Genomic DNA, 288358 nt, shown 5'->3' with positions numbered 1-288358 from the left:
AGGCTGACTGTTGGGAAGCTTGGTCCGGGTTGCTGGTACTGGTCGTGCTAGACTGGGAGTACTCACTTCCGGGATACTCCGAGAGGCAGGAACCGGAAAGACTGGGCCATGGAGGCGCACAGGTGGCCGTGATCGCACTGCCTGCACAACCCGTCCCGGCTGGATGGAACTAGTAGCCCTGCACAAGTGGGGTGCTGGTACAGGGCGGACTGGGCTGTGCGTGCGTATGAGCGAGATAGTGCGCACCTCGGCGAAACACGGTGCTCTCCACCTTCTTCGCCCCTTCCTGCACTCACGGGTAGCTGGTTTATGGCTCTTCCTACGCCCAGCCAAACTACCCGTGTGCCCCCCAAAAAAACATTATTGGGGGTGCCTCTCCGGCTTACTAGCCAGACGTGTCCCAACGTAGCATTCCTGTTCCACCCCAGCCTTCTTCCACGGGCCATCTCCGGCCAGTATCTCTTCCCAAGTCCACTTTTCACAATAATCCCTATATTCCTCGTCCCGCTCTTTTCTCCACTGCTTGGTCCTGTTGTGGTGGGTAGTTCTGTCACAGAAATCTTCGTCGTCAGACGATATAGCGAAATCATCGTCGGAGAACGTGGACCAATAGGCAGAGGAGTTAGTGCTCATCATCTTAAATTATTAAATGAATGTGAACACGGAGAAAAAACAAGAAAACAAATAAAGACTAGTGACAGTTTTACAGGCAGAATAAACGCAGTGCAAAATACAACTACCCACAACCTACCAAACAAACACACACCTACTTATAGGACTCCCAATCAGAGGCAACTAGAAACACCTGCCTCCAATTGAGAGTCCAGCACCCAAAACTACACATAGAAAAACAAACCTAGAACCTATACCAAAACTAACACACCCCACTACACCACACACAAACCCCCACAATACAAAACAAATATACCTCTGCCACGTCCTGACATAATATAATACAAATAATACCTAAATATTGGTCAGGACGTGACACAGGACATGGCAGGGGTGTGTTTGTTAAGAGTGTTTCGGGGTTTGTTGGGCTATGTTCTGTTTTAAGAGGGGTGTTTGTTTAGAGTGTTTCGGGGTTTGTTGGGTTATGTTCTTGTTAGTCTATTTCAATGTTAGTTCTAGTATGTCTATTTCTATGTGGTGTTTGTTGGGTTGACCTTCAATTGGAAGTAGCTGCTCCTAGTTGCTTCTAATTGAAGGTCCTATTTAAGAGGGGTGTTTTTCTATGGGATTTTGTGGGTAGTTGTTCCTTGTTTAGTGTTTGTTGCACCTGACAGGACTGTTTTGTTTTGTTATTTTTGTATACGTATTTAGTTGTTTCTCCTTCTTCAAATAAAAAGAAGATGAGTATACATATTCCCGCTGCATTTTGGTCCAATCCTTACGACAACCGTGACAGGTGTATAGGGACGTTGTGCTATTTTCACAATACAATTATTTAATTCAATAAAGCACAACAGAAAACATATATTAATCCAGTTTTAAACCGATGGATCTCATTTGAAATGTTGGACAGTATTTTCTCTCATTTATTTGGAATTAGGTCAATCCTAATTTGTCCATGTTATGAAAAAGTGTTAATTTAACATGTTTTCCATCTAAGTGGTTAACAGTGTCAAGGCGAGTTATTCACGGAAAAGCACTCAATACATTACATGTATGATTGTGTTCTAGTTTTGGTTTCCGTCCCACTATTATATAATTTCATAACAGGGCTCAAGACCATAAAAATGACAGTGTGAGAGAAGAGAGAAGTATCCTGTGGCTTCTGTCAACTTCAGTATGATTGATGACCCTGTCATTAGTCCCGCCCCACTATGAGTCATTCTGTCATTCTGCCAAAACAAAAGGATGAATGACTTTAGTTTTGGCAGAATGACAGAATGATTTGTCTTGTGGTGAGTAGGCCTACATTTTGAAAGCCAGATATAGATGGCTTGTTATTGATGAACTTTTTGACAAAATACAAGAAGAAGAGAAGTCACATCTATGTATATCATACAAGTTATCTAGGTTTCTTCTTGTCTTGGAAATGTATTTTTCAAAAAGTAAAAAAAAATACGAAAACATGATTGTGCACACTTTCAAGTATGCCAGTTTTATAGTCAGTTTTGGACAGGCCCAAAGAAGCACATTGTTTTTCCCAGGTAAATGTATACATCAATAAATGAATTGACTAAAACGGACTAAATTACAGCACGTGTATGTGTGGTTAGGGCCTGAGACAAAAAAAAAAAAAAAAAAAAATCACAATGTAGAGTGAAATATACAATTGACAGTGACTTCATGCTATGGCTGCACCAACTTCACTATTGACATTGTCACCATGTCCTGCTTCACCTTTACTCTCATTCCTGACTGCTGTAGCTATTGTTTCCTAACTGACCTACTGCTATCCACTGCTACCTGCCTCCCCTCTCCTGGTGACACTATGTGTAACTTTGACCTCCCATCACATAACTAGGGTATGACAAAAGCTGTATGAAAAAGAGACAAACAAGAGCTTTTTTATTCATCATTCTTTTATTGATGAATGAAAATTAGACAAACAACAATTACATCTTGGTAAGTAGGGTGTCGTGTCCCTTGAAGGCTTCCCAGGCTGCAGCCCGGTGAAAACTCTAGCGCCTCCTGGCAAACACATAGATGTTTGTCTTCCAATGGATGGCTGTGGTCCAATAAATGGTTGCCATCCAATTGATCCTGTAAGGAGCTACTTGCAATTTCAACTGAAGGCGCAGCACTCCACTGAAAAAACATTGGATCCTCTTGTGCTTCATAGTCCAAGGGATGATGGTTGAACGTTTTCCATTCCAATGGATGGCTGTTGTCGTCCAATGGATGTCTGTTCTCCAATGAATGGTTGCCGTCCAATTGACCTGGAGAGAAGCCTCTCGCAATGTCAGCTGAAGACCCTGCACTCCACTGAGGAAACACTGGATCCTCTTGCGCTTCATAGTCCATGGGATGATTGTTGAAGGCTTTCCCTGAGACATGTTTCAAGGTACGTCGTCTGAAGATATCTGAGCAGAAGTGTCAGATGCCTTCAATTAATACTCATATTTATACACATTTCAATCCGGAAATGTGGAGGATTCTGGGTATGAAATGATGTAACAGTGGGACGTACCAAATACAGGGGAGGTCAAAATTAGTCATTATATGTCAGGGGGGCGGGACTAAATGCAGAGTCATCAATCAAAAGTTTGACATAAGCCGTAGGATACTTCTCTCTCACTGACTGTACTATTGAGATGATCACCTTGTCCTGCTTCACCTTTACTCTCACACCTGACTGCTGTAGCTATTGTGTCCTAACTGACCTACTGCTATCCACTGCTTACTCTGCTACCTGCCTCCCCTCTCCTGGCGACACTATGTGTAACTTTTCCCTCCCATCACATAACTAGGGTATGGCAAAAGCTGTATCAAAAAGAGACAAACAAGAGCTTCTTGATACATCATTCTTTTATTGACTAATGAAAATGAGATGAACCACAATTACATCCCGATAAGTAGGGTGTCGTATCCTTTGAAGGCTTCCCAGGCTGCAGCCCATGTACTCCAGTGAGTTTATCAAGCACTTTCAGTTCCAAGAGCCAAGTGTAGTAGATGGCAGCTTGTGACAGCTAGCTTCAGAGTGCAGATTTATGTTGGTGAAATGGTATTGAATCCAACATGCAGATAGCAGATCCTTCACAATCAAAATATCTTCAGCGTCTTTGTCAATGGGAAATCCACATCCTGAGACATCCACATCATCTGGCTTCAACACTCTGGCTGCAAGAGGTTCTGTTGGCCCCCAAACCCCTGTGGATTATGGAACATTGAAAAACCTAGCAAGCTTACGGACAATGTTAAATGTGATATAGCGAAGCACCTGAGTGAGTTGGGTGGGCAATTACACAGATACTTTCCCGGAGTGAACACAAACAACTGGATTCGTTATCCCTTTCATGCCCTGCCTCCAGTCCTCTTACCTATATCTGAACAAGAGATTCTCATCGAAATTGCAACAAGCGGTTCTGTGAAAATTGAATTTCATCAGAAGCCAGTGCCAGATATCTGGATTGGGCTGCGCTCAGAATATGGGTCGCGCTGTTAAGACACTGATGCCCTTTGCAACCACGTACCTATGTGAGATTGGATTTTCGGCCCTCACTAGCATGAAAACCAAATACAGGCACAGACTGTGTGTGGAAAATGATTTCAGACTGAGACTCTCCAATACAACCCAACATTGCAGAGTTATGTGCATCCTTTCAAGCACACCCTTCTCATTAACCTGTGGTGAGTTATTCACAATTTTCGATGAACAAATAAGGTTTTATATGTAAGATGGTTAAATAAAGAGCAAAATGATTGATTATTATTATATTATTATTCGTGCCCAAGTGCTATAAGAGCTCTTTGTCACTTCCCACGAGCCGGGTTGTGACAAAAACTCCCACTTATTCTTATGTTTAATAAATGTATCGTATAGTGTGTGTGTGGCAGACTTACAATGATGGCAACAAAAAAAAAAAACATTTGAGAGTGCGCTGACCCTGGTGCTAGAGGGGGTACACAGCTGGAGGTTGAATGTTTGAAGGGGTACGGGACTATACAAAGTTTGGGAACCACTGATGTAGACTAACCTACCCACACTGTATCTGTGAGCTGTTGGCTAGTGTGCATATGCCAAGGCTGGAGGAGGCACAATTTCTATTTAACAAAACAGTTTGTGACAAAACTATCGGTAGAGTTGAAAATGCGATGGAAACACATTGAAAATTACATTTTTATCTCAGTACATGAAAACATAAGTGAAGAAGTACATTTTGTGTGCACTATGTCAGTTTGGTGGAAACACACCACTGGTGGGAAAATGTGCATATTTTCTTCATGCGGATTTTAGAATATTCACATGAAAATCTGTTGCCAATCGGATTGGAAACCTAGCTACTGCGTAGTGTAGGTAAGTAGTGTAGGTAGGTAAGGGATGAAGTGAAAACCTATAGGATAGCTCTCCACGAGGTTGGTTGGGCATGAAATGACAGCTACAATACTACAATACATGAAATGACAGCTACAATAGCAATTACAATACTGAGCCATGCTAACAGACAAGTGGGGCGGCAGGTAGCCTAGTGGTTACAGCGTTGGGCCAGTAACCGTAAAGGTTCCTAGATTGAATCCCCGAGCTGACAAGGTAAAAATCTGTCATTCTGCCCCTGAACAGAGCAGTTAACCCACTGTTCCTAGGCTGTCATTGTAAATAAGAATTTGTTCTTAACTGACTTGCCTAGTTAAATAAAGGTAAAATGAATTGGTACATGGCAATTCCACGGTGATGCTGAGATTCATTTTTCACTTTAAAATGTATTGTTGTGGTTAATTTCTGTATTATCAAATGAGAGAAACTTATCACACAGTTATACTTCAACTATATCTTTATTCACTTATTAATAAGGAAAGCATGTCACACCACACACATAAGTGGATGATGTGAGTGCTCTGCAATAACGATGGCTGGTCAACGAACCACCCTTAGATGATTCGTTGAGAGCCCCGACACAAAGGATACAAAGATCTTTTATAGCAAAGATACACCCCCTTAGTCTACATGACAAACAACAGATGTGTGGATTGGGTCACAAGGTTAGGATTTGTATGAAAGAAATTAATAATTCACAGTAGACATTATCTGCTGTAAAGACTTCTCATTGTGTGGAAACCAGGGTCTGGCCCCCAAAACAAGGTTCCCCTCATCATTATCCATTCCCGAGCCATCTCCACCCTGGTACCTCCCGGCACACAAACACCAGCTCATGCTATGGAATGCAGTCTTTTAGGTTATCACCAAAGACATCGCAAATCTACTGTCAGCATTAAATCTCCCAGAGGCCCAACTCAGAAGACCACGCACAGATGAGTGTTCTAAGAACCCTATGATTGCAAATGGTTAAAAGTAGTCCTTATGCATAGAGTTGTATGGTTTGTTTCATACATTTTAAAGTGAACAATCTTAGTGTCGGCATCACTCTGTTACCATGGAATTGCCCTACAGCTGGGTTCAGTCCTACATTCTGTGTCTTCACTTACAGTGAGCTGCAAAAGCATTGGGACAGTGACACATTATTGTTGTTGTTTTGGCTCTGTACTCCAGCACTTTAGATTTGAAATGATACAATGACTATGGAGGTTAAAGTGCAGACTGTGAGCTTTAACTTGAGGGTATTTTCATCCATATCGGGTAAACCGTTTAGAAATTACAGCACTTTTTACATATAGTCCCCCCATTTTAGGGGACCAAAAGTATTGGGACAAATTCACTTATGAATATTTAAGTTGTCAAAAGTTTAGTATTTGGTCTCATATTCTTAGTACACAATGACAAAGTGTGAAAAGTGTGTGTAAGTAAGTACATTTTACAACATCTTGATGTAAAATCTTGTTTATTACTCATTGTATTACAGTAGTTTGTAGAAAAAGACACATAGGTTAAGCAGATTGATTTGAGCCCAGGTCTCCACAGGAGAAAATTGTTCCTGCACATTATCAACATCATCACCACTGTCTCAGTCTTAATTTTACTAAATGCTATGGTCACTGCATAGTACCAATAACTGGTTTCTATCTTGCTCTCCCTTGTGGCATAACTTTTATCGTCTTCGGTTATTGGTCCCTACAGCTCCGTTTTGTCCTTCCTGGCAGCACACCTGAAGCCCAGGTTATCAGAAGCCGAGTCCGGAGTATTCCCCATCCTGTAGAAAAGACAGGAACAAAAAACACAGTCCCATTTCAACACCCACACTTTCCAAGTAAAGTAACAGCAACTGATCCTCAAACCCTCATTCTATGCATTGAAAACCGAAAGGTTACTGGATCGAAACCCAAGCCGACAAGGTAAAAATCTGCCCCTGAGCAAGGCAGTTAACCCCCCAACAACTTCTCCCTGGGCGCCGATGATGTGGAGGTTGATTAAGGCAGCTCCCCGCACCTCTCTGATTCAGAGGGGTTGGGTTAAATGCGGAAGACACATTTCAATTGAATACATTCAGTTGGACAACTGACTAGGTATCCCCCTTTCCCTTTCCATGACTTGGGGTGAAATATATCACATTTCTTAATTTTTTTAAACTGTTGTTTCAACACCTGTCGAATAGAAACCTCAAATCGCCGTACTTCTGAAAAAGTTAATTGGGCCGGATAAACTGAAGTGGACTCGGCCCGGGTACCATTAGCTGGAGCTCGGGGGTAATATGATTCTGACGGAGTCGGGAAGAGCTCGGCCTGCATGAATCCCCTTGAGTCCGAGTCCATGCCGAGTCTCGGATTAGGCCCGAGCCCAGCGTGTTGACTGGATACAGTATGCCACAAGACCCTAACCCGCTTTGGTGCGCTCTGCCAGCTGTTGTTTGCCAAGCTGAATCATGCAAACCCTGCTGGAAAAGATAATTACTCAAATGTTTTAATAATTGTAATGTTGCTAGTATATTACATGCAATGGGGGCATAAGACGTCCCGACGAGATTTCAACCAGTAAAATACGTCTTTATCACGTCGTATGCCTACTGGGCAAGCTTCGCATCCTAAACGGTCACTCGCCTGGTCGTGATTCGAGCCTTGTGATTGGCTGATCCATCTTCCGTGTCGATCCAGGAACCACCACGCAACACGAACATTGGTCGTCCTCCAGGGAAGGGTGTAGATGTCCACTCCCATGCATTTCCCATCATGTCATACAGTCCTGAGGGAGGGGACAGAGAGACAAATTGATGACCAATTCTAAATGGACCCCTGGCCCATTGTCCTATGTCAGTGGAGTCACACCTACATGACTTTTGTCCTTCAAAACGGCAGTCCAGGCAGAATCATTGCGCTGTCACTACTCCTATACACTACTCTGGCAACTACTCCCTATGCACTACCCCTGGCCACTACTCCCTATACACTACTCCTGGCCACTACTCCCTATACACTACTCCTGGCCACTACTCCCTATACACTACTCCTGGCCACTACTCCTATACACTACTCCTATGTAGATCTGAAAGAATTGGATATGGATCAAGAAAATGGTGATTCTCCCGTTGCTAAGCTGGGTGGAAGGCTGTATAATGGGATATTTACCAAAACTGTTCTGAGGAGGGAAAGCAGTGACAGGGGCGATACCATGGTAACCGTCCTCTGCTGTGTCTCCATCAGGGAACAGGCCCTGAAACACACATACAAAACACATCAGGATAATAATGTAATGTCTCATTTATAACAGGTCGTAATCAATATAACGTCACAATAGTGTTGGATTTGGATGCTGAGGGGCAAGGAGACCCCCTAGCTCCACTAAAACCATTGACAACTACATGCCGTTTTCAAGGGATTGTTAAATAAATGTTATAGGCTAACTATTTAAGTGGGAATTGTGAACAAAAAGTCCCAACTTTAAATCTTCATCATACTTCTTATTATTATTCTGCACGCTACTCCTCTTACACCGTTTAAGATAGTAATGCCATTCAAACTTAACCATGTGCAGACTGGAATAGTGTGGTTGCATACAACTTTTGGATATTATTTATATTATTTATTTATACTTTTAAAACTACATTTTTTTGTCATTCTTTTTGTCCATCATCATTCACTTTAATTTTACTTTTGAAAAAAGCTCCCCATTGTGACATCATCACTTCCAACTTCCATTCACTGTAAAATGCAACAAATCAGTAACTTTGACCACTTTGCTAAACACAAGTTAGAGGGTATGACATCTTTCTTTACTTCTCTACTATTCAAATCTGAAATAAGAACTGAATTATCTGGTTCCGATCAAACGTTACAGCTGTATAAGTGACCGCATCAACAACATTTTCCATAACTTTTTATAAACAACTGACATTTTGACCACTTTCCGAACAAGTTAGACAAAAAGTTAGAGGTTATGACATCTTCGTCTACTTTTCTGTTATTCAAATCTGGAACAGAAATATTTTGTGCAGATCTAACAATATAGCTGTTTTAGTAACCGCATCAACAACTTTGTCTTAATTTTCTCAAACAACTGCTATTTTGACCACTTTCCCAACACTTTAGAATAAAACTTCAGTAGGGTATGACACCTTGGTCTACTTCTCTGCTCTTCAAATCTGAAATAAGAACAGAAATATCTAGTGCCAATCTAGAGTTACAGCTGTTTTAGTAACCACATCAACGATTAACTGCTATGGAACTTTTCAGAACTTTCAATTTATAACAATTTACAAGCACATTCTAAGCATCACACAAATCAGCTATCTTGACCACTTTTCTCAACAACGTAGACAAACGTAAAGGGTATGACACCTTGGTCTACTTCTCTGCTATTCAAATCTGAAATAAGAACAGAAATATCTACTACCAATCAAGAAGTACAGCTCTAATTTAGCTAATTCCCACTATTGAATTAACTGCCATACAACTTTTCAGAACTTTCAATTTTTAACAATGGGGGAGCACATTCTAAGCATGACACAATTACTTTTGACACTAATCTGCTACCTTGACCACTTTTCTCAACAACTCGTCCTAGACAACAACTTAAAAGGGTAACTTCAACAATGCCTCCTTGTCGTCTATACTCTATCACATTTTCCATATACTGTGGTATTCCAGTAGGAGACTGTATAAAAGTGTAGTAGGCTAGTCTGAGTGTAGTTATTTGTGATGAAATATGTGATCTAACTGCCCCACATTCCAAAATAATAAGGTTGATAGTGTAGTCTATCAAAGTAATCAGACCAATTATTTTACATAATTTTACTCCTTGGCTTAAGTAAAAGATTTTAAACTTCTTCCACTACTACAGAAATACTTGTAATGAGTTAAAGCAAGTCCCACCAATTTTTTTTTTCATGGACATTTTCATGGGCATTTTAATGTCACACGAAGAGCATAGTCAGAACTACACATTTCCGATTATTCCATATTTATCTCTATCAGAGTTCTACAGCAAACAGTAAACATCAGTTGATCGTGTATTTTCAGATACGTGAGGGTTGTGAGATCCATTTGGCATGCTAGCTAAGCAAACAACATGGGTCATTTAGCTTGCTTCATCAAAGATTAGGCTTTTGGAAAGAGCTTGACATGGGCAAGTCCTCATCCTAGTAAAGTTGTTAGTCGGACTGCTGTCATCACCACTATAGATGACAAGCAAATCAAACAATATTTGGATATAGCCATCTATACTGAACAAAAACAAACGCAACAATTTTACTGAGTTACAGTTCATATAGTGGCGCAGTGGTCTAAGAGACTGCATCTCAGTACAAGATGCGACACTGCATCACATCCGGCAGTAATTGGGAGTCCCAAAGGGCGGCTCACAATCGGCCAAGCATAGTCTGGGTTTGGCCTGGGTAGGTCGTCATTGTAAATCAGAATGTTCTTAACTGACTTTCCTAGTTAAATAAAGGTAATACACACACACACAGGGGGAAAAAAAGTGTTTGATCCCCTGCTGATTTTGTACGTTTGCCCACTTACAAAGAAATGATCAGTCTACAATTTTAATAGTAGGTTTATTTGAACAGTGAGAGACAGAATAACAACAACAAAAATTCCAGAAAAACGCATGTCAAAAATGTTATAAAATGATTTGCATTTTAATGAGGGAAATAAGTATTTGACCCCTCTGCAAAACATGACTTAGTACTTGGTGGCAAAACCCTTGTTGGCAATCACAGAGGTCAGACGTTTCTTGTAGTTGGCCACCAGTTTTGCACACATCTCAGGAGGGATTTTGTCCCACTCCTCTTTGCAGATCTTCTCCAAGTCATTAAGGTTTCGAGGCTGACGTTTGGGAACTCAAACCTTCAGCTCCCTCCACAGATTTTCTATGGGATTAAGGTCTGGAGACTGGCTAGGCCACTCCAGGACCTTAATGTGCTTCTTCTTGAGCCTCTCCTTCGTTGCCTTGGCTGTGTGTTTTGGGTCATTGTCATGCTGGAATACCCATCCACGACCCATTTTCAATGCCCTGGCTGAGGGAAGGAGGTTCTCACCCAAGATTTGACGGTACATGGCCCCGTCCATCGTCCCTTTGACGCAGTGAAGTTGTCCTGTCCCCTTAGCAGAAAAACACCCCCAAAGCATAATGTTTCCACCTCCATGTTTGACGGTGGGGATGGTGTTCTTGGGGTCATAGGCAGCATTCCTCCTCCTCCAAACACGGCGAGTTGATGTCAAAGAGCTCCATTTTGGTCTCATCTGACCACAACACTTTCACCAGTTGTCCTCCGAGTCATTCAGATGTTCATTGGCAAACTTCAGACGGGCATGTATATGTATTCTTGAGCAGGGGGACCTTGCGGGCGCTGCAGGATTTCAGTCCTTCACGGCGTAGTGTGTTACTAATTGTTTTCTTGGTGACACTGGTCCCAGCTGCCTTGAGATCATTGACAAGATCCTCCCGTGTAGTTCTGGGCTGATTCCTCACCGTTCTCATGATCATTGCAACTCCACGAGGTGAGATCTTGCATGGAGCCCCAGGCCGAGGGATATTGACAGTTCTTTTGTATTTCTTCCATTTGCGAATAATCGCACCAAATGTTGTCACCTTCTCACCAAGCTGCTTGGCGATGGTCTTGTAGCCCATTCCAGCCTTGTGTAGGTCTACAATCGTGTCCCTGACATCCTTGGAGAGCTCTTTGGTCTTGGCCATGGTGGAGAGTTTGGAATCTGATTGATTGATTGCTTCTGTGGCCAGGTATCTTCTTTACAGGTAACAAGCTGCGGTTAGGAGCACTCCCTTTAAGAGTGTGCTCCTAATCTCAGCTCGTTACCTGTATAAAAGACACCTGGGAGCCAGAAATCTTTCTGATTGAGAGGGGGTAAAATACTTATTTCCCTCATCAAAATGCAAATCAATTCATAACATTTATGACATGCGTTTTTCAGGATTCTTTTGTTGTTATTCTGTCTCTCACTGTTCAAATAGACCTACCATTAAAATTATAGACTGATCCTTTCTTTGTCAGTGGGCAAACGTAGAAAATCAGCAGGGGATCAAATACTTTTTCCCCCCACTGTATGTATGTATGTATGTATGTATGTATGTATGTATGTATGTATGTATGTATGTATGTATGTATGCATGCATATATAAAAGGAAATCAGTCAATTGAAATCAATTAATTTGGCCCTAATCTATGGATTTCACATTACTGGGAATACAGGTATGCATCTGTTGGTCACAGATACATAAAAAAAAAGGTAGGGGCGTGAAAACCTGTCAGTATCTGGTGTGACCACCATTTACCTCATGCAGCGCGACACATCTCCTTCACATAGAGTTGATCAGGCCCTTGATTGTCTGTGGAATGTTGTCCTTTTCAATGGTTGTGCAAAGTTCCTGGATATTGGCGAGAACTGGAACACACTGTCGATCCAGAGCATCCCAAACATGCTCAATGGGTGACATGTCTGGTGAGTATGCAGGCCATGGAAGAACTGGGTCATTTTCAGCTTCCAGGAATTGTGTACAGATCGTTGCGAAACATGAGGTTGCTGAAACATGAGGTGATGGCGGCGGATGAATGGCACGTCAATGGGCCTCAGGATCCGTCATGGTATCTCTATGCATTCAAATTGCCATCGATAAAATGCAATTGTGTTCGTTGTCCTTAGCGTATGCCTGCCCATATCATAACCCCACCTGTCACAATGGGGCACTCTGTTCACAACGTTGACATTAGCAAACCGCTCGCCCACACAACGCCATACACGTGGTCTGCAGTTGTGTTTCCGGTTGGACGTACTGCCACATTCTCTAAAACGACATTGAGGCAGGTGGCTTATGGTAGAGAAATGAACATGCAATTCTCTGGAAATAGCACTGGTGGACATTCCTGCTGTCAGCATGCCAATTGTACACTCCCTCAAAACTTGAGACATCTGTGGCACTGTGTTGTGTGACAAAACTGCACATTTTACAATGGTATTTTATTGTCCACAGCACAAGGTACACCTGTGTAATGATCGTGCAGTTTAATCAGCTTCTTGATATGCCACACTTGTCAGGTGGATGGATTATCTTGGCAAAGGAGAAATTCTCACTAACAGGGATGTAAACAAATTTGTGCACAAAGTTTGAGAGAAATCATCTTTTTGTGCATATGGAACATTTCTGGGATATTTTATTTCAAATCTGCTTGATAGGCAGAGCCCACAAATGATGGGAAATTAACCTAAACCACTCATACTTTTCAGGTATAGTTGACTTTTTATATCACTCAAATATCCAATTAATGGTGGCCATGAAAGGTATCGTGAGGCTACCCTCACGTATCTGAAATTACATGATGAATTTATTTGTACTGATGAAAAGCATGCAGTTACTTGCTGTAGGCTATAACTCTGATGATAGATCTAAATGTGAGCAATTGTTTTGCATGGAATAATCTGACATCTGTAGTTCTGACTCAGTGCTTCAAGAGGTGATAATATTGCAACCAAATAATTAACATTTATTTAACAATGAAAATTGCACACAATTTTCAATGGTTTTTGCAGAGCTGCGAGTCTCCTTGTCCCCCAGCAGGCAAATCAAACACTCTGCACCTTATTGTGACGTTTTATTGATAACGACCTTTACTGCTATGTGATGTAACCTTGCTGATGATTTAAGTCAACAGTACAAGGGATACTAATTGTAAACACTTTATAAATCATGAATAAAATATTTCTGAGCAAATCCTAACATGGAAACTTGTGAAGGATGTAGTAAGTTTTAACTTTGGCTTTAGAACACGGGAACCAAAATATATTTTTACAGAATTACTGAGAAAGTTCAGAAGAACGTTAGAATGTTCATTTCAGGATGGTGAATGTGATGTCATTGGTCTGACCTGCCACAGGTTGGAGCGTTTGGACTGGAATTTGTTTCCCCAGGGATACGTTCTACCTGGAGGGAAGAAGGGGTTCTGTTATCAACATGGAATGGAGGAGGGCTGTTATACAGTGGGGGGAAAAAGTATTTGATCCCCTGCTGATTTTGTACATTTGCCCACTTACAAAGAAATGATCAGACTATAATTTTAATAGTAGGTTTATTTGAACAGTGAGAGACAGAATAACAACAACAAAAATCCAGAAAACACATGTCAAAAATGTTATAAAATGATTTGCATTTTAATGAAGGAAATAAGTATTTGACCCCTCTGCAAAACATTACTTAGTACTTGGTGGCAAAACCCTTGTTGGCAATCACAGAGGTCAGACGTTTCTTGTAGTTGGCCACCAGGTTTGCACACATCTCAGGAGGGATTTTATCCCACTCCTCTTTGCAGATCTTCTCCAAGTCATTAAGGTTTCGAAGCTGACGTTTGGCAACTCGAACCTTCAGCTCCCTCCACAGATTTTCTATGGGATTAAGGTCTGGAGACTGGCTAGGCCACTCCAGGACCTTAATATGCTTGTTCTTAAGCCACTCCTTCGTTGCCTTGGCTGTGTGTTTTGGGTCATTGTCATGCTGGAATACCCATCCACGACCCATTTTCAATGCCCTGGCTGAGGGAAGGAGGTTCTCACCCAAGATTTGACGGTACATGGCCCCGTCCATCGTCCCTTTGATGCAGTGAAGTTGTCCTGTCCCCTTAGCAGAAAAACACCCCCAAAGCATAATGTTTCCACCTCCATGTTTGACGGTGGAGATGGTGTTCTTGGGGTCATAGGCAGCATTCCTCCTCCTCCAAACACAGCGAGTTGAGTTGATGTCAAAGAGCTCCATTTTGGTCTCATCTGACCACAACACTTTCACCAGTTGTCCTCTGAGTCATTCAGATGTTCATTGGCAAACTTCAGACGGCATATATATGCATTCTTGAGCAGGGGGACCTTGCGGGCGCTGCAGGATTTCAGTCCTTCACGGCGTAGTGTGTTACCAATTGTTTTCTTGGTGACACTGGTCCCAGCTGCCTTGAGATCATTGACAAGATCCTCCCGTGTAGTTCTGGGCTGATTCCTTACCGTTCTCATGATCATTGCAACTCCACGAGGTGAGATCTTGCATGGAGCCCCAGGCCGAGAGATATTGACAGTTATTTTGTGTTTCTTCCATTTGCAAATAATCGCACCAAATGTTGTCACCTTCTCACCAAGCTGCTTGGCGATGGTCTTGTAGCCCATTCCAGCCTTGTGTAGGTCTACAATCTTGTCCCTGACATCCTTGGAGAGCTCTTTGGTCATGTCCATGGTGGAGAGTTTGGAATCTGATTGATTGATTGCTTCTGTGGACAGGTGTCTTTTATACAGGTAACAAGCTGTGGTTAGGAGCACTCACTTTAAGCGTTTGCTCCTAATCTCAGCTCGTTACCTGTATAAAAGACACCTGGGAGCCAGAAATCTTTCTGATTGAGAGGGGGTCAAATACTTATTTCCCTCATTAAAATGCAAATCAATTTATAACATTTTTGACATGCGTTTTTCTGGATATTTTTGTTGTTATTCTTACTCTCACTGTTCATATAAACCTACCATTAAAATTATAGACTGATAATTTCTTTGTCAGTGGGCAAACGTACAAAATCAGCAGGGGATCAAATACTTTTCCCCCCACTGTACATGAATGGCTATTAATTTGAAGCTTAATAAAAAACACTTAACAAGACTTTGAATTCTATTTCCATGGGTTCTTATTCTATGGTGAGATATGTGGCTTATTCTTTGTGGAGATCCACCCCAGCAGGCATTGTAATAAAGAAAATCCCACTACAATTTTTTATTTTATGTTAACGAGCCCCACTCACCCTGCAGGCCCCCACGCGCGGCCCACTCCCACTCCTCCTCGCTGGGCAGCCTCCTCCCCCTCCAGCTGCAGAAGGCCTGGGCATCGTTCCAGCTCACCTGGACCACTGGGGAGTCCAGACGCTCCCGGATCCCAGAACCAGGACCTGCAGGCTGGACAAACACATGGAGAGGAGTCAGGTAGTCCAGATATAGGTACAGGGGGGCAGGGACATGGTAAGACATTCAGGAGGTGAAAGAATCAGTAGAGGAAAAACAGAATCAAAAGGAGAGAACCAATGAGGAAGGGATGGGTATCAACATCAAGAGAGGAGTAACAGAAGATGGATATAGGTGGTAGAATAATCAAAGGGGTAATACATACAGGAAGTGATTAATATCCAGTATGGAATGGTGAAGCACTATGAGACAGAGCGTGGATGGGAAAAACAAAAAAATTACTTCATTACCTGCCTCCAAAACACCCGCTCGACTGGCATCCACCAAGGTGCTGACTTCAGGGGGGAAAGGAGAGTTAATCATTATCACAATTCGAAGGGAAAAAAACCCCCAAAAAACTACTTACCTATCACCTATCAGTGTGAGAGATGTTTGATATGAAATGCAGAAGTGACTTTCAACACACCTCTATTTTCTCTGTCACTTTGCTCTTCAGCTCTTCAGACACAAAGTCCTGGAACACAAAACTCCAGCCGAAGGTCTCCGCTTCAGTCTTGTATTTCTGTGCCCTGACAAACTCCCTGGGATGAAGACAATAAACCACTTCAATATTCTCAGTTTCCAGTGTCAACTAGTGTACACACATACAAACCGACCAAGCATAGACTGATGCCAATGTCTTTTGGCCGTCTTGGTGCGGACATGTCTCAATTTCAACGTCCACGGACGTCGATTTTTGGTCCGGGCCAGACCAAATCTGAACCATTCATAGACGTCTATGTTTGGTTCAGATTTGGTCTGTTCCGGCCCGCCCTCGATTTGGCCCGGTCCGGACCGGCCTCGATTTGGCCCAAACATAGACATACATTATTTTTCAAAAGTTTGGACAGCACAGTACAGTAGAGCACAGAAAAGTATAGTACATTACAGTACAGTCAAGAAAAGTAGAGTAAAGTACAGCACAGTAAAGAAAAGTCAAGTTTACTCTGTTCTCTACTGAACTAAACCATACTGTACTCTACTAAATTAAACTGTACCATAATGTACTCTGTGCTCTATTGTGCCATACTTTACTGTGCTGTTCAAACTTGTGCAACACATCAAATCAAAAGCTTGTGTCACATGCGCGGAATACAACAGGTACCGTGTAAGTAGTATTTCATACCTTACCGTGAAATACTACTTACAAGCCCCTAACCAACAATGCAGTTCAAGACATAGTAAAAAAATGTAATAAAAAGTAACACAATAAAATAAATGAGCCTATATACAGGGGGTACGTGTATCAAGTCAATGTGCGGCGGAACAGGTTAGGTAATTTGTGCATGTAGGTAGGTGTAAAGTGACTATGCATAGATAATAAACACCGTCTAGCAGCAAGTAAAAACAAGGGGGGGTCACTGTAAATAGTCCGGTGGCCATTTGATTAATTGTTCAGCAGTCTTATGGCTTGGGATTAGAAGCTGTTAAGGAGCCTTTTGGTCCTAGACTTAGTGCTCCAGTACCGCTTGCCGTGCCATAGCAGAGAGAACAGTCTATGACATGGGTGACTGGAGTCTTTGACAATTTTTTGGGCCTTCCTCTGACAAAGCCTAGTATAAAGGTTCTGGATGTCACGTGGAGCGGAACAAGTGAACCCAAGAACAGACTCAGATGAGGAGACTGGGATGAGGTAACCACGGTATTTATTGAAACACGGGGGGAAGATTGGGTGCAGGCCAGGGTAAGCTCGGGCGGGTTGCCGGAAACGAGGTGCGGAGACTGAGGCTGAAGTGAGAGGTATTGGTACTGGGTAAGCAGGTCCGAAGGGGAATCCAAGGGAGCGTTGAGTGGGGAATCCAGGACAGAGCAGCATGACTGACGAGAAGTCGGACTGGAGACAGGGACCAGAGTGGGCAGAACTGTAGCGGAGAGGAAAACAGCGTCAGGCAAGGGAAAACAGGCACAACAGGAACAAACGGCTAAAAACATGGACTGACTGAGCAGAGATTCTGATCTGGCAGTGTGGAAGAGGCAGGACTGAGTATTTGTAGAGGTCTTGATTATGGAACAGGTTGCAGCTGGTGGGGATCTGCTCTGGCTCCAGCACATCTGTCTCCGCCCACACAATCACACACACACACACACACACACACACACACACACACACACACACACACACACACACACACACACACACACACACACACACACACACACACACACACACACACACACACACACACACACACACAGAGAGAGGGAGAGAGCACTGGGGGAGTGGCGGCAGGTCAAGGAGACACCGGATGAGCACTGGAGGGCGTAGCAGGAGCAGATGTGACACTGGATAGTAGGAAGCTTGGCCCCAGTGATGTACTGGGCCGTACACTCTACCCTCTGCAGTGCCTTATGGTCGGAGGCCGAGCAGTTGCCATAACAGGCGGTGGTGCAACCGGTCAGGATGCTCTCAATGGTGCAGCTGTAGAACTTTTTGTGGTTCTGGGTCTCCTGAGGGAGAAAAGGTGTTGTCGTGCCCTCTTCACAACTGTCTTGCTGTGTTTGGACCATGACAGTTTGTTGGTAATATGGACACCAAGGAACTTGAAACTCTCAACCCGCTCAACTACAGCCCCATCGATGTGAATGGTGGCGTGTTTGGCCCTCCTTTTCCTGTAGTCCACGATCAGCTCCTTTGTCTTGCTCACGTTGAGGGAGACGTTGTTGTCCTGACACCACACTGCCAGGTCTCTGACCTCCTCCCTATAGGCTGTCTCATTGTTGTCGGTGATCAGGCCTACCACTGTTGTGTCGCCAGCAAACTTAATTACGGTGTTGGAATCGTGCTTGGCCACGCAGTTGTGGGTGAACAGAGAGAACAGGAGGGGACTGAACATGCACCCCTAAGGGGCCCCCGTGTTGAGGATCAGCATGGCAGATGTGTTGCTGCCTACCCTTACCACCTGGGTGCGGCCCGTCAGGAAGTCCAGTGAGATTGCGTCATCTGTGGATGTGTTGGGGCTGTATGCGAATTGGAGTGGGTCTAGGGTTTCCGGGATGATGGTGTTGATGTGAGCCATGACCAGCCTTTCAAAGCATTTCATGGCTGACAATGTGAGTGCTACGGGGCGGTAATCATTTAGGCAGGTTACTTGGGCACAGGGACTATGGTGGTCTGCTTGAAACAAGTAGGTATTACAGACTCGGTCAGGGAGAGGTTGAAAATGTCAGTGAAGACACTTGCCAGTTGGTCCGCGCATGCTCTTAGTACACTGGTAATCCGTCGGGCCCCGCGGCCTTGTGAATGTTTAAATGTATATTTTGGTCATCCAGCAGACGCATCCAGAGCATTCAACAGCAACATACAGTATCACAGTCCTAACAAGACAAGAAAAAACATTACTGAGAATGTTATTGTAGTTAAAGTAGTCTGTCGGTTTATTCTGTAGGTTGGACTAATTTGAACATCATCATTGTCCGTTTTAATGCTTTTTTAAAAAGCTAACATATGTCCATGTGACAGATGGGAGCAATAATACATATTCTATGTTGCAATCTTCCATTGGTTCCTCCTTCCTATATTAAATGGATAAAAACATTATCATTGTGATATAATCCTTACTTCCTTGAGAATGTATGTGCAGTTGAAGTTTGGCCACAGTATCAATTACCAAAAAAAGACAGAACCGAAAATGAACCTGATATCAATGTCCGGGGGGAAAAAAAAATGTTTTTTCAACGTCCAGAAAATACATATTTTCACCGTTTGTTCAATACTTAAAATTAACCCAACTTCAACGTCTGAAAAATACGTTTTTTTATACATCCTTTCAACGTAATGTTGCTTACTGGGAAGTATTATCATCGCTGTATCAAAGTAAGTTACCTGAAGTCAGAATTAGTGACGGGATATTTATCGATTCTGAATGGATCGACTGTCACTTCTTTTGTGGGTGATTCTCCATCCCTGCCGTCGGCTGAGTTCGTCCCCATCGTCATCTTTCCTCCTGGAATTTGCACCATTCCTTCATCGTCTGCAGAGTCAAAGATGTACAGTTGTGAAGCTGTATCTGCTGTATTATTTAATTGTGCAGAAAAAGTTGATTAGCATCAGTGAATGTACCTTACCTGCGATGCAAGACAGAGCGGAGAGGCACAAAATAAGTACTATTCTGAAGTTCATGGTTATAAATTGATAAGGCGACCGTGTTTTCATAAACTAGCGGAATGTGCAGGTCCAGGGTAAGTACGTTCATGTACTTTGAGCACCATAGATCAACGCTCTCTAAGTAGCCAATGTTTTGTGTATATATACACTTCTCCAGCTTTACACTGAACCCTGAAACAATTACAGTCGGACTATTTTCACTGACGGACAGGAAACTGGTCCGACTGAAAAAAACAGTTCCCTTTGGAAACAACTTTGTTGAAACGTTGACTCAGTTGTGCATCATTTCCATATATAGTTAACCTAAAGCGTGTTAGCGTTAAATTAATCAGGAATTTTGTGTAAATCTTACTTGCCTTTCTCGTCCCGCTTGGAGAACAGAGCTCCAAGTAGCCTTTGCCCAGTGGGCTGTTACATTTCCCCAGCCTCTATCCTCCAAACGATGTGTCTCCGTATCATGTCATCATTTTTTCTGTTTTTATCGTAGGTTCACCTACAGGTACTGCTGTCTGCCTTGGCCTCCCAGGTGTCCCATCCGGAGAACATGGAAGAGAACACCCTGATTATTTTACGAAAGGACGTACTCCGCTCTGCCACCAAGGCATTCAGCTGGAAACGATTCAACCTCAGAGGTTCAATGTGAGTCGACCAACATGGTCAAACACAGGAGTTCCTTCAGCTGTTGATGGCAGCCACCCGAGACTGTTGTTTGTTACAGGGGCCAGACCACTGCAAAAGTGTAGTATTGGACTACAATGGTAAATTGCTTCTTTTGTAAGATCGCACTGTTTATATGTTCAAATATGACACTTTCTATCTAGTCCTAGAACTCTGTCCTGTTGTATCACTTTCAGTGTAGTCCTAGCAGAGTGAACTATAAGGTCCTATATGGTATATTACTACATAGCTATGTGGCATCTTATGCGCTATCCATAGTAACCCCCCCCAAAAGAAAATATGGATAATATTTTAATATAGTGGTATTAACTTGTACCATGTTTTAGCGTGGGATAATGTACAGGCTGGTGGGGAGCATGATCAGTGTCTGAGTGGTGAGATATGACCCCACTTCCTGTCCAGGAGAACGTTTGACATGATCTGTGGTCTTTCTGCTCTTGTGGCCCTGGATGAGATCACACATCAGGAAATACGAGCCAGGCTGGAAAAGGCACGTGACATGTTCTGGTTCATGTGTTCTTTGCCGTATATATTGGTTTGTGTTTGTAGCCTGAGCCCTGGGCTTGTATTCACATAGCTTCTCAGACTAGGATTGCTGATCTTGGACCAGGTCCTCCCTGTAATTACAGGTAACTGCAAAAATAAAGGAAATGCCAATATAAAGTGTCTTAATAGGGTGTTTGGCCAGAACAGCTTCAGTGTACCTTGGTATAAATTCTACAAGTATCTGGAACTCTGAGGGATGCAACACCATTCTTCCATGAGAAATTCCATAATTTGGTGTTTTGTTGATGGTGGTGGAAAATGCTGTCTCAGGCTCTGCTCCAGAATCTTCCATAAGTGTTCAATTGGGTTGAGATCTGGTGACAGACGGACACAGCATATGGCTTACATTGTTTTCATGCTCATCAAACCATTCAGTGACCATTCGTGCCTTATGGATGGGGCATTGTCATCCTATGGGGGCAAAGCCATCGTAGCAAAGATAATGGCCTGCCCAGCATTGTTATACATGACCCTAACCATGATGGGATGTTAATTGCTTAATTAACTCTGGAAGCACCTGCTCTCAATCTACTTTTTATTCCTCATTTACTCAAGTGTTTCCTTTATTTTGGCATTTACCTGTATACTCTTATTCATTATGATCTAAAATGGGAAACTGACCCTAGAACTACATGCATGCTCTTCAACCGATCGCTGCCTGCACCTGCCCGCCTGTCCAGCATCACTTCTCTGGACGGTTCTAACTTAGAATTTGTGGACAACTACAAATACCTAGGTGTCTGGTTAGACTGTAAACTCTCCTTCCAGACTCACATCAATCATCTCCAATCCAAAGTGAAATCTCGAATTGGCTTCTTATTTCGCAACAAAGCATCCTTCACTCATGCTGCCAAACATACCCTCGTAAAACTGACCATCCTACCAATCCTCGACTTCGGCGATGTCATTTACAAAATAGCTTCCAATACCCTACTCAACAAGCTGGATGCAGTCTATCACAATGCCATCCGTTTTGTCACCAAAGCCCCATATACTACCCACCACTGCGACCTGTACGCTCTCGTCGGCTGGCCTTCGCTTCATAATCGTCGCCAAACACATTGGCTCCAGGTCATCTACAAGACTCTGCTAGGTAAAGTTCCCCCTTATCTCCGCTCACTGGTCACCATAGCAGCACCCACCTGTAGCACGCGCTCCAGCAGGTATATCTCTCTGGTCACCCCTAAAGCCAACTCCTCCTTTGGTCGTCTCTCCTTCCAGTTCTCTGCTGCCAATGACTGGAACGAACTACAAAAATCTCTGAAACTGGAAACACTTATCTCCCTCACTAGCTTTAAGCACCAGCTGTCAGAGCAGCTTACAGATCACTGCACCTGTACATAGCCCATCTATAATTTAGCCCAAACTACTACCTTCTTCCCCTACTGTATTTATTTATTTTATTTATTTTGCTCCTTTGCACCATATTATTTATATTTTATCTTTGAACTTTCTTCAAACTACAAATCTACCATTCCAGTGTTTTTCTTGCTATACTTTATTTACTTTGCCACCATGGCATTTTTTTGCCTTTACCTCCCTTATCTCACATCATTTGCTCACATTGTATATAGTCTTATTTTTTTATTATTATTATTATTTATTTATTTTTATTCTACTGCATCATTGATTGTATGTTGTTTTACTCCATGTGTAACTCTGTGTTTTTGTATGTTGTCGAACTGCTTTGCTTTATCTTGGCCAGGTCGCAATTGTAAATGAGAACTTGTTCTCAACTTGCCTACCTGGTTAAATAAAGGTGAAATAAATAAAAATAAAAAAAATCAGCACTCCTACTCTGAGATGCTTTGTGAATACAGGCCTGGGGCTTTGATTTGCATTGTGATATCTCCTCATCATGTCATTCGACCCACAGCTCAAGGCGGCCACAACCCTGGAGGCTGCGAGTGAGGTCACGGAGGAAGTCTTCAATTCTGCGTCCGCTGGGGGTCCTCAGCCCTGTCCAGACATGGGAGGAAAGGGAAGACGTGTGGTTTGCTGCAAGGGGCTATTTGGAGGTTTGGTTGTCATGTGGACCAGTAAGTATGTTTTGTACAATAACTGCTGAGTTGGGCCTAGTCACTTTTGGCCCAGCAGACCAATTACAGTAATTACTTTTATGAGCTGAGTCTCTTGTGCACATCTCTCACTCTGTGTTGTCCTTTTTGTTGTGCTTAAACCAAATGAAAGAAGGACTGGCTACTCTGGGCTTGCTGGAGGCATCCTGCTGTATTCAAGCAGAAGCTCCTAGCCAGACCTCTCTCATGCAATAGACCTCCTCACGCTCTTCCTCGTGAACTTCTCAGCCCCCGGTAGTGATGAGAGAATAGCTGAGAACATAACGTATGGCTACTGGAGGGACTGGCTTATTGGGGTGGAGTGTAAGGAAAATGTCATCAATCTTCAATGCAACTGATTCATCATCATGTTTAAGGGATGTTTCTTAGTCCAGGACAAGGCTTAATCTGGGTCCTGGAAGCAGGCCTAATAGAGGAGCTCAAGAACCAATCAAGGAGAGAATGTTTTTATATATGAATAGAAATGCATTATACATTTTACATTTTAGTCATTTTAGCAGACGCTCTTATCCAGAGCAACTTACAGTAGTGAATGCATACATTTCATACCTTTTTTTTTTCTTCCGTACTGGCCCCCCGTGGGAATCGAACCCACAACCCTGGCGTTGCAAACACCATGCTCTACCAACTGAGCAACACGGGATTATGTGAGGAGAAGCACATCAGCCTCTCAAGATTCATCCTAGGTCATATTGTCTGTGTTTGTGTCCTCTTCAGGGATGTGAGTCTGACCGTCAAGAAGCTTCTGGTCTTCGTGTCTGGCCGAGGGGACATCTCCACACTGGGCTTCCCCACACAGCCCACCATGGAGTTCCTGCACACTCGGGGGGGAGAGACGGGTGTTCTCCACGCTGTACCTAGAGGCCAACACTTGCACTCTCATCCTCCGTCTCCCAGTCCACTCCTCATATCAGCAGTTCAAGGAGTCCATGACCTCAGGCGTACTCCAGACACAGAGGAGTCCATGACCTCAGGCGTACTCCAGACACTCATGTTGGCTTGAGAAGCCTCACTGGAGAAACCAGGTAGACTAAGACAGTGAGCAGGTCAATGCCTCAGACATCTAAGAACAAGACGGCTGTTTGGGCCTTGCAACATGTGTCCCTCCAGTTAATGATCAGCTGTCAGTCTGACTGTTTCTTCATTGTCTTCATTATCCCTGCATTATCTCTGGGCAGTTCCAGGTTCACCATCTACAGTATGTGAAGTTTATCCAGGGTGGTCCTCCTGAGAAACAAACTACAGACACAAAACAAGATGCTGTCACCTTCACCCTGACTGGGGGTTCCGTTCTAGAACACTTTGATGTTGACACATCTGATGTACTAAAGTTCTGTAGATAATAGCCCCTGGGCCAGAGGTCCAAAGAGGGATCCACATGTTCCAGCTTATTGATTACTGTTTTGGTGACTAACTTTTATTCATGGCTGTGATTACTACATTTGTTATAGTGCCTGTCTTTTATTCATGGCTGTGATTACATTTGTTACATTGCCTGTCTTTTATTCATGGCTGTGTTTGTGTCGGTCAGAGGTACTCAGTGGCTTTTCCATGTCATTTACGTAATTCTGATTATGTAAATAGTTAAGCAACGATGGAAACATCATATCACCCACATTAAACCACAACACAGACCTCCAAATAAATTAACTTGAAGTAATTTGTATTTATTGAATGAATTGGAGCGCTTTATTACATCATCTTAATGCCTATGTGTTCAGGCGCCTGAAGCAGGGGAGGGAACAACACTTGGTTTGACACAATTGTATACATTTTATATAATCTTCAAATTCACTTCTAATTTTATCTACAATAACTGAAGTCCTATAGTTGTGTTTTCATAGAATCAGTCAAATTTCACAACTGTACAAGCTGCGATTGCTACATACATTTGACTTTCCAATGAATGATGCTATTGATTCTTGACGAATATAACTTATACACTGAGTGTACAAAACATTATAGACACCTGCTCTTTCCATGACCGACTGACCAGGTGAATTCAGATGAAAGTGCAACTCAATATTAGGTAGTTGATCTTAATGTTTTGTACACAGTGTAAATGCCTCATGAACTTCAACTGTAGTATCCCATCTGAACTGAAAATAACCTTTTTATAATATTTTTGTAAACAATATAATTGTAAAAAGAAAAAACACTTATAGCCTCAAAACATGGTTAAAACTATAATGTTGATCTCAACGATGTTTGGTCCTTGCATCCATAGCTATGTCTATTAATTTCAGAGTGGTTACATTTCTTTAGCCCCCCAAAAATGTTGTTGTTGTTTGAAATGCAGATTGCCCCTTTAATCCACCATAAAGCTGCAGACAAACATATATTAAATGTCCGTGCCCATACTCACAATACCATAATCCAATCACACTGCAATTTAGGTGACACACTTACAAATAGGACCAAAAAGCATACCAAATTATACAGAAATAGCCAGTGATATCCCAGTGCCATGCACATCAAAATAGTCTGAAAACTGTATAGTCTAACTACAATTCAATCAGCTATTATGACCAATGTGCTTCTAGTAGTGTCGGTCTCCATGATATCTGACTCTAGTCTCATGTTACACCAGAGAATCTCTTCCCATGTCCTTGGATTCAATGAAGTGTGCAAAATATGCACATCCCAAACTTTCTACAACAAGTGCTGACTGATAATATGACTGAACAAAGAGAGAACATGGTCCACAATATATAAAGCACTTCAAAGCTGCAATATACTAGGCTACATGCAGGCCATTCTTTATTCTGAGAATGGCTTTAACCCTCAAAATGACCCGAGTGCACAGTAGCACTGACCATGGCATGATGGGGTTCATTGGAGACTACCCCTACGGTCGGTGGAGGTCAAAGTCCCCATCCACACTGTCAGCGCCACTGAAGCGGTCAAGGAGCATCTGAAAGTCTGAGCAAAAGAATAATGAGATGGTCTGTGCTCATTTTCCCATTATATTGAAAAGCCTGTCCGCACCTAGTATCCTAGTGTGCTGTTATCGTTTTACCAAGGGTTTTAAGCAAACTACAGCCGAGGGAACCTTTCTATGTTTAAAAAGGGCCCTAGCAGAATAATTCTATTCCATACATTTAATGATGTGCTGGAATTTAATGTACTGAATTAGATAATCCATTCATGGACCCTCTTGTTTGTTTACAACGTCCCCTAAGAAGCATATTTGTATGTTCTCATTAATGAAATAGCCTGGCTAATTAGATCAATAAAATAAACAATATTGTGATAATTATTTAAGTGTGGTAGTAGAGTCAACAGCAAAAAAAAAATATATATATATATAAAAAAATACATCCATCAGATGTAATACAGTTAAGATCGGGTATTCACAGTTTCGCACAGTTCAGTGCATTCCCCTCTCTCCTTAGCTTCTCCCCCTACAGTGGCACATGCTCCTCCGTCAAAACGTCCCCCATGGAAGCCCCTCCCCATAAGAGCTAGAGTAAATAGGCCCGGTGGGTGGAGCTATCCGGGGGCATGGTGAGGTCACACAGGGGCTTAGCGCTGCCCACATGTCTCCGGCCCTGCCCTTGGGGAGGGGGAGATGGAGAGATGGAGAGCAGGCTGGCAAGAACATCGGGACAGTCCTCTGGGTCAGGAGACAGGGCGAAAAGTGGCGACGGAGGTGACGTGCCATCGTCATGGTTACCCAGGGGCGCCGCCGCCAACGGGTTCTGAGACGGGCTGTGCTTGTCATTGTTATTACTGTCCCTGCTGTCTTTCTCAGCCTCGTCTCCTTTCTCGGGACAGTTGTGGCCGTTGGCATTAAAGTAGGTCCAGTCGAGGCTCGGGTAGCGTCCCGACTGGGACATGGCTTGGAGCAGCTTGTCCATGGGGCTGGGACCTTCGTTAGGTCCTTGCTGGGTGGCCTCTTGGCCGGTCTGGGCCGCCAAGCAGAGTAGCTGGGCGTGCTGGCGGAGCTGGGTCAGCTCTTTCTCGGTGGCGGCATTCTGGCGCAGAAGCTCCTTGGTGCGCAGCGTGATGGCCAGCAGGCCCGACTGGCTCAGGATCTCTGCTGTGTTGAGGAAGCGCCGCTGACGCACCAATGAGCAGTCAGACAAGCAGTCGGACAGGTCTACTGAGGTTTCTGGGGCCCAGCTGTCGGCGGAGGATGAGGGGGACGAGGTGGAGGAGGATGTATGGGAGCTGATGACGGATGGGGAGCCAACACCGTTGGAGTGGGAGAGAGAGGGGCTGGGTTTGGCATGTTGGTGGCAGTAGTGAGATCCCTGCTGGCTGGAGGAGGCAGGGCCACCCATGGAATGGTGAGGGAGGTGGGAGGAGGAGCTTCGGCTGCTGCTGACTTTGTAATGGGATTGGGTTCTGCTCTCTCGCTGGTGGAGTTGGTGCTGCTGTGGTCGAAGATGACTGGTGGTGGACACTACTTCTCTCTTGTCCTCCGTACACACCCTCTTGCTCCGGCTCTGGCCCTCTATGCTTCTCTCCTTCACATCCCCTGCACCCTCTCTGCTCTGCTCTGAGCCTTCCTTGCTCGGGTGGGGAGCAATGCGGGGGTAGGAGTTGAGGATGGGGAGGTACGAGTTCTTGCTGTTATGGTTCTTGTTGCTTCTACTTCCCCCTTTCTTGGACTGGCCCTGTGGATCGAGCAGATTGTTGGGGGCAGGGACGGGGGAGGGTACCCCTGGTTTTTGGATGAGTAGGAGCTGGGTGGGGGCCTTGGAACCAGACAGACTGTCCCATCCTCCCCCCCATGCCAGGGTTCTGTGCAGTAGTTGCTCTGGTCCAGACTATACCATCAGGAGGTTATAACCAGGGGTGTATTGTGACAGAGAAGACATGGGGAGGTGGTTACATTGACAGATCAGATTAAACAAACAGGAGCAGGAAGAGGATGAGGAAAGGATGCTTTTAACAAATTATTGTCCCGAGGGTAACCTCAAGACAATGCAACCTCTAACCAAACATTATGGTATTCTACAATGCCAACCAAAGTGTCTCACCGGTTTAACCAGCAGGTTCTTGATGACGTAGATGGGATTTTGCTCCTCAAATGGGGGCAAGTTGTGGCCCAGGGAGCTGCTACTGCTGTGGGCTCGGTAGGCCTCACTTACGCTGCTACGCTGGTCATCCAGATCATTCTGCACTGAGTCCGAACCAGTCTCTGGGGAAGAGGAAGAGGGGTGGAAGGGGGTGAGAGAGAGAGAGAGAGAGAGAGAGAAAAGGGAGATAACGGTAAGAAGAAAGAAATAGAGAAAGAGTAAGAGATAAAGGGAGAGAAACAAAAGAGGGAGGAGATCATCCTGTTGACACAGCCACTATATACATGAGTTATTTAACAGACGCTCCTATCCAGAGCGACTTAGTTGGTGCAATTCATCTTAACGTAGCTGGGTGAATGTATGATACCAGTATGACTCCTCTGATTCAGAGCGGTAGGGTTAAATGTGGAAGACGTTTCGGTTGAATGCATTCAGTTGTGCAACTCACTAGGTTTCCCCTTTCCCTTAGTACGTGCTGTACGCAAACCCAGCTGGTCCCAACTTTTTAATGATTCCATTTCCTGGTTGTAAACTGTTTTTTTTGTAGGGCCAAGACCATGATCTCATATTGGTACACAAATGAGCCCAATAATGGCAGTTGATCGAAAGGGTGCGCTTATTGCAGGCAAAGTGAGGGCTACCCTCAGCAGATATGGGCTGCTCACACAAAGTGAGGGCATTAGGGCCAATGTAACGCTGATGAACAAAGTCACATCGGCCCAATATGGCCATGCTACATGGGATCAATATTTGAGCCTGCATTGGACCCACATCAGGGTTGGAGATAATTCTTAATTGAGTTTCGAATTGCTCTTTGATTCCGATTACATTTTTTTATATTAATTGGCCACACCCTACAGGAAGCAGAATTTGAATTTCATTTAATTAAAAGGAAGTATAATTTAATTCAATGAAATTAAAATGTCTTATTTATTCTACACAGCACCATAGTAATGTTTATTTTTGACATAATGTATGGTTACCAATACCATGTAGCATAAGGTTGAAATATTTCATTTTTACAACTCATTCTCCTAAAACGATTTTAAATAATTACAGTGGTCTGTAAATATGTTAAGATTATGTTGTGGGTTGTCTATAATAATTCCCTTAATGTTAAAAAAAACAAAACTAAAATACACTGCTCAAAAAAATAAAGGGAACACTAAATTAACACATCCTAGATCTGAATGAATGAAATAATCTTATTAAATACTTTTTTCTTTACATAGTTGAATGTGCTGACAACAAAATCACACAAAAATAATCAATGGAAATCCAATTCATCAACCCATGGAGGTCTGGATTTGGAGTCACACTCAAAATTAAAGTGGAATACCACACTACAGGCTGATCCAACTTTGATGTAATGTCCTTAAAACAAGTCAAAATGAGGCTCAGTAGTGTGTGTGGCCTCCACGTGCCTGTATGACCTCCCTACAACACCTGGGCATGCTCCTGATGAGGTGGCAGATGGTCTCCTGAGAGATCTCCTCCCAGACCTGGACTAAAGCATCCGCCAACTCCTGGACAGTCTGTGGTGCAACGTGGCGTTGGTGGATGGAGCGAGACATGATGTCCCAGATGTGCTCAATTGGATTCAGGTCTGGGGAACGGGCGGGCCAGTCCATAGCATCAATGCCTTCCTCTTGCAGGAACTGCTGACACACTCCAGCCACATGAGGTCTAGCATTGTCTTGCATTAGGAGGAACCCAGGGCCAACCGCACCAGCATATGGTCTCACAAGGGGTCTGAGGATCTCATCTCGGTACCTAATGGCATTCAGGCTACCTCTGGCGAGCACATGGAGGGCTGTGCGGCCCCCCAAAGAAATGCCACCCCACACCATGACTGACCCACCGCCAAACCGGTCATGCTGGAGGATGTTGCAGGCAGCAGAACGTTCTCCACGGTGTCTCCAGACTGTCACGTCTGTCACATGTGCTCAGTGTGAACCTGCTTTCATCTGTGAAGAGCACAGGACGCCAGTGGCAAATTTGCCAATCTTGGTGTTCTCTGGCAAATGCCAAACGTCCTGCACGGTGTTGGACTGTAAGCACAACCCCCACCTGTGGACGTCGGACCCTCATACCACCCTCGTGGAGTCTGTTTCTGACCGTTTGAGCAGACACATGCACATTTGTGGCCTGCTGGAGGTCATTTTGCAGGACTCTGGCAGTGCTCCTCCTGCTCCTCCTTGCACAAAGGCGGAGGTAGCGGTCCTGCTGCTGGGTTTTTGCCCTCCTACGGCCTCCTCCACGTCTCCTGATGTACTGGCCTGTCTCCTGGTAGCGCCTCCATGCTCTGGACACTACGCTGACAGACACAGCAAACCTTCTTGCCACAGCTCGCATTGATGTGCCATCCTGGATGAGCTGCACTACCTGAGCCACTTGTGTGGGTTGTAGACTCCGTCTCATGCTACCACTAGAGTGAAAGCACCGTCAGCATTCAAAAGTGACCAAAACATCAGCCAGGAAGCATAGGAACTGAGAAGTGGTCTGTGGTTACCACCTGCAGAACCACTCCTTCATTGGGGGTGTCTTGCTAATTGCCTATAATTTCCACCTGTTGTCTATTCCATTTGCACAACAGCATGTGAAATTTATTGTCAATCAGCGTTGCTTCCTAAGTGGACAGTTTGATTTCACAGAAGTGTGATTGACTTGGAGTTACATTGTGTTGTTTAAGTGTTCCCTTTATTTTTTTGAGCAGTATACATTCCCATAATGCAATAGTCAAACACTGCAGTATGGAAGGGAACAATATAACATCTCATTACAAAGAAAACACTGTTTGACATCTGAGTTATAATATTCTTTGCATGAATTGGTGGCATATCATTTTAATAAAAGATGTGTCAAATGAATGAGACTCATGTTTTACGTCTCAGTTGAATTGGTTTGAAATGCTTTGAATTAAATTCTACTTCCTTCAATTCAAATTTTGCTTCCTGTGGGGTGTGGCCAATTCATAGAGATGTGTAGAGAACACAACATTGTGTCTGTAACATCATGGGCAGCGCCATTGAGGCTATCTCCATTTTAAAGCAGTCAATTTTTGTATTCTTTTGATGTTTGAAAAAGTGCTAATAATGGTGGCTTACCGCCACCTGCAGTAAATCTTGTGTCATAACTTTTTTGTGGCCACTAGATGGCAGTTATATAGCTTAAAGCCATTTACAAACCATACTCAACCCAATTTAAAGAAGGCAATACTCTGATAATTGGCTAATGGCTGCCAACTCATAGGAATCCCCACACAGTTGACTACTTTAAAATGGCGGAAGCCCTCAATGGCAGTGTCCATGCAAAATTAGTTATTTCCATTTAATGATCTCTATACATCTCTATGGGCCAATTCAAATTGACCCTAACCCTGGGCCACATGGTGCCAATGTTTGCTGGGGGACAAAAAGAGAATATCTCTTGTGGCCAAAAGTAGAGAGTTACTCACCAGAGTATCCCGAGTCTTTCTCTGAGTCCTTCTCCGAGTCAGACTGTGACATCCTCCCGTTCATGCCCATTCTCCTACCCTCCTGGTCTCTGTGAGTGCCACACTGGGATGCCCGCAGAGTGGCACTGTTACTCTTATCCTTGGCATTCTTAGAGGTGCCCTGGGGTACGCGCTCGGGCCGCTCCCCAAAATGTGCCTGCTCCTTTGGCATCACGGACCTTCAGGGAGGAGAGCAGTGAGAAACATGTACACCGCAATGGGACCAGGTGTCCTCCTGATCAATTTGATGACTAATGCTGGGCTACTTGGCTGGTTCAGCTATAACTCAGTAGAGTAAAGATGCTTTCATATATCCCTACTGTGATTTGGGCATGGATGGCTAGTGTGTACAAAGGAGAAAAGTATATGGTTGTTACCTCATAGTCCAAAAGAGGCATATGAACTGAGGAACAAACTGGATGCACAAGAGATATTCAGACACTCTTGGGGAGGACAAAAAAATGCTTCTTTATTGCTAAAAAAAAAAGCTACGCATTTCAACATTACAGGCTTCACCAGCACATACATGACACGAGCTCCACTTTATATAACAGACCTGTTAACTAAATGATCCCCAGCTTATCACTATTAAAGCTCAACCCGAGGGTATCAGAATAGATATTTATGCTGGAATACCAACACGATAGAATAATGTCCCCAAGAGATTGATTGATTAAGGACATCAAATATAACTTTTTCATTAGCCTACATCTTACAGTTCCATCAGTTTATGGATCACGAATGTGGGGAGAAACATGGGACACCATTTCCTTACTTCCTAATGGTTTAAGCTATTTGCTGTCGCCACATTTTTTTTAAAGGATATACAAACCTACATCACCACAATGCCCATCCAGCTTGACTTGAATAGCGAGTAATTGGAGTAAGCAGCGCTGAGTAAGGGCTCACATGTTTGCTATAAGCCGCTGTAACGTGGCGTAGCCTATGAGTAAACACCCTAGGACCTGCACGCGGATGAGGGAGGAGTAACTTGATAAGATCATCTGTGGCTAGACAGGCTCTGTGTAAAGTACCTCCTCCAACCGTGTTATGTAATTGCTGGCTGGCAGTGGCACTATAGCTGCTACATAGAAATAACAACCCCCATTGACACGTGTGCACTATGCACAGAATGATATTTATTATCATCATAATATGAAAGCATTGCCAAGTACACATAACAATTTCGTTTGTTTGTCAGGTCTGAAGACCATCGATCACTCATTGTTTCCTTATCATAATCTAGACGATTAAACTCCCGAGTGGCGCAGCGGGTCTAAGGCACTGCACCTCAGTGCTTGAGGCGTCACTACAGACTCTGGTTCAATTCCAGTCTGTATCACAACCGGCCGTGATTGGGAGTCCCATAGGGCGACGCACAATTGGCCCAGTGTCGTCTGGGTTTGGCCAGGGTAGGCCGTCAATGTAAATAATAATTTGTACTTAATAAACATCTCTACAGATCGGTGTCCCACCCTTGGGACGGTTGCGCTAATGTTATTAGCATGATGTTGTAAGTAACAAGAAAATGTCCCAAGACGTAGACATATCTTATATGGGCAGAAAGCTTAAATGATTGTTAATCTAACTGCACTGTCCAATTTACAGTAGCTATTACAGTGAAAACATACCATGCTATTGTTTGAGAGTGCACAGTTATGTACTTGAAAATGTAAATATTGACCAATTAGGCACATTTGGGCAGACTTGATACAACAGTTTAAACAGAAATGCAATGGTTCATTGGATCAGTCCAAAACTTTGCACATACACTGCTGCCATCTAGTGGCCAACATTTTAATTGCGCCTAGAGTCCTTAGTCAGATAATGGCCTTTCTCTTGCATTTAAAAAATGATGAAAAAAAATATATATATATATATTTTCTTCTTTTTTCTCTCTTTGTATTATCTTTTACCAGATCTAATGTGTTATATACTCCTACATTCATTTCACATTTCCATAAACTTCAAAGTGTTTCCTTTCAAATGGTATCAAGAATATACACATCCTTGCTTCAGGTCCTGAGCTACAGGCAGTTTGATTAGGCTATGTCATTTAAGGCGAAATTTGGAGAAAAAAAAGGGTCCGATCTTTAAGAGGTTTTAACTGACTTGCCTAGTTAAATAAAGGTTAAAAACTCAACTACGCGATTTACGATGGAGTTGAGCAGCGGCTATTATGGGCGAACTTGACCTCTGACGTCACATTAAAACGACTGATTTCAGCATCCAAAGAATACACAGAAATCAGGGTGCTGAAATCAGGGAGCTGAAATCAGGGTGCTGTAATCAGGGTGCTGAAATCAGTCGTTTTTGATAGAAACTTCACTTTATGTGATGTCGGAGGTCAAGTCCGCCCACAATAGTCACCGCTCAACTCCATCGTAAATCGTGGAGTTGAGTTTAGTCAGCTAGGCATAAGCAAAAGACTAAAAGCCCTCACTAAGTTTTCATAAAGTAGTATTTGGGTCGTTTCACCAAAAGAGTTCCTTTGCATCCCTTTGATATTTTAAGTAGAAGTTGTGCACCAATATTGAATTTTAAAAGCCTGTTATATTAAATGAAGTGCCCTATTAATATAGACCACATGGATAAATCAATAAATCAGACTTGCTAAAGTGCCGAAATTCAGCATTTTGACATGTCCCTCTGTGCACCCTCTGTGACCCACTTAACCCCAACATTTCTTCAAGTTTGTACCATCATTGTAAAACCCAAGTTATGCTCCTGCTTTGAAAAAGTAATTTCTGAAGATTATTATTTATTTCATGTAATTAGTGATTCATTTACATGTGTCCCTTATTTTAAGGTCAACTGTGTTACGTGAACTGAACTCTCATATTAATATGGTGAAACTATTCCTTTTTAAACAAACATTGAGAACTAATAGTCAAATCATAGTGTAAAAGCAGGTGAGCTGGTTCTACTCTTTTTTTTGCCATTTTCTGGTGTTTTGTGGTGGAAAACTGAGCAGGTGGAGCAGGCACGTGCACAGATAGGGCTCTACCTGTACAGAGCACATGCCCCTTTTCCCTTCCAGTCTCTAAAGTGCCCTTTTGTTTTGGGTAAAATAAAATGTACAGTTTTTGTCACTGTTGTTCTGAATCCATTGCCCCCAAGTCCTCATTAAATCTACATTAAATATGTGTTATTTAATTAAGCATTAAGATGCCATCTATTGTTTTTATGTAACTAAATAATACAAGTCATAATTGCTCAACAAGTCTGTGACCACAGTTGTCGAATATATACTTTTTTTTTTTGGTGCCCTTTTTACAGTTTCAGCACCTGCCCTCCAAAAGGTCTGTGCATGGCCCCGGGGTCAGGTATAATATGTCAACCCAGTTACTCATAGATAGACATGCTGGAATGTTTTAACAATAAAATGTTCTTTGTGAAGCTTGCATTCAATTGCCACTCCCTGTTGCACACGACATGCTTCCAATCCCTCGTCACAAGGGGATTTATGTTTGATTTTAGATGAAATCAAGACTGAGGTCAACCCTGTTACTTTAGTTGGTACTTAATAGGCACATACTGTAGTATAAAAAAATACCTCATAAGATAGGAAAACGTGTTTTTTTATGAAGTTGAGCAAAGTATTTTTTGGGAAGAAGTTATACTTCACAAAAGGCACCAAATTGGTAGCGTGACCTATTTAAACAGTAGTCTATAGAGTTGGGGATATTGGAACGAAATCCTTAAATTATTAAACTGTTGATATTTGGAGATATGCATGCAAAAGTACGAGGTAGAATCATTATGAAGCCAATATTATCATTTGTCTTACCATTTATTCTGTCCTTGTCCTTAAACCTTCTGCCTTGTCAATCTCCCCGCCCTAGGACCTGACAAGCGTTCAGTCTATAGGCAGATACCAACCAAAGCATCTTTGAATCATGTAGATAACTATTTTCCTCAAGTTTCAAGTCCTAGCTAGGGTACCATCCTGTAGAAAAATGTTTTACCTCCTGCTCGGTAGGGCATCCTCATCCAGAATAACAATGTAAAAGTATTTCAAACACCCGTTAATGTTGTCGCTGAGTTCTCGAGTCGATACATTGTAACTAGCAATGTACCTATACGCCCTGTCTGGTGAATATTCCTTCCGAGCTGTACAAAAAGCGTCCATGACGATGAGCATTACGCATAGACCCTCCTCCTAATCTGAATAGTAATAGCCTAGTGGTGATGCCACGGTCAGCAGTGACGTAGCCATCAGAGACAGCAGTGCTGTGGCCAATCCCGTGCCTAAACACGTGTGCGGGCGGCAACATGGTTTAATCCACGTGAGGAGGTATACTGATTGTAGGCGGGATTTAGGCTAAAATCAGAGCGAAGTGTAGGGGAGCGCATGTGTCTGCCACAGACGCACACTCACATACACACGCAGACACACACAACGCTATAATACAGTGTAAAAAAGACACGTAGTCACACACACACACGTGGGCAGTAGGCTATTCATAGATACATTACCAAATGACAATGAGCAACGCATATATTTTTTACTTATCCATATAGCTCACACCATTAATGTAGGGATGGCACCATGTTGCATTTGAGATTAAACTGGACTAAAAGTTTATGAATGAGACATCGTCATAATCCTTTCGGGTATTTTCTCAGGTGTGTTGTGACGCAGCTACAGCGAGACCCACGTGGACGAGAGACCACAGATTTGAGTTTTGCTAGGGGGCGAACGGTATGAATGTGTGCGGCAACATGTGAAAGCATTTCAGAGGCGTGGCCACGCTCCTTCGACCGCACATGTTCCACGCGGTGAGTGCGTAAAAGCATCACTGTGGCTCGTGTGTCTCCGGGATGTGGTCATACACATTCGCTGAAAACCACTCCAGAGACTTGAGTACAACTTCATTACTCTGTTACATTATTCGTTAATGAACAACATATGCAAGGATATTGTAGTTATGTTTACACAATAAAGACCACATATATTATGAGCAATTATAGCCAACTTGATATCATTCCTTCTGATTAATTAATTATTGATGTCATTAATTCTGATTTCTTGCTCTGTGTGAATTAATCTCTCTCTGTGTGTGTGTGTGTGTGTGTGTGTGTGTGTGTGTGTGTGTGTGTGTGTGTTAGAAGACTGAATCATATGTTGACAGTAGTGATACAGTAAATCATTTTGTTTAAATTTGTTCACACAATCTTGACAGGTCAGGAATGTGTCAGTATCTACTACCGTTGTGCCCAATAGCAAGGCACTTAACCGTCTAAACAGCTCCATTGGTGCCGTTCGCTTCCCTGCCCTGACGTTCGCTACGTTGTGTCAGAAGTGGGATGGCGGAAGTGGGGCAATCGGAGTGCAGAGTCCGGACATTTGAGGGGACTGAGTAGTCAAAGCACGGGGACGTGACTTCCTGTTTGGAGGAGGCAGTGTGGCAATCCTCGCTATATGAGTCCCGTTACAATTCCCACCAAGTGAGTTAACCCCATTTGCACTATGCATAGGGTGTTTGCATTTCACGCCTGCACTCGGGGAAAATAAAGCATAGCCCATTTTTCAATAAATCCCTCTGTGAAATTATTATCCATCTTTTGCTATTAATATGCCTCCAACAGGAGTCCCACTCCTGAGTATGTTACATTTCTGTGTGTGTGTGTGTGTGTGGGGGGGGGGGGGGCAGGCAATGAGGACACGGGGAGATCAGGGGACATTTCTCTGTAACATGTGTCCTCTGGCATAAAAAAACAGAGCAGCAAAATGCTTATGCTCCTAGTTCATATCAATCAATGCAGTAAATGTCAACAAGCACACACTAATAAAAAAGAAAAGAAAAAAAGAAAACATTTAGGACAGCAGTAGATATATAAATAGTATGGAAACATTATTAAAGCGACCAGTGTACAATTACTATGTACATTAAGCTGCAGACCCTATGTTGCAGGGTAGAGTACCCGGTGGTAGCCGGCTGGTGACAGTGACAGGGGCAGAGTAGGGTACTGGGCAGATGGCAGGGCACTAGGCAGAGGCAGTCTAGTGGTGGCTGTTGAACAGTCTGATGGTCTGGTGTTAGAAGCTGTTTTTCAGTCTGACTGTCCCAGCTTTGATGCACCTGTACTGTCTCTGCCTTCTAGATGGTAGTGGGGTGAACAGACCATGGCTCGGGTGGCCAAGACAAATTTCTTCAGCCTCCTGAGGTTGAAGAGGTGCTGTTGCCCCTCCTTCACCACACTGTCGGTGTGAAGGGACATTAATAATGTTTACATTATTACTCATCTCATATGTACAGCTGAAGTCGTAAGTTTACATACACCTTAGCCAAATACATTTAAACTCAGTTTTTCACAATACCTGACATTTAATCCTAGTGGAAATTCCCTGTTTTAGGAATTAGTTAGGATGACCACTTTATTTTAAGAATGTGAAATGTCAGAATAATAGCAGAGAGAATTATTTATTTCAGCTTTTATTTCTTTCATCACATTCCCAGTGGGTCAGAAGTTTACATACACTCAATTAGTATTTGGTAGCATTGCCTTTAAATTGTTTAACTTGGGTCAAACGTTTCGGGTAGCCTTCCACAAGCTTCCAACAATAAGTTGGGTGAATTTTGGCCCATTCCTCCTGACAGAGTTGGTGTAACTGAGTCAGGTTGGTAGGCCTCCTTGCTAGCACACACTTTTTCAGTTCTGCCCACAAATTTTCTATGGGATTGAGGTCAGGGCTTTGTGATAGACACTTCGATACCTTGACTTTGTTGTCCTTAAGCCATTTTGCCACAACTTTGGAAGTATGCTTGGGGTCATCCATTTGGAAGACCCATTTGCGACCAAGCTTTAACTTCCTGACTGATGTCTTTAGATGCTGCTTCAATATATCCACATAATTTCCCTTCCTCATGAAGCCATCTATTTTGTGAAGTGCACCAGTTCCTCCTGCAGCAAAGCACCCCCACAACATGATGCTGCCACCCCCGTGCTTCACAGTTGGGATGGTGTTCTTTGGCTTGCAAGCCTCCCCCTTTTCCCTCCAAACATAACGATGGTCATTATGGCCAAACAGTTCTATTTTTGTTTCATCAGACCAGAGGACATTTCTCCAAAAAGTATGATCTTTGTCCCCATGTGCAGTTGCAAACCGTAGTCTGGCTTTTTATGGTGGTTTTGGAGCAGTGGCTTCTTCCTTGCTGAGCGGCCTTTCAGGTTATGTCGAAATAGGACTCATTTTACTGTGGATATAGATACTTTTGTACCTGTTTCCTCCAGCATCTTCACAAGGTCCTTTGCTGTTGTTCTGGGATTGATTTGCACTTTTCGCACCAAAGTATGTTCATCTCTAGGTGACAGAATGCATCTCCTTCCTGAGTGGTATGACGGCTATGTGGTCCCATGGTGTTTATACTTGCCTACTATTGTTTGTACAGATGAACGCATTCAGGCGTTTGGAAATTGCTCCCAAGGATGAACCAGACTTGTGGAGGTCTACAAATGTTTTTCTGAGGTCTTGGCTGATTTCTTTTGATTTTCCCATGTTGTAAAGCAAAGAGGCACTGAGTTTGAATGTAGGCCTTGAAATACATCCAAAGGTACACCTCCAATTGACTCAAATTATGTCAATTAGCCTATCAGAAGCTTCTAAAGCCATGACATCATTTTATTTAATTTTCCAAGCTGTTTAAAGGCACAGTCAACTTAGTGTATGTAACCTTCTGACCCACTGGAATTGTGATAGAGTGAATTATAAGTGAAATAATCTTTCTGTAAACAATTGTTGGAAAAATTACTTGTGTCATGCACAAAGTAGATGTCCTAACCGACTTGGCAAAACTCTAGTTTGTTAACAAGAAATGTGTGGAGTGGTTGAAAAACGAGTTTTAATGACTCCAACCTAAGTGTATGTAAACTTCCAACTTCAACTGTATATACTGTATTCTATACTATTCTACTGTATCTTAGTCACTTAATAATGTTTACATATCTGGCATTACTCATCTCATATGTATATACTCTTTTCTATACTATTCTACTGTATGTCATTCACTTAATGTTTACATATCTTGCATTACTCATCTCATATGTATATACTGTATTCTATACTATTCTACTGTATCTTAGTCCGTTCCGCTCTGACGTCGCTTGTCCATATGTATATAGTCTTAATTTATTCCTACTTAGATTTGTGTGTATTGGGTATATGTTGTGTTATTGGTTAGATATTACTTGTTAGATATTACTGCACTGTCAGAGCTAGAAGCACAAGCATTTCACTACACCCGCAGTAACATCTGCTAATCACATGTATGTGACCAATAAGATTTGATTTGATTTGAGGTCCTCAGTGATGTGCCCGATGAGGAACTTGAAGTTTTTGACCCTGTCCACTGCGGCCCCGTCGATGTGGATGGGGCATGCTCTCTCTGCAGCCTCCTGTAGTCCATGATCAGCTCCTTTGTATTATTGACGTTGAGGGAGAGGTTATTTTCCCGGCACCACTTTCCCAAGGCACTCACCTCCTCCCTGTAGGCTGTCTCATCATTGTTGGTAATCAGGCCTACCACTGTAGTGTCTTCAGCAAACTTGGCGATTGATTTGGAGACAAGCGTGACCATACAGTCATGGGTGAACAGGGAGTACAGGAGGGGGCTAAGCACGCACCCCTGTTGGGCCGTCATGTTGAGGATCAGCGTGGTAGACGTGTTGTTGCCTACCTTCAGCACCTGGGGTCGGCCTGTCAGGAAGTCCGGGAGCCTCATTTATTAATATTGCGTAAAACTATTCTAAAATATAACTTCTGAACGGAATTAAGAATGTTCGTATGCATAGAAAAAGTGTTATTTATCAAACAATCCTACTATCATTATACGCACACTGGTAGGAGATCACCATTGATACATACAAATTGTTTTCAACCTTAGTGCTCGTGCATGAGCTTAACTACATTGCTCAAAAAAATAAAGGGAACACTAAAATAACACATCCTAGATCTGAATGAATGAAATAATCTTATTAAATACTTTTTTCTTTAAATAGTTGAATGTGCTGACAACAAAATCACACACAAATAATCAATGGAAATCCAATTTATCAACCCATGGAGGTCTGGATTTGGAGTCACACTCAAAATTAAAGTGGAAAACCACACTACAGGCTGATCCAACAAGTCAAAATGAGGCTCAGTAGTGTGTGTGGCCTCCACGTGCCTGTATGACCTCCCTACAATGCCTGGGCATGCTCCTGATGAGGTGGCAGATGGTCTCCTGAGGGATCTCCTCCCAGACCTGGACTAAAGCATCCGCCAACTCCTGGACAGTCTGTGGTGCAACGTGGCGTTGGTGGATGGAGCGAGACATGATGTCCAACATGTGCTCAATTGGATTCAGGTCTGGGGAACGGGCACGCCAGTCCATAGCATCAATGCCTTCCTCTTGCAGGAACTGCTGACACACTCCAGCCACATGAGGTCTAGCATTGTCTTGCATTAGGAGGAACCCAGGGCCAACCGCACCAGCATATGGTCTCACAAGGGGTCTGAGGATCTCATCTCGGTACCTAATGGCAGTCAGGCTTCCTCTGGCGAGCACATGGAGGGCTGTGCGGCCCCCCAAAGAAATGCCACCCCACACCATGACTGACCCACCGCCAAACCGGTCATGCTGGAGGATGTTGCAGGCAGCAGAACGTTCTCCACGGCGTCTCCAGACTCTGTCACGTCTGTCACATGTGCTCAGTGTGAACCTGCTTTCATCTGTGAAGAGCACAGGGCGCCAGTGGCGAATTTGCCAATCTTGGTGTTCTCTGGCAAATGCCAAACGTCCTGCACGGTGTTGGGCTGTAAGCACAACCCCCACCTGTGGACGTTGGGCCCTCATACCACCCTCATGGAGTCTGTTTCTGACCGTTTGAGCAGACACATGCACATTTGTGGCCTGCTGGAGGTCATTTTGCAGGGCTCTGGCAGTGCTCCTCCTGCTCCTCCTTGCAGAAAGGCGGAGGTAGCAGTCCTGCTGCTGGGTTGTTGCCCTCCTACGGCCTCCTCCACATCTCCTGATGTACTGGCCTGTCTCCTGGTAGCGCCTCCATGCTCTGGACACTACGCTGACAGACACAGCTAACCTTCTTGCCACAGCTCGCATTGATGTGACATCCTGGATGAGCTGCACTACCTGAGCCACTTGTGTGGGTTGTAGACTCCGTCTCATGCTACCACTAGAGTGAATGCACCGCCAGCATTCAAAAGTGACCAAAAAATCAGCCAGGAAGCATAGGAACTGAGAAGTGGTCTGTGGTCACCACCTGCAGAACCACTCTTTTATTGGGGGTGTCTTGCTAATTGCCTATAATTTCCACCTGTTGTCTATTCCATTTGCACAACAGCATGTGAAATGTATTGTCAATCAGTGTTGCTTCCTAAGTGGACAGTTTGATTTCACAGAAGTGTGATTGACTTGGAGTTACATTGTGTTGTTTAAGTGTTCCCTTTATTTTTTTGAGCAGTATATTTTAATTTGAAACCATATAGGGTCAAATTCATCCCTTTAAAGCCCATGGGGAATATACAACACTTCAAAAAGCAAGTACTGTAGACTCTAGTTTGGTCTTATCTTGATTATTGTCCTGTGGTCATGTGGTCCAGTGCTGCAAAGAAAGACCTAGTTAAGCTGCAGCTGTTCCAGAACAGAACAGCACGCCTTGCTCTTCATTTTAATCAGCGGCCTAATATAAATTCTATCCATGCCAGTCTCTTTTGGCTCAGAGTTGAGGAGAGACTGACTGCATCACTTCTTCATTTTATAAGAAACATTGTGTTGAAAATTCCAAATTGTTTGCATAGTCAACTTACACAGCTCTGGAACACACACACTTACCCCAGCAGACATGCCACCAGGGGTCTTTTCACAGTCCCCAAATCCAGAACAAATTCAAGAAAGAGTACAGTATTATATAGAGCCATTATTGCATGGAACTCCTTTCCCACCTCATATTGCTCAAATGAACAGCAAACCTGGTTTTAAAAAACAGATAAAGCAACAGCTCATGGCACAACGCCTCTCCCCTGTTTGACCTATATATTTTGCGTGTACAGTATGTGTTGATATGTAGGCTGTGTGTGCCATTTTAAAATGTATGTAGTTCTGTCCTTCAGCTGTTCTTGTCTATTACTGTTCTGTATTATGTCATGTTTTCTCCAGGAAGAGAAGCTGCCACTTCCGCAACAGCTAATGGGGTCCTAATAATATACCAAATACCAAAAGTGCCCGTTACCAAAAACCCAAGTGTGGATAGCACTTGGATGTGCACCTGAATGGCATGTGTTTGCCTTTTTAAAATAGGTTTTAAGTCATCGCAAAAATATTATGAGATTGGTTTTGAGAAACAATATCTGATGAGCCAAATCTGTACTTTCTGCAAAAAAAGTCCCACCTATAAAAACCCATCTGTCTCTAAAACCGCGCTCTCTGTGAAATGAAGCATGCCAAATCTTCCAATAGACCAAGATCAACCATCTCTCATTCGATTTCCCATTATCTCAGTTTTTTCTAGTATGTCTACAATGGTTTCACTTTCCTACAGGTCTCTAATTTAACAAATGATTGTACTTTATGTGGATTATTATTGTAACAAATGCACCGATGTAGTCAAATTATATGATATAGTCTGTCAAGATAGGTTGCATGAATTCACAATGGAAATTCAATGAAATCGAAAAATTATTGAATTATTTATTTCACATTTTGTTATGTTACATCCTTATTCTAAAAAGGATTAAATAGTTTTTTCCCCTCATCAATCTACACACAATATCCTGTAATTACAAAGCAAAAACAGTATTTTAGATTTTTTTTAAATATAAAAACTGAAATATCACATTTACAAGTATTCAGACCCTTTAGTCAGTACTTTGTTGAAGCACATTTGGCAGTGATTACAGCCTCGAGTCTTCTTGGGTATGATGCTACAAGTTTGGCACACCTGTATTTGGGGAGTTTCTCTCATTCTTCTCTGCAACTCTGTCAGGTTGGATGGAGCTATTTTCAGGTCTCTCCAGAGATATTCGATTGGGTTCAAGTCCGGGCTCTGGCTTGGCCACTCAAGGACATTCAGAGCCTTGTCCTAAAGTCACATCTGCGTTGTCTTGGTTGTGTGCTTAAGGTCATTGTCGTGTTGGAAGGTGAACCTTCACACCAGTCTGAGGTCCTGAGCGCTCTGGAGCAGGTTTTCATCAAGGATCTCTCTCTACTTTTCCACATTTATCTTCCCCCGATCCTGACTAGTCTCCCAGTCCCTGCCGCTGAAAAACATGCCCACAGCATGATGCTGCCACCACGCTTCACCGTAGGGATGGTGCCAGGTTTCCTCAAGACATGACGCTTGGCATTCAGTCCAAAGAGTTCAATCTTGGTTTCATCAGACCAGAGAATCTTGGCCTGAGAGTCCTTTAGGTGCCTTTTGGCAAACTCCAAGCAGGTGGTCATGCGCCTTTTACTGAGGAGTGGCTTCTGTCTGGCCACTCTACCATAAAGGCCTGATTGGTGGAGTGCTGCAGAGGTGGTTGTCCTTCTGGAAGTTTCTCCCATCTCCACAGAGGAACTCTGGAGCTCTGTCAGAATGACAATCGGGTTGGTGGTCACCTCCCTGACCAAGGCACTTCTCCCCCGACTGCTTAGTTTGGCCGGGCGGCCAGCTCTAGGAAGAGTCTTGGTGGTTCCAAACTTCTTTCATTTAACAATGATGGAGGCCACTGTAATCTTGGGGACCTTCAATGCTGCAGAAATGTTTTGGTACCCTTCCCCAGATCTGTATCTCGACACAATCCTGTCTTGGCACTCTACGTACATTCCTTCGACATCATCCCTTGGTTTTTGCTCTGACATGCACTGTCAACTGTGAGACCTTATATAGACAGGTGTGTGCCTTTCCAAATCATGTCCAATCAATAGAATTTGCCACAGGTGGACTCCAATCAAGTTGTAGAAACATCTCAAGGATGATCAATGCAAACAGGATGCACTTGAGTTCAATTTTGAGTCTCATAGCAAAGGGTCTGAATACTTATGTAAATAAGGTATTTGTTTTTTATGTTGAATAAATTAGCAAATATTTCTAAAAACCTGTTTTCGCTTTGTGATTATGGGGTACTATGTGTAGATTAATGAGGGGAAAAAATATTTAATCTATTTTAGAACAAGGCTGTAATGTAACAAAATGTGAAAAAAGTCAAGGGGTCTGAATACTTTCCGAATGCACTGTATTTTCCCCATTCACTAGACCACGCTTGACAAGCAGTTGCCTTATTCTGCCACTCCACCACACTCTCAAGAAAACATTCATTTTGATAAATCTTACACTTTGTGTGGAAATAAAACTACTCATGATTTACGCACAGATTTGTGCCTACACATGACTGATAAAACGAGGCCCGTGGTCCCAGTTGCACAGGGAGGGATTCAGACCCAGAACCCTGAGCTTAGTGATGAGCTTGGAGGGCACTATGGTGGCTGAGCTGCAGTCGATGAACAACATTCTTACATACAGTACCAGTCAAAAGTTTGGGCACCTACTCATTCCAGGGTTCTACACTGTAGAATAGTAGTGAAGACATCAAAACTATGAAATAACACATATGGAATCATGTAGTAACCAGAAACGTGCTAAACAAATCAAAATATATTTCATATGAGACTCTTCAAAGTAGCCACCCTTTGCCTTGACTACAGCTTTGCACACACTTGACATTCTCTCAGCCAGCTTCATGAGGTAGTCACCTGGAATGCATTTCAATTAACAGGTGTGCCTTGTTAAAAGTTTATTTGTGGAATTCCTTTCCTTAATACAGTTGAGCCAATCACTTTGAAAGTTTCTTCAAGGGCAGTTGCAAAAACCATCATGCGTTATGATTAAACTGGCTCTCATGAGGACCGCCACAGGAAAGGAAGACCCAGAGCTACCTCTGCTGCAGAGAATAAGTTCATTAGTTACCAGCCTCAGAAATTGCAGCACAAATAAATGCTCCACTTAGTTCAAGTAACAGAAATATCTCAACATCAACTGTTCAGAGGAGACTGCGTGAATCAGACCTTCATGGTCAATTTGCTACAATGAAAACACGACTAAAGGCCACCAATAAGAAGAAGAGACTTGCTTGGGCCAAGAAACACGAGCAATGGACATTAGACCAGTGGAAATCTGACCTTTGGTCTGATGAGTCCAAATGAGAGATTTTTGGTTCCAACCGCCATGTCTTTGTGAGCCACAGAGTAGGTGAACAGATGATCTCCGCATGTGTGGTTCCCAACGTGAAGCATGGAGGAGGAGGTGTGATGTTGTGGGGGTGCTTTGCTGGTGACACTGTCAGTGATTTATTTATAATTCAAGGCACACTTAACCAGCATGGCTACCACAGCATTCTGCAGTGATACGCCATCCTATCTGGTTTCCGCTTAGTGGGACTATCATTTCTTTTTCAACAGGACAATGACCCAACACACCTCCAGGTTGTGTAAGGGTTATTTGACCAAGAAGAAGAGTGATGGAGTGCTGCATCAAATGACCTGGCTTCTACAATCACCCAACCTCAACCCAATTGAGATGGTTTGGGATGAGTTGGACCGCAGAGTGTAGGAAAAACAGCCAACAAGTGCTCAGCATATGTGGGAACTCCTTCAAGACTGTTGGAAAAGCATTCCAGGTGAAGCTGGTTGAGAGAATGCCAAGTGTGCAAAGCTGTCATCAAAGCAAAGGGTGGCTACTTTGAAGAATCTCAAATATATTTTGATTTGTTGAACACTTTTTTTGGTTACTACATGATTCCATGTGTTATTTCATAGGTTTTGATGACTTCACTATTATTCTAAAAGTAGTAAAATAAAGGAAAACTCTTGAATGAGTAGGTGTGTCCAAACTTTTGACTGGTACTGTAGGTATTTCTCTTGTCCAGGTGGGATAGGGTAACGTGCATTGCAATGGCGATTCTGTCATCCGTGGATCTGTTGGGGTGTTATGCAAATTGTAGTGGGTCTAGGGTGTCAGTTAAGATGGAGGTGATAAAATCTTTGACTAGCCTATTAAAGCACTTCATGATTACATTATAGCATGCATGTGTATATAGGTAATACAGTACAAATGCAAGCATGCACAGACATACAAGCACACAGCTGTCTCACAAAACACAGTCAGTCAGTCACAAAATACATACAATGGGATCCTTTTAATTGAAATAACTTTAGCGGAAACATACACTTTTTTCTTTCATTGAATTAAACATTTATGAATGTTAAATGAGTAGCAATGTCTTCAAAAGGGGTCAGGGAAACAGTGAGGTGGAAAACAGAACTAGACAAAAACAAAAAAAACAACAATAGTTAGTCTCAGAAACAATTTCCAAACGGCACATAATGGACACAAGGCTCACATGACTACCAGAACATTAGAGAAAAACCTGGATCTCATTGACCAGTGACTGTCAGCAGTCAGACAGCAGACGAAGAGGAGCAGGCGTGATCACTACATTCAACACACACCTGGTGTTGTGACCCGAACGGAGCCCCGTCACTGATCCACTCAACACCACCTGTGCGGCCATTTTTGATAGTACAGCAGACGTTTATGACATTTGAAAGAGGAAACGAAGCAACAAAATAACAAGAATAAAACATACAAATCTCATCATTCGAGTAAAAAGAGGTCTGCTTAAGTAACTAAGTGCTAGTCGACCGTTGTAAATCACATGGCTGGTCCGTCTCGATCAAAGACCAGAGGTGTTGAGACAAGTCCTGAATTAAAAACAGGGTTTAAAAATCCGTACCTACACGCCTTGTACAGTGATTCATTCATACATTTTCTCTGTAGCAACTTTGTGTTCTGTTCACAACGATCCCAGTCAAAATAGAGGAAGAAAAAAAAGAGTGCAATACTAGTTAATTTCACTGAATTACAGTTAAAAAGTAGTACTCCCTCCTGCATCGCTTTTTGTAAATCCAGAGTAGGTTTTTCAGTTCTGAGTCGGAAAAACTGTAGTGTGATGTCGCCAATTATTCTACTGATACCGATGCACGTCAGGCTCGCTTACATTTGAGCACTCACACAACTTCACTGGCATACGCACACATACAAACACAAAATGCAGACATTCAGTTTTGGTTGTCCCTCCTTTTCTCCAAGCACACAAACACATTGACAGAGAAACAGCTTCATTGTTTACCACCACCGCCCTGCCCAGTAGGACCACTTCAACACTATTGGTAACAGCTAGTTACAGAAAAGAGCACTTGGATAAATCACAGAAATATGACTCCTTATAAACTGTAACAATGAGAGAGAGAAAACTTTGTTTCTCATTTGTGAAAACAAGAATCACTTCAGTGTTTTTTTCTTCTATCCAGCAGTGTGAGTGAGTGAGTGAGTGAGTGAGTGAGTGAGTGAGTGAGTGAGTGAGTGAGTGAGTGAGTGAGTGAGTGAGTGAGTGAGTGAGTGATGAGGACGAGGGGGGACAGAGAGGGGAAAAAAGGGAGCGACAGACAAAGAACGAAAATGAGATAGCGAGCACAAGAAAGAAAGAAAATTGAGTGTAAGAGATCAGTGTCTCAATTCCATCCAAATCAGAGGAGCAGTAGTGTCCTATAGGACCACCTATAGGTCCTAGTCCTCCCTGTGAGGAGCAGTGGTGTCCTATAGGACCACCTATAGGTCCTAGTCGTCCCTGTGAGGAGCAGTAGTGTCCTATAGGATCACCTATAGGTCCTAGTCCTCCCTGTGAGGAGCAGTAGTGTCCTATAGGACCACCTATAGGTCCTAGTCCTCCCTGTGAGGAGCAGTGGTGTCCTATAGGACCACCTATAGGTCCTAGTCCTCCCTGTGAGGAGCAGTAGTGTCCTATAGGACCACCTATAGGTCCTAGTCCTCCCTGTGAGGAGCAGTGGTGTCCTATAGGACCACCTATAGGTCCTAGTCCTCCCTGTGAGGAGCAGTAGTGTCCTATAGGACCACCTATAGGTCCTAGTCCTCCCTGTGAGGAGCAGTAGTGTCCTATAGGATCACCTATAGGTCCTAGTCCTCCCTGTGAGGAGCAGTGGTGTCCTATAGGATCACCTATAGGTCCTAGTCCTCCCTGTGAGGAGCAGTAGTGTCCTATAGGTCCTAGTCCTCCCTGTGAGGAGCAGTAGTGTCCTATAGGTCCTAGTCCTCCCTGTGAGGAGCAGTGGTGTCCTATAGGACCACCTATAGGTCCTAGTCCTCCCTGTGAGGAGCAGTAGTGTCCTATAGGACCACCTATAGGTCCTAGTCCTCCCTGTGAGGAGCAGTGGTGTCCTATAGAACCACCTATAGGTCCTAGTCCTCCCTGTGAGGAGCAGTAGTGTCCTATAGGTCCTAGTCCTCCCTGTGAGGAGCAGTGGTGTCCTATAGGACCACCTATAGGTCCTAGTCCTCCCTGTGAGGAGCAGTAGTGTCCTATAGGACCACCTATAGGTCCTAGTCCTCCCTGTGAGGAGCAGTAGTGTCCTATAGGACCACCTATAGGTCCTAGTCCTCCCTGTGAGAAGCAGTGGTGTCCTATAGGACCACCTATAGGTCCTAGTCCTCCCTGTGAGGAGCAGTAGTGTCCTATAGGACCACCTATAGGTCCTAGTCCTCCCTGTGAGGAGCAGTAGTGTCCTATAGGATCACCTATAGGTCCTAGTCCTCCCTGTGAGGAGCAGTGGTGTCCTATAGGATCACCTATAGGTCCTAGTCCTCCCTGTGAGGAGCAGTAGTGTCCTATAGGTCCTAGTCCTCCCTGTGAGGAGCAGTAGTGTCCTATAGGTCCTAGTCCTCCCTGTGAGGAGCAGTGGTGTCCTATAGGACCACCTATAGGTCCTAGTCCTCCCTGTGAGGAGCAGTAGTGTCCTATAGGACCACCTATAGGTCCTAGTCCTCCCTGTGAGGAGCAGTGGTGTCCTATAGGACCACCTATAGGTCCTAGTCCTCCCTGTGAGGAGCAGTAGTGTCCTATAGGTCCTAGTCCTCCCTGTGAGGAGCAGTGGTGTCCTATAGGACCACCTATAGGTCCTAGTCCTCCCTGTGAGGAGCAGTAGTGTCCTATAGGACCACCTATAGGTCCTAGTCCTCCCTGTGAGGAGCAGTAGTGTCCTATAGGACCACCTATAGGTCCTAGTCCTCCCTGTGAGGAGCAGTAGTGTTCTATAGGACCACCTATAGGTCCTAGTCCTCCCTGTGAGGAGCAGTGGTGTCCTATAGGATCACCTATAGGTACTAGTCCTCCCTGTGAGGAGCAGTGGTGTCCTATAGGATCACCTATAGGTCCTAGTCCTCCCTGTGAGGAGCAGTGGTGTCCTATAGGATCACCTATAGGTCCTAGTCCTCCCTGTGAGGAGCAGTAGTGTCCTATAGGTCCTAGTCCTCCCTGTGAGGAGCAGTGGTGTCCTATAGGACCACCTATAGGTCCTAGTCCTCCCTGTGAGGAGCAGTAGTGTCCTATAGGACCACCTATAGGTCCTAGTCCTCCCTGTGAGGAGCAGTGGTGTCCTATAGGACCACCTATAGGTCCTAGTCCTCCCTGTGAGGAGCAGTAGTGTCCTATAGGATCACCTATAGGTCCTAGTCCTCCCTGTGAGGAGCAGTAGTGTCCTATAGGACCACCTATAGGTCCTAGTCCTCCCTGTGAGGAGCAGTAGTGTCCTATAGGATCACCTATAGGTCCTAGTCCTCCCTGTGAGGAGCAGTGGTGTCCTATAGGATCACCTATAGGTCCTAGTCCTCCCTGTGAGGAGCAGTAGTGTCCTATAGGTCCTAGTCCTCCCTGTGAGGAGCAGTGGTGTCCTATAGGACCACCTATAGGTCCTAGTCCTCCCTGTGAGGAGCAGTAGTGTCCTATAGGACCACCTATAGGTCCTAGTCCTCCCTGTGAGGAGCAGTGGTGTCCTATAGGACCACCTATAGGTCCTAGTCCTCCCTGTGAGGAGCAGTAGTGTCCTATAGGACCACCTATAGGTCCTAGTCCTCCCTGTGAGGAGCAGTAGTGTCCTATAGGACCACCTATAGGTCCTAGTCCTCCCTGTGAGGAGCAGTAGTGTTCTATAGGACCACCTATAGGTCCTAGTCCTCCCTGTGAGGAGCAGTGGTGTCCTATAGGATCACCTATAGGTACTAGTCCTCCCTGTGAGGAGCAGTGGTGTCCTATAGGATCACCTATAGGTCCTAGTCCTCCCTGTGAGGAGTAGTAGTGTCCTATAGGACCACCTATAGGTCCTAGTCCTCCCTGTGAGGAGCAGTGGTGTCCTATAGGATCACCTATAGGTACTAGTCCTCCCTGTGAGGAGCAGTAGTGTCCTATAGGACCACCTATAGCTCCTAGTCCTCCCTGTGAGGAGCAGTAGTGTCCTATAGGACCACCTATAGCTCCTAGTCCTCCCTGTGAGGAGCAGTGGTGTCCTATAGGACCACCTATAGGTCCTAGTCCTCCCTGTGAGGAGCAGTGGTGTCCTATAGGACCACCTATAGGTCCTAGTCCTCCCTGTGAGGAGTAGTAGTGTCCTATAGGATCACCTATAGGTACTAGACCAGGACTGCCCAACCCTCTTCCTGGAGTCCAACCCTAATTTAGCATATCTGATTCAGCTAGTTAAGGTCTTGTTGAGCAGCTAATTAGTAGAATCAGTTGTGTTAAATTAGGGTTGAACTGAAAACCCACAGGACGGTAGATCTCCAGGAAGAGGGTTGGGCAGCCCTGTACTAGACCTTCCAGTGAGGAGCAGTAGTGTCTGTTAACGCCACCTATAGGTTATAGTTATCCGTGCGTGGATGATATGCTACTGCTGCTGATGTTGACGACGTGAGGTATTGACTGAGGTCCTGTGCAGTTCACAGGCTGCTGTTGTGCGTGACTGTAGTGTAGGCGGGGTTTGAGCAGACAAGATGGCTGCAAGACTAGGCACTTAAATCCCCGCTGTGACCAGAGATCCATTGGCCTATGTGGAGTCTCAAGCTTGCAGTCTTTTTTTTTTTTTACAAGAAAGTGTGTGTGTGTGTGTGTGTGTGTGTGTGTGTGTGTGTGTGTGTGTGTGTGTGTGTGTGTGTGTGTGTGTGTGTCTGTGGATGAGAGTGTGAGCTGATGCGCTATGCATATCTTCAGTGTGTATGGTAAAGACAGGGTCACTCTCGTATGCTGGCAGAGTAAGAGAACTGGGGGAAGTGTGCTGGCTGGTTGGGGATGCCACAGTCCAGGTTGGTATCTAGAACACGAAGAACACACTCAGTCAACATCACCTCTAACGGCACGCTTGGTGGCATATTGTGTCACACACACACACACAAACTCACACTTGTCTGGAGGCGTGACGGTGATGGTCTGTGCCGTGAACTCGTCGTCGAAGTAACGTGTATCAGTCTCTGACGTCACCTGAGGCTTGAAGGGTGGAGTCAGCTGAGGAGGAAGAGAGCGAGCAGTGATTGATTGGCAAATGGTCTGCTTGGCACTCAGCATCAAGAAGGTGTAAGAACCTGCGATAGACTAGTGTCCTGTCCAGGGGGCGTACTTGTATATCAAGCTGCCTCGCGCTACAGAAACAGGCTACTTACTTTACTTATTTATGATGCAAGGTCATTCAGGGATCAGTCAGACGGCAGTCGACGTGGAATTTGTAATATCTGATCTGCACAGCATGACTGCAAAAACGGTGGCAGTTAGCCTAGTGGTCCCACCAACAACCCATCTCCAACCGATAGGTTGCTGGATCAAATCCCCGAGCTGACAAGGTAAAAATCTGTCGTTCTGCCCCTGAACAAGGCAGTTAACCCCCAGTAGGCCGTCATTGTAAATAAGAATTTGTTCTTAACTGACATGCCTAGTTAAATAAAGGTCACATCATTTTTTTAAATCAAAGACCTGGAAGGCCACCATTTATTGACTGACTATCAATAGCGTTAAGCTATCAGCCTCCAGTCAATCACCTTTCTATCGACCACGTCCTGCCAGTTGATAGAGGTGAAGAACTTGTGGGACATCACTTCTTTGGCATCATCCGGTCCTCCCCCTAACCTGTCAATAACAAAAATCAGAGGTTACTTCAAATGGTGCTCTCACGTTTGCTGCACTGCTTTTCTGAAGAAGAGCATCTCACGTTTTTTTGTTGTCAGAGAGCTCCAAATTGTGATCATTTTGGTCGCATGTGCTACTGAATGTTTTGCTGTATGACCTGGAATTTTTTGGGGGGAGCACCAGTGTGCCGAGGAAAAGAGAACAAACTGAGCATAAACCGAGCGCTTGTTTCTAGCCCAAACCATTCAAAAGTTATGACCCATATTATCTTCGCTACATTTTTTATTTTGCGCAGTGACAGGCCTCATTTTTACATTCACAAACCATCTAACAGGCAACTAAAACTAATCGCGGGCCGCTAACCATTTGTTAACACCTTGTTCAGTCATGTTACCTCATTAGCTAGCTAGCTAACATCCTGGTAACTTTACCAGTATAAGCAACCATTTGGTGGCACAGAAAGAAATGAAAATGGATAGCTTCTTCTGGAGATGTGCTTCAAACTAGCTTGAATTCATATAGGCCAAATGTAGACTATACACTGAGTGTACAAAACATTAGGAACACCTAATATTGAGTTGAACCCCCCTTTTGCCCTCAGAACAGCCTCAATTCGTCGGGGCATGGACTTTACAAGGTGTCGAAAGCATTCCACAGGGATGCCGGCCCATATTGACTCCTTGTTTTCCACAGTTGTGTCAGATTCAGTTGAAGATACTACTTCAAGTTGTGCTATTTAATAAATATCCATGTTTTCTGAACGAACAAACAGTTTGAGTGTGTACTTTGGACATACAAAGCGCGTGCGCACACACACACACACTTGTTTAACTAACCTTGTGGGGGGACACAATTGATTCCCATTCAAAATCGTATTTTCCCTAACCCCAAAACCTAACCCTAACCTTTAACCCCTAATCCGAACCTTAACTCTAAACTTCCTAGAAATAGCCTTTTTCCTTGTGAGGACTTAGTTTACACACCTTTCTTGAGCAGATACTCAGCCAAACACAAATGGGGTCCTCCCTGAGCAGGCCAGTCAAACGGTCACACCTCCCACCCCTACCCACACCAAGCACCACGCACCTTTGCTTGGGATCCTTTTTGAGCAGGCCGGTGAGCAGGGCCCTGCCCTCTGGGGCCAGGTTCTTGGGGAATCGGATCTCCTCCATGAGGATGAGCTCAAAAAGCCGCTCGTGGTCCTGGTTGTAGAAGGGCAGCCGACCGCACATCATCTCGTACATGACCACGCCCAGGCCCCACCAGTCCACCGCCCGGCCGTAGTCGTTGTCCTCCAGCACCTGGACGGGCAGGGAGGGAGGGAGCTTTGTTCACAGTGCAGGCCTTAATGCTCAAAATCAGATAGTTTTTTTGTCTGTCTAAACAACAATTTGCAATTGACCAGATTGGATTTGAGTCACTTCAAACTGCCACTTAATGGGGTCTTCAAAAGGAATGTTCCAGAGGCAATCAATTGATAAAATTACCATACAGTAGGAGGTATCTTTCTACCTAAATACTCACTGCATTAACATAAAAACTATGGATTATCAGATTATCAAGCCAACTAATCTTAAAGTAATAAATGGCCCCAATAAAAACAAGTGGTTCTTCCAGGAACACCACAGTGAGTCTAAAATGGCCTCTCTCCTTGTCTCACTTCCTGCATTTGTACTGCTACAAAAAGAGAAGACATTTTGCAACGGAAATTGAAAAAGTTATTCCCTATTAGTTTGTGTTTTCTTACGTTTGCTGCTTAATGAAAACAACTAAGGTTGTATGACAACTGTGTAGCATGTGCTTGTGCCACTAGCAGAGGGCCCTCACCTCCGGCGCCAGGTACTCCGGGGTGCCGCAGAAGGTCTTCATGGTGGCACCGTCCGTGATGCCCTCCTTACACAGCCCAAAGTCTGTGATTTTAACATGTCCGTCATTGTCCAGCATTAGATTCTCCAGCTGAGAAGATGCAGCGAGACGGATGAGATATTAGAACAGAGCATTATTGAGACAGTTCTAACATTATAGAGAGAATGACAGCCAGTTTGAATAGTTGGAGTGGGGAATTTAACCCCAGTCTCCAGTGCGGAGAGGAATGTGTCTAAGCAGGGTGTGTGGCACCATTATTATCACCATTTAGGAAAATCACATGACTGAAGAATGAAGGCAGAATGTGTTTGTCACTTGGTTCAGGAAAACCCAAATCCTTAGATGAATATGAAAGCAGGACGGGTGACTATGAAAGCAGGACAGAATCTTCACAGTGCCTACCTTCAGGTCCCTGTATACCACGTCACGAGAGTGGAGGTACTCCAACGCAGATACGATCTCAGCGCCATAGAAACGGGCCCGGTCTTCCGTGAACACACGATCCCGAGACAGGTGGAAGAAGAGCTAGAGGGAAGATGAGAGCAAAAGAGAGTGAAAAAAGGAGGATTAATTTGAGATGTGTTGATATAACACTTTCTCCATTGCTTGAACACTTAATACAGCCCACTAAAATGCATGTGTTTGCCAAAACAACACATCTCTTGCAAAATGCACTTACACTATCACAACTTAAAAATACCTTTCACAAAATTAGCCAAATCCATTCAAACGCTATAGTATTTAATTGAATGAGAAGGTTCATGTCACCATTTAGATTTTAGTCATTTAGCAGACACTCTTATCCAGAGCGACTTACAGTTAGTGCATTCATCTCAAAAGGCCAAGTGTAGCAAAAACATTATTTTACTGTGTTTTATATACATTTCCACACTGAGGTTGAAATAATAATGTAACATTGTCAAAATGATGATAATGCCCTTTAAGTGTGAGAGCTGTTTGAAAAGAACACCTGAAATTTCAGCCTGTTTTGGTGGGATGGAGTTTTGGCCTTCCATGGTGACATCACCAGGCAATAAATTAGTTAATAGACCAATTAGAAAGAGAGTTCCAAACTTCTCTGCCAATAACAACTAGTTTTCCCCTCCCCACTCCCAGACAGTCCTAGCTAAATTTGTGGTTCAGAAATTGCTCTGTTTCTTTTTGACCATTTTAATTGAAAACACAGTAAGATTCTTAAATTGTTACCCAGAAATGATTTGAAATTGAAATAAAAACAGCTGCATTGGCCCTTTAAGATAGCTAGATGAGACAACCACATATCACAGTCATAGTAACTACTAGCAAAGTCGGTGCTAGTAAGAAAAGACAAGTGCAAAGTAAGATTCACCCTCATCTTAATCCTGGTCCTGGCGACACAAAGGGGTGCACATTTTGGTTTTTGCCGTAGCACTGTTTTGCAAAAAAGTGTCTCGTAATAGAGATTTGTGTCTACTGTTTTGCAAAAAAAGTGTTTATCATTTGCATTTAGTGTGAAAACAATGTGAAATTACAATCTGTTAATTATTGTTTTGGCCATGTGGATCCCAGTGTTCAAGCAATCGAAAAATGGTGTGTGTGTGCTCATGTATATCTGTGTGTACATTGGGACACCCACCTCTCCTCCATTGGCGTATTCCATCACAAAACATAATCGATCATGAGTCTGGAAAGCGTATTTCAGTGTCTGGAAGGGTGGAAGAAGACAATTGATCAATGTCCTCCTATTAGATCAGATGTTTCTTTATCGTCTGATGTTCACAGATATTTGCTTTAAGTACCAGAAAATGCGCTGTGATAAGAAAATATTAACAACAAAAATATAGAGACATATCATAGGCTAGGCATGACAAATACAAATTCATGAAAAAAGGCAAGACAAAAATTACAGCTTTTACCATCAACAGCCCAACTCCAGTCCCCCCAACAGCCCAACTCCAGTCCTCCGGTCCCACAAACAGCCCAACTCCAGTCCTCCAGTCCCCCCCAACAACCCATCTCCAGTCCTCCAGTCCCCCCCAACAACCCATCTCCAGTCCTCCCCAACAGCCCATCTCCAGTCCCACCAACAGCCCAACTCCAGTCCTCCGGTCCCACCAACAGCCCAACTCCAGTCCTCCGGTCCCACCAACAGCCCATCTCCAGTCCTCCGGTCCCACCAACAACCCATCTCCAGTCCTCCGGTCCCACCAACAGCCCAACTCCAGTCCCCCCCAACAACCCATCTCCAGTCCCACCAACAGCCCATCTCCAGTCCCACCAACAGCCCATCTCCAGTCCCACCAACAACCCATCTCCAGTCCTCCAGTCCCACCAACAGCCCAACTCCAGTCCCACCAACAGCCCATCTCCAGTCCTCCAGTCCCACCAACAGCCCATCTCCAGTCCCCACCAACAGCCCATCTCCAGTCCTCCGGTCCCACCAACAGCCCATCTCCAGTCCTCCGGTCCCACCAACAGCCCATCTCCAGTCCTCCGGTCCCACCAACAGCCCATCTCCAGTCCTCCGGTCCCACCAACAGCCCATCTCCAGTCCTCCGGTCCCACCAACAACCCATCTCCAGTCCTCCGGTCCCACCAACAACCCATCTCCAGTCCTCCGGTCCCACCAACAACCCATCTCCAGTCCTCCGGTCCCACCAACAGCCCATCTCCAGTCCCACCAACAACCCATCTCCAGTCCTCCAGTCCCACCAACAGCCCATCTCCAGTCCTGCGGTCCCACCAACAACCCATCTCCAGTCCTCCAGTCCCACCAACAGCCCATCTCCAGTCCCCCCCAACAGCCCATCTCCAGTCCTCCAGTCCCACCAACAACCCATCTCCAGTCCTCCGGTCCCACCAACAACCCATCTCCAGTCCTCCGGTCCCCCCAACAGCCCATCTCCAGTCCCCCCGTCCCACCAACAACCCATCTCCAGTCCTCCGGTCCCACCAACAACCCATCTCCAGTCCTCCGGTCCCACCAACAACCCATCTCCAGTCCTCCGGTCCCACCAACAACCCATCTCCAGTCCTCCGGTCCCACCAACAACCCATCTCCAGTCCTCCGGTCCCACCAACAGCCCATCTCCAGTCCCCCCCAACAGCCCATCTCCAGTCCTCCGGTCCCACCAACAACCCATCTCCAGTCCTCCGGTCCCACCAACAGCCCATCTCCAGTCCTCCGGTCCCACCAACAACCCATCTCCAGTCCTCCGGTCCCACCAACAACCCATCTCCAGTCCTCCGGTCCCACCAACAGCCCATCTCCAGTCCCCCCCAACAGCCCATCTCCAGTCCTCCAGTCCCACCAACAACCCATCTCCAGTCCTCCGGTCCCACCAACAACCCATCTCCAGTCCTCCAGTCCCCCCAACAGCCCATCTCCAGTCCCCCCCAACAGCCCATCTCCAGTCCTCCAGTCCCACCCAACAGCCCAACTCCAGTCCTCCGGTCCCACCAACAGCCCATCTCCAGTCCTCCGGTCCCACCAACAGCCCATCTCCAGTCCTCCGGTCCCACCAACAGCCCATCTCCAGTCCTCCGGTCCCACCAACAGCCCAACTCCAGTCCCACCAACAGCCCATCTCCAGTCCCACCAACAGCCCATCTCCAGTCCCACCAACAGCCCATCTCCAGTCCCACCAACAGCCCATCTCCAGTCCTCCAGTCCCCCCCAACAGCCCATCTCCAGTCCTCCGGTCCCACCAACAGTACACATTTCTGTAGTAAACCCGGACAAGCACGCCTGATTCAACTTGTCAACTAATCATCAATGAGATGAATCAGGGGAGTTTGTCCGGGGCTACAACGGCAAAGTGTGTCGTTAGGGGTACTGGAGGACTGGAGTTGGGAACCACTGCTACACAGGACTATACAGCACGTGTGGGTGTTCTGTTCTGGACCAGCACATGTAATGAGGTGAGAGGAACATGGACCACTCACTGTTAGGAAGGGATGCCGGGTGTTCTGTAACACTCTGCTCTCTGTAACCGTGTGCGCTACCTCGTCCTGGACACACAGATCAGAGAGTCAGCCTTTCACAGCAACACATACATAAGAATACCATCATGGCTCAGTCATTGTCAAATAGATTCGCTCCTTCACAAATCAGTGAAGCCAGGATATGTTCAGAAGGTATTACTGGAAACACGAGAGAACACAGGACATTCCAAATGTGGCCATTGGCGGCTTCTCGTATTGGATGAAGCCCAGCAATGCAAGTGTTAAGACAACGTTAAGAAACATAACATAATAGAAACAATTAAAATATATTATAACATAAATATACCACGGCTGTCAGCATTCAGTGCTCGAACCACCCAGTTTATAAAACAAAATATACCACATACTATGCACAATAAAGAACAATTAAGACTACAGATCAGGCCTAATGCATACGGATCGTCATTCCCCAATAACAAACTGATGGCCAGTAGTCACCACTGTAAAGTGGTAAAGGTTAGGCCTATTTCGTTACCTTAGCGATGATGACCTCCTTGCGCAGGATCTTCATGGCATAGTGCATCCCCGTGGCTTTCTCCTTGACCAGGATCACTTTGCCAAACGTCCCCTTCCCCAGCAGCTTCAGGTAGTCAAAGTCACTCATCGTCTGACAACACAGAAACAGGGTTGGACAATCAACTAGCTTATCCTGGGTGACCCAGCCCAGCCAAACACATTCACAATGGGAAGGATGGACAGTGGTAGTGATGATGAAGTGTGATACTTCACTAAACAGATCAATCACACACCTGCGCAGGAACAAACCAGGATTCAACCATTGTGGAAGAACAATGTGTGAGTGGTTTATCATGTCATTCAATTAGCATGTATTTGTGTGACTCTTGCCTTTACCTTGTAAGCATTTGTATCTGTCATATGCACAGTATATGTTACTGCACACACACTCACCACCTTGGAGTTGGTCTTGGACATGGCCACCTCCATCTCCTCAATGCTGCTGCTGTCACTGGGAGAACCAAACAGGTCCATGGGCTCCTCCTCCTCTCGTACCTTCAACCCATTGGCCACCGCCTGGATGGCACGCATCCACCCCTCTCTGACACACACACACACACACACACACACACACACACACACACACACACACACACACACACACACACACACACACACACACACACACACACACACACACACACACGCAATTACTACACCATAGTGAGCTTGTAGGATTCCTTTGAACCACTAAGCGTTTGTCCATGACACAGACAGAAACATATCCCTCCCTCCACCTCTTGTTGACTACTGTTATTCCTCCTCCTCACTGTCTACCTACCCTTTCTATTGGCCCCTTCTCACACCTCAGTTACCCATATCCCCTCCTCACCTCTCTGCATTGCTTTCTACGTGGAAGGTCCTCTCGATGACAGTGGTCCACTGCAGGCAGCGGATAACGAACGTGTTTGGCTTGGGCCGCTCTGTTTTCATCAGCTGGCATTCTGGGACGAAAGAGAGACAGAAGAGGGATCAAGCCTTACAAATGTTTTAATGCCTCAATCCATTGTTTTTACCTCTGTTGTTTCATTTACAAAGTGAACTGTGAAGACCCCCCCAAGCAACATCCAGGCCTGCAAACACCAACACACTCCATTTAAGTGTTCTGTACAGAGGTGGTGAGAGGACAGCAGGTCCTGCTCTGTAAACCCTGCTACAGAACCAACACTGCACAACACTGAGTCACCTGTGACATCTTCAACAATAGTTTTCACTTTGAGGGACCCTCACCTCCCACTGAGAAATTGTTGAGAGGGGGCAAGCTCTGGTCGGACAGCTCAGGCTTCTCTTTGTAGCCAATGAAGGAGCCGTCACTCTTCAGGATGAAGTAGCGCGGCCTCCAAGTCTTGATGTACTCACCTGTACAGAGAAACAAGTGGGCTTGAGTACACAGCACCCGAATACTCTCATAGCCTAGTCTCTGAGGTTAGCCACAATGCATATTCTATGGCAACTACATAGTTTGGATTAGAATGTGTCGAGACATGTATGGCTTTGTCAGACGATGTTATTGAAATTGTGTTTGAAAGTGATTATATTACATTTGCTGTGAATAATAAGAAACGGAGGGTCCTCACCTCTCTTGTGGAGCCATCCTTCCCTGACTACGCTGGCCTCATTCATAGTGAAGGGTGGAAAGCTTGTGGAAGGGGGGTAGAGGTGGGGAATGGGAGGGGGGCCTGGGTAACTTTTGGACTGGTCAGTAGGGTGTCAGTGTAAACATTGCCCCAGCACCTAGACAAATAAGAAAACACAACATGAGAGAATATTAAATGACAGGTAGCCTACATGTGTTTGCAAGACATAGCCTACACAGACTACGAAGAGATGAGCAGAGATTAACAGTGTTTCGCATGCAATATGATTTTCCCGGCAAAAATATTACTGACACCTAACCTGTCTGGCTGAATGACAAAACTCAAACTTTTATGAAACATTGCTTGTGTTTGACAATGGGGCAAAACGAGGGGTGTAGTGCTGCCGGGGCGTGGAGGAGTGGCGCGCCCTCACTGTTTTCTATTGGAGAATACAGAGCTGGTAAAACTATTTCTGGAAAATGTATTCTGAAATTATATTACCACAAAAAGTCCATGAAAAACAATAATTTTGTTTCTTCCCTGTGCTCTCACTACGGTGGCAACAATGATTAAGAACTATAGGCTACATGTGCGCGATGTGGAGGCCCGTTAGATGCTTGACAACTTTGGCCAATCAAAACTAAGAAAAATAAATCCTAATTCACAGTGGGTCTGCCTTGACGCTCATAAAACGCCACGGACCCCCTCTTGCACAGTGGAACCCAGAACGATTTGTGACCACTTGGTTATGGTGACACCGTTCTGCCGAGCACATCCAACCAGGTGGCCACCGCAAAGCCCTCTCTGATAGTTGCTGTAGCCCTGTTTGGGATATCTAGCCTACATTGGATATTGGTTGAGATGCAGGTCCCGTTCTACACTAAACAAGAATATAAAAAACGCAGCATGTAAAGTGTTGGTCCCATGTTTCATGACCTGAAATAAAAGATCCCAGTAATGTAACATACGCACAAAAAGCTACTTTCTCTCAAATATTTTGCACAAATGTGTGTACATCCCTGTTAGTGAGCATTTCTCCTTTGCCAAGACAATCCATCCCACCTGACAGCTGTGGCATATAAACAAGCTGATTAAACGGCATGATCATTACACAGGTGCACCTTGTGCTGGGGACAATAAAAGGCCACTCAAATGTGCAGTTTTGTCACACAACCCAATGCCACAGATGTCTCAAATGGAGAGAGCGTGCAATTGGCATGCTGAATTCAGTAATGTCCACCAGAGCTGTTGCCAGACAACAATGTTCATTTCTCTACTATATTCCGCCTCCAACGTCATTTTAGAGAATTTGGCAGTACGTCCAACCGGCCTCACAACCGCAAACCAGGTGTAACCACGCCAGCCCAGGACCTCCACATCTGGCTTCTTCACCTGTGGGATGCTCTGAGACGAGCCACCCGGACAGGTGATGAAACTGTGGGTTTGCACAACTGAAGAATTTCTGCACAAACTGTCAGAAACCGTCTCAGGTAAGCTCATCTGCGTGCTCGTCATCCTCACAAGGGTCTTGACCTGACTGCAGTTCAGCGTCGTAACCAACTTCAGTGGGCAAATGCTCACCCTCGATGGCCACTGGCACGCTGGAGAAGTGTACTCTTCACGGATTAATCCAGGTTTCAACTGTACCGGGCAGATGGCAGACCACGTGTATGGCGTCATGAGGGTGAGCTGATGTCAGCGTTGTGAACAGAGTGCCCCATGGTGGCGGTGGGGTTATGGTATGGGCAGGCATAAGCTATGGACAACGAACACAATTGTATTTTATCAATGGCAATTTGAATGCACCGAGATACTGTGACGGATCCTGAGGCTGATTGTCGTACTATTCATCCACCGCCATCACCTCATGTTTCAGCATGATAATGCATGGCCCCATGTCGCAAGGATCTGTACACAATTCCTGGAAGCAGAAAATGTCCCAGTTCTTCCATGGCCTACATACTCACCAGACATGTCCCCCATTGAGCATGTTTAGGATGCTCTGGATCAACACGTACGACAGCGTGTTCCAGTTCCTGCCAACATCCAATAACTTCACACAGTCATTGCAGAGGAGTGGGACGACATTCCACAATCAACAGCCTGATCAACTCTACGCGAAGGAGATGTTTTGCGCTGCATGAGGTAAATGGTGGTCACACCAGATACTGACAGGTTCTGATCCACTCCCGTTTTTTTTAAGGAACCTGTGACCAACAGATACATATCTATATTTCCAGTCATGTGAAATCCATAGATTAGGACCTAATTAATTTATTTCAATTGACTGATTTCCTTATATGAACTGTAACTCTGTAAAATCAAATATGTTTTTGTTCAGTGTAGCTTGATATGTCAAGGAGGGCAATTGGAAGTTTGATTTGGGCCAAGTTGGAAGTAATAATGCATTTAGGTTATAGTTTATTGAGATGAATACACCACACCAAATGCTTGATTTTATGGCTGTTTTAAAACACATTTCCCGCAATTCTCAGTAGTAATAAGTTATGTTCACTACTTGGTCAATTGATAGCATGTTTAACATACGCAAATAAATTCAATGAATTGATAGTTCACCTCTGTTTTCTTTTATTCTGTAATAGGGTATACTGTAACCATGTGTTTAAGCTAATCAAATCAACGTGTATTTGATACAAAGCTACACAATACAATGAAATGCAACTTGCAATGAAGCTCTCCTTGCAAACAGTGCAATGATATCAAGCTATATGTATTTACATTAGGATATAGCCTACAAATAGCTATTCCACTTAGTTGTAGGCCTATTAGGCTATAGGACTACTGCAAATGATTGTTGTTTGTTCCTGAACTGGCCGGATGGCAGACCTATCCTTCAGCATCACAAATTGGTTCAACTTCTTTAACATCATTGCACGATCCAGGCGCTGTGCTTTCAGCACCATTGCAGGGCGCTCATCTCATCAAGATCGATCCAGGCGCTGTCCTTTCAGCACCATTGCAGGGCGCTCATCTCATCAAGATCGATCCAGGCGCTGTCCTTTCAGCACCATTGCAGGGCGCTCATCTCATCAAGATCGATCCAGGCGCTGTCCTTTCAGCACCATTGCAGGGCGCTCATCTCATCAAGATCGGTTGCCTATGGCTAATAGTCATACTCATCACTTATTGTTATTACAAATAGAAAATGTACTTCTCACAACGGTGCTCATTTAGTAAAGTTAGATCAAAGCCGAAACAACGTCTAGCAATATCACAATTATTAATTAGCATTTTACATAACAAAACCAAATATAAAACCATAGCACAGTAGGCCTATAATAATAATAATAAAGTTACCGTTACACCAAAAACACTTACCGTAATTTATAACGAGATTTTAGGACGGTTAGCTGAAGTTGAATAGTCAACAAAAAAATTGCATGAGGCAAAACAGAACCCACCACTTGGCTGGATATATGCATTGATTGAAACAAAACACAAGACTAATAGTTTGTTAACACCATCTGCTCTAATTATCTCACGAAACAACAGTCATTCAAGAATATCTAAATGCATATTCCCGTGAAACTGATTGAGATCAATGAAATGATTGGCATGGAGATTAAGTTTGAACGTTTCACCGGTAAATGGTGAATAATTATAATTCAAGATTGACAGTGATGATGGCCTATTTAGAAATTAGGTGGCCTATGCCTAACTTGGTGTTGGAGGATATTAAAAAACTAAAATGTTTTTGAGCCAATGTGTGTGGGCATAGGCAGACGTTGCAATTGGAGGATACATTGTACATAATGATAGGCTATTCAATTGTTTACATCTGTCGGTACAAACTTTGATTGAGGAAAGTATGACGTATATTTTTAAAACGCGCTCCCTCATCTAAAAAAACAATAAAAAAAACAGCACTATACCACTGAGCAAGACTTGTGCTGCAATAACAGATAATGCTCCTTTAAAAAGAACTGGGAACTCGTTAATCTCCGACTTCACTGCGTTCAAGACAACTGGGAACTCGGAAAAACGAGCTCCGACTGGGAAAAATATTTTTCTAACGGTCATCCAACTCGGAATTCCAACTAGGGAACTAGGGCCTCTTTCTATAGCTCTGACTTTCCGACCTGAAGATCAATGACTTCATGACTTTACCTCGTATTTTTCCGAGTTCCCAGTTGTCTTGAAAGCACCAATGGATCAGAGAAACGTGCCAGTGGGTACCAGCAAGCACACCAGCACAGCGGGATCAAGTTTTGCAATGCAATGGGTGTACAGAGCGCATACGACATCGAATTGGCCAGCTAGGTAGGCGCCTAGCAGACACGCAAATCAGCTGTCAAACCTATAGCTAACTAAAACCTGTTTTACTTGAGAGCTATCTAGCTACTCAGGACAGGCTGAAACTTGATATCTATATACAGATATCTGGAGCGCAATGACTAATCAATAACTGCTATTTTGTTGACAATCAATGTGTAATGGATCGACGATGGTGCATCTGACTGTAGCTAGCTATAATAAGAATAGCATATGAAATTTACTTAAATAGATGGGGTCAAATTGAAATGGCAAGGCACAAACGGTCTGAATATCTCTAACTAGCTAGGTCAGCTAATCACGTTGTTGGTAAACAGCTCACACGACACTAACTTTAGTATCATCATCATAGCAGCTAGCTAACGTTAGCAAGTTAGCAATCTGTTAGCTGGTAAATCCAGCTTCAACTCTGAACAGGGACTGACAACAACACCTGTCACTTTTCCATCCGCAACTGAAACTTAAACGTACACGTGTAACTTCTTACAACTTCACTTCCCCATTTACTCTTTATCAAGGACCTAGTTAGCCCATATTGTAAACAAACAGAAGAAACCTCTATTGTAACCTTTGACGTTAGCTAGCTAGCTACGCTAGGTTCCATTTGCTCCCCACTATGGTCATGGCCTCTAGAGAATAAGTAGACACCGATCAACCCTGTCTGTTCCTCGAGTACGATATGGGAATGGCCCACCGTCTAACTAGCTCTGTGCAACAAGGACGTCTCAGAATGGTTGTTTTCAGCAAGGTATCTATCCTGCACCTTTTATCCCGGTGTAGCTAACGTTAGCTAGTTACGTTACCTGAGTTTCGCCTGCTTGCTGCAGTGGTGTGTTTGCGAAGAGGGTGCACTAGTATGAGCCGTAAAGAACATATACATGCGTATTTATACGCTGTTTTCTCACTTAGCCCCACGTTGTTCTTGTTTATTTGACAGACTCAATCCAGTACAGATACAATCTTTGTTACAGGCCATCCAAGAAGGAATCCCAATAAGGCAACAACAACAAAACAAAAAAAGTACGTAGTTGGGACACGTTGTGCGTCAGCCCGAGCAGATATCCCCCTATGTCTGGGCCCGTGGCGAAACGGCCGTGCTATATGGGATCCTTGGGACGTCCCTACCCCATTTAAATTGACATTTGAAATGGTAAGGATAAGGGTTAAGGCAGTGTTTCCCAAACTCGGTCCTTGATTATTAGCGTTGATTGTTAGTGCTAGGGCAAAAAACATGCTCCCCTTGGGGTCCAAGGATCGAGTTTGGGAAACCCTGGGATAAGGTTAGGGTTAGGTAATGGTTATGGTTAAGTGTTGAGTTTGGGGTTAGGATAGGGACGTCCCAAGGATCTCGGATTACACGGGACCGTTTCGCCAGGGCCCAGACATATAGGGGGACAACTGCTCAGGCTGACGCAACATGTTCACACACATCTCCACCCAAGGAGTCGTCCCATACTGCTACAATTTCGAGGAAGACACCGACCACCCTCTGAAGCTGTCTCGTGGAGACACCGAACTAGAGGTCGACCGATTAATCGGAATTGCCGATTAATTAGGGCCGATTTCAAGTTTTCATAACAATCGGTATTTTTGGCCACTGATTTGCCGATTAGTATTACTTTTTTAAAAAATATATATATATACCTTTATTTAACTAGGCAAGTCAGATTAAGAACACATTCTTATTTTCAATGACGGCCTAGGAATGGGGGTTAACTGCCTTGTTCGGGGGGGATTCGTTTTTGCAACCTTCCGGTTACTAGTCCAAAGCTCTAATCACCTGCCTTACATTGCACTCCACGAGGAGCCTGCATGGCAGGCTGACTACCTGTTACGCGAGGGCAGCAAGAAGCCAAGGTAAGTTGCTAGCTAGCATTAAACTTATCTTATAAAAAAACATCAATCTTAACATAATCACTAGTTAACTACACATGGTTGATGATATTACTAGTTTATCTAACGTGTCCTGCGTTGCATATAATCGATGCGGTGCCTGTTAATTTCTCATCGAATCACAGCCTACTTCGACAAACGGGTGATGATTTAACAAGCGCATTTGCGAAAAAAAGCACTGTCGTTGCACCAATGTACCTAACCATAAACATCAATGCCTTTCTTTAAAATCAATACACAAGTATATATTTTTAAACCTGCATATTTAGTTAATATTGCCTACTAACATGGCTCATTGCGGACTGTGTGATATCCATTTATTCCTAACAAAGGCCGTAATTAATTTGCCAGAATTGTACATAATTATGACATTACATTGAAGGTTGTGCAATGTAACAGGAATATTTAGACATAGGGATGCCACCCGTTAGATAAAATACGGAACGGTTCCGTATTTCACTGAAATAATAAACGTTTCATTTTCGAAATGATCGTTTCCGAATTCGACCATATTAATGACCAAAGGCTCGTATTTCTGTGTGTTATTATGTTATAATTAAGTCTATGCTTTGATATTTGATAGAGCAGTCTGACTGAGCGATGGTAGGCAGCAGCAGGCTCGTAAGCATTCATTCAAACAGCACCTTCGTGCGTTTTGCCAGCAGCTCTTCAACAGGCAAAACAACCAGAGCAGTGTACTACAAGCAGACCGTTCGTTCCCAGGTGAGAGAAACTGTATGGATGTCCCAAATGTGTCCAGCAGGGTTTATCCAACTGTAGTCGTTGCTTCTTCTGCGGTGAGGAAGGGCACAGGCCAGTAGGCTGTCTAAAGAAACTGGAGCGCTTGGGAAATGGGAACCGGCCACTGTGGAGGGACCACTCCTACACTATATAGACATAAGTATGTCGACACCCAATCAAATTAGTGGATTTGGCTATTTCAGCCACACCCGTTGCTGACACGTGTATAAAATCGAACACACAGCCATGCAATCTCCACAGACAAACATTGACAATAGAATAGCCTTACTGAAGAGCTCAGTGAATTTCAACGTGGCACCGTCATAGGATACCACCTTTCCAACAAGTCAGTTTGTCAAATTTGTGCCCTGCTGGAGCTGCCCCGGTCCACTGTATGTGCTGTTACTGTGAAGTGGAAACGTCTAAGAGCAACAACAGCTCAGCCATGAAGTGGTAGGCTACACAAGCTCACAGAATGGGACCACTGAGTTTTGAAGCATGTAAAAACAGTCTGTCCTATTTTTACATGCTGTTTTTACAACACTCAAAACTGAGTTCCAAACTGCCTCTGGAACGTCAGCACAAGAACTGTTCATCGGGAGCTTAATGAAATGGGTTTCCATGGCCAACCAGCCGCACACAAGCCTAAGATTACTGTGCGCGATGCCAAGCGTCGGATGGAGTGGTGTAAAGCTCGCCGCCATTGGACTGGAGCAGTGGAAACATGTTCACTGGAGTGATGAATTCCGCTTCACCTTCTAGCAGTCCGATGAACGTATCTGGGTTTGGCGGATGCCAGGAGAATGCTACCCGTCTGAATGCATAGTGGCAACTGTAAAGTTTGGCGGAGGAGTAATAATGGTCTGGGGATGTTTTTCATGGTTCGGGTTAGGCCCCTTAATTCCAGTGAAATAACACATATGGAATCACGTAGTAACCAAAAAAAGTGTTAAACAAATCAAAATATATTTCAGATTCTTGAAATAGCCACTGTGGCAGATGAATCAGAATTAGTTGGGTAACATAGATAATTAGATGTCTTATCTGCATAATATGCTTATGTGATATACTTGTTATTAGAATGTATCTCTTTGGACTCTGTTGTTGGCAGTTGTACTTCTTCCCTCAGCTGGGGCTCAGTCAACTGGGGCCCAGAGAGGGGAGAGGTCAGGCTTGTCTTTTACATGTCCCTGGTGCTATGCAGAATATCAGAAAGGGAAGAGGACAGGAGGGAACATTGTCTTCATACAGTGGGGGGAAAAAGTATTTGATCCCTTGCTGATTTTGTACATTTGCCCACTGATAAAGAAATGATCAGTCTATAATTTTAATGGTAGGTTTATTTGAACAGTGAGAAACAGAATAACAACAAAAAAATCCAGAAAAACGCATGTCCCTAATGACCCTAAGCACACAGCCAAGACAACGCAGGAGTGGCTTCGGGACAAGTCTCTGAAAGTCCTTGAGTGGCCCAGCCAGCTCCTGGACTTGAACCCAATTGAACATCTCTGGAGAAACCTGAAAATAGCTGTGCAGAGATACTCCCCATCCAACCTGACAGAGCTTGAGAGGATCTGCAGAGAAGAATGGAAGAAACTCCCCAAATACAGGTGTGCCAAGCTTGTAGCGTCATACCCAAGAAGAGTCAACGCTGTAATCACTGCCAAAGGCGCTTCAACAAAGTACTGAGTAAAGGGTCTGAATACTTTTGTAAATGTGATATTTCATCATTTTTTTTAAATACATTTGCAACAAGTAAAAAAAAAAGTGTTTTTGCTTTGTCATTATGCATTATTGTGTGTAGATTGATAACGAAAAAATTTATCCATTTTAGAATAAGGCTGTAACGCAACAAAATGTGGAAAAAGTCATGGGGTCCGAGAATACTTTCCAAATGCACTGTATATATAGTAGAAAGGTGCCATTTTCACATATGTTGATGTTTGGAGTGTTCTGGAGATGATGAATGTGAAGTATAACATTTTTCAAATTTCCATTTAAAACCCTCTAGAGTCGATGTCAACCATCTACACGCAAGGCGTCTGAGATTCTAATTTATGATCTTCTGTTCTCTATCTATGGAATTAGTCCACTGCGCCACAAGGATGTTTTTAAAATAACATTCTTAGAACATACTTTGAATGTTACTAATGTTTTCTTGTGTTTTTTAATGGAATGTTTTAATGTTCAGAGAACATGACTTTAAATAGAACCATGGGGAAACCTGCAGAAAACGTTATGCTGAGGAACATTATGCTGAGGTCCCACAGAATAACATTGTTTCTCAACATTCCATGAACGTTCTGAGAACATGACTTTAAATAGAACCACGAGGAAACCTGTATAAAATGTTATGATGAAGTACTGAAACTCCCACAGACGAACATTGTTTCTTAACGTGGAAGGTTGTATGCAAAATAACCATAGGACAACCACGCTCTCACCAAGCTTTAAGAAACATATGGTTCTCAGAACGTTAAGTGCTAGCTGGGTACTGTGTTATTGTCAAAGCCTAATGACAGGCCGAGATAGCGGCTGAGGAGGACTTTGACAGCAAGAGAACCTTCCCTCTGTCCAAAAGGTCCTGCACTGAGCACAAACCTTGGATACAGATCATTGGTATGGAATCTGTTATTGGTCACTCCACTTCTCCAAAAACAGAAAGCATGTCTGCTGAGCACAAACTTGAATGTTGTGAAAATTCTGTGCAACTTCTCGGGGGCGTTCACCGTGAACACTGAGGCTGTACCCGCTTTAAGTTACAGTTTTATCAGTGGCCAAATAGGCTACTGTGGCTATTTGATCATAATGTAGGCTTACCAGAGTGGCCTACCATCAAAAACTATGGAGAAAATGCATCCCATCATATTATAACATGGAAATAGCTGTTCTATAATTCAGCCTACAGTCGCAGCTAATGTGTGGTGTTCAATGTAGGCCTACATTCCATGAGACTTTTGAAAAAAACATGCAGGGCATTTATCCACTTGTTCTTCAGACAAGGAGGTGACTCAAAATGTTGTATTGTTTGATGCAAGAAACCACTTTACAAAATACAATTCATTATAATTTCCATACCATTATTACAGTGAATCAGAAATATTAAACCTTCTGCCTATTGGCAACATAGCATTATTCAAGACTGTCTCAAAATATAATACAGCCCCTGTAAGACATTAAAAATACTATTTAACTGACTTGCTTTTCAAAGATGGCTAGGCATGTACACGTGTTGTGCTCTTGTAGGAATCAATTACTCCCTGATTGCTGACTAGAATTGAGCTATCACTGGGCTAATAACTCACAATCTCTTTTAACACATTTGTCCCTCTCTCTCTACCTCTCCCTCTCTCTCTCTCTCTCTCTCTCTCTCTCTACCTCTACCTCAGTCTCTCTCTCCACCTCTCCCTCAGTCTCTCTCTCTCTCTCTACCACTGTCTGTCTCTCTCCCTCCCTCCCTCAGTCTCTTGCTCTTTCTCTCTCTATACCTCTCTCTTTATACCTCTCCCTCAGTCTCTTGCTCTCCCTCTCTACCTCTCTATATACACACACCTCTCCCTCTCTCCATATACACACACCTCTCCCTCTCTCTACCTCTCTCCATATACACACACCTCTCCCTCTCTCTACCTCTCTCCATATACACACACCTCTCCCTCTCTCTACCTCTCTCCATATACACACACCTCTCCCTCTCTCTACCTCTCTCTATATACACACACCTCTACCTCTATATACACACACACCTCTCCCTCTCTCTATATACACACACCTCTCCCTCTCTCTCTACCTCTCTATATAAACCTCTGCCTCTACATACCTCTCCCTCTCTCTACCTCTCTCTATACACACACACCTCTCCTTCTCTCTCCCTATATACACACCTCTCCCTCTACATATACCTCTCCCTCTACCTCTCTATATAAACCTCTCTCTCTACCTCTATATAAACCTCTCCCTCTCTCTACCTCCCTCTACATACACACCTCTCCCTCTCTCTACCTCTCTATAAACCTCTCCTTCTCTCTCTCTCTCTATAAACCTCTCCTTCTCTATATATATTATATATATATATAAATAAATACCTCTACCTCCCTCAGTCTCTTGCTCTCTCCCTCTATACCTCTCCCTCAGTCTCTTGCTCTCTCCCTCTATACCTCTCCCTCAGTCTCTTGCTCTCTCCCTCTATACGTCTCCCTCAGTCTCTCTCTCGAATAAGTAACAGTGAGAACAAAAACCACAGACAACTTAAGTTTACCGTCAAACTCTAAAGGTTTATTTTTTAACACACGGTAATGGGGGTGTGAGAAAAGGGTCTGAGCTGGACCCAAGCAAAGAAACAATAATCCAATACACCCCTAAGCTAGACTAGCCTACTTCAATAACAGCTAACTAACCAACCAAAAACACAGTGGGTGGTCCGCCCAGTTCTAACTAGGGTACTTAGACAAAGTATTCCTACGGGTAATGTAGGCCCATGGGCGTCTTGTCTTGGTACCCCCTTTTCTCACCAAACATACAGTCAACACTTTAACAAAAACAATACTCACAGGTGGGATGGACAAAGTGACATGTAGTTGAGAGAGAGAGAGAGAGAGAGAGAGAGAGAGAGAGAGAGAGAGAGAGAGAGAGAGAGAGAGAGAGAGAGAGAGAGAGAGAGAGAGAGAGAGAGAGAGAGAGAGAGAGAGAGAGAGAGAGAGAGAGAGAGAGAGAGAGAGAGAGAGAGAGAGAGAGAGAGAGAGAGAGAGAGAGAGAGATCTGGGGAGAAAACAACTGGCTGGGTTTTTAAACCAAGGGAAAGGGGATGTGATTGGTTGAGGGAAAAGGAACAGGTGTCTTCTGATTGGGGACTGATTGATGACTGATTGGGGAGTGATGATTGTCACCTGTGAGGAGGAGAAGGAGAGAAAAGAAATACACATACAGGATACCTGTATCCGTAACAACCTCTCCCTCAGTCTCTTGCTCTCTACCTCTCTCTATAATACCTCTCCCTCTGTCTCTTGCTCTCTTTCTCTCTCTCTCTCTCTCTCTCTCTCTACCTCTCTCTATAATACCTCTCCCTCTGTCTCTTGCTCTCTTCTCTCTCTCTCTCTCTCTCTCTCTCTACCTCTCTCTATAATACCTCTCCCTCTGTCTCTTGCTCTCACTTTCTCTCTCTACCTCCCTCTCTCTCTCTACCTCTCTCTATAATACCTCTCCCTCTGTCTCTTGCTCTCTTTCTTTCTCTCTCTACCTCCCTCTCTCTCTCTACCTCTCTCTCTCTCTACCTCTCTTTCTCTACCTCCCTCTCTCTCTCTCTCTACCTCCCTCTCTACCTCTCTCTCTCTCTCTACCTCTCTCTCTATATATACCTCTCCCTCTGTCTCTTGCTCTCTCTTTCTTCTTCTTTCATCTCCTTTATTTTATTTTATTTCACCTTTATTTAACCAGGTAGGCCAGTTGAGAACAAGTTCTCATTTACAACTGCACCTGGCCAAGATAAAGCAAAGCAGTGCGACACAAACAACAACACAAAGTTACACATGGAATAAACAAGCGTACAGTCAATAACACAATAGAAAAAAATAAAGTCTATATACAGTGTGTGCAAATGGCGTGAGGAGGTAAGGCAATAAATAGGCCATAGTAGCGAATTAATTACAATTTAGAAAATTAACACTGGAGTGATAGATGAGCAGATGATGATGTGCAAGTACAAATAATGGTGTGCAAAAGAGCAGAAAAGTAAATAGAAACAATATGGGGATGAGGTAGGTAGATTGGGGTGGGCTATTTACAGATGGGCTATGTACAGCTGCAGCGATCGGTTAGCTGCTCAGATAGCTGATGTTTGAAGTTAGTGAGGGAAATATAAGTCTCCAGCTTCCGCGATTTTTGCAATTCATTCCTGTCATTGGCAGCAGAGAACTGGAAGGAAAGGCGGCCAAAGGAGGTGTTGGCTTTGGGGATGACCAATGAGATATACCTGCTGGAGCGCGTGCTACGGGTGAGTGTTCTTATCGTGACCAGTGAGCTGAGATAAAGCGGAGCTTTACCTAGTGTTGTGTCTTTGGCTATGCCGGATTAAGTAATATGACATGCTATTCTTTAAAATCCTTTCTCTGTAATTAATATTACCTGATTGAGCTAATCATGTAAATGTAACTAACTAGAAAGTCGGGGCACCACGAAAGAGTGTTTATAGAGCTGTTATCTTCCGAATAAACTCTGAAAGACCTAGTAATATTTTACATCAATAGCAGTCAATATTAATCGTCACCTTATTTCAGTCTCATCTGAAAGTTGTAAATTCTTGGTTATCTTCACGAACCCTGGCTAACAAGTTGAATCAGAAAATAAGAGAAAGCCGCACACTCTAAGAGCTCAGATGCAAAAATTGAATAACCAACGTTTCGACAGCAAAGCTGTCTTCATCAGGGTATCATCACAAACACTGTGAGATGAGTCATTTATATAGTGTCAAGAAACACACAGGTGTTTGTAATCATGGCCAAGTGTGGCCTAATATCATTGGTTAACTCAAATATTTGTAAAAATGGCATACAAAGAACATACAAAAAGACAAACAAATGGATAGCATACGATCATAGCATTTGTAGTCTAAAATGTATCTAACAAACAATTACAATGGCAAAATCACAATAATCACAAGAATGGCTTCAGATCAAAGTCTATGTTGAGACCGAAGGGAGCAAGGGTCTTTAAATTAAAGATCCAGGCAGCCTCTCGTTTTAACAATAAATTATCAAGGTCACCCCCTCTCCTCGGGAGGGTGACATGTTCGATGCCAATATAACGCAGAGACGAAATCGAATGGTTTGCTTCCAAAAAGTGGGCCGCAACTGGGTAAGTCAGGTTTTTGCACCTAATGGTGCTACGATGCTCTGAGATACGTACTTTTAATTCACGCTTTGTTTTACCCACATAATTTTTACCACAAGGACAAGTTATAAGATAAATAACTGCCTTAGTGGAACACGTAATAACACCTTTAATTGGGATAGATTTCCCTGTTTGGGGGTGTTTGAAGGATCTACATTTATAAGTGCCATTGCATTGAGCACAGCCATTACACTTGTAATTTCCATCCAGTATGGGCGCAAATAGACGTTGTTCAGGAATATCTTGGGGTGGTAAATCAGAGTGTACCAATTGGTCTCTGAGATTTCTGCCCCGCGAGAATACGACCAGGGGAAGGTCAGAAAACACATTACCGAGACTATCATCATATTTCAGAATGTGCCAATGTTTGTGAACGATTCCTTTAATTTGTTCAGAGCACTTTGAATAGCGGGTAGTGAGAACGCAAGAATGCGTCTTTTTGCGAGACTGACCTTGAAAAAGGTCATGTCTCGTTTTGTTTTGAATTTTCTCAATGGCAATATTAATCTGAACTTTTTGGAAGCAAACCATTCGATTTCGTCTCTGCGTTATATTGGCATCGAACATGTCACCCTCCCGAGGAGAGGGGGTGACCTTGATAATTTATTGTTAAAACGAGAGGCTGCCTGGATCTTTAATTTAAAGACCCTTGCTCCCTTCGGTCTCAACATAGACTTTGATCTGAAGCCATTCTTGTGATTATTGTGATTTTGCCATTGTAATTGTTTGTTAGATACATTTTAGACTACAAATGCTATGATCGTATGCTATCCATTTGTTTGTCTTTTTGTATGTTCTTTGTATGCCATTTTTTAAATATTTGAGTTAACCAATGATATTAGGCCACACTTGGCCATGATTACAAACACCTGTGTGTTTCTTGACACTATATAAATGACTCATCTCGCAGTGTTTGTGATGATACCCTGATGAAGACAGCTTCGCTGTCGAAACGTTGGTTATTAAATTTTTGCATCTGAGCTCTTAGAGTGTGCTCTCTTATTTTCTAGTTTTCTACTCCGCTAGCCAGCACCTCGCCTTTATAGGTGTGCGTTTCTTTTTTCTAGATTAACAAGTTGAATCAGCAATACAAAATTGGGTTTAATTATTTATTTACTAAATACCTAACTAATCACACAGAATTACATATACACAGAATGCAAATTATGTCATACAGAAAACATCCCTGGTGGACGGAGCCGACGTGACGGCTGGTTACACAAAGAGAGGTGGTTGGGCTTGAATGAAAGAGCGGGAAGACTGAGGAACAAAGGGAGAAGCTAAGCTTTCGTAAATACAGTATCTTATGCATTCTAAATTACCGCCCATTTGGAAAAGGAAAATGCAATAAATATTTACTCTGAGCTGCGCTTCGGTAGGTTGGTCGTAGATGCTGGCCGTGTTGGCCAACAGAGATCTTCCTGTCCTCGGAAGAATGTCTCTGGTGGTAAATTGGGTATGTTGTAGTATCTTCGCTGTGTGTTAGACTGGATACGTCGTCCGTCCTTTCCTAGCCCAACGTTTACAGCTGCTGTTGCTAACTCAATGGCTAGGAGGTCTCACTTCTTTAGTGAATAAGATTTCAAAGTTCATACCATTCACAACCAAAGCTCACGCTGAGGTTGGCTTAATTCTATAGTTGACATGTTAGTCCTTTTTAACGTATGGACCGTCGTCCTCGGAACAGGAGGTTACATTTTCGTCGAGGGCTTATATAGTGGAGGGAGAGAGGGCAGGTTTCATAGTTTACAACCAATGTCCCTTCACATGGGCGGGCCACTGAGTGAGCAGGGCTCTAACCTTATGAAAACCCAATTCTCTCATTTGGAAGCTAAAATTACATTTAATCTTTTCACAAATAGTTTCATATTCAAACATTTAACATTTAATTTGCACAAGAATTCCATGTGAATCTGATAACTAGAATGTGTAGACTTTCCCAGATACAGTTTATGTCGTCCTGTCATCAGTCATAATGTCTCAGATGACAACTGAACAGACATTATATACATTAAGTACCAACGCATATTTTCAACTGGTTCTATTACCGAAATATGGTTCCTTTCCCCCCACTTGTTTGATGTTCCCAGCCTCTCTATGTTTAACAAAGGCTATTCAAGAGTCCTTCAGTAGAGTCAGAGAGAGAGGGAAAGGAGAAAGGTATTTATGGGGGGGTCATAAACCTTACCCACAGGCCAACATCATGACAGTCCCCCCATGTTGGGTTCAATCTTGTGATTAACCTGCATGTTGCAAACCAACATAAAAATGACCGTGGGTTGTCCTGGTTGTGGACCATTGTTGTGGTCCCCATCTGGTGGTCGACCCGGGTAGGGTTTATGCGAATGAAGAAGTCCGCTCCAAGGCTGGGGCAACATATGTCCAGTTGGTGATAGCTGTTGCAGTCCCCCCTCTGGTGGTCGACCAGGTTAGGGTGTCTGCAAATGAAGAAGTCCGCTCCAAGGCTGGGCAGCGGATGTCCGTGAATGGGATCACCGTTCCGGACCCGTCGTCTGGTCGTCCAGACTGGAAGATCTGGGTAGTAACTTAGGCAGATGTTAACAACGCACGCACGCACGCACGCACACACACTCATGAAATATATCATTACATTTCCTCCCAAATGAGCGGCGTTGATGCACTAACTGATGGTTGTATGGGGAAGTTGTTCATGGCTCTATCACTTTCTATGTGCCGAAGGAAATGAAACAAAATGAATGAAAGCATAAACAAAACAAAATATAGTTATGACACCTTAATCATCTAATTGGACTGTATTCTATCTACGTCCAAGGTCTTGGCAGAATGACCCTATCATGGCATTGTCTAATGTCATATCTAGGGCGTTCCTAATTTGCGGGGTGTTGCTTAGGTTACTATCCTAAGTTGATAACTATATGATAAGTCTACAGCTGTAAGGCACTAGTTTTGGGCAGTCTACAGGGATGACCTATGGACTTCTGGGAAGAAAACTGGTTAGTGCCGTAGCTGTAGCATTAAAGGCCTCAAAATAAATGTTCAACTTTACTAAGGCTGGTATTTTGCTCGGACCCTAAGTAATCCTAGCATAAATCCTAATTGGATGTTCCGTTGTGCTTGTGCGTTTGTGCTTACACAAGCGCACATGTCAAGGGAAGAAAACCAAGTATCCTGGCAGATTACAACTTGTTCAGAATGAGTCTGACGTAGTCAGGTAATTTTCAGGTCAATGCCTGGAGGTCATTCAGAATTGGTGTCGAGGGAGTCTGTAGTGGTTTTACTACCAGTCACTGTCTTTCACTACTGTAGTGGTGGTAGGTATGAAGAAGTCTATTTCATAGCTATGTTATCCACGGAGGAGCTAACCTCACGACGGAAGTACTCTAAGTATTAGACCAGTCTTCCGTGGTGTGATCATGGTTCATGACTTCTAATAATTTTCTCCTGAACGGAGGGTTCTATTTATTAGTGGCATGTGTTAACCATTGGAAGAGTGCAATGGAGATTCCCCTCCACGTGTTGCACTCTGAGTGACTCCTATGTTGCTATTATCAATAGCAATTTAACTTGTGAGGTTACTAATCCTCTTACTGAGTGTTGCTGGACTGACTGTGGTATTGGTACTGGTACTCAAGGGGACCAGTTGTCCTACCGATTTATTCTGAAATGTTATCCTACAGGAATACACAATTAGAGCATTTTACTAGTTGTCTTGTAGTGGCTACTACCCATGGCAAGGAATGATTATGGTTGGCATTTGTTTTGGAGGTGGACAAGTCCACTGGACTTCCTTTACGACCAGTGTGGTACACCTCCGTACTATCTTAGGTGTGTTCTAAGATAATCCCCGTCTAGGGGCCTGTCTGCTCCTCACTGTTCTCAAAGGGGAGTTTACAACTAGATTTGATTTATGCTCTGGCGGCCTCGTACGGTGTTGTCCGTAGTCTCGACCCCCCCCCACCGGCCTCGATAAGGCTCATCATGGGACTGGGCTACTATTCCCCCCCTTTGTGTCTCGGGACCCCCCCACCAGCGGGTGGTGTTGGTGTCCGAGGCGCAAACGAAAAGTTCGGACCCTATGTACGAGTTGTCAGTGGCCGCGTTATTATGACAATGGCTGTAACCTTTCAACCAAATCTCCTGGTGTTTGTGCTTCAAAACGCTCAGTGGCTGTCGATGTCTGTCAGTCACCACCGCGTCCGCGTGTGGAAACCTCTTCAGTACCTGCAAACTGAGACGAGGATATCGCAAAGTGATATCGCAAAGTGTTTCACCAGTGGGAGTCATCGGGTCAGTTGCTGGACTGACACCATTAGTGTCATTGTAAGGGGTTGACAGTCCCCCACAAAGCGGAAGGTGTATCATCGGAAGCAGAGTATACTCTGCGAATTGATGTTTTTCTTGCTGAGACGGCCGCAGTGCTTGCGGAAGTGTCCGAAGGCCAAGAGAAGTTCATCTCAACTACCGTATTGCACAACTGCAAGGAGGAGGGAAGTTGCTCATTCACAGAGACAGCTGGCTCGAAATCATGAAAAGAATGATCAATCAGATTGGCTGATGGAATGTGTCGAGATATCGTAATATCTCCTTGGATCGGATTCTGCACCAAGAGGATTCTAAACGTCTTTTTCGGTTTTTGGATTCGTGGTTTCGTGGTAGAAACCGTTGTTGTGCGTCATCTCTCGACGCTCCAATACCTGATAATGCACCCTCTAACTGGAGTGAGTGCTCCTGGTCAAACTTTAAAACCGAGTGGTCAGGGCTCTTAGCGTTGCGAGCTTTCGATGCCTCAAAGCGTCTGCTACATGACGTAAATGTAAAAATGTAAATGAGTGTTGTATGGCATTGAAGCTTGTTTGGAGGTTAGTTAACACAGTGTCCAAAGAAGGGACAGATGTATACAGAATGGTGTCGTCTGCGTAGAGGTGGATCAGGCAATCACCCGCAGCAAGAACGACATCGTTGATATATACAGAGAAAAGAGTCCTCCTCTTTCTTTACTCTTTCATTCTCTCCCCCTTTCTCCTCCCTCTGACTGATGTGTATTATGAGGCCCAGTCTTCCATGCCTGGTGTTACAACAGACTGGACACGTTGGGGTCTACACAGGGGATCTGAGGTACAGTTTCTGTCCATTCTTCAATGAATAGATTTCATTCACACGCTCAAAGTCTCTTAAGTGTCAAATTACCCCTTGCGATTTTAAGATAGCCAATAGGCTCCTGCTGTAATTCTGCCTTTATAAGGAAAAACAACTTGAAAACTGATTGGATTGTGGTGGTTGGCCTGAAAAAAATACAGACACCCGATTGGTTGATGCTTGGCAGTGAGTTCTTTGAATAAGATCAAGGCTGGGAAAATAGGGCCTCCCCTTCAGCTTAAATTACCTCCCGTTCACAGATCTGATAGGAATGGATGGGTGAAAGCAACATGGCAGAATGGAGGTGGGGTTATCCGTCTATCACACTCTAGGCACCTCATGTAGATCTGAGATGCAGAAAGTAGCTTCACCTTGCCATCTCATATAGGTACGGTGGAATTACCCCCCCCCCCCCCGCCTCCCCACACACACATACACACACATACACACACCTCTCTCTCTCTCTTTCCTTCTCTCCCTTGACCCCTCTCTCGCTCACTCTCTCTCTCTGACCTAATACCTTTAAACCAACTCCTGCAGTGGTTTCGTTCACCAGTCAGGTGTCTAGAGTCCTGGCATGCCTGGCTGTGAAGCAAACCCTAACTTCAGACATGCATATAGTATTATGTGACTAAGTAAGTATTGGTGCTGTTTGAAAAATGTCATCTGGGCAGTTTAGAAATGTGAATAATAAACCCACACATCTGTAGGCCAAGGAACAGGTCAGACTGGTTTAGGTATACTTCCCTCTTCTTCGCTGGCGACATGCAGCGCTCTATACTCCATTACTCTAAAACCATATTCCAATATAGTTGCTGTTATGTTTTAAATCTGCTGCATTCATACGTCAGTGAAGTTAGTGTTTAAAATTGAACCAGCAACATGATTCAGTGTTTTTAAAAACATTCATATTTGCAGTTTAAGAACATATAACAAAGCTATATGTCCATGATCGCAGACATCGAAAGCATTCTATGCGATTATCTGAGGACAGCGCCCCGCTTACAAAAGCATACAAACATTTTCAAGCCAAGTAGAGGAGTCACAAAAGTCAGAAATAGTGATAAAATTAATCACTTATCTTTGATGATCTTCATATGGTTGCACTAACAAGAGTCCCCGTAACACAATAAATGTTTGTTTTGTTCGATAAAGTCCCTCTTTATATCCAAAAAACGTTGTTTTGTTGGCGCGTTTTGTTCAGTAATCCACTGGCTCAAAGGCGGTCAAAACATGCAGATGAATACATCCTAATAGTACCGGTAAAGTTCGTCGAAACATGTCAAACGACGTTTATAATCAATCCTCAGGTTGTCAATTGTCTAAATAATCGATAATATTTCAACCGGACAATAGCATATTCAATAGAAAGGAAAAACAACGAACGGCGCGCAATCATTCTTCCTCATTTTTCAGAAAACAAGCCTGAAACAATTTCTAAAGACTGTTGACATCTAGTGGAAGCCATAGGAACGGCAATCTGAGTCCTGAGCCATTAGATACTGTATAGGCATTCAATTGAAAACTATACACATCAAAATATCCCACTTCCTGGATGGATTTTCCTCAGGATTTCGCCTGCCATATCAGTTCTGTTATACTCACAGACATTATGTTAACAGTTTTGGAATCTTTAGAGTGTTTTCTATCCAAATATACCAATTATATGCATATCCTAGCTTCTGGGCCTGAGTAACAGGCAGTTTACATTGGGCACCTCATTCATCCAAAATTCCCAATACTGCCCTCTATCCCTAAAAAGTTTTAAGAACAAATTATTTTTTACAATGACAGCCTAGGAACAGGGGGTTAACTGCCTTGTTCAGGGGCAGAATAACAGATTTTTACCTTGTCAGCTTGGGGATTCGATTTAGCAATCCCCATGCTGACTACACTAGCAAAATTTTGAAGTAGTGGAACACTAAAATAAAGTGTGGGGAATAACAGTAGTGTTCTTGCTGACAAGCACAGTAACTACCCTATATTTTAGCCCATTGTTAAGAATGACAATTGTTCCACTGATCAGACTAAATCAAGTAAATAGATAATTAAATCTCCAGATGACAAGATTACATAAATCTGCCCCTAAACCCTAAACAACAGTTTTATTTTATTTAGTGTCCCCCCTCTAGAGTCAAGTTTACACTTTTGGGTTCACAATATGTTTGACAAAATTATTTTAAATTACAAATCAGGTCATCCTGCCAAACTTCCCTGCTAAAATATACTGTAGGTCTGTCTGCTTCCTTTTCGTTGTCACAACCAAAACACCAATCACCAAACGAGGGGACTAATGCAAGTGTGGATTAAATCGACTTTACTACAAGCTGTTAAAAGGCTGCATTCTGCAATAGGGACTGAAGTAACAGCAACCTAATTTTGTTGACAATGTTGAACATAAAACAGTGCTACTCTTTTTAGAGTTGTATTAACTCAGCAGAGAACGTTCTCTCACCATTCAGTGCAACTCAAATCTTGAGGGGCGTTTCTATAAAACATGCATCCAATCCCCTTGATCCCTTCCGTGGAACACAGTGAGTGCTGTGGCAAGGAAGAACAAGTTTCAACTCAAGTTTCAACTCAGGGATTGCACTCCTAGCAACAGACCAACGAACAAATACGGAAGATTATTTTAACAAAGTCATGAGGAATAAGGTATTTAAAATGCTTTCTATCCCATTTATTCCGAAATTCTGATGCAGAATATAAGTATTTGACTGCCGCATTTACATGACAACTGTAAATGATCTGTTGATAATACGTTTTTCTTCATCACTCCTCCATGTTTATATTTTTTCAAAACAATAGTGAACATGAGATGTCAATAAATGTACTCTAAAAAATAAATATATATGTAAGGGACAATCACCGAGGGGCTATGGGTTCTATGGAAAATAATGAATGAGGTGGAAGGTGTGTTGCACAATGGATTAGTCATCATTTTCTAATAGATGAGCGCATGGGCAGGAAGTGGTGACCAGAAGGCCCCAATCTCACACACACACACACACACACACACACACACACACACACACACACACACACACACACACACACACACACACACACACACACACACACACACACACACACACACACACACAGAGAAGTTTCACTTACACTCACAAACAGAGCACAGAGGAGAATGACCACTCAGAGAAACAATGGACATTGACTTTAAAAAAGAAGGAAAATAAATTAATTGGGACTGGAATTGATTCAAATATCTTACAGGTTGAAAATATTGGATAATGTTAAAAGGTGACTGGAGTCAAATGCTTAAGGATGAGATGTTAGTTTGTTGTAAGGTAAATTAGGACTATGTCTATTAGGCTCTGAGGATAAGGCCTTGGGGCACAGGTGTGGGCTCATTCCACAGGGTTTCTGCTGGTTTTTGCTCCTCCCTTGCACCTGACTGATGAAATTATGTCACTAATTAGCTGGTTGTCTAGGTCTTCTTATAAAGGAAAAACCGGACGTTGGGCCCTCCGTGGAAGGATTTGACGCCCCTGCCTGTAGGAGATTGATGGTGAAATATTATGATGTTGAAATAATAATAATAATAATAATATGGCATGCTGAGAGGTGCGGGGGGCCGCCTTAATCGACATCCATGTCTTCGGCACCCGGGGAACAGTGGGTTAACTGCCTTGCTCAGGTACAGAACGACAGATTTTTACCTTGTCAGCTCGGGGGTTTGATCCAGCAACCTTTCGGTTACTGGCCCAATAGGGCCCCTTGTAGTGGTCTACGGTGGAAGCTCTGGCCTGGATGATCCGAGATGGCACCAGGTGGAACGGGAGTGAGCATAGCCCACCTATTGTTAAGGCCCTTATCGCTGAGGTAGAAGAACTGTCCATAGCTATAAACTAACCCGGTGATAAGGTTGAGCGCCGTTTACCAGATCTGGAGGAATAATAGACAAGGAATAACGTTGGTACGCAGGTTCGAGCTGAGTTGTTAATCTTGCAGAGGTGTTATCCTAGTCTGACACCTTCCATGGAGTTGCATTGTTTTCCAGAGAATGCATAGAGCCCAGAGTTGATTATTAATTTAACACCATGGCTATAATTTAACACATTTGCTGCTAGAAATGAGTTCAATTTCAGGTAGAAATGTGTTCAACATCCAGTTAAGTAGATAACAACTTTACTAGATAGCTACAGTAGTTGCCTAAGTAACCAAACAGACTTGCTAGTTTACCTAACCAAACCATCAGTCCTTGCTTACTATTATGAAAATTGAATTCAACAATGACAATGTTTTCAATTAAACTTTTGCCTTCAAAAGCAGCTCAAACAGAACATGTAAGAATGAAGCCATTGAATTCTACTGTGCTGATATGCTGTGCGTTTTAGTGCACGCTCTAGAATGTCCTTTAAGTCAATTAGAAACGAGTATTCAGCAATGCCATGGTATAAATATATTTATAAACTGGATGGTTCAAGTCCTGAATGCTGATTGGCTAAAAGCCGTAGTATATCAGACCGTATACCACAGGTATGACAAAACATTCTAATTACATTGGTAACCAGTTTATAATAGCAATAAGGCACCTCAGGGTTTGAGGTATGTGGCCAACATACCATGGCTAAGGGCTGTGTCCAGGCACGCCGCATTGCATCGTGCCATATCCTGGCCATATTAATTTAAATATAAATACATGTATGTGAGCTGAAATGGTGAATTAAGGCCAGGATTTTTTATACATTAAAAAAATGTATTTTACCTTTATTTAACTAGGCAAGTCAGTTAATTAAGAACAAATTCTTATTTCAATGACGGCATAGGAACAGTGGGTTAACTGACTTGTTCAGGGGCAGAACAACCGATTTTTACCTTGTCAGCTTGGGGATTCTGATCTTGCAACCTTTCAGTTACTAGTCCAATGCGCTAACCACTAGGCTACTTGGATTGCTTTACAAGTTTAAACACTGGAACACAGGAATGTGTGATGTTGTAGCCTGAGGGCTTTTGTAGGTTATACATTTAGTTGAATGATTTAACATTTGAAAGTCATTAGCCTATTTCTATCATCTACAGAGCCTACACTTTCTATCTGTTTATAACTTCTAACACAGCTGGGATATAACCTACAGTATGAGTACTGGTCCCACTGGGCACACACTGGTTGAATTCAACATTGTTTCTATGTCATTTCAACAAAATGACGTTGAACCAACGTGGAATAGACGTAGAATTGACATGTGGGGTGCATTCATAATATCCTGGAAAAGTAATGGAATTTGTTTTATTGTGTTTTCCAGGCCTAAAGTTAAACAAAAAAAAAAGTTACATATTTGTGAAATAACATATGTCGAAATAGTCTAGACTCTATTTTCCCTATCCATATTACATTAAATGTTATATGAAATTATCATGAAATAGCCTAGCTGAAAGATGTCATGAGTAATGTTACACGACGTAGAATTGCAGGAAATTAGCATCAAAACAACATTTTCCTAGGTAAACAGAACTACCAAAATATGTCCAAATGCAGGCTCCGGCCAGCATTTTTCCTTCCAACCTTCACCAACTTATTTGGTATTTCACAATAGCTATTTAAGTCAGTGGAACAATTCGCATTCCTTACAATGGGCTAAAATATAGGGTAATTAGTGTGCTTTTGTCAGCAAGAACAACTTTTGACTGAAATGCTGTTTGTTTTCTAAATGTTGTCCTTGTAGATTTGGACATGACAAGAAACAATGCGACAAACTGGAGCTGCACTGCACTACTGGAACAACACTCTTAAAAACGTCAATACAGAACAACTTACCTGATCTGTGATGCCCTATGCTGCCACAACTTACATGCCACAGGAATGCTCAGCCTTCTCTGGAAGAATCACATGCACATAGCACAGAACAACTGGTCATGATAAAAAAAAACTGTTTTCCTTCACTGTTAAAACACTGCTGTTATGGCTGGCAAAGTAATACTAACCCTTCCCAAGGCAGGAGGGGGTGGAATTCCCCTGGAGAGTGAATTCAGGGACTCACTCTCATTTCTAGATGTTTTGAGCGCAAATGAGTTTGAAGGAGAGCAAATCGAACCAGCAGTTGCATTGGAGACGGAGTCAGATTTTTACAAGGGAACCCCACCCAAATGGATTAACTTTTACCTGGGAGATGAGAAGGCAGACTCTGATAGCAGTGCCACACCTACAGAAAAAGGAAAGGCTGTTGGTATTATCAAGAGGGAAGGCTATGAGGAACTTAGGGAGCAGATTATGGTACTTCAACAGAGCCACTGGAGCACAACCACCGTTAATCTCCAGCATGAGACAGGCAGTGGGGGGACCACCCTGGCCATGCAGGTACTCTGGGACTTGAGGAAACAGCTCAGATGTACTGTTCTGGTCAACCCTTCTTCTGACAAGACGTTTAATGCCAAACAAGCACAGAAAGACCTCAGTTTAGATACAAAGGCAATTGCCAAACAGGTGATAAGACTTTTCAAAACAGGTGGTCCAGAAAAACAGAACACTGTGCTCCTCTTTCTGGACAACGAACACCTGAATAATTCTCTACAGGACAGCCTCACCAGAGAAATTAAAGAGCAAAATATACATGCCAAATTCCCTGTGGTCATTATCATACATTGCATGCGCAAGGTCAGCCTTGGTGAAAATGCTGATGGGAAGACTATAGAGGAAGGAAGAAGACACCAAAAACAAGAAGGAACAAAAATCAAAGAAAAAACCAAAACCAAAAAAGAGACAATTTCCAAGACCAAATTGACCCTCAGAACTCAACTGTCAGACTCAGAGAAAGTCATCTTTGAAAACAAAGAAAAAGAGCTGCGAATGTACCACAGACAGAAACTAATCATGTTTTACAGCTTTAACATAATGAAATCTGATTTCAGTAAAGAATATGTGAGAGAAACGCTTTGTTCAGAAAAAGGAATGAAAATCATTTCATTTACGAAGACAAACAAAACATCTGGCAAAACCAAACTTTTTGCATTTCTTGTGCTGCTAAATACCTATGTTCCTGGCTCCTATCTGTTGCAGTCACAGTGTGAAGCATTTCTCAGGCATACAGACTCTTTGGAAGAGGGGGGAATGCAGCCTTTCAGCGATCTCATGGTGGCATTCTCTAGGAAGAAGGGAGAAGACAAGCATGTTCACATGGCACACTCACTTATAGCTCATCAATGTGCTGAGTTACTGGCCAAGGCTGGTGTGACCAGGAGTGAGACGATACTGGACTTTCTGAGGTTTGTAACCAAAGCTCAAATCCAGCTATCCTTGTTCCAGTACTTCAAAGACATGCTAACTAAGAGGGAAACAACCCCAAAGGGACAGGAGAAGTTTTCCAGATTGATCCAAGATATTGAGGACAAAGAAGGCGTTCACACTTGTTTAACTGTCTTGAAAAATGCATCAGATACATTCATGCTTGATCCGTTTTACCCCCAAGCTCTTGCTCGCTTTTACTACATCAAAGTGAGGGACTATGACAAAGCTGAGAAGGAGGCTAAAGAAGCTAAAAGGAGAGAGCCCAGAAATTCATTCATTGCTGATACACTGGGACAAGTCCATAAGAATCATTTGAAGACCAAACCGGTGTCATCATGTGCAAGATACATTTTGTCCTATGCTGAAAAGGCCATCAAGGCCTTCAAACAGGAGGAAGAGTTGGCTGAAAAAGAAAAAGGAACTGGCATAGAAGATTACAGCATCTTTAACAATAGGGGGCACTTTGGCTTTTTGCAGGTTGCGAACACTGTTTTTTATTCCCTTACCAAGATCACCCAAACATGGAAAAATCTTCTCACCCAGAAAACATCAGCAGAACATCTTCCTCAACTATTTAAAGATAGAAAAATCGAGAAGTACAAGCCTCTCCTCGCCAGTCTCAGAGATGATGTTGAAAGGAAATGGGAGTTTTTTGAGAGGTACATCACTTACTCTGAGCCCAGTACCTTAAATGACCAGCCACCATACTTCCAGCAAGATATCAATGATTGCTATACGAAGTACACGAGTACCCCCAGACCGTTCCATGCACAGAAACCAGGGGGTATGCAGTTTCAGAAACTTCAAGAGAAAAAGGCCTCTACCTTTCCTGGACTGCTCTCCTGTGTCAATCAAAACACCAGTAAGTCTGAGTTGCAACACATCACAGAATTGTGGAGAACAATCTATGATCAAAAAGAAACACGTGGCAATGTGAACATTGCCTGTAATTACATCCTGGCCAACATCATCCAGACCAATGGGCCAGTGACATTTCCAGAACCCACAATTCTACCACAACTAAGAGCCATTCTTCAGAAGTTCATGAAGGAAGACAATAGAGAACTCTGGACCCCAGAGTTTTGCCTCCTTGTCCTGCTACTATTTTGGCCCGAGGAAGCAAGAGAGGAGGATGGCACCAACGACATTGACTTCAACATGTATGTTGAGCTTATGAAACATGCATATAACAACAAATACAAGAAGTATCTTCGATCCAGAGAACTTGTGTCCCTGTTCTTCCTGGGAAAGGGTGACGGTTTGAGAAGACTTGTTTTCAAATTTAAAATAAACAACCAATGTGAACAGTCTGAGACGGAGGAGAATCCAGGGCAGAGTTTTCAAAGCCAACTTCTTCGTGTCAATGGAGTGGTCAGAGAGCATAAGGCATTTGTCCATATTGCAGACAAAGAGATTGAGATTTGTCCCAAAAAACAGGCCAGTGTGTGGAAGGATGGCAACATCTCATTTTACCTTGGCTTCAATATCAGTGGCCCTGTGGCTTTTGACATAAAGTACACAATGCCCACAGTGGGATCTGGAGCAAATGTTCAGAAACAAATGGATGATGCCATTGGATCAGAGGAAACCATGATAGAAGAATCAAAAACATTAAATCAAGGTCAGTCATACCTTCACTTGTATTAGATCTGTTCCACATAATGGGTCCCGTTTAAATGTTAGTAATTTGTATGAGTTAAATGTTTACCTGGTAATGCGTGACTCCTTCTTGTTCATGTTACCCAGACTTTGGGGGAAATTTAGGTGACTTAATGACAAATTAATATACAGATGGATGTTAGTCTTATACAGAACATTATGTGAACATGAAGTAAATATCTCGATTTATATTAGACATTAATGTTAGACATTTTACCTCTTTTGGTAGCAGAGCAAATATCGTTTTCTCTGATTAGCCATATGGTAAACTACTCATCAAAGGTGTACATCATGTGAAAACATTTACTATTTCAGGGATTCCAATGGGCTGTAAGACTTGTAGACACATTCAGGTAAGTAAGAAAATATACATTTTGGGTCCCTGACATCGCTGCATGTTTGGAGTCAATTCCATTATAATTTCAGTAAATTTAATTTAGTTGCAGTTCACTCCCTGAATTGACTGAACTGAAATGCAAGTAACCCCGACCCTGCTACAATCAATCAATCAATCAATCAATTCACTTTTTATACAGTTTAAATGTTGTTTACAAATGTGTCTGTCACAAGGTGCTTTACAAAACCTAAGCCTAAACTCCAGGGAGATCAAGCCATTTCCACATATGCTAGGACAAATTAGTTTGGTCGGAGGAAGGCCTTTAGGAAACCTTTAGTGACCTGAACACCTCCCCCACCCCTCCAGGACTCCACAAACTGGCTTCAGGTTCGACCATCAGTCTCCATGGAAGGAGGAAAGAAAATGTACAGGTAAATCTGCAGCTTCCTTTTATCCATGTTCATAGAATAAGCACTTGTCCAGGAGAAGAGGGTGAAGATGAATATTGTGTATACATGAGTATCATAACCACAATATTTGAATATTCTGAATAATGCTGTGCATCTAGTCAAGGATGGTTATGTCTGGTGATGCTATGTGTATCTCAAAGTTACATCATCCCACTGGGCAAAAACTGGTTGAATCAACATTATTCCCACGTCATTTTCATCAAATCAAACTTTATTTGTCACATGCGCCGAATACAACAAGTGTATACCTTACCGTGAAATGCTTGCCTACAAGCTCTTAACCAACAGTGCAATTCATGAAGAGTTAAGAAAACATTTACCAAATAGACTAAAGTAAAAAAATAATAATAAAAAGTAACACAATAAGAATAAAAATAACACAGGGGGTACCGGTACTGAGTCAGTGTGCGGGGGTACAGGTTAGTTGAGGTAATTTGTACATGTAGGTAGTGGTGAAGTGACTATGATAATAAACTATAATAGATAATAAACAGCCAGTAGCAGCAGTGTACAAAAGGGAAGGCTCAATGTAAATAGTCCTGTGGCGATTTTATTAATTGTTCAGCAGTCTTATGGCTTGGGGGTAGAAGCTGTTGAGGAGCCTTTTGGTCCTAGACTTGGCGCTCCCGGTACCGCTTGCCGTGCGGTAGCAGAGAAAACAGTCTATAACTTGGGTGACTGGAGTCTCTGACAGTTTTATGGGCTTTCCTTTGACACCGCCTATTATATAGGTCCTGGGTGGCAGGAAGCTTGGCCCCAGTGATGTACTGGGCCGTTCGCACTACCCTTTGTTGCACCTTACGGTCAGATGCCGAGCAGTTGCCATACCAGGCGGTGATGCAACCGGTCAGGATGCTCTCGATGGTGCAGCTGTAGAACCTTTTGAGGATCTGGGGACCCATGCCAAATCTTTTCAGTCTCCTGAGGGGGAAAAGGTTTTGTTGTGCCCTCTTCACGACTGTCTTGGTATGTTTGGACCATGATAGTTTGTTGGTGATGTGGACACCAAGGAACTTGAAACTCTCGACCCGCTCCAGTACAGCCCCGTTGATGTTAATGGGGGCCTGTTCGACCCGCCTTTTCCTGTAGTCCACGATCAGCTCCTTTGTCTTGCTCACGTTGAGGGAGAGGTTGTTGTCCTGGCACCACACTGCCAGTTCTCTGACCTCCTCCCTATAGGCCGTCTCATCGTTGTCGGTGATCAGGCCTACCACTGTTGTCATCAGCAAACTTAATAATGGTGTTGGAGTTGTGTTTGGCCACGCAGCATTGAGTGAACAGGGAGTACAGGAGGGGACTAAGCTCACACCCTGAGGGGCCCCAGTGTTAAGGATTAGCGTGGCAGATGTGTTGTTGCCTACTCTTACCATCTGGGGGCGGTCCGTCAGGAAGTCCAGGATCCAGTTGCAGAGGGAGGTGTTTCGTCCCAGAGTCCTTAGCTTTGTGATGAGCTTCGTGGGCACTATGGTGTTGAACGCTGAGCTGTAGTCAATGAACAGCATTCTCACATAGGTGTTCCTTGTGTCTAGGTGTGAAAGAGCAGTGTGGAGTGCGATTGAGATTGCATCATCTGTGGATGTGTTGGGGCGGTATGCGAATTGGAGTGGGTCTCGGGGGTCCAGGAGGATGCTGTTGATGTGAGCCATGACCAGCCTTTCAAAGCACTTCATGGCTACCGACGTGAGTGCCACAGGGTGGTAATAATTTAGGCAGGTTACCTTCAAATCAAATCAAATGTATTTGTCACATACACATGGTTAGCAGGTGTTAATGCAAGTGTAGTGAAATGCTTGTGCTTCTAGTTCCAACCATGCAGTAATATCTAACAACAACAAAAAAGGGAATCAGTGGCAGCTAGTAGGCCGGTGACGATGACCGCCGAGCGCCACCCGAGCAGGAGGGGGAGCCACCTTCGGTGGGAGTCGTGACACAAGTAATATAACCTAACATTTTCACAACAACTACCTTATACACACAAGTGTAAAGGAATGAATACGAATATGTACATACAAATATATAAATGAGTGATGGCCGAACGGCATAGGCAAGATGCAATAGATGGTATAGAGTACAGTACATACATATGAGATGAGTAATGTAGGGTATGAAAACATATAAAGCGGCATTGTTTAAGTGGCTAGTGATACATTACATCAAGATGGCAAGATGCAGTAGATGGTATAGCGTACATTATATACATATGAGATGAGTAATGTAGGGTATGTAAACATTATATAATATAAAGTGGCTAGTGATAAATTGATTACATCAATTTTCTCATTTTTAAAGTGGCTGGAGTTGAGTCAGTATGTTGGCAGCAGCCACTCAATGTTAGTGATGGCTGTTTAACAGTCTGATGGCCTTGAGATAGAAGCTGTTTTTCAGTCTCCCGGTTCCCGATTTGATGCACCTGTACTGACTTCGCCTTCTGGATGATAGCGGGGTGAACAGGCAGTGGCTCGGGTGATTGATGTCCTTGATGATCTTTTTGGCCTTCCTGTGACATCGGGTGGTGTAGGTGTCCTGGAGGGCAGTTAGTTTGCACCTGGTGATGTGCTGTGCAGACGTAGAGCCTTCCGATTATGGGCGGAGCAGCTGCCGTACCAGGCGGTGATACAGCCCGACAGGATGCTCTCAATTGTGTATCTGTAAAAGTTTGTGAATGTTTTTGGTGACAAGCCAAATTTCTTCAGCCTCCTGAGGTTGAAGAGGCGCTGTTGCGCCTTCTTCACCACGCTGTCTGTGTGGGTGGACCATTTCAGTTTGTCCGTGATGTGTACGCCGAGGAACTTAAAACTCTCCACCCTCTCCACTACTGTCCTGTCAATGTAGATAGTGGGCTGCTCCCTCTGCTCTTTCCTGAAGTCCACGATCATCTCCTTTGTTTTGTTGACATTGAGTGAGAGGTTATTTTCCTGACACCACACTCCGAGGGCCCTCACCTCCTCCCTGTAGGCCGTCTCGTCGTTGTTGGTAATCAAGCCTACCACTGTATTGTTGTCTGCAAACTTGATGATTGAGTTGGAGGCGTGCATGGCCACGCAGTCATGGGTGAGCAGGGAGTACAGGAAAGGGCTGAGAACGAGCACAGGGACTATGGTGGTCTGCTTGAAACATGTAGGTGTTACAGACTCGGTCAGGGAGAGGTTGAAAATGTCAGTAAAGACACTTGACAGTTGGTCCACGCATGCTTTGAGTACACATCCTGGTAAATCATCTGGCCCAGCGGCTTTGTGAATGTTGACCTGTTTAAAGGTTTTGTTCACATCGGCTACCGAGAGAGTTATCACACAGTCATCCAGAACAGCTTGTGCTCTCGTGCATGCTTCAGTGTTGCTTGCCTCGAAGTGAGCATAAAAGGTATTTAGCTCATCTGGTAGGCTCGCATCACTGGGCAGCTCACGTCTGGGTTTCCCTTTGTAGTCCGTAATAGTTTTCAAGCCCTGCCACATCCGACGAGTGTCAGAGCCAGTGTAGTATGATTCAATCTTAATCCTGTATTGACGCTTTGCTTGTTTGATGGTTCGTCTGAGGGCATAGCGGGATTTCTTAGAAGCGTCCGGATTAGTCTCCCGCTCCTTGAAAGCGGCAGCCCTAGCCTTTAGCTCGATGTGGATGTTGCCTGTAATAGCTTCTGGTTGGGATATGTACGTACGGTCACTGTGGGGATAACGTCGTCGATGCACTTATTGATGAAGCCGGTGACTGAGGTGGTGTACCCTTCAATGCCATTGGATGAATCCCGGAACATATTCCAGTCTGTGCTAGCAAAACAGTCCTGTAGTGTAGCATCTGCGTCATCTGACCACTTCTGTTTTGAGTACTTCAAGGTACTTCCTGCTTTAGTTTTTGCTTGTAAGCAGGAATCAGGAGGATAGAATTATGGTCAGATTTGCCAAATGGAGGGCGGTGGAGAGCTTTGTATGTGTCTCTGTGTGTGGAGTAAAGGTGGTCTAGGAATTTTTGTCCTCTGGTTGCACATGTGACATGCTGGTAAAAATTTGATTAAACTGATTTAAGTTTGCCTGTATTAAAGTCCCCGGCCACTAGGAGCACTGCTTCTGGGTGAGCATTTTCTTCTTTGCTTATGGCCTTATAGAGTTGGTTGAGAGCGGTCTTAGTGCCAGCTTCGATCGGTGGTGGTAAATAGACTGCTACGAATCATATAGATGAGCACTCTCTTGGTAGATAGTGTAGTCTACAGCTTATCATCAGGTACTCTACCTCATTCGAGCAATACCTCGAGACTTTCTTAATATTAGAAGTCATCAATGTGATGACGTTGAATCAACATGGAAAAGTGATTTGATTTGCAAAAAGTCATCAACGTAATGGAACTTTGTCATTTTTCACCAAACCAAAGTCCAATGACATTGTGTCATTTTTTTGTTGACATCACATTGAGTTCATGTTAATTGACAACTCAACCAAATGTTAATCAAAACTAGATGTTGAATTGACATCTGTGCCCAGTTAGATGTATTAAAGTCCTACTCCAGTCTCCTTTTCAGCTCATTTATCACCTGATTTACTTAACAAAAGGCATTGTCCCTCAAGCAAAGAATGTTTTTCATCGACTACTGCTCAGCCTTCAACGCCATAGTGCCCTCCAAGCTCATCACCAAGCTCAGGGCCCTGGGACTCCTCCCTCTGCAACTGGATCCTGGTCTTTCTGATGGGCCTCCCCCAGCTGGTGAGGGTAGGCAACAACAAATCCTCCATGCTGACCCTCAACACATGGGCCCCTCAGAGGTGCGTGCCTAGTCCCCTCTTGTACTCCCTGTTTTCCACGACTGCGTGGCCGTACACGACTCCAACACCTTCATTAAGTTTGCTGACGACACGACAGTGGTAGTAGACCTGATTACCAACAATGATGAGACAGCCTATAGGGAGGAGGTCATTGACCTGGCATGCCAGGACAACAACCTTTCCCTCAACTTCAGCAAGATAAAAGAGCTTATCGTGGACTACAGGAAACGGTGGGCAGAGCACGCCCCTATCCACATCGACGTGGCTGTAGTGGAGCGGGTGGAGCGGGTTGAGAGCTTCAAGTTCCTCGGTGTTCATATTGTACAGTGCCTTGCGAAAGTATTCGACCCCCTTGAACTTTTCGACCTTTTGCCACATTTCAGGCTTCAAACATAAAGATATAAAACTGTAATTTTTTTGTGAAGAATCAACAACAAGTGGGACACAATTATGAAGTGGAACGAAATTTATTGGATATTTCAAACTTTTTTAACAAATAAAAAACTGAAAAATTGGGCGTGCAAAATTATTCAGCCCCTTTACTTTCAGTGCAGCAAACTCTCTCCAGAAGTTCAGTGAGGATCTCTGAATGATCCAATGTTGACCTAAATGACTAATGATGATAAATAGAATCCACCTGTGTGTAATCAAGTCTCCGTATAAATGCACCTGCTCTGTGATAGTCTCAGAGGTCCGTTTAAAGCGCAGAGAGCATCATGAAGAACAAGGAACACACCAGGCAGGTCCGAGATACTGTTGTGGAGAAGTTTAAAGCCGGATTTGGATACAAAAAGATTTCCCAAGCTTTAAACATCCCAAGGAGCACTGTGCAAGCGATAATATTGAAATGGAAGGAGTATCAGACCACTGCAAATCTACGAAGACCCGGCCGTCCCTCTAAACTTTCAGCTCATACAAGGAGAAGACTGATCAGAGATGCAGCCAAGAGGCCCATGATCACTCTGGATTAACTGCAGAGATCTACAGCTGAGGTGGGAGACTCTGTCCATAGGACAACAATCAGTCGTATACTGCACAAATCTGGCCTTTATGGAAGAGTGGCAAGAAGAAAGCCATTTCTTAAAGATATCCATAAAAAGTGTTGTTTAAAGTTTGCCACTAGCCACCTGGGAGACACACCAAACATGTGGAAGAAGGTGCTCTGGTCAGATGAAACCAAAATCGAACTTTTTGGCAACAATGCAAAACGTTATGTTTGGCGTAAAAGCAACACAGCTCATCACCGTGAACACACCATCCCCACTGTCAAACATGGTGGTGGCAGCATCATGGGTTGGGCCTGCTTTTCTTCAGCAGGGGCAGGGAAGATGGTTAAAATTGATGGGAAGATGGATGGAGCCAAATACAGGACCATTCTGGAAGAAAACCTGATGGAGTCTGCAAAAGACCTGAGACTGGGACGGAGATTTGTCTTCCAACAAGACAATGATCCAAAACATAAAGCAAAATCTACAATGGAATGGTTCATAAATAAACATATCCAGGTGTTAGAATGGCCAAGTCAAAGTCCAGACCTGAATCCAATCGAGAATCTGTGGAAAGAACTGAAAACTGCTGTTCACAAACGCTTTCCATCCAACCTCACTGAGCTCGAGCTGTTTTGCAAGGAGCAATGGGCAAAAATGTCAGTCTCTCGATGTGCAAAACTGATAGAGACATACCCCAAGCGACTTACAGCTGTAATCGCAGCAAAAGGTGGCGCTACAAAGTATTAACTTAAGGGGGCTGAATAATTTTGCACGCCCAATTTTTCAGTTTTTTATTTGTTAAAAAAGTTTGAAATATCCAATACATTTCGTTCCACTTCATGATTGTGTCCCACTTGTTGTTGATTCTTCACAAAAAATTACAGTTTTATATCTTTATGTTTGAAGCCTGAAATGTGGCAAAAGGTCGAAAAGTTCAAGGGGGCCGAATACTTTCGCAAGGCACTGTATATGTGCTTTCTTGAGCAGGGGGACCTTGCGGGCGCTGCAAGATTTCAGTCCTTCATGGCGTAGTGTGTTACCAATTGTTTTATTGGTGACTATGGTCCCAGCTGCCTTGAAATCATTGACAAGATCCTCCCGTGTAGTTCTGGGCTGATCCCTCACCGTTCTCATGATCATTGCAACTCCATGAGGTGAGATCTTGCATGGAGCCCCAGGCCGAGGGAGATTGACAGTTCTTTTGTGTTTCTTCCATTTGCGAATAATCGCACCAACTGTTGTCACCTTCTCACCAAGCTGCTTGGTGATGGTCTTGTAGCCCATTCCAGCCTTGTGTAGGTCTACAATCTTGTCCCTGACATTCTTGGAGAGCTCTTTGGTCTTGGACATGGTGGAGAGTTTGGAATCTGATTGATTGATTGCTTCTGTGGACAGGTGTCTTTTATACAGGTAACAAACTGAGATTAGGAGCGCTCCCTTTAAGAGTGTGCTCCTAATCTCAGCTCGTTACCTGTATAAAAGACACCTGGGAGCCAGAAATCTTTTTTTGATTGAGAGGGGGTCAAATACTTATTTCCCTCATTAAAATGCAAATAATTTATAATATTTTTGACATGTGTTTTTCTGGATTTTTTTTGTTATTCTGTCTCTCACTGGTCAAATCAACCTACCATTAAAATTATAGACTGATCATTTCTTTGTCAGTGGGCAAATGTACAAAATCAGCAGGGGATCAAATACTTTTTTCCCTCACTGTAACCATTAACTTCTAGTATAGCAAGTATTTCGAACTAGAACCCAACACTATAATGAACATGTGTATAACTTGCACCGTTATGCAATTAGTAAGAGAATAGATACAAATAGCTAATCCTGGTGAACAATCTTCTTGCAGTAATTTATTGAGGCAAGTAGATCAGGGTGGAACACGATCATATGCTATGTGTATAGTGTAAATAAAACTTCCAATAGACCTACTCAATAATAAACGTATAGTCAATCAAAGAATTACTCTGTCAAACGAGGAATTAATTTACTCAATTTAACCAATACGATTTATTAGTCACAAAATAATTTACATTCAATTAGTGTACATGAAATACACGATAAATTACAGAATACACAGAGTAAATTTTTGAGCGAATTCACTGTCCTTTTAACCAAATTCAAGCAGGAACTCTCCCCCAACCTGAATTAACATGTATTTGCTAGTTAAAACAAAAGGCAGGATCAACACTCATTCTCTAAACGAATCACCACACCTCAGAACTTTATGATAGGTGTGCACCACTGTTTCCCCGTAACAATAAATCCATAGCACTTACAGTACAATGTAACATATCAATATTCATAGATCTTTATGAGCTCTTGAAATAATCCAAATGACAATTTCATTCACACAGTAACATTCATTTAAGCATTTAAAATGTTCATCAGTCTTCACACCTCTCCTGGCATCAGTGGCATCAGTGAATGTCTCATCCCGGAGGTTGCCACCGCAAAGGTGTGGCTGTCTCCTGTGATATCCAAATATACGAATCATGATTGAGTCATCATGCTGGGCCTCTGCACCAGCAAGTCTCGAGTATCACTTTCTCTCATTTTCCACCAACACCACTAAGGAATTAACATGGTCCACACACACCAACACAGTCGTGAAGAAGGCATGCCAATGCCACTTCCCCTTCAAGACGCTGAAAAGTTTGGGGATTGGCCCTGAAATCCTCAAAGTTCTACACCTGCACCATTGAGAGCATCTTGACTGGCTGCGTCACCGCTTGGTATGGCAACTGCTTGGCATCTGACTGCAAGGTGTAACCGATGTGAAATGGTTAGCTAGTTAGCGGGGTGCACGCTACTACTGTTTCAATCGGTGACATCACTCGCTCTGAGACCTGAAGTAGTTGTTCCCCTTGCTCTGCAAGGGCTTTTGTGGCCCGATGGGTAACGATGCTTCGTGGGTGTCAGTTGTCTATGTGTGCAGAGGGTCCCTGGTTTGAGCCCAGGTAGGGGCGAGGAGAGGGACGGAAGCTATACTGTTACAAAGGCACTACAGAGGGTAATGCATATGGCCCAGTACATCACTGGGGTCGAGCTCCCTGCCATCCAGGAGTCAGAGGAAAGCCCTAAAAATGGTTAAAGACACCAGCCACCCAAGTCATTGAATTTTCTCTCTGCTGCTGCCTTGCATGTGGTACCAATGCACCAAGTCTGGAACCAACAGGACCGTGAACAGCTTCTACCCCCAAGCCATAAGACTGCTAAATAGTCTAGGTTGCTATTAGGTTAACTATCTGCATTGACCGTCCATTGCACTAACTCTTTTGACTCATCACATACGCTGCCGCTACTGCTTATTTACCTCTACCCATTGTGTACATATCTACCTCAATTACCTCGTACCCCTGCGTGATGACTTAGGGTACTGGTAACTCATGTATGTAGCCACGTTAGCGTTACTCATTGTGCATTTATTCCTTGTGTTATTATCTTTCTGTTATTTTTCTGTTTTTCTCTCTGCATTGTGGGAAGTAAGTAAACATTTCACTGTTAGTCTACACCTGTTATTTACAAATCATGTGACAAATAAAATTTGATTTGATTTGCAGCAAGGGGGGAGGCCGATGACATCACAAATCCCCATCAGACCAACTCCTTGAATACCCTACTCATTGGTAGTTTACAGTTGTGTGTAAAAAAAACACTATTTTGGTCTAAGCTAAAAAATTGACCATTTGGTGTGTGTGCTTTACTGTATTTATACTTGGGATATCACTTTTCAACAGTAAAAGTACAAAAAAAATCCCTGGAGGACATCTTTAATGATACAAGATAAGAGCTGCATGTACAGTAAGAGATGTCTGAAGGATATAAAGCTGTCCGTTGGTCCAACCACTTCATCCTTTGACATGTTTTGCTTGACTTTGTTTGTTACCTCAGGCACCAGTCTCCCAAAGGGTGCTATGAGTGCACCGTGTCTGGACTTCGCTGGGTGTGTGAGAGCAATGTCATTCTGAAGTACCACTACAGGAACTGGGAACCCTACAGTCAATTTCTGAAACGCATGCAGTACACACAAGGTGGTCCATTGCTGGACATCACTATGGAGTTTGGTGAACTGGAGGAAGTTCATCTGCCACACTTCATCTGTTTAGGTCAAATAATATAACATATTCCGAAAAAAATTGTTGTGTAATTTAACTTTTAAAAAATTAACAAAATAAAAGTTTATTTGTTTTATTTGAGTTCAAGCTCATCTTGACTAAAGGACTTAACATTGTTCTTGATTGTGCTGAATTAATAATATAAGATTTTTTTAATTCTCTCCAATTGATTGTGTTGTGCAGGGACCAACCCTTCCCTGGGGAATGACATGAAGATTCTTCATGTAGACAAACATGGAACATGGAGAGTCTTTAGAGGAAGTGCATGAGGTCACCCGATTCCATGTTAAGCTTCTTCGTCCTAAGTTCTCATCTATTTCACTGACCTTTCCCTATTTTTGGGATGTAGAAGTACACTGTAATGTGGTGCTCTATCTGGCAGTGAAAGAGGAAACACTAATTTCACGGCTGTACCTGCTCCTGAGAAACTCCAGTCAACAAGAGGTAAGGCACCAACCATCATTAAGTGTCTATGTTGACTGTTAGGCCGGGATTCAATCCAATTGTGCTTGTAGACAATGCCACGTTCCCGGAGATCACATTCAAGGTAAACGCAGCATAGGTCGGTCATTACCTTTTTAAATGCCATCTTTAAATATTTGTATTCACAGACTTGCATGATCAGAGTTGCATGTTGTTGTGTGAATTATTGGGCAGACTTACTGCTCCATTGTTGATTTTATAGGCTGTGCAGAAAGAGGAGGAAGATCAGATGTCCAAAGGATATTCCAAATTTCTCCTGTCAAGTCCAAATGGCCCCCTAAAGCTGAAAAGTCATTTTGCGCTCCAAAATCCCCATGCCAAATCTATCAAACCACAGGTGCTGTTTTAGCAGATTAGGCATATGACTCTGACATTTAATTCAAAGTTCTAATATTTTTATCTATTCATTAAGTTTGACCTCTTTCTTTCTCTCGCTCTCGTTATCTCATATTCTCTTCTGTTTGTCTTTTTTGTTTCTGTCTCATTCGTTGCACCATATGGCCGTCCATACAGAAGATTCAGCTGTTACATGAATACATCGAACCAAGCCGTTTTAAGATGGTTATGGATAATACAGGGATTGACATTCAGATGGCGTTAATCGGAGATGATGGAAATACAGTATGGGACGATATACTATCAAAAGGTAAGCGATAGATGCCACTCATAACTTACATTTTTGGACAGATACTATTAAAACCCTCTACAGTCTAGGGGGGAGTCTCATCTTTTGATAGAGGGGTCATAACGACCAAACCATTTGGGCGCTGCAGACGTTTTCGTGAGAAGTCTTATTTTCAGGATGTCTCGTGGTCTGACAAACACCGCTCTAGCGCTGCCACCTTTCATCTAACTTAAACTGACGGCTTTTGATGAGGACTTTTTTATTACGCTAATTAGACTCTAGGGGGTTAAAGTTTTAAGATGTATTATCTTTCTTGTTTGTTTATTTTTCAGATGAATACAACGATGCCACTCATTCAATGTGTAAGTTTGTTTTCATGAGTCATAGTCAGTGAGGCGCAAAGCTACAAAACATTCAGAACATACAGAGCATTCAGATAGAAATATGTTATGTATACTGAACAAAAATATAAACTCAACAATTTCAACTGTTTTACTGAGTTAGTTCATATCAGTCAATTGGAAATCAGTCAATTGAAATAAATAAATTAGGCCCTAATTTAGGGATTTCACATGACTGGGCAGGGGCACAGCTATTGAAGGGCCTGGGGGGGGGGGGGGGCATAGGCCCAGCAACTTGGGAGCCAGGCCCAGCCAATCAGAATTAGTGCTTTATTACAGAAATAAATACTCCTCAGTTTCATCAGCTGTTCGGGTGGCTGGTCTCAGATGATCCCACAGGTGAAAAAGCCGTATGTGGAGGTCATGGGCTGGCGTGGTTACACGTGGTCTGCAGTTGTGAGGCCAGTTGAACATACTGCCAAATTCTCTAAAACGATGTGCTTATGGTAGAGAAATTAACATTAAATTATCTGGCAACAGCTCTGGTGGACATTCCTGCAGTCAGCATGCCAATTGCACGCTCCCTCAACTTGAGACATCTGTGGCATTGTGTTGTGTGACAAAACTGCACATTTGAGTGGCCTTTTATTGTCCTCAGCACAAGGTGCACCTGTGTAATGATCATGCTGTTTAATCAGCTTCTTGATATGCCACAGCTGTCAGGTGGATGGATTATCTTGGCAAAGGAGAAATGCTCACTAACAGGGATGTAAACAAATTTGTGCACAATTTCAGAGAAAGTAGCTTTTTGTGTGTATGGAACATTTCTGGGATATTTTATTTCAGCTCATGAAACATGGGACCAACACTTTTTACATGTTGCATTTATACTTTAGTTAAGTGTAGAACAGATAATGTAGGATAGGAAATATTTTCAGCTCTATACAAGACATAACTATCAAAAGGAATGGTAACTGGAGAGACCTCAAGTGGTTAAAACAGCTCTAGAAACTTCTGCTGCAAACCCTAACACCATATACTGTATATTAATTGATTTCTTCCCCCAGCATTGACATCAAATGTGAAGTTTCTAAAGAACCACAGAGCTGAAATCATTCAGAGGGCCAAAAATGCTATGCCAATAGCAGATGCTCTGCTTTCAAAAGACATGATTAGTTGGGAAGATTACTCGAAAATAGAAGTTGAAAAAACTGGTCAGGACCAATTTAGGAAACTACTGAAATATGTGATTAAAGAACCAAAGGTGGCGTCTGCTTTCCTCGAAGTCTTGAAGAAACAGAGTCCCTATCTCATTGAGGACTTGGAAAAATCTGGGTAAGAGAAAGTTACCCTACCTTCTACATGTCAATTTAAAGGTAAAATACAGTTATTAAGATCGAAGAGAAACAAAACATTTTTGATGGTTAAAGGAGGGAACTTTGCTATCATCACATGTCTTTATTTGTTACATTTAATCCATTCTTCTTTCTCTCTGCCTCCTCCTCTTTCCTCTCTCTCTCTATCACTCTCTGCCTCCTCTTTCCTCTCTCTCTATCACACTCTGCCTCCTCCTCTTTCCTCTCTCTCTCTATCACTCTCGGCCTCCTCCTCTTTCCTCTCTCTCTGCCTCATCCTCTTTCCTCTATCTCTCTCTGCCTCATCCTCTGACTTGCAGAACCTAATCCAAAAATGCTAACGTCTGTGTCATAGTGGTTAAATATACTTCACGAGATCAACCCAGTAAGGAAAGATTGAAGCTGACCAAATGAAGGCACTGATGATAACTTGGCCAAGGACCTTCCTCAATTAATTTATGGTTTTGATTAAATAAATATGAAAACGCCTCTGGATTAACTGATATAAAAATTGTAATTACACAGGCATAACCTCACAGCCCAGTCATCACCTCTCCAGCATCTCTGTATTGTCCTGGACCACTGAGTCATATAATGTTCTGACTTAGGAATGGATAAGCAGCTGTCGTTCACAGCGTCATATTCATACCAGAGCCTGGTACAGAAGCTCTGATTAGAAACAATGTCAAAAATGGACTGTAACTGAAAAGAAAATGTGTTTTATTGATACTGTGTTGTCATGAATTGATGGTCTTATATTATAAACATTGCTTTTATTAGTATTTTTGGTGTTTGATTCTATGTTTTCTATTTGAAGTAGTGTATTCATCAGACCCTGTCACTCAATCAAATGGTATGCCATATATTTATGAAGTAGATTTCTGTTGATAAAGTACATTTTTTTATGTTGATGATGTTTTTAATGACATGTATTTTATTTTCTATAATGCTGTAATAGATCTGCTGTGATGGATTTATGATTTATACATTTTCAAAGACTCCAGATGTGGTTAGGGTTTGGCCCGGGATAGGCCGTCATTGTAATTAAGAATTTGTTCTTAACTGACCTGCTTAGTTAAATAAAAGGCATATAAAGTATATCATATATGTATTGGATAACGGCACAATCATTTGGGCTTGGGCTTATTAAAAGTCAATGTAGGGCTCATAAAAGTTATTTAATATGTGGCTCATCAGGCTCTGCTAGCATCAGATTTGAATTTTCATGCTGATCAAAGCTCTAATCAAATCCAGACATTTATATGCTTTATAATGCTTCATAATGCTTTTGAATGACACTTCCTGTTTTGGCGGGAAATACCGGGTTAGATCCTTTGCTATGAGACTTGAAATTGAGCTCAGGTGCATCCTGTTTCCATTGATCATCATTCAGATGTTTCTACAACTTGATTGGTGTCCACCTGTGGTAAATTCAATTGATTGGACATGATTTGTAAAGGCAATCACCTGTCTATATAAAGGTCCCACAGTTGGCAGTGCATGTCAATGCAAAAACCAAGCCATGATATATGACTAAGGGACGGGTGATATTTGACTAGGGGAGGGGGGATATTTGACTAGGGGAGGGGTGATATTTGACTAGGGGAGGGGTGATATTTGACTAGGGAAGGGGTGATATTTGACTAGGGGAGGGGGGATATTTGACATGGGGAGGGGTGATATTTGACTAGGGGAGGGGGATATTTGACTAGGGGAGGGGGATATTTGACTAGGGGAGGGGTGATATTTCACTAGGGGAGGGGGGATATTTCACTAGGGGAGGGGGGATATTTGACTAGGGGAGGTTGATATTTGACTAGGGGAGGGGTGATATTTGACTAGGGGGAGGGGGATATTTGACTAGGGGAGGGGGATATTTGACTAGGGGAGGGGTGATATTTGACTAGGGGAGGGGTGATATTTGACTAGGGGAGGGGGATATTTGACTAGGGGTGGGGTGATATTTGACTAGGGGAGGGGGGATATTTGACTAGGGGAGGGGGGATATTTCACTAGGGGAGGGGTGATATTTGACTAGGGGAGGGGGGATATTTGACTAGGGGAGGGGGATATTTGACTAGGGGAGGGGGGATATTTGACTAGGGGAGGGGGATATTTGACTAGGGGAGGGGGATATTTCACTAGGGGAGGGGGGATATTTGACTAGGGGAGGGGTGATATTTGACTAGGGGAGGTTGATATTTGACTAGGGGAGGGGTGATATTTGACTAGGGGAGGGGGGATATTTGACTAGGGGAGGGGGGATATTTGACTAGGGGAGGGGTGATATTTGACTAGGGGAGGGGTGATATTTGACTAGGGGAGGGGTGATATTTGACTAGGGGTGGGGTGATATTTGACTAGGGGACGGGGTGATATTTGACTAGGGGAGGGGGGATATTTGACTAGGGGAGGGGGGATATTTGACTAGGGGAGGGGGGATATTTGACTAGGGGAGGGGTGATATTTCACTAGGGGAGGGGTGATATTTTACTAGGGGAGGGGGGATATTTGACTAGTGCAGGTTGATATTTGACTAGGGGAGGGGTGATATTTGACTAGGGGAGGGGGGATATTTCACTAGGGGAGGGGGGATATTTGACTAGGGGAGGGGGGATATTTGACTAGGGGAGGGGTGATATTTGACTAGGGGAGGGGTGATATTTGACTAGGGGAGGGGTGATATTTGACTAGGGGAGGGGGTGATATTTGACTAGGGGAGGGGGATATTTGACTAGGGGAGGGGTGATATTTGACTAGGGGAGGGGTGATATTTGACTAGGGGAGGGGTGATATTTGACTAGGGGAGGGGTGATATTTGACTAGGGGAGGGGGGATATTTGACTAGGGAGGGGGATATTTGACTAGGGGAGGGGTGATATTTCACTAGGGGAGGGGGATATTTGACTAGGGGAGGGGGATATTTGACTAGGGGAGGGGGGATATTTGACTAGGGGAGGGGTGATATTTGACTAGTGCAGGTTGATATTTGACTAGGGGAGGGGTGATATTTGACTAGGGGAGGGGTGATATTTGACTAGGGGAGGGGGATATTTGACTAGGGGAGGGGGAAATTTGACTAGGGGAGGGGGGATATTTGACTAGGGGAGGGGTGATATTTGACTAGGGGTGGGGTGATATTTGACTAGGGGAGGGGTGATATTTGACTAGGGGAGGGGTGATATTTGACTAGGGGAGGGGTGATATTTGACTAGGGGAGGGGTGATATTTCACCAGGGGAGGGGGATATTTGACTAGGGGAGGGGGATATTTGAATAGGGGAGGGGGATATTTGACTAGGGGAGGGGGGATATTTGACTAGGGGAGGGGGGATATTTGACTAGGGGAGGGGTGATATTTGACTAGGGGAGGGGGATATTTGACTAGGGGAGGGGTGATATTTCACTAGGGGAGGGGGGATATTTGACTAGGGGAGGGGTGATATTTCACTAGGGGAGGGGTGATATTTGACTAGGGGAGGGGGGATATTTGACTAGGGGAGGGGTGATATTTCACTAGGGGAGGGGGATATTTGACTAGGGGAGGGGTGATATTTCACTAGGGGAGGGGTGATATTTGACTAGGGGAGGGGGGATATTTGACTAGGGGACGGGGTGATATTTGACTAGGGGTGGGGTGATATTTGACTAGGGGAGGGGGGATATTTGACTAGGGGAGGGGTGATATTTGACTAGGGGAGGGGGATATTTGACTAGGGGAGGGGTGATATTTCACTAGGGGAGGGGGGATATTTGACTAGGGGAGGGGTGATATTTGACTAGGGGAGGGGTGATATTTGACATGGGGAGGGGGATATTTGACTAGGGGACGGGGTGATATTTGACTAGGGGTGGGTTGATATTTGACTAGGGGAGGGGGATATTTGACTAGGGGAGGGGGATATTTGACTAGGGGAGGGGGGATATTTCACTAGGGGAGGGGGATATTTGACTAGTGCAGGTTGATATTTGACGAGGGGAGGGGTGATATTTGACTAGGGGAGGGGTGATATTTGACGAGGGGAGGGGTGATATTTGACTAGGGGAGGGGTGATATTTGACTAGGGGAGGGGTGATATTTGACTAGGGGAGGGGGATTATTTGACTAGGGGAGGGGTGATATTTCACTAGGGGAGGGGGGATATTTGACTAGGGGAGGGGTGATATTTGACTAGGGGTGGGGTGATATTTGACTAGGGGAGGGGTGATATTTGACTAGGGGAGGGGGGATATTTGACTAGGGGAGGGGGATATTTGACTAGGGGAGGGGTGATATTTCACTAGGGGAGGGGGGATATTTGACTAGGGGAGGGGTGATATTTGACTAGGGGTGGGGTGATATTTGACTAGGGGAGGGGTGATATTTGACTAGGGGAGGGGGGATATTTGACTAGGGGAGGGGGGGATATTTGACTAGGGGAGGGGTGATATTTCACTAGGGGAGGGGGATATTTGACTAGGGGAGGGGGGATATTTGACTAGGGGAGGGGATATTTGACTAAGGGAGGGGGATATTTGACTAGGAGAGGGGTGATATTTCACTAGGGGAGGGGGGATATTTGACTAGGGGAGGGGTGATATTTGACTAGGGGAGGGGGGATATTTGACTAGGGGAGGGGTGATATTTCACTAGGGGAGGGGTGATATTTGACTAGTGGAGGGGGGATATTTGACTAGGGGAGGGGGATATTTGACTAGGGGAGGGGTGATATTTCACTAGGGGAGGGGGATATTTGACTAGGGGAGGGGGGATATTTCACTAGGGGAGGGGTGATATTTGACTAGGGGAGGGGTGATATTTGACATGGGGAGGGGGATATTTGACTAGTGCAGGTTGATATTTGACTAGGGGAGGGGGGATATTTGACTAGGGGAGGGGTGATATTTGACTAGGGGAGGGGGATATTTGACTAGGGGAGGGGTGATATTTGACTAGGGGAGGGGGGATATTTGACTAGGGGAGGGGTGATATTTCACTAGGGGGGATATTTGACTAGGGGAGGGGGGATATTTGACTAGGGGAGGGGGGATATTTGACTAGGGGAGGGGTGATATTTCACTAGGGGAGGGGGGATATTTCACTAGGGGAGGGGGGATATTTGACTAGGGGAGGGGGGATATTTGACTAGGGGAGGGGTGATATTTGACTAGTGCAGGTTGATATTTGACTAGGGGAGGGGTGATATTTGACTAGGGGAGGGGGGATATTTGACTAGGGGAGGGGGGATATTTGACTAGGGGAGGGGGGATATTTGACTAGGGGAGGGGTGATATTTGACTAGGGGAGGGGGGATATTTGACTAGGGGTGGGGTGATATTTGACTAGGGGTGGGGTGATATTTGACTTGGGGAGGGGTGATATTTCACTAGGGGAGGGGGGTTATTTGACTAGGGGAGGGGTGATATTTGACTAGGGGTGGGGTGATATTTGACTAGGGGAGGGGTGATATTTGACTAGGGAGGGGGGATATTTGACTAGGGGAGGGGGATATTTGACTAGGGGAGGAGTGATATTTCACCAGGGGAGGGGGGGATATTTGACTAGGGGAGGGGGATATTTGACTAGGGGAGGGGGGATATTTGACTAGGGGAGGGGGGATATTTCACTAGGGGAGGGGGGATATTTGACTAGTGCAGGTTGATATTTGACGAGGGGAGGGGTGATATTTGACTAGGGGAGGGGTGATATTTGACTAGGGGAGGGGTGATATTTGACTAGGGGAGGGGTGATATTTGACTAGGGGAGGGGGGATATTTGACTAGTGCAGGTTGATATTTGACTAGGGGAGGGGGGATATTTGACTAGGGGAGGGGGGATATTTGACTAGGGGAGGGGGGATATTTGACTAGGGGAGGGGTGATATTTGACTAGGGGAGGGTGATATTTGACTAGGGGAGGGGTGATATTTGACTAGGGGTGGGGTGATATTTGACTAGGGGACGGGGTGATATTTGACTAGGGGAGGGGGGATATTTGACTAGGGGAGGGGGGATATTTGACTAGGGGAGGGGTGATATTTGACTAGGGGAGGGGTGATATTTGACTAGGGGAGGGGAGATATTTTACTAGGGGTGGGGTGATATTTGACTAGGGGACGGGGTGATATTTGACTAGGGGAGGGGGATATTTGACTAGGGGAGGGGTGATATTTGACTAGGGGAGGGGTGATATTTGACTAGGGGAGGGGTGATATTTGACTAGGGGAGGGGGGATATTTGACTAGTGCAGGTTGATATTTGACTAGGGGAGGGGTGATATTTGACTAGGGGAGGGGGATATTTGACTAGGGGAGGGGGATATTTGACTAGGGGAGGTGTGATATTTGACTAGGGGAGGGGTGATATTTGACTAGGGGTGGGGTGATATTTGACTAGGGGACGGGGTGATATTTGACTAGGGGAGGGGGATATTTGACTAGGGGAGGGGGATATTTGACTAGGGGAGGGGTGATATTTGACTAGGGGAGGGGTGATATTTGACTAGGGAGGGTGATATTTGACTAGGGGTGGGGTGATATTTGACTAGGGGAGGGGTGATATTTGACTAGGGGAGGGGGGATATTTGACTAGGGGAGGGGTGATATTTGACTAGGGGAGGGGTGATATTTGACTAGGGGAGGGGTGATATTTGACTAGGGGAGGGGGGATATTTGACTAGGGAGGTTGATATTTGACTAGGGGAGGGGGGATATTTGACTAGGGAGGGGGGATATTTCACTAGGGGAGGGGGATATTTGACTAGGGAGGGGGGATATTTGACTAGGGGAGGGGTGATATTTGACTAGGGGAGGGGTGATATTTGACTAGGGGAGGGGTGATATTTGACTAGGGGAGGGGTGATATTTGACTAGGGGAGGGGGGATATTTGACTAGGGGAGGGGTGATATTTGACTAGGGGAGGGGTGATATTTGACTAGGGGAGGGGGGATATTTGACTAGGGGAGGGGGATATTTGACTAGGGGAGGGGGGATATTTGACTAGGGGAGGGGTGATATTTGACTAGGGGAGGGGGATATTTGACTAGGGGAGGGGTGATATTTGACTAGGGGAGGGGTGATATTTGACTAGGGGAGGGGTGATATTTGACTAGGGGAGGGGGATATTTGACATGGGGAGGGGGGATATTTGACTAGGGGAGGGGTGATATTTGACTAGGGGAGGGGTGATATTTGACTAGGGGAGGGGGATATTTGACTAGGGGAGGGGGGATATTTGACTAGGGGAGGGGGGATATTTCACTAGGGGAGGGGGGATATTTGACTAGGCAGGGTTGATATTTGACGAGGGGAGGGGTGATATTTGACTAGGGGAGGGGTGATATTTGACTAGGGGAGGGGGATATTTGACTAGGGGAGGGGGGATATTTGACTAGGGAGGGGGGATATTTGACTAGTGCAGGTTGATATTTGACTAGGGGAGGGTGATATTTGACTAGGGGAGGGTGATATTTGACTAGGGGAGGGTGATATTTGACTAGGGGAGGGGTGATATTTGACTAGGGGAGGGGTGATATTTGACTAGGGGAGGGGGGATATTTGACTAGGGGAGGGGGATATTTGACTAGGGGAGGGGTGATATTTCACTAGGGGGATATTTGACTAGGGGAGGGGGATATTTGACTAGGGGAGGGGTGATATTTGACTAGGGGGGGGTGATATTTGCAGGAGACTAGGGGAGGGGTGATATTTGAGCAGGAGAGGGGTGATATTTGACTAGGGGAGGGGTGATATTTGACTAGGGGTGGGGTGATATTTGACTAGGGGACGGGGTGATATTTGACTAGGGGAGGGGGATATTTGACTAGGGGAGGGGGGATATTTGACTAGGGGAGGGGGATATTTGACTAGGGGAGGGGTGATATTTCACTAGGGGAGGGGGGATATTTCACTAGGGGAGGGGGATATTTGACTAGGGGAGGGGTGATATTTGACTAGGGGAGGGGGATATTTGACTAGGGGAGGGGTGATATTTGACTAGGGGAGGGGTGATATTTGACTAGGGGAGGGGGGGATATTTGACTAGGGGAGGGGTGATATTTGACTAGGGGAGGGGTGATATTTGACTAGGGGAGGGGGGATATTTGACTAGGGGAGGTGGATATTTGACTAGGGGAGGGGTGATATTTGACTAGGGGAGGGGTGATATTTGACTAGGGGAGGGGTGATATTTGACTAGGGGAGGGGTGATATTTGACTAGGGGAGGGGGATATTTGACTAGGGGAGGGGGATATTTGACTAGTGCAGGGTGATATTTGACTAGGGGAGGGGGATATTTGACTAGGGGAGGGGGGATATTTCACTAGGGAGGGGGGATATTTGACTAGGGCAGGGTGATATTTGACTAGGGGAGGGGTGATATTTGACTAGGGGAGGGGTGATATTTGACTAGGGGAGGGTGATATTTGACTAGGGGAGGGGGGATATTTGACTAGGGGAGGGGGGATATTTGACTAGGGGAGGGGGGATATTTGACTAGGGGAGGGGGATATTTGACTAGGGGAGGGGTGATATTTGACTAGGGGGGGGATATTTGACTAGGGGAGGGGGGGATATTTGACTAGGGGAGGGGTGATATTTGACTAGGGGTGGGGGTGATATTTGACCGGGACTAGGGGAGGGGTGATATTTGAGCAGGAGAGGGGGGATATTTGACTAGGGGAGGGGTGATATTTGACTAGGGGGGGGGGATATTTGACTAGGGGAGGGGTGATATTTGACTAGGGGAGGGGGGGATATTTGACTAGGGGAGGGGGATATTTGACTAGGGGAGGGGGATATTTGACTAGGGAGGGTGATATTTCACTAGGGGAGGGGGATATTTGACTAGGGGAGGGGGATATTTCACTAGGGGAGGGGTGATATTTGACTAGGGGAGGGGGATATTTGACTAGGGGACGGGGTGATATTTGACTAGGGGTGGGGTGATATTTGACTAGGGGAGGGGGATATTTGACTAGGGGAGGGGTGATATTTGACTAGGGGAGGGGTGATATTTGACTAGGGGAGGGGGATATTTGACTAGGGGAGGGTGATATTTGACTAGGGGAGGGGTGATATTTGACTAGGGGAGGGGTGATATTTGACTAGGGGAGGGGTGATATTTGACTAGGGGAGGGGTGATATTTGACTAGGGGAGGGGTGATATTTGACTAGGGGAGGGGGGATATTTGACTAGGGGAGGGTGATATTTGACTAGGGGGGGGGATATTTGACTAGGGGAGGGGGATATTTGACTAGGGGAGGGGGATATTTGACTAGGGGAGGGGGGATATTTGACTAGGGAGGGGGATATTTGACTAGGGGAGGGGGATATTTGACTAGGGGAGGGGTGATATTTGACTAGGGGGGGGTGATATTTGACTAGGGGAGGGGTGATATTTGACTAGGGGAGGGGGATATTTGACTAGGGGAGGGGGGATATTTGACTAGGGGAGGGGTGATATTTGACTAGGGGAGGGGGGATATTTGACTAGGAGAGGGGAGATATTTGACTAGGGGGGGGGATATTTGACTAGGGGACGGGGTGATATTTGACTAGGGGAGGGGGATATTTGACTAGGGGGAGGGTGATATTTGACTAGGGGAGGGGGATATTTGACTAGGGGAGGGGTGATATTTGACTAGGGGAGGGGGATATTTGACTAGGGGAGGGGGATATTTGACTAGGGGAGGGGTGATATTTGACTAGGGGAGGGGTGATATTTGACTAGGGGAGGGGTGATATTTGACTAGGGGAGGGGTGATATTTGACTAGGGGAGGGGTGATATTTGACTAGGGGAGGGGGATATTTGACTAGGGGAGGGGTGATATTTCACTAGGGGAGGGGGATATTTGACCAGGGGTTGGGGTGATATTTGACTAGGGGAGGGGTGATATTTGACTAGGGGAGGGGGATATTTGACTAGGGGAGGGGGGATATTTGACTAGGGGAGGGGGATATTTGACTAGGGGAGGGGTGATATTTGACTAGGGGAGGGGTGATATTTGACTAGGGGAGGGGTGATATTTGACTAGGGGAGGGGTGATATTTGACTAGGGGAGGGGGGATATTTGACTAGGGGAGGGGGATATTTGACTAGGGGAGGGGGATATTTGACTAGTGGAGGTGGATATTTGACTAGGGGAGGGGTGATATTTGACTAGGGGAGGGGGATATTTGACTAGGGGAGGGGTGATATTTGACTAGGGGAGGGGTGATATTTGACTAGGGGGGGGGGATATTTGACTAGGGGAGGGGTGATATTTGACTAGGGACGGGGTGATATTTGACTAGGGGAGGGGGATATTTGACTAGGGGAGGGGGATATTTGACTAGGGGAGGGGGATATTTGACTAGGGGAGGGGTGATATTTGACTAGGGGAGGGGGATATTTGACTAGGGGAGGGGGGATATTTGACTAGGGGAGGGGTGATATTTGACTAGGGGAGGGGTGATATTTGACTAGGGGAGGGGGATATTTGACTAGGGGAGGGGGATATTTGACTAGGGAGGGTGATATTTGACTAGGGGAGGGGGGATATTTGACTAGGGGAGGGGGATATTTCACTAGGGGAGGGGGATATTTGACTAGGGAGGGTGATATTTGACTAGGGAGGGGTGATATTTGACTAGGGGAGGGGGATATTTGACTAGGGGAGGGGGATATTTGACTAGGGGAGGGGGATATTTGACTAGGGGAGGGGTGATATTTGACTAGGGGAGGGGTGATATTTGACTAGGGGAGGGGTGATATTTGACTAGGGGAGGGGGATATTTGACTAGGGGAGGGGGATATTTGACTAGGGGAGGGGTGATATTTGACTAGGGGAGGGGGATATTTGACTAGGGGAGGGGGGATATTTGACTAGGGGAGGGGGATATTTGACTAGGGGTGGGGTGATATTTGACTAGGGGAGGGGTGATATTTGACTAGGGGAGGGGGATATTTGACTAGGGCGGGGTGATATTTGACTAGGGGAGGGGGGATATTTGACTAGGGGAGGGGGATATTTCACTAGGGGAGGGGGGATATTTGACTAGTGCAGGGTGATATTTGACTAGGGGAGGGGTGATATTTGACTAGGGGAGGGGTGATATTTGACTAGGGGAGGGTGATATTTGACTAGGGGAGGGTGATATTTGACTAGGGGAGGGGTGATATTTGACTAGGGGAGGGGGATATTTGACTAGGGGAGGGGGATATTTGACTAGGGGAGGGGTGATATTTCACTAGGGGAGGGGGATATTTGACTAGGGGAGGGGGGATATTTGACTAGGGGAGGGGTGATATTTGACTAGGGGAGGGGTGATATTTGACTAGGAGACGAGGGGTGATATTTGACCAGGGGAGGGGGATATTTGACTAGGGGAGGGGTGATATTTGACTAGGGGAGGGGTGATATTTGACTAGGGAGGGGTGATATTTGACTAGGGGAGGGGGATATTTGACTAGGGGAGGGGGATATTTGACTAGGGAGGGGGGATATTTGACTAGGGGAGGGTGATATTTGACTAGGGGAGGGGGGATATTTCACTAGGGGAGGGGGGATATTTCACTAGGGGAGGGGTGATATTTGACTAGGGGAGGGGGATATTTGACTAGGGGCGGGGTGATATTTGACTAGGGGGAGGGTGATATTTGACTAGGGGAGGGGGGATATTTGACTAGGGGAGGGGGATATTTGACTAGGGGAGGGGTGATATTTGACTAGGGGAGGGGGATATTTGACTAGGGAGGGTGATATTTGACTAGGGGAGGGGTGATATTTGACTAGGGGAGGGGTGATATTTGACTAGGGGAGGGGGATATTTGACTAGGGGAGGGGTGATATTTGACTAGGGGAGGGTGATATTTGACTAGGGGAGGGGGGATATTTGACTAGGGGAGGGGTGATATTTGACTAGGGGAGGGGGATATTTGACTAGGGGAGGGGGATATTTGACTAGGGGAGGGGGATATTTGACTAGGGGAGGGGGATATTTGACTAGGGGAGGGGTGATATTTGACTAGGGGAGGGGTGATATTTGACTAGGGGAGGGGGATATTTGACTAGGGGGGGGGATATTTGACTAGGGACGGGGTGATATTTGACTAGGGGAGGGGGGATATTTGACTGGGGAGGGGGATATTTGACTAGGGGAGGGGATATTTGACTAGGGGAGGGGGATATTTGACTAGGGGAGGGGGGATATTTGACTAGGGGAGGGGTGATATTTGACTAGGGGGGGGGGGATATTTGACTAGGGGAGGGGGATATTTGACTAGGGGAGGGGGATATTTGACTAGGGGAGGGGTGATATTTGACTAGGGAGGGGTGATATTTGACTAGGGGAGGGGGATATTTGACTAGGGGAGGGGGGGATATTTGACTAGGGGAGGGTGATATTTGACTAGGGGAGGGGTGATATTTGACTAGGGGAGGGGTGATATTTGACTAGGGGAGGGGTGATATTTGACTAGGGGAGGGGTGATATTTGACTAGGGGAGGGGGATATTTGACTAGGGGAGGGGTGATATTTGACTAGGGGAGGGGTGATATTTGACCAGGGGTGGGGTGATATTTGACTAGGGGAGGGTGATATTTGACTAGGGGAGGGGGATATTTGACTAGGGGAGGGGGGATATTTGACTAGGGGGAGGGGGATATTTGACTAGGGGAGGGGGTGATATTTGACTAGGGGAGGGGTGATATTTGACTAGGGGAGGGGTGATATTTGACTAGGGCAGGTGGATATTTGACTAGGGGAGGGGGATATTTGACTAGGGAGGGGGATATTTCACTAGGGGAGGGGGATATTTGACTAGGGAGGGATATTTGACCAGGGGAGGGGTGATATTTGACTAGGGGAGGGGTGATATTTGACTAGGGGAGGGGGGATATTTGACTAGGGGAGGGGTGAAATTTGACTAGGGGAGGGGGGATATTTGACTAGGGGAGGGGTGATATTTGACTAGGGGACGGGGGATATTTGACTAGGGGAGGGGGATATTTGACTAGGGGAGGGGGATATTTGACTAGGGGAGGGGTGATATTTGACTAGGGGAGGGGGTGATATTTGACTAGGGGAGGGGGATATTTGACTAGGGGAGGGGGGATATTTGACTAGGGGGAGGGGTGATATTTGACTAGGGGAGGGGGTGATATTTGACTAGGGAGGGGTGATATTTGACTAGGGGAGGGGGATATTTGACTAGGGGAGGGTGATATTTGACTAGGGGAGGGGGGATATTTGACTAGGGGAGGGGGGATATTTCACTAGGGGAGGGGGATATTTGACTAGTGGAGGTTGATATTTGACGAGGGGAGGGGTGATATTTGACTAGGGGAGGGGTGATATTTGACTAGGGGAGGGGGATATTTGACTAGGGGAGGGGTGATATTTGACTAGGGGAGGGGTGATATTTGACTAGGGGTGGGGTGATATTTGACTAGGGGAGGGTGATATTTGACTAGGGGAGGGGGGATATTTGACTAGGGGAGGGGGATATTTGACTAGGGGAGGGGTGATATTTGACTAGGGGAGGGGGTGATATTTGACTAGGGGAGGGGGGATATTTGACTAGGGGAGGGGGATATTTGACTAGGGGGGGGTGATATTTGACTAGGGGAGGGGATATTTGACTAGGGAGGGGGGATATTTGACTAGGGGACGGGGTGATATTTGACTAGGGGAGGGGGGATATTTGACTAGGGGAGGGGGATATTTGACTAGGGGAGGGGTGATATTTGACTAGGGGAGGGGTGATATTTGACTAGGGGAGGGGGGATATTTGACTAGGGGAGGGGGGATATTTGACTAGGGGAGGGGGGATATTTGACCAGGGGAGGGGGATATTTGACTAGGGGAGGGGTGATATTTGACTAGGGGAGGGGGATATTTGACTAGGGGAGGGGTGATATTTGACTAGGGGAGGGGGGATATTTGACTAGGGGAGGGGTGATATTTCACTAGGGGAGGGGTGATATTTGACTAGGGGTGGGGTGATATTTGACTAGGGAGGGGTGATATTTGACTAGGGAGGGGGATATTTGACTAGGGGAGGGGTGATATTTGACTAGGGGAGGGGGATATTTGACTAGGGGAGGGGTGATATTTGACTAGGGGAGGGGTGATATTTGACTAGGGGAGGGGGGATATTTGACTAGGGCAGGTTGATATTTGACTAGGGAGGGGGGATATTTGACTAGGGGAGGGGGATATTTGACTAGGGGAGGGGGATATTTGACTAGGGAGGGGTGATATTTGACGAGGGGAGGGGTGATATTTGACTAGGGGAGGGGTGATATTTGACTAGGGGAGGGGTGATATTTGACTAGGGGAGGGGGATATTTGACTAGGGGAGGGGGATATTTGACTAGGGGAGGGGTGATATTTGACTAGGGGAGGGGGATATTTGACTAGGGGAGGGGGGATATTTGACTAGTGGAGGGTGATATTTGACTAGGGGAGGGGGGATATTTGACTAGGGGAGGGGGGGATATTTGACTAGGGAGGGGGATATTTGACTAGTGGAGGGTGATATTTGACGAGGGGAGGGGGATATTTGACTAGGGGAGGGGTGATATTTGACTAGGGGAGGGGGATATTTGACTAGGGGAGGGGTGAAATTTGACTAGGGAGGGGATATTTGACTAGGGGGGGGGGGATATTTGACTAGGGACGGGTGATATTTGACTAGGGAGGGGGATATTTGACTAGGGGAGGGGGATATTTGACTAGGGGAGGGGTGATATTTGACTAGGGGAGGGGGATATTTGACTAGGGGAGGGGGATATTTGACTAGGGGAGGGGTGATATTTGACTAGGGGAGGGGATATTTGACTAGGGGAGGGAGTGATATTTGACTAGGGAGGGGGATATTTGACTAGGGGAGGGGGGATATTTGACTAGGGGAGGGGGATATTTGACTAGGGGAGGGGGATATTTGACTAGGGAGGGGGGATATTTGACTAGGGGAGGGTGATATTTGACTAGGGCGGGGTGATATTTGACTAGGGGAGGGGGGATATTTGACTAGGGGAGGGGGGATATTTGACTAGGGGAGGGGGATATTTGACTAGGGGAGGGGGATATTTGACTAGGGGAGGGGTGATATTTGACTAGGGGAGGGGGATATTTGACTAGGGGAGGGGGATATTTGACTAGGGGAGGGGTGATATTTGACTAGGGGAGGGGGATATTTGACTAGGGAGGGGGATATTTGACTAGGGGAGGGTGATATTTGACTAGGGGTGGGGTGATATTTGACTAGGGAGGGGGGATATTTGACTAGGGGAGGGGGGATATTTGACTAGGGGAGGGGGATATTTGACTAGGGGAGGGGTGATATTTCACCAGGAGGGGGGATATTTGACTAGGGGAGGGGATATTTGACTAGGGGAGGGGGATATTTGACTAGGGAGGGGGATATTTCGACTAGGGAGGGGGATATTTGACTAGGCAGGGGGATATTTGACTAGGGGAGGGGTGATATTTGACTAGGGGAGGGGTGATATTTGACTAGGGAGGGGTGATATTTGACTAGGGAGGGGTGATATTTGACTAGGGGAGGGGGATATTTGACTAGGGGAGGGGGATATTTGACTAGGGGAGGGGGATATTTGACTAGGGGAGGGGGATATTTGACTAGGGGAGGGGATATTTGACTAGGGGAGGGGTGATATTTGACTAGGGGAGGGTGATATTTGACTAGGGGAGGGGGATATTTGACTAGGGGAGGGGGTGATATTTGACTAGGGGAGGGGTGATATTTGACTAGGGAGGGGGGATATTTGACTAGGGGAGGGGATATTTGACTAGGGGAGGGTGATATTTGACTAGGGGAGGGGGATATTTGACTAGGGGAGGGGGGATATTTTGACTAGGGGAGGGGGTGATATTTGACTAGGGAGGGGGTGATATTTGACTAGGGAGGGGGATATTTGACTAGGGAGGGGGATATTTGACTAGGGGAGGGGGATATTTGACTAGGGGAGGGGGGATATTTGACTAGGGGAGGGGGATATTTGACTAGGGCAGGGGTGATATTTGACTAGGGGAGGGGGATATTTGACTAGGGGAGGGGGATATTTGACTAGGGGAGGGGGATATTTGACTAGGGAGGGGGATATTTGACTAGGGGAGGGGGATATTTGACCAGGGGGTGGGGGATATTTGACTAGGGAGGGGGATATTTGACTAGGGAGGGGGGATATTTGACTAGGGGAGGGGATATTTGACTAGGGGAGGGTGATATTTGACTAGGGGAGGGGTGATATTTGACTAGGGGAGGGGTGATATTTGACTAGGGGAGGGGTGATATTTGACTAGGGAGGGGGGATATTTGACTAGGGAGGGGGATATTTGACTAGGGGAGGGGGGATATTTGACTAGGGGAGGGGGATATTTGACTAGGGGAGGGGGATATTTGACTAGGGGAGGGGGATATTTGACTAGTGCAGGGTGATATTTGACTAGGGGAGGGGGATATTTGACTAGGGGAGGGGGATATTTGACTAGGGGAGGGGGATATTTGACTAGGGGAGGGGGATATTTGACTAGGGAGGGGTGATATTTGACTAGGGGAGGGGTGATATTTGACTAGGGGAGGGGGATATTTGACTAGGGAGGGGGATATTTGACTAGGGGAGGGGGATATTTGACTAGGGGAGGGGTGATATTTGACTAGGGGAGGGGGATATTTGACTAGGGGAGGGGGGATATTTGACTAGGGGAGGGGGATATTTGACTAGGGGAGGGGGATATTTGACTAGGGGAGGGGTGATATTTGACTAGGGGAGGGGGATATTTGACTAGGGGAGGGGGATATTTGACTAGGGGAGGGGGATATTTGACTAGGGGCGGGGTGATATTTGACTAGGGAGGGGGGATATTTGACTAGGGGAGGGGGATATTTGACTAGGGGAGGGGTGATATTTGACTAGGGGGAGGGGGATATTTGACTAGGGGAGGGGGATATTTGACTAGGGGAGGGGGATATTTGACTAGGGGAGGGGTGATATTTGACTAGGGGAGGGGGATATTTGACTAGGGAGGGGTGATATTTGACCAGGGGAGGGGTGATATTTGACTAGGGGAGGGTGATATTTGACTAGGGAGGGGGATATTTGACTAGGGGAGGGGGATATTTCACTAGGGAGGGGATATTTGACTAGGGAGGGGGATATTTGACGAGGGGAGAGGGGATATTTGACTAGGGGAGGGGGGATATTTGACTAGGGGAGGGGGGATATTTGACTAGGGGAGGGTGAAATTTGACTAGGGAGGGGTGATATTTGACTAGGGGAGGGGGATATTTGACTAGGGAGGGGGGATATTTGACTAGGGGAGGGGTGATATTTCACTAGGGAGGGGATATTTGACTAGGGGAGGGGGATATTTGACTAGGGGAGGGGGGATATTTGACTAGGGGGGGGTGATATTTGACCAGGGAGGGGGATATTTGACCAGGGAGGGGTGATATTTGACTAGGGGAGGGGTGATATTTGACTAGGGGGGGGGGATATTTGACTAGGGGAGGGGTGATATTTGACTAGGGAGGGGGATATTTGACTAGGGGAGGGGGGATATTTGACTAGGGAGGGGGATATTTGACCAGGGGAGGGGGGATATTTGACTAGGGGAGGGGTGATATTTGACTAGGGAGGGGGATATTTGACTAGGGAGGGTGATATTTGACTAGGGAGGGGGATATTTGACTAGGGGAGGGGGATATTTGACTAGGGGGGGGGGATATTTGACTAGGGGAGGGGGATATTTGACTAGGGGAGGGGGGATATTTGACTAGGGGAGGGGGGATATTTGACTAGGGGAGGGGGATATTTGACTAGGGAGGGGGATATTTGACTAGGGGAGGGGGATATTTGACTAGGGGAGGGGTGATATTTGACTAGGGGAGGGGGATATTTGACTAGGGGAGGGTGATATTTGACTAGGGGAGGGGGATATTTGACTAGGGAGGGGGGATATTTGACTAGGGAGGGGTGATATTTGACTAGGGGAGGGGGATATTTGACTAGGGGAGGGGGATATTTGACTAGGGAGGGGGATATTTGACTAGGGAGGTGGATATTTGACCAGGGGAGGGGTGATATTTGACTAGGGGAGGGTGATATTTGACTAGGGGAGGGGGATATTTGACTAGGGGAGGGGTGAAATTTGACTAGGGGAGGGGTGATATTTGACCAGGGGAGGGGATATTTGACTAGGGAGGGGGATATTTGACTAGGGGAGGGGGGATATTTCACTAGGGAGGGGGATATTTGACTAGGGGAGGGGGATATTTGACCAGGGAGGGGGGATATTTGACTAGGGGGGGGGATATTTGACCAGGGAGGGGATATTTGACCAGGGAGGGGGGATATTTGACTAGGGGAGGGGATATTTGACTAGGGGTGGGGTGATATTTGACTAGGGGAGGGGTGATATTTGACTAGGGGAGGGGGATATTTGACTAGGGGAGGGGGATATTTGACTAGGGGAGGGGGATATTTGACTAGGGAGGGGATATTTGACTAGGGAGGGGGATATTTGACTAGGGGAGGGGGATATTTGACTAGGGAGGGTGATATTTGACCAGGGAGGGGGATATTTGACTAGGGAGGGGTGATATTTGACTAGGGGTGGGGTGATATTTGACTAGGGGAGGGGGATATTTGACTAGGGGAGGGGTGATATTTGACTAGGGGAGGGGTGATATTTGACTAGGGGAGGGGGATATTTGACTAGGCAGGGGGATATTTGACTAGGGGAGGGGGATATTTGACTAGGGGAGGGGTGATATTTGACTAGGGAGGGGGGATATTTGACTAGGGGAGGGTGATATTTGACTAGGGAGGGGTGATATTTGACTAGGGGAGGGGGATATTTGACTAGTGGAGGGGGATATTTGACTAGGGAGGGGGATATTTGACTAGGGAGGGGATATTTGACTAGGGAGGGGGATATTTGACTAGGGGAGGGGGATATTTGACTAGGGAGGGGTGATATTTGACTAGGGAGGGGTGATATTTGACTAGGGGAGGGGGGATATTTGACTAGGGGGGGGGGATATTTGACTAGGGACGGGGTGATATTTGACTAGGGGGGGGGATATTTGACTAGGGAGGGGGATATTTGACTAGGGGAGGGGTGATATTTGACTAGGGAGGGGGATATTTGACTAGGGAGGGGGGATATTTGACTAGGGGGGGGGTGATATTTGACTAGGGAGGGGGGGATATTTGACTAGGGAGGGGATATTTGACTAGGGGAGGGGGATATTTGACTAGGGAGGGGGATATTTGACTAGGGGAGGGGGGATATTTGACTAGGGAGGGGATATTTGACTAGGGGAGGGGGATATTTGACTAGGGGAGGGGGATATTTGACTAGGGAGGGGGGATATTTGACTAGGGGAGGGGATATTTGACTAGGGGAGGGGGATATTTGACTAGGGGAGGGTGATATTTGACTAGGGAGGGGGATATTTGACTAGGGAGGGGGATATTTGACTAGGGGAGGGGTGATATTTGACTAGGGTGGGGGATATTTGACTAGGGGAGGGTGATATTTGACTAGGGGAGGGGGATATTTGACCAGGGGAGGGGGGATATTTGACTAGGGGAGGGGATATTTGACTAGGGGAGGGGGATATTTGACTAGGGGAGGGGGGATATTTGACTAGGGGAGGGGTGATATTTGACTAGGGAGGGGGATATTTGACTAGGGGAGGGGGATATTTGACTAGGAGGGGATATTTCACTAGGGAGGGGGATATTTGCACGAGGCAGGGTGATATTTGACGAGGGGAGGGGTGATATTTGACTAGGGAGGGGTGATATTTGACTAGGGGAGGGGTGATATTTGACTAGGGGAGGGGGAAATTTGACCAGGGAGGGGGATATTTGACTAGGGGTGGGGTGATATTTGACTAGGGAGGGGGATATTTGACTAGGAGGGGGGATATTTGACTAGGGGAGGGGGATATTTGACCAGGGAGGGGGATATTTGACTAGGGGAGGGTGATATTTGACTAGGGGAGGGGGATATTTGACTAGGGCAGGGTGATATTTGACTAGGGAGGGGGATATTTGACTAGGGGAGGGGGATATTTGACTAGGGGAGGGGGGATATTTGACTAGGGAGGGGGATATTTGACCAGGGGAGGGGGATATTTGACTAGGGGAGGGGGATATTTGACTAGGGGAGGGGGGATATTTGACTAGGGAGGGGGATATTTGACTAGGGGAGGGGTGATATTTGACTAGGGGAGGGGTGATATTTGACTAGGGGAGGGGGATATTTGACTAGGGGAGGGGGGATATTTGACTAGGGAGGGGGATATTTGACTAGGGGAGGGTGATATTTGACTAGGGGAGGGGGATATTTGACTAGGGAGGGGGGATATTTGACTAGGGGAGGGGGATATTTGACTAGGGGAGGGGTGATATTTGACTAGGGGAGGGGGATATTTGACTAGGGAGGGGGATATTTGACTAGGGAGGGGTGATATTTGACTAGGGGAGGGGGATATTTGACTAGGGAGGGGGATATTTCACTAGGGAGGGGTGATATTTGACTAGGGAGGGTGATATTTGACGAGGGGAGGGGGGATATTTGACTAGGGAGGGGGTGATATTTGACTAGGGAGGGGGATATTTGACTAGGGGAGGGGGATATTTGACTAGGGAGGGGGGATATTTGACTAGGGGAGGGGGATATTTGACCAGGGAGGGGGATATTTGACTAGGGGAGGGGGATATTTGACTAGGGGGATATTTGACTAGGGAGGGGGATATTTGACTAGGGGAGGGGTGATATTTGACTAGGGGGGGGTGATATTTGACCAGGGACGGGAGGGGGATATTTGACCAGGGAGGGGGATATTTGACTAGGGGAGGGTGATATTTGACTAGGGGGGGGGGATATTTGACTAGGGACGGGGTGATATTTGACTAGGGGAGGGGGATATTTGACTAGGGGAGGGGGATATTTGACTAGGGGAGGGGGATATTTGACTAGGGAGGGGGGATATTTGACTAGGGAGGGGGATATTTGACTAGGGGAGGGGATATTTGACTAGGGGAGGTGATATTTGACTAGGGGAGGGGGATATTTGACTAGGGGAGGGGTGATATTTGACTAGGGGGGGGGGATATTTGACTAGGGAGGGGATATTTGACTAGGGGAGGGGTGATATTTGACTAGGGGAGGGGATATTTGACTAGGGGAGGGGGGATATTTGACTAGTGGAGGGGGATATTTGACCAGGGGAGGGGGGATATTTGACTAGGGGAGGGGATATTTGACTAGGGAGGGGGATATTTGACTAGGGGAGGGGGATATTTGACTAGGGGAGGGGGATATTTGACTAGGGGAGGGGGATATTTGACTAGGGAGGGGGATATTTGACTAGGGAGGGGGATATTTGACTAGGGGAGGGGATATTTGACCAGGGAGGGGGATATTTGACTAGGGGAGGGGGATATTTGACCAGGGAGGGGGATATTTGACTAGGGGAGGGGGATATTTGACTAGGGGAGGGGGATATTTGACTAGGGGAGGGGTGATATTTGACTAGGGGAGGGGTGATATTTGACTAGGGGAGGGGGATATTTGACTAGGGGAGGGGGATATTTGACTAGGGGAGGGGGATATTTGACTAGGGGAGGGGGATATTTGACCAGGGAGAGGGGGATATTTGACTAGGGGTGGGGGATATTTGACCAGGGGACGGGTGATATTTGACTAGGGGAGGGGATATTTGACTAGGGAGGGGTGATATTTGACTAGGGGAGGGGGGATATTTGACTAGGGGAGGGGTGATATTTGACTAGGGGAGGGGGATATTTGACTAGGGAGGGGATATTTGACTAGGGGAGGGTGATATTTGACTAGGGGAGGGGGATATTTGACTAGGGGAGGGGTGATATTTGACTAGGGGAGGGTGATATTTGACTAGGGGAGGGGGGATATTTGACTAGGGAGGGGGATATTTGACTAGGGGAGGGGGGATATTTCACTAGGGGAGGGGGATATTTGACCAGGGTGGGGTGATATTTGACTAGGGAGGGGGATATTTGACTAGGGGAGGGGGATATTTGACTAGGGGAGGGGTGATATTTGACTAGGGAGGGGGGATATTTGACTAGGGAGGGGGGATATTTGACTAGGGGAGGGGTGATATTTGACTAGGGGAGGGGGGATATTTGACTAGGGGAGGGGGATATTTGACTAGGGAGGGGGATATTTGACTAGGGGAGGGGGATATTTCACTAGGGGAGGGGGATATTTGACTAGTGCAGGTTGATATTTGACGAGGGAGGGGGATATTTGACTAGGGAGGGGGATATTTGACTAGGGAGGGGGATATTTGACTAGGGGAGGGGAAATTTGACTAGGGGAGGGGTGATATTTGACTAGGGGGGGGGGGATATTTGACTAGGGGAGGGGGATATTTGACTAGGGGAGGGGGATATTTGACTAGGGGAGGGGGATATTTGACTAGGGGAGGGGGATATTTGACTAGGGGAGGGGGGATATTTGACTAGGGGAGGGGGATATTTGACTAGGGGAGGGGATATTTGACCAGGGAGGGATATTTGACCAGGGAGGGGGATATTTGACTAGAGGAGGGGTGATATTTGACTAGGGAGGGGGGATATTTGACTAGGAGGGGGATATTTGACTAGGGGAGGGGGGATATTTGACTAGGGGAGGGGGGATATTTGACTAGGGGAGGGGGGATATTTGACTAGTGCAGGGTGATATTTGACGAGGGGAGGGGGGATATTTGACTAGGGAGGGGGGATATTTGACTAGGGGAGGGGGATATTTGACTAGGGGAGGGGAAATTTGACCAGGGGAGGGTGATATTTGACCAGGGGGATATTTGACTAGGGAGGGGTGATATTTGACTAGGGGAGGGGGATATTTGACTAGGGGAGGGGGATATTTGACTAGGGGAGGGGGATATTTGACTAGGGAGGGGGATATTTGACTAGGGGAGGGGGATATTTGACTAGGGGAGGGGGATATTTGACTAGGGGAGGGGTGATATTTGACTAGGGAGGGGGATATTTGACTAGGGGAGGGGGATATTTGACTAGGGGAGGGGGGATATTTGACTAGGGGAGGGGGGATATTTGACTAGGGGAGGGGGATATTTGACTAGGGAGGGGTGATATTTGACTAGGGGAGGGGGGATATTTGACTAGGGGAGGGGGATATTTGACTAGGGGAGGGGGGATATTTGACTAGGGGAGGGGGATATTTGACTAGGGGAGGGGGATATTTGGACCAGGGGAGGGGGATATTTGACTAGGGGAGGGGGATATTTGACTAGGGGAGGGGTGATATTTGACTAGGGAGGGGGATATTTGACTAGGGGAGGGTGATATTTGACTAGGGGAGGGGGGATATTTGACCAGGGGAGGGGTGATATTTGACTAGGGAGGGGGTGATATTTGACTAGGGGAGGGGGATATTTGACTAGGGGAGGGGGGATATTTGACCAGGGAGGGGGATATTTGACTAGGGAGGGGGATATTTGACTAGGGAGGGGGGATATTTGACTAGGGGAGGGGGATATTTGACCAGAGGGGGGATATTTGACTAGGGGAGGGGGATATTTGACTAGGGAGGGGGATATTTGACTAGGGAGGGGGATATTTGACCAGGGGAGGGGGATATTTGACTAGGGGAGGGTGATATTTGACTAGGGGAGGGGGGATATTTGACTAGGGGAGGGGGATATTTGACTAGGGAGGGGGATATTTGACTAGGGAGGGGTGATATTTGACTAGGGGAGGGGGATATTTGACTAGGGGAGGGGGATATTTGACTAGGGAGGGGGATATTTGACTAGGGGAGGGGGATATTTGACTAGGGGAGGGGGATATTTGGACTAGGGGAGGGGGATATTTGACTAGGGAGGGGGATATTTGACCAGGGGAGGGGGGATATTTGACTAGGGGAGGGGGATATTTGACTAGGGGAGGGGGATATTTGACCAGGGAGGGGGATATTTGACCAGGGAGGGGGACATTTGACCAGGGAGGACTGACAGGGGAGGGGATATTTGACTAGGGGAGGGGGATATTTGACTAGGGAGGGGGATATTTGACTAGGGAGGGGGGATATTTGACTAGGGGAGGGGGGATATTTGACTAGGGGAGGGGGATATTTGACTAGGGAGGGGGATATTTGACTAGGGAGGGGGGATATTTGACTAGGGAGGGGGACATGACAGGGAGGGGATATTTGACTAGGGAGGGGACATTTGACCAGGGAGGGATATTTGACTAGGGAGGGGGATATTTGACCAGGGGAGGGGGGATATTTGACCAGGGGAGGGGGATATTTGACTAGGGGAGGGGGATATTTGACTAGGGGAGGGGGATATTTGACTAGGGGAGGGGGATATTTGACTAGGGGAGGGGGATATTTGACTAGGGAGGGGGGATATTTGACTAGGGAGGGGGGATATTTGACTAGGGAGGGGGGATATTTGACTAGGGAGGGGGGATATTTGACCAGGGAGGGGGATATTTGACTAGGAGGGGGGATATTTGACCAGGGGAGGGGGATATTTGACTAGGGAGGGGGATATTTGACTAGGGGAGGGGGATATTTGACTAGGGGAGGGGGATATTTGACTAGGGGAGGGGGATATTTGACTAGGGAGGGGGATATTTGACTAGGGAGGGGATATTTGACCAGGGGAGGGGGGATATTTGACTAGGGGAGGGGGATATTTGACTAGGGAGGGGGATATTTGACCAGGGGAGGGGGATATTTGACTAGGGGAGGGGGGATATTTGACTAGGGGAGGGGGATATTTGACTAGGGAGGGAGATATTTGACTAGGGGGGGGGGATATTTGACTAGGGAGGGGTGATATTTGACTAGGGAGGGGATATTTGACCAGGGGAGGGGATATTTGACCAGGGAGGGGGATATTTGACTAGGGAGGGGGGGATATTTGACCAGGGGAGGGGGGATATTTGACTAGGGAGGGGGATATTTGACTAGGGGAGGGGTGATATTTGACCAGGGGAGGGGGGATATTTGACTAGGGGAGGGGGGATATTTGACTAGGGGAGGGGGGATATTTGACTAGGGGAGGGGGATATTTGACTAGGGAGGGGATATTTGACTAGGGGAGGGGGATATTTGACCAGGGGAGGGGGATATTTGACCAGGGAGGGGGATATTTGACTAGGGAGGGGGATATTTGACTAGGGAGGGGGATATTTGACTAGGGGGGGGGGATATTTGACTAGGGAGGGGGATATTTGACTAGGGGAGGGGGATATTTGACTAGGGGAGGGGGGATATTTGACTAGGGAGGGGGATATTTGACCAGGGGAGGGGGATATTTGACCAGGGGAGGGGGGATATTTGACCAGGGGAGGGGGGATATTTGACTAGGGAGGGGGATATTTGACCAGGGGAGGGGGATATTTGACTAGGGAGGGGATATTTGACTAGGGAGGGGGATATTTGACTAGGGGAGGGGGGATATTTGACTAGGGGAGGGGGGATATTTGACTAGGGGAGGGGGATATTTGACTAGGGGAGGGGGATATTTGACTAGGGGAGGGGTGATATTTGACCAGGGGAGGGGGGATATTTGACCAGGGAGGGGGATATTTGACTAGGGGAGGGGGATATTTGACTAGGGGAGGGGGGATATTTGACTAGGGAGGGGGGATATTTGACTAGGGAGGGGGATATTTGACCAGGGAGGGGGATATTTGACCAGGGAGGGGGGATATTTGACTAGGGAGGGGGATATTTGACTAGGGGAGGGGGATATTTGACTAGGGAGGGGATATTTGACGAGGGGAGGGGTGATATTTGACCAGGGGAGGGGGATATTTGACTAGGGGAGGGGGATATTTGACTAGGGAGGGGGGATATTTGACCAGGGGAGGGGGATATTTGACCAGGGGAGGGGGATATTTGACCAGGGGAGGGGGATATTTGACTAGGGAGGGGGATATTTGACTAGGGGAGGGGATATTTGACCAGGGGAGGGGGATATTTGACTAGGGGAGGGGGATATTTGACTAGGGGAGGGGGATATTTGACTAGGGAGGGGGATATTTGACCAGGGGAGGGGGATATTTGACTAGGGAGGGGGATATTTGACCAGGGAGGGGGGATATTTGACCAGGGGAGGGGATATTTGACTAGGGAGGGGGATATTTGACTAGGGAGGGGGATATTTGACTAGGGAGGGGGATATTTGACTAGGGGAGGGGGGATATTTGACTAGGGGAGGGGGATATTTGACTAGGGGAGGGGGATATTTGACCAGGGGAGGGGGGATATTTGACTAGGGAGGGGGATATTTGACTAGGGGAGGGGGGATATTTGACTAGGGGAGGGGGATATTTGACTAGGGGAGGGGGATATTTGACCAGGGAGGGGGGATATTTGACTAGGGAGGGGTGATATTTGACCAGGGGAGGGGGATATTTGACCAGGGAGGGGGATATTTGACCAGGGAGGGGGATATTTGACTAGGGGAGGGGGGATATTTGACCAGGAGGGGATATTTGACCAGGGAGGGGGGATATTTGACTAGGGGAGGGGGATATTTGACCAGGGGAGGGGGATATTTGACTAGGGAGGGGATATTTGACCAGGGGAGGGGGATATTTGACCAGGGGAGGGGGATATTTGACTAGGGAGGGGGGATATTTGACTAGGGGAGGGGGATATTTGACTAGGGGAGGGGGATATTTGACCAGGGGAGGGGGATATTTGACTAGGGAGGGGGATATTTGACCAGGGGAGGGGGATATTTGACTAGGGAGGGGTGATATTTGACTAGGGAGGGGGATATTTGACCAGGGGAGGGGGATATTTGACCAGGGAGGGGGATATTTGACTAGGCAGGGGGATATTTGACCAGGGAGGGGGATATTTGACTAGGGGAGGGGGATATTTGACCAGGGGAGGGGTGATATTTGACTAGGGAGGGGGGAAATTTGACCAGGGAGGGGGATATTTGACCAGGGGTGGGGGGATATTTGACCAGGGGAGGGTGATATTGACTAGGGAGGGGGATATTTGACTAGGGGAGGGGGATATTTGACTAGGGAGGGGGATATTTGACTAGGGAGGGGGATATTTGACCAGGGGAGGGGGATATTTGACCAGGGAGGGGATATTTGACTAGGGGTGGGGGATATTTGACTAGGGAGGGGGATATTTGACTAGGGGAGGGGGATATTTGACCAGGGGAGGGGGATATTTGACCAGGGGAGGGGTGATATTTGACTAGGGGAGGGGGATATTTGACTAGGGAGGGGGGATATTTGACTAGGGGAGGGGGATATTTGACTAGGGGAGGGGGGATATTTGACTAGGGAGGGGGATATTTGACCAGGGAGGGGGATATTTGACCAGGGAGGGGGATATTTGACTAGGGAGGGGGATATTTGACTAGGGGAGGGGGATATTTGACCAGGGAGGGGGATATTTGACTAGGGGAGGGGTGATATTTGACTAGGGGAGGGGGGATATTTGACTAGGGAGGGGGATATTTGACTAGGGAGGGGGATATTTGACTAGGGAGGGGGATATTTGACTAGGGGAGGGGGGATATTTGACTAGGGGAGGGGGATATTTGACCAGGGGAGGGGGATATTTGACCAGGGGAGGGGGATATTTGACTAGGGAGGGGGATATTTGACCAGGGAGGGGGATATTTGACCAGGGGAGGGGATATTTGACCAGGGAGGGGGGATATTTGACCAGGGGAGGGGGATATTTGACTAGGGAGGGGGATATTTGACTAGGGGAGGGGGATATTTGACTAGGGAGGGGGGATATTTGACTAGGGAGGGGGATATTTGACCAGGGGGGGGATATTTGACTAGGGAGGGTGATATTTGACCAGGGAGGGGACATTTGACCAGGGAGGGGGATATTTGACCAGGGAGGGGGGATATTTGACCAGGGAGGGGGATATTTGACCAGGGAGGGGGATATTTGACTAGGGAGGGGGATATTTGACTAGGGGAGGGGGGATATTTGACTAGGGGAGGGGGATATTTGACTAGGGGAGGGGGGATATTTGACTAGGGGAGGGGGGATATTTGACTAGGGAGGGGGATATTTGACCAGGGGGGGGGGATATTTGACTAGGGAGGGGGGATATTTGACTAGGGGAGGGGATATTTGACCAGGGGGGGGGGGATATTTGACCAGGGGAGGACATTTGACCAGGGAGGGGATATTTGACCAGGGGGGGGGATATTTGACTAGGGAGGGGGATATTTGACCAGGGGAGGGGGGATATTTGACTAGGGGAGGGGGGATATTTGACTAGGGGAGGGGTGATATTTGACCAGGGAGGGGGGATATTTGACTAGGGAGGGGGATATTTGACCAGGGGAGGGGGGATATTTGACTAGGGAGGGGGATATTTGACTAGGGGAGGGGGGATATTTGACCAGGGGAGGGGTGATATTTGACTAGGGGAGGGGGATATTTGACCAGGGGAGGGGGATATTTGACTAGGGAGGGGGGATATTTGACTAGGGGAGGGGGATATTTGACTAGGGAGGGGGATATTTGACTAGGGGAGGGGTGATATTTGACTAGGGAGGGGGATATTTGACTAGGGAGGGGGATATTTGACTAGGGGAGGGGGATATTTGACTAGGGAGGGGGGATATTTGACCAGGGGAGGGGTGATATTTGACTAGGGAGGGGGATATTTGACTAGGAGGGGGATATTTGACTAGGGGAGGGGGATATTTGACTAGGGGAGGGGGATATTTCACCAGGGAGGGGGATATTTGACCAGGAGGGGATATTTGACGAGGGAGGGGGATATTTGACTAGGGAGGGGGATATTTGACCAGGGAGGGGGATATTTGACTAGGGAGGGGGATATTTGACTAGGGGAGGGGGATATTTGACTAGGGGAGGGGATATTTGACTAGGGGAGGGGGATATTTGACTAGGGAGGGGGATATTTGACCAGGGGAGGGGGATATTTGACTAGGGAGGGGGATATTTGACCAGGGGAGGGGGATATTTGACCAGGGAGGGGGATATTTGACCAGGGGAGGGGGATATTTGACTAGGGAGGGGGATATTTGACTAGGGGAGGGGGATATTTGACTAGGGAGGGGGATATTTGACCAGGGGGATATTTGACTAGGGGAGGGGGATATTTGACTAGGGAGGGGGATATTTGACTAGGGAGGGGGGATATTTGACTAGGGAGGGGGATATTTGACTAGGGGAGGGGGATATTTGACTAGGGAGGGGGATATTTGACCAGGGGAGGGGGATATTTGACCAGGGAGGGGGATATTTGACTAGGGAGGGGGATATTTGACCAGGGAGGGGGATATTTGACTAGGGAGGGGGGATATTTGACTAGGGAGGGGGATATTTGACTAGGGGAGGGGTGATATTTGACTAGGGGAGGGGGGATATTTGACCAGGGGAGGGGGACATTTGACCAGGAGGGGGATATTTGACTAGGGAGGGGATATTTGACCAGGGGAGGGGGATATTTGACTAGGGAGGGGGATATTTGACTAGGGGAGGGGGATATTTGACTAGGGGAGGGGGATATTTGACTAGGGAGGGGGATATTTGACCAGGGGAGGGGGGATATTTGACTAGGGGAGGGGGGATATTTGACTAGGGAGGGGGATATTTGACCAGGGGAGGGGGATATTTGACCAGGGGAGGGGTGATATTTGACCAGGGGAGGGGGGATATTTGACTAGGGAGGGGGATATTTGACTAGGGAGGGGGATATTTGACCAGGGGAGGGGGATATTTGACTAGGAGGGGGATATTTGACTAGGGAGGGGGATATTTGACCAGGGAGGGGGATATTTGACCAGGGGAGGGGATATTTGACCAGGGAGGGGGATATTTGACCAGGGAGGGGGATATTTGACTAGGGGAGGGGTGATATTTGACCAGGGGAGGGGGATATTTGACTAGGGGAGGGGGATATTTGACTAGGGAGGGGGATATTTGACTAGGGGAGGGTGATATTTGACTAGGGGAGGGGGATATTTGACTAGGGGAGGGGATATTTGACTAGGGGAGGGGATATTTGACTAGGGGGGGGGATATTTGACTAGGGGAGGGGGATATTTGACTAGGGGAGGGGGATATTTGACTAGGGGAGGGGGGATATTTGACTAGGGAGGGGATATTTGACTAGGGGAGGGGGATATTTGACTAGGGAGGGGGGATATTTGACTAGGGGAGGGGGATATTTGACTAGGGAGGGGGATATTTGACTAGGGAGGGGGATATTTGACCAGGGAGGACATTTGACCAGGGAGGGGGATATTTGACCAGGGAGGGGGATATTTGACCAGGGGAGGGGGATATTTGACTAGGGAGGGGATATTTGACTAGGGAGGGGATATTTGACTAGGGGAGGGGGATATTTGACTAGGGGAGGGGGGATATTTGACCAGGGAGGGGGGATATTTGACCAGGGGGGACATTTGACTAGGGAGGGGGATATTTGACTAGGGAGGGGATATTTGACTAGGGAGGGGGATATTTGACTAGGGAGGGGGATATTTGACCAGGGAGGGGACATTTGACCAGGGAGGGGGGATATTTGACTAGGGGAGGGGGATATTTGACTAGGGAGGGGGATATTTGACTAGGGGAGGGGTGATATTTGACTAGGGGAGGGGGGATATTGACTAGGGGAGGGGGATATTTGACTAGGGAGGGGGATATTTGACTAGGGAGGGGGATATTTGACTAGGGGAGGGGGATATTTGACCAGGGGAGGGGGACATTTGACCAGGGAGGGGATATTTGACCAGGGAGGGGATATTTGACTAGGGAGGGGGGATATTTGACTAGGGGAGGGGGATATTTGACTAGGGGAGGGGGATATTTGACTAGGGGAGGGGGGATATTTGACCAGGGGAGGGGATATTTGACTAGGGAGGGGGATATTTGACTAGGGGAGGGGGATATTTGACTAGGGGAGGGGGATATTTGACCAGGGGAGGGGGATATTTGACCAGGGAGGGGGGATATTTGACCAGGAGGGGGATATTTGACCAGGGAGGGGGATATTTGACTAGGGGAGGGGGATATTTGACTAGGGGAGGGGGGATATTTGACTAGGGGAGGGGGGATATTTGACCAGGGGAGGGGGGATATTTGACCAGGGGAGGGGGATATTTGACTAGGGAGGGGGATATTTGACTAGGGAGGGGGATATTTGACTAGGGGAGGGGGATATTTGACCAGGGAGGGGGGATATTTGACCAGGGGAGGGGATATTTGACTAGGGGAGGGGATATTTGACCAGGGAGGGGATATTTGACTAGGGAGGGGGATATTTGACTAGGGGAGGGGATATTTCACTAGGGAGGGGATATTTGACTAGGGGAGGGGGATATTTGACTAGGGAGGGGGATATTTGACTAGGGGAGGGGGATATTTGACTAGGGAGGGGGGATATTTGACTAGGGGAGGGGGGATATTTGACCAGGGGAGGGGGACATTTGACTAGGGAGGGGGATATTTGACCAGGGCAGGGGGATATTTGACCAGGGAGGGGGATATTTGACCAGGGAGGGGGATATTTGACTAGGGGAGGGGGATATTTGACTAGGGGAGGGGGGATATTTGACTAGGGGAGGGGGGATATTTGACTAGGGGAGGGGGGATATTTGACTAGGGAGGGGGATATTTGACCAGGGGAGGGGGATATTTGACTAGGGGAGGGGGATATTTGACCAGGGAGGGGGATATTTGACCAGGGGAGGGGGATATTTGACTAGGGGAGGGGGATATTTGACTAGGGAGGGGATATTTGACTAGGGAGGGGGATATTTGACCAGGGGAGGGGGATATTTGACTAGGGAGGGGGATATTTGACCAGGGGGGGGGATATTTGACCAGGGGAGGGGGATATTTGACTAGGGAGGGGGGATATTTGACTAGGGAGGGGGGATATTTGACTAGGGAGGGGGACATTTGACAGGAGGGGGATATTTGACTAGGGGAGGGGGATATTTGACTAGGGAGGGGGATATTGACTAGGGAGGGGGATATTTGACTAGGGGGGGTGATATTTGACTAGGGAGGGGGGATATTTGACCAGGAGGGGATATTTGACCAGGGGAGGGGGATATTTGACTAGGGAGGGGGATATTTGACTAGGGGAGGGGATATTTGACCAGGGAGGGGGATATTTGACTAGGGAGGGGGATATTTGACCAGGGAGGGGGATATTTGACTAGGGAGGGTGATATTTGACTAGGGAGGGGGATATTTGACTAGGGAGGGGGATATTTGACCAGGGGAGGGGGATATTTGACTAGGGGAGGGGGATATTTGACTAGGGAGGGGGGATATTTGACTAGGGGAGGGGGATATTTGACAAGGGAGGGGATATTTGACTAGGGGAGGGGGATATTTGACTAGGGAGGGGGATATTTGACCAGGGAGGGGGATATTTGACTAGGGAGGGGGATATTTGACTAGGGGAGGGGATATTTGACTAGGGAGGGGGATATTTGACCAGGGAGGGGACATTTGACTAGGGAGGGGGATATTTGACCGAGGGGATATTTGACTAGGGGAGGGGGGATATTTGACCAGGGGAGGGGGATATTTGACCAGGGAGGGGGATATTTGACTAGGGAGGGGGGATATTGACTAGGGGAGGGGGATATTTGACCAGGGGAGGGGTGATATTTGACTAGGGAGGGGATATTTGACCAGGGAGGGGGATATTTGACTAGGGAGGGGGATATTTGACTAGGGAGGGGTGATATTTGACCAGGGGAGGGGGATATTTGACTAGGGAGGGGGATATTTGACTAGGGAGGGGGATATTTGACTAGGGGAGGGGGATATTTGACCAGGGGAGGGGGATATTTGACCAGGGAGGGGGACATTTGACTAGGGAGGGGGATATTTGACCAGGGAGGGGGATATTTGACTAGGGGAGGGGGATATTTGACTAGGGGAGGGGGACATTTGACTAGGGGAGGGGATATTTGACTAGGGAGGGGGATATTTGACTAGGGGAGGGGGATATTTGACCAGGGAGGGGGATATTTGACTAGGGGAGGGGGATATTTGACCAGGGGAGGGGGATATTTGACCAGGGAGGGGGGAAATTTGACCAGGGAGGGGGATATTTGACCAGGGGAGGGGATATTTGACTAGGGAGGGGGGATATTTGACTAGGGAGGGGGATATTTGACTAGGGAGGGGGATATTTGACTAGGGGAGGGGATATTTGACTAGGGAGGGGGATATTTGACTAGGGGAGGGGGATATTTGACTAGGGAGGGGGATATTTGACCAGGGGGGGGGGATATTTGACCAGGGGAGGGGGATATTTGACCAGGGGAGGGGGATATTTGACTAGGGAGGGGGATATTTGACCAGGGAGGGGATATTTGACCAGGGGAGGGGGATATTTGACTAGGGAGGGGATATTTGACCAGGGGAGGGGATATTTGACTAGGGAGGGGGGATATTTGACTAGGGGAGGGGGATATTTGACCAGGGAGGGGGATATTTGACTAGGGAGGGGGATATTTGACTAGGAGGGGGATATTTGACCAGGGGAGGGGGATATTTGACTAGGGAGGGGGATATTTGACTAGGGAGGGGGATATTTGACCAGGGAGGGGGATATTTGACTAGGGAGGGGGATATTTGACTAGGGAGGGGTGATATTTGACTAGGGGAGGGGGGATATTTGACCAGGAGGGGGGATATTTGACTAGGGAGGGGGATATTTGACCAGGGGGGGGGATATTTGACCAGGGAGGGGGATATTTGACCAGGGGAGGGGGACATTTGACCAGGGAGGGACATTTGACTAGGGAGGGGGATATTTGACTAGGGGAGGGGGATATTTGACTAGGGGAGGGGGATATTTGACCAGGGGAGGGGGATATTTGACTAGGGAGGGGTGATATTTGACCAGGGGAGGGGGATATTTGACCAGAGGGGGGATATTTGACCAGGGGAGGGGGATATTTGACTAGGGAGGGGGACATTGACCAGGGAGGGGGATATTTGACCAGGGGAGGGGGATATTTGACCAGGGAGGGGGATATTTGACTAGGGAGGGGGATATTTGACTAGGGGAGGGGGATATTTGACCAGGGGAGGGGGGATATTTGACTAGGGGAGGGGGATATTTGACTAGGGAGGGGGATATTTGACCAGGGAGGGAGGATATTTGACTAGGGAGGGGGATATTTCACCAGGGGAGGGGGGATATTTGACCAGGGGAGGGGTGATATTTGACTAGGGAGGGGGATATTTGACTAGGGAGGGGGATATTTGACTAGGGGAGGGGGATATTTGACCAGGGAGGGGGATATTTGACTAGGGAGGGGGATATTTGACTAGGGGAGGGGGGATATTTGACTAGGGAGGGGGATATTTGACCAGGAGGGGGATATTTGACTAGGGGAGGGGGATATTTGACTAGGGAGGGGGATATTTGACCAGGGGAGGGGGATATTTGACTAGGGAGGGATATTTGACTAGGGAGGGTGATATTTGACCAGGGGGGGGATATTTGACTAGGGAGGGGGATATTTGACCAGGGGAGGGGGGATATTTGACTAGGGAGGGGGACATTTGACTAGGGAGGGGGATATTTGACCAGGGGAGGGGGACATTTGACCAGAGGGGGACATTTGACCAGGGAGGGGTGATATTTGACTAGGGGAGGGGGATATTTGACTAGGGAGGGGGATATTTGACTAGGGGAGGGGGGATATTTGACTAGGGGAGGGGGATATTTGACTAGGGAGGGGATATTTGACTAGGGAGGGGGATATTTGACTAGGGAGGGGGATATTTGACCAGGGAGGGGGATATTTGACCAGGGAGGGGGATATTTGACTAGGGGGGGTGATATTTGACTAGGGAGGGGGATATTTGACTAGGGAGGGGTGATATTTGACTAGGGAGGGGGATATTGACTAGGGAGGGGGGATATTTGACTAGGGGAGGGGGATATTTGACCAGGGAGGGGATATTTGACTAGGGAGGGGGATATTTGACCAGGGGAGGGGGATATTTGACCAGGGGAGGGGGATATTTGACTAGGGAGGGGGATATTTGACTAGGAGGGGGATATTTGACGAGGGAGGGGGGATATTTGACTAGGGAGGGGGGATATTTGACCAGGGGAGGGGGATATTTGACCAGGGGAGGGGGATATTTGACCAGGGAGGGGGATATTTGACTAGGGGAGGGGGATATTTGACTAGGGGAGGGGGATATTTGACCAGGGAGGGGGATATTTGACTAGGGAGGGGGATATTTGACTAGGGGAGGGGGATATTGACTAGGGGGGGGGATATTTGACCAGGGAGGGGGGATATTTGACTAGGGGAGGGGGATATTTGACTAGGGGAGGGGGGATATTTGACTAGGGGAGGGGATATTTGACTAGGGGAGGGGGATATTTGACTAGGGGAGGGGTGATATTTGACCAGGGAGGGGGATATTTGACTAGGGAGGGGGATATTTGACTAGGGGAGGGGATATTTGACTAGGGAGGGGGATATTTGACTAGGGAGGGGGATATTTGACCAGGGAGGGGGATATTTGACCAGGGGAGGGGGATATTTGACTAGGGAGGGGTGATATTTGACTAGGGGAGGGGGATATTTGACTAGGGAGGGGGGATATTTGACCAGGGAGGGGGACATTTGACCAGGGGAGGGGGATATTTGACCAGGGGAGGGGGATATTTGACCAGGGGAGGATATTTGACTAGGGAGGGGTGATATTTGACCAGGGAGGGGGGATATTTGACTAGGGAGGGGGGATATTTGACCAGGGGAGGGGGATATTTGACTAGGGAGGGGATATTGACTAGGGAGGGGGATATTTGACTAGGGAGGGGGGATATTGACTAGGGAGGGGGATATTGACTAGGGAGGGGGATATTTGACCAGGGAGGGGGATATTTGACTAGGGGAGGGGTGATATTTGACTAGGGGAGGGGGGATATTTGACTAGGGAGGGGGATATTTGACCAGGGGAGGGGGATATTTGACTAGGGAGGGGGATATTTGACTAGGGGAGGGGGATATTTGACCTAGGGAGGGGGATATTTGACCAGGGAGGGGGGATATTTGACCAGGGGAGGGGATATTTGACTAGGGAGGGGGATATTTGACCAGGGAGGGGATATTTGACTAGGGAGGGGTGATATTTGACTAGGGAGGGGGATATTTGACTAGGGAGGGGATATTTGACCAGGGGAGGGGGATATTTGACTAGGGAGGGGGATATTTGACTAGGGAGGGGGATATTTGACCAGGGAGGGGGATATTTGACCAGGGAGGGGGATATTTGACCAGGGGAGGGGGGATATTTGACCAGGGAGGGGGATATTTGACCAGGGAGGGGGATATTTGACCAGGGAGGGGGATATTTGACTAGGGAGGGGGATATTTGACTAGGGAGGGGTGATATTTGACTAGGGGAGGGGGATATTTGACTAGGGAGGGGGATATTTGACCAGGGGAGGGGGATATTTGACTAGGGAGGGGGATATTTGACCAGGGGAGGGGGATATTTGACTAGGGGAGGGGACATTTGACCAGGGAGGGGGGATATTTGACCAGGGAGGGGGATATTTGACCAGGGAGGGGGATATTTGACTAGGGAGGGGGATATTTGACTAGGGGAGGGGGATATTTGACTAGGGAGGGGGATATTTGACTAGGGGAGGGGGATATTTGACCAGGGGAGGGGGATATTTGACCAGGGAGGGGGATATTTGACCAGGGGAGGGGGATATTTGACCAGGGGAGGGGGACATTTGACCAGGGAGGGGATATTTGACTAGGGAGGGGGATATTTGACCAGGGGAGGGGGATATTTGACCAGGGAGGGGGATATTTGACTAGGGGAGGGGGATATTTGACCAGGGAGGGGGGATATTTGACTAGGGAGGGGGATATTTGACAGGGGAGGGGATATTTGACTAGGGGAGGGGGATATTTGACCAGGGGAGGGGATATTTGACTAGGGAGGGGGATATTTGACTAGGGAGGGGGATATTTGACCAGGGAGGGGGATATTTGACTAGGGAGGGGGACATTTGACCAGGGAGGGATATTTGACCAGGGGAGGGGATATTTGACTAGGGGAGGGGGATATTTGACCAGGGGAGGGGGATATTTGACTAGGGGAGGGGGATATTTGACTAGGGAGGGGGATATTTGACTAGGGGAGGGGGATATTTGACCAGGGGAGGGGATATTTCACCAGGGAGGGTGATATTTGACCAGGGGAGGGGGATATTTGACCAGGGAGGGGGATATTTGACCAGGGGAGGGGGATATTTGACCAGGGGAGGGGGATATTTGACTAGGGAGGGGGGATATTTGACTAGGGAGGGGGATATTTGACTAGGGAGGGGGATATTTGACTAGGGGAGGGTGATATTTGACTAGGGGAGGGGGATATTTGACCAGGGGAGGGGGATATTTGACTAGGGAGGGGGATATTTGACTAGGGAGGGGGATATTTGACCAGGGGAGGGGGATATTTGACCAGGGAGGGGGATATTTGACCAGGGAGGGGGATATTTGACCAGGAGGGGGATATTTGACCAGGGAGGGGATATTTGACTAGGGAGGGGGGATATTTGACCAGGGAGGGGGATATTTGACTAGGGAGGGGGATATTTGACTAGGGAGGGATATTTGACCAGGGGAGGGGGATATTTGACTAGGGAGGGGGATATTTGACTAGGGAGGGGGATATTTGACTAGGGGAGGGGGGATATTTGACTAGGGAGGGGGATATTTGACCAGGGAGGGGACATTTGACCAGGGAGGGGATATTTGACTAGGGGAGGGGGGATATTTGACTAGGGAGGGGGATATTTGACTAGGGGAGGGGGATATTTGACTAGGGGAGGGGGATATTTGACCAGGGAGGGGGGATATTTGACTAGGGAGGGGGATATTTGACTAGGGGAGGGGGGATATTTGACCAGGGAGGGGGATATTTGACCAGGGAGGGGGACATTTGACCAGGAGGAGGATATTTGACCAGGGGAGGGGATATTTGACCAGGGAGGGGATATTTGACTAGGGAGGGGGATATTTGACTAGGGGAGGGGGATATTTGACTAGGGAGGGGGATATTTGACCAGGGAGGGGTGATATTTGACTAGGGGAGGGGGATATTTGACTAGGGAGGGGGATATTTGACTAGGGGAGGGGGATATTTGACTAGGGAGGGGGATATTTGACCAGGGGGGGGAAATTTGACCAGGGAGGGGGATATTTGACCAGGGAGGGGGATATTTGACTAGGGAGGGGTGATATTTGACTAGGGAGGGGGATATTTGACTAGGGAGGGGGATATTTGACCAGGGAGGGGGATATTTGACCAGGGGAGGGGGATATTTGACTAGGGGAGGGGATATTTGACTAGGGGAGGGGGATATTGACTAGGGGAGGGGGGATATTTGACCAGGGAGGGGGATATTTGACTAGGGAGGGGTGATATTTGACCAGGGAGGGGGATATTTGACTAGGGAGGGGGGATATTTCACCAGGGGGATATTTGACCAGGGAGGGGGATATTTGACTAGGGAGGGGGATATTTGACTAGGGAGGGGGATATTTGACCAGGGAGGGGGATATTTGACTAGGGAGGGGGATATTTGACTAGGGGAGGGGGATATTTGACTAGGGGAGGGGGGATATTTCACCAGGCAGGGGGATATTTGACTAGGGAGGGGTGATATTTGACCAGGGAGGGGGATATTTGACTAGGGAGGGGGATATTTGACTAGGGGAGGGGTGATATTTGACCAGGGGAGGGGGATATTTGACTAGGGAGGGTGATATTTGACTAGGGGGGGGGGATATTTGACTAGGGAGGGGGATATTTGACTAGGGAGGGGGATATTTGACCAGGGAGGGGGATATTTGACTAGGGGAGGGGGATATTTGACCAGGGAGGGGGATATTTGACTAGGGAGGGGGATATTTGACTAGGGGAGGGGGATATTTGACTAGGGGAGGGGGGATATTTGACTAGGGGAGGGGGATATTTGACTAGGGAGGGGTGATATTTGACCAGGGAGGGGATATTTGACCAGGGAGGGGGATATTTCACCAGGGGGGGATATTTGACTAGGGAGGGGATATTTGACTAGGGAGGGGGGGATATTTGACTAGGGGAGGGGGATATTTGACTAGGGAGGGGGGATATTTGACTAGGGGAGGGGGATATTTGACTAGGGGAGGGGGTGATATTTGACCAGGGGAGGGGGATATTTGACTAGGGAGGGGGATATTTGACCAGGAGGGGTGATATTTGACTAGGGAGGGGGATATTTGACTAGGGAGGGGGATATTTGACTAGGGAGGGGGATATTTGACTAGGGGAGGGGTGATATTTGACTAGGGGAGGGGGATATTTGACCAGGGAGGGGTGATATTTGACCAGGGGAGGGGGACATTTGACTAGGGAGGGGTGATATTTGACCAGGGGAGGGGATATTTGACCAGGGGAGGGGGATATTTGACCAGGGGAGGGGGGATATTTGACTAGGGAGGGGGGATATTTGACTAGGGAGGGGGATATTTGACTAGGGGAGGGGATATTTGACTAGGGAGGGGGGATATTTGACCAGGGAGGGTGATATTTGACTAGGGAGGGGATATTTGACTAGGGGAGGGGGATATTTGACTAGGGAGGGGGATATTTGACCAGGGGAGGGGTGAAATTTGACCAGGGGAGGGGGGATATTTGACTAGGGGGGGGGGATATTTGACTAGGGAGGGGGGATATTTGACTAGGGAGGGGGATATTTGACCAGGGAGGGGGGATATTTGACCAGGGAGGGGGGATATTTGACCAGGGGAGGGGGATATTTGACTAGGGAGGGGGATATCTGACTAGGGAGGGGGATATTTGACTAGGGGAGGGGGGATATTTGACTAGGGAGGGGGATATTTGACTAGGGGAGGGGGGATATTTGACTAGGGGAGGGGATATTTGACTAGGGGAGGGGGATATTTGACTAGGGGAGGGGGATATTTGACTAGGGAGGGGGATATTTGACTAGGGAGGGGGATATTTGACCAGGGAGGGGGATATTTGACCAGGGAGGGGGATATTTGACTAGGGAGGGTGATATTTGACCAGGGAGGGGGATATTTGACTAGGGGAGGGGGGATATTTGACTAGGGGAGGGGGGATATTTGACTAGGGAGGGGGGATATTTGACTAGGGGAGGGGGATATTTGACTAGGGGAGGGGGATATTTGACCAGGGAGGGGGATATTTGACTAGGGAGGGGGGATATTTGACTAGGGGAGGGGGATATTTGACTAGGGGAGGGGGATATTTGACTAGGGGAGGGGGATATTTGACTAGGGAGGGGGATATTTGACTAGGGGAGGGGGGATATTTGACTAGGGGAGGGGGATATTTGACTAGGGGAGGGGGATATTTGACTAGGGGAGGGGTGATATTTGACTAGGGAGGGGGATATTTGACTAGGGGCAGGGGGATATTTGACTAGGGGAGGGGGGATATTTGACTAGGGGAGGGGGATATTTGACTAGGGAGGGGGATATTTGACTAGGGAGGGGGGATATTTGACTAGGGGAGGGGGGATATTTGACTAGGGGAGGGGGATATTTGACTAGGGAGGGGGATATTTGACTAGGGAGGGGTGATATTTGACTAGGGGAGGGGTGATATTTGACTAGGGAGGGGGATATTTGACTAGGGAGGGGGATATTTGACTAGGGAGGGGGATATTTGACTAGGGGAGGGGGATATTTCACTAGGGGAGGGGATATTTGACTAGGGAGGGTGATATTTGACCAGGGAGGGGGGATATTTGACTAGGGGAGGGGGATATTTGACTAGGGGAGGGGATATTTGACTAGGGAGGGGGATATTTGACCAGGGGAGGGGGATATTTGACTAGGGAGGGGGATATTTGACTAGGGGAGGGGGATATTTGACTAGGGAGGGGGATATTTCACCAGGGGAGGGGGATATTTGACCAGGAGGGGGATATTTGACCAGGGAGGGGATATTTGACTAGGGGAGGGGGGATATTTGACTAGGGAGGGGGGGATATTTGACTAGGGGAGGGGTGATATTTGACTAGGGAGGGGGATATTTGACTAGGGAGGGGGATATTTGACTAGGGAGGGGGATATTTGACTAGGGGAGGGGGATATTTGACTAGGGGAGGGGGATATTTGACTAGGGGAGGGGGGATATTTGACTAGGGGAGGGGGGAAATTTGACTAGGGAGGGGTGATATTTGACTAGGGGGGGGGATATTTGACTAGGGAGGGGGGATATTTGACTAGGGGAGGGGGATATTTGACTAGGGGAGGGGGATATTTGACTAGGGAGGGGTGATATTTGACTAGGGGAGGGGGATATTTGACTAGGGGAGGGGGATATTTGACTAGGGGAGGGGGATATTTGACTAGGGGAGGGGTGATATTTGACCAGGGAGGGGGATATTTGACTAGGGGAGGGGTGATATTTGACCAGGGAGGGGGATATTTGACTAGGGAGGGGGATATTTGACTAGGGGAGGGGGATATTTGACTAGGGGAGGGGGGATATTTGACTAGGGGAGGGGGATATTTGACTAGGGAGGGGGATATTTGACTAGGGAGGGGGGATATTTGACTAGGGGAGGGGGGATATTTGACTAGGGGGAGGGGGATATTTGACTAGGGAGGGGGGATATTTGACTAGGGGAGGGGTGATATTTGACTAGGGGAGGGGGATATTTGACAAGGGAGGGGGGATATTTGACTAGGGGAGGGGGATATTTGACTAGGGAGGGGTGATATTTGACTAGGGGGGGATATTTGACTAGGGGAGGGGGATATTTGACTAGGGGAGGGGGGATATTTGACTAGGGGAGGGGGATATTTGACTAGGGAGGGGGATATTTGACTAGGGGAGGGGGATATTTGACTAGGGAGGGGGATATTTGACTAGGGGAGGGGGGATATTTGACTAGGGAGGGGGATATTTGACTAGGGGAGGGTGATATTTGACCAGGGAGGGGGAAATTTGACTAGGGGAGGGGTGATATTTGACTAGGGGAGGGGGTGATATTTGACTAGGGACGGGGTGATATTTGACTAGGGAGGGGGGATATTTGACTAGGGGAGGGGGGATATTTGACTAGGGGAGGGGTGATATTTGACTAGGGGAGGGGGATATTTGACTAGGGAGGGGGGATATTTGACTAGGGGAGGGGGATATTTGACTAGGGGAGGGGTGATATTTGACTAGGGGAGGGGGATATTTGACTAGGGACGGGGTGATATTTGACTAGGGGGGGGGTGATATTTGACTAGGGGAGGGGGATATTTGACTAGGGGAGGGGTGATATTTGACTAGGGGAGGGGTGATATTTGACTAGGGAGGGGGGATATTTGACTAGTGCAGGTTGATATTTGACGAGGGAGGGGTGATATTTGACTAGGGGAGGGGTGATATTTGACTAGGGGAGGGGTGATATTTGACTAGGGAGGGGGATATTTGACTAGGGGAGGGGTGATATTTGACTAGGGGAGGGGTGATATTTGACTAGGGGAGGGGTGATATTTGACTAGGGAGGGGGGATATTTGACTAGTGCAGGGGGGATATTTGACTAGGGAGGGGGATATTTGACTAGGGGAGGGAGGATATTTGACTAGGGAGGGGTGATATTTGACTAGGGGAGGGGGGATATTTGACTAGTGCAGGTTGATATTTGACTAGGGAGGGGGGATATTTGACTAGGGGAGGGGTGATATTTGACTAGGGGAGGGGTGATATTTGACTAGGGGAGGGGTGATATTTGACTAGGGGAGGGGGGATATTTGACTAGTGCAGGTTGATATTTGTCACAGTTGTTGTCGGTGAATGAGGACCAAAACGCAGCAGGTACGTGAATGCTCATCTTGATTTTTAATTATTTTCAAAACGAACATACAAAACACAAAAAACGAACACTCGACAAATAAACAGTCTGGTAAGGCACAAGGCGAAACACAGAACAATCACCCACAAATCACACATACAAACACACCCTAATATATGGAACTCTCAATCAAAGGCAGATAGACAACACCTGCCTTCAACTGAGAGTCCCAACCCCAATCAACCAAACATAGAAACACACAACCTAGACTAACCATAGAATTAACTAAACATAAACCAAAACCCGGAATTACTAAATCAAACACCCTTTACACAAAACACACCACCCCGAACCACATAAAACAAATACCCCCTGCCACGCCCTGACCAAACTACAAAACAATTAACCTTATATACTGGCCAGGACGTGACAGTACCCCCTTTAAAGGTGCTACCCCAGAAGCACCTTAACAAAAAAATAACCCCAAGCAACACCAACAAAAAGTCCCCTTTTCTAAAGGGAGGGAAGGGAGGGTGGCTGCCGTCAACGACGGCACTGTGCTACACCCCCTCCCCAACCCACCTATTTCTGGAGGTGGCTCTGGCTCCGGCCGCTCCAGGCTGTCGGGCCACTCTGGCATCGCCGAGGGGCAGTCGGACCAGTCTGGCATCGCCGGGGGCAGTCGGGCCAGTCTGGCAATTCCGGGAGAGTCTGGGCAGTCTGGCAATTCGGGACAGTCTGGGCAGTCTGGCACCGGGACAGTCTGGGCAGTCTGGCAATTCGGGACAGTCTGGGCAGTCTGGCAATCGGGACAGTCTGGGCAGTCTGGCAACTCGGGACAGTCTGGGCAGTCTGGCCACTCCGGGCAGTTCAGGGCAGTCTGGCCACTCCGGACAGTTCAGGGCAGTCTGGCCACTCCGGCAGTTCAGGGCAGTCTGGCCACTCCGGCAGTTCAGGGCAGTCTGGCCACTCCGGCAGTTCAGGGCAGTCTGGCCACTCCGGCAGTTCAGCGCAGTCTGGCCACTCCGGCAGTTCAGCGCAGTCTGGCCACTCCGGCAGTTCAGCGCAGTCTGGCCACTCCGGCAGTTCAGCGCAGTCTGGCCACTCCGGCAGTTCAGCGCAGTCTGCCACTCCGGCAGTTCAGCGCAGTCTGGCCACTCCGGCAGTTCAGCGCAGTCCGGCCACTCCGGCAGTTCAGCGCAGTCTGGCCACTCCGGCAGTTCAGCGCAGTCTGACCTCTCTGACGACTGTTGACTGGCGGGCAGCTCTGACGATGACTGTTGACTGGCGGGCAGCTCTGACGATGACTGTTGACTGGCGGGCAGCTCTGACGATGACTGTTGACTGGCGGGCAGCTCTGACGATGACTGTTGACTGGCGGGCAGCTCTGACGATGACTGTTGACTGGCGGGCAGCTCTGACGATGACTGTTGACTGGCGGGCAGCTCTGACGATGACTGTTGACTGGCGGGCAGCTCTGACGATGACTGTTGACTGGCGGGCAGCTCTGACGATGACTGTTGACTGGCGGGCAGCTCTGACGATGACTGTTGACTGGCGGGCAGCTCTGACGATGACTGTTGACTGGCGGGCAGCTCTGACGATGACTGTTGACTGGCGAGGCTGGATTGACGCACTTGTAGCCTGGTGCGTGGTGCTGGTACTGGGCTTACCAGATTATGTACACGCACCTCCAGGCTAGTGCGGGGAGCGGGAACAGGACGAGTCGGACTGGGTTGACGCACTTCGGGTCCGCACGAGAGACAGGAGCTGGAAACCCAGGGCTATGGAGGCGCACAGCCGGTCCAGATCTTACCTCCTGCACAACCCGCCTTGGCTGGATGGAACTAGTAGCCCTGTACGAGCGGGGTGCTTCGCACAGGGCAGACTGGGCGTGCAGGGGCCTGATGGTAGCCGGCGTAGAGCGGGAGTTGGGCAGCCTGGTCCTCGGAGGCGTACCGGCGACCAGATGCGCTGCGCAGGCATCCTCCTACCAGGCTGGATGCCCGCTCTAGCACGGCACCTGCGAGGGGCTGGAATAACGCGCACCGGACTGTGCGTGCGTATGGGTGAGATAGTGCGCTCCTCAGCGAAACATAGCGCTCTCCACCCCATACGCTCCTCCATATAACCACGAGTAGCTGGCTTCCGGCTCTTCTACGCCTAGCCAAACTACCCGTGTGCCCCCCAAAATTTTCTTGGGGGTGCCTCTCGTGCTTCTCCTTCAGCGCGCACTTGGCCTCGTACCACCGCCTCTCTGCCTTGGCTGCCTCAATTTCCCACTGCGGGCGTCGATAATCCCCAGCCTGATGCCAGGGTCCGGCCCCGTTCAGAACTTCCTCCCAAGTCCACTTCTCCCGCCAGTCCAACTCGAACTCCGTCTGCTCCTTCCTCTGCTGCTTGGTCCTTTGGTGGTGGGTGATTCTGTCACAGTTGTTGTCGGTGAATGAGGACCAAAACGCAGCAGGTACGTGAATGCTCATCTTGATTTTTAATTATCTTTCAAAACGAACATACAAAACACAAAAAAACGAACACTCGACAAATAAACAGTCTGGTAAGGCACAAGGCGAAACACAGAACAATCACCCACAAATCACACATACAAACACACCCTAATATATGGAACTCTCAATCAAAGGCAGATAGACAACACCTGCCTTCAACTGAGAGTCCCAACCCCAATCAACCAAACATAGAAACACACAACCTAGACTAACCGTAGAATTAACTAAACATAAACCAAACCCGGAATTACTAAATCAAACACCCTTTACACACAAACACACCACCCGAACCACATAAAACAAATACCCCTGCCACGCCCTGACCAAACTACAAAACATTAACAGCCAAAAATTAACTTATATACTGGCCAGGACGTGACAGATATTTGACTAGGGGAGGGGGGATATTTGACTAGGGAGGGGGATATTTGACTAGGGGAGGGGGATATTTGACTAGGGAGGGGGGATATTTGACTAGGGGAGGGGTGATATTTGACTAGGGGGGGGTGATATTTGACTAGGGGGGGGGATATTTGACTAGGGACGGGGTGATATTTGACTAGGGGAGGGTTGATATTTGACTAGGGGAGGGGGATATTTGACTAGGGGGGGTGATATTTGACTAGGGAGGGGGGATATTTGACTAGGGGAGGGGGTGATATTTGACTAGGGAGGGGGATATTTGACTAGGGGAGGGGTGATATTTGACTAGGGGAGGGGGATATTTGACTAGGGGAGGGTGATATTTGACTAGGGAGGGGGATATTTGACTAGTGCAGGTTGATATTTGACTAGGGAGGGGGATATTTGACTAGGGGAGGGGGGATATTTCACTAGGGGAGGGGATATTTGACTAGGGAGCGGGATATTTGACTAGGGGAGGGGTGATATTTGACTAGGGAGGGGTGATATTTGACTAGGGGAGGGGTGATATTTGACTAGGGAGGGGGATATTTGACTAGGAGAGGGGGATATTTGACTAGGGGAGGGGGGATATTTGACTAGGGAGGGGTGATATTTGACTAGGGAGGGGGATATTTGACTAGGGGAGGGGTGATATTTCACTAGGGGAGGGGTGATATTTGACTAGGGAGGGGTGATATTTGACTAGGGGAGGGGTGATATTTGACTAGGGGAGGGGTGATATTTCACTAGGGAGGGTGATATTTGACTAGGGGAGGGGATATTTGACTAGGGAGGGGGATATTTGACTAGGGGAGGGGGGATATTTGACTAGGGAGGGGTGATATTTCACTAGGGAGGGTGATATTTGACATGGGGAGGGGTGATATTTCACTAGGGGAGGGGGGGGATATTTCACTAGGGGAGGGGATGATATTTGACTAGGGAGGGGATATTTGACTAGGGAGGGTGATATTCTGACTAGTGCAGGTTGATATTTGACATGGGGAGGGGATATTTCACCAGGGGAGGGGTGATATTTGACTAGGGAGGGGATATTTGACTAGGAGAGGGGTGATATTTCACTAGGGAGGGGGGATATTTGACTTAGGGAGGGGGATATTTGACTAGGGAGGGGGGGGATATTTGACTAGGGAGGGGGATATTTGACTAGGGGGAGGGGATATTTGACTAGGGAGGGTGATATTTGACTAGGGAGGGGGATATTTCACTAGGGAGGGGATATTTGACTAGGGGTGGGGTGATATTTGACTAGGGGAGGGGTGATATTTGACTAGGGGAGGGTGATATTTGACTAGGGGAGGGGGATATTTCACTAGGGGAGGGGTGATATTTGACTAGGGGAGGGATATTTGACTAGGGAGGGGGATATTTGACTAGGGGAGGGTGATATTTGACTAGGGAGGGGGGATATTTGACTAGGGAGGGGGATATTTGACTAGGGGAGGGTGATATTTGACTAGGGAGGGGGGTAGTATTTGACTAGGGAGGGGGTGATATTTCACTAGGGGAGGGGGGATATTTGGCTAGGGGAGGGGATATTTGACTAGGGAGGGGTGATATTTGACTAGGGAGGGGTGATATTTCACTAGGGAGGGGGATATTTGACTAGGGGAGGGGGATATTTGACCAGGGAGAGGGGTGATATTTGACTAGGGGAGGGGGATATTTGACTAGGGGAGGGGGATATTTGACTAGGGGAGGGGGGATATTTGACTAGAGAGGGGTGATATTTCACTAGGGAGGGGGATATTTGACTAGGGGAGGGGGGATATTTGACTAGGGGAGGGGTGATATTTGACTAGGAGAGGGGTGATATTTCACTAGGGGAGGGGGGATATTTGACTAGGGGAGGGGTGATATTTGACCAGGGAGGGGGATATTTGACTAGGGGAGGGGGATATTTGACTAGGGGAGGGGATATTTCACTAGGGAGGGGGATATTTGACTAGGGAGGGGTGATATTTGACTAGGGCAGGGGGAAATTTGACTAGGAGAGGGGGATATTTGACTAGGGAGGGGTGATATTTGACTAGGGGAGGGGGGATATTTGACTAGGGGAGGGGGATATTTGACTAGGGGAGGGTTGATATTTGACATGGGGAGGGGATATTTCACTAGGGGAGGGGATATTTGACTAGGGAGGGGGATATTTGACTAGGAGAGGGTGATATTTCACTAGGGGAGGGGATATTTGACTAGGGAGGGTGATATTTGACTAGGGGAGGGGGGATATTTGACCAGGGGAGGGGGATATTTGACTAGGGGAGGGGTGATATTTGACTAGGGAGGGTGATATTTGACTAGGGGAGGGGGGTGATATTTGACTAGGGAGGGTGATATTTGACTAGGGGAGGGGATATTTGACTAGGGAGGGGTGATATTTGACTAGTGCAGGGTGATATTTGACTAGGGAGGGGGGATATTTCACTAGGGGAGGGGGATATTTGACTAGGGGGGGGGGATATTTGACTAGGGAGGGGATATTTGACTAGGGAGGGGTGATATTTGACTAGGGGAGGGGGGATATTTGACTAGGGGAGGGGATATTTGACTAGGGGAGGGGTGATATTTGACTAGGGAGGGGGGATATTTGACTAGGAGAGGGGAGATATTTGACAGGGGAGGGGATATTTGACTAGGGAGGGGTGATATTTGACTAGGGAGGGGGGGATATTTGACTAGGGAGGGGGATATTTCACTAGGGGAGGGGATATTTGACTAGGGGAGGGGGATATTTGACCAGGAGAGGGGTGATATTTGACTAGGGAGGGGGGATATTTGACTAGGGAGGGGGGATATTTGACTAGGGAGGGGGATATTTGACTAGGAGAGGGGTGATATTTGACTAGGGAGGGTGATATTTGACTAGGGAGGGGGATATTTGACTAGGGGAGGGGGATATTTGACTAGGAGAGGGGTGATATTTCACTAGGGGAGGGGGATATTTGACTAGGGAGGGGTGATATTTGACTAGGGAGGGGGGATATTTGACCAGGGAGGGGGATATTTGACTAGGGAGGGGGATATTTCACTAGGGGAGGGTGATATTTCACCAGGGAGGGGAATTGACCAGGAGGGGATATTTGACTAGGGGAGGGGATATTTGACTAGGGGAGGGGTGATATTTGACTAGGGGAGGGGGATATTTGACTAGGGGAGGGGATGATATCTGACTAGGGGAGGGATGATATTTGACTAGGGGAGGGGGATATTTGACTAGGGGAGGGGATATTTCACTAGGGAGGGGGGATTCGACTAGGGAGGGGATATTTGACCAGGAGGGATATTTGACTAGGGAGGGGGATATTTGACTAGGGAGGGGGATATTTGACTAGGGGAGGGGGATATTTGACTAGAGGGAGGGCGATATTTGACTAGGGGAGGGGTGATATTTGACTAGGGGAGGGGGGATATTTGACTAGGGGGAGGGGGATATTTCACTAGGGGAGGGGGGATATTTCACTAGGGAGGGGGATATTTGACTAGGGGAGGGATGATATTTGACTAGGGAGGGGGGATATTTGACTAGGGAGGGGGATATTTGACTAGGGAGGGGGATATTTGACTAGGGGAGGGGGATATTTGACCAGGGAGGGGGTGATATTTGACTAGGGGAGGGGGGATATTTGACTAGGGAGGGGGGATATTTGACCAGGGGAGGGGGATATTTGACTAGGGGAGGGGGATATTTGACTAGGGGAGGGGGGATATTTGACTAGGAGGGGGGATATTTGACTAGGGAGGGTGATATTTGACTAGGGGAGGGGGGATATTTGACTAGGGAGTGACATCTCACGGGGGGGTGATATTTGACTAGGGAGGGGGATATTTGACTAGGGGAGGGGATATTTGACCAGGAGAGGGGATATTTGACTAGGGGAGGGGTGATATTCGACTAGGGGAGGGGGATATTTGACTAGGGGAGGGGGATATTTGACTAGGGGAGGGGGATATTTGGACCAGGGAGGCGGATATTTGACTAGGGAGGGGTGATATTTGACTAGGGAGGGGGGATATTTGACTAGGAGAGGGGTGATATTTGACTAGGGGAGGGGATATTTGACTAGGGAGAGGGGTGATATTTGACTAGGGGAGGGGATATTTGACTAGGGGAGGGGGATATTTGACTAGGGAGGGGTGATATTTGACTAGGGGAGGGGGGATATTTGACTAGGGGAGGGGGATATTTGACTAGGGAGGGGTGATATTTGACCAGTGGAGGGGATATTTGACTGGGGAGGGGGATATTTCACTAGGGGAGGGGGATATTTCACTAGGGAGGGATGATATTTGACTAGGGGAGGGGGATATTTGACTAGGGAGGGGATATTTGACCAGTGCAGGTGGATATTTGACACGGGGAGGGGGATATTTGACTAGGGGAGGGGTGATATTTGACTAGGGGAGGGGATATTTGACTAGGAGAGGGTGATATTTGACTAGGGGGGGGGGTGATATTTGACTAGGGACGGGTGATATTTGACTAGGGAGGGTGATATTTGACTAGGGGAGGGGTGATATTTGACTAGGGGAGGGGTGATATTTGACTAGGAGGTGAGGGATATTGGACTAGGGAGGGGGATATGACTAGGGGAGGGGGAATTTGACTAGAGGGGGGATATTTGACTAGGGAGGGGTGATATTTGACTAGGGGAGGGGGATATTTGACTATGGGAGGGGGACATTGGACTAGTGCAGGGGGATATTTGACCAGGGAGGGGATATCTCACTAGGGAGGGGGATATTTGACTAGGGGAGGGGGTGATATTTGACTAGGGAGGGGATATTTGACTAGGGAGGGTGATATTTGACTAGGGGAGGGGTGATATTTGACTAGGGAGGGGGGATATTTGACATGGGGAGAGGTGATATTTGACTAAGGGAGGGGTGATATTTGACTAGGGGAGGGATGATATTTGACTAGGGGAGGGGGATATTTGACTAGGGGAGGGGGATATTTGACTAGGGGAGGGGTGATATTTGACTAGGGAGGGGGGATATTTGACTAGGGAGGGATGATATTTGACAGGGGAGGGGGATATTTGACTAGGGAGGGGATGATATTTGACTAGGGAGGGATGATATTTGACTAGGGAGAGGGATATTTGACTAGGGAGGGGGATATTTCGACTGGGGGAGGGGGGGATTTGACCAGGGAGGGGGGAAATTTGACTAGGGGAGGGGGTGATATTTGACTAGGGGAGGGGTGATATTTGACTAGGGGGGGGGATATTTGACAAGGGAGGGCGATATTTGACTAGGGAGGGGTGATATTTGACTAGGGGAGGGGGGGATATTTGACTAGGGAGGGGATATTTCACTAGGGGAGGGGATATTTCACTAGGGGAGGGGGGATATTTGACTAGGGGAGGGTGATATTTCACTAGGGGAGGTGATATTTCACTAGGGAGGGAGGATATTTGACTAGGGGAGGGAGATATTTGACTAGGGAGGGGGGGATATTTCACTAGGGGAGGGATGATATTTGACTAGGGAGGGGGATATTTGACTAGGGGAGGGTGATATTTGACTAGTGCAGGTTGATATTTGACACGGGGAGGGGGATATTTCACTAGGGGAGGGGTGATATTTGACTAGGGAGGGGGATATTTGACTAGGAGAGGGGGATATTTCACTAGGGAGGGGGATATTTGACTAAGGGAGGGGTGATATTTGACTAGGGAGGGGGATATTTGACTAGGGAGGGGGATATTTGACTAGGGGAGGGGTGATATTTGACTAGTGCAGGTTGATATTTGACTAGGGGAGGGGGATATTTCACCAGGGGAGGGTGATATTTGACTAGGGGGGGTGATATTTGACTAGGGAGGGGTGATATTTGACTAGTGCAGGTTGATATTTGACTAGGGGAGGGGGGATATTTCACTAGGGGAGGGGTGATATTTGACTAGGGGTGGGGTGATATTTGACTAGGGGAGGGGTGATATTTGACTAGGGGAGGGGTGATATTTGACTAGGGGAGGGGATATTTGACTAGGGAGGGGGATATTTGACTAGGGGAGGTGATATTTGACTAGGGAGGGTGATATTTGACTAGGAGAGGGTGATATTTCACTAGGGAGTGGGTGATATTTGGCTAGGGAGGGGGATATTTGACTAGGGAGGGGGGATATTTGACTAGGAGAGGGGTGATATTTCACTAGGGGAGGGGGATATTTGACTAGGGGAGGGGGATATTTGACTAGGAGGGGGTGATATTTGACTAGGGAGGGGATATTTGACTAGGAGAGGGTGATATTTCACTAGTGCAGGTTGATATTTGACTAGGGGAGGGGGGATATTTGACTAGGGGAGGGGTGATATTTGACTAGGAGAGGGGTGATATTTCACTAGGGAGGGGGGGATATTTGACTAGGGAGGGATGATATTTGACTAGGGGGAGGGGGATATTTGACTAGGGGAGGGGGATATTTGACTAGGGGAGGGGGATATTTCACTAGGGAGGGGGATATTTGACTAGGGAGGGGGATATTTGACTACTGCAGGTTGATATTTGACTAGGAGAGGGGTGATATTTGACTAGGGAGGGGTGATATTTGACTAGGGGAGGGGGATATTTGACTAGGGAGGGTGATATTTGACTAGTGCAGGTTGATATTTGACATGGGAGGGGGATATTCGACTAGGGGAGGGTGATATTTGACCAGGGGAGGGGGATATTTGACTAGGAGAGGGGTGATATTTCACTAGGGGAGGGGGATATTTGACTAAGGGAGGGGTGATATTTGACTAGTGCAGGTTGATATTTGACTAGGGAGGGGGGATATTTCACTAGGGAGGGGTGATATTTGACCAGGGGTGGGGTGATATTTGACTAGGGGAGGGGTGATATTTGACTAGTGCAGGTTGATATTTGACTAGGGAGGGGGATATTTCACAGGGGAGGGGATATGACTAGGGGTGGGGTGATATTTGACAAGGGAGGGGTGATATTTGACTAGGGAGGGGATATTTGACTAGGGAGGGGGATATTTGACTAGGGAGGGATATTTGACTAGGGGAGGGGGATATTTGATAGGAGGGGATATTTGACAGGGAGGGTGATATTTGACTAGAGGGGGATACTGACTAGGGAGGGTGATATTTGACTAGGGAGGGGGATATTTGACTAGGGAGGGGGATATTTGACTAGGGAGGGGGGATATTTGACTAGGGAGGGGGATATTTGACTAGGGAGGGGGATATTTGACTAGGGAGGGGGATATTTGACTAGGAGAGGGGTGATATTTCACTAGTGCAGGTTGATATTTGACTAGGGGAGGGGGATATTTGACTAGGGGAGGGTGATATTTGACTAGGGAGAGGGGTGATATTTCACTAGGGGAGGGGGATATTTGACTAGGGAGGGATGATATTTGACTAGGGGAGGGGGGATATTTGACTAGGGAGGGGGGATATTTGACTAGGGGAGGGGGATATTTCACTAGGGGAGGGTGATATTTCACTAGGGATGATTGACTAGGGAGGGGGGATATTTGACTAGGGAGGGGGATATTTGACTAGGGAGGGGTGATATTTCACTAGGGGAGGGGTGATATTTGGACTAGGGAGGGATGATATTTGACTAGGGGAGGGATGATATTTGACTAGGGAGGGGGATATTTGACTAGGGAGGGGTGATATTTGACTAGTGCAGGTTGATATTTGACATGGGGAGGGGGGATATTTCACTAGGGAGGGTGATATTTGACTAGGGAGGGGGATATTTGACTAGGAGAGGGGTGATATTTCACTAGGGGAGGGGGATATTTGACCAAGGGAGGGTGATATTTGACTAGGGAGGGGGATATTTGACTAGGGGAGGGGGATATTTGACTAGGGGAGGGGTGATATTTGACTAGTGCAGGTTGATATTTGACTAGGGGAGGGGGATATTTCACTAGGGAGGGGTGATATTTGACTAGGGGTGGGGTGATATTTGACTAGGGAGGGGTGATATTTGACTAGTGCAGGTTGATATTTGACTAGGGAGGGGGGATATTTCACTAGGGGAGGGGTGATATTTGACTAGGGGTGGGGTGATATTTGACTAGGGGAGGGGTGATATTTGACCAGGGGAGGGGTGATATTTGACTAGGTGAGGGGATATTTGACTAGGGAGGGGATATTTGACTAGGGAGGGGTGATATTTGACTAGGGAGGGGTATATTTGACTAGGAGAGGGGTGATATTCTCACCAGGGGAGGGGGATATTTGACTAGGGAGGGGTGATATTTGGACCAGGGGAGGGGGGATATTTGACTAGGAGAGGGGTGATATTTCACTAGGGGAGGGGGATATTTGACTATGGGAGGGGGATATTTGACTAGGGAGAGGGGTGATATTTGACTAGGGGAGGGGATATTTGACTAGGGGAGGGGTGATATTTGACTAGGGGAGGGGGCATATTTGACTAGGAGAGGGGTGATATTTCACCAGTGCAGGTTGATATTTGACTAGGGGAGGGGGATATTTGACTAGGGAGGGGTGATATTTGACCAGGGAGGGGTGATATTTCACTAGGAGGGGGATATTTGACTAGGGAGGGATGATATTTGACTAGGGGAGGGGGATATTTGACTAGGGAGGGGGGATATTTGACTAGGGAGGGGGATATTTCACTAGGGGAGGGGGGATATTTGACTAGGGAGGGGTGATATTTGACTACTGCAGGTTGATATTTGACTAGGAGAGGGGTGATATTTGACCAGGGAGGGGTGATATTTGACTAGGGGAGGGGGGATATTTGACCAGGGGAGGGTGATATTTGACTAGTGCAGGTTGATATTTGACATGGGGAGGGGGATATTTCACTAGGGGAGGGGTGATATTTGACTAGGGGAGGGGGTATATTTGACTAGGAGAGGGGTGATATTTCACTAGGGGAGGGGGGATATTTGACTAAGGGAGGGGTGATATTTGACTAGTGCAGGTTGATATTTGACTAGGGGAGGGGGGATATTTCACTAGGGAGGGGTGATATTTGACTAGGGGTGGGGTGATATTTGACTAGGGGAGGGTGATATTTGACTAGTGCAGGTTGATATTTGACTAGGGGAGGGGGATATTTCACTAGGGGAGGGGTGATATTTGACTAGGGGTGGGGTGATATTTGACTAGGGGAGGGTGATATTTGACTAGGGGAGGGGTGATATTTGACTAGGTGAGGGGGATATTTGACTAGGGGAGGGGGATATTTGACTAGGGAGGGGTGATATTTGACTAGGGGAGGGGCATATTTGACTAGGAGAGGGTGATATTTCACTAGGGAGGGGGATATTTGGCTAGGGGAGGGGTGATATTTGACTAGGGGAGGGGGATATTTGACTAGGAGAGGGGTGATATTTCACTAGGGGAGGGGGGATATTTGACCATGGGAGGGGGATATTTGACCAGGGAGAGGGGTGATATTTGACTAGGGGAGGGGGGGATATTTGACTAGGGAGGGGGATATTTGACTAGGGGAGGGGGATATTTGACTAGGAGAGGGGTGATATTCTCACCAGTGCAGGTTGATATTTGACTAGGGGAGGGGGATATTTGACTAGGGGAGGGGTGATATTTGACTAGGAGAGGGGTGATATTTCACTAGGGAGGGGGGATATTTGACTAGGGGAGGGATGATATTTGACTAGGGGAGGGGGGATATTTGACTAGGGGAGGGGGATATTTGACTAGGGGAGGGAGGATATTTCACTAGGGGAGTGGTGATATTTCACTAGGGGAGGGGTGATTATTGACTAGGGGAGGGGTGATATTTGACTAGGGGAGGGGGATATTTGACTAGGGAGGGATGATATTTGACTAGGGAGGGTGATATTTCACTAGGGGAGGGATGATATTTGACTAGGGGAGGGATGATATTTGACTAGGGAGGGGGGATATTTGACTAGGGGAGGGGGGGATATTTCACTGGGGAGGGGGGTATTTGACTAGGGAGGGGGGATATTTCACTAGGGGAGGGGGATATTTCACTACGGGAGGGGGATATTTGACTAGGGAGGGGTGATATTTGACTAGGGGAGGGGGATATTTGACTAGAGGAGGGCGATATTTGACTAGGGAGGGTGATATTTGACTAGGGGAGGGGGATATTTGACTAGGGGAGGGGGATATTTCACTAGGGGAGGGGGGATATTTCACTAGGGGAGGGGGATATTTGACTAGGGGAGGGATGATATTTGACTAGGGGAATGGGGATATTTGACTAGGGAGGGGGGGATATTTGACTAGGTGAGGGGGATATTTCACTAGGGGAGGGGGATATTTGACTAGGGGAGGGGTGATATTTGACTAGTGCAGGTTGATATTTGACTAGGGGAGGGTGATATTTGACTAGGGGAGGGGTGATATTTGACTAGGAGAGGGGTGATATTTGACTAGGGGAGGGCGGATATTTGACTAGGGGAGGGGGATATTTGACTAGGAGAGGGGTGATATTTCACTAGTGCAGGTTGATATTTGACTAGGGGGGGGATATTTGACTAGGGAAGGGGTGATTTTTGACTAGGGAGGGGGGATATTTGACTAGGGAGGGTGATATTTGACTAGGGAGAGGGTGATATTTGACTAGGGGAGGGGGGGGATATTTGACTAGGGGAGGGGTGATATTTGACTAGGGGAGGGGTGATATTTGACTAGGGGAGGGGGATATTTGACTAGGGGAGGGGTGATATTTGACTAGGGGAGGGGGTGATATTTCACTAGGGGAGGGGGATATTTGACTAGGGGAGGGGTGATATTTGACTAGGGAGGGGGATATTTGACTAGGGAGGGGGATATTTGACTAGGGGAGGGGTGATATTTCACTAGGGGAGGGGGATATTTGACTAGGGAGGGTGATATTTCACTAGGGGAGGGGGGAAATTTGACTAGGGAGGGGGATATTTCACTAGGGAGGGGTGATATTTGACTAGTGCAGGTTGATATTTGACATGGGGAGGGGTGATATTTCACTAGGGGAGGGGTGATATTTGACTAGAGAGGGGTGATATTTGACTAGGGAGGTGGGATATTTGACTAGGAGAGGGTGATATTTGACTAGGGGAGGGGGGATATTTGACTAGGGAGGGGTGATATTTCACTAGGGGAGGGGTGATATTTGACTAGGGAGGGGTGATATTTCACTAGGGAGGGGGGATATTTGACTAGGGAGGGGGGATATTTCACTAGGGGAGGGTGATATTTGACTAGTGCAGGTTGATATTTGACATGGGGAGGGGTGATATTTGACTAGGGAAGGGGTGATATTTGACTAGGTGAGGGGTGATATTTCACTAGGGGAGGGGTGATATTTGAATAGTGCAGGTTGATATTTGACATGGGGAGGGGTGATATTTCACTAGAGGAGGGGGGATATTTCACTAGGGGAGGGATGATATTTGACTAGGGGAGGGGGGATATTTAACTAGGGAGGGGGGATATTTGACTAGGGGAGGGGGTGATATTTGACTAGGGGAGGGATGATATTTGACTAGGGGAGGGGATATTTGACTAGGGAGGGTTGATATTTGACTAGGGGAGGGATGATATTTGACTAGGGGAGGGGGATATTTGACTAGGGGAGGGGGATATTTCACTAGGGGAGGGGTGATATTTGACTAGTGCAGGTTGATATTTGACATGGGGAGGGGTGATATTTGACTAGGGAAGGGTGATATTTGACTAGGTGAGGGTGATATTTCACTAGGGGAGGGGTGATATTTGACTAGTGCAGGTTGATATTTGACATGGGGAGGGGTTATATTTCACTAGAGGAGGGGGGATATTTCACTAGGGAGGGATGATATTTGACTAGGGGAGGGGGATATTTCACTAGGGGAGGGGTGATATTTGACTAGTGCAGGTTGATATTTGACATGGGGAGGGGTGATATTTGACTAGGGGAAGGGGTGATATTTGACTAGGTGAGGGGTGATATTTCACTAGGGGAGGGTGATATTTGACTAGTGCAGGTTGATATTTGACATGGGGAGGGGTTATATTTCACTAGAGGAGGGGGATATTTCACTAGGGGAGGGATGATATTTGACTAGGGGTGGGGGGATATTTAACTAGGGAGGGGGATATTTGACTAGGGGAGGGTGATATTTGACTAGGGATGGATGATATTTGACTAGGGAGGGGGATATTTGACTAGGGGAGGGTTGATATTTGACTAGGGGAGGTTGATATTTGACTAGGGGAGGGGGATATGTGACTAGGGAGGGTGATATTTCACTAGGGGAGGGGATATTTGACTAGGGAGGGGTGATATTTGACTAGGGGAGGGGAATTTTTGACTAGGGAGGGATGATATTTGACTAGGGGAGGCGTGATATTTGACTAGGGGAGGGTGATATTTGACTAGGGGAGGGGGATATTTCACTAGGGGAGGGGGGATATTTGACTAGGGGAGGGGTGATATTTGACTAGGGGAGGGGGGATATTTGACTAGGGGAGGGGGGATATTTGACTAGGGAGGGGGGATATTTGACTAGGGGAGGGTGATATTTGACTAGGGGAGGGGTGATATTTGACTAGGGGAGGGGGATATTTGACTAGGGGAGGGGTGATATTTGACTAGGGGAGGGGTGATATTTGACTAGGGAGGGGTGATATTTGACTAGGGAGGGGGATATTTGACTAGGGGAGGGGGATATTTGACTAGGGGAGGGGTGATATTTGACTAGAGGAGGGGTGATATTTGAATAGGGGAGGGGTGATATTTGACTAGGGGAGGGGGATATTTGACTAGGGGAGAGGGATATTTGACTAGGGGAGGGGTGATATTTGACTAGGGGAGGGGGATATGTGACTAGGGGAGGGATGATATTTGACTAGGGGAGGGGTGATATTTGACTAGGGTAGGGGTGATATTTGACTAGGGGAGGGTTGATATTTGACTAGGGGAGGTTGATATTTGACTAGGGGAGGGGGATATGTGACTAGGGGAGGGGTGATATTTCACTAGGGGAGGGGGATATTTGACTAGGGGAGGGTGATATTTGACTAGGGGAGGGGAATTTTTGACTAGGGGAGGGATGATATTTGACTAGGGGAGGCGTGATATTTGACTAGGGGAGGGTGATATTTGACTAGGGGAGGGGGATATTTCACTAGGGGAGGGGGATATTTGACTAGGGGAGGGGTGATATTTGACTAGGAGGGGATATTTGACTAGGGGAGGGGGATATTTGACTAGGGGAGGGGGGATATTTGACTAGGGGAGGGGGATATTTGACTAGGGGAGGGGTGATATTTGACTAGGGGAGGGGTGATATTTGACTAGGGGAGGGGGATATTTGACTAGGGGAGGGGTGATATTTGACTAGGGGAGGGGTGATATTTGACTAGGGGAGGGTGATATTTGACTAGGGGAGGGATATTTGACTAGGGGAGGGGGATATTTGACTAGGGGAGGGTGATATTTGACTAGAGGAGGGGTGATATTTGAATAGGGGAGGGGTGATATTTGACTAGGGGAGGGGGATATTTGACTAGGGGAGAGGGATATTTGACTAGGGGAGGGGTGATATTTGACTAGGGGAGGGGGGATATGTGACTAGGGGAGTGATGATATTTGACTAGGGGAGGGTGATATTTGACTAGGGTAGGGGGTGATATTTGACTAGGGGATGTGTGATATTTGACTAGGAGAGGGGTGATATTTGACTAGGGGAGGTGGGATATTTGACTAGGAGAGGGGTGATATTTGACTAGGGGAGGGGTGATATTTGACTAGGGGAGGGGGATATTTCACTAGGGGAGGGGTGATATTTGACTAGGGGAGGGATGATATTTGACTAGGGGAGGGGGGATATTTGACTAGGGGAGGGGGGATATTTCACTAGGGGAGGGGTGATATTTGACTAGTGCAGGTTGATATTTGACATGGGGAGGGGTGATATTTGACTAGGGAAGGGGTGATATTTGACTAGGGGAGGGGTGATATTTCACTAGGGGAGGGTGATATTTGACTAGTGCAGGTTGATATTTGACATGGGGAGGGGTTATATTTCACTAGAGGAGGGGGATATTTCACTAGGGGAGGGATGATATTTGACTAGGGGTGGGGGATATTTAACTAGGGGAGGGGGATATTTGACTAGGGAGGGTGATATTTGACTAGGGGATGGATGATATTTGACTAGGGGAGGGTTGATATTTGACTAGGGGAGGTTGATATTTGACTAGGGGAGGGGGATATGTGACTAGGGGAGGGGTGATATTTCACTAGGGGGAGGGGGATATTTGACTAGGGGAGGGGTGATATTTGACTAGGGGAGGGGAATTTTGACTAGGGGAGGGATGATATTTGACTAGGGGGGCGTGATATTTGACTAGGGGAGGGGTGATATTTGACTAGGGAGGGGGGATATTTCACTAGGGGAGGGGGATATTTGACTAGGGGAGGGGTGATATTTGACTAGGGGAGGGGGGATATTTGACTAGGGAGGGGGATATTTGACTAGGGGAGGGGGGATATTTGACTAGGGGAGGGGGATATTTGACTAGGGGAGGGTGATATTTGACTAGGGGAGGGTGATATTTGACTAGGGGAGGGGGATATTTGACTAGGGGAGGGGTGATATTTGACTAGGGGAGGGTGATATTTGACTAGGGGAGGGTGATATTTGACTAGGGAGGGGGATATTTGACTAGGGGAGGGGGATATTTGACTAGGGGAGGGGGGATATTTGACTAGGGGAGGGGTGATATTTGACTAGAGGAGGGGTGATATTTGAATAGGGGAGGGGTGATATTTGACTAGGGGAGGGGGGATATTTGACTAGGGGAGAGGGGATATTTGACTAGGGGAGGGGTGATATTTGACTAGGGGAGGGGGGATATGTGACTAGGGGAGTGATGATATTTGACTAGGGAGGGTGATATTTGACTAGGGTAGGGGTGATATTTGACTAGGGGACGTGTGATATTTGACTAGGAGAGGGGTGATATTTGACTAGGGGAGGTGGGATATTTGACTAGGAGAGGGTGATATTTGACTAGGGGAGGGGGATATTTGACTAGGGGAGGGGGATATTTCACTAGGGGAGGGGTGATATTTGACTAGGGGAGGGATGATATTTGACTAGGGGAGGGGGGGATATTTGACTAGGGGAGGGGGATATTTCACTAGGGGAGGGTGATATTTGACTAGTGCAGGTTGATATTTGACATGGGGAGGGTGATATTTGACTAGGGAAGGGGTGATATTTGACTAGGTGAGGGGTGATATTTCACTAGGGGAGGGGTGATATTTGACTAGTGCAGGTTGATATTTGACATGGGGAGGGGTTATATTTCACTAGAGGAGGGGGATATTTCACTAGGGGAGGGATGATATTTGACTAGGGGTGGGGGATATTTAACTAGGGGAGGGGGGATATTTGACTAGGGGAGGGTGATATTTGACTAGGGGATGGATGATATTTGACTAGGGGAGGGGGATATTTGACTAGGGGAGGGTTGATATTTGACTAGGGGAGGTTGATATTTGACTAGGGGAGGGGGATATGTGACTAGGGGAGGGTGATATTTCACTAGGGGAGGGGGATATTTGACTAGGGGAGGGGTGATATTTGACTAGGGGAGGGGAATTTTTGACTAGGGGAGGGATGATATTTGACTAGGGAGGCGTGATATTTGACTAGGGGAGGGTGATATTTGACTAGGGGAGGGGGATATTTCACTAGGGGAGGGGGATATTTGACTAGGGGAGGGGTGATATTTGACTAGGGGAGGGGGGATATTTGACTAGGGGAGGGGATATTTGACTAGGGGAGGGGGATATTTGACTAGGGGAGGGGTGATATTTGACTAGGGGAGGGGTGATATTTGACTAGGGGAGGGGATATTTGACTAGGGGAGGGGTGATATTTGACTAGGGGAGGGGTGATATTTGACTAGGGGAGGGGTGATATTTGACTAGGGGAGGGGGATATTTGACTAGGGGAGGGGGATATTTGACTAGGGGAGGGGTGATATTTGACTAGAGGAGGGGTGATATTTGAATAGGGGAGGGTGATATTTGACTAGGGAGGGGGGGATATTTGACTAGGGGAGAGGGGATATTTGACTAGGGGGAGGGTGATATTTGACTAGGGGAGGGGGATATGTGACTAGCGGAGGGATGATATTTGACTAGGGGAGGGTGATATTTGACTAGGGTAGGGGTGATATTTGACTAGGGGAGGGTTGATATTTGACTAGGGGAGGTTGATATTTGACTAGGGGAGGGGGGATATGTGACTAGGGGAGGGGTGATATTTCACTAGGGGAGGGGGGATATTTGACTAGGGGAGGGGTGATATTTGACTAGGGGAGGGGGAATTTTTGACTAGGGGAGGGATGATATTTGACTAGGGGAGGCGTGATATTTGACTAGGGGAGGGTGATATTTGACTAGGGGAGGGGGATATTTCACTAGGGGAGGGGGGATATTTGACTAGGGGAGGGGTGATATTTGACTAGGGAGGGGATATTTGACTAGGGGAGGGGGATATTTGACTAGGGGAGGGGGATATTTGACTAGGGGAGGGGGATATTTGACTAGGGGAGGGGTGATATTTGACTAGGGGAGGGGTGATATTTGACTAGGGGAGGGGGGATATTTGACTAGGGGAGGGGTGATATTTGACTAGGGGAGGGGTGATATTTGACTAGGGGAGGGGTGATATTTGACTAGGGGAGGGGGATATTTGACTAGGGGAGGGGGGATATTTGACTAGGGGAGGGTGATATTTGACTAGAGGAGGGGTGATATTTGAATAGGGGAGGGTGATATTTGACTAGGGGAGGGGGATATTTGACTAGGGGAGAGGGGATATTTGACTAGGGGAGGGGTGATATTTGACTAGGGGAGGGGGGATATGTGACTAGGGGAGGGATGATATTTGACTAGGTGAGGGTGATATTTGACTAGGGTAGGGGTGATATTTCACTAGGGGAGGGTGATATTTGACTAGGGGAGGGGGATATTTGACTAGGGGAGGGGTGATATTTGACTAGGGGAGGGGATATTTGACTAGGGGAGGGGTGATATTTGACTAGGGGAGGGGTGATATTTGACTAGGGGAGGGGGATATTTGACTAGTGCAGGCTGATATTTGACTAGGGGAGGGGTGATATTTCACTAGGGGAGGGGGATATTTGACTAGGGGAGGGGTGATATTTGACTAGGGGTGGGGTGATATTTGACTAGGGGTGGGGTGATATTTGACTAGGGGAGGGGTGATATTTGACTAGGGGAGGGGATATTTGACTAGGGGAGGGGGGATATTTGACTAGGGACGGGGTGATATTTGACTAGGGGAGGGTGATATTTCACTAGGGGGAGGGATGATATTTGACTAGGGGAGGGGGATATTTGACTAGGGGAGGGGGATATTTGACTAGGGGAGGGGGATATTTGACTAGGGGAGGGATGATATTTGACTAGGGGAGGGTGATATTTGACTAGAGGAGGGGTGATATTTGACTAGGGGGAGGGATATTTGACTAGGGGAGGGGGATATTTGACTAGGGGAGAGGGATACTTCACTAGGGAAGGGATGATATTTCACTAGGGGAGGGGGATATTTGACTAGGGGAGGGGGGATATTTGACTAGTGCAGGTTGATATTTAACTAGGGGAGGGGTGATATTTCACTAGGGGAGGGGGGATATTTGACTAGGGGAGGGGTGATATTTCACTAGGGGAGAGATGATATTTGACTGGGCTTGGGGTGATATTTCACTAGGGGAGGGGTGAGGTCGGAGGAGGAGGTGTGATACTTGACTAGTGCAGGGTTGATATTTGACTAGGGGAGGGGTGAGGTTTGACGAGTGCAGGGGTGATATTTGACTAGGGGAGGGGTGATATTTGACTAGGGGAGGGGTGAGGTTTGACGAGTGCAGGGGTGATATTTGACTAGGGGAGGGGTGACACTTGACTAGGGGAGGGGGGATATTTGACTAGGGAAGGGGTGAGGTCTGAGGAGGAATGACATTATTCCTGATATGTATTCCGTAGTTATATATCTAAAACAAATTAGCTAGCTTCTTATAACATGAAGCAGGCCATGAATGCCTATGACCTTACCACCAACATTAGATAAAATACAACTCAAACTTCATAATTAAAAAGACAACAATGTGCATTTGAGATAGTATTTAATATGACTGACAACTTCAATACTGCATGTTTCTAGAACAAACAATAATTAGCCCAATAAGCCCACCTGGTAGGTTTGAAAATATGTATTTTTTTTCTACCTTGATGTCAGATCTAAAAAATCCTTAACCTTTTTAGGCTTGCTATCATTCATTTTACATGAAAATTGAAATATGACTGTTTGAATAGCTCTAACTTTTTCAGGGGCTATGTAACTTGAATATAAGAAAGATCTAAGGAATTTCCACAAAACCTACACACAGGAATATCTCATAATATTTATCTACAAAGTTTTACAGTGTTCTGTATCAATTAACTGGTTAGAGCACTCAGAGGAACGAGAAAGCATTTGATGCAACAACTTTGAAACCATTATAAACATTCTAAAACATTTTAAACCAATATTGATCTAAACATTAAACACATTTAAGAAAACGACTACTGACAAAGGTTAAATCTAAAAAGCCATCGAAAGATCATGGTATTAAAACATTGGTTCATTTCAGATCTGATTAGTTTTAACACACATTATGACAAAAACATACAACCTCATGTAATGGATAACACACTGGTAAGGGATTTACAATTACTTGAAATAAATCCATTCATCTAAGCTAGTGTTTGTCTGTAATTTGTTGTGAGGGATCTGGTGTTTGAATCAAGTCCCTCCAGTCATCTGTCTCTGTCCAACGCAGTCAGTCTGTGTGGTTCCTATTCCACTGTGAGGGCCGTCCTCTGTGCCTCCCCATACCTCTCTCCTAAGGTTGGGATAGGCACCTGGCATTGGGTCCCTGCAGTGAGGACTGGTCCTTTCAAAGCAAAGCGGTCACAGGAGTGATGGGGTAGATTTATTTGCAAGGTGCAGGCTGAGTTGTACACTCCAGTATGGGAACACTAGTGAGCCTGTTAGTCAGAATCAATTATTTATTTCTCCCCGTATAGATGAAAGCAGCAACATTTGTCCATCCGGTAGGTGTTGAGTGCATTTGCTGCTGCTTTCCGTTTGTCACCAGTCTCCCCTCTTTGTGTGCATGATATCCTTCCTCTAAGTAATCTCATAACAACAAAAAACTAGTTTTCAATTCATATACTAAAAGTAAAAAATATGGATTGTGATAGACCCACAATCCAAATTCCAATACGAAAAACTCAATATATTAAATTAGAATTGGCAACAAAAAAACAACAACATTTGAGTTTTATTTGAAAAATATATATCGATATGTACAGATCCCATGTCCCGGGTCAGTCATCACTGAAAAAGAGCAAGAGCAGAGACATACATTCACTGTCAGGTAAATAATACTGTACAATGACACTGTACACTATGTAAGCTGAAATATAACTTCTTAAACACCCCTAAAGGTGTCTGAATGGTTCCCATCTGAAACAGTTCGTGCATACATTCTAACAACATTTTGTGCCGTTTTTGTTCTTTATGGTATTCAACAAGGGTTTTTTCGGCTGTTTGTGCACACAAATGTTTTCTCGAGGCAAGCCAAAGTCGGTAGCCGAAGTCTACGCCCCTTCGTCGGTCATTGGTCAACAGTAGGGATTCTTCAATTAAGTGTTTGTTGTCATTCAACGAGAGACGACTCGTTTTCATACACATTTTTTCATAGAAAAATACTGCACCAAACATCTTAGTTTGATGTAAAATTGGGCGACTAAGATCTCTTCGGCAAAAATGTCAAAATGAATGACAGATTTCTTGAGTTATCTTAGATGAATTCTGACTATTTTGAGGAAGTGTATACTGACTACGCTTCTCAAGATGGAAAAACAGTACTATTCCCGCTTTTTTCTAGTTTTTTAAGGCACAGATGTTCACTTCGCCTAGCCAAGTTCTGCTAGGAGCAAACCCGAACCTAGTATGCAGATACCTTAATACAGCCTAACACCCAAAAATGGCTTCATAGAAGTAGTGTTGCTGTACAAACCTTATGCCAACATCCAGGTATGGGTAATCCATCCCGACCCTGGTGACGGAAAAGAAACACATGCAGTATTGCATCGCCAATAGATGAATACAGATGGTCTGTAACAACAAAGGGCTAGGAGGAGGGATATCTAACAGCACACAGCAGTCATGCTGTCAAACCATCCATTAAACTAATACCATGTTACAGTGGTTAAAACCAGTGACATCCCAGCTCATGACATGATTCAGTAGCTGACGTAACATCGTAAAACACTGACAACATTACTTCACATAGGAGGAGCACAACACCGATGTCACAACATTAGACACCACACCCACCCCCGGTGATAAGAGTTTAAACACAGTTTCTGTTCAGCTAGACTACAGGCAGGGATGAGCACATTCAGCACAGTAAAGAACAGGTAGCTCCGCTGCAGTGGTAGACATGCTGGCCCAGGTTATCATGTTTTGAGGATCTGACTATTGTGTTTTGCCGCTAACATAAGACTACCAATTAGGAGACCCAGTGTCTTGCTGGTTTGTTGCTGGCTAATTATGTCTAACTAAGTATGGCTCAACATTTTTAAAAAGCACTCGCATATCTGAGTTATCTTGTTGCAGGTGCCTTTAAAAGCTTGGGCCAAGGCCAAGAGGCCAACACGTAAGCTTGAATAAAACAAAGGGAAACTAGCAAGAGCAGTGTGCGGGTTTCTTTTTTTTTGGGGGGGGGGTAAGTATGGCTACCACTGCATCACAGAAAGCAGGAAGACAGACAGGGGATGGAGTTAATGAGGGGTGGGGGACAGAAATACAGAAAGAGAGAAAGCAGAAATACTATACCAGGGGGCAAGGGGCGCCTGAGGGTTGCCCCGCCTCCCCAGGGTGTTCTTTACCCCCATTGGTGCCCTGTCAGCAAGAGCCATTCCGAAAATGTCACTCCTTTATTCAGTTGATACAGTGCTTTGTATACTGTCTGTCTATAGCCACTTACTCAAGTCCTGACCTCAGTCATACAAACATCTCAGTCATATATAAACATTTCCATTATGTAAACATCTCATATTACTATAAACATCTACACTCCAATGGAACCTAATAATTGTGTTATTTAGAGAAAGAAAGGTTTGCCCTTGAATGAAAAGGCAGTGTTAGAGTAAAGAGTGAGTGAAGAGGAGACAGGAAGAAGTGTCATACCACAGGACAGGGCTGGTCCAGTCCAGGGGGGCCTTGCTCGCCCTTCTGTCCCTTCAGTCCCTTCTTTCCCAGCATCCCCCTGTCGCCCTGAGAGAGAAGAGAGACAAATAATAATATATAATAATTAGGGCTTTTAGAGTTATTCAGTTAACTTAGGTTAACCTTTTGTCATTTTAGTGCATAATAAAACATATATATATATTGCATAGTCTGAAAACATCCAAAATACATAATGTATACAAATAAAAACAACAATGCAATGTCAAAACATGTTGACATTGATGTTAAAGAAATTGTGCTTCATGAATTTTCCTGAACCATTACTTTGGAAAAAATCAAGACGTCACTATTCTTGTAATGCTTTTGTAATTTGAGTAAATTCTGAATTTGCGATTATTCGTGACTAATCAAAGCAATTCCTGCGATTAACTCGATAAATTATTTTTCATCATTTGGCAGCCCTAATAATAATAATATATGCAATTTAGCAGACGCTTTTATCCAAAGCGATTTACAGTCAGGGCTGCAAACATGTTTTCCATATGGGTGGTCCAGGGAATCAAATCTACTATCCAAGTTACAGAGACCCACAGAGGAGACAAGTCTCTCATCGAGCATTCATTTCTTCTCCAGATTATACTATAAATAATCCTCCTCCTACTCACCTCGACACCCCCCCCCCCCCCAAAAAAAACGTAACCAGCACGTGCACTTGACCCCCCCTTCTAGCTCTGACTCTACTGATCAAATCAAATCAAATTTTATTTGTCACATGCACCGAATACAACAGGTGTAGACCTTACAGTGAAATGCTTACTTACAAGCCCTTAACCAACAATGCAGTTAAAAAAAAAAATGCGAATAAGAAATAAAAGTAACAAATAATGAAAGAGCAGCAGTAAAATAACAATAGCAAGGCTATATACAGGGGGTACCGGTACAGAGTCAATGTGGAGACTATATACAGGGGGTACCGGTACAGAGTCAATGTGGAGACTATATACAGGGGGCACCGGTACAGAGTCAATGTGGAGACTATATACAGGGGGTACCGGTACAGAGTCAATGTGGAGGCTATATACAGGGTGTTACGGTACAGAGTCAATGTGGAGGCTATATACAGGGGGTACCGGTACAGAGTCAATGTGGAGACTATATACAGGGGGTACCGGTACAGAGTCAATGTGGAGACTATATACAGGGGGTACCGGTACAGAGTCAATGTGGAGACTATATACAGGGGGTACCGGTACAGAGTCAATGTGGAGACTATATACAGGGGGTACCGGTACAGAGTCAATGTGGAGGCTATATACAGGGTGTACCAGTACAGAGTCAATGTGGAGGCTATATACAGGGGGTACCAGTACAGAGTCAATGTGGAGGCTATATACAGGGGGTACCAGTACAGAGTCAATGTGGAGGCTATATACAGGGGGTACCGGTACAGAGTCAATGTGCGGGGGCACCGGTTAGCTACGTTATTGAGAAAAAATGCTCTTTGCTTGTGATATGTGGATGTCCCACCTAGCTATCTTAAGATGAATGCACTAACTGTAGTGGCTCTGGATAAGAGCGTCTGCTAAATGACTCACATGTAAATGTATAATGTTAGGTAAAGAAGATGAATAATCACAGCCACAGTAGCCACTGTTGTGCCTGATACCCACCTTGTCTCCTCTGCCCCCTCTCTCCCCCTTTTGTCCCATCAGCCCGGGGAAACCCTGGCATGGAAAGAGGTGGTGGTTAATGAAGTGTCTTTAAAAGACTGTGTTGGTTGTTAGTGTTACAAAAAACACTATTTGGCCCCCATAAGAATACAGTTGAATAGCCTTGTCATAGCTGTTCCACTCCGTATTTAATCTTGCTCTTGTGACTGACAGGGTTCAAACCAGCTATCCTGCATGTCACAAGACTGTGTCATAGAGGGGAATAGAAGGCACATCCCTTATAGGCAAAATTTGAACCGTTTTGAACGGACAAATTCATAGGAATGAAATAAATGAAACATGCCATGATGGCTTCAGAAACCACCAGAAGCTTCTGTTTACCACAGTGACCATTTAATTCTACCTGTACTCCTCTACTTTTCCTGGCTGGCAAAGTACCAGGATGTTGTCTCTGGTTTTGAATCTGAATTTAGAGAACTGAATTTGAAAACTGAAGTTGAATATATGACATTTTGATCAACTTTAATTATACCATAGTTGTAAACTTGATACATAGAAAATTAATGCAATATCTACCATATTGAAACTGAATATTCAATGAAATGTAAATTGAATGATTAAACTGAATGCAATATTAACTCAATTCAGTTTCAAATCAAAGTTCATTTATGAATTAAATTATTTAATTTGTGCAATACAAATTCTAAAATATTAAATTCAATAACCTAATACAAATTCTAAATTATGGAATTCAAATCCCTCCAAAGAAATGTGACAGATTTAGACATACTTACATCTAATCCTGGCAATCCTTGCTCTCCCTGTTGAAGAAATTAAATATGATCAAGTTCATTCAGAAGCAGTTTACTTTGGAAAATGTCTCTGAAGGGTCTCTGATACCCTGTCCACTCTGATTCAGAGGGGTTGGGTTAAATGCGGAAGACATATTTCAGTTGAATGCATTCAGTTGTACAACTGACTAGGTATCCCCCTTTCCCATTCTCTTTCCATTTCCACAAAAACAGGGCATATGAAAAATGCTGCTAACCTTTACCCCTTTGGTGCCAGGGAGACCAACCAATCCTATAGAACCTGGAAGACCCTGGGTACCCTGTGTGCAGAAATAGTGTAATCAGTTATGTTATCTGTAATATGATATGCAGCAGGGTTGGGGACAATTCTGAATTGAGTTGCGAATTATTCTTTAATTCCTATTCAATTCTTGAATATGACTTTGGAATTTGGAAATTGATTTCAATTAAATAAAATTCTATGAAATTCAAATGACTATTTATTCTACATTCAAATATATATGTTTATCTTGACATACTGTATGTGACCAATAACATGTAAAACATATCGATGAAACATTTGACTTTTAAAGATTAATTCTCTCTAAATTAATTACAAATAATTACATATTCTAAGATACTTTTTTATGTTTATAATTAATTTACACATTATAATTCAGTTACACCTTATTAAATATGAAATAAAATACATTTCCCAGATTGCATCAAACACTACAGAATGGAAGGAATCAACCTAATCTCACAAATATTAATAAATAATGTGTGACATGTTTCAGTTGTAATCAAATGGTGTCTGTATTCTTTGTAGTAATAAGTGTAAGATGCTTTTGGTAAAAGATTAGTCAAAGGAATGATAATGTTATGCTTCATGTCTCAGCAGAATGTATTTACATTCAGTTCTACTTCCTTTAACTCAAATTCAATTCTAATTCTGCTTCCTGTGGGGTGTGTCCAATTCAAATTAGTATTTCAAATGATGGATTGAATTGAATTAAATTCCGAAATTCCGAATTGACCCTAACCCTGATATGCAGTCTGAGTGAGACGGAATAGGAAATATTTACCCTTAACCCAGGAAGACCTTTGTCACCTGCATCCCCCTTATCTCCTTTCACTCCCTCACCTGGTTCCCCCTGTGAGACATTGACAAAAACACAATTTCAAGCTGGTGCTTACATTTTTCCTTGTGAATTACAATCCATCTTGTCTCTGACTTTCTATAAATACACATTCCATTCACTATTCTCCACCCAGCATTTCATTATCTAATAGGGCTAAAGTTGGAATGACAGGGCATTCTAGTGCAGCTTCAGTAACCTAAAGAACCCTGTGTTGTTTTGTTTTAGGGGCAGGAGGAGATCCAAGCCCTGACTATCTCACCTTGGGGCCAGGCCTTCCATCAAGTCCCTGAAAAACACAATTTGTTATGTCATTCTCTTTGTAAACACTGTTCATCACAAGAGCCTGTAACAGAACATATAGCATAAAAAAAAACATGAATATCATTGGAGATATACTAGGTTCCTCTGAGATCAAGTTGAGGTTATGGAGTGTTTGTCAAGGATCTAAGTTATTTGCAGAGAGAATATATATGTATAGAGAAAGTTTAAGCTTTTGATATCCCCCCTATTATACACTGCTCAAAGAAATAAAGGGAACACTTAAACAACACAATGTAACTCCAAGTCAATCACACTTCTGTGAAATCAAACTGTCCACTTAGGAAGCAACACTGATTGACAATAAATTTCACATGCTGTTGTGCAAATGGAATAGACAACAGGTGGAAATTATAGGCAATTAGCAAGACACCCCCAATAAAGGAGTGGTTCTGTAGGTGGTAACCACAGACCACTTCTCAGTTCCTATGCTTCCTGGCTGATGTTTTGGTCACTTTTGAATGCTGGCGGTGCTTTCACTCTAGTGGTAGCATGAGACGGAGTCTACAACCTACACAAGTGGCTCAGGTAGTGCAGCTCATCCAGGATGGCACATCAATGCGAGCTGTGGCAAGAAGGTTTGCTGTGTCTGTCAGCGTAGTGTCCAGAGCATGGAGGCGCTACCAGGAGACAGGCCAGTGCATCAGGAGACGTGGAGGAGGCCGTAGGAGGGAAACAACCCAGCAGCAGGACCGCTACCTCCGCCTTTGTGCAAGGAGGAGCAGGAGAAGCACTCCCAGAGCCCTGCAAAATGACCTCCAGCAGGCCACAAATGTGCATGTGTCTGCTCAAACGGTCAGAAACAGACTCCATGAGGGTGGTATGAGGGCCCGACGTCCACAGGTGGGGGTTGTGCTTACAGCCCAACACCGTGCAGGACGTTTGGCATTTGCCAGAGAACACCAAGATTGGCAAATTCGCCACTGGTGCCCTGTGCTCTTCACAGATGAAAGCAGGTTCACACTGAGCACATGTGACAGACGTGACAGAGTCTGGAGACGCCGTGGAGAACGTTCTGCTGCCTGCAACATCCTCCAGCATGACCGGTTTGGCGGTGGGTCAGTCATGGTGTGGGGTGGCATTTCTTTGGGGGGCCGCACAGCCCTCCATGTGCTCGCCAGAGGTAGCCTGACTGCCATTAGGTACCGAGATAAGATCCTCAGACCCCTTGTGAGACCATATGCTGGTGCGGTTGGCCCTGGGTTCCTCCTAATGCAATTCAATGCTAGACCTCATGTGGCTGGAGTGTGTCAGCAGTTCCTGCAAGGGGAAGGCATTGATGCTATGGACTGGCCCGCCCGTTCCCCAGACCTGAATCCAATTGAGCACATCTGGGACATCATGTCTCGCTCCATCCACCAACGCCACGTTGCACCACAGACTGTCCAGGAGTTGGCGGATGCTTTAGTCCAGGTCTGGGAGGAGATCCCTCAGGAGACCATCCGCCACCTCATCAGGAGCATGCCCAGGCGTTGTAGGGAGGTCATACAGGCACGTAGAGGCCACACACACTACTGAGCCTCATTTTGACTTGTTTTAAAGGACATTACATCAAAGTTGGATCAGCCTGTAGTGTGGTTTTCCACTTTAATTTTGAGTGTGACTCCAAATTCAGACCTCCATGGGTTGATAAATTGGATTTCCATTGATTCTTTTTGTGTGATTTTGTTGTCAGCACATTCAACTATGTAAAGAAAAAAATATTTAATAACATTATTTCATTCATTCAGATCTAGGATGTGTTATTTTACTGTTCCCTTTATTTTTTTGAGCAGTGTATATAATATAAGCCATTTAGCAGACGCTTTTATCCAAAGCGACCTACAATCACAAGTGTATACATTTTACGTAAGGTTAGTCCCAGCAATTTAACCAACTATCCTGGCGTTGCAAGCGCCATGCTCTACCAACTAGGCTACAGAGGACCCCTTATCATTAAGAAGACAGAGGGACCAGTTACCCACCATGTAACCCTGGGGCCCGGGAGGCCCTGGAGGGCCTGGGATAGAGATCCTCTGGGCCTGGAGCAGAGAGCATTAGTGTTAACATAACCAGACGTTACACAATCATATAACACAACTAGACCTTGGTGAGGTATCACACTTAACAGATACAAGTTTGGTATCTAAACCGTTACTGACCAGACTGTCCTCAAACGTTGAATCCCCTCGCTCTCCCTTTTTTCCGTCACCTCCCTAAGAGAGAAAAATATACTATATGGACAAAATCTACAAGGCAGGGGGATAGTAGACTTCTGTGCCATGCCCATATCCCATTGGGTATCCATCAGGACACAGCTCATATCACACTTACCGCAAGCCCAGCTTGGCCCATCAGGCCTCGCTCTCCCTTCTCCCCTGCCACTCCAGGCATCCCATCATCACCTCTATCCCCTTTGGCTCCCTATAGAGAGGCGGCGCAACATGACGCCGATAGCACTGAGGAACACTGCTCATATTGATTTCATAGTACAAGAATAATTAGTCATTACAGGTCATGTCATTTACCTTATCCCCATCAGCTCCAGGTGCACCAGGTGAGCCTGACTCTCCCTGTTGGCATGAAGGAGACAGGTAAACATGAGGAGACAGGTAAACATGAGGAGACAGATAAACATGAGGAGACAGATAAACATGAGGAGACAGGTAAACATGAGGACACAGGTAAACATGAGGACACAGGTAAACATGAGGAGACAGGTAAACATGAGGAGACACGTAACATGAGGAGACACGTAACATGAGGAGACAGGTAAACATTAGGAGACACGTAACATGAAGGAGAGAGGTAATCATGAGGAGAGAGGTAATATGAAGGAGACAGGTAAACATGAAGGAGACAGGTAAACATGAGGAGACAGGTAACATGAAGGAGAGAGGTAATCATGAGGAGAGAGGTAATATGAAGGAGACAGGTAAACATGAAGCAGACAGGTAAATATGAGGAACTAGGTAAACATAGAAGAGTGAGGTAAACATGAAGGAGACAGGTAAATATGAGGAACTAGGTAAACATGGAAGAGTGAGGTAAACATGAGGAACTAGGTAAACATAGAAGAGTGAGGTAAACATGAAGGAGACAGGTAATATGAAGGAGACAGGTAAACATGAAGGAGACAGGTAAATATGAGGAACTAGGTAAACATGGAAGAGTGAGGTAAACATGAAGGAGACAGGTAATATGAAGGAGACAGGTAAATATGAGGAACTAGGTAAACATGGAAGAGTGAGGTAAACATGAAGGAGACAGGTAATATGAAGGAGACAGGTAAACATGAAGCAGACAGGTAAATATGAGGAACTAGGTAAACATGGAAGAGTGAGGTAAACATGAAGGAGACAGGTAATATGAAGGAGACAGGGAAACATGAGGAGACAGGTAAACATGAAGGAGACAGATAAACATGAGGAGACAGGTAAACATGAAGGAGACTGTTAAACCTGTATGCCTATTGTCAATTCATAAACCAAAGCCATACTGTAGATCACTGTTCCATTGCTGCATATGCCAACATAATTTGAAACACAATGACACTTTGAAACATTTAGCAGACACTCTTATCCAGAGCGACACACAGTGCATTTGGAAAGTATTCATACCCCTTGACTTTTTTTTGTTACGTTACAGCCTTATTCAAAAATGTATATAACAAAATTCCCCTCATTTCTCAACACACCATACCCCATAAACTGAGCAATCAGGGGAGAAGGGCCTTGGTCCAGGGAGGTGACCAAGAACCCAATAGTCACTCTGACAGAGCTCCAGAGTTCCTCTGTGGAGATGTGAGAACCTTCCAGAAGGACAACCATCTCTGCAGCATTCCACCAATCACTCCTTTATGGTAGAGTGGCCAGACGAAAGCCACTCCTCAGTAAAAGGCACATGACAGCCCGCTTGGAGTTTGCCAAAAGGCACCTAAAGACTCTCAGACCATGAGAAACAAGATTCTCTGATCTGATGAAACCAAGATTGAACTCTTTAGCCTGAATAAGGGTGACACATCTGGAGAAAACCTAGCACTATCCCTATGGTGAAGCATGGTGGTGGCAGCATCATAATGTGGGAGGTTTTTCAGCGGCAGGGACTGGGAGACTAGTCAGGATCAAGGGAAAGATGAACGGTGCAAACTACAGAGAGACCCTTGATGAAAACCTGCTCCAGAGCACTCAGGACCTCAGACTGGGGTGAAGGTTCACCCTCCAAGAGGACTCTAAGCACACAACCAAGACAACGCAGGAGTGGATTCGGGACAAGTGTCTGAATGTCCTTGAGTGGCCCAGCCAGAGCACGGACTTGAACCCAATCGAACATCTCTGGAGAGACCTGAAAATAGCTGTGCAGCGACGCTCCCCATCCAACCTGACAGAGCTTGTGAGGATCTGCAGAGAAAAAATGGGCGAAACTCCCAAAATACACCTGTGCCAAGATTGTAGTGTCATACCAAGAAGATTCAAAGTTGTAATCACTGCCAAAGGTGCTTCAACAACGTACTGAGTAAAGTTCAGTTTTTTTTATTTTTGTACATTTGCAAAAATTTCAAAAAACCTGTTTTTGTTTTGTCATGATGGGGTATTGTGTGTAGATTGAAAACGATTTAATCCATTTTAGAATAAGGCTGTAACGTAACAAAATGTTGAAGTCAAGGGGTCTGAATACTTTCCGAATGAACTGTAGTCAGATGTCATAACCAACACATTGCGCAATGTGTATAATGGAATGATGAAATAGGGTACAATGACAAATCTCCAGAACAAAATCTCTTCCACCGACGACGGGATTGGAACCCTGGTTTGCTGAGCACAGTGGATTAGCAGTACAGCGCCTTAACCACTCGGACAGCTCTTCAAACACAACTAACCCTCACCTTTGACCCTTGGCCTCCTGGGGGCCCTGGTGGCCCTGGGGGACCCTGCAGGAAAAGAAAAGTAGAAAAGGAAAGTGAGAATATACACTGCACAGGGGACTGTTACACAGAATACATATCTAGAGAAATATGGCATGAGGGAAAATTTTAACAATAAATAAAATGGTATATTCTGAATTGGTGGGGTTGTAATGCAAAGCAGAATGTTGTTTTTGATCAACAAAAAATATAGAACTCACCTGAATGACTTGGCCAAGGCCGATGTTGTCATAGGAGCCAGGAACAGCCTTCTCTCCTGGTAAGCCCTGCAGAGGGAGACAGAGACAAACACACAGAAAAAATGAATGAATAAAGATTAATAAAGGTATTGGAAGGGGGTCTCCTGTCTCCCCCTTCTCCCCCTGTGTCTCCTGTCCACCCCCTTCTCCCCCTGTGTCTCCTCTCCCCCTTCTCCCCCTGTGTCTCCTTTCTCCCCTGTGTCTCCTGTCCACCCCCTTCTCCCCCTGTGTCTCCTGTCTCCCCCTTCTCCCCCTCTGTCTCCTGTCTCCCCCTTCTCCCCCTGTGTCTCCTGTCCACCCCCTTCTCCCCTGTGTCTCCTCTCCCCCTTCTCCCCCTGTGTCTCCTCTCCCCCTTCTCCCCCTGTGTCTCCTGTCCACCCCCTTCTCCCCTGTGTCTCCTCTCCCCCTTCTCCCCTGTGTCTCCTCTCCCCCTTCTCCCCCTGTGTCTCCTCTCCCCCTTCTCCCCCTGTGTCTCCTCTCCCCTTCTCCCCCTGTGTCTCCTCTCCCCTTCTCCCCCTGTGTCTCCTCTCCCCTTCTCCCCCCCTTCTCCTCCTGTCCCCCTTCTCCCCCTGTCTCCCCCTTCTCTCCCTCTTCTCCCCCTGTGTCTCCTGTCCCCCCCTTCTCCCCTGTGTCTCCTCTCCCCCTTCTCCCCCTGTGTCTCCTCCCCCCTTCTCCCCCTGTGTCTCCTCCCCCCTTCTCCCCCTGTGTCTCCTGTCTCCCCCTGTGTCTCCTGTCCACCCCCTTCTCCCCCTGTGTCTCCTGTCTCCCCCTTCTCCCCCTCTGTCTCCTGTCTCCCCGTCTCCCCCTGTGTCTCCTGTCCACCCCCTTCTCCCCTGTGTCTCCTCTCCCCCTTCTCCCCCTGTGTCTCCTCTCCCCTTCTCCCCCTGTCCCCCCTTCTCCTCCTGTCCCCCCCTTCTCCCCTGTGTCTCCTCTCCCCCTTCTCCCCCTGTGTCTCCTCTCCCCCCCCCCTGTGTCTCCTCTCCCCTTCTCCCCTGTGTCTCTTCTCCCCCTGTGTCTCCTCCCCCCTTCTCCCCCTGTGTCTCCTCCCCCCTTCTCCCCCTGTGTCTCCTCCCCCTTCTCCCCTGTGTCTTCCTCCCCCCTTCTCCCCCTTCTCCCCTGTGTCTCCTCCCCCCTTCTCCCCCTGTGTCTCCTGTCTCCCCCTTCTCCCCCTGTGTCTCCTCCCCCTGTGTCTCCTCCCCCTGTGTCTCCTCTCCCCCTGTGTCTCCTCTCCCCCTGTGTCTCCTGTCTCCCCCTTCTCCCCCTGTGTCTCCTCTCCCCCTGTGTCTCCTCTCCCCCTTCTCCCCCTGTGTCTCCTGTCCCCTCCTACATAGAGTGAATACATACAGTAAGACCTCAGCATGCCTCCCATTCCAGTGCATCCCCACTGGGCACAGACTTCAATTTCAAACGTAGTTTTAAATGACTTGTCAACTAATGTGAATTCAAAGTGAAATCAACAAACAACAATTGCAAATACAATCAATTTCCCACCTTGATTCAACGTCATGACATTGACATTTATTGATAACGTCTCAGGGTCATTGCTGTATGTAACACCAATCTTTTCTCCATCTTTCAAGACATCCATTTCCAAATTCCTCCTCTATTTACCTTCATCCCTGGTAGTCCATCAAGGCCAGTCCTGCCCTGGTCACCAGCAGGCCCCTGCTCCCCCTGTCACAGACATGGAGATAGAGTGAGACTGGGCAAGAGAAGGGAGAGGAGGAAGAGGAGGAAGAGGAGGAAATAATATGATGTCACACCTTTAACCCCGGAGACCCCTGTGATCCAGGCATGCCCTGCTGTCCATCCTCACCCTGTAAGACATTACATTCATGGAATATATTAGTTAACCTGTAAGACATTACATTCATGGAATATATTAGTTAACCTGTAAGACATTACATTCATGTAATATATTAGTTAACCTGTAAGACATTACATTCATGGAATATATTAGTTAACCTGTAAGACATTACATTCATGGAATATATTAGTTAACCTGTAAGACATTACATTCATGGAATATATTAGTTAACCTGTAAGACATTACATTCATGGAATATATTAGTTAACCTGTAAGACATTACATTCATGGAATATATTAGTTAACCTGTAAGACATTACATTCATGGAATATATTAGTTAACCTGTAAGACATTACATTCATGTAATATATTAGTTAACCTGTAAGACATTACATTCATGTAATATATTAGTTAACCTGTAAGACATTACATTCATGGAATATATTAGTTAACCTGTAAGACATGACATTCATGGAATATATTAGTTAACCTGTAAGACATTACATTCATGGAATATATTAGTTAACCTGTAAGACATTACATTCATGTAATATATTAGTTAACCTGTAAGACATTACATTCATGGAATATATTAGTTAACCTGTAAGACATTACATTCATGGAATATATTAGTTAACCTGTAAGACATTACATTCATGTAATATATTAGTTAACCTGTAAGACATTACATTCATGGAATATATTAGTTAACCTGTAAGACATTACATTCATGGAATATATTAGTTAACCTGTAAGACATTACATTCATGTAATATATTAGTTAACCTGTAAGACATTACATTCATGGAATATATTAGTTAACCTGTAAGACATTACATTCATGTAATATATTAGTTAACCTGTAAGACATTACATTCATGGAATATATTAGTTAACCTGTAAGACATTACATTCATGTAATATATTAGTTAACCTGTAAGACATTACATTCATGGAATATATTAGTTAACCTGTAAGACATTACATTCATGGAATATATTAGTTAACCTGTAAGACATTACATTCATGGAATATATTAGTTAACCTGTAAGACATTACATTCATGTAATATATTAGTTAACCTGTAAGACATTACATTCATGGAATATATTAGTTAACCTGTAAGACATTACATTCATGTAATATATTAGTTAACCTGTAAGACATTACATTCATGGAATATATTAGTTAACCTGTAAGACATTACATTCATGTAATATATTAGTTAACCTGTAAGACATTACATTCATCGAATATATTAGTTAACCTGTAAGACATTACATTCATGGAATATATTAGTTAACCTGTAAGACATTACATTCATGGAATATATTAGTTAACCTGTAAGACATTACATTCATGGAATATATTAGTTAACCTGTAAGACATTACATTCATGGAATATATTAGTTAACCTGTAAGACATTACATTCATGGAATATATTAGTTAACCTGTAAGACATTACATTCATGGAATATATTAGTTAACCTGTAAGACATTACATTCATGGAATATATTAGTTAACCTGTAAGACATTACATTCATGGAATATATTAGTTAACCTGTAAGACATTATATTCATGGAACATATTAATTAACCTGTAAGACATTATATTCATGGAACATATTAATTAACCTGCAAGACATTATATATATTATTTTATTTTCATTGGGGAGTTTACAGGTACAATATTCAGATTAATTTAAATTCATAATTCCATAATTAATCTAAAGACATTAGATTATTGAAATGCATGAATTAATCACAGATGATATAAGTTACATATATATAATACATGTATACGGGTGTGGAAGTGTGTCTGCATGAGAAATGTAGATATTGTACCTTCTGTCCAGGAGGACCCATCAGTCCCTGTGTTAAGAGTACACGTTATCAGCATGATGTGTGGCATATACAGAACACCTTATAATATCAGGAATAAACAAAGGCTTACCTCTAATCCATCGATTCCATCTTGACCAGGTGGACCCTGTGAAGAAAGTTCAAGGTCAATCATCCATCCAAAAGTGAAGTAAGATCAAACTGAAGAGCAGAGCAATTCCATTGATCCTCCACAAGATGGCAGTATTTCATACAAATACATCAATTGTGTTGTGTCCTCCAGTAAATTAGTGAAGTGTTTCTGTTTCTGCTGCACCTACTGGGATGGTAGAGCAATTTGCATGTATAAAAAACAAACAACAAAAGCAAAACGATAATTCTTAATCCCCCTCCTTTCAGTACCCATACTCAAAAGGCAAACCGCAGGCCGAATCCTGACCCAGAATCCTGACCCAGAATCCAAACGCAGAATCCGGACGCAGAATCCGGACCCACAATTATTATTGCATTCTTTTGGATTTCGGTCGAGATTCAACTCCTTGTATCACATGAACACACATAAGACATGAAAAATGTGTAGAATTGCAGGAAATTAGCTTTAGAACTGCGCATCTTTCTCTTTGCCAACAAGAGGGGTTTGAACAGTTGTGGTTGCATGGGTTGTGAAGTGGGGATTTATTACTACGCCGATAAATGACAATATCCTTCCGGATCTTTGCCACCTAGGAAATTTGTATGACCAAACCTTCTCAAATAGTATTTGAGTACCCCTGGCCTAAAGCTAAAACATCTGGTGTTTATAATGACATTGATTAGTGACATCTCCATCAACAATAAATAGCGCTCTGAAATCTTTAGTGTTCTGACAATGAATCCCTTTGGCATCCATGCCAAACTACTTATCAGGACAACTGTCTGTCTGTCTGTCTGTCTGTCTGTCTGTCTGTCTGTCTGTCTGTCTGTCTGTCTGTCTGTCTGTCTGTCTGTCTGTCTGTCTGTCTGTCTGTCTGTCTGTCTGTCTGTCTGTCTGTCTGTCTGTCTGTCTGTCTGTCTGTCTGTCTGTCTGTCTGTCTGTCTGTCTGTCTGTCTGTCTGTCTGTCTGTCTTGCCCTCCCTATCACATGACATGACAGACCCACCAGCGGTCGCAACAACAGGAAATGGCCTCAGTGCTTGTTGACCCTGACACATCTGCTGCATACGGAGAGCGGTGTGATCGACCTCATTTCAGAGCTGTCCTGGCTGGATCAGAGCTTCAGCCTCTGTATTGCTTGCTCTGAGGGGTTTTAGGCTGGGTATCTGCAAAGCACTTTGTGACAACTGCTGATGTAAAAAGGGCTTTATGAAATAAAACAGATTAATTCGATTCTCTTTTATTCAGTAGAAAAGATGGAGAGAGTGAAAAGGAAATGAACGGTTAGCTTTGGATACTATTCTGCATTTGACTGATTAACGGTAATGTCCAAGTTCCACTCTATCTACATGAACCACCAAAACATTTTTATTTTATTATTATTAGTTTGTGGTTGCCATGGTGGCATGAGGTGGCCTAGGCAGAGAGCTCCTGTAAATTTCTAAATATTTTATTATTTTAAAGGGTTTTTTGGCAACTTAAATTTTTGTTAGCTTAGTAAGTTTTGATGATTTATATAACGATCCAACTGTGTCATAAGACTGGCAAGTCAGTTGTCTTGTCAAGATAGGCCAGAGGCTAGCTAGTTAGCTAGCTTTTGATTTGAATAAAACTGGAGATAGCACAGGCTTGGACATCACAGTGGCTTGCTGTAGTTTTGAGTGGATCTCTCACTCCAAAGTGGACAATCCCAATAAGTGATGTGCAGTGAGCCTCTGGCACCCTAGCGAAATCTAGCGGACGCTGGCTGTCACCCAGGTGGGTACTACATGTTGTTTGAGGAGTATCTACCCACGGAGTCTGCAGAGAGGCTGGGAACGGCAAGGGCTGGCCTGAAGATCGGGACCTGTCTTACTGACTTGTCCCCCCCGTACTGGAGGTGACCCCCTACTCTGCTTCAGGGCATCAGAGGAGCTGGGAACAGCGTGACGGAGGAGAGTGCTGAGGGTGGGAGCGTGATAGTTCTTGACTGTCTTTCAGGAGACTATTGTAGGCTTGGCCTATGTGTGGGATGTGACCTGGACGCGCCAGCCTCTGTTGAAGACCAACAACTACATGTACTTTTGTTTTTTAAGCGTCATTGAGATTATCTGTATAATGAAAAGCGCTATATAAAATAGATATATTATTATTATCTCTCCTACCAGTAAAAATGGAAGGGATCCCTGCCGCTACCTCGCTTTCCAACCAAGGTGCATGAACTGAGGAGCAAACTGAAGTAGAGAGGAGATTCAGTAACTCTTGGAGGACAATGGAAGTAAATAAAAAAGCGTATTATTTGTTAAACCAACTAATTTCGTCTTTTGGCCTTTCCTCTCTCTCTCCTACCACCATATGTAGTGAGACGACTGTAGTGACATGGATGAGAGGAGGAGAGCTGTCTTACTGTACCTGCTCTCCAGGGGGTCCTCTGGGCCCATCCTTCCCTGTGTTCCCAGGTGGTCCTCTGGGCCCTGGTGATCCAGGGGGCCCCGGGGGTCCAGGGGGGCCAGCCTGACCCTGGTCACCCTTTATGGACAGGGAGGGAGAAGTATGAGATGAAGTAACAATCCCAATTCCCACAGTATTATCAATCAAACAAGTTGCAAAACAATTGTATTGTGACACCCCAGACAAGTTATTGAACCACTTTCAATATCTTCAGTTTGAGCAATGTTCTGTATAGTTAATTCTAAACTTTGTCTCTTTTCACAAAGTGTCTGGTGTTGCCGCCAACCATCTTCACCAATGTGCAAAAGTGAGTCTAAAACTCTAAAACTCCTGCTATGCATAACATTCACGCTATAAGACTGTTGAATGACAGATGTGGTTGTATTCAAAACAAGATGTTTAACAGTCATATTATCAGCCATTTATATTGTCAAGTAAACAACAAGCTATTCTTATTCTCCAATTTGCATAGTTCTGACTGGCATTCTTTCCACCAATTATCATCCACAAACAATGTAATTTATTCAAACTCACTTTACAAAGAGGCATAATTTACTTTCCCACTCATTTTCTCTCTAATTTGAAGCAGACATATGAAAAAAAAGTGGCAGAGCGGCAAACAGAGAAATGCTTGAGGCCAATAACATTGTACATGTGTGAGGTGTAAAAGAGTGAGGAAAAGTCACAGAAGAAGAGAGGGTGAGCCAGCTTGAAGGAAGAGAAGAGATAAGAAAAAGAGGGCTGAGATGTGCCCACTGTACAGTACCTTCAGGAGGCGTTTGTGAAATGTGTGCTGGTCGCCAGAGAGAAAGCCGTGGTCAAAGCGAGGGAAGACCATCTGACTCCAGAGAGATAGGGAGTAAGGGAAGAGAGAGAGAGAAGCCACCAGAGACACAGAGTAAAATAAAATTAGTTATAGAGAGAGAGAGAGAGAGAGAGAGAGAGAGAGAGAGAGAGAGAGAGAGAGATGAGAGAGAGAGAGAGAGCGAGAGAGAGAGAGAGAGAGAGAGAGAGAGAGAGAGAGAGAGAGAGAGATGAGAGAGAGAGAGAGCGAGAGAGAGAGAGAGAGAGAGAGAGGTTAAACAGTCATTTACAACTGATGTCAGCAACTCGTTTTCTCTATAGGCTGAACAGAAGAAGAGAGATGGAGAAGGAAGCAAAGAGAAGGGACTGGCTGGATGGAGACAGAGGACCCGGTCAATGAGAGACGGGTGAGGAAGGTGGGACAAACCTTGACCGTGAGAATCTGATTACTGAGCAGACCTGCAGAGCCAGCAAGTGCAGGGAGTCCCTGGGTTGAGGTTTGGACAGCGTTGGGATGGAGGGAGGAGTGAGGAGGGGTGGGTAAGAAGGGGATAATGAAAGACGAGGGTGAGTACAGTGAGGGACAACAGAGGGGTGTTATTGAGGTTATTGATCCATCTGTGTTGGCACAGTTCCAGCATGTGTAAAGCCACTCAACCATAACTATAGACTAGAGTATACAAAGATAATAGCTCTTCTGTCTGGTTTCAAGCCTCAAACAATAGAAGCCTAGTTGTCTCGCGGCCCAAAGTTTTATGATTGACTTCATATAATTATCGACCATCCATGGAGAGATTCTGGCAGTCTTGTACATGATGTTTGTGTCAGAGCTGTGGTCAATATGAATTGCTTTGGGTTTAGAGGCTTTATCTCCCTGGGGTTGTCCAGGGTTGGAGTCAACTCCAGTCAATTCAGGAACTACACTGAAATTTCAATTGCTTTTCAAAGAAGGACATTTGGAATTTGGTTTACTTTCTGAATTGACTGGAATTTAAACCCCCCCCCCAGTAGACTGTATGGACAAAAAGAGCATAACAGTGCCCTCATCTGTCTAATATTATGAACTCTAAAGTACTTATTCCTTAAGAATCCCTTTGGAGTGCCGACTAGGGAACAATGAACTCAAATGGAAAGCAGGCCAGAATCAACTTTGAGACAGACTGAGATGGCTCCAGATTGACAGGAATGCATATGCTCAGTGTTGTAGTATTCAAGACCACATATTGAGTTTCTCGGCCTTGTCTCGGTGTCAGATACATCTTTACTCGGTCTTGACTCGGTCTTAGACAATCTCATAAACTCATAATGTCTTCCCGAGACCAGCCGAGTAAAAAAACAAATAATTATCAGCTCATAAAACCACTTCGCCAGGCCAAATATCCACACTCCCTCATGACCCATTCATAACTTATTTCCTATTGAAACCTGGGCTTCCTACTTCACTAGTAACATTAAGGTCCTTTACTTTAATTTAAAAATATCCTCAAACTTTGTTGCGCTCTTCAGAATTTCCTTGATTCCCTAGTAGGGAAGAATGGGGGAAATTGTTTGAAAGTTGCACGCTCAGTATTATTAGGGGAGACCGGGGGAAGTTGTTACATCCACTGAGTGTACAAAACATTAGGAACACCTAATATTGAGTTGCACCCCCTCAACTCATCTGGGCATGGACTCTACAAGTTGTCGCAAGTGTTCCACAGGGATACTGGCCCATGTTGACTCCAATGCTTTCCATAGTTGTGTCAAGTTGACTGGATGTCCTTTGGGTGGTGGACCATTTTTGATACACATGGGAAACTGTTGCGTGTGAAAAACCCAGCAGCGTTGCAGTTCTTGACACAAACCGGTGCACCTGGCATCTACTACCATACCTCATTCAAAGGCACTTACATTTTTTTTCTTGCCCATTCACCCCATAATTCATTTCTCAATTGTCTCAAGGCTAAAAAATCCTTCTTTAACTTGTCTCCTCCCTTTCATCTACACTGATTGAAGTGGATTTAAAACCTGTTGGGTCTAGGGGGCAGCATTTGCACGTCTGGATAAAAAAAATGTACCCGATTTAATCTGGTTACTAATCCTACCCAGTAACTAGAATATGCATATACTTATTATATATGGATAGAAAACACTCTAAAGTTTCCAAAACTGTTTGAATGGTGTCTGTGAGTATAACAGAACTCATTTGGCAGGCAAAACCCTGAGACATTTTCTGACAGGAAGTGGATACCTGATGTGTTGTATTGACTTTAAACCTATCCCATTGAAAAACACAGGGGTTTAGGAATATTTTGGCACTTCCTATTGCTTCCACTAGATGTCACCAGCCTTTACAAAGTGTTTTGAGTCTTCTGGAGGGAGATCTGACCGAACAAGAGCCATGGAACGGTGATGTCCCATTAGACACCTGGCGCTACTTCATGTTGGGTACCCTCGTTCCAATACGTTATAAAAGGCTATGCATTCGTCCACCTTGAATATTATTGATGTTCTGGTTAAAAAGGCCCTAATGATTTATGCTATACAACGTTTGACATGTTTGAACGAACGGAAATATATTTTTTCCCCTCGTTCATGACGAGAAGTCCGGCTGGCTTACATCATGTGCTAACGAGACGGAGATTTTTGGACATAAATGATGAGCTTTTTTGAACAAAACTACATTCGTTATGGACCTGTGATACCTGGAAGTGACATCTGATGAAGAGAATCAAAGGTAATGGATTATTTACATAGTATTTTCGATTTTAGATCTCCCCAACATGACGTCTAGTCTGTATCGCAACGCGTATTTTTCTGGGCACAGTGCTCAGATTATTGCAAAGTGTGATTTCCCAGTAAGGTTATTTTTAAATCTGGCAAGTTGATTGCGTTCAAAAGATGTAAATCTATAATTCTTTAAATGACAATATAATATTTTACCAATGTTTTCTAATTTTAATTATTTAATTTGTGACGCTGACTTGACTGCCGGTTATTGGAGGGAAACGATTTCCTCAACATCAATGCCATAGTAAAACGCTGTTTTTGTATATAAATATGAACTTGATAGAACTAAAAATGCATGCATTGTCTAACATAATGTCCTAGGAGTGTCATCTGATGGAGATTGTAAAAGGTTAGTGTATCATTTTAGCTGGTTTTATGGTTTTGGTGACCCTGTCTTTGACTTGACAAAACATTACACACAACTCTTGTAAATGTACTGTCCTAACATACTCTAAATTTATGCTTTCGCCGTAAAACCTTTTTGAAATCGTAAAACGTGGTTAGATTAAGGAGATGTTTATCTTTCAAATGGTGTAACATAGTTGTATTTTTGAAAAATTTGAATTTTGACATTTATTTGGATTCAAATTTGCCGCTCTTGAAATGCACCTGCTGTTGATGGAGTGCACCACAGGTGGCACGCTAGCGTCCCACCTAGCCCCAAGAGGTTTTAACAAGTGACATCAATAAGGGATCATAGCTTTCACCTGGATTCACCTGGTATGTCTATGTCTTGGAAAGAGCAGGTGTTCCTAAAGTTTTGTACACTCTGTGTATATTGTCTTTTTTTAAATCTAATATAGACCTGTTTGGGTCAGTGATAATTTACAAACCTGTTTGGGTCAGTCATCATTTATAAACCTGTTTGATTTGTGATCATTTATTTTCCTGTTTGGGTCAGTGATCATTTATAAACCTGTTTGATTTGTGATCATTTATTTTCCTGTTTGGGTCAGTGATAATTTATTTTCCTGTTTGGGTCAGTGATCATTTATAGTGGCTCTCTATTTACCCTCAGTATGCATTCTTTTCACCATTCTAAATGTCTAAAGAATTCTTCTGAAATATGAACACAGAAATACTGGACATGTCGAACTCTTATTATAGTCGCGATTTGAAGCAATTATAATCATGGTCTTGAATTGGACATTTCCCGGTTTCGGTCTTGACTCGGTCTCGGACCCCTCGCCCCCCTCCCGGTTTCGGTCTTGACTCGGTCTCCCCGGATCTGTCTCTTTAGGGGGTCTCGAACACATCATTGCATCTGCCTCAACAACACAATATAAAAATGAACTAATGTGTAAAGTATGTTAATAGCGAAGAGTAACTGATGGTAAACTAATTGCTTCTTAATAGAGATATATGAACATGACTAACCGCGGTGCTACTTGCCTTGACCCCGGCAGAGAGGACAACAGTAAGGAGCCCAGTGTCCAATGGGTCAGTTATCCACATGTGCTCTACACTGGGCTCTGCCAGATGTCTACACTGCTCCAAGAGGTTTAATTCCCTTCCAGGGTCAGGAGAGGCAACACAACACAGGCCCAAACAGCTGCTACAGTATAGTACAATTCCAGTGACATGTACTCCTACCAAGCTGCTGTTAACTGGGACATTTACACATTCACACCCTTACTTCTTCCCAGTCAGAGTTCAGTTTCACAGGATATTTCAATGATAACTCAGGCAAGGAATTAATAAGACAGACCGTATAAGACAGATGCGACAGTAAGACTTGTTGGGGGGGGGGGGGGGGACAGTCAAGTGAATCTATGTGTAATATACTCAGGCATTAGTTCAATCAAAACAGGTTGCCAGGTTACCAAGATGCATCAAAGACAACAGCCTGAGCAGAGCGATATGAAGCTGATCTCTTTTTGTTTCTCACAGTACACATAGTTTTGTTGACTATATGAATCCAAAGGGCATTCTTGCAGTGCCAGAAAAACATGTTTATTTTTGGTCTTATCACGGACAGCTGGTAATCGGGTCTTTCTTTAGAGATCTAGACTTATGTGCACAGTGAACAGCAGAATATATTTTAGTTGGGGCTTAAATACAATAACAGGGTAATAGTAATTTAACAAGCCAGACCAGGACACCTGTTTCTAATAGAAGTGTGTTGGGTTGTGGGTTACAGTGGAATCAGTAGGGTTGCCTGATGGGGCTATATATATATATATAGCAAATGAAACATGATTTTCTTCAGGACTCCTGATTTGACATGGTCCATATCTCTCCCTGTGGTGGACAGAAAAAACTGTAGGCTAAAACAATGGATGAGGGTATGCATCGTGTGCGTATTAGCATTGTATTTGACCTGAGAGAGTGGAGCTGGTAAAATAAGTTCTGGTGGTATTTGAATGATATTATGACATATTTAACTCTCTCACCCTGGGCCCCATATCTCCTTGGTCTCCCTAGAAAAAAACAGGACAATTAGAAAATGTTACATCAAATAGGAAGTGATCCGATAACTATCAGATAGGAACACTACGGGTGATCAAGTTATACAGTGAGGGAAAAAAGTATTTGATCCCGCACTGATTTTGTATGTTTGCCCACTGACAAAGAAAGGATCAGTCTATAATTTTAATGGTAGGTTTATTTGAACAGTGAGAGACAGAATAACAACAAACAAATCCAGAAAAACGCATGTCAAAAATGTTATAAATTGATTTGCATTATAATGAGGGAAATAAGTATTTGACCCCCTCTCAATCAGAAAGATTTCTGGCTCCCAGGTGTCTTTTATACAGGTAACGAACTGAGATTAGGAGCACACTCTTAAAGGGAGTGCTCCTAATCTCAGCTTGTTACCTGTATAAAAGACACCTGTCCACAGAAGCAATCAATCAATCAGATTCCAAACTCTCCACCATGGCCAAGACCAAAGAGCTCTCCAAGGATGTCAGGGACAAGATTGTAGACCTACACAAGGCTGGAATGGGCTACAAGACCATCGCCAAGCAGTTTGGTGAGAAGGTGACAACAGTTGGTGCGATTATTCGCAAATGGAAGAAACACAAAATATCTGTCAATCTCCCTCAGCATGGGGCTCCATACAAGATCTCACCTCGTGGAGTTGCAATGATCATGAGAACGGTGAGGAATCAGCCCAGAACTACACGGGAGGATCTTGTCAATGATCTCAAGGCAGCTGGGACAATAGTCACCAAGAAAACAATTGGTAATACACTACGCCATGAAGGACTGAAATCCTGCAGCGCCCGCAAGGTCCCCCTGCTCAAGAAAGCACATATACATGCCCGTCTGAAGTTTGCCAATGAACATCTGAATGATTCAGAGGACAACTGGGTGAAAGTGTTCTGGTCAGATGAGACCAAAATGGAGCTCTTTGGCATCAACTCAACTTGCCGTGTTTGGAGGAGGAGGAATGCTGCCTATGACCCCAATAACACCATCCCCACCATCAAACATGGAGGTGGAAACATTATGCTTTGGGAGTGTTTTTCTGCTAAGGGGACAGGACAACTTCACTGCATCAAAGGGATGATGGACGGGGCCATGTACCATCAAATCTTGGGTGAGAACCTCCTACCCTCAGCCAGGGCATTGAAAATGGGTCGTGGATGGGTATTCCAGCATGACAATGACCCAAAACACACGGCCAAGGCAACAAAGGAGTGGCTCAAGAAGAAGCACATTAAGGTCCTGGAGTGGCCTAGCCAGTCTCCAGACCTTAATCCCATAGAAAATCTGTGGAGGGAGCTGAAGGTTCGAGTTGCCAAACGTCAGCCTCGAAACCTTAATGACTTAGAGAAGATCTGCAAATAGGAGTGGGACAAAATCCCTTGGTGTGCAAACCTGGTGGTCAACTACAAGAAACGTCTGACCTCTGTGATCGCCAACAAGGGTTTTGCCACCAAGTACTAAGTCATGTTTTGCAGAGGGGTCAAGTACTTATTTCCCTCATTAAAATGCAAATCATTTTATAACATTTTTGACATGCGTTTTTCAGGATTTTTTTGTTGTTATTCTGTCTCTCACTGTTGAAATAAACCTACCATTAAAATTATAGACTGATCATTTCTTTGTCAGTGGGCAAACGTACAAAATCAGCAGGGGATCAAATACTTTTTTCCCTCACTGTACCACAGGTATCAAAGGTACAAAGCAAGTTACTATCATGCTTCCAGAATTTCTTTCCATTTCATGTTTCAAATTGTATCATAACTGAATGAATTATACAATAGAAAAGGGGTGTTTTGTCATACCTTTTCTCCTTTTGGCCCAGACAGTCCCTGACGATAGAGGTGAGAAAAACAAAACATGATTATGAACAAGGAACTAATGGACTATAATGAACTCTGACACATCTCATTCCTTCCAAGATATTCACAGCGATTTTTTTCACTTTCCATGCAAAGACCCCCCCCCCCACCTCTGGCAGAGATCAGGGTTGTGTGGGTTTGAAGAACACAGCTTTTGTTCACTAATTAACTCTCTGTGTCTCTTAGAACGGCTGGAGGACATATGAAGAGTTTTGGCCTCAGTGCATTACACTCTACAATTCATTCTGTGATGAGGTCTTCTTGGAGTGTGTTTAGATTGCGACTAATGAATGGGCTTTGTGAATGAATGGACACAGGCGGTTTATAATCAACACACAGATTGAGTTTCTGTCTGTAGTTTCTATCCGTATATATATTATACTGGTGTTGGAGCATTGGGCTGTTGCATGTTCCTACACCGTAGAATAACAGGAGCCTCAAAGCCCAGACTGTCTCCACACGCAAGGCAACATCTTTACACAGGTCTTGCAATCATTTCCTCTGTATATAGTACACATCATTGAGTAATTACATGTGGGGATAGTGTTGAAAAGCCAAGGCCTTCGGAACTATTTAATGAATCAGATCATCTTCTAAGAAAAGGGTACTTTAAAATAAACTCTGGCTAAATTATAAGTAGCCTCTATTTCACTTTCCAAACTGTCTAAACAGTTGACCAATAAGAAATTGCTTTTTAAAGAGGCTCACGTCAGTCAAGACACACCCCATTTATCCCCTTGGATATAAACACAGGTCTGGCTTCAGGGCTGGCTTCAGGGCTGGCTTCAGGGCTGGCTTCAGGGCTGGCTTCAGGGCAGCCTTTAGGGCTGGCTTCAGGGCTGGCTTCAGGAAAGCCTTCAGGGCTGGCTTCAAGGCTGCCTTCAAAGCTGGCTTCAGGGCTGACTTCAGAGACTCATATAGCACACAGAAGAATGGATACACCTTTCCAGACTAGTAACACAGCTTTGGAATATATAATAAGTATATATTCCATTTACCATGCTCTACCAACTGAGCCATACTAATGAGATGACAGGTGGAGAACACTGGAGTGTTTTGGCAGACGGTCAGCTCTGCTACATCACATGTCCACATCTGGTGTTTGATCATCCAAAACGTGGAGTTAAAGAGATATTTAAAAAGATCATCATACATACCTGGCTTCCCATAGGACCAGGACCACCCTGTATATGGAAGACAATGTTTCATTCACAAAATGATCACATCACAAGTCGTTCATGGCAAGAGTAGAACACATACAATGTTTATGGTAATTAAATAAACACATCGTTAATTAGAGCTGTACTGTATGAAGTAGACTGTGAGCTGAATATCAACATCGTTATCACAACATTAGCATGATGAAGAAGGCTACTTACAGGCTTCCCATCCATCCCAAGTGGGCCCTAGAATACAACAACATGGATAGACGATAAATATTATGTTTAAGATGAACACAGTTGTGTACAGTACATGAATGTTTTGGTAGCAAAAATATAATATCAATTGGGTGCACTGCTGGCCAAATGATTTAGCAGGCCATAGACAAACAGGTAAAAACTCCAGTCAGTCTAGAGTCCACATGTTCACTGTATAGCAAAGTCATTATGTAGGTCGCTGTCCAGTGCTGCGCAAGTGCTGAAATGCTCTTGAACTCTGTCCAAAGAACTATCATAATATTCCACAGCCATTGAAGTGAAAAAGAAAAAGACAGATGAATGAAGCAAGGATTCAAAACAAAAGAGACATACATGAACTGTTCTGTGAATACTGTGGGGGGACCTGTGAGTCCAACTGGGCCCACATGTGGTTCTGTCCTGAACACAGAGTTTGGGCTCACATCACTGTTATTATTGGAGCGACTTCACAGGCTAGTGCATTTCCCTGTTGATCCCATCTAAGCATGCGGGATGCCAACACATGCAACCCAATGCATCTGGACCTAATGCCAGAACAACTGGCTCAAACCTTCGTCTGAATAGAATGAACCATTTGATGTTCACCAAATGTGTGACTGCTTGAGACCACAACATAACACCTTTTAAGTCCCCGAGAGATGGATAAGTTGCAGCAGCATCATAAAAACATAATTTTCTTGAGGAGAAACTTGTGAAAGATGCAGTCAGTAGACTTGTTTGAATTATTTATGTAGTACAAGATAGCTGTTCCTGATGTATTCAGTAGATGGGGCTGTCTTATCCTCCTGAGGTCCTGTCATGCCAAATAATGTCCCCCTCTACGTCACAATGGGATTCCATAAACTATTAGCATACATTGCTATATTAATTTGGCCAGGGGACACTTATGGCAGGCCCTCTTATGGTTCTAAAATGAACTTAGCCTTAAGATGCTTTTGGGAAACCGGGCCGAGGAGAGGTGCAGGTGACATTACACACAATAGCTGAACCACTTAACTGGAGCAATGAAGGAAGATCACTATAGTCTAGGACTGGAGGTTATTAGGGAAGATCACTATAGTCTAGGACTGGAGGTTATGGAAGACCATAGTCTAGGACTGGAGGTTATGGAAGACCATATTCTAGGACTGGAGGTTATGGAAGACCATAGTCTAGGACTGGAGGTTATGGAAGACCATATTCTAGGACTGGAGGTTATGGAAGACCATAGTCTAGGACTGGAGGTTATGGAAGACCATAGTCTAGGACTGGAGGTTATGGAAGACCATATTCTAGGACTGGAGGTTATGGAAGACCATATTGTAGGACTGGAGGTTATGGAAGACCATATTCTAGGACTGGAGGTTATGGAAGACCATAGTCTAGGACTGGAGGTTATGGAAGACCATATTCTAGGACTGGAGGTTATGGAAGACCATAGTCTAGGACTGGAGGTTATGGAAGACCATAGTCTAGGACTGGAGGTTATGGAAGACCATATTCTAGGTTAAATCGTGCTGGTTTAGAGTATTAGAATAATAGAAGGCTTGCTCAGAAAAGAGATTAAGAGTGACATTTACCGGGTAACCATCCCGTCCAGGCGTGCCCTGTTAGGATTACACAGAGAAGAAAAGACAACTAAAGGCCAGGATTAGGATTGAAATCAGGATGCTTTTAAAAAATCCTATTATGGCAGACTTTTCATTTTAATGCTGTAATTCTCAAATAGCATTTACCCTTTACACCTAGAGGTCAAATACTACAGCAAATACACTTGAGCTGAGCAGAAAATTATTATTTACCTGCTGTTGCCTCCCATGTGTCCATTCACTTACCTTATCTGAAACACAGCCCACTAGGTTCATATATACTCATAAATCTACTAAAACCCCATTAACCATGGTGGAACGGTACTTACTGGAGATCCAGAAACATCTACTAAAACCCCATTAACCATGGTGGAACGGTACTTACTGGAGATCCTGAAACATCTACTAAAACCCCATTAACCATGGTTTAACGGTACTTACTGGAGATCCTGAAACATCTACTAAAACCCCATTAACCATGGTTTAACGGTACTTACTGGAGATCCTGAAACATCTACTAAAACCCCATTAACCATGGTTTAACGGTACTTACTGGAGATCCTGAAACATCTACTAAAACCCCATTAACCATGGTGGAACGGTACTTACTGGAGATCCTGAAACATCTACTAAAACCCCATTAACCATGGTGTAACGGTACTTACTGGAGATCCTGAAACATCTACTAAAACCCCATTAACCATGGTGGAACGGTACTTACTGGAGATCCTGAAACATCTACTAAAACCCCATTAACCATGGTTTAACGGTACTTACTGGAGATCCAGAAACATCTACTAAAACCCCATTAACCATGGTTTAACGGTACTTACTGGAGATCCTGAAACATCTACTAAAACCCCATTAACCATGGTTTAACGGTACTTACTGGAGATCCTGAAACATCTACTAAAACCCCATTAACCATGGTTTAACGGTACTTACTGGAGATCCTGAAACATCTACTAAAACCCCATTAACCATGGTTTAACGGTACTTACTGGAGATCCTGAAACATCTACTAAAACCCCATTAACCATGGTTTAACGGTACTTACTGGAGATCCAGAAACATCTACTAAAACCCCATTAACCATGGTGGAACGGTACTTACTGGAGATCCTGAAACATCTACTAAAACCCCATTAACCATGGTGGAACGGTACTTACTGGAGATCCTGAAACATCTACTAAAACCCCATTAACCATGGTGGAATGGTACTTACTGGAGATCCTGAAACATCTACTAAAACCCCATTAACCATGGTTTAACGGTACTTACTGGAGATCCTGAAACATCTACTAAAACCCCATTAACCATGGTTTAACGGTACTTACTGGAGATCCTGAAACATCTACTAAAACCCCATTAACCATGGTTGAACGGTACTTACTGGAGATCCTGAAACATCTACTAAAACCCCATTAACCATGGTGGAACGGTACTTACTGGAGATCCTGAAACATCTACTAAAACCCCATTAACCATGGTTTAACGGTACTTACTGGAGATCCTGAAACATCTACTAAAACCCCATTAACCATGGTTTAACGGTACTTACTGGAGATCCTGAAACATCTACTAAAACCCCATTAACCATGGTTTAACGGTACTTACTGGAGATCCTGAAACATCTACTAAAACCCCATTAACCATGGTTTAACGGTACTTACTGGAGATCCTGAAACATCTACTAAAACCCCATTAACCATGGTGGAACGGTACTTACTGGAGATCCTGAAACATCTACTAAAACCCCATTAACCATGGTTTAACGGTACTTAATGGAGATCCTGAAACATCTACTAAAACCCCATTAACCATGGTTTAACGGTACTTACTGGAGATCCTGAAACATCTACTAAAACCCCATTAACCATGGTTTAACGGTACTTACTGGAGATCCTGAAACATCTACTAAAACCCCATTAACCATGGTTTAACGGTACTTACTGGAGATCCTGAAACATCTACTAAAACCCCATTAACCATGGTTTAACGGTACTTACTGGAGATCCTGAAACATCTACTAAAACCCCATTAACCATGGTGTAACGGTACTTACTGGAGATCCTGAAACATCTACTAAAACCCCATTAACCATGGTGGAACGGTACTTAATGGAGATCCAGAAACATCTACTAAAACCCCATTAACCATGGTGGAACGGTACTTACTGGAGATCCTGAAACATCTACTAAAACCCCATTAACCATGGTTTAACGGTATTTACTGGAGATCCAGAAACATCTACTAAAACCCCATTAACCACGGTTTAACGGTACTTACTGGAGATCCAGAAACATCTACTAAAACCCCATTAACCATGGTGGAACGGTACTTACTGGAGATCCTGAAACATCTACTAAAACCCCATTAACCATGGTTTAACGGTACTTACTGGAGATCCTGAAACATCTACTAAAACCCCATTAACCATGGTTTAACGGTACTTACTGGAGATCCTGAAACATCTACTAAAACCCCATTAACCATGGTTTAACGGTACTTACTGGAGATCCTGAAACATCTACTAAAACCCCATTAACCATGGTTTAACGGTACTTACTGGAGATCCTGAAACATCTACTAAAACCCCATTAACCATGGTTTAACGGTACTTACTGGAGATCCTGAAACATCTACTAAAACCCCATTAACCATGGTTTAACGGTACTTACTGGAGATCCTGAAACATCTACTAAAACCCCATTAACCATGGTTTAACGGTACTTACTGGAGATCCAGAAACATCTACTAAAACCCCATTAACCATGGTGGAACGGTACTTACTGGAGATCCTGAAACATCTACTAAAACCCCATTAACCATGGTTTAACGGTACTTACTGGAGATCCTGAAACATCTACTAAAACCCCATTAACCATGGTTTAACGGTACTTACTGGAGATCCTGAAACATCTACTAAAACCCCATTAACCATGGTTTAACGGTACTTACTGGAGATCCTGAAACATCTACTAAAACCCCATTAACCATGGTGTAACGGTACTTACTGGAGATCCTGAAACATCTACTAAAACCCCATTAACCATGGTTTAACGGTACTTACTGGAGATCCTGAAACATCTACTAAAACCCCATTAACCATGGTGTAACGGTACTTACTGGAGATCCTGAAACATCTACTAAAACCCCATTAACCATGGTTTAACGGTACTTACTGGAGATCCAGAAACATCTACTAAAACCCCATTAACCATGGTTTAACGGTACTTACTGGAGATCCTGAAACATCTACTAAAACCCCATTAACCATGGTTTAACGGTACTTACTGGAGATCCTGAAACATCTACTAAAACCCCATTAACCATGGTGTAACGGTACTTACTGGAGATCCTGAAACATCTACTAAAACCCCATTAACCATGGTGTAACGGTACTTACTGGAGATCCAGAAACATCTACTAAAACCCCATTAACCATGGTGGAACGGTACTTACTGGAGATCCTGAAACATCTACTAAAACCCCATTAACCATGGTTTAACGGTACTTACTGGAGATCCAGAAACATCTACTAAAACCCCATTAACCATGGTTTAACGGTACTTACTGGAGATCCAGAAACATCTACTAAAACCCCATTAACCATGGTGGAACGGTACTTACTGGAGATCCTGAAACATCTACTAAAACCCCATTAACCATGGTTTAACGGTACTTACTGGAGATCCTGAAACATCTACTAAAACCCCATTAACCATGGTGGAATGGTACTTACTGGAGATCCTGAAACATCTACTAAAACCCCATTAACCATGGTTTAACGGTACTTACTGGAGATCCTGAAACATCTACTAAAACCCCATTAACCATGGTTTAACGGTACTTACTGGAGATCCTGAAACATCTACTAAAACCCCATTAACCATGGTTTAACGGTACTTACTGGAGATCCTGAAACATCTACTAAAACCCCATTAACCATGGTGTAACGGTACTTACTGGAGATCCTGAAACATCTACTAAAACCCCATTAACCATGGTGGAACGGTACTTACTGGAGATCCTGAAACATCTACTAAAACCCCATTAACCATGGTTTAACGGTACTTACTGGAGATCCTGAAACATCTACTAAAACCCCATTAACCATGGTGGAACGGTACTTACTGGAGATCCTGAAACATCTACTAAAACCCCATTAACCATGGTTTAACGGTACTTACTGGAGATCCTGAAACATCTACTAAAACCCCATTAACCATGGTTTAACGGTACTTACTGGAGATCCTGAAACATCTACTAAAACCCCATTAACCATGGTGTAACGGTACTTACTGGAGATCCTGAAACATCTACTAAAACCCCATTAACCATGGTTTAACGGTACTTACTGGAGATCCAGAAACATCTACTAAAACCCCATTAACCATGGTTTAACGGTACTTACTGGAGATCCAGAAACATCTACTAAAACCCCATTAACCATGGTGGAACGGTACTTACTGGAGATCCTGAAACATCTACTAAAACCCCATTAACCATGGTTTAACGGTACTTACTGGAGATCCAGAAACATCTACTAAAACCCCATTAACCATGGTTTAACGGTACTTACTGGAGATCCAGAAACATCTACTAAAACCCCATTAACCATGGTTTAACGGTACTTACTGGAGATCCAGAAACATCTACTAAAACCCCATTAACCATGGTGGAACGGTACTTACTGGAGATCCTGAAACATCTACTAAAACCCCATTAACCATGGTTTAACGGTACTTACTGGAGATCCTGAAACATCTACTAAAACCCCATTAACCATGGTTTAACGGTACTTACTGGAGATCCTGAAACATCTACTAAAACCCCATTAACCATGGTGGAACGGTACTTACTGGAGATCCTGAAACATCTACTAAAACCCCATTAGCCATGGTTTAACGGTACTTACTGGAGATCCTGAAACATCTACTAAAACCCCATTAACCATGGTGGAATGGTACTTACTGGAGATCCTGAAACATCTACTAAAACCCCATTAACCATGGTTTAACGGTACTTACTGGAGATCCAGAAACATCTACTAAAACCCCATTAACCATGGTTTACGGTACTTACTGGAGATCCAGAAACATCTACTAAAACCCCATTAACCATGGTGGAACGGTACTTACTGGAGATCCTGAAACATCTACTAAAACCCCATTAACCATGGTTTAACGGTACTTACTGGAGATCCAGAAACATCTACTAAAACCCCATTAACCATGGTTTAACGGTACTTACTGGAGATCCAGAAACATCTACTAAAACCCCATTAACAATGGTGGAACGGTACTTACTGGAGATCCTGAAACATCTACTAAAATCCCATTAACCATGGTGGAACGGTACTTACTGGAGATCCTGAAACATCTACTAAAACCCCATTAACCATGGTTTAACGGTACTTACTGGAGATCCTGAAACATCTACTAAAACCCCATTAACCATGCTTTAACGGTACTTACTGGAGATCCTGAAACATCTACTAAAACCCCATTAACCATGGTTTAACGGTACTTACTGGAGATCCAGAAACATCTACAAAAATCCCATTAACCATGGTTTAACGGTACTTACTGGAGATCCTGAAACATCTACTAAAATCCCATTAACCATGGTTTAACGGTACTTACTGGAGATCCTGAAACATCTACTAAAACCCCATTAACCATGGTGGAACGGTACTTACTGGAGATCCTGAAACATCTAGTAAAACTCCATTAACCATGGTGGAACAGTACTTACTGGAGATCCTGAAACAGAAAACAAACAAGGACAGAAAAATGCAGTTAGTGATGTTGACATGTGATCAGTTTTACACCGGTAACTTTCATGTTCTACATCAGAGTTGGAATATAACTCAGTGGGGGTTGATTATTAAAATACCCCCAACATGTTGATATGTCCTGTGTCACAACAAAAGGTACTATACATACAGTACCAGTCAAAGTTTGGACACACCTACTCATTCAAGGGTTTTTCTATATTTTAACTTTTTTCTACATATTTTAACTATTTTCTGCAGAATAATAGTAAACACAGAAATAACACATATGGAATCATGTAGTAAGTAAAAAAGTGTTAAACAAATCAAAATATATGTTATATTTTAGATTCTTCAAAGTAGCCACCCTCTGCCTTGATGACAGCTTTGCACACTCTTGGCATTCTTTCAACCAGCTTCACCTGGAATTCTTTTCCAGCAGTCTTGAAGGAGTTCCCACATATGCTGAGCACTTGTTGGTTGCTTTTCCTTCACTCCGCGGTCCAACTCATCCCAAACCATCTCAATTGAGTTGAGGTTTGGTGATTTTGGAGGCTAGGTCATCTGATGCAGCACTCCATCACTCTCCTTCTTGGTCAAATAGCCCTTACACAGCCTGGAGGTGTGTTTTGGGTCATTGTCCTGTTGAAAAACAAATAGTCCCACTAACCAGATGGGATGGCGTATCGCTGCAGAATGCTGTGGTAACCATGTTGGTTAACTGTCCCTTGAATTCTAAATAAATCACAGACAGTGTCACCAGCAAAGCACCCCCACACCATCACACCTCCTCCTCCATGCTTCACGGTGGGAACCACACATGCAGAGATCATCCGTTCACCTACTCTGCATCTCACAAAGACACAGTGGTTGGAACCAAAAATCTCACATTTGGACTCATCAGTCCATTGCTCATGTTTCTTGGCCCAAACAAATCTCTTCTTCTTATTGGTGTCCTTTAGTAGTAGTTTCTTTGCAGCAATTCAGTCATGAAGGCCTGATTCAAGCTGTCTCCTCTGAACAGTTGATGTTGAGATGTATATGTTACTTGAACTCTGTGAAGCATTTATTTGGGCTTCAATTTCTGAGGCTGGTAACTCTAATGAACTTATCCTCTGCAGCAGAGGTAATTCTGGGTCTTCCTGTCCTGTGGCGGTCCTCATGAGAGCCAGTTTCATCATAGCGCTTGATGGTTTTTGCGACTGCACTTGAAGAAACTTTCAAAGTTCTTAAAATGTTCCGCATTGACTGACCTTTGTGCCTTAAAGTAATGATGGACTGTCGTTTCTCTTTGCTTATTTGAGCTGTTCTTGCCATAATATGGACTTGGTCATTTACCAAATAGGGCTATCTTCTGTATACCACCCCTACCTTGTCACAACACATCTGATTGGCTCAAATGCATTAAGAAGGAAAGAAATTCCACAAATTAACTTTTAACAAGGCACATCTGTTAACTGAAATGCATTCCAGTTGACTACCTCATGAAGCTGGTTGAGAGAATGCAAAGAGTGTGCGAAGCAGACATCGAGGCAAAGGGTGGCTACTTTGAAGTATCTCAAATATATTTTTTTTTATTTGTTTAACACTTATTTGGTTACTGCATGATTCCATATGTGTTATTTCATAGTTTGATGTCATCGCTATTATTCTACAATGTAGAAAATAATAAAAAATAAAGAAAAACCCTTGAATGAGTAGGTGTGTCCAGACTTTTGACTGGTACTGTATACTCTTTATCAGTCGTTGCCATAACAAAACCCCAGTTCCCATGATGCTCTGTTTGTTCGGTTGTCATTGCAATCAAGAGACACGATGAGTTTGATTACAGAAGGCTCTGCCCTCCTGCCTTTGTTCTCTCCCTGTGCGTGTGTGTGTGCGTTTGTGTGTGTGTGTGTGTGTGTGTGTATCTGTCCTGCATTACACAAAACAGACAAACATGTACACACACACCACAATGAGGATATCCAGGCCTATGTAATAGCATTGTTTCACTACATTAATCACAGAGACTGGTTGGGCAATGACAATCCCTCTCTCTGTTTTCACCCGTGTGGTCTGAATGCCAGCCTGCCAGGAGTCATACCCACTAGAAAAAGGCTGCTGTTACAGCTATATGAGGACCAGAGATGGGGGTCAACTAGGGCTGCCAGGAATTGCCAGGGACCTCACGAAATGATATTATCATACCTTGGTGCCGATACGATATGTATTGCGATTCTCGCGATTCGCACGATTCTATATGTATTGCGATTCAATACTGTGATTTTATTGTTAAATTTTTTTTTTTTTAAATGATGTCCCCCCCAATTTCTAAAACCAAAGTTACACTCCTGTAACCCAATGATTATTGAATAATATACATTATTAATGCCTCATGAGCTGAGTTCAACTGTCATCCCTATCAGAACCCAACATTTTAGATTTTGTAAACAAACACTGCATAGCCTGAAAATGTGGTTAACTATAATTTTAAAATCATTGTTGGTCAGTCCTTGCATCCATAGCTACAATGCCTTTGGAAAGTATTCAGACCCCTTGATGTTTTCCACATTTTGTTACATTACAGCCTTATTCTAAAATCTACACATAATACTGCATAACGACAAAGCAAAAGACACGTTTTTAGAAATGTTTGCTAATATATTAAAAAATAAAATACTGAAATGTTACATTTTCATAAGTATTCAGACCCTTTACTCAGTACTTTGTTGAAGCACCTTTGGCAGCGATTACAACATTGAGTCTTCTTGGGTATGACGCTACAAGTTTCTCCCATTCTTCTCTGCTGATCCTCTCAAGTTCTGTCAGGTTGGATAGGGAGTGTTGCTGCACAGCTATTTTCAGGTCTCTCCAGAGATGTTTGATCAGGTTCAAGTCCGGGGTCTGGCTGGGCCACTAAAGGACATCAGAGACTTGTGGCGAAGCCACTGCTGCGTTGTCCTGGTTGTGTGCTTCGGGTCGTTGTCCTGTTGGAAGGTGAATCTTTGCCCCAGTCTGAGGTCCTGGGCGCTCTGGAGCAGGTTTTCATCAAGGATCAGTACTTTGCTTCGTTCATCTTTGCCTTAATCCTGACTAGTCTCCCAGTTCCTGCCCCTGAAAAACATCCCCAGAGCATGATGCTGCCACCACCATACTTCACCATAGGGATGGTGCCAGGTTTCATCCAGATGTGACACTTGGTAATCAGACCAAAGAGTTCAATCTTGGTTTCATCAGACCAGAGAATCTTGTTTCTCATGGTCTGAGAGTCTTTAGGTGCCTTTTGGCAAACTCCAAGCTGGCTGTCATGTGCCTTTTACTGAGGAGTGGCTTTCGTCTGGCCACTCTAACATAAAGGCCTGATTGGTGGAGAGTGCTGCAGAGATGATTCTTCCATCTCCACAGAGGAACTCTAGAGCTCTGTCAGAGTGACCATCGGGTTCTTGGCCACCTCCCTAACCAATTCCCTTCTCCCCCGATTGCTCAGTTTGGTCGGGCGGCCAGATCTAGGAAGAGTCTTGGTGGTTCCAAACTTCTTCCATTTTAACAATGATGGAGGCCACTGTGTTCTTGATGGACTTTCAATGCTGGTACCCTTCCCCAGATCTGTGCCTCGACACAATCCTGTCTCTGAGCTCTACGGACAATTCCTTCAACATCATTGCTTGGTTTTTGCTCTGACATGCATTTTCAACTAAATGTTCTCAAATTAAGAAAACCTCTTTTCGCTTTGTCATTATGGGGTATTGTGTGTAGATATCGTAACAAATAGTGAAAAAGTCAAGGGGTCTGAATACTTTTCGTAGGCACTGTATGTCTACGAATTTAAGTGGTTGAATTTCTCCATTCACAACCAGTGTAAAACCAACAATGATTCAATAATCATTGCTTTCTGGGAATGCTACAAAGTCCAAAAGTTATGGGTGGAGCTAGAAAGTTGACCATCAAAAGCACTATAATGTAAATGCACTCCCAATCCGTCGGTCTGTATATATCAAGACATGAAACACGGGGTGCAGTGAGATACCCAATGCGCCGGAAGACTCATCACTCATCCTGAAGGAAAAAAAAATCTCAAAAACGTGGAAATCAATCATACCGTCACCACCAACACAATGGAAAAATCGAACGATTCGTCATTCAAACATTGAAATAGCGACCGAGAAAAACAAACTGGCACATGTTTTATTTTTACTCCATTGTTTGTAAACAATGTAATTGTAATCAAACACTGTATAGCCTCAAAATATGGTTAAAACTATACATGTTTATATCATGGATGGTCAGTCCTTACACCCATAGCTCCAGCCCCAATCCTCAGTATTTTGTTTGAAATGCAGATTACCCTTTTAAAAGGAATTAAAATTAGGAATTTTTAGGAATAAATCAGTTCAGTTTAATGGAAATCTATTGGGGATCGAATCAAATTATGCTTTCTAGTGGTAACAATTGTTTTTTCACGGCTAAAGCTTTTTTCCTTTGTCTTTCTCAGTTAGCTCAAGCTTACACTCATAGGCGTATAAGGGTTGAAAATGGCAGACTTGGACACCGATAAGCACCTAAATTGGAACGCGGTGGCTGTACAGCAACATGCTATAAAAGACGTCAGAGCTCAGAGAAAAAGTTGCACCCGCAACTTTAGAATTTTTTGTTGTTGACTGAGTGAGGGAAATGCTTTAAAGGACTCTTTGTATTTTGAAAGATGAGACGTTGAGGATTATATTAAATATGTCATACAAGCAAGCCAAATGTGCACTTCACATTTCAATATCATAAAACTCATGTCATATACAGTTCAATATTTATGATCACTATGTTTGATGTACAGTTAGAAGATGACATGGAGTCAAACCCTGTGTTATTCTGAACATATTTGTCTATTGTGAAGGAAATTCGCTGTGGAAGACACACCTGAATGCATGCATGACTCTTTTCTATGCAGACCAAAATTACGTTCTGTTTCTCTGAATTGCCATGTGAAAGCGAAAACAACAACAGTAATTGTGTGAGGGCGGGGATGCAAGGCTGTGTTCCAAACAAAACAACTGCAAGTGTGCTTGCTCTAGTTCCTCAACAGCACAGCTAGGAGAACTCAAAAAAGCACTTTATAGTTGAAGACTCTTCTTTGAGTCATAAAAGTGCATTGAAATGACCTAGGAACTGTGCACACTGTGGAGAGGTGTGTGTCCACTTGGAGACACCAGTTAGTCTTCTCACTCAACACCTTGTCATTTTTTTGTCTTAAAGTGTACCTAACCCATATTTTCCATGAATATTCTTATCATGTTACTGATTGTATCCGCAGTGTTTACAGATTCCGTTATCAACAAATGCGGCAAAAAGTACAGTAAATGTACAATGCACAAAACATCTACAGTGTAATGTTTGAATTTGGTCATGTGTCAAGGTTAACTGCCAGGTTAACTTTGGTCTAATAACTTTTCCATAATCTCAAAACTGTTTCCTTTCAATTGCTATCATGTTTATGCATAAACTTGTCATATTTCATTTGTAATAAACATATCAATGTATCCCTATCCGTATAGGCCAGGGTTAATCTTATGGTTTGTACTGAATAGGACATTAGTGCTTTAGTTACAGCTGAGTAGTTTCCCATGAGTACAACATGGTCCTGCTTGATCCTGTCCATTAGAAACATTTATAGGCATAGGTATGTTCAGGTCAGTATAAGAAATTCTCTCTCGCTCTGTCTCTTTGTCTCTCAATTCAATTCAATTCAAAGGGCTTTATTGGCATGGGAAACATGTTTACAGTGCCAAAGCAAGTGAAATAGATAATTAACAAAAGTGGTATATGGAATTTGTATTTGTGGTCCTGGCAACTGGACCTTTTTTGTAACACAATTATTTTTGTCTTAAAAAGATTTACTGTCAGGGCCCAGGTCTGACATAATCTGTGCAGAAGATCTAGGTGCTGCTATAGGCCCTCCTTGGTTGGGGATAGATGCATCAGATTAAAAGCAGACAGTAGACATTTTACTTCAGATTCTAGTAAGGGGAGGCCGGGTGCTGCAGACTTTTCTAGTGCACTCGACAATTCGTTGATATTTATGTTGAAGAGGGTGGGGCTTTAGCTGCATCCCTGTCGCACCCCACGGCCCTGTGGAAAGAAATGTGTGTGTTTTTTGCCAATGTTAACTGCACACTTGTTGTTTGTGTACATGGATTTCATAATGTTGTATGTTTTTCCCCCAACACCGCTTTCCATCAATTTGTATAGCAGACCCTCAAATTGAGTCAAAAGCTTTTTTGAAATCAACAAAGCATGAGAAGGCTTTGCCTTTCTTTTGGTTTATTTCTTTGTCAATTAGGGTGAGCAGGGTGAATACGTGGTCTGTCGTACGGTAATTTGGTAAAAAGCAAATTTGCCATTTGCTCAGTACATTGTTTTCACTGAGGAAATGTACGAGTCTGCTGTTAATGATTCTATGTTTTTGGTTGGATGGATAGGTTTCTCAATTTCTTTCTTAGGTTTTTGCATTCTTCATCAAACCACTTGTCATTGTTTTCCATTTTCTTAGGTTGTCTGCTTGACATTTTTAGATTTGATAGGGAAGCTGAAAGGTAAAATATACTGTTAAGGCTTTCTACTGTCAAGTTTACACCTTCACTATTACAGTGAAATGTTTTGTCCAGGAAGTTTGTTGTTGCCTAATAGTTTTTTGGTAGGTTTCTACACCACTTTCCTTCCAGCTATAACGATTCTTAATATTGTTCAGATCCCTTGGCTTTGAAGCCTCATGATTGAGTATTGCTCTGTTCAAGTAGACTGTGATTTTGCAGTGATCTGAAAGGGGTGTCAGTGGGATGACTGTGAACGCTCTGAGAGACTCTGGGTTGAGGTCAGTGATAAAGTAATCTAGAGTACTACTGCCAAGAGATGAGCTATAGGTGTACCTACCGTAGAAGTCTTCTCGAAGACTACCATTGACTATGTACAGACCCAGCGTGCGACAGAGCTGCAGGAGTTGTGACCTGTTTTTGTTGGTTGTTTTGTCATAGTTGTGTCTTGGGGGGCATATTTGGGAGGGAATGCTGTCACCTCCAGGTAAGTGTTTGTCCCCCTGTGTGCTGAGAGTGTCAGGTTCTTGTCCAGTTCTGGCATTTAGGTCGCCACAGACGAGTAATGATGCTCATAAGACATTTGGTATCGCTAATGGAATGTGCCACTGATGAACTATGCTGGTCCAGGAAGAACCTTTATGAGTCAGGAGTGGAGTGGAGTCAGCTCAGCAGACAGGAGCCAGAAGGCTGCTTTTTATGGAGACGTATGTCGCTGGGCTGGGGGCTTGGAGCCAGTGGAGTAACCCTACTCAACTCCCTGCACAGAAAAAAAGAGGCAACTATTCTCTCCATCCCCTTGCTAAGTTGCATGTGTGTTCTGCACTGCCAAGGGCCGAACTGGCAGGTAGAAGCCACATATTTCAGATATATGCAGACCCCTTGGGCCAGCCATGACGTGAGAATGTAGTGATGAGATGAGATTGTGATTTACCCTTGTTATTTACCTCCAACGCCACCCACCACTATACATTATGGATGAGATCAGTTTCTGGTCTGCACAAGGGGAGTTCAGACTACTGTCCAGATTAAGGATCTCTGTATGTATCTGATGTAGTGTAGTTTAGTTTCTTCTCTCAAGGTCACACTCATCTTTATAATAGGGGAGGAGTACACTCCTAGGGGGAAAGTTCAGACATCTGCACTAAAACCTTGCTAAGTCATGAAGGACATTTTGTAACACTAGCAAGGTGTTCTTGATTATTTGGGGATTTTTTCTTCTGCATTTTCAAATAAGGTGTTTCAATTATCATATCATGAATGACCAGTGAACTCTGGCTAAGGATGCTGTGATAGGGCTTGCATAGGGCCACCATGTTTGATATCCACAGAGAGAAAAAGAACAGGTCAGAATTGCCAAAATTCCTGATATCACAAATGTCAAAGAACATTCCAAGCAAATTGAACTGCACACTAAGAATGCGATAAGAAAGAACCCAATTATAGCAGTGGACATCCCCCTTTTTAATGGTGTACTTCCACAACAGCTCTTTGCAGTCCGCTGTCCGTAGGCATCGCTGAAAGGATTTGAAGAATACAGAAGTCTGTGTATAATTATTCCTGAGAATGGATGGATTCCTTCAGATGAAAGAGAGAAAAGTGATGCCACCAGGCAGTCAACACTGGCAGGGTGAAAAGTCATTAAGAAGCCTGCAGCAGCTGCACACTGTCAAATCTCCCCCGGCTGTCTGCAACCAGGGACTGTAGGGAGGTACTGTACAATTCACTCAGATCTGTTGGTCACTTTGATACACTCTACCCTTTGGCTCACATAAACATACACATTAACACACTGCTCAGGACGATAAGCACTGAACACACTGAGGGAACATAGGAACTAAGAGAGACTAGTTACCAGAGTCGCCTCGTCTTCCCATCCTTCCCCGTTTTCCTGGAGGCCCTAGAAGGATGACAGAGAGAGAGAGATAAATGGAGGTTATTCATCGCCTGTCTTTTGTTGTCACCAAAGTAGGGGTTATAGCTTAATGAAAAACAACAACCTATATGTCATAGTGTGCAACTTGCACAGCTACCAATGAGGAATGATCTGTTTACTTCTCAGATATCTGAACTAGTCTGGACCGTGTTTGTACAAGTCCGATAAGATTCTTCCATTACAGAGTATCAATTGTGTGTAGAGACAGGAGGAGATAGTACACATGACCTGCCAAAACTGATGTTATGACAATGGGTTAACAGATCACTAACTGACTGATGGGTGATATAATATAGGAACCTGATAGACAACGTGAGAAAAATTGCCTTTCTGTTTCCCATTCCTGAAGACAGGCTCAGTGATCAGTGTGGAAGCTTCCCTTGGTGTGTCCACCCTGAAGATAAGAGGCCCGGCTGGGAAAAGGGCTATTCCTGACAGCAGCGATCGGAACACACAGACCCACGTCCCCTCAGCTTTCCCCTGGCTGCATCTGCAGGAAGGCCCCAGCCAACAGTGACATCACACACAAGCCAAACAAATTATTATGTCTGTCAGCGCTGAGCAACCTGCTCTAATTAGAGTCCAGGCACAGTGCAGCCTCTCATAAAGATAATGTTTAGAGTCCTATCTGCAAACACACTGGTGAGTGGTGACCTGACCAGACATGATGAAGGGAAGGCTCTTCCACCAGTGTTTCAGTTTAGCCACATCAAAGTCAGGCGTCCATGGATGATGAGTAGGATTTGAGATACCATCAAAGCTTTGGAATTGCCTGTTTTTTTAAATCAACCTATTGCATGCATTTTATCAACCTATTCAGATGTGATATGGCTCAGAGAGGGAAATTGTGAATCACAATATGAGCGTGATGAGAGTAGAGTTTCAACGTGCTGTACAACTCTCCCTCTGTTTTTCATTTGCTTGTGGCTGTGTGGACTTATCCCTCCAGTCTGAAGCCAGGCCTTACGTAGCTGGATGCCTCATATCGATAACCCCCACATGGATCAGGGGCTACAGCTGCATTGTTGATTAAGGGTTTGTAAGTAAGCATTTCACAGTAAGGTCTAAACCGGTTGTATTCGGTGCATGTGACCAAGCAAATGTGATTTGATTTGATTTGATTACACAAGTCCACTGAGGTCAAACAAGACCAACTGGCCCACATCCTCCACAGCACAGATAACATATTCAACATGCTTTCACCCTGACGCAGTAGCCCAAGTCATAGTCAAACACATGCAAGGTATCAGATCTCAAGAACGGTTTATGGTTTTAATAAGAAAATACTGTAACACCATATTATTTTACCACAGTACTTGTTCCAAAGGCTAATTGCTTTAGCTCACATGCAGGGGGAGGGTAGCTACGTGTTCAGATGACGTCAGCTCTGTATAACGTTTACCAATGGGACAGTTCCTTGGACACAACACACCACTACGCAAAACTGAACAAAAGAGATTGAATTACCATTTAAATGTTAACGTGAAAGTCCTCTGTGTTTTATCCAACAGATCCAACATGTGCAATTTACATGCCTATTACGAACAGGCCAAATAATCAGTGTTCCAGGAGAAAAAGGAACAGTGTTCCTTCCAGCACTCTATTGTTAGTGTACGGTATACAGTACGTCTTTTAAAACTGGAGTTATACGTACACATCTATGATGAATAAACCCCTTACGCCACCTTCTGACTGTCTACAGAAAAATCACAACACTAAATTCCATGTAAATCCTAATAAAGGAGGAATATGTGACTTGTACACTAAACTTTGTGTGCGTGATGTTGCCCTTCTTCAGAACTAATCAAAATAAAACATGCAGCAAGATATTGGAATAATAATTTTAAGGCCAACTGACTGTGTCCCAGTGAAATGAGCTCACAGAAGAACAAATGTGATTTAACTCAATCCATTGTCCTGAAGATTTTTAGCAGACGTTTTTATCCAAAGCGACTTGCAGTCATGCATTTCATGTACGGCTGGTCCAGGGAATTGAACACCCTCTATCCTGGCGTTGCAAGCACCATGCTCTGCCAACTGAGCTACAGAGGTCCACAACTCAGCCACAGAGGACATACCTGTACTTTTCTCTAAATGTACAGTACGAAAACGAGACCGGTATGGCTATAATCAGAGTTACTATAGTGAACTAAAAGTTATTTTGGGTAGCTGACTCTGTGATGATCTCTACTATGGATGGAAGAGATCCAGTAGAGAGAGGGAGAGAAGGAGGAAACAACCATCTGGCCCAATACATATTCATCACCTAGCACCCAGACACAATTTTAATAGGGACCTTCAAAATGTTTTTATCACCTGGCACCCAGACACAATTTTAATAGGGACCTTCAATATGTTTTTATCACCTGGCACCCAGACACTATGTTAATAGGGATCTTCAATATGTATTTATCACCTGGCACCCAGACACTATGTTAATAGGGACCTTCAATATGTATTTATCCCCTGGCACCCAGACACTATGTTAATAGGGATCTTCAATATGTATTTATCACCTGGCACGCAGAGACTATGTTAATAGGGATCTTCAATATGTATTTATCACCTGGCACCCAGACACTATGTTAATAGGGACCTTCAATATGTATTTATCACCTGGCACCCAGACACTATGTTAATAGGGACCTTCAATATGTATTTATAACCTGGCTCCCAGACACTATGTTAATAGGGACCTTCAATATGTATTTATCACCTGGCACCCAGACACTATGTTAATAGGGATCTTCAATATGTATTTATCACCTGGCACCCAGACACTATGTTAATAGGGACCTTCAATATGTATTTATCACCTGGCACCCAGACACTATGTTAATAGGGACCTTCAATATGTATTTATCACCTGGCACCCAGACACTATGTTAATAGGGACCTTCAATATGTATTTATCACCTGGCACCCAGACACTATGTTAATAGGGACCTTCAATATGTATTTATCACCTGGCACCCAGACACTATGTTAATAGGGATCTTCAATATGTATTATCACCTGGCACCCAGACACTATGTTAATAGGGAGCTTCAATATGTATTTATCACCTGGCACCCAGACACTATGTTAATAGGGATCTTCAATATGTATTTACACCTGGCACCCAGACACTATGTTAATAGGGATCTTCAATATGTATTTTCACCTGGCACCTAGACACTATGATAATAGGGACCTTCAATATGTATTTATCACCTGGCACCCAGACACTATGTTAATAGGGACCTTCAATATGTATTTATCACCTGGCACCCAGACACTATGTTAATAGGGACCTTCAATATGTATTTATCACCTGGCACCCAGACACTATGTTAATAGGGATCTTCAAGGTACCATATAGGTGTTCCAAAAACCCACACCTCCACCAGTGTTGGATTAAGAGCCTTAGAGGTGCTGGAATATGCACATGAATAGAGGGAATTCATAATGAATTCCATGGACAGTAATTTAGCAGGTGGTACGTGTTAGCTTGTTTAATTTGTAACACCACAAAAGAACCTATAGTGTGCTGAGGGTGTGAAAAGGAGGAGGAAAGAGCCATAACTGGGGTCGACTCCCCTCCACCCACCCACTTGGGATCCAATTCAGACCAGACGTAGATTAGTGGTGCTTATCCACATCTTAAGATACCACAGTGTCGCGGCAGGATGGAGCCAAAGAAAACTTAAAGCAGAAATGACCAACACAGGAAGGAGCTTTTTTTTTCGGGGTGAAGATTGTGTGTGTTTTATGGAACTATCTAAATCCAGTAGCCCTCTTAGATTAAAAATACACGCTTATTAACTTTTGCAGATCAATCAACCTGGCAGAACATTCAAACTAAATATTATCTTTTGAAGCTTAATTTTAGATCGCTAAATAGCCCTAGAGTTAAAATATTAGGAACTTGTCTGATACAAAACATTTAAACTACTTTGAGACTTACTTATTTAAGGAGCATGTCTGATACACAAACTGAGTAATAGTGCAATATTATCTAGGGAGAATACTAGAGTTATTGTAAGTTATATATTAAGGAATATTTTTTATCTTTGATATTCTCTTGGGTCTGTAGAGACAACGAGGGAGCACACGTTTCCAGCCATGTTTCCCTGGTACTAGTAGTGTCAATAGGAACTGCACATTAAAAAAAACACAACGATAATCCAAGTTTGAAGATGACAGACAGGAAACTGTTGTAAGAAGGTTTGAAGATGACAGACAGGAAACTGTTGTAAGAAGGTTGAAGATGACAGAAAATAAATTGTTGTAAGAAGGTTTGAAGGTGACAGACAGGAAACTGTTGTAAGAAGGTTTGAAGATGACAGACAGGAAACTGTTGTAAGAAGGTTTGAAGGTGACAGACAGGAAACTGTTGTAAGAAGGTTTGAAGATGACAGACAGGAAATTGTTGTAAGAAGGTTTGAAGATGACAGACAGGAAACTGTTGTAAGAAGGTTGAAGATGACAGAAAATAAATTGTTGTAAGAAGGTTTGAAGATGACAGACAGGAAACTGTTGTAAGAAGGTTTGAAGATGACAGACAGGAAACTGTTGTAAGAAGGTTTGAAGGTGACAGACAGGAAACTGTTGTAAGAAGGTTTGAAGATGACAGACAGGAAACTGTTGTAAGAAGGTTTGAAGATGACAGACAGGAAACTGTTGTAAGAAGGTTTGAAGATGACAGACAGGAAATTGTTGTAAGAAGGTTTGAAGATGACAGACAGGAAATTGTTGTAAGAAGGTTTGAAGATGACAGACAGGAAACTGTTGTAAGAAGGTTTGAAGATGACAGACAGGAAACTGTTGTAAGAAGGTTTGAAGATGACAGACAGGAAAGTTTGATTTAAATGTACTGCGACTGGCCCACGTGTTAGAGTGGCAGCAGTCGAGTGCTGGCTTCGTTAGACAAGGCATACTAAAACACCATTCATGGAAGAGAAATATCACCTTGTCATTATATTCTCCATTAGAACAAGAGAAACGCTAGAGACACATCCAACTGCTGCTTCAAAATAGACTTCATATCTCAACAGACCATGTTGTCTTGCTCATTATGACTGGGAATTGCCAGGCACCTCACAATACGATATTATCATGATACTTATGTATTGAGATTCTGACAATTCTATATTCAATACTGCGATTGCATTGCGATTTGATGTTCCAAACATATTGCTCACTATATGTCTGCTGCAGAGATACAAGAGAGAGCCATGAGAAAATGTGTGCTGAAAACAAGTTGGCTCACTATTTATACTGAACAGAAATATAAACACAACATGTAAAGTGTTGGTCCCACGTTTCATGAGCTGAAATAAAAGATCCCAGAAAAGTTCCATACGCACAAAAAGCTTCTTTCTCTCATATTTTGTACACACGTTTGTTTATATCAATTTTAGTGAGCATTTCTCCTTTGCCAAGATAATTCATCCACCTGACAGGTGTGGCATATCAAGAAACAGAATGATCATTACACAGGTGCACCTTGTGCAGGGGAAAATAAAAGGCCACTAAAATGTGCAGTTTTGTCACACAACACAATGCCACTTATGTCTACATTTTTGAGGGAGTGTACAATTGGCATGCTGACTGCAGGAATGTCCACCAGAGTGGTTGCCAGATAATTGAATGTTAATTTCTCTACCATAAGCCACCTCCTGTGCGATCGTCTGAGACCAGCCACCCGGACAGCTGATGAAACTGTGGAGTATTTCTGTCAGTAATAAAGCCCTTTTGTGGGGAAATACATTTTGATTGACTGGCAGCCCTAAAGCTCAGAAACGGGTCATACGAAGACAGCAGTGTTGTAAGTTTGGTCAATATTCACCTAAGTATTCTATGCACATCCTCTGCATTAAGCTACAACACTTTTCTTCTACGATGTGATGGAAGTTGAAGTCTAGACAACAGGCAGCTCTACCAGTAGCAGGACTAATAGCACACGGCACTTCAAAGCAGAACTCTCCAGGTAGCATATTTTGGTGGAATGAACAGATCCTAGAACAAATGCGATTAATCTAGTGACATAGGCCTAACGAGGATGAGCCGTAATTAGACGTGAGCGATATGGACACAAAGCCCATCATCGCGACGACAATAATAATAACAATAAATAGAACGCTAAGTTTATAACATTAATATGCACCACAGTTTATAACATGAATGTGCACTACAGTTTATAACATTAATATGCACCACAGTTTATAACATTAATGTGCACCACAGTTTATAACATTAATATGCACCACAGTTTATAACATTAATATGCACCACAGTTTATAACATGAATGTGCACCACAGTTTATAACATTAATGTGCACCACAGTTTATAACATTAATATGCACCACAGTTTATAACATGAATGCGCACTACAGTTTATAACATTAATATGCACCACCGTTTATAACATTAATGTGCACCACAGTTTATAACATGAATGTGCACTACAGTTTATAACATTAATATGCACCACCGTTTATAACATTAATGTGCACTACAGTTTATAACATGAATGTGCACTACAGTTTATAACATGAATGTGCACTACAGTTTATAACATTAATATGCACCACCGTTTATAACATTAATGTGCACGACAGTTTATAACATGAATGTGCACTACAGTTTATAACATTAATGTGCACTACAGTTTATAACATGAATGTGCACTACAGTTTATAACATGAATGTGCACTACAGTTTATAACATTAATATGCACCACCGTTTATAACATTAATGTGCACCACAGAATACGGAATACATTATGTCACGTCCTGACCAGTATAAGGGTTATTTGTTATTGTAGTTTGGTCAGGACGTGGCAGAGGGTATTTGTTTTATGTGGTTCGGGGTGGTGTTTTTGGAGAAGGGTATTTGATTTATGTATTCCGGGGTTTTTGGGCACTGTTTTATTGTTTATGTATTTCTATGTTTAGTCTAGTTGGTTGTATTTCTATGTTTAGGTTAATGGGGGGTTGGACTCTCAATTGGAGGCAGGTGCTTTCTCGTTGCCTCTGATTGAGAGTCCTATATATGGGTATGTGTTTGGTTTAGTGTTTGTGGGAGATTGTTTCTTGTTTTGCTGAGTGTGCCTGACAAGACTGTTTTGTTGTTCGTGAGTTTGTTTCGTTTTGTTTTGTTGTTTTTGGTGTTCTTGTTATTTAAATAAATATACAAGATGAGCATCCACATTCCTGCTGCGTTTTGGTCCTCCATTCCAGACGACAACCGTGACAAATGTGCACCACAGTTTATAACATTAATGTGCACCACAGTTTATAACATTAATGTGCATCACAGTTTATAACATGAATGCGCACTACAGTTTATAACATGAATGTGCACCACAGTTTATAACATGAATGTGCACCACAGTTTATAACATGAATGCGCACTACAGTTTATAACATTAATGTGCACCATAGTTTTTGTATTATCCTTTAAACTAGTACTACTACTTTGATTGTTGTAGCCATCAATTGTCCCATTTTAACAATCACCCATATTAGCAAACTTATCCCTTGAACAACAGCCTATTCCTTGAACAACAGCCTATCCCTTGAACAACAGCCTATCCCTAACCAAGTACTGCTTAACACTGATGAGAGGTACAATATCAAATAATTCACAGTGAAAAGACTGGGGTTAGACTTTATTCATGAAATATGATATACAGCACATATTTATGGATTCCAAACAATTGCATAGTGCCTTCGGAAAGTATTCAGCCCCTTTACTTCTCCACATTTTGTTACGTTACAGCCTCATTCTAAAATGTATTAAATCATTTTTTTCCCTCATCAATCTACACACAATACCCCTATAATGATAAAGCAAAAACAGGTTTTTTGAAATCTTTGCTAATATATTAAATATAAAAAACGGAAATATTACATTTACATAAGTATTCAGACCCTTTACTCAGTGCTTTGTTGAAGCACCTTTGGCAGTGATAACAGCCTCGAGTCTTCTTGGGTATTACGCTACAAACTTGGCACACTTGTATTTGGGAAGTTTCTCCCATTCTTCTCTGCAGATCCTCTCAAGTTCTGTCAGGTTGGATGGGTAGAGTTGCTGCACAGATATTTTCAGGTCTCTCCAGAGATGTTCGATCAGGTTTAAGTCCAGACTCTGGCTGGGCCACTCAAGGACATTCAGAGACTTGTCCTGAAGTCACTGCTGCATTGTCCTGGTTGTGTGCTTAGGGTCGTTGTCCTGTTGGAAGGTGAACTTTCACCCCAGTCTGAGGTCCTGAGAGCTCTGGAGCAGGTTTTCATCAAGGACCTTTCTGTACTTGGCTCCGTTCGTCTTTGCCTCGATCCTGACTAGTCTCCCAGTCCCTGCCGCTGAAAAACATCCCCACAGCATGATTCTGCCACAACCATGCTTCACCGTAGGGATGGTGCCAGGTTTCCTCCAGACGTGACACTTGGCATTCAAGACAAAGACTTCAATCTTGGTTTCATCAGACCAGAGAATCTTGTTTCTCATGGTCTGAGAGTCTTTAGGTGCCTTTTGGAAAACTCCAAGCGGAATGTCATGTGCCTTTTACTAAGGCTTGACTTCCGTCTGGCCACTCTACCATAAAGGCCTGATTGGTGGAGTGCTGCAGAGATGGTAGTCCTTCTGGAAGATTCTCCCATCTCCACCGAGGAACTCTAGAGCTCTGTCAGAGTGACCATTGGGTTCTTGGTCACTTCCCTGACCAAGGTACTTCTCCCCCGATTGCTCAGTTTGGCCATGTGGCCAGCTGTAGAAAGAATCTTGGTGGTTCCAAACTTCTTCCATTTAAGAATGATGGAGGTCACTGTGTTTTTGGGGACCTTCAATGCTGCAGAAATGTTTGGGTTCCCTTCCCCAGATCTGTGCCTCCGTACAATCCTGTCTCGGCACTCTACAGACAATTCCTTCGACCTCATGGCTTGATTTTTGCTCTGACATGCACTGTCAACTGTGGTACTTTATATAGACAGGTGTGTGCCTTTCCAAATCATGTCCATTAAATTGAATTTACCACAGGTGGACTCCAATCAAGTTGTAGAAACATCTCAAGGATGATCAACGGAAACAGGATGCACCTGAGCTCAATTTAGAGTCTCATAGAAAAGGGTCTGAATACTTATGTATATAAGGTATTTCTGTTTTATATTTTTTATACATTTGCTAAAATGTCTAAAAATGTGTTTTCACTTTGTCATTATGGGGTATTGTGTGTAGATAATGTAACAAAATAGTGAAAAAGTCAAGGTAACATGCTGTCAAATAAAGGACAGGAGATGTGGTCTGTAAGTCCGTGTTGTGTCTGTTCTCTCTCTCTCTCTCTCTCTCTCTCTCTCTCTCTCTCTCTCTCTCTCTCTCTCTCTCTCTCTCTCTCTCTCTCTCTCTCTCTCTCTCTCTCTCTCTCTCTCTCTCTCTCTCTCTCCTAGTTAATGATATTGTAATAAAGGCAATGCCATGTATTGTGTTTGCCACAGAGAAAATCTCAAACAACGTTTAATATTGTCTTATTGAATGATTTGCGCCAAGCCCATCCTGCTACAACGAAGGGCTGGCCATATCATCAATATGTCAAACCAGAGACTACATACGTCTTTGATTTCCCATGGTTTCCATTTGAATGATGTACAATTATTTAATAAAGCATGGATATATCAATACACATCAATTTTCAACATTATACTTTGCGTGAACTGCTAAGACATTAGAACTATAAAGTACTATCCTTAATAATCCACAAGTCAAAATTGGAGTGTGCCAATAAGCCTTGATCATGAAACCCCCTTTCCATGTGGGTTTGTGGGGAGGGGTGGGGTGGGGGTTTGTGTGTGGGCGTGTATGGATTTGTTTTACCCAGATTACTGGACAACAGGACAAGAACATCTGACGTAAGCATTTTATAAACGGCTTCTATCTGATACAGGAACTAACATTGACGTGGCCATCACCTAATGGGTTTCAGAACTTGGCTAAACAGACAGTAATTTGGGCTTTAAAACCTGCTCTGCACTATACGACAAATGACCCCCACACTCTCCTCAACCTCCCCTCAACCTTCTCTCCCAAACTCCCTCTCAACCCTCCCACCCCCTACACCATCCAAACCCTCCTCAACCTCCTAACCTCCTAACCTCCCCCTCAAAATGACCCATCAATCTATTCAACCGCCTCAACCTCCACTCAACCTACCCACAACATCCACTCGACCTACCCTCAACATCCACTCAACCTACCCTCAACCTCCACTCAACCTACCCTCAACATCCACTCAACCTACCCTCAACATCCATTCAACCTACCCACAACATCCACTCGACCTACCCTCAACATCCACTCAACCTACCCTCAACCTCCACTCAACCTACCCTCAACATCCACTCAACCTACCCTCAACATTCACTCGACCTACCCTCAACATCCACTCAGCCTACCCTCAACCTCCACTCAACCTACCCTCAACATCCACTCAACCTACCCTCAACATTCACTCAACCTACCCTCAACATCCACTCAACCTACCCTCAACATCCACTCAACCTACCCTCAACCTCCACTCAACCGCCTCAACCTCCACTCAACCTACCCTCAACATCCACTCAACCTACCCTCACCCTACCTCTCAGCCTCCCTCACACCCTCCTCAACCTCCCCTCAACCCTCCCTCTCAACCTCCCCCACACCCTCCTCACCTGTCCCTCAACCCTCCCTGTCAACCTCCCCGACACCCTCCTCACCCTCCTCAACCTCCTCTCAAACCTCCCTCTCAACCTCCCCCACACCCTCCTCACCCTCCTCAACCTCCCCTCAACCCTCCCTCTCAACCTCCCCCACACCCTCCTCAACCTCCCCTCAACCCTCCCTCTCAACCTCCCCCACACCCTCCTCACCCTCCTCACCCTCCCCTCAAACCTCCCTCTCAACCTCCCCCACACCCTCCTCACCCTCCTCAACCTCCCCTCTAAAATGTGGATTGAATTAGGGGGAAAAGTTATAATGCCCGAATAGATTTCCTTTCATATTTGATCTGTGGCTTTTTAATCAGTAACATTTTCCTGTTAGTTTCACAGGCCCGTAAGCCTTTTGAGCCCCAATGTAAGTCCACACTACTTCTCACACTAATGAAAAAGGACTGTGTTTTTTCACCCCTCATCAACAACTTTAAGGTTTAAAGGGCAATTCTGGCACTTTTCAAGCAGTTATTCATCATCTACAGCACCGAACTAGTTTCTACATACACTGAGTGTACAAAACATTAGGAACACCTGCTCTTTCCAATATATAGACTTACCAGGTGAACCAAGGTGAAAGCTATGATCACTTATTGACATCACTTGTTAAATCCAATTCAATCAGTGTAGATGAAGGGAAGGAGACAGGTTAAAGAAGGATTTTTAAGCTTTGAGACAATCAGAGGGTCAAGACAAAATATTTAAGTACCTTTGAACAGGGTATGGTAGTAGGTGCCAGGAGCACTGGTTTGAGTGTCAAGAACTGCAACGCTACTGGGTTTTTCACGCTCAACAGTTTCCCGTGTGTATCAAGAATGGTCCACCACCCAAAGGACATCAAGCCAACTTGACACAACTATGGAAAGCATTGGAGTCAACATGATTCAACATGAGCCAACATGGTCATGGGCCTGTGGAACGCTTTTGACACCTTGTAGAGTCCATTCCCCGACAAATTGAGGCGGTTCTGAGGGCAAAAGGTGGTGCAAATCAATATTAGCTAAGTGTTCCTAATGTTTTGTACACCCAGTGTATGTAAAAATAGCGCATTTCTATGATCTGTGGATAAAAAGATAAGAAGAAAGGTCCTAAAAAATGCTTCTCTGTGAATAGGATTAGTCACAATGCTTCTCAGGATTTAAAAAAAGGTGATTTTTAAAACCTGCAACAAGTTTGTAGCCCAAGGGAGGGTATTTTCTTGCTCCCCACGCCACTGCGAACCTCATGGTTTTAAAATGCTTTAACTTTCGATGATGTCATTGGGTAGAACTTGTTTACTTTATATATTTTTTACACATATGTTGACACTGGTATTTTGCTGGAGATTATGAAAATGAGGTAGAAAAGTGGTGGAGTTGAAGGTTTAAAGCCCTCCTACCCACCTACAAGGGTGGTCTAATATATTCACTCAGCTCGTTGGCTCCATGACTACCTAAGCGATGGCTAGAGTGTATTCTTTGGCATTGTCAGATAGAAAGTGAAAACAAATGACAAAGTAGACATGAACACAGCAGGGGCTTTCTACTTGGCAAGCACAGACAACAGAGAAGAGACTATTATTCAGACTGGAAACGGGCACGCTCAGAAAACAACTAAGCCGTAAACAAGTGTAGTACTGGGCACAGACAACAAGAACAATACCCACAAATGTAGTTGTTTCAACTAATTATTATTAAGTAACTGATTCCACAACCTTTTTTATTTATTTTTTATTTACTTTTCAGTCAAAATATTACCTGAAACTAAAAGAAAAACTTGTCTCAACTTGTCTCATGTTCATTCAACTATAAATTATCATTAGGGCATCTTACTTAAAAATGTTTGTGCAACTGGTTACAAACAAAAGCAATGTTTTAAACTGACATATTTGACACACGTTGAGATGCATGAATACATTGTGCATGTTCATTTATACAGTAATTATTATTCAACAAGTCCTCATCTGGGATTTTATATTGAAATGATGCCTAACACACTAAAAAGACCACAAGAAGCTACAGTAATATATTAGCAGATCACATTTGGATGGTGATGGTGTACAGACTTAGAGACAACAGTATCCAGAGCCAACAACTGTCCCCCCCAGTGAGAGATGACAGACTTCATCATTCACCACTGCATATAGAACTTTCCATCAAACTAAACATGAGGATGTGTGTGTCTGTTAAATAAAACCAGTCATCAGAATCAAACACAAAGCCTGAGCCATAATTGAAGCCATGGATGATGACAGTTTCATCCTTTCTACTGACATATTTGTGTGTTTGACTCCGAACCAACTCAAATGCCACAGCAATGAGGCTTCAGAGGTATGTTTACCTTTCTTTACAACATAGTTTATATTCACGAGAGACTATCATTTCTCAGTGTCTACTGTTTCCATATTGAAGATTCAGAACTCACGCATCAGGACGCGTCAATCAAGTGGACATAGAGACAGAGAGAGGGATAGAGAAAGAGTCTTAATGATGATTTACAATGAAACATACAACATTATAATCAACATTGACATTTGGAGGACTTTGCACAAGTCCTCAAGACTGCACAAACTGGAATTGGGACTTCTGCTGTGCTAGGGCACAGAGACCTACTAAAAAATCAAATCACATACATATTTAGCAGATGTTAGTGCGGGTGTAGCGAAATGCTTGTGTTCCTAGCTCCAACAATGCAGTAGTATCTAACAATTCACAACGATATCTAAAAGTAAAAGAATGGAATTAAGAAATATATAAATATTAGGACGAACAATGTCGGAGTGGCATTGACTAAAATACAGTAGAATAGAATACAGTATATACATATCAAATGAGTAAAGCAGTATGTAAGCATTATTCAAGTGACTAGTGTTCCATTTGCTGGTATTAAGGACACATTGGATGAGAATTAGAAAATGATATAGAGATAAACACAAATATCTCTTCCAAGGCATGATGGGTAGAAGTGCTCTAATTCCAGTGGTGGGATCATGTGTAAAGGGGCATGGCATCCCAAAGCCCAATAGTTTAAAAGGCGTTCCGTGGAGAGACCACTCTGTGCACCAGGCGGGCTCTGTAGAGAAACCTGGACTACATCTCGGTCTGTTTCATGTGGAACAGCACAGCAAATACAATAATAAACAGCATTTCCAGTTACTGGGGTTAGTGCAATCAATTTCCCAGTTTGTTGTTGTTTTTCTTTGAATTGCCAAATGGGTGAGCTAAAGTGTACCCTCCACTCAGACAGGCACGTGAACTCTTACTTCATCTGTCTTCATCCCTTACACATGTCAATTAATCAATCAATAAATCAAATAAATTTATTTTACATCAGCTAATGTCACAAAGTGCTATACAGAAACCCAGCCTAAAACCCCAAACAGCAAGCAATGCAGATGTAGAAGCATGGTGTCTCAATGCAATTACGGGCAGACAACTGGACCATAGTTATGGTGAAATAGACCTCCACAGAAGACGGCCAAATAATGTAAAAATGAACAAAAGCTCCAAAAACAACCAAATACGTCCTTTTAGAAACGGACACGCTCAGTATAGCGATTTAGATCTTTAGATGTTGTACACATAAAATTGTGTCACTCCAAACATGATCTGCCACATTATATTCAATTTTGTGCTACTCAAGCTGTTTTCTATCCAGAGCTATGATTGTTTGTATATACAGTTGAAGTCGGAAGTTTACATACACCTTAGCCAACTACATTTAAACTCAGTTTTTCACAATTCCTGACATTTAATCCTATTAATAATTCCCTGTCTTAGGTCAGTTAGGATCACCACTTTATTTTAACAATGTGAAATGTCAGAATAATTAGTTGAGACAATGATTTATTTCAGCTTTTATTTCTTTCATCACATTCCCAGTGGGTGAGAAGTTTACATACACTCAAATAGTATTTGGTAGAATTTCCTTTAAATTGTTTAACTTGGGTCAAACGTTTCGGGTAGCCTTCCACAAGCTTTCCACAATAAATTGGGTGAATTTTGTCCCATTCCTCCTGACAGAGCTGGTGTAACTGAGTCAGGTTTGTAGGACTCGCACACGCTTGCTCGCACACACTTTTTCAGTTCTGCCCACAAATTGTCTATGGAATTGAGGTCAGGGCTTTGTGATGGTCACTCCAATACCTTGACTTTGTTATCCTTAAGCCATTTTGCCACAACTTTGGAAGTATGCTTGGGGTCATTGTCCATTTGGAAGACCCATTTGCAACCAAGCTTTAACTTCCTGACTGATGACTAGAGATGTGGCTTCAATATATCCACATAATTTCCCTTCCTCATGATGCCATCTATTTTGTAAAGTGCACCAGTCCCTCCTGCAGCAAAGCACCCCCACAACATGATGCTGCCACCCCCGTGTTTCATGGTTGGGATGGTGTTCTTTGGCTTGTAGGCCTCCCCCTTTTTCCTCCAAACATAACGATGGTCATTATGGCCAAACAGTTCTATTTTTGTTTCATCAGACCAGAGGACATTTCTCCAAAAAGTACGATCTTTGTCCCCATGTGCAGTTGAAAACCGTAGTCTGACTTTTTTATGGCTGTTTTGGAGCAGTGGGATCTTCCTTAAAGAGCGGCCTTTCAGGTCATGTCGATATAGGACTCGTTTTACTGTGGATATAGATACTTTTGTACCTGTTTCCTCCAGCATCTTCGCAAGGTCCTTTGCTGTTGTTCTGGGATTGATTTGCACTTTTCACACCAAAGTACGTTCATCTCTAGGAGACAGAACACATCTCCATCCTGAGTGGAATGACGGCTGCGTGGTCCCATGTCTGTCTGTAAACAATTGTTGGAAAAATTACTTGTGTCATGCACGAAGTAGATGTCCTAACTGACTTGCCAAAACTATAGTTTGTTAACAAGACATTTGTGGAGCGGTTGAAAAACAAGTTTTAATGACTCCAACCTAAGTGTATGTAAACTTCCCACTTCAACTGTATAGATGTTTTATTTTTGCCTTCATACTGTAGAAAGTCAAATCGTTTAAAAAAGTGTCTTGATACAGTTCCATTTATTCCATTCCAGCCATTACAATGAGCTGGAATCTCCTATTGCTCCTCCGATCAGCCTTCTCTGCTTCAGGAGTGTCTAGCTGATTCAGAAGTTATCTCAACATATTCTCTACAAGCCTGAGATCTCATCAGTTTGATATGAGAAGGACGGGGGCCCAATCAGTGAATACTAGAGACAATGTCTTAATGTACATCAACGTCCATTCTTCTTATCAGTAGTTGTTATAATATACAGAAGTTAACCCCACAGTGGTCTCAGTAATCCTTCAGACTAGAGATGGATGAACTAAACCCCAGGTGAGATTACCCTGGCAGTGTGAATACAGGTCACGTAACAGTCTGCTATTGGTCCGATGATACTGGGAGGAAATAGCTAAAGTAGAGGGGCTGAGCGGAGGATTTCTATCCCACCCTGGTTTGAGTTTGGGAGTGGGTGAAGTTGCATAAAGAATATAGTGGACTTCCTTTTTTCTAACTGAGAACAGGCATCATTTGAGTTTTTCTTACAAATGGTTCCCTAGCCAATAGGTCAGATGAAAGGAAGGTATCACAGGTTCAGTTTTGATGGACATGGCCTTGGAATGGTAATAGAACCCAGAACCCAATACCCCAAAGCATTCTGTGACTATTTGCCTATGGTAAAAAAAAGAGCTATACTGCATAAATACAGCAATGTGACTTCGATTGAACTGAACATTAGGAGTAGGCTTAATCTGTTTCCATACATTTAAAGGGTGACTGCACTTCCTGATTTGGCCTCGTTTTAGATTTGGTTCATTAGGAAATGCCACCGGCCATGAATTAAAACAGATTCAAATTCTAGAGGAATTCAAACGTGAGTTGGTTTTGGGGTGTGGTTTGTTGTGGGTGTCTCTTGTGTGTGTTCGCAGGTGGGATGAGTTAGCCAAATTATTTCACAAATTTTGACATGGCAAAATCGGTTTGACTTTGGATAGCTTTTTTTTAACTACACTGTATTCAAAAGATTAGCCAGCTAGCTCTATGGCTGGTTATGGAGCTGGACTTGTCATAAGCATTGATTTAGAGAAAACGAAATCAGATCTACAGATATGCATCTGTTGGTCACAGACACCTTAAAAAAAAGGTAGGGTCGTGGATCAGAAAACCAGACAGTATCTGGTGTAACCACCATTTGCCTCATGCAGTGCAACACATCTCCTTCACATAGAGTTGATCAGTGTGACACTGCATTCACACGGATTTGCACGAACTGGGTAGTTCAGATTTGTCACTTTAAGCCAAAATATATCATAATTTGACTAAAACTATTCCTTTAATTGACTTAAATTGTTGTGTAACATCATGGGTAAGCTCTGGCCGTCATCTTTCAGCTTCAAAAAGTGGATTTCTACTTGTGCGGGCGTTTAAGAATGAAATTGCATTCTAATCAGCTTGGATTTGGGATGTTGACATAGAGAAAAATGAATGGTGATATCCTCTTCACTTTCACTATCTGCTTTGCATTGTTACTATAAGTTCATCAGACCAGGTAACTGTCAAAATAAAGGAAACACTTGCGTAAATGAGGGATACAAAATATATTGAAAGCAAGTGCTTCCACACTGGTGTGGTTCCTGAGTTCATTAAGCAATTAACATCCCATCATGCTTAGGGTTATGTATAAAAAGGCCCAGTTGCCCATTATGTTGGCTACCATGGCTAGAAGAAGAGATTTTAGTGACTTTGAAAGAGGGGTCTCAAAGGAGCATAGGGGGTTTAAAGTGTGTGTGTGTGTGTGTGTGTGTGTGTGTGTGTGTGTGTGTGTGTGTGTGTGTGTGTGTGTGTGTGTGTGTGTGTGTGTGTGTGTGTGTGTGTGTGTGTCTCAGTCACCAGATCTCAACCCAATTGAGTCAGCTGTGTGTGTGTGTGTGTGTCTCAGTCACCAGATCTCAACCCAATTGAACACTAATGGGAGATTCTGAAGCGGCGCCTGAGACAGCGTTTTCCACCACCATCAACAAAACACCAAATTATTCGATTTCTCGTGGAAGAATGGCATCGCATCCCGCCAATAGAGTTCCAGACACTTGTAGAATCTATGCCAAGGAGCGTTGAAGTGGTTCTGGCGTTGAAGTGGTGGCCCAATGCCTTATTAACACTAGACCACTAATGATGGGTTAAGAATAAACATATTAGACCAGAGACACGTAGAGCTGCAGCTCACGTTTCAAGTGGTTTGAACTCTGAATCTCAGCACGAGGCAGAGACGATAAAGTCACCTCCCGGACAATCATTGGTACAGCTGATTAGTTGTCCTAAGTAAAGTATCTAGAAAAGCGAAGTTAAGTGGGACCATTCTACTACTCTTTCCAAACCATCATATTACGCTACTCTCATCATCCCATTGGGAACCATCGACACGGCTGGCTGGCCTATCTTCAAAGAAGCATCTTCCAGAGTGAATGGAAGGAGAATAAACTTGTAGTTCTCTTCAGGACTACACGACAAGTCACCGGATACCAGAAAACTGTAGAGGAGAACAACAGAGAGACCCCTTTTGGACAATCAGAGCCTTACAAGCGTGCCGCGAAAAGGCCCAACCCTCTTTCCAAGGTGGCCCGGTTCAGAGATAGTTACACGGCGAACCAAGGCATTTCCATGTAAATACGTTCATGATTTCTTATTCCAAGCGGGTGGCAGTTCATGTGCAAAGTATAAGTGAGAGTAGTTTCTAAATGTACCAACGTTAACCTGTTTAGGATAGGGGGCAGTATTTTCACGGCCGGATAAAAAGCGTACCCGATTTAATCTGGTTATTACTCCTGCCCAGAAACTAGAATATGCATACAATTGTTTGATTTGGATAGAAAACACCCTAAAGTTTCTAAAACTGTTTGAATGGTGTCTGTGAGTATAACAGAACTCATATGGCAGGCCAAAACCTGAGAAGATTCCATACAGGAAGTGCCCTCTCTGACCATTTCTTGGCCTTCTATAGCCTCTTTATCGAAAATAGAGGATCTCTGCTGTAACGTGACATTTTCTAAGGCTCCCATAGGCTCTCAGAAGGCGCCAGAACGGGGAATGATGACTCTGCAGTCCCTGGGCGAAAAACAGTAGGGCTTTTGGAAAGTGGTCGTTCTGAGAACAATGACACGGTTGCGCGTGTGCATGTGAAGACTCCATTTTCTATTTTCAGTGTTTGAACGAAAACAAGGTCTCCCGGTCGGAATATTATCGCTATTTTACGAGAAAAATCGCATAAAAATTGATTTTAAACAGCGTTTGACATGCTTCGAAGTACGGTAATGGAATATTTTGAAATTTTTTGTTACGATACGCGCCGGCGCGTCACCCTTCGGATAGTGTCTTGAACGCAAGAACAAAACGCAACTATTTGGATATAACTATGGATTACTTGGAACCAAAACAACATTGGGTGTTGAAGTAGAAGTCCTGGGAGTGCATTCTGACGAAGAACTGGAAAGGTGATCCAATTTTTCTTATAGTAAATCTGAGTTTGGTGAGTGCCAAACTTGGTGGGTGTCAAAATAGCTAGCCATGATGGCCGGGCTATCTACTCAGAATATTGCAAAATGTGCTTTCACCGAAAAGCTATTTTAAATCGGACACCGCGATTGCATAAAGGAGTTCTGTATCTATAATTCTTTAAATAATTGTTATGTTTTTTGTGAACGTTTATCGTGAGTAATTTAGTAAATTCACCGGAAGTTTCGGTGGGTATGCTAGTTCTGAATGTCACATGCTAATGTAAAAAGCTGGTTTTTGATATAAATATGAACTTGATTGAACAAAACATGCATGTATTGTATAACATAATGTCCTAGGAGTGTCATCTGATGAAGATCATCAAAGGTTAGTGCTGCATTTAGCTGTGGTTTTGGTTTTTGTGACATTATATGCTAGCTTGAAAAATGGGTGTGTGATTATTTCTGGCTGGGTACTCTCCTGACATAATCTAATGTTTTGCTTTCGTTGTAAAGCCTTTTTGAAATCGGACAATGTGGTTAGATAAAGGAGAGTCTTGTCTTTAAAATGGTGTAAAATAGTCATATGTTTGAAAAATTGAAGTTTTGGGATTTTTGAGGAGTTTGTAATTCGCGCCACGCTCTATTATTGGATATTGGTGAGGCGTTCCGCTAGTGGCACATCTAGATGTAAGAGGTTAAGTGTCTCTGTCCCTCTCTCTCTCTCGCCCTCTCCATGTCTTTTGTAACAAGCAGCCATATTGTTGTCAGTCCGCTAGGGACCTGTTTTTAATGTATTAAGTGTAGTATGTTTATCTTGTGTTAGCATTTAGTTAGCTAGTAAATAAATAATTAAACTAATCTGTGTAGTACTGAATCATAAGTAAAGCCCGGGTTTTTGCAGATACAAGGAGGTTACGACTGTTCAGAATGATGATATGATACGAGGTTATGACTAATAAGTTGACTGTTTATAGATTTAATAGCTAAAGACGTTTAGAGTTTAATTAGGGAGATGGTAACTCTTTAAAGAACCGCTCTCGTGGTGCCCCAAATTAATTGTTGCATGATTAATTTAATCGAGTAACAATTAAACATAGTTAGTTGATATGATAAATAACAGTGATCAGATTAATGTTAGAAGTCAAGTCACAACACTTTAAAAAAAAAGTCACACCTATTCCTAACTTAATCCGCAAAGACAATGAGCTGTAGGACGTTGGTACCCAGCCAGGCGCTAATGCGTCTCTCTCTCCAGATAGCCTTTCCATTTGCCAAAAACAAAATATGTTATATATAGTATTATTGAACATGAATATTATTGTTATTGTTATTAGTATTATTATTCTATATAATTCTAAGCTTTTCTATTCTATTTGATTTTATGCAATAGGTTGGTGTGGATGCACTCGACCAGATGCCAAGACTGTACTGTAAAAGGAGGTACTCACTGCTGGCCCGTTGCGGTGTTCTACAACGTGCTCAACATGGCTGCTATCAACGCGCACATTGTACACGTTGTACAAGCAATGCCTTGACAAGACAGTCAGCAGGAGAGATTTCAACATGGATCTGGCATGTGAGATTCGTGAGAAACACAAGGCAGCAGGTCCTGCTCTCCCTCTTCCCTACGCACCACAGCTCCCACTTCGGAAAAAGAAGACACAATGTCAAGTCCGCAGGTGCACACGAAACAAGGCCCATGAAAACTGTGTGCAGTGCAACCGATTAGCTTTGTGCTGACTGTGTCCGATACAATACAGTGTCCGATACAATCTAACTAACAACTGTTTTTATATCAAAACCATTCATCATGGGGTGACAGGGGGAGCAGGGCTGCAAAATGCAATCATATCACACAATTATACCATTTATAAAATGGTTATATACACTGAGTGTACAAAACATTAGGAACATCTTCCTAATATTGAGTTGCACCCGCCTTTTCCTTCAGAACAGCCTATTATTCGTCTGTGCATGGACTCTACAAGGTGTCGAAAGCATTCCACAGGGATGCTGGCCCATGTTGACTCCAATGCTCCCCACAGTTGTGTCAAGTTGGCTGGATGTCCTTTGGGTGGTTGACTATTCTTGATACACACGGAAAACTGGTGAGCGTGAAAAACCCAGCAGCGTTGCAGTTCTTGACACACTCAAACCGGTGCGCCTGGCACCTACTAGCATACCCTGTTCAAAGGCAATGAAATATTTTGTTCTACCCATTCTCCCTCTGAATGGCACACGTACACAATACGTCTCAATTGCCTCAAGGCTTAAAAATCCTTCTTTAACCTGTCTCCTCCCCTTCATCTACACTGATTGAAGTGACATCAATAAATGATTATAGCTTTCTATATATATATATATATATAATTTGTATTTCTATATATTTTTTAATTAAGCTAAAAAATAAGTGAAAATGTACTAATTATCCAATGGAGGCGCAAAGAAAATGTGTTTGAATCCGCTGTTTTAATTTGCTTCATGGCTCAGGTGATCAAGTGTAGGCTATGGCGAAAAGATGTTTGGATCAGTCGCGACTCAAAGAGGAAGAACTTTGGAGTATTTCTGACTAATAAACAATGCCATGCTGGTGGGTGGTAACATTTAAATTAAACCCAGCCCAGAAAATAAATGTAGACTGATTCGTACTAGCACGTCATCTCATAGGGGAAACACACGACACTGGAATGGAAAATATCCTATGTTACCACTTCGGATTTCCCAACATCACGCCCAAATATATCCTACTTTGACTAAAACGGTGACTTATTGACTTCAATCATTGTGCAACATCATGGGTAAGCTGTGGGCATAATTTTTAAGTTGAAAAAAGTTAACTTCCAATCTTGTGCACCTCTAACCGGATACTGTACAGTCAAGTGAAAACATATAGCCTACATTCCAAAGTAATCCTAAACTGCTAACCACAACACTGAAAACCTACCACAAGAGAAAATAAATAACTTTGAACAATAGTTGATATTCTCTTTATACAACCCAGCCGAGGTCAGTGAAGACAAGTTCCCTTAGCTTCAACCTTGACATGAGCAGCATGCTATTAACTAGCAGTGGTTCTGGCTTAAATCAACACACAAAAGTCACAGAATATTCTGTAGCACACAGACTGATGACTTAACTTTATAAGATCAGATGACAAAAAAAGACACTGAGACAATGAAAGCTGATAGATTCAATTTTCCTCACAGGATCAAAATAATGTAGAAGACCATACCCAACTCTGTCACATCAAGCCCAGTCAGAAACCTGGAGTGACTCTCTGGCATTCCCTGCACATTTCTACCACGCATGAGTGTCGTCATCAGACAATAACAATGGAGTGGATTCACAGTGTTCCTCATTCCTGATTCCCCACAATTCCCACTACAAGGAGAGACTTGGACCAGAATCAGAGTTGAGACCACATGGCAGCCTAAGTCAGTCGACTCAAGAGGAATAGTTTAGAAACGTGTCTGAAATCCCCCTGTGGGAAACCCTAAGAAGCCCACCTTTTACTATTCATATAGTATTGTATTGTATCCCAAGTAAAGAGGATACGTTTGTGTAGTAATTACGTCAAATTCAAATTGCAGGTGATACCTGTGTCAGTGGCCAGGGTACTGTGTTTTGAGGCATGCATTTGTACACCCATAACTTTCAACACAAGAGGGAACCTTCACTCAGTTCACGCCAAAGCAACAGATATTGGCCTGCTACTGCAGCATGGCACTCACAGAGCCTGCTGTTCTAAATATGGACATGTGGGTGTAATAAAATAAACTGAATTGAAAATATATGTAATTTAAAACAAACTGTGGACATTTGACAGTTTCCGTACTGAAATGATATACTCTGGACTCCATAAACTGTAGCTGAAAAGGACCTCCCGTCTGGTTTTCAGAGTTTCCCTCTCCAGGCTGACCACAGTTGAGCAAGACCAGTAGTCACCCGGTCATGTGTATGGACTGAAACTCCAGCCTTTCAGCTGCAACGCTAAAGCAATGGCATGTATCACACATTACAGTGCCACCAATCCATCCAAAAGTCCTATTGCACAATTGTCTCTTGTCTGTTGTTTCCCAACATTTTCTAAAATAGCAACTTCTTCACTGAAATAGAATATGAGTTTCTGTGTGTCTGTTGAAATCAAAACAATATATGTATCTGCTTAGGACATAACATCATATAAGCCATTGCTTTTGGAATCAGACATGTACGCTAACGATGGCCTAAGTCTGTCATTCCAACCAGAGCCCAAATTACGAATCAGGTTACAGTTGCGAGGTAACTTTGGTCAACTCTGTGTTCAACTCGGGATAACTGTTCATACGAAAGTGGCTCACCTTTTAACCAGGTACATTTCTATGGCAATGAATCCTTCAGAACTAACCAACTCCGGGGCAGGCTGACTTGCGTCATCATCCCCTTAATTTGAGGAAGACGACTGATTCAATATTTAATAAATCAAAACGTTTTGTGTGTTAAAAATAGTAAAATACCTATCACATTCCACATGTAGTAATGACAGGATGCATTTGAATGTTCACGCAAAGTGAATCTTTTGTATGACTTTAATAGAATCATTTAATTGACAGGAGTGGGAAAGAAATAAGGTTCTTGTGCATTGATAAACACACTGAAGCACATCAGACGGCATTAACGATGCAGTTCTAATAGCCTATTTCACAGTTCTAATAGCCTATTTAACAGTTCTAATAGTCTATTTCACAGTTCTAATAGCTTATTTCACAGTTCTAATAGCCTATTTCACAGTTCTAATAGCTTATTTCACAGTTCGAATAGTCTATTTCACAGTTCTAATAGTCTATTTCACAGTTCTAATAGTCTATTTCACAGTTATAATAGTCTATTTCACAGTTCTAATAACCTATTTCACAGTTCTAATAACCTATTTCACAGTTCTAATAACCTATTTCACAGTTCTAATAGCCTATTTCATAGTTCTAATAACCTATTTCACAGTTGTAATAGCCTATTTCACAGTTCTAATAACAGTTCTAATAACCTATTTCAAAGTTCTAATAGTCTATTTCACAGTTCTAATAACAGTTCTAATAGTCTATTTCACAGTTCTAATAGTCTATTTCACAGTTCTAATAACCTATTTCACAGTTCTAATAACCTATTTCAAAGTTCTAATAACCTATTTCACATTTCTAATAGTATTTTTCACAGTTCTAATAGCCTATTTCACAGTTCTAATAGTCTATTTCACAGTTCTAATAACCTATTTCACAGTTCTAATAACCTATTTCACAGTTCTAATAACCTATTTCACAGTTCTAATAACCTATTTCACAGTTCTAATAACCTATTTCACAGTTCTAATAGCCTATTTCACAGTTCTAATAACCTATTTCACAGTTGTAATAGCCTATTTCACAGTTCTAATAACCGATTTCACAGTTCTAATAGCCTATTTAACAGTTCTAATTGTCTATTTCACAGTTCTAATAGCTTATTTCACAGTTCTAATAGCCTATTTCACAGTTCTAATAGCTTATTTCACAGTTCGAATAGCCTATTTCACAGTTCTAATAACCTATTTCACAGTTCTAATAACCTATTTCACAGTTCTGATAACCTATGTCACAGTTCTAATAGCCTATTTCACAGTTCTAATAACCTATTTCACAGTTGTAATAGCCTATTTCACAGTTCTAATAACAGTTCTAATAACCTATTTCACAGTTCTAATAGTCTATTTCACAGTTCTAATAACAGTTCTAATAGTCTATTTCACAGTTCTAATAGTCTATTTCACAGTTCTAATAACCTATTTCACAGTTCTAATAGCCTATTTCAAAGTTCTAATAACCTATTTCACATTTCTGATAGTATATTTCACAGTTCTAATAGCCTATTTCACAGTTCTAATAGTCTATTTCACAGTTCTAATAACCTATTTCACAGTTCTAATAACCTATTTCACAGTTCTAATAACCTATTTCACAGTTCTAATAACCTATTTCACAGTTCAAATAACCTATTTCACAGTTCTAATAACCTATTTCACAGTTCTAATAGCCTATTTCACAGTTCTAATAACCTATTTCACAGTTGTAATAGCCTGTTTCACAGTTCTAATAAACGATTTCACAGTTCTAATAGTCTATTTCACAGTTCTAATAACCAATTTCACAGTTCTAATAGCCTATTTCACAGTTCTAATAACCTATTTCACAGTTCTAATAGTCTATTTCACAGTTCTAATAGCCTATTTCACAGTTCTAATAACCTATTTCACAGTTCTAATAACCTATTTCACAGTTCTAATAACCTATTTCACAGTTCTAATAACTTATTTCACAGTTCTAATAGTCTATTTCACAGTTGGGACACCTTCGAGATACAATCCTGCTAACGGGATTGGTTGGACAACAACCAGTGAGATAGCACGGCGCGATATTCAAAACAAAATAATCTCAAAATTAAAATTCAAGTATTATACGCCATTTTAAAGATACTCTACTCGTTAATTCAATCACATTGTCCGATTTCAAAAAGGCTTTACGGTGAACATTAGATTATTTTAGCATAGCACCTCAGCAACAAAAAAAAAATGCCATTTTCCAAGCATGATAGCCATCACAAAACCAGATATACAGCTAAAATTAAGCACTAACCTTTGACAATCTTCATCAGATGACACTCCTAGGACATCATGTTAGACAATACATGCATTTTTTGTTCGATCAAGTTTATATTTATATCCAAAAACCCCCATTTTTACATTGGCGCGTGATGTTCAGAAAATGTTTTCTCCCCATAACTTCCGGTGAATAGGCACATTTAATTTACAGAACAACTCATAAACGTTGATAAAAATTGTATAACAATTATTTAAAGAATTAGAGATAATCTACTCCTTTATGCAACCACTTTGTCAGATTTCAAAATAACGTTACGGAAAAAGCACATTGTTCAATATTCTGAGTACGGAACTTAGCCTTCAATGCTAAGCTATACAGTTAGCCTACAACCACGGCGTCGACAAATCTCTAACAATATGTTCGAAATATTTACTTACCTTTGCTGATCTTCGGCGGAATGCACTCGGATGGGCACCCACTTCCACAAGAAATGTTCATTTGTTCTGCAAAGTCCATCATTTATGTCCAAATACGTCTGTTTTGTTGACCCATCCAGAACACTTTACAATGCCATGTGGCATGGATGCAAATCCATAGACGAAATGTTCAAAGTTCCATTACCGTTTGTAGAAACACGTCAAACGATGTTTACAATCAATCCTTTAGGGTATTTTTTTACGTAAAATTGCGATAATTTTACAACCAGGCAGTAGGTATTCATCCCAGAAGAAAAATTAAAAAACTACGAAGTCACGTGCACGCGCATCATAAGACACCTCTCCTCAGACTGGCCAATGATTGACTGAGCCATAATTATCTACCCGGTAACAGCTGACGGTTGAAACCAGTTCCTAAAGATTGTTGACAGCCAATGGAAGAGTTAGGAGGTGCAACGTAAATCCTATGTCACTGTAGTTTCTCAAGGGATTCAAAACAAAAACTACATTTCTAATTTCTCCCACTTCCTGATTCAATTTTTCTCAGGTTTCTTTGCCTGCCATATGAGTTCTGTTATACTCACAGACACCATTCAAACAGTTTTTGAAACGTCAGAGTGTTTTCTATCCAAATCTACTAATAATATGCATATTATATTTTCTGGGCCAGAGTAGTAACCTGTTTAAATTGGGTACGTTTTTCATCCGGCCGTGAAAATACTGCCCCCTAGCCCCAACAGGATAACCTATTTCACAGTTCTAATAACCTATTTCACAGTTCTAATAGCCTATTTCACAGTTCTAATAACCTATTTCACAGTTCTAATAGTCTATTTCACAGTTCTAATAACCTATTCCACAGTTCTAATAACCTATTCCACAGTTCTAATAGTCTATTTCACAGTTCTAATAACCTATTCCACAGTTCTAATAACCTATTCCACAGTTCTAATAGCCTATTTCACAGTTCTAATAACCTATTTCACAGTTCTAATAACCTATTTCACAGTTCCAATAGCCTATTTCACAGTTCTAATAACCTATTTCACAGTTCTAATAACCTATTTCACAGTTCTAATAGCCTATTTCACACCACAGCCTGCTGAATTTCTAAGATTACTTTTCTTTTGCGTTGATTTTGGCAAAATTGTAAAATGCGGCATTGACTCATCCGTTATTGTTTCTGTGGGGCGTTGCGCAGCATGGCAAAAAAAGGATTTTCTATCGCGCATGCAGTGATGTCAGAGGGGAAAAAAACAGAGTTGTTTTCAGTAAGCACTTTGTTGTTGTAATATCGCAAACGGATATGGCACTTTCACCGTTAAGGATTCCAGTTTTAAAGGAAATTTCCTGCAATTCTACACCTTTTGCCATGGCTTATGCCGTGTTGTTATGCTGAGTGACTCAAACTTTAACGAAATCAGTGGGAGTCCCCTGGTGGTCAGGGCACCTGGGCAAGTGCCCTGCGGGCCCAGTCGGCAATCCGGCCCTGCTCTTAGGGAAACCCCATGCAGCAGTTATCAAACATGTGACTATCACAACGTGGCTTTTGTCTCACTCTCCACCCAGGAGGAACATCTAACACAGGGCTGTCCTGGCTGACAGGAAGAGATACCCCCTAACCCTGTTGTCAAACACTGAACCTCCCCAGCAGATACACACAGACAACAGTTTGCTTAGCCTATGCGTCAGATTTGACCCCTGAGGTAGTGACGTTGATGTATATTTGACCTACAGAAAGGAGTCTGCAATTAGCCATAATTAGCCATGGAAAACAGCATTACCTATTCAAACAACTTTAGCACTTCTGGATGGATGTCCTGAATGAATTGCAATATACATTTACACATGACTGAGAGCCAGTTGTCAGGTTATCAGATGCTAAGGGCACTTAAATCTTTAATGAACCACTTGCTTTTTAATAAAACTAATAGTGGCATTTCATCTGGTCTCAATTCCATTCAAATTTGGAATATAAAGCCATTTTGCTTTTTTCTTGTTTGCGGAGCCCTTTGAAGTTTGTTAATGAATGAAACCTGTTCAGGAATAGGCGCTGTTCATCCAAAGGGAACAAACGATGTATAAATGAGAGAGTGAGAAACGAAGGGAAACCACTTCCGCGCCTTGTTAAGCATTGTTGGGTGGCATCAGGCCACTCTGGGGGACAGACCCTCACTGATCTGAACCACATGTATGTGGGAACATGAATCACACATGTATGTCCTTACAGACAATGGCATAATTATGTTGCCACTAACCATTGTATAATGCTATCCGACCATAGTGAAACAAATCATCTTTCATTTATTTGACAAGACATATAGTATGGGCCACCTAAGGCTACTAGTGATGTGGGAAAACATCGATACAGTAGAGTATCACAATATTATTTGGGGCGATTTTATATCGATACTGTGATACGTGATCGAATTGTACAAATAAAATAGTAGTTGCTAGGTAGTTAACATTAGCTATTGCTAGTCAGCCGTACCTGCACCAAAACCTTTTAAAAAAACAACAACAACAAGAAAATGGTGTGCCAACATGTTTTAAGTACTCTTATCTCCCAAAACGTGTTTTCTTATGGTTCTCTCTTATTCCTCTGCAGCAGACATATAGTGAGAAATATGTTTGGAACATCAAATCACAATAAAATTGCAGTATCGAATTGCAATACAAATAAAAAACATGACATGGCACCTAAGTATCGTGACAATATAGTATTGTGAGGTCCCTGGCAATTCCCAGCCCTTAAGGCCACCCACAGTCCACTGAAAGAAGAATCACCTCACTGCTAACTGGAAGACAACCTGATTAATCTCTGAAGTCACATACATTGAACAGTTCATTACTCGTCCGAGACTGTCCCAACCCAGCGTCTCCCTCACCTAGTTACTGTAGTCTGTACTCTCTCTCTCTCTCTCTCTCTCTCTCTCTCTCTCTCTCTCTCTCTCTCTCTCTCTTTCTTTCTTTCTCTTTTGCAGGGTCTATGAAGGCCCAGTTGAGAAAGCAGACCTCTGCAGCATTGAGCACTAAGGAGACACTGAGTCTGTGCCTGTATTGTCTACACATATATTGGCTCTTGTCTTGCATAAAAAGAGAAAAGCAAGACACCGCAGGATGAAGGAACACAACAAAACCAGAAGAGTAAGAACAACCGAGGATATGAGACATTTTTATGAAAGGCAGTATCAATTTCATTCCTCTGTGAAAAATGGCACACGTGTCATGGCGTTCACTGAAACAAACAGTAAATAGCGAACTACAACTAACTCAGATCTTCTGGATAATATAATCTCATAATATAATCTCATAACGATGTGTCAAACCCAACATGAGGTCCTCCTAAGGCTTGTTGGCCTCTGATCAGACACACACTAATCTGGAACAAAGCTAGCCACTTGGCTCCATATTAAACCATATATTTATCTAGGAGCATCCTGTGGAGTTAGATAAACTCTACACACTCAGAGCTAGGGGTAAGACAGTAAACATTTTGGAGTAGCCATAATATTAGCATCTTTATTTATTATTCTGCTGCATGAGCAGTCCAAAGTAAAAGGTCAAGGAAATGAACTTGGAGAGAGTGGATACAGGCTCACAGTATCATGTCAATGCAGAATGTAGTCCAACAGATTGAACTCAGAATATCGTTCCTCTATGATCTCAGGGGGATGACCAAACTCATACTAAACCGACCAACACTTACGTTTCAAGTTGACTATTGAATAGTAGATGACTTAATTAAGCTTGTACATGCTTGCAAACCCAGACACCATGGCTCCCTTCTCAAAAACACCAAAACCTCTTCCCCTTCTCTATACCTTTGGGGTTCAGTTCCTCTTCTTCACAGCAGCTCACTCTGAATAAACCTGGATTTCTGAAGTGCTAAAAACCACAACAGGAGTGATTAATAGCCCCCTGCGTCTCCAGACTAGTAATATAAACCAGTTAGCCAGTCACAACCCATTCCAACTGCTATCTCTCACTGGTGACAGGTCTGACCACAGGGCGAGCCCCACAGACAGACAGTGTAGGAGATAGAACAGTATCACACCCCTGGTTCCCATTAGAGCCAGGGACAGGAGTGAGAGAGTGACGCCTGCCCCCTACACCACAGACAGAGGAAATGACTGGGAATCACAGAGCGCTCATTTCCTGTGACCGCAAGGCCAAGGGCAGACAACAGTGTCAGAGCAAGCAATGCAGGTCGCCATGCAAGCTGTTCACAATATGTTAGCCATGGTATCAGCAGCTGGGATGTAGCTTTGGCAGGAAACAAATGATCCTCACTGAATCAACTTCTATATAATCATCACACGTCTTGTCTAAAGAGTCTAGACTGGAGCTAATGGAACCCAAAAACGTTGCATTCTTGAAAGTTTCATGCTTTCTCTAGTACACATTTTCCCCCGAACAATGTATTTACTCACTAAACCAGTACACAATCACTAGCAGAAAAGTGAAGACATAGCCTATCCCATGTGAGAAATGGAATGTGTAGAGAGATTGATTCCAGCTCATTCCCAGGAGTCTGGTCCATTGCGTGGCCTGGTGCAGAGGCCAGAGTGGAGCCAGACTGAGGTCTCACACACCACACATACTGACACAGCAGCCCCCCGAGCCCCGCCCCCCAGACGCCAGCCCCCTGCAGACGGGAGGTCAGCTATACCTGGCCTGGTGAATTCCTGCACCCTCAGCAGACTAAAGAGCAACGTTTACAGTGAATTTACACAAACCATAACCACAAGCCCTCTTGACTAAAGCTCCCCTCCTGGACCTAATTGAGAAAACAAAGCGGACAAATTTAAATGGCGTACGTACTTTGGGTGCTGGAGAAAATAAAAGGAGTAAGCGGTGAGTCAAAAAACAGATGTTGAACACACATCAGCAGAAGCAGCACTCCTTTCTGTTCTGCCCCAATCCACCCTACAAGGTTCTCTTCCACTCAGGCCAAGTTACAGTTTGGTATAGTATGCAAACAAGGGGTTGACAGTTGAGGAGAGGTTTATCAGTTTTAGGCATTAGCTGCTCACTTGTTGATGCAGTACAGAGAAAAAAATAAATGCGTATCATATCCACTTGAAGCTGAGCTAAACCATGGTTTACACTATACTACATGTATACGGTCTATGAGTCAGGCACCTGGAGATGTGATAAACCATGGTTTACACTACATGTATACAGTCTATGAGTCAGGCACCTGGAGATGTGATAAACCATGGTTTACACTACATGTATACAGTCTATGAGTCAGGCACCTGGAGATATGCTCATTCGGAATCCTTGTGAGACAGAACCCTGCGGTGGATAACTCTCCCCTCTCTGCCTCCTACCTAACAGTGAGACAGAACCCTGCGGTGGATAACTCTCCCCTCTCTGCCTCCTACCTAACAGTGAGACAGAACCCTGCGGTGGATAACTCTCCCCTCTCTGCCTCCTACCTAACAGTGAGACAGAACCCTGCGGTGGATAACTCTCCCCTCTCTGCCTCCTACCTAACAGTGAGACAGAACCCTGCGGTGGATAACTCTCCCCTCTCTGCCTCCTACCTAACAGTGAGACAGAACCCTGCGGTGGATAACTCTCCCCTCTCTGCCTCCTACCTAACATTGAGACAGAACCCTGCGGTGGATAACTCTCCCCTCTCTGCCTCCTACCTAACAGTGAGACAGAACCCTGCGGTGGATAACTCTCCCCTCTCTGCCTCCTACCTAACATTGAGACAGAACCCTGCGGTGGATAACTCTCCCCTCTCTGCCTCCTACCTAACAGTGAGACAGAACCCTGCGGTGGATAACTCTCCCCTCTCTGCCTCCTACCTAACATTGAGACAGAACCCTGCGGTGGATAACTCTCCCCTCTCTGCCTCCTACCTAACAGTGAGACAGAACCCTGCGGTGTATAACTCTCCCCTCTCTGCCTCCTACCTAACAGTGAGACAGAACCCTGCGGTGTATAACTCTCCCCTCTCTGCCTCCTACCTAACAGTGAGACAGAACCCTGCGGTGGATAACTCTCCCCTCTCTGCCTCCTACCTAACAGTGAGACAGAACCCTGCGGTGGATAACTCTCCCCTCTCTGCCTCCTACCTAACAGTGAGACAGAACCCTGCGGTGGATAACTCTCCCCTCTCTGCCTCCTACCTAACAGTGAGACAGAACCCTGCGGTGGATAACTCTCCCCTCTCTGCCTCCTACCTAACAGTGAGACAGAACCCTGCGGTGGATAACTCTCCCCTCTCTGCCTCCTACCTAACAGTGAGACAGAAACCTGCGGTGGATAACTCTCCCCTCTCTGCCTCCTACCTAACAGTGAGACAGAACCCTGCGGTGGATAACTCTCCCCTCTCTGCCTCCTACCTAACAGTGAGACAGAACCCTGCGGTGGATAACTCTCCCCTCTCTGCCTCCTACCTAACAGTGAGACAGAACCCTGCGGTGGATAACTCTCCCCTCTCTGCCTCCTACCTAACAGTGAGACAGAACCCTGCGGTGGATAACTCTCCCCTCTCTGCCTCCTACCTAACAGTGAGACAGAACCCTGCGGTGGATAACTCTCCCCTCTCTGCCTCCTACCTAACAGTGAGACAGAACCCTGCGGTGGATAACTCTCCCCTCTCTGCCTCCTACCTAACAGTGAGACAGAACCCTGCGGTGGATAACTCTCCCCTCTCTGCCTCCTACCTAACAGTGAGACAGAACCCTGCGGTGGATAACTCTCCCCTCTCTGCCTCCTACCTAACAGTGAGACAGAACCCTGCGGTGGATAACTCTCCCCTCTCTGCCTCCTACCTAACAGTGAGACAGAACCCTGCGGTGGATAACTCTCCCCTCTCTGCCTCCTACCTAACAGTGAGACAGAACCCTGCGGTGGATAACTCTCCCCTCTCTGCCTCCTACCTAACAGTGAGACAGAACCCTGCGGTGGATAACTCTCCCCTCTCTGCCTCCTACCTAACAGTGAGACAGAACCCTGCGGTGGATAACTCTCCCCTCTCTGCCTCCTACCTAACAGTGAGACAGAACCCTGCGGTGGATAACTCTCCCCTCTCTGCCTCCTACCTAACAGTGAGACAGAACCCTGCGGTGGATAACTCTCCCCTCTCTGCCTCCTACCTAACAGTGAGACAGAACCCTGCGGTGGATAACTCTCCCCTCTCTGCCTCCTACCTAACAGTGAGACAGAACCCTGCGGTGGATAACTCTCCCCTCTCTGCCTCCTACCTAACAGTGAGACAGAACCCTGCGGTGGATAACTCTCCCCTCTCTGCCTCCTACCTAACAGTGAGACAGAACCCTGCGGTGGATAACTCTCCCCTCTCTGCCTCCTACCTAACAGTGGCAGGTGTGCAGGGACTCCATTAAAATCATGATGAAGATGTAGATTAAGACTACTCAGGACTAGCAGAACGTGACAGAAACTTGTGAGAGGTCTAGTGTCCTATTTGATGGACATTTAAAAACCAAAGCATATAAACATTTACAATAAAACATGCAATTATAAAGCAGAGTTCATGGCACTAAGAAAGTGTGTCTAGGCAACTGTCTGTCCATGACCTGATGAGACATATCCTGTTTAGATGTGAGTCAAACATCACACATATAATATCATCTTACTACTCAACTAAATATATGTCACAAAAATAGTTTAAATACGAAGAGACTTTGCTCGCTATTTTATTCCCTGGTGAGTCATCTATTGTTTTCGTCTGACAGACATGAATAAGTCATAAGTAACAAAAATGCCTTGTGCACACATTTTCTCAATATGTCATATAACGCTGCTGCTACTCTCTGTTTATTATCTATGTATAGTCACTTTATAATTACCTGGACTAACCTGTACCCCCGCACATTGACTCTGTACCGGTACCCACTGTATACATGTATAGCCTCGCTACTGTTATTTTACTGCTGCTGTTGAATTATTTGTTACTTCTATTTTTAACTTCTATTTTTTACTTAACACTTATTTTTCTTAAAAACTTCTTAAAGCATTGTTGGTTAAGGGCTTGTAAGTAAGCATTTCACTGTAAGGTCTACACCTGTTGTATTCGGTGTATGTGACAAATAAAATAAAATGTGATTTGATAGTGTTGTTTGTCAGGAGGGAAAAATGTCAATAGGACAGTGTTTAATTTTGGCCTTGTCTTTTTTGCTTAGCAACATATGCCAAATAGCCTTCTTTAAAAGCTACTAAAATGACTCATCATGCAACATTGCTTGACAAGAGGCATGATTAATTAAAGGGGTGAGGGGGTGTGGTGTATGGTCAATATACTGTACCACGGCTAAGGGCTGTTCTTATGCACAACCTAAAGCGGTGTGCCTGGATACAGCCCTTAGCCCGAGGTATAGTGGCCATATACCACAAACCCCTGAGCTGCCTCATTGCTATTATAAACTGGTTACCAACATAATTAGAACAGTAAACAAGTATTTTTGCGTCAGACCAATGGTATATTGTCTGATATACCATGGCTTTCAGCCAATCAGCATCAAGGACCCAACCAACCGGTTTGCATTAGGGCCATGTTATTCTGTTTCTGTCAATGTGTGTTGGAGAAAACTCATAGAATACTGTTAAAAACATGTTTATGACGAGTGAATATCATTTCTGATGTACACAAACCACAATATTGTGATGTTACACATTTGAAAATCGATAGCTATGAGATTGTCATGGTCTTAAATCACTGTGTATGATCCCCAACACTGTGAGATAATACCCATAATACACAGAGACAAATCCCTCCTCAGTTAAACTAGATCCACACACACACACCTAAACCGTAACCCAACTAGGATGTTGAAGACCAAGGAGAATCTGGAGGAATAATAATAATAATAATAATAATAATGATATTAATGATAATAATGATATTAATGTAAAGAATCACTAAGCAGTCTCTCTTGGTTCTTCCTGTCTGATATGTCCTCCTTATTGGCTACCTGTTACTGTGATGTTTTGTCTACTGTTGTAGGATCAATGAGTTAGCCAGGTAGGATCAATGAGTTAGCCAGGTAGGATCAATGAGTTAGCCAGGTAGGATCAATGAGTTAGCCAGGTAGGATCAATGAGTTAGCCAGGTATGATCAATGAGTTAGCCAGGTAGGATCAATGAGTAAGCCAGGTAGGATTAATGAGTTAGCCAGGTAGGATCAATGACTTAGCCAGGTAGGATCAATGAGTTAGCCAGGTAGGATCAATGAGTTAGCCAGGTAACTTGCATAATGTTCTGAAATAACGTAGCTTTTTTATATATATATATATATATATATATATATATATAACATTTGCATGGTCTCATTGACTCAATAACCAAAAACACATATCTAAGTTTAGCTTTCTGTCACGCCCTGATCTGTTTCACCTGTCCTTGTGATCGTCTCCACCCCCTCCAGGTGTCACTTATTTTCCCCAGTGTATTTATCTCTGTGTTTCTTGTCTCTCTGTGACAGTTCGTCTTGTATGTTTCCAAGTCAACCAGCGTTTTCCCGTTCTCCAGCTTTTTGCATTGTCCTTTTTCTAGTCCTCCCAGTTTTGACCATTGCCTATTTCTGGACTTTGTACCCGCCTGCCTGACCATTCTGCCTGGCTTGACCACGAGCCTGTCTGCCACTCTGTACCTCCTGGACTCTGATCTGGTTTTGACCTTTTTGCCTGTCCACGACCATTCTCTTGCCCACCCCTTAGGATTAATAAACATTGTAAGACTCCAACCATCTGCTTCCTGTGTCTGCATTTGTGTCTCGCCTTGTGCCTTGATACTTTCTTAATGAACCAGAAAATATATGGTTATTGCTGGGTGTTCTTCAAAGTAAGCTAGTTAACACATTGATCCTGCTTTGTAGTATACCTCTCAGGTTCAAAACAACAATATCAGGTTTAGAACAACCTTCACAGTGTGATATCCGGTTCAGAACAACCTTCACAGTGTGATATCCGGTTCAGAACAACCTTCCCAGTGTGATATCCGGTTCAGAACAACCTTCACAGTGTGATATCAGGTTCAGAACAATCTCCACAGTCTAATATCAGGTTCAGAACAAACTTCACAGTGTGATATCAGGTTCAGAATAACCTTCACAGTGTGATATCCGGTTCAGAACAATCTCCACAGTCTAATATCAGGTTCAGAACAAACTTCAAAGTGTGATATCAGGTTCAGAACAAATTTCACAGTGTGATATCAGGTTCAGAATAACCTTCACCGTGTAATATCAGTTTCAAAACAACCTTCACAGTGTGATATCAGTATGGTACCAAAATACATACAAAGGAGAGAGACATTGAAAGTGTCAAGCCTAAACCAAATGGTACACCTTCCAGAAATGTAAAATATATATGAAAATTATAACAATAGTTTTGAAACTGATAATAAATCATTGTTCCACACCGGTTACGCCGCCTCCCCCACACTGTGACCCGTCTCCTCAGTGAACCATCCGAGAGGTCCAGATGTGGGGTCACTTGTAGTAACAAAGACAAACCGCCTCCATCTGTTCTCAGGGTGCAACATCTCACCTCTCACCATGATATATGAGGAGGATGTGCCATCACACCTGGCAGGACACACCATCCCAGGAAAGTTAATGCTAACAGAATGCTTCCAGCCAGACGGCAGCTAATGGGAGGGATGGTGAGGTCAGGGAGGAGGTAAAGGCTGAGACTGTCTGATACTCACGATGGGATGGCAGGCTTTGATCAAACTGCTTCACCAATCAAAACTCTGCTAAGGTGCACACATACACATGGGCGTACACACGTACACGGACCACCCTGCACATACACACACACACACACACACACACACACACACACACACACACACACACACACACACACACACACACACACACACACATTGAGAGAGATCATGTTGCTCTGACAGAAGTGGTTTTATGCTGAACCACATGCTTTCTGGAGTTCAAGGGTCAAGTCCACAGTAATCCTTGAGCAGTCCTAAACCCCTCCCCCTTGTTGTAAAGCCTCAGTCCTCCATGCTTGTGTTTGGTCATTTCCTCATGGCCTCTGAGCCAGCTCTTCCCTAAGCTCTTGACCTGAGCTCTCCATGGAGCCATCAGAGCAGCTATCACCATTAGACCTGAGGGCTCTAGTCTACACGTTACACAACCACTAAGTAAAACCTTGCTAACGGGATGCCAGTTGTTTGTGTCTATTAGTATGCAGCTGCCTGTTATTGCCATGTGACTTTATAAAGCAGCTACAGCAGTAGGAACAATGGAGAGTGGCAGGGAAGGGAGACAGGGAAGGAAGGAACCATATGGCGCTGGTTATTTGTTCCTTTTTTCTTGGACGGCAGAGAAAGCATGATTGGTGTTAATGTTTATTCTGCCTCAGTTCTCTTAACTACACGCAAGCAGTTCCTCTGTGGCTGAGCATAGTGATAATAGGATACAGACAGATGTGTGAGAGAGAAAGAGAGAGAGAGAGAGAGAGAGAGAGAGAGAGAGAGAGAGAGAGAGAGAGAGAGAGAGAGAGGGGGAGAGAGAGACAGAGAGAGACAGAGACAGAGTGAGACAGGGAGAGAGAGGCAGAGAGAGTGACAAAGAGAGGGACAAAGAGAGGGACAAAGAGAGAGAGAGAGAGACCGAGGGAGATCAGTGCTCATAAATTGACCGAAAGGATCAAGGCTTTGAAGGTTAATTTCCTTACAGTGAAAGACTAATGAATACAGACCATTAAAGTTAAAACATAGTAGTTATGTGTAAACAGTGCAGGATATGAGAGGGAAGACCATGGGTCCACCCTGAGAATCAGCGTAGTGATCAGAATGGAACCATATTGTGTTGAGTTTATTTGAAATTCCTGGGCCTCTACCAACACGATGAAGCGGTGTGGTGGCGCTAACTCACCACAATCTCCTGCAGAGAGCCAAATAAACAACAGCATGAGGAACAACAACAGCGGGACCGGGTTCCAGTCAATACAGGAACCCTAACCATAGAGGTGACAAAGGGTCCCTAGCCCCAGCAGAACCAGCTGACTACTCTCAGAGAGAACTTACAACACCAACAACCGATTCCACAAACCACCCCGCAGCAATCCCCAACCATTAAAACCCTATTAGACATGGAGGAAATGCTTTGGCTAATTCTATCCTCTCTTTAGCAGTAACCTAGCACTACAGGTCCAATCTACCGTAATCAGGAAGAATGCAGCTGCAGTGATTACACCAAAGCAATACAATTCTGCTGCAGCTGTTGTATTGAAATTATCATAGAACATAATGAAACAACATTTAATCTCTCTTCACAGGTTTTTTTTTCAAGAGAGGTACTGCGTACGATACCTAAACTCTCATGAATCACCTGACGCAGTAATCAGCCTGCTGAGTACGGTCACAGGTGGCTGGTGGCACCTTAATTGTAGGAGGACGGCTCATAGTAACGGCTGGAACGGAGTTAATGGAATGGTATCAAATACATCAAATACATGGTTTCCAAGTGCTTGATACCATTCCATTCAATCAATTCTATTCAATCCATTCCATAAATTCTATTCCATGCCATGCATTCCATTCCATTAATTCCATTCCATTCATTCCATTCACTCCAATCCATTCCATTCAATCCATTCCATTCACTCCATTCCATTCACTCCATTCCATTCCATTCAATCCATTCCATTCACTCCATTCCATTCACTCCATTCCATTCTCTCCTTTCCATTCACTCCATTCCATTCACTCCATTCCATTCACTCCATTTCATTCAATCCATTCCATTCACTCCATTCCATTCAATCCATTCCATTCCATTCACTCCATTCCATTCAATCCATTCCATTCACTCCATTCCATTCACTCCGTTCCATTCTCTTCTTTCCATTCATTCCATTCCATTCCATTCACTTCATTCCATTCACTCCATTCCATTCTCTCCTTTCCATTCATTCCATTCCATTCACTCCATTCCATTCACTCCATTCCATTCAATCCATTCCATTCACTCCATTCCATTCACTCCATTCCATTCTCTCCTTTCCATTCACTCCATTCCATTCACTCCATTCCATTCACTCCATTCCATTCTCTCCTTTCCATTCACTCCATTCCATTCCATTCACTCCATTCCATTGACTCCATTCCATTCACTCCATTCCATTCAATCCATTCAATTAATTCCATTCCATTCATTCCTTTCCATTCACTCCATTCCATTCACTCCAATCCATTCCATTCACTCCATTCCATTCACTCCATTCCATTCCATTCAATCCATTCCATTCACTCCATTCCATTCACTCCATTCCATTCAATCCATTCCATTCAATCCATTCCATTCACTCCATTCCATTCACTCAATTCCATTTAATCCATTCCATTCATTCGATTCCATTCCATTCAACCCATTCCATTTACTCCATTCCATTCACTCCATTTCATTCAATCCATTCCATTTAATCCATTCCATTCCATTCACTCCATTCTATTCACTCCATTCCATTCACTCCATTCCATTGACTCCATTCCATTTACTCCATTCCATTCAATCCTTTCCATTCACTCCATTCCATTCCATTCACTCCATTCCATTCAGTCCATTCCATTCCATTCACTCCATTCCATTTAATCCATTCCATTCACTCCATTCCATTTAATCCATTCCATTCAATCCATTCCATTCAATCCATTCCATTCACTCCATTCCATTCACTCAATTCCATTTAATCCATTCCATTTATTCCATTCCATTCATTCCATTCCATTCACTCGATTCCATTCAACCCATTCCATTTACTCCATTCCATTCACTCAATTTCATTCAATCCATTCCATTTAATCCATTCCATTCCATTCACTCCATTCTATTCACTCCATTCCATTCACTCCATTCCATTCAATCCCTTCCATTCCATCCATTCCATTCACTCCATTCCATTCAATCCATTCCATTCACTCCATTCCATCCATTCCATTCATTCCATTCCATTCAATCCATTCCATTCACTCCATTCCATTCAATCCATTCAATTAATTCCATTCCATTCATTCCTTTCCATTCACTCCATTCCATTCACTCCAATCCATTCCATTCAATCCATTCCATTCACTCCATTCCATTCACTCCATTCCATTCCATTCACTCCATTCCATTCAATCCATTCCATTCACTCCATTCCATCCATTCCATTCATTCCATTCCATTCAATCCATTCCATTCACTCCATTCCATTCAATCCATTCAATTAATTCCATTCCATTCATTCCTTTCCATTCACTCCATTCCATTCACTCCAATCCATTCCATTCAATCCATTCCATTCACTCCATTCCATTCCATTCAATCCATTCCATTCACTCCATTCCATTCCATTCACTCCATTCCATTCACTCCATTCCATTCACTCCATTCCATTCTCTCCTTTCCATTCACTCCATTCCATTCACTCCATTCCATTCACTCCATTTCATTCAATCCATTCCATTCACTCCATTCCATTCCATTCAATCCATTCCATTCCATTCACTCCATTCCATTTAATCCATTCCATTCACTCCATTCCATTCTCTTCTTTCCATTCATTCCATTCCATTCACTTTATTCCATTCACTCCATTCCATTCTCTCCTTTCCATTCATTCCATTCCATTCACTCCATTCCATTCACTCCATTCCATTCAATCCATTCCATTCACTCCATTCCATTCCATTCACTCCATTCCATTGACTCCATTCCATTTACTCCATTCCATTCAATCCTTTCCATTCACTCCATTCCATTCCATTCACTCCATTCCATTCAGTCCATTCCATTCCATTCAGTCCATTCCATACATTCCATGCATTCATTCCATCCCATTCAGTCCATTCCATTCACTCCATTCCATTCACTCCATTCCATTTAATCCATTCCATTCAATCCATTCCATTCAATCCATTCCATTCACTCCATTCCATTCACTCAATTCCATTTAATCCATTCCATTTATTCCATTCCATTCATTCCATTCCATTCACTCGATTCCATTCAACCCATTCCATTTACTCCATTCCATTCACTCAATTTCATTCAATCCATTCCATTTAATCCATTCCATTCCATTCACTCCATTCTATTCACTCCATTCCATTCACTCCATTCCATTCAATCCCTTCCATTCCATCCATTCCATTCACTCCATTCCATTCAATCCATTCCATTCACTCCATTCCATCCATTCCATTCATTCCATTCCATTCAATCCATTCCATTCACTCCATTCCATTCAATCCATTCAATTAATTCCATTCCATTCATTCCTTTCCATTCACTCCATTCCATTCACTCCAATCCATTCCATTCAATCCATTCCATTCACTCCATTCCATTCCATTCACTCCATTCCATTCAATCCATTCCATTCACTCCATTCCATCCATTCCATTCATTCCATTCCATTCAATCCATTCCATTCACTCCATTCCATTCAATCCATTCAATTAATTCCATTCCATTCATTCCTTTCCATTCACTCCATTCCATTCACTCCAATCCATTCCATTCAATCCATTCCATTCACTCCATTCCATTCCATTCAATCCATTCCATTCACTCCATTCCATTCACTCCATTCCATTCCATTCACTCCATTCCATTCACTCCATTCCATTCACTCCATTCCATTCTCTCCTTTCCATTCACTCCATTCCATTCACTCCATTCCATTCACTCCATTTCATTCAATCCATTCCATTCACTCCATTCCATTTAATCCATTCCATTCACTCCATTCCATTCTCTTCTTTCCATTCATTCCATTCCATTCACTTTATTCCATTCACTCCATTCCATTCTCTCCTTTCCATTCATTCCATTCCATTCACTCCATTCCATTCACTCCATTCCATTCAATCCATTCCATTCACTCCATTCCATTCACTCCATTCCATTCTCTCCTTTCCATTCACTCCATTCCATTCCATTCACTCCATTCCATTGACTCCATTCCATTTACTCCATTCCATTCAATCCTTTCCATTCACTCCATTCCATTCCATTCACTCCATTCCATTCAGTCCATTCCATTCCATTCAGTCCATTCCATTCAGTCCATTCCATTCCATTCAATCCATTCCATTCTCTCCTTTCCAGCCATTATTATTGCATGTACATTTTAGTAATTTAGCAGACGCTCTTTTCCCCTCAACAGCCTCCTGTGAGTACAGTGGTGGTGAAACTGTGTTTGTGAAGGAGATATATGGACCCAAGGCATGGAGGAGTCCTGCACTCCCCTTCTCTTACATTGTGGGCTGGGATCCAAATAAGACTCAGCAAGGTGACCTCTCCACTGCACTGTCTCCCCCTATCTCCCTCCCTCCAAATACTATAAGAGAAAGTCTCATTGCACAATGCCCCTACTGCGGTGTGCCTCTGGGCTGTTGTGGGGCCAACTCTTAACATGGTCGAGCTAAAGAGAGCTGGGGGAGTTACTTGTAGTGAGGGACCACACAGATACTGCACAGGGTTCTGGCCCAGAGGTACTGTACTGTACTGTACCACCTTACACGTTGCTCATCCCTCTACCCACATTGCAGATGCAATTGTTGCGCTATCTGACGTCAGACAATGCTGTACCACTGCATTCAAGACAACGTAAGACACACGAACCAAACAGGCACTGCTCTAGCAATGTTGGAAAATGACTGGTGACTGAGAATGATTGTGTTGAGAGTTAGGACATTGTGCTAGAGGACAAAAAGTGTACAGTATGAGTACGTTTCTAAATGAAATCATTTTCTCCGGAAGCTCCACAGAAATGACCAGTCCAGAATTACAGGACATCTCATTGGTGCATATAGCTTTCCCAAAGGCATGCAGCAATCTAATAAAGGCCTTCGTGATATTTACTCATGAAAAGTTTCTAGGACAATGAAAAGCAGGTGCTCGTTTGCTCAGCATTCAGTCTGAAATGCTCTACCTGCCTGAGGCTGTGGCATGGTTCACTCAAGCCATTCAAAATCTGATATCTTTCTCATTAAGAGCATGTAACCACCATTCTACATCCAAAGCGGAAAAACCAAGGTACCAATAGTAACAATTTATATAGTTTTAAAGGTTATTCATAACTCTTAAACACATTCAATAATCAAGTAAAATACATGTAACGTTTTATGCAGTAGGCAGTAACCTACTATAGTTTATATTCCAAGGCAAACTGCGGGAAAAAAACATTGTTGTTTTCCTTAATGGACAGCAGGTGCCTCCTATCTTAAACATGTGCACCTCTGAAAAAAACACACCAATGTTCATTGTCAGGAAATGAGAAACAAATAGCCTTTTAAAATCACTTATAATGGCAGAGTCATGTTTGAAGGTTTATTTAAAGCTATAACTGCTCCTAAATTGTATTTTCTGTTTGCTTAATTGGGGCAGTTAAAGTTCTCCTCAGAGATTAAAGCACTTAAGAATGTGGATCAGTGGAACACACTGACATAACCATATCCTGATAGTCCAACGGTGGGGCTTGGTGCTGAAATGTCTGTCTGCTCTGTCCATGTTCCCATGCCATGACAGCACAGTAAATGTATGTGCTCTGCTCTGAGCCCCTCCGGTTACTGCTGCAGAGATCTCTAATGGCAATGAGGCATTCCATGCATAGTGTGGTGGCCTGGCCATCTCAGAACCACCCTGGCTTTCATCATCAAGGTAGAAACCGACATTCATTACAATTGATATTTTAGTCATTTAGCAGATGCTCTTATCCAGAGCGGCATACAAGTTAATGCATTCATCTTAAGATAACTAGGTGATACAACCACATTCCAATGCTGCCAGTCCATCTCATCTGGCCCAGAGTGGAGATTAAACTGGGATTTGTTCCTTATCCTTAACAATCCCACCCCACCCACCCTAATCTCAGTTAAAGATGCAATCAGGATCTTAAGCACTTACAAATTCGTAACATATTGTATGAATTGGAATTTGCAACATATCATATAATTTTAGACATTTTTTACATAAACTAAATAGATAACGTAGTACACAATTTGATGATGTAGTACACAATCGTGCAGAATCTTCGGGGACCCATTTCGGCTCATGAGCACAACTTTCAAAACTACTGGCTGAAATGATACAAAAACTTTGGAGCATCACTTTAACAAAAATCTGTTAGACCATTTAGCAGACGCTTTTATCCACAACGGCTTACAGTCATGCATGCATACATTTTACATATGGGTGGTCCCGGTTCAGATGCTCGATACCATCTGGCAAAGCATGGTCCGATGCTCAATACCATTTATGTTTACATAGTCTGTCCAAGAGAGATTACACCCACCCCAGCAAACTACATCTAAAATGGTGTGTGAGGAATTTATACATAATATACATAAGGGGATGAGGACTTGGTGTGTTAAGTGTTGGCACCACATGCACAATACAAGTTCACAACAAACCACAGGAGGTTGGTGGCACCTTAATTGGGGAGGACGGGCTCATAGTAATGGTTGGAGTGGAATAAGTGGAAAGGTATCAAATACATCAAACGCATGGTTTCCATGGTTTCCAGGGGTTTGATTCCTCTCCCTCCATTCTGGCCCATATTATGAGCCTCCCCTCACCAGCCTCCTGTGCAACAAACCAATACGGTAAGCAATTTCTTAGGTCTAAAGTGGAATGGATTAATAAAGGAAGAGCTTTCTTGTCAATAACACATAAACTTGTGACCCAGCAAGTGTTGATTCCTAATTTAACTGTCCCCTCTCTCCGTACAGCCCACCTGTCTTTCAGGACGCTGTGTCACTTGGGAGGAATCTAGCTCAGGAACATGCATCACTCATGTGCGGCATGGTGACATTCGTACGGTTAACTAATCCATACATCTGCGCCCCAGCACAGTGATAATTCCTCTAGTCTCACATGACACCCAAGCAGGTCTGGAATCAGTTTATACATTGTCATATCGTATGCCCCCCTGACATAATGGGAAATGTGTGGAAGTGGAAGTAGTCGGAACACATTGTGATGTCACTGTTGGTCTTTATGAGATTCAGGGATGGGACGAGGTGATGATAAAGGTGACCAGTAAAAGGTCAGGGTTGACTCAAATATGCTCCAGAGGCCATTGATGAGCCACAGAAAAAAGGATCCTTTTTTTTTCAGTTGGCTAGTTTCTGACATTTACTGTCTCCTTTATTTCCAACACTTTGTCCCTGATAAAAAAAAATCTCTGCAGTGATGTTCTTACTATCTGGCCAGCTCGCAAGCAGTACTGTCTGTCAGTCGGGCTACCCGAGCCTGCTTGTCTGTACAGCCCATAGATATGGAACCCTAGATAGGCTGATGTCTTATAGTCCCTATGCATCAGAATGACACAGTTTGTCAGACATTTTAGCTGATTGGTATGTCAAATACCAGATTAAGGTCCTACTGATTAAGTCTATGGTCCAGCCCCTGATCCACTGATCCAGGACAAGCAGATACCAGGAGCCATTAAACACACTGACGCCATGATGAGGAACACAGCTTTAGACCACACTGCAAGTAGCAGGGGATGAGTATCATGTAAACGTATTAAATACGCAGTCAGGGATCTTAAGTACAACAAATTCATAACATATTATAGAAATGTATATCTTATAACATAACATAAGATATACAAACATTTGCAGAATGTAAAATATCATACAAAATGGATGACATAGTAGACAATTTGATGACGTAGTACACATAAAATGGAGACCCGTTCTGGCTCGTGACCACCACTTTCAAAACTACTGGCTGAAACTATACAAAGGTTCTGGAGCATCACTTTAAACCACAGTAAGAACTTTGAGATAAGAGCGTTAACAGGAATCAAACTAGTAAAAGGAGTCTGTCATGCTAAAGGTTGGTCACATACTTTACGATTTTCACTTTCAATCTAACTCTTACATATGCAACCCCCTTTGTCGCTCTGACTTCTAACCTCATACAAAACGGTTTGACCTCGAGGCTGGCTCGTCAGTATGTCCTCAGTCTGGAGAGAAGCCAGATCCCCCAGGTGTCAGCCCCTACTGGGGGAGGAGAGGAGGAGGATGAGGAGGGGGGTGGGGGGGGTGGTGACAGATATGGTGCTGATGGAGAGGAATGGCCTGCTGTCCCAAGCTGAGCAGACAGATGCCCAACAGGTCACACATACTCCCCCACAGTCCACCATACACACTCACACAGATTGTAGAGTATATCCATACACAGACTGACAGACACACTGAAAAAACTGCCTGGTCTCATAGACTAGATGTAACATAGTAAATGTAAATCCGGGATACTCAAATGAGTATGATATGTTACATTTGGTGTGGTTACATAAGACAGATGGTTTCTTCAGGCAAAAACGAAAGTATAATGCGAATGTCTAGCAACCCAAAAGTTGTGAGTTCGAATCTCATCATCGCCAACTTTAGTATTTTCGCTAATTAGCACATTTTCAACTACTTACTACTTTTTAGCTACTTTTAAACTACTTAGCATGTAAGCTAAACCTTCCCCTAACCCTTTTAGTTAATCCTTCTCCTATCCCTAACTCTAACCTTTTAATCTAACTCCTAAACTTAACCCTAACCTTAACCCTAACCCCCGAGCCTAGCTAATGTTAGCCAGCTAGCTAACGTTAGCCACCAAGATAGAATTCGTAACATATCATAAGTTTTTCCAATTCATAACATATAGATGTTTAGAAAATTCATAACATATTGCATGTTTAGCAAATTCACAACATATAATACAAATTGTAATTTGTAAGATATCATATGGAATGGATTATGGACATCCACAAATTAATACATACAATACGGAGCGTAACATATCATACTATATAGAGTGTCTCGGATCTACGTACAAAATACGAAATGCTGTGAGACCAGGTTGGAAAAACACACATCACCCGGTATGCAGCATAAACACATCTGAGCTATCAGAATCCAAATCCCTACAACTCCACTGTGGTGATAAAACAACCATTCCCTAAATCCCAGTAGTTTGTTAAACTATTTACAGGAAAAACATGAATTAGTCAGGTCATAAATTATATGTAATTGGCTAAAAGTCATTGTTGGAGGAGGCTGACTTGTTTACTAAACCTGACCAGCCAATGACCCTTCATGGTGTTCCTCCAAACTGAGAGGGAGGGGACTGGTCAGTTGACATAACCATTTGATCTTGCGGGTCTGGTTAGACCATAGAGATTCTAGACATTGGACATTGCCTTTGAGGGCTGCCACCTTTAAAGTAGTTAACTGTGTGGGGATTCCTATGGGTTGGCAGCAATCAGCCAATGATCAGAGCATTGTCTTCATCTTCAAATTGGGATGCCTACAGATGTAGGCTTTTAAATTGAACCAGTTTGCTACAGCAGGAAAATAATCATGGACAATTTTTGTTTGGTAAATGTCTGAATTTTAAAGTGGAAATTACAAACTTTAGAATGCTTTTCAAACTCAAATACACTAAATGTTTGCATTTCCTTTCTGAAAATTCTCAGCAACAAAAGAGCAATCAAATTACAATCCTACATCTGTAAGGTTTGTAATGGCTTTAATGGCTTTAAGCTATATCACCTCCATCTAATGGCCACAATGAATGAATGACACACAATATTGGTTGTACTGCCGGTGGTAAATCAACAAAGTAAGTTGCATGCTATTTACAATTTTTTTAAATGGACTACTTTGAAATGGAGACATCACAGATGCCATGACCACAGATACAAAGATGAGAACTCTATCTATCTCTATGGGTTAGACATATCACTATAAAGGAGGCTGTCCAGTCAGTGTGATGTTCCTAATCCACTGTTATCGATCTCTCTCTAAAGGTGTCACAAGTATTTTCTCAGTGAACTCAAGTGATAACACAACATACTCACAGGGCTGTCTAACCTCATCAATTTGGACCCTCATAAAATGTTTTTACTCAATGGTTGTTTAACTGCATGATGTGGGGGAAAAACAGAGCAAAACTGTCAGGGATAACACACTTCCTTCACACAGTTGTGACGTGCTGGCATAGAATGACATGCTGGTTAGGGTGTTTGGATAGGATCACAACTAACACCCTGGGATTGCCTATAGGTCCCTGTCAGGCCACAGGCCCTGCCAAGTCAATATTGTGATTGTCTGAGTCACCAGTACTACAGAAACCTACAAACCACAAGTAGAATGACCATTCATGTAGATACTAGACACAGTATTTGGTAATACGTTGGTTGTTGATGGTAATGCAAAGTGGGACGAAGTGCTTCGTAATGTCACACCTTTCTTTCACACCTGAGCAATTTCTTTTTTTTTCCAGAGTCAAGAATATGATCAAATTGCACCACCATTTCACATTTGGCTCAGGTCCCAGTTGGTATAAGTTTTGCATATCTGCAATGTGATCGTAATGTAATACAATCTGTGATAAAAACTCAAATTCACCCACAACATTGCCCCATGAGATTTCACATAAAAGGGCTTTACCGTTACACTTCCTTGAACTAGCAAGCGGGAGTGGGAGGGAAAGTACTTTGAAAATCGAAGAAATGGCAAACAGACACATTTATTTTCAGTCAACCAAAGACCATGATGTTATTAATCTCGATGTGACAACAGAGTTTGTACATACTCTATCAGGTGTTAGTAACCCCGACAAGGATAAACTAACCCGATTCTGTCAGCACTTCATTATGCGATCGGACATCAAACCATGTGTTTTTCTCTGGGGAGGTGGTACAAATAAACAGCAGTTAAAACATCCTAGTGAAGCGCTCAGTGTCAACAATGTCTGAAGTGCCTCTTCAACGGAGATGGGAGAGTGGGAAGGGGATTAGTCCAACTATCTCCCCAACCAATGCGACCTACACTGCGTACACATTATTAGGAGAAAACAACCTCAGCGCACAAACTATCCAAAATAGTCCCCAACAACAGTTAGGCTTTTTTATAAAGACTTTGACAGTTTCGGCAACAAACAAAAAAATACAGTGCATTCGGAAGGTATTCAGAACCCTTGACTTTTTCAATTTTTTGTTACGTTACAGCATTCATCTAAAATGTATAAAATAGTTTTTTTCCTCATCAATCTGCACACAATACCACATAAGGACAAAGCAAAAACAGGTATTTAGAATTGTTTGTAAATGTATTAAAAATAAAAAACAGAAATATCACATTTACATAAGTATTCAGACCCTTTACTCAGTACTTTGTTGAAGCACCTTTGGCAACAATTACAGCCTCGAGTCTTCTTGGGTATGACGCTACAAGCTTGGCACACCTGTATTTGGGGAGTTTCTCCCATTCTTCTCTGCATATCCTCTCAAGCTGTCAGGTTGGATGGGGAGCATCGCAGCATAGCTATTTTCAGGTCTTTCCAGAGATGTTCGATTGGGTTCAAGTCTGGGATCTGGCTGGGTCACTCAAGGATATTCAGTGACATGTCCCGAAGCCACTCCTGCGTTGTCTTGGCTGTGTGCTTAGGGTCATTGTCCTTTTGGAAGGTGAAGGTCCTGAGCGCTCTGGAGCAGGTTTTCATCAAGGATCTCTCTTTACTTTGCTCCATTCATGTTTCCTTCGATCCTAACTAGTCTCCCAGACCCTGTTGCTGAAAAACATCTCCACAGCATGATGCTGCCATCACCGTGCTTCACCATAGGGATGGCATTGGCCAGGTGATGAGCGGTACCTGGTTTCCTCCAGACGTGACACTTGGAATTCAGGCCAAAGAGTTCAATCTTGGTTTCATCAGACAAGAGAATTTTGTTTCTCATGGCATAACAGTCATTTAGGTGGCTTTTGGAAAACTCCAAGTGGGCTGTCATGTTCCTTTTACTGAGGAGTGGCTTCCGTCTGGACACTCTACCACAAAGGCCTGATTGGTGAAGTGCTGCAGAGATGGTTGTTCTTCTGGAAGGTTCTCCCATCTCCACAGAGGAACTCTGGAGCTCTGTGAGAGTGACCATTGGGTTCTTGGTCACCTCCCTGACCAAGGCCCTTCTCCCCGGCCAGCTCTAGGAAGAGTCTTGGTGGTTCCAAACTTCTTCCATTCAAGTCATTCAATGCTGCAGACATTTTTTGGTACCCTTCCCCAGATCTGTGCCTCGACACTCTACGGAAAATTCCTTCGACCTCATGGCTTGGTTTTTGCTCTGACATGTACTGTCAACTGTGGGACCTTATATAGTCAGGTGTGTGCCTTTCCAAATCATGTCCAATCAATTGAATTTACCACAGGTCAAGTTGTAGAAACATCTCAAGGATGATCAATGGAAACAGGATGCACCTGACCTCAGAAAACAGTCTGAATACCATTGTAAATAAGGTATTTCTTTTTTTCGCTTTGTCATTATGGGGTATTGTGTGTAGATTGATGAGGGAAAAAATATTTTATCCATTTTAGAATAAGGATGTAACGTAACAAAATGTGGAAAAAGTGAAGGGGTCTGAATACTTCCCAAATGCACTGTACATCCACTATCAGGAGCCATTATTCTGCACAAAGACTTCCATTGCCAGGCATTGTAGATCACAGCATTGCCTCACAAACATAGGACTGACTGATAATAATAATCTGGAACAATTTGCTAGTTTTAATATAGTTAAATCAATGCCCAATGCCCATCTAAAGGATACTTGTCATGCAAAAGAGAATTGAGATTTTTTAAATTAAATCCAAATACGGTTGCTATGGTTACTGTACAGTGGCATGCGAAAGTATTCACCCCCTTGGCATTTTTACTATTTTGTTGCCTTACAACCTGGAATTAAAATAGATTTTTGGGGTGTTCGTATCATTTGATTTACACAACATGCCTACCACTTTGAAGATGCAAAATATGTTGTTTTTTTTTATTGTGAAACAAACAAGAAATAAGACAAAAAAACGGAAAACTTGAGCGTGCATAACTATTCACCCCCCCCCAAAAGTCAATACTTTGTAGAGCCACCTTTTGCAGCAATTACAGCTGCAAGTCTCTTGGGGTATGTCTCTATAAGCTTGGCATATCTAGCCACTGGGATTTTTGCCCATTCTTCAAGGCAAAACTGCTCCAGCTCCTTCAAGTTGGAAGGGTTCCGCTGATGTACAGCAATCTTTAAGTCATACCACAGATTCTCAATTGGATTGAGGTCTGGGCTTTAACTAGGCCATTCCAAGACAATTAAATGTTTCCCGTTAAACCACTAGAGTGCTGCTTTAGCAGTATGCTTAGGGACACTGTCCTGCTGGAAGGTGAACCTCTGTCCCAGTCTCAAATCTCTGAAAGACTGAAACAAGTTTCCCTCAAGAATTTCCCTGTATTTAGCGCCATCCATCATTCCTTCAATTCTGACCAGTTTCCCAGTCCCTGCCGATGAAAAACATCCCCACAGCATGATGCTACCACCACCATGCTTCACTGTGGGGATGGTGTTCTCGGGGTGATGAGAGGTGTTGGGTTTGCACCAGACAGCGTTTTCCTTGATGGCCAAAAAGCTCAATTTTAGTCTCATCTGACCAGAGTACCTTCTTCCATATGTTTGGGGAGTCTCCCACATGCTTTTTGGCGAACACCAAACATGTTTGCTTATTTTTCTGGCCACTCTTCCGTAAAACCCAGCTCTGTGGAGTGTACAGCTTAAAGCGGTCCTATGGACAGATACTCCAATCTCCACTGTGGAGCTTTGTAGCTCCTTCAGGTTTATCTTTGGTCTCTTTGTTGCCTCTCTGATGAATGCCCTCCTTGCCTGGTCCATTAGTTTTGGTGGGCGGCCCTCTCTTGGCAGGTTTGTTTTGGTGCCATATTCTTTCATTTTTAATAATGTATTTAATGGTGCTCCGTGGGATGTTCAAAGTTTCTGATACTTTTTATAACCCAACACTGATCTGTACTCCACAACTTTGTCCCTGACCTGTTTGGAGAGCTCCTTGGTCTTCATAGTGCTGCTTGCTTGGTGGTGCCCCTTGCTTAGTGGTGTTGCAGACTCTGGGGCCTTTCAGAACAGGTGTATATATACTGAGATCATGTGACAGATCATGTGACACTTAGATTGCACACAGGTGGACTTTATTTAACTAATGATGTGACTTCTGAAGGTAATTGGATGCACCAGATCTTATTTAGGGGCTTCATAGCAAAGGGGGTGAATACAAATGCACGCAACACTTTTCTGTTTTTAATTTCTTATCATTTTTTGTGTATGTCCATTACATGAAATCCAAATACAAATCCATTTAAATTACAGGTTGTAATGCAACAAAATAGGAAAAACGCCAAGGGGCATGAATACTTTTGCAAGGCACTGTACACACTCTGAATAACATTTTAGTTTTTAAATTAACCTTTTAAATTGTGTTTAATTTTGCGATAAACTAAATGATATCAACATGGTGAGATTTGGCAATGGAACACTATGAAACAGGTGAAAAAAGTAAACAGAGAGAGGAGCTAAATAAACTGGATGTGTGTGTATGAGCAGTCCAGGCTAAAAGACAGGGCTCTGGGCAGCCAAACACAAACCTTTATACTTCCACTTTATACAACAACAACAACAACACAATAATAAACGCAGTCAAGTCCCCAGGCAGGAAACAGCAGTCCACAGTCTACAGGTCTCCAGCCCGGCTACAAAAACATCTCAGTGGTAACATCAGGGGTCACGCAGAGCTTGATGTTAAACTGTGAAGAAACATGGCATGCTGCCACACAGATGGAGGAAAACTAAAAAAACTAAATTCTCTGGCTGACTGGAGGTATTTGAGAGATTTGCATTTAAGATTAAAGCTGGCGGCGCTGAAACTGATCAGGCTCTTACACACAGCAGCAGGCTCACACAAGCTGACAGCATGCCGGGTGACATCTGCAATCACACCCTCTTTCAGATTTCTTCTGGGGAAGCCACTTGGAGATCCAGAGATCCTTCTTTGAAACTTAGACTCCCTGGCCAAGGAGGAGCCTCTTGGAGATCCAGAGATCCTTCTTTGAAACTTAGACTCCCTGGCCAAGGAGGAGCCTCTTGGAGATCCAGGGATCCTTCTTTGAAACTTAGACTCCCTGGTCAAGGAGGAGCCTCTTGGAGATCCAGGGATCCTTCTTTGAAACTTAGACTCCCTGGTCAAGGAGGAGGGTGTGGGAATACCTGAGACCGTTCCAGGGGTAAATACAGTATCTTAAGAGTGGTAGGTGATGCAACACAACGAAAAAGGAGAGCTCTGATAGTGAACTCTTTCTTTTGGACACCGTTGAGTGACATCCCCACTCATTTAAAGCCACGCATCAGAGAGTAGAGGGCTGTCACTCTAAATTACCTTTCAAATCTGTTTGAACAACTTGTTGCTGGGAGGGAGGTCTACAGTACCTGTGTTGATGGATGAGAACAAGTCAAGATGATTTTTAAAAGGGAAAAGACTTAAAGATATCAATCTGGCCTGCATAGGCAGGGACAAACAGATATGGACAGGGACAAACAGATATAGACAGAGACAAACAGATATAGACAGGGACAAACAGATATAGACAGGGACAAACATATAGACAGGGACAAACAGATATAGACAGGGACAAACAGATATAGACAGGGACAAACAGATATAGACAGGGACAAATCGATATAGACAGGGACAAACCGATAGAGACAGGGACATACAGATATAGACAGGGACAAACCGATAAAGACAGGGACACAGATATACAGATATAGACAGGGACAAACAGATATAGACAGGGACAAACAGACTCAGTTGCACACATGAACACACACGCACTCTCTCTCTGACACACACACAAATCAAATCAAATCAAATTTATTTTTATATAGCCCTTCGTACATCAGCTGATATTCTCAAAGTGCTGTACAGAAACCCAGCCTAAAACCCCAAACAGCAAGCAAAGCATGTGAAAGAAGCACGGTGGCTAGGAAAAACTCCCTAGGAAAAACACACACTTCCATACACACACACACGCACACACACACACAATCTATCTCGCTCTCTCTGACACACAAACACACTCCATGAAAAACACATACAAACACAAACAAACCACAAACATAAAATGACACATCTAACTTTATTAGACTACAAAGCAGTCAACGTTGTGTAAACAACTTTGCTGATGATGACTGGTGTGTAGAACTGGTGTGTATGGCAGGAATACCTGTAGTGTAGGACCAGGCTGTGAACCGTGAAGACATGTTTCCCCCAGACCTTTCCGAGGCCACAGGACATGTTTCCCCCAGACCTTTCTGAGGCCACAGGACATGTTTCCCCCAGACCTTTCTGAGGCCACAGGACATGTTTCCCCCAGACCTTTCTGAGGCCACAGGACATGTTTCCCCCAGACCTTTCTGAGGCCACAGGACATGTTCCCCCAGACCTTTCTGAGGCCACAGCACATGTTTCCCCCAGACCTTTCTGAGGCCACAGGACATGTTTCCCCCAGACCTTTCCGAGTCCACAGCACATGCCTAACAAGCACTTTAACGGTTGTTTAACAAATTATGACAGCAACAGTCCTGCCAAGTCCAATCTAAAGCCAATACCTTTTGGGAGACAAAATATATGTAGGACAGAATGAAATGTTTAGAAAGCAAAGAGCAATGAAAGCTATGCAAAGCGTGTACCACACATACAAATAAAACATGGATTTAAGTGACAAGGACTGTGTCTATTTCAGTACCACCATAAAAGCTATGTTGTAGTGAATGATAAGGCTTCCCTTGCAAAACTCTGAAGGGACAGAGCAGCTTAGTGGGGGGGTAAAAAACATCCACCTAAAACGAATGAGCGGGCATATCCTGATTTGAGGATTTACTACCCCTAGAGATACCCAGTGAGAGGGGGGTATTTCTCTCAATCTGCCACACGATTAACAATTCAAACAATCACCTAGGATTCTGGATAATTAAACTTAACATGCCATAATTGTTCCCATACCCCTTCCATCTCAGAGAATAAAAGCCCCCACCTTTTATTCAATGAAATTGTGAAATGTTGAGGAGAAAAGAGGGAGAGAGATTTTACAGCGGGGCTGAAAGCCAGCCAAATGCCGTAACAGCCCATTGGACAGATGCTTTCAATAAGGGACGTTACAGGACCACGCTTTTATTGCTTCTTTTACCCATATTTTGAGACAAATATGTACAGACTGGTTATTTCAATAAACCCCCCTGACTCAAGACTCCATTTCCTTTTTAAAACATGGACGTTTGTAGGCACGCAGGCATATTTGTCCACACTGATAGCCAACATGTAGATTGCATTTTTGATCCCCCTAAGAAATCATGTGGCCCATTATCTTTTTTTGTAAGGATTACCTTGTCAAGTAACTAAGCTGTTGAAAAATAATTCACTCCCCTCTCTAGTTATCTATGTTTTCATTCCAATTTAGGGAGTATTCTTTGAGGTTGTATTTATCACGTTTTGGTTAAAAGCATGAGGGGTCGAGGAGAAGTAACAAACCCCTGTAGTGTGGAGGAGGGATACTACAACACATACAAACCGTGCATGTGTGAGCACAAACATATACAAAGAGTCCGACACATATATACATTCACAGCAGCTTCTGGAGGAGGTTTTACAGCTTACAGGCCTCTCCCAGGGAAGTCCTATAAAATGGGTATTACATTGTTAAGAGGCACAGTTATCCGGGCTGATTCGCCTGTTCTGAGCGCTGCTCTCTGACCCGCTCAGTGGACGTGTGCCGGTAACTGGTTTTACATCCCTTGAAGCCTTGAGGCACAGGTCACAGAACAGTTACGCTAAACACTTCTCCCTCCCGCCATCTCTCTCTCTCTTCCCTGGTCTCAGCATCGCTCCCCTTCTCTCTTCTCCATCTTCAGAATGTAATATCAAGCTCTAGTTATGAAAAACAATAGGTTTATAAAAGATTACATGGACCTACAATATTAAAAGTTTTTTTCAGCACACACTCAAGTTCTTAATGTCTATTATGGCCACAGGCTTAGCAGTGAAACAGTCCCATGCTACAGCATCGGACTTCTCTGAGTTGGCTTCCATTATGTAATTAAAGATTACGATAGAATATTCTGTAAATGAAGGTCACGATAGAGTATTCTGTAAATAAAGCTTATGGTAGAGAATTCTGTAAATAAAGGTTACAATAGAGTAATAAACACATTGTATACTATACATGTACTGCCTAGGTGATATGTGAAGTATTATAGGCAATAAGCCATCCACCGAAAAAGGCTTTGTTTTTTGTTTAGTTCTAACAGTACACAAGTGGCATTTGACATAGTGGTCTGAGGTTTGAGTACATCAAACCAAATTCCTTCAGGCACTAGCTAGATAATACACACACTTATTATGCATAAATTACATGATCTACCCAAAGGTATATCAGTAAGAGTAAGACAGTCTTGTTCCAGAGCCATTTGCCTGTTTACTCCGTCAAAAACCAGCACCAAAGAAAACAGCTGTTAATGGCCTCCACTTCAAGCCCCTGGCCTCCACTTCAAGCCCCTCAAGAAGTTGTCTATTGAAATATTCCAATGTCTCTTTGAGAGATGCACAATGTCAACATTTGTACAGAGACTAGCTTTTCCCACAGTTCCATAGGTGAAAAGATTCAGTGATGAAGAGTAAAGGACCACCTGCATCGTGGACCGGAGTTAAATATGCTCTGTGGTACTGAAAGAAAGGAGAAGGTTCAGCTGATAGATGAAAAAGGCTCCAGCAAAGGACCCACACAAGGGCTTGTCCCATAGTGAGATGTCTCACTCATCTCCTTCAGAGAGCCGGGTTTACATACTGTAAAGCATGAAACACAGCGAGAATCTCACTGCCAATAGACTGCCTGTAGGTACTTATCACAGTGGGAGGCCGTTCCTTTTCTTGCTAGAACAAAAGCGGTACCTGCTGTGTGTCAACCTGGTAGCAACGAACATACCAATTCTACTTGTAGAACTGCAATGCTCGTCAGTGGCCAACAGCTTAACTTTGAGCCCGAACCCCCACGTGGGGGAGCCAAAAATAAATAAAAAATAGGCCATTTTCTTCATACATCCACAGATGAGCCAGTGACACTTCATATGCAATGTTAGGCTATGGGATGGTAGCTAGCTAAGTGCACAGACACAATGCACACAACACTAAATACTTTCCCCAAGCTAGCCAACCACTGTAGCTAGTATTGACATTATAATTAAATCCCAATGGATTAGCTAGTTTCCATGAAACAGCTGCCTGTGTTAGCTGCCAAGTGCAGTGTCCTTAGCTAACAACAACTATGTTGTGCTAGCTAGCAAATATGCTAACGTTAGCTAGCTAGCTAAATATTTGACTATGGGCTGGCACTGGCAGTATGGGATTATGGAGAGGGAATTAAATAGTTTCTTCGTCATCTTGCTAGGTAATTATCTAGCTGTGGCCACCTGGATAGTATCAACAAGGGCTTTCTACAAAATAGAAACATTAGCACAGATAGCGTGGGATCTAGACCATAAGCAATATGCACGGCTATGCATTGCTAAATAAAGCTACTGCCACCTTCTGGTTTGGAGTGTTTTAACAAGGCTGAATGGCTGATGACTTCCAAGGTCTTTGCTGTGTGAACACAAAAGAGATTGACTGCCGACACTCTGTTCAGAGGTGCAAAGTACTATCGGCAGGCAAGCGTTTGACAATCCCACCGGTGTGTTGAGCTTTAACCAAAATGTATCATAAACCAGAACAAACTTTAATCTGAACGGGCGCAAGGTAACCAGTATCCCTCTCTCAGGATGGAGGGTTACAAAGCCTGTCTGTTATACCAACAATGGAGCCTTCCTTCCTTCACAACAAAGTGCTAATTCCTTGAGATGCAAAGAACCAACGCACAAGCACTGCCTGTCAATGAAAATCGAACCAATTGACATTTGAGTGTGCAGCTAGCATAGACAGGAGGCCATTAACAGGCATTGTTAGCGTCATTAGTTCAGGTTCCCTCGCCATCTCCATCCTTTGTCTAACCTTTTAAGTGTTTTCCTGAGGCCAACCTAGCTATGGCCAAATAGATCCTTTTGTGAGTCCTAAGACCTCCAGCCTCTCAGTCCAGAATTCAGTCTTCCATTTGGGTCTAACCTCTTAATTGGGAGGCCAATGCTCTTCAAACCAATGGTCATGAGGTTGCACAAGCATTATCCTTTCAGTTCCCGATGAGGGGTTGAACTTAGGTCATCTACCTTCGGGCAGGTCCCACTGAAATGAAACCATTCCATCTCTGAATGTTGGCAATGCCAATGAATAAATTTTGCCCCATGTTACAGAGGCTGTACAATGGAGGAATTATTATTAATACATTTTTTGAACCTTTACTTAACTAGCCAAATTAGTTAAGAAAAAAAATCTCATTTACAATGATGGTCTAGGAACAGTGGGTTAACTGCCTTGTTCAGGGGTGGAACAACAGATTTTTATCTTGTCATCTCAGGGATTTGATCTAACAACCTTTTGGTTGCTTGCCCAACACTCTAACCAATAGGCTACCTGTGGCCCCACAAATTAAAAGAGAGCTATGATGCTGTGAAATCACATAGAGACAGACATTATGCTTCAAAGCAATGGTGAGACACATACTGTACTTCCAATTATTCTTTAGGATACCTGTCATTCTCGTTTCAAGCGAAACACTACATTTCGGGAAAATAAATGAAAGATGAGAGAAAAGGGTGTACTTATTCATACAAGGTTAAGAATACCCTGTCTTCCCCGCTGTCATTCAACGGACGGTTATAAATCTTAATGTTCTATGGCCGAGCTTTCTCAATAAATCCAGGCTGTCAAACAGTCTCTGTGGATCTGAAAACCACATTTTCCTTTTTATAACTTCCACATGTGAGGGCTTCTTGCTGTATAAAATCTATGAAATTATTCAACTTGTGGCCTTGACCACAGTGTCAGTTGGCCTATAATGTCACTGTTCTACTATTCTCAACACATGATGAGCAGTGAGCACTGATCGCAAGACTGCACTGCTTCTCCAAATATAGCATTCACCAAATATACAGTAGGTAATGGTGCAGGACTGCTAGAGAGAATGATGGCATACAGTACGTTACCAAGGAGACCAAAACATTGAGATGAGACTGAACAAATAGGGCTGCACTTAGAGTGCTGTAGTGAGAACCAGAGACAGACAGTTGGACCAACTTTTTTAATTTTGAATATTCTTCTAATTCTAGAAATTCAGTTACATTGCATTATCAAATAAACTTTCTCACCTTCAAAACATGCAGCAGCGTACACATGTGTTACTGTCCGTCTGTCCTTGAGATCTTCTATACATCTTATTATAGGCTGTTATTTATAGGCTGTTAATTATAGGCTGTATATAGGCAGTTTTTTAAGAATTTCATTGTAAGGAGGGAAACTACGAAGGTACAACAGATAACTATGGAGAGAACTCCACATTGTTAGCCTATTGGGACTGTGTCTATGTTCCCTAAACATAAGTTGCCAGGGCCCTCTGTTTTCTCAGCCCCATGTTCCCTTAGCCACATGTTTCCTCAGCCCCATGTTCCCTTAGCCACATGTTTCCTCAGCCCCATGTTCCCTCAGCCCCATGTTCCCTCAGCCACATGTTTCCTCAGCCCCATGTTCCCTCAGCCCCATGTTCCCTCTCAGCCCCATGTTTCCTCAGCCCCATGTTCCCTCAGCCCCATGTTCCCTCAGCCACATGTTTCCTCAGCCCCATGTTCCCTCAGCCCCATGTTCCCTCAGCCACATGTTTCCTCAGCCCCATGTTCCCTCAGCCCCATGTTCCCTCTCAGCCCCATGTTCCCTGGGCCCCATGTTTCCTGAGCCCCATGTTCCCTTAGCTACATGTTTCCTCAGCCCCATGTTCCCTCAGCCACATGTTTCCTCAGCCCCATGTTCCCTCAGCCACATGTTCCCTCTCAGCCCCATGTTCCCTTAGCCACATGTTTCCTCAGCCCCATGTTCCCTCAGCCACATGTTTCCTCAGCCCCATGTTCCCTCAGCCCCATGTTCCCTCTCAGCCCCATGTTCCCTTAGCCACATGTTCCTTCAGCCCCATGTTCCCTTAGCCACATGTTCCCTCTCAGCCCCATGTTCCCTTAGCCACATGTTTCCTCGGCCCCATGTTCCTTCGGCCCCATGTTCCTTCAGCCCCATGTTCCCTCTCAGCCCCATGCTTCCTCAGCCCCATGTTCCCTCAGCCCCAAGTTCCCTATTGAATATTCTCAATTCCTTCCATAAACCTGGGCATAGAAGCCTTTCATTGGGCAGGGGACATACCTGGAGGACAGGAGCACTCTTGAATGACGTCCCTGGCAGTGCGAAGTTTGGGCAGTGCTTTGGTCAGTCTCTGAAAGGGGACAACAAGAGCCACAGTGAATAATGTGAGATGTTAGATGTACAGTAGGGCCTGAAATTATTGACACCCTTGATAAAGATGAGCAAAAATGACTGTTTAAAATAAATAATGAAAATACTAAGCTATATTGTATGCAAAAAAAATATATATATATTATTTTATACTAATAGAATTGCTCAGAGAAAGAGATTGTGTTCAAGAAGTAGTATTGTTTTTTTATATTTAAAGGTAGGTGTCAAAATTATTGACACCGCTGTTTTCAATACCTTTCAATACATCATCTTATGAGAATAAAGGCACTGAGCTTTTTCTTAAAATGTTTTGTGAGTTGGAGAACCCATTGGGAGGGATCGTAGACCATTCCTCCATACAGAATCCTTCCAGATCCTTGATATCCTTCGTCTGCACTTCTGTTCTACACTCTTCACTTCAAACCATAGGTTTTCAATAGGTTTCAAGTCCAGAGACTGAGATGGCCATTACAAAATGCGGATTTTGTGTCCAATGAACCATTTCTTTGTAGATTTTGATGTGTGCTTGGGGTTATTGTTTTGCTGGAAGATCCACCTGCAGCCAAGTTTAAATCTCCATGCAGAGATAACTAGATTTTGGGCTTAAATGTCCAGGTACTGGGTAAAGTTCATGATGCCGTTGACCTTAACAAGGGCCCCAGGACCCGTGGAAGCAAAATAGCCCCATAACATCATAGATCCACCAACATATTTTACAGTAAGTATGGGGTTCTGTTCTGCTCATGCATTCTCATTTTGATGTCAAACCCACCACTGGTGTGCGTGGCCAAAGAGCTCTATTTTCATTTCATCACAAAAATGTAAACGCCCTACGGGACTCCCAATCACAGCCGGTTGTGATACAACCTGGAATTGAACCAGGGTCTGTAGTGACACTTCCAGTACTAAAATGTAGTGCCTGAGAGTGCTTTGCCACTAGGGAGCCCCTTGAATGTAAATACCTGCAGTTTGCTAAACAGCATTGGCACTTGGATTGGAACTGGTGCTTCAGTCAGATGACATGAAAATGGACTTCTACAGCAGATGAAGGGTATGAAAAGAATCTGGAGGGATTCTGTATGGAGGAATGGTCTAAGATCCCTCCCAATGTGTTCTCCAACTCATAAAACATTTTAGAAAAAGGCTCCCTACTTGGCCAGAATTGTCTGAATCAACGTTGTTTCTACTTCATTTCAACCCCCCAAAAATCAATATGATGACGTTGAATCAAAGTGGAAAACTAATTGGATTTGAAAATATTCATCAATGTAAGGACATTTAGTATTTTTTCACTCAACTGTTTACCTAAATCCAATAACATGGTGAAATGTTTGGTTGATTTCACGTTGAATTCACGTTAGTTGAGGACTCAACCAAATGGAAATCAAAACTATCAAAACTACTACTGAAGTCTGTGCCCTGTGGGTCAGTGCCATTATCCTCCTAAGGTGAGGTACTCAAAGGTATTGAAAACAGAGGTGTCAATAATTTTGACCCCTACCTTTATGAGAAAAATATATATTACTTGTTAAACAAAATCTATTTCACTGAGCAATTGTATTAGTAGAAATATTATTTGAAAAACAGAAAGGAAAACGCGGCACACTGCTGCTCATGCTCCCAGGTGATTTTATTTATAACAACGTTTCCACCCTTAGGTGTTCGTTCATCAGGCATCCATGACCTAAGGGTCAAACGTTGTTATTAATGACGTTGACACCTGGGAGCACGAGCAGCAGTGTGCGGTTTTCTATTAGTTTGCCTACAACTCCCGCACCTGCGGAAAGTACCTGGATGTGCGTATGTTCTTCAGATTTTGTATAAAATATAATTTCCCAATTTTTTGCAGCATAAAATACAGCTCAGGATATTTGTATTGTTTTTATATATACAGTCTGTTTTGCTCATCTTTATCAAGGGTGTCATTCCCACTGTAAGTGTAACCACCCATCGTGCATGTTAATTGTTCTTTAGTGGTAGTACAAGACAATCGTTTTTTAACGGATGTCAAATTGGACTCCAATTTACCGAATCAGTCTGAATTGAGGTGTCAAACAAGTAGTTAAGATAGATTAATTAGGCCATGTTCCTACATGGTGATCGGCTACAATGTTGTGATGAAATAGGCAACCTTAATGTAGGCTCATTCTAACGTGAGAGATAATCCTTTCAAAATATTGCATCTGATCTTGCATCACTGTCTGAAAGAGGTTCATTAAATCTTATTACACTTTAACGTCAACCTCACCTCGTGCACAAGTTTTTCAATGATATCCGGAAGACCAGGTACTGTTCCATTCTCATCGGAAGTGATCAGGGACATTCTCTCCATCTCCAAAATCTGCACTCTGTACTCCAGGTGAGATGTCCTGAAGTTTACCAAAAAACAAAACGCCATAGAACACACCGACAACATGACGCAAAATACGGTTGGCAGCCCGCCTAAACAATGTGAAACATTGGATTTGTGGCTGTTGTTGTTGATTGATTCCATGGTCTTTTCGTCAGATTTTGCTGGGGATCCCATCCTGGCATCTGCAGTAAAGTTATTTGTGCAAACTGCAAAAAATTAATAGTTAATGAATTATAGGCTATTTTCCTGTATGTCAAATTTCCTATTAGAAATATTTCGATTGTTGTAATCCCAGTTTGTTACTGTAGCGGAGCCATCACAAGAATGAATGTTTAATCTTTGCGCAACTGTGGATACATGAAGGGACGCAACAGCGTGCAGCAACAGCGTGCAACAACAGCTGCACGAGGACTTGTGTAGGCTACCGTTGCGCTCACGCGATTTGGACCAGTCACAGACATGATGCCAAATACCCTTTAAATCGTTCTTTATCGTTCTTTATCACTTTATCCACTCAATAAAAGGAGTTTGCCTAAGAATGCATCTCTCTGGTGAATACATGGATTGAAAACCAGAGTAATTAAACTCTTATTCTTACCCAATGAATTTTCCATAAAAAAAACAATAGCCTAGTGAAAACATTAATTGATTTTAGACATAAACATTTGACATAATACACAATACATTTCAGTGTTGTGTACTTTGAGAAAATAATTGAAATATGAAATTGGTATCACTTCATAACCATGAAAGGGGATGTAGCACTCAATGTTATTTATTCAAAGGTTGTTAAAACCAAAAATACATCTATTTCAAAATTTACAGAAAGCCAGAGAGGGCAAATGAATAAAACAATTATTCCCTCCTTATGTGGAGATCATGATTTATTCATCTCATGATCGCAACATAACAAAAGGTGTTTTGTTGAGATCATGAGATATACTCTATAAATAAGAGTGGAGGTATTGGTGATACATTGAGAACAGTGTCATGGTGGACCAAAGGCAGCAAGACTCCACACCGATCTAAAACCTTTGATTAGAGCACTTCTGTAGCCATGTGCTAATGTACAGGCCGGGGCCTTCTTATCAAAACTCCAGCAATAAAATGCAAACAATGACAAAATAAGGAAATACAAATTCCAAATAAACTGCACATGGTACAGTGTGTCTAGTCAGTGAGATGAATGGCAGAGCTGTCCTTCGACAACATTTTGCCCACCATTTGTGGGTAAAATTACAAAATAGACTGTAGCCTTCATGAAACTACAACACTTCACCTATTTTACTAGTTTCCTTTTTCTGTACTACTAGTTAATTGTTGTTTGTGACTGTGTTTTTGCTGCTGTTCACAAGCCAACATCCCTGTTAAAACTATTAAAGAGATTAAAATAAACTTTTATTGGTAGTTTGGTAAACTTTGGTAAACTTTAATTGGTAGTCTGCAACCACAGACCTCAGTGTTAACGTTCCACATTCAATCAATTTAAAATAGTAGTTCAACCACACTTTTACATGTCTTTAAAATTGGATTGTATTGGAGCCAAAACTGGAAGCCATCTATAGCTGACAGACATGGGTTAATCCCTTGTCAAAATAAATACGGAATGCGTTGATCCACCGTGGGCTCCTCAGCCATACCTCCTCAGCCATACTGTCAATCTATCACCAATACATCCAATATCACCAATACATGTTTTTGTGTTACATTCTGAATTCAAAATGGATTAAATGTATTTTTTTTTCTCACGCATCGACACACAATACGATAATGACAAAGTGAAAACATGTTTTTGGACATTTTTTATAATCTAATGACAATGAAATACAGGAATGTCTCATTTACATAAGTATTCACACCCCTTAGTCAAGACTTTGTAGAAGCACCTTTGGCAGTGATTACAGCTGGGAGAATTTCTGGGTAAGTATCTAAGGCTGTGTTTACACATGCAGCCCAATTCTTTTGACCAATCACATCAGATCTTTCTACATCAGAACTTTTTCAGAGCTGATCTGATTGGTCAAAACCCCAATGATAGAAAAAACTATCCGAAATTGGGCTGCCTGTCTAAACACAGCCAAAGACACGTGTCAAACTCATTCCATGGAGGGCCGAGTGTCTGCTGGGTTTTGCTCCTCCTTTGTAACTCAATAATGAATTAAGGTCACTAATTAGTAAAGAACTCCCCTCACCTGTCTAGGTCTTAATTGAAAGGAAAAAACTAAAACCCGCAGACACTAGGCCCTCCATGGAATGAGTTTGACACCCCTGCTCTAAGAGCTTTCCAGCACAGGAGGTTGGTGGGACCTTAATTGGGGAGAATGGGCTTGTGGTAATGACTGGAGTGGTATAAGTGGAATGGTATCAAATACATCAAACACATGGTTTCCAGGTGTTAGATGCCATTCCATCAGTTACGTTCCAGCAGCCTCCTGTGCTGGATTGTGCAACAGTCCATTATTCTTTTCAAAAATCTTCAAGCTCTGTCAAATTGTTTGTCGATCATTGCCTGACAACCATTTTCAAGTAGATTTAATTTCAAGTAGATTTAAGTCAAAACTGTAACTAGGCCACTCAGGAACGTTCACCGGCTTCTTAGTAAGCAACTCCAGTGTAGATTTGGCCTTGTATCTTAGGTTATTGTCATGCTGCAAGGTGAATGAATCTCCTGGTGTCTGGTGGAAAGCAGACTGAACCAGGTTTTCCTCTAGGATTTTACCTGTGTTTAACTCCATTCCGTTTCTTTTTTATCCTGAAAAACTCCCCGTTCCTTAACAATTACAAGTATACAGATACCACTGTGCTTGAAAATATGGAGAGTGGTACTCAGTAATGTGTTTTATTGGGTTTGCCCCAAATGTAACACTTTGTATTCTGGATAAATCTAAATGTAATACATGTTAAATGCAGGCTGTAACAACAACATGAGGAAAAAGTCAAGGGGTGTGAATACTTTCTGAAGGCAATGTATTCAAGGGGGGTTGTATTGCCATCTACTGGATGACTAGGACTACTACAAGCAGACCAACAGAACACATTCCCATCACTGTTTATCCTACTGACTTTAAACTACCAACAAATAATGTCTATCAATCAATAACAACAATTTTATGAGCAATATTTTTTCTTCCCATTAACGTCAATGTGGCTGACAATATTCTAAAAGCTAATCCATTAACCTGAAGTAAAGAAAGTGTTCATTTGTTGTGAAGAAACACATCGAAAATGGATATATCATGCTAAATAATTGTATTCACAAATCAACAGGGATCAACCGGAGTCAAGTTGTCTTAAACTTAGCTCAGTTGGTAGAGCATGGCACTTGCAATGCCAGGGTTGCTGGCTTGATTCCCATAGGGGACCAGTATGAAAATGTATGGTCTCATTACTGTAAGTTCCTCTGGATAAGAGTGGCTGCTAAATGACTAAAATGTAAAATAAATGCTTAGGAAACAGGCAGGTGAACACAATCTGTATGTAAATTAGTCAGATGTAATAATCTGATACAGCAGACTGATGCAGTCTATAGAAATCTCCCTTGGAGTAGAGAAATGTAGAGTGGTGGGCAGGGTTGGGGTCAATTCCAGTCAATTGAGGAAGTACACTGCTTTTTCAATTAAGAACATTTGGCGTACTTTCTGAATTGACTGGAATTGAAATGGAATTGACCCCAACCCTGCTAGTGTGTGCTGTAATCTTCAGGGTCACTTTTTCCCCTCCTTCCTTATGGAATGGAAGAATGGGTGCCAGATAGTCTCCTCCAGGGTGAGCCTCCTGGACACGTCATACTCCATCATACTGTGGATCAGGTCCAACAGCTAATCATGGTCTGAGTTCATGGAGGACATCTATTGCTACGGGGCCAACATAAACATAGTGGTACACATTAGAACTAGAATGTATTGCTACAGGGACAACAGAAATGTATTGGCACACATTAGAAACAGAATGTAATCTATGGTGACAACAGAAACGTATTGGTACATATTAGAAACAGAATGTATTGCTATGGGGACAACAGAAACGTATTGGTACATATTAGAAACAGAATGTATTGCTATGGGGACAACAGAAACGTATTGGTACATATTAGAAACAGAATGTATTGCTACGGGGACAACAGACACTTTTTAGTGTAAACAGCATCTTGTTGTATAGTATTTAATTTGACATGTGCAGATCAATTCTGAGGGTGTTCCAGTGATTGTATTGTAGTATTTCTGATTCGCAAAATGGTGCTAGTTGCTACTGAACTGACTGAAAAAAATACATAAACACAGGAAATATATATTTTAACACATTTTAAGGATAACACAATAAAGTCAGTGACTTATTTCTATTGTGTTCTCTAAACTGCATGGTACATGTCATATACAGTGTATTTGGAAAGTACTCAGACCCCTTGACTTTTTCCACATTTTGTTATGTTACAGCCTTGTTCAAAAATTTATACAAATATTTTTTCACTCAACAATCTCAACACAATACCCCATAATGACAAATCGAAAAAACAGGTTTTTATACATTTTTGCTAATTTATTAAAAACAAAAACCAGAAATACCTTATTTAAATACAGTAACAGTCAAAAGTTTGGACACACCTACTCATTCCAGGGTTTTCTTTATTTTTACTATTTTCTAAATTGTAGAATAATAGTGAAGATAACAAAACTATGAAATAGCACACATTGAATCATGTAGTAACCAAAAAAGTGTTGAACAAATAAAAATATATTTTATATTTAGATTCTTCAAAGTAGCCACCCTTTGCCTTGACACCTTTGCAAACTCTTGGCATTCTCTCAACCAGTTTCATGAGGTAGTCACCTGGAATGCATTTCAATTAACAAATGTGCCTTGTTAAAAGTTAATTTATAGAATTGATTTCCTTCTTAAATGCATTTGAGCCAATCAGTTGTGTTGTGACAAGGTAGGGGTGGTATACAGAAGATAGCCCTGAAAAGAAACCACTACTAAAGGACTCCAATAAGAAGAAGACTTGCTTGGGCCAAGAAACATGAGCAATGGACATTAGACTGGTGGAAATCTGTCCTTTGATCTGATGAGTCCAAATTTGAAATGTTTGGTTCCAACCACTGTGTCTTTGTGAGACGCAGAGTAGGTGAACGGATGATCTCTGCATGTGTAGTTCCCACCGTGAAGCATGGAGAAGGAGATGTGATGGTGTGGGGGTGCTTTGCTGGTGACACTGTCAGTGATGTATTTAGAATTCAAGGCACACTTAACCAGCATGGCTACCACAGCATTCTGCAGCGATACGCCATCCCATCTGGTTTGTGCTTAGTGTGACTATCATTTGTTTTTCAACAGTACAATGACCCAAAACCTCCAGACTGTGTAAGGGCTGTTTGACCAGCAAGAAGAGTAATGGACTGCTGCATCAGATGACCTGGCCTACACAATCACCCGACCTCAACCCAATTGAGATGGTTTGGGATGAGTTGGACAGGAAGTCGGGAAAAAAAGTAGCCAACAAGTGCTCAGGATATGTGGGAACTCCTTCAAGACTGTTGGAAAAGCATTCCAGGTGAAGCTGGTTGAGAGAATGCCAAGAGTGGGCAAAGCTGTCATCAAGGCAAAGGGTGGCTATTTTGAAGAATCTAAAATATAATTTGTTTAACACTTTTTTGGATACAACATGATTCCATATGTGTAATTTTATAGTTTTGATGTCTTCACTATTATTCTACAATGTAGAAAATAGTACAAATAAAGACTGTTTTCCACATTTCCACATTTAAACCCATATTTTTGTTGGGCACAAAATTACCTCCATACTTCCATTCGTTTGTATGGGTTACCTTCAGGCGAGAGCAAAACGAAGAACACCATCATGTTCGTGAGCGTCTCTCCTTTCCATAGAGTGGCCATAATAGTTTATAGGCCAAACCGTTTGGACGCTACAGACATTTCCGTGAGAAAACCGATGGGCAAGAAAACTTTGATGGGGTTGGGGGCCACAAAAAAAACAGAACTCATCATGAGAGGCCGCAGTGGCTCGTGGGTCTGCAAAACCTTCATGACACCAAAGAGAAAACATTTATGTTTTAAATTGAATTTACTGCAGTTCTACACGTCTTGCCATGGGGCGGAGGCAAATGTTTGCAGTTTTTAATATAACTGATGATCAATGGCTGCCAGTTGCCCATCTGTGATGTAGCCATATTGACTGGGTAGGGCTGTTCTGATCTTTCTACTGACACTTCATAGTCAGATTGGATGATACTCGTGATCAGAACAACAGAACTGGTTTAAAATACCTAAATAGAGGATGATAATATACCTAATCGTCTCCCTGTTCGTTTCTAGACCGGGAAAGCCTCCGATCAGCAGCAGCAGACGTACACTATGTGTGTCTTCTCAAAACTTGCAACGGCCAGACGATTTACCATTTTGGCATTGTGCTCCGTGTCATAGTGGGAACTGAAAAAGAGAATGTTCTCCAGCTTCAGGTCAGTGTTGGTCAGTTTATTTCCATTGAGAACAATAAAACAAAAATGAGTGTAGGTGTTAACATAGTTACATTTGTTCCTACATTCCAATTTACATAAAATAAAACTAGCTATCATCCAATGGTATAGTGCACATATTGCTAGTTACAATGATGTTACAATTAAGATAATTACTATTAGGCTATTCAAATTCCAAGACAGTTGATGTTCAATGTTCAACTAAATAAACAGGAATACAACTTCACATTTCCATGTTGCTTTTTCTAACACATCAAGCTGTATATTTTATTTATTTAACCTTTATTTAACTAGGCAAGTCAGTTAAAAACCAATTCTTATTTTCAATGATGGCCTAGGAACAGTCGGTTAACTGCCTTGCTCAGGAGCAGAACGACAGATTGTTTTTCATCTTGTCAGCTTGGGGATTCAACCCTGCAACCTTTCAGTTACTAGTCCAACACTCTAACCACTAGGCTACCTGCCGCCCCAACTAGGGCTACCTGCCGTAACCATAATGTGTGTTACAGAAGAAAAACATGGTAACACATGACTCTCACAACAGAAGTTCTTTCAAGAAATTAGAAGCGCAGTAGGACAGCATCCACAATTTAAATGGCTGAGTTTTATGGAGCACAGCATCTAATATTTGTGCTGAAATTAATATCTCAATCTTAGCTTTCACTGATTGTTAAAAAAAAGATAATAAAATAATAATAATAACAATTATAATAACATTAAAAAAAGATAATATATATAAATATACTCATAATAAAATAAATACAAATAATAATAATAATAATAATAATAAAGCATAGCACTGTTTTGACTAACTAGACCAGTTCCTGTCACGATTGCCGTTGGTAATGGAGGACCAAAACGCAGCAGGTATGTGTACGCTCATCTTGACATTTATTAACTCTGAATGAACACACCAAACAACAAAACGAAACGAACTTACGAACAACGAAACAGTCTTGAAAGGCTCACTCGGCAAAACAAGAAACAATCTCCCACAAACACACAGACAAACACACCCAACTAATATAGGACTTCCAATCAAAGGCAACACCACACAGCTTCCTTCAATTGGAAGTCCACCCCAATTAACTCTACATAGAAACAGACTACCTAGACTAAACATAGAATTACATAAACATAGATCATAAACCAAAAACCCGGAAATACTAAATCAAACGCCCTTTTACCAAAACACCACCCCGAACCACATAAAACAAATACCCTCTGCCACGTCCTGACCAAACTACAATAACAATTAACCCTTATACCGGCCAGGACGTGACAGTTCCAAATAACTATGCAAGTTCAAATAACCCCAATAACAAAATTATCAATCGTACATGATTACTGTTCTACTATACTATCAAACAAATCCACAGAGTTAGAGAGGGAGTGATGAGAGTACCATATCAAGTCAGAGCACCCCCTGGCTGTGGGAGCGGTGTGGTATGCAACTGCTCTGGTGGCTCCGGCCACTGCGTGTGGAGGATTTGCTGTAGTGGTGCAAGTCTCTGTTCCTCCGCTCCTTGCACAGCTCACCCTTTGCACCATCTCTGACTCTCTTGCTCCACACTGGGCTCGCTGGCTCCACACTGGGCACGCCGGCCCTCCGCACACAACCTGGAAACTACAAGGTCCTGTTCATTGTCAAGTAAGAGACCTTGCTTAAAAAAAACTTTCCATGCTGTGTAATTGAATGGACAATAACGTTTTCTAATCGAATTCTAATCTTGAAAAATGAGAACTCACTATTTCCAGATAGTCATTTAGTCTTGACACACAAACATATTGACCAGACGTGACTCGGCTGATGCCAAAGACAGTTTATGGACATGGGGAAGTAAATGTGCTGGCAGAGTTTCCCTCTATTTTATAAAAATGGTTACAGCTCTACTCAGAGGTCTGCTTTTCAACAGAGCCGGTTCAAGTGTAAACAGAGATGTACATTTAAATGCTGGTAATATACACTACATGGCCAAAAGTATGTGGACACTCCTTCAAATTAGTGGATTCGGCTATTTCAGCTATACCCGTTGCTGACAGGTGTATACAATTGAGCAAAACGCCATGCAATCTCCATAGACAAACATTTGCAGTGGAATGGCCTTACTGAAGAGCTCAGTAGTTTTCAACGTGGCACTGTCCTAGGATCCCACCTCAGTTCGTCAATTTTCTGCCCTGCTAGAGCTGTCCTGGTCAACTGTAAGTGCTGTTATTGTGAAGTGAAAACATCTAGGAGCAACAACAGCTCAGCAGCCAAGTGGTAGGCAAAACAAGCTCACAGAACTGGACCGCCGAGTGCTGAAGCACATAGCGCATAAAAATCATCTGTCCTCGGTTGCAACACTCACTGTTCCAAACTGCCTCTGGAAGCAATGCAGCACAAGAACTATTCGTCGGAATCTTCATGAAATGGGTTTCATTGGCTGAGCAGCCGCACAGAAGCCTAAGATCGCCATGCGCAATGCCAAGCGTCGGCTGGAGTGGTGTAAAGCTTGCCGCCATTGCACTCTGGAGCAGTGGAAATGCGTTCTCTGAAGTGATGAATCACGCTTTACCATCTGGCAGTCCGACGGACAAATCTGGGTTTGGCAAATGCCAGGAGAACATTAACTGCCCGAATGCATAGTGTCAACTGTGAAGTTTGATGGAGGAGGAATAATGGTCTGGGGCTGTTTTTCATGGTTCAGGCTAGGCCCCTTAGTTCCAGTAAAGGGAAATCTTACCCCTACAGCATATAATGACATTCTAGTCGATTCTGTGTTTCCAAATTTGTGGCAATAGTTTGGGGAAGGCACTTTCCTGTTTCAGCATGACAATGCCCTTGTACACAAAGCGAGGTCCATACAGAAATGGTTTGTTGAGATTGGTGTGGAAGAACTTGACTGGCCTGCAGAGAGCCCTGATCTCAACCTCATCGAACACCTTTGGTATGAATTGGAACACCGACTGCGAGTAGTGCCCGACCTCACTAATGCTCTTGTATCTGAATGGAAGCAAGTCCCCGCAGCAATGTTCCAACATCTAGTTGAAAGCATTCCCAGAAGAGTGGAGGCTGTTATAGCAGCAAAGGGGGACAAACTCCATATTAATGCCCATGATTTTGGAATGAGATGTTTGACAAGCAGGTGTCCACATACTTTTGGCCATGTAGTGTACCTTTAGACTGTTTTACACATCTGTGAATTGCTCAGCTTCTGATCTATACTGAACAAAAATATGAATGCAACATGCAACAATTTCAACGAATTTACTGAGTTACAGTTCATATAAAGAAATCAGTCAATTTAAATAAATGAATCAGGCCCTAATCTATGAATTCCACTTGACTGGGCTGGGGCACAGCCAAAGGCCTACCCACTTGGGAGCCAGGCCCAGCCAAGCAGAATTAGTTTTACCCCACAAAAGGGCTTTATTACAGACAGAAATAGTCCTCAGTTTCATCAGCTGTCCGCTTGGCTGGTCTCAGATGATCCCGTAGGTGAAGAAACTGGATGTGGAGGTCCTGGGGTGGTGGTTACACTGCGGTTGTGAGGCCGGTTGGACGTACTGCTAAATCCTCGAAAATGACATTGGAGGCGGCTTGTGGTAGACAAATTAACATTAAACTCTCTGGCAACAACTCTGGTGAACATTCCTGCAGTCAACATTCCAATTGAACTCTCCCTCAAAACTTGAGACATCTGTGGCGTTTTGTTGTGTGACAAAACTGCACATTTAAGAGTGGCCTTTTATTGTCCTCAGCACAAGGTGTAGCTGTGTAATGACCATGCTGTTTAATCAGCTTCTTGATATGCCACACCTGTCAGGTGGATGGATTATCTTGAGGAGCAATTCTCACTAACAGGGATGTAAGCAAATTTGTGCACAAAGACAATTCTGTTTGTCAATGTCGTGCAGTTTTGTTTTGGTTCATTTGGAAAACCCTGAGTATGGTTCAAAATCTAACATCAGGAAATATAGCTGAGTTATTGGAGCAAATTGTTTAATTCATTTCAATGCGAGGTCAATTTCAGTTTGACCACTTAGCCTACACTTCATCACTTGGTGAGACTGACCTCTTTACCCCAAAGAAAGTGGAAGGGAAGATAGCTAAAGGCATGTGTGGTAATGTAAATGGAAACCACTAGCAGCACCTCTTAAACCGACAGTTCCATGTCAGTAAAGAGTAGAATATGGGGTGAAAACGAGAAGTGGTGGAGTGGGGTCGGGTGGGGTGGGATGGGATGGGAGGAGTGACTGCTTTAATCTTCTGAAGAGCATCCTCTGACCCCTCTCGCATAAAGAGTGTGAGTCCCGTGTATTGACACAAAGGTAATTGAATTCTCTCAGTGGTAATTGCAACTGTCCCTCTTGTGGTCACACTAGGGGACTTGATCAGTTTTTTGTCACACAGTAGCCAACATGGCCAATACCAGAAGTCGATATGCCAGCAGTACAGTTAAGTCTGGGGCGCAGGTAGCCTAGTGGTTAGAGCATTGGACTAGTAACTGTAAAGGTTACAAGATCAAATCCCTGAGCTGACAAGGTAAAAATCTGTCGTTCTGCCCCTGAACAAGGCAGTTAACCCACTGTTCCCAGGCCGTCATTGAAAATAAGAATTTGTTCTTAACTGACTTGCCTAGTTAAATAAAGGTTAAAACAAAAGACCTGCATTTAACTGGTTTCACTTTACGAATTCAAATCCTAACAAGAGAAGCAAACATCAAAAAGATAATTGTATTGTGATCTCCTCGTCGTCTATCTATAATAATATATGCCATTTAGCAGACACTTTTACCCAAAGCATGCATACATTCATACATTCTACATATGGGTGTTCGTGGAAATCAAACCCACTACGCATTAGAAGCGCCATGAGCTACCAACTGAGCTGCAGAGGACCACTACTAGCTCCCATAACAGGAGTAAGAAGATGGACAACAACTTTAAAGCAGTAGCTAGACAGATGTGTGTGTAATGGTCTCATGGTACCCTTATCATTGTGTCATTCATAGACTGGCACCTGGCCACATAACTCCACTCTAGCCAAGCCACACAGATTCAGGCATCAAGTCTGCTGGCATCAGTAAAGTCTGCTGAGGAGGAGGACTCTTCCCGCCAAATTAAGTGGTTCTCTGTCAGGATCAATATATTCCTGAGCATCTGTCAGGCTAGGATCATAAATCCAAAACGCTATGGGAGAGAGCCAAAGGGATGGAGGGGAGAGGAGGAGGGAGAGGGGGAGAGAGAGGTGGGGAGAAAGAGAGAGAGAGAGAGAGAGAGGAGGAGAGCGAGGAGGAGAGAGAGGTGGAGAGAGGAGGAGAGAGAGAGGCTCCTCTTAGCGTAATGGACGACGGTTCAAAAGTTGAACATGCCGGGCACCCGCTTGCGTCTTGATAAACCCTTGAGTCATTGTGTGTGGGTGAGGGCGGCGTACATCGAGAGCTGGGGGGGTGGGGTGTAGTGGGGTGGGGTGGGGTGGGGTGGGCTGTGCATTAGGGAAATTGCCTCCGCCTGTGACACGGCACTGAAATAATTACAGTTGGTTGAGGAATGCTGAGGCCATGCTTTGCCTCTGCGTGTGCGGCCAGTGTAGGTTGGTCTGCTGCAGAGGGCCCCGCCCAACCCCACCCTCCACAGTAGGTCCCCGCCAACCCAACACACGGCACAGCAGGGCTGGCTCTAGCCTTTTAGGGGCCCTAAGCGAGATTTGGTTGGGGGGCCCCCCCACTACCTCGCGGGCAAAAAATTTTAGTGTCCCTCCCTCCTGACGGTGGAGAGAAACGTTTGACTTTTAAAGTTAATTTCTTGCATTTAGAAAATTTTTCCTTGGGGCATAGAGAAAATGTTACAGTTTTAAAGCATGTAGCAAATCTACACATTTTGTCAATGGACAGAGAGAAACATTTTAGATTTTACAATACATTTCATGCAATTCTACTCATTTTGCCATGGGGCAGAGATACTTTTTTGTAAGTTTTATAGCTAATTTCCTGCAATTCTACACATTTTGTCATGGGGTGGGGAGATTTGTGCAGTTGTATCCTTTTCCTGCAGTCAAATGACCTACTGGCCTCATGGGTGGACTGCTAGTCATATTTTTCATAATTTCATAATCAATAAACATAAAATAATTAATAAAATAAAAATGCTGAAAATCCATTGTTTCTCTGTCAAGCAGTTTTGTTATATCTCAGTCTTCTGTGATATATATAAAGTGTAATATTGGGATGCAAACTCAAGATTCAATACATTTCAACTCTATATCTGACATGGTAAAGGTGTCTTCTTTTTTTAAAGCCCATAACCATGTGTGTGATGTTTGTTTGAGACTACCCAGAAACACTCTGTGTGACCCTGATTTAGCCCACTGCAGTAGAAGGTTAAAGCACGTCTTCTGTAATTCTACACATTTTGCTATGGGGCAGAGAGAAAATGTTGCATTTTTATAACAAATGCATTTGTCATGCAATTCTACAAATTTTGCCATTGGGAGGAGAGAAAAGTGTAACATTTTATAACAAATTTCATGCAATTCTACCATTTTGCCATGGAGCAGAGATAAACAAATTCTACCCATTTTGCCATGACTTATGCCATGTTAATGATAGAGTGAGCGTGCATAACAAAATCAACGGAGACCCCCTGGACCTCAGGGCCCCTGGGCAGGTGCCCTGCGTGCCTTGTTAGTATTCAGCAATGATTACTACAAGTTTAGATAGCTGGCTAGTGGCTAGACTAATTTACCACTGACATGGCTAATTGAGTGACTATCAGTGACTGATATAACGAGAGAAAAACTGCTAATGCACAACCACATTTGTAAATTGCACCTTACGTATTCTGCTATTCTCAATCTCAACAGTAAATTGAGATTTTAATTAATAAATAAAAAATTGGCGGGGGGGGGGGGGGGGGGCCTAAGTGACCGCTTATGTCGCTTATGCCTGGAACTGGCCCTGCAGCACGGCTAAAGGGATGGGGCTGTTTGGTTAATCGATGAGGTGGATGAGGAGGGACACAGCAGGAAAGCGGTAAAAAAGAGACAGAGTCAGACAGAGAGAGAGAGAGAGAGAGAGGGAGGGAGAAAGAGAGAGTGAGAATGAGAAAGAGAGGGAGGAATGTGCGGGGATCCAGGCCATGGCAGTACTAGGGAGCCTTCCCTGATGGATGTTGGGTCGGTAGGGAGTGCTGTCAGTGGAAGGTAAACGTGTGATACATGCAAAATCAATTGGATTATTACATGTGCTTAGAGGACTGGGTTGTTGGCTAGGATAGGTGATTACTAGAGCTGGACAGACCTTCAGTATGGGACTCACCTGCTTCAAGTCTTGGAAGTACGACAGTGCCGCTCAGAAAGGTGAGTGAGGTGTCAACCCTCGCCTCACATACTCATCCTGTCAGAATACTCATCATCATGAGACAGATCTGGTTCACTTTAACCTGGCTTGGACGGCTCTACTATGTGACTGTTTCCTCATATTCAGCAGAAAGTAAGCATGCTTCCCTTTAACCATAGTGAAAAAGCCAAATGTAGGGTTATTCTCCAAGCATTTGAAATCCATCAGTGTACCATTCATATAGCTTTTTTCATTCTGTGCATCAATAAAGCTAAACTCAAGGCAAACGTGTAAGTGATGAAGAATCTTTCACCTACTTTTTCTACTTGTTGAAAATGAAATGCTTGCACTGATGTCCTTAGTGTGGCCAAATCATCACAGTTCTGTTCATGTGTAAGACAGATGTTTCAGCGTGTACAGACCATGCTTAAACAGCTCTAATTTGACTATATCCCAATGGAATGCTGATGGTAAGAGGTGGGCAACACAAAGGAGGTTAATTAAATCCCAGTCGGAGTCTTGATGTACCGAGCCCTATCTCACATTCACAGGCAGATAACATGGGGGTCCCAGGGGAACCAGAGAGTGAAATAGTGATCTAGTGTCTTGCAGCCCTTGAGTGACATCAGTGCATGTTCATTGGGGTTCAGCGGGGAGAGGGGAAGGTGGGGCAGGAGGCAGGAGAGGAAGAGTACATCGAAGCTGTATTAACCAGACCACTGATTTACAGTAGCAACCTGACAGATAGGGGAGGGGGAGGAAGGGGAGAGTGGGGGTACTCAAAATAATGATCTAAGAGTGGATAGGGGATGACGAGATGAGACACAGAGGATGAGATAGACAGTCGTCTCACAAAGGACTAGAGGTTTGAGCATCATTCTAGAGGAATGTGGAGCAACCAGGCTGCAGCAGAGTTACTCAACTACAATCCGGTGGCAAAGGTCCTGAGCGATATTGACGTTTATCGGCGTTATAAAAAAAACTAAAATTTGCAACCCATGCGACCCTAAGATGTTCAAACTGTTCACACTCCTCTTGTTGGTGAAGAGACAGATTTGCAGTTTTAATCCTAATTTCCTGCAATTCTACACATTTTGCCATGTGTTATGTGTGTTCATATGATACCTGAGTGAATCAACAAAATCAATTGGGGCCCCCTGGGGGTCGCGGACCCTTTTTTTGGGGCACGTAGCCTCAGCATGATTTATTTATATAATAAATATATTTAGATAGACAGGTAAGTTAGGCTAACCAGCTATCTGACCTGGGCTAGTAGTAGATCAACTGGACATGTCTGGTTATAAATAGCTCTATAAGGTCAGTCAGTGAATGACATAGCAAAAGGAAAACTGCTAATTAAAAAAAAAATGAACCTTGTGCATTCTACTATTACAACTCTCAACAGCAGTAAGTTGAAAACCTGACTGAGTTCCTCAATTATAATTTTTTTTTTAAAGTCGGGACCCATGGTCTGTATTAACTCTGGGTCCGGATCCGGACTGTGGTCCGTCAGTTGAGGATGGCTGGGCTAGATAGTAACTTTTGTTAGAAAAGGCTTGTTCTAGCCCATACTGTGATGCATTACACTAAATAGTATTGGAATTAAATCACTGAAGTTTCCTGAATAGCTTTAAATGATTTAGTGCCTGATAGAGATCACATACAGTGCACCCAGATCACATGTAGATCTGCTCAGATCTGTTATCACAGAGTAGGTAGAGGAATGCATTTACATCATTTAGCAGACACTCTTATCCAGAGCAATTAGATTAAGTGCCTTGCTCAAGGTGACATCGACAGATTCAAACCAACAACCTTTCGGTTACTGACCCAAGGTCTCTTAAGCGCTAGGCTACCTGCAGCACAGTCAGAGTTACTACCTGCCTTGTATTCAGAGTCACTCAGCCCCACAGTGCCTGCCTGGGCCCTTACAGTAGAACTGTAGGTATTGATAAGATCCTTAGATGGGATTATTTTACATCGCTGGCCTTG

The 288358-nt window shown here is 44.3% G+C and overlaps 6 protein-coding genes across 15 annotated transcripts; 2 read left to right on the top strand and 4 right to left on the bottom strand.

Moving 5' to 3' along the window:
• Positions 1-6429: 6429 nt before the first annotated feature.
• Positions 6430-20306, bottom strand: sumf2 (sulfatase modifying factor 2). Of its 2 annotated transcripts, XM_014129611.2 has the most exons (9): positions 20038-20306; positions 19796-19943; positions 16400-16514; positions 16224-16268; positions 15777-15927; positions 13878-13933; positions 8125-8209; positions 7600-7741; positions 6430-6755 (listed from the first exon to the last, which is right to left on the bottom strand). In XM_014129611.2, the coding sequence occupies exons 1-9, from the start codon at positions 20123-20125 to the stop codon at positions 6677-6679; spliced, it is 909 nt and encodes a 302-aa protein (XP_013985086.1). In that variant the 5' UTR covers positions 20126-20306; the 3' UTR covers positions 6430-6676. The 2 variants fall into 2 exon arrangements, with proteins under 2 accessions (XP_013985086.1, NP_001135212.1); NM_001141740.1 differs by having other exon boundaries at positions 6430-7741; positions 20038-20259.
• Positions 20307-20426: 120 nt separating this feature from the next.
• LOC106563769 (uncharacterized) lies at positions 20427-25039 on the top strand. Of its 7 annotated transcripts, none has more exons than XM_014129617.2 (4): positions 20500-20716; positions 21158-21245; positions 23178-23340; positions 24097-25039. In XM_014129617.2, exons 1-4 carry the CDS (start codon positions 20622-20624, stop codon positions 24102-24104), a joined length of 354 nt encoding a protein of 117 aa, XP_013985092.1. In that variant the 5' UTR covers positions 20500-20621; the 3' UTR covers positions 24105-25039. The 7 variants fall into 7 exon arrangements, 3 of the variants coding, with proteins under 3 accessions (XP_013985091.1, XP_013985092.1, XP_013985090.2); XM_014129615.2 differs by having other exon boundaries at positions 23492-25039; XR_001319315.2 differs by lacking the exon at positions 21158-21245 and adding an exon at positions 23492-23682 and having other exon boundaries at positions 20546-20835.
• LOC106563768 (CLOCK-interacting pacemaker) lies at positions 25022-36061 on the bottom strand. 2 transcript variants are annotated; one of them, XM_014129614.2, is made up of 5 exons: positions 35871-36008; positions 35693-35766; positions 31864-32081; positions 28368-28528; positions 25022-28154 (listed from the first exon to the last, which is right to left on the bottom strand). In XM_014129614.2, exons 3-5 carry the CDS (start codon positions 32072-32074, stop codon positions 26844-26846), a joined length of 1683 nt encoding a protein of 560 aa, XP_013985089.1. In that variant the 5' UTR covers positions 32075-32081; positions 35693-35766; positions 35871-36008; the 3' UTR covers positions 25022-26843. The 2 variants fall into 2 exon arrangements, with proteins under 2 accessions (XP_013985089.1, XP_013985088.1); XM_014129613.2 differs by lacking the exon at positions 35693-35766 and having other exon boundaries at positions 35871-36061.
• A 15838-nt stretch (positions 36062-51899) lies between these two features.
• LOC100194605 (v-akt murine thymoma viral oncogene homolog 2) lies at positions 51900-61008 on the bottom strand (the record flags this gene model as incomplete). The annotated part of the gene is given in 13 exon segments (NM_001139690.2): positions 51900-52100; positions 52189-52291; positions 52819-52906; positions 53993-54207; positions 54734-54862; positions 55175-55297; positions 56388-56456; positions 58697-58762; positions 59232-59363; positions 59666-59813; positions 60105-60216; positions 60503-60631; positions 60850-61008. Coding segments are annotated over 13 exon segments (1440 nt in total). The 5' UTR covers positions 60896-61008.
• A 21293-nt stretch (positions 61009-82301) lies between these two features.
• LOC106563767 (sterile alpha motif domain-containing protein 9) lies at positions 82302-103269 on the top strand. The gene is made up of 11 exons (XM_014129612.2): positions 82302-82434; positions 85467-88646; positions 89000-89037; positions 89388-89452; positions 99133-99347; positions 99540-99800; positions 100042-100176; positions 100353-100485; positions 100797-100826; positions 101873-102140; positions 102481-103269. The coding sequence occupies exons 2-6, from the start codon at positions 85703-85705 to the stop codon at positions 99623-99625; spliced, it is 3348 nt and encodes a 1115-aa protein (XP_013985087.2). The 5' UTR covers positions 82302-82434; positions 85467-85702; the 3' UTR covers positions 99626-99800; positions 100042-100176; positions 100353-100485; positions 100797-100826; positions 101873-102140; positions 102481-103269.
• A 62855-nt stretch (positions 103270-166124) lies between these two features.
• Positions 166125-272952, bottom strand: LOC106563761 (collagen alpha-1(XXIII) chain). 2 transcript variants are annotated; one of them, XM_045690154.1, is made up of 29 exons: positions 272449-272949; positions 270111-270180; positions 209586-209630; positions 201149-201156; positions 195380-195406; positions 193782-193808; positions 193560-193586; positions 192346-192372; positions 190501-190527; positions 185766-185825; positions 184496-184612; positions 182085-182120; positions 181976-182002; positions 180084-180137; positions 179932-179994; positions 178282-178347; positions 178043-178087; positions 175686-175730; positions 175492-175581; positions 175320-175373; positions 175143-175199; positions 173120-173146; positions 172804-172872; positions 171976-172038; positions 171722-171748; positions 170928-170981; positions 169258-169344; positions 168083-168121; positions 166125-167397 (listed from the first exon to the last, which is right to left on the bottom strand). In XM_045690154.1, exons 1-29 carry the CDS (start codon positions 272725-272727, stop codon positions 167395-167397), a joined length of 1620 nt encoding a protein of 539 aa, XP_045546110.1. In that variant the 5' UTR covers positions 272728-272949; the 3' UTR covers positions 166125-167394. The 2 variants fall into 2 exon arrangements, with proteins under 2 accessions (XP_045546110.1, XP_045546111.1); XM_045690155.1 differs by lacking the exon at positions 172804-172872 and having other exon boundaries at positions 272449-272952.
• Between the last annotated feature and the right edge of the window lie 15406 nt (positions 272953-288358).

The sequence above is a fragment of the Salmo salar genome, chromosome ssa11 (assembly GCF_905237065.1).
Source record: "Salmo salar chromosome ssa11, Ssal_v3.1, whole genome shotgun sequence".
NCBI classification, from domain to species: domain Eukaryota; kingdom Metazoa; phylum Chordata; class Actinopteri; order Salmoniformes; family Salmonidae; genus Salmo; species Salmo salar.
Note: the sequence above shows the minus strand (reverse complement) of the source record. Positions and strands in the feature narration are given on the sequence as shown.

What these genes read in the sequence shown, in the direction of transcription:
- LOC106563769 (XM_014129615.2), top strand. Translation starts at nt 20,622, where the DNA reads ATGGAAGAGAACACCCTGATTATTTTACGAAAGGACGTACTCCGCTCT. An exon ending in TACGAGCCAGGCTGGAAAAG is followed by an intron (nt 21,246 to 23,177) that starts GCACGTGACATG and finishes TTCGACCCACAG; the next exon opens with CTCAAGGCGGCCACAACCCT. An exon ending in TTTGGTTGTCATGTGGACCA is followed by an intron (nt 23,341 to 23,491) that starts GTAAGTATGTTT and finishes ACCAAATGAAAG; the next exon opens with AAGGACTGGCTACTCTGGGC.
- LOC106563768 (XM_014129613.2), bottom strand. Translation starts at nt 36,046, where the DNA reads ATGCTCATCGTCATGGACGCTTTTTGTACAGCTCGGAAGGAATATTCA. An exon ending in GAAAGACTCGGGATACTCTG is followed by an intron (nt 28,529 to 31,863) that starts GTGAGTAACTCT and finishes CCTCTTCCCCAG; the next exon opens with AGACTGGTTCGGACTCAGTG. An exon ending in AGAACCTGCTGGTTAAACCG is followed by an intron (nt 28,155 to 28,367) that starts GTGAGACACTTT and finishes CTGATGGTATAG; the next exon opens with TCTGGACCAGAGCAACTACT.
- sumf2 (XM_014129611.2), bottom strand. Translation starts at nt 20,125, where the DNA reads ATGAAAACACGGTCGCCTTATCAATTTATAACCATGAACTTCAGAATA. An exon ending in GTCACTAATTCTGACTTCAG is followed by an intron (nt 16,515 to 19,795) that starts GTAACTTACTTT and finishes TCTTCATCCCAG; the next exon opens with GGAGTTTGTCAGGGCACAGA. An exon ending in AAGTGACAGAGAAAATAGAG is followed by an intron (nt 16,269 to 16,399) that starts GTGTGTTGAAAG and finishes TCCCCCCTGAAG; the next exon opens with TCAGCACCTTGGTGGATGCC.
- LOC106563767 (XM_014129612.2), top strand. Translation starts at nt 85,703, where the DNA reads ATGGCTGGCAAAGTAATACTAACCCTTCCCAAGGCAGGAGGGGGTGGA. An exon ending in AGACTTGTAGACACATTCAG is followed by an intron (nt 89,038 to 89,387) that starts GTAAGTAAGAAA and finishes CCACCCCTCCAG; the next exon opens with GACTCCACAAACTGGCTTCA. An exon ending in GGAGGAAAGAAAATGTACAG is followed by an intron (nt 89,453 to 99,132) that starts GTAAATCTGCAG and finishes TTGTTACCTCAG; the next exon opens with GCACCAGTCTCCCAAAGGGT.
- LOC106563761 (XM_045690154.1), bottom strand. Translation starts at nt 272,727, where the DNA reads ATGGGATCCCCAGCAAAATCTGACGAAAAGACCATGGAATCAATCAAC. An exon ending in CTGGAGCTGATGGGGATAAG is followed by an intron (nt 175,582 to 175,685) that starts GTAAATGACATG and finishes GCCTCTCTATAG; the next exon opens with GGAGCCAAAGGGGATAGAGG. An exon ending in ATGGAAGGCCTGGCCCCAAG is followed by an intron (nt 172,873 to 173,119) that starts GTGAGATAGTCA and finishes AATGTCTCACAG; the next exon opens with GGGGAACCAGGTGAGGGAGT.